At 44.5% G+C, this 207,656-nt stretch overlaps 3 protein-coding genes and 4 non-coding genes across 34 annotated transcripts; 1 reads left to right on the top strand and 6 right to left on the bottom strand.

Moving 5' to 3' along the window:
• Window positions 1-4,228: 4,228 nt before the first annotated feature.
• On the bottom strand, window positions 4,229-134,973 carry UBAP2 (ubiquitin associated protein 2). Of its 26 annotated transcripts, none has more exons than XM_037902311.2 (30): window positions 134,776-134,965; window positions 119,391-119,545; window positions 97,677-97,816; window positions 91,759-91,836; window positions 89,114-89,224; window positions 82,944-83,097; window positions 80,689-80,766; window positions 65,707-65,761; window positions 64,310-64,413; window positions 59,724-59,783; window positions 58,109-58,161; window positions 52,709-52,776; window positions 51,195-51,384; window positions 50,163-50,385; window positions 48,264-48,538; window positions 47,543-47,715; window positions 45,738-45,948; window positions 42,440-42,479; window positions 32,455-32,638; window positions 28,931-28,997; window positions 25,456-25,651; window positions 23,928-24,019; window positions 22,911-22,958; window positions 13,480-13,558; window positions 12,010-12,224; window positions 10,767-10,866; window positions 10,561-10,668; window positions 9,115-9,182; window positions 7,482-7,673; window positions 4,229-5,330 (listed from the first exon to the last, which is right to left on the bottom strand). In XM_037902311.2, exons 3-30 carry the CDS (start codon window positions 97,773-97,775, stop codon window positions 5,235-5,237), a joined length of 3,417 nt encoding a protein of 1,138 aa, XP_037758239.1. In that variant the 5' UTR covers window positions 97,776-97,816; window positions 119,391-119,545; window positions 134,776-134,965; the 3' UTR covers window positions 4,229-5,234. The 26 variants fall into 26 exon arrangements, 23 of the variants coding, with proteins under 23 accessions (XP_037758239.1, XP_037758237.1, XP_043402757.1 ...); XM_037902309.2 differs by having other exon boundaries at window positions 22,911-22,961; window positions 134,776-134,947; XR_006290936.1 differs by lacking the exon at window positions 4,229-5,330 and adding an exon at window positions 9,755-9,970 and having other exon boundaries at window positions 7,600-7,673; window positions 22,911-22,961; window positions 134,776-134,868.
• On the top strand, window positions 14,574-19,958 carry LOC102940020 (interferon beta). The gene has a single exon (XM_037902314.2). The coding sequence runs from the start codon at window positions 18,716-18,718 to the stop codon at window positions 19,256-19,258; it is 543 nt and encodes a 180-aa protein (XP_037758242.1). The 5' UTR covers window positions 14,574-18,715; the 3' UTR covers window positions 19,259-19,958.
• Window positions 31,380-31,462, bottom strand: LOC114020289. Its single transcript, XR_003565134.1, has one exon. It is a non-coding gene; the product is annotated as a small nucleolar RNA SNORD121A (small nucleolar RNA).
• On the bottom strand, window positions 34,161-34,241 carry LOC114020290. The gene has a single exon (XR_003565135.1). It is a non-coding gene; the product is annotated as a small nucleolar RNA SNORD121A (small nucleolar RNA).
• On the bottom strand, window positions 48,051-48,136 carry LOC114020288. Its single transcript, XR_003565133.1, has one exon. It is a non-coding gene; the product is annotated as a small nucleolar RNA SNORD121A (small nucleolar RNA).
• LOC114020287 lies at window positions 50,792-50,875 on the bottom strand. The gene has a single exon (XR_003565132.1). It is a non-coding gene; the product is annotated as a small nucleolar RNA SNORD121A (small nucleolar RNA).
• A 31,143-nt stretch (window positions 134,974-166,116) lies between the features above and the next one.
• On the bottom strand, window positions 166,117-205,868 carry DCAF12 (DDB1 and CUL4 associated factor 12). 3 transcript variants are annotated; one of them, XM_037902281.2, is made up of 9 exons: window positions 205,575-205,864; window positions 202,876-203,130; window positions 190,479-190,685; window positions 188,862-188,922; window positions 181,772-181,965; window positions 180,646-180,711; window positions 179,487-179,649; window positions 177,118-177,302; window positions 166,117-175,710 (listed from the first exon to the last, which is right to left on the bottom strand). In XM_037902281.2, exons 1-9 carry the CDS (start codon window positions 205,653-205,655, stop codon window positions 175,552-175,554), a joined length of 1,371 nt encoding a protein of 456 aa, XP_037758209.1. In that variant the 5' UTR covers window positions 205,656-205,864; the 3' UTR covers window positions 166,117-175,551. The 3 variants fall into 3 exon arrangements, with proteins under 3 accessions (XP_037758209.1, XP_037758210.1, XP_043402754.1); XM_037902282.2 differs by lacking the exon at window positions 205,575-205,864 and adding an exon at window positions 203,622-203,703; XM_043546819.1 differs by lacking the exon at window positions 202,876-203,130 and having other exon boundaries at window positions 205,575-205,868.
• Between the last annotated feature and the right edge of the window lie 1,788 nt (window positions 205,869-207,656).

The raw sequence follows: 207,656 nt of genomic DNA, 5'->3' as shown, positions 1-207,656 counted from the left end.
AAATTAGATCAGGGCCAGTTGACGTTTCCCTCTAGTGAATACCCACTCACTATGACATGTAACCACTGCTAGACAATAACATATGGAACAGTGAATGGCCCTGAATGGTAGTAAACTTTGTTTCAGCAAGCAGTTCTCCCATCAATGATTGTGCTGCACCTTAGTGCGAGTGGAGCTGTGTGAAGATGGTCCTGGCCTCACTGCTGGTAGGGGCTGGCCACTAGAGGTGTACTGCATTGCCCTGGACACATATCAAAGCTAAGGGAGTACTTAGCTATTTCCTATACTGCTGTATAATGCAGGGGACATCTGCCAAAGGCAGGCATAAATTTGTATACTGGAAAAACCACAACAACAAAAGGGGTGAGAGACTATCCAGTCTTCACTAACTTGAAATTCCACTGTTCAACCACCACTTCTGTGTAATGCTGCTCTCCTTTCATTTTTGTTACTCGAGTGTTGCCTAGAGCACCTCTGTGGACCTACTGAGGCAAACATTCCCTGGGCAGGGGCCATGCCTGGAAAAAACCACCATAAGACAGGGGAAATGACCCCACAACAAACCTAACTTCAGGGGACTATGCAACTAAAAGATACCCTCTTAGTGTTTCAGCTTCATAAGCTTAAGTTTCACACCTTTACAAATTCTTCTGGACCCTAGGCTTATGGTGACAGAATAATTTAGGTTGATGTAATGGAAGAGAAGGCCTTGCCTGTACAGGCTGCATCCCTAGGCCTACATGGAAATGTGACTCCTAAATCCACTCAAGTATATTTCAACAGGGGTGATTCAGGGGCCTTCAGCCAGCTGAAAATACAGTAAAGTGCTTGAATGCAGGTAAATAAGCTGCTCGTTGTATTTTCATCTGGCTGAAGGCCCCTGAGTCACCCCTGTTGAAATATACTTCCTACCAACAGTACCTCTGGCCCTGCTCAGTGGTGAAGCTCCACCTCGCCTGCTGCATGATGGGGGAAGCTGGCTGCCTGTGGACAGAGAGGGACAAGTCACTGGCAAGTAGCCAGCCCCTCCCACTGCTAGGCAGGCACCACAACTCTTAGTAGGATATTAGACAATAGAGAAATCACAGAGTAGGCAGCTAGGGTGGTGCAAAACCGAGTTGAGCCTGCCCCCCCAGGAAGGGTGCTTGTTTATTTCTGCACAGGTTCAAGCTGCTGCAGGGCCTGTTACTCCTCCAGCTGGAACTGACAAGAGTAGCACAGAGGGACCAGGGCTGCAGGTGTGAAGAAGGTGCAGATCTCCAGCTCACAACACCCTGAGAAGGAGGCAGCAGTGCTTGCTGTCAATGCAGAACCCATAAAGGATTGCAGATGAGTGCTACTTCCCAGAAAGGACTGCAGGGCCTTCGTTCTGTTTTCTAGGTGAACTGCCCAACCCCCCTTTCTCCAGAGCTCAGCCACAAAGGGCAATGAAGCCTGTTCTGCAAAGAGATGTAGACTGGACAATAACAAGGCAGCTCAGTGGCACAGATGTTGCTGGTGCTTTCCAGTATTAAGGTAGAGAAGTAATGAAAGGCAGTAGGTTCCGTCTCAACTCTGAGGGTATGTCTACACTGCAATTAAACAGCCCTGTGAACCTGAGCTAGGTGGCATAGGCTAGCTGTGGGTTTTTACTTGCAGTGTAGACACTCAGCCCAGTCTAGGACCCAACAAACATCTACACTGCAATTAAATAGGCCCTTAGCTTAAGTGTCCAATTGCAGCGTAGACAGACCATGAGAAACTACCTGTAGCAATTAGTAGCTGAGTTATACATGTGATGATTGTCCACACTGCTGGCAAAGCTGGTCTCTGCATACCCAGGGCCAGCTAATCAATGAAAGAGGCAGTCTTAATGCCAGGTAGCTCTAAAATCTGAGCTGGTACAAACCAAGGAAGTAGATTAAAAGCATCTCACACTTTTGAAAAGGGAAGGCTTGACCCTTCCTGGAAGAAGCTGGTCAGTACATAGCCCCACTTCAGAAATCTATTAAACCATGCTGAGTCACAGACTGGTCCTCTTTGCAGCACCTGCCTTTAATTTGGTCAGTAAATAGTATCAGTGACACCTCTCCTCACTCATTATGCCTAGGTTGCCAACTCTTAAATGATTCTGTGGTTGTACCAGTAATAGACCAGGTTTGCTCTCCCAGGGCTCTCTCCAAGTAAGTTTACTGAAGTGTGAAACTTTCCCCAGCCCCTAGAGGGCCTACAGCTCGCAAACCATCCAATACATTGTAAATGGTGCGTAGAGAACATGCTGGCCTGCTGGAGTGTGAATTACCAACTGGGAGCAGAGTAGTTGTGTCAATGTTACCTGTACACACCTCCCATAGAGCCCTAAGACCCCTGATTAACTTTGACTGGCCACATACCTCATGAGGGAGAAAAAACATACTTCAGAATCTTGTCCAAGGCCTCAAAGTTCAAAGAGAATATTGCATCACTAGCTTTAACTTTCCTCCCCCCACAAAAAAAAAGGGATGTGGCTAGTGTTTACCATTCTCTGGGTACTCTATTAAAAGTCCAGAAAGTCTTTCCTACCACCAAGACTGATTTCTGCTTCTTGCTAGAAACAGATGCAGAAAAGCCAAAGTAAAAGCAGTTTTCAGGCTTGAGTAGCCTTTGAAAAGTTTGGACCCCAAAATTGTTTAAAATATTCCCATTTTCCCTAAAGAAGATTCATAGATATTAAGGTCACCCACCCACTCCTGTGATAAACCTCTCATCTACGTCTGAGCTATTGAAATCCTCAAATCATGGTTTAAAGACTTCAAGGAGCAGAGAATCCTCCAGCAAGTGTCCCGTGCCCCATGCTACAGAGGAAGGCGAAAAACTTCCAGGGCCTCTTCCAATCTGCCCTGGAGGAAAATTCCTTCCCAACCCCAAATATGGCAATCAGCCATAGATTCATTACCTCTTCCTCAGCCTGAGGCAACTGGCAAGAAAACTGACCCATTTCCTTCCCACAGGGAAGCATTAAAGGTGTCCTGCAAAGGAACTTGGGGTGTGAGTGGTTCTGTGCTGCCCTGAATTCCACTCCAACAGGAGCAGCTTGCACTTACTGCCCTCTAGCAGCACATAAATCAGAGATGATCCAGTTGAAGCCAGCATGAAAACCCCAAGTGTCATTCCTCAGTTACACATGGGGCCCTAGGGACTTCCTAAACCAGCTGTAAACAAAACACACCCAATGGAGTTCATCAGTGGCTTTTAGCACACAGGCAAAGGCCCACTTCGAACCACCTCTGGGGATTTGCAGCTAAACCTTGACAGGGCATTTGTGCTCACAAACGGGACCAGAGCCGACACATTTGGGCTGCCAGCCATTTTCTAAGATAACCTGCTGGCATTTTAAGCCTTCTGAATTCATTGCTTACTCTGGCCCTATTCAATCTACGGCAAGCTTCCATTTTAGGCAAGTCTCTACCTGTACCATAGCAGCCTCTGCTGGCTGTAGTTCTGAGCTGACGGCAACATTAGGGCAGGCATCAGACTGTGGGTCAGAGGAGTCTGTTCTTCCACACCCTAGGATAGGAGAAAGATGCCAGTACTGATCCCCACTGTGAAAGGAGCCAGTCACATTTCTGGTGACTTCACCTTTCCCTTCAGCCACAACGTCCTTTGCTTTCTTTAAAAGAGCATTGGAGGGCAGCTCTTCTCTACCCTCCCTTACCGCTGTCTCTAGCGCATTCAAACCGGCTCGAGCTGCCACAGTATCACTGCACCTGCTGTTGCATGGGGCCACTTTCACATGTGTCCCTCTGGTGAAAGGAAGATTGATCCCTGGACACCGGCTGCTTTTTGTTTTGTTTTGTTTTTTTCCCTAATAAAAGCCCAACAGCTGTATCAATGAAGCCACATTTCTGGGGCAGTAGGCTGCGGAGGAGAGGACCAGCCTGGAGGTCATACAACGAAGACGCTATTCCCATTGCACAGGGCTGTAGCGTAACAGGCTCCAACTAGCTAAATAGCTCCAGGATGAGGTGCACAGATCGTACCATGCACCCCTCAGAACTCCCTTTACATCCACTTGGCTTAACTAGCGGAGATCCAGCTTGCTACCCAATTCTAAACAGCCGGCAGTGCCTTTGAAGGCACAGACACCCCTTCTCCCCAAAACCCCTTGCCCACGCTGATGGTCTCGTCCCACTGTCTGCAGGAGAGGGAACGGGAAGGGGTTTAGAAAGCTCCTCGAGTCTTTGTAAATGGAGACGGCAAACACCAGTTATACGCTCAGATCTTTATTATTAGGTGGAGTAAGGGCTAAAAAGAAATGAAACTTCTAAAACATTCACCGTACTGGTGCAGGACAGGAAGGACCAAGAGCTTCCTCCTTCAGTCTTTAAAAAAAAAAAAAAAAAAAAAAAAAAGAAGTGGGGAGGGGTAACGAAGTTTCCATCCATTAGCTCTGGGTATCCTGGGCAGGGTGGCTTGGGGCAAGAAGAGGTACAAGACACAGCTTATACTTTTATTTAAGAAACCGCTACATAGTTTTGCCTCTAATGATGCAAAGGAGGTTCCAGGACACGCTGACTGAGCCATCCAAAGTCTCTTGCTAGAGAAACAAAAAAAACCTGTCAATTTTTTTTTTTATTTAAAAATTGTGAAATAAAAAGATGATGCTGCAGCTCGTGGCCATGGTAACAAAACTGCCCACGAGAGTTCGTCTTCCCCACCAGAGGCGGTGGGGGGAGGCAGGGGACAAAAGAAGGGAGCGGGCCCGCAAACCGTAACAGCTACATCTGAAAGAAAAAAAATCAAACCAACAGGAGACAGAACCCTGGATTTGTCTTTTGGGCCAGGCCTTCCCATCTGCCTGAACTAGGAACTGCGTTAAATAAATGGGCTCCTTCTTCACCGAAACGGCACAGTTTTTCTCGACAGATTATAAAGCCCACAGAGCTTTAAAAAAAAAAAAAAAAAAAAGGAAGATGCCTTGATGCAGAATGGAAGTGAATAATTAATTCTCCCTACAAAGAAAATAAAACAGGCTGCAAAGATGCAGAAACCACATGTAGGCTCTATTACATTTACAAATACATACATAAATATATTACATACAACAGCAACTCAAAGAGGGAGCGGGCGAGAGCCACAGAAGGATGGCTGGCTGCAGCTCTCCCCACACAGACGTTTGGCTGAGCAGTTACTTTTTCTCCTAATAGTTCCAGGAATGGGCATCGGCTTTTTCTTCTTTCAGTCTTCCCCTGCCTTCCCCCTTCCTTGTTTCGGTTTTAGTTTGTCCAGTATGGAGAAGTGCCATAGGCGGTTTTGGTAGCCTGAGACTTTTGCTGCATGGTGCTTGGCTGATTGCGCTGGCCAGATCCACCCTGGAAAGAAATGAAAAGGGAGCACATGTTCAGATCAGAAGCCACCGCGGCTGGATCCCTAATCCTGAAGCCTCAGGGAGCACACTGCATTTATTACCTTGGAGCAGTAAAAGACCTGCCTGCCCCATCCATTCTCTCAGCAGCCCTGGGGATGGCCTTTGAAAGCAGCAAGATCTCTGTTAAAGCACGGAAATGGTGTCCCTTGGCCCCACTTTGGGGGAAGAGTTAGGAATTCCAGCATCACACTGCCCCAGGCCTCAACACAATCCACAAACAGCCAAAGTGAATCCCACCAGGAACATATGACGGAAGTGCTGAGTAAGGTCATTTCCACAAGGCTTGCCCCATCTGGGACAAGTCAGCCAACCACCTCACTGCCTCTTTTCAGCCAGAAAATTTTCTTGTGTGCTGCAGCAAGGAGATGGCTTAAGTGATTAGCTGGGAGCGATAGTCTGCTGCATGGAAGAGATTCCTTGAAACTGCACAGTGAGGGCATGGCCAGTACCCAGCTTTCTACAGGTCAATGGAATCAAAGCATCTGGATGCTCTGAGAATCGTTTTGCCACAACCTTTACAACAACCTGAACCCCAAAGGGAAGAGTCGACTCTGGATGACCGCCATTCTGGCTGTGTCACGTGATGTAATTGGACGTCAGGCCATCTCATATCTGCTTGGAAAACACCAATCTCCACTAGCACTGGCCTTTAGAAGTCAGGAGGGACATGGGCCCAGAGCACAAGTTGTGGTGTCAGAGTTCTCTCAGCACTTCAACATGCATTATGGGCAGACACTCAAGCAGAGATGCTGCAGCATTTGTCCCCTGCTGCCAAGATACCGTCCTGCCTCCCAGAACACAGACAACTCAGCCCCAATCTAGGTGACTTTCACCAGAGAGCAACTAGCGGTTTCCTCAGAAGAGGAGGAGCTCAACTCAGCCGAGAAGAACTAGGATTAACCGAACTGTCCACGACCTGAAACAAGTCAGCTGACAGCCTGGGTGAAGCAGAGACCCCTCTCCCACTCTGCTTCCTGACCACTCACAATAAAAGATCTTTTTAAAAATCTTTGATGCAGTCAGCTTGAGACTTCCCCAATCGGCACCCGAGCGATCTCCTCTCTTGCTGATCGTCTGTTAACCAAGATAACCTAGGAGGACAAATCTGAGGCCTAGGACACTTGGGGTCACTGTGGTGATGGTAGGGGGTGAAAGACTTATTAAAGCCAACCTAATCATTGATAAGAGTAATCTGTCAAAGGAACAAGGCTGCCTTCCCTCAATGCCCTCTGGGAACACTCCAGTTCCGTGAGTCTCTTAGGGCAGAGGACCAAAACACATTCCCCACCCCTCCAAACTCAAACAGCAGGAGACAATGATTGGCCCATGATCCAGGAAAATCATCCAAGTGGCTAACTCCAATGCCAGCCAACTCTAGATCAAGAATGTGACCAGCTGCATGACCTGAGCTAAATCCATGATTTCTCTGGATAATAAGCCACACTGCAGAAAACTAATTAGAAGAGGCATGTAAAAACAAGGAGAGTGAAGGAAAATGGTCAGAAGTTGGGTGGGCAAAGGAGGTCCCTCCAGGGAGGGCTGGGACACCAGAGCGCACAGGCGTAAGACGTCAGACACATCCAGGGACAGGGAAACAATTTGTTATGTTCAGACTCAAAGCAGAACTTTGCATATTTTTCAAGAGACATTAACAGAGATGAAGGGAAATGAACTGGCCAGAGAAACTGAATGCAGAACCACCAGAGATACTAGGGGAGCTGGCGAGGGGGGCTTATTTTGTTGCTAGCTGTATTTCTTTTATTGTCACAGAACAATTATGATGGTTGTAAACATCTCCATGACCTGCCCAGGAAAGGAGAGTGGCAGTCTCTGCTGGCTCCTAGAGCTGCGTGTCTCTGCACTGAGATTGTGTGCACTAAGGGAAACACTGCCACAAAGCCATGTTAGCCTCTTGGGAACACGGCATCTTAGTCTGTATTACCTAACGAGGTACTCTGCCAATGGGCAGAGCCAAAAGGAACAGGACAGAGTACCTGTGATGGGTGGGATCAGTTTGGACACGCTCTCTGGCTGATGGTCATCGAGTTACTTTGAGCAGCAGCCTCAGAAAGGCACCAGGGATTGACAGACTCACCTGCCCATCTTGCTGAAGGTGGTGATGCAGCATCTGGGAATGAGGCTGCTGATGTGCAGGCAGGATATGCAGGAAAGGGGCTGGAGCATAACCTGGGGCAGCACCAGGGTTCAATGGCCCAGTGGATCCAAGAGCAGATGGCAGGCTGAAAGGAGGCGGTGTGCCAGCATGGAATCCCTGCTTGTCAAACGTCTGCATGGAGGCAACAGGGAAGCAGTTAGACACTTTCCTCAGCGTCCTTTGGGTGACCGAACAAGGACAAGAGTTGCCTGAACAAAGAGAACTTTAACTCTTTACCAATCCAGTAAACAAACCCAGATCCAATACACATCGGCACTTTAGCTAGATATTTACAATCAAGTGTTACCTTTCCTCTTAAAGGCATGCTACTGTGCTGCCTGGAGTGAATCGGCTGACTTGGCTATCAACTGCCCATTGCTATTTCACTTTCTCTGACCTGTCTACTTGTTTGTCCTTAGACTCCAAGCTTCTCAGAGCAGAAGCCATTCTTAAGTGTTTAGAAAGTCCCTAGTACATTGTGGGTAATACCACAAACAAGCAGTAATTGCCCGTGACTCAAGATTAAATGATCCATTGACAGACACTAAATTGCGCTTGTTAACAGCAGAAGATGGCCTCTTGGCTTCCCCACAGGCAGGAAATTCATGCACATTCTATACAATGCAGTGGACCAGCAAAAAACCAACTAGTTCTTAGCAATCACTTTGCTCATAACGAAGTCAGGAAATATTTAAGCCAGTCAGGGCTGCTCAGTAAAAATGGCAGAAGAGATCACAGCAGGAGTTTTGCTTCAAGTCCCCAAACCCTCACATCTGGTGCTGAGCAGCAGATTTGAGGCCCAGGTGCATTGTTCAGAGTATGTACAGCCCCGCTCATCAGAAATGCAGGAGCAGATCCCAGGTAGGCAGAAATACCTACATGGATCCCCACCCCAATGCCCTTACAAAAGGGCGTAGGGATTCCATGCTCCAGAGAGTGGAATAGGGAATTAGTATTTAATCCCATTCATTCCACAGCTTCTCAAGGGGAGACTAGCTGCACCACAAACAGCCACAAGACAACGGCACTGGGTGGAAGATGGAGTGATCTGGGATCAATGCACACACAGCTCAAAAGGAACAGAGAAAGTCCATGGCCATCATTACAGATCTGTGTTTGTCCACACAGTCCAGCCTCTCTCGAGACGATGCTATGGCCCTGTGTTTAGGACAATTCAGCCCTAAAACATTTGTGATATCGCATTTTAACAGCATCTCGGGACTCAACCGAAGTTAGGCAACAATGCAGGAATCTTTGCTTCCACATTAACAGCCTTTGTCATGAGTCAGCATGGCAAGAGCAGGCCAAGGATGGAAAAGAGCAGTGGTGTCAAATGAGACACTTGGAAGTCCTCTTTAAAATCAAGCGGAGTGAGTGAGTGCTGGAGAAAGGCCAGAGTCTGGGATTACTCCTTGGAACAGGGCTGAGAAATCACCAGCGGCCAAGAGGTTCCCTGAGAGGACGAGTCCTGCTGAAATGACACTGGCCAGTGAACTGACAATTTTACCCTTGGGCACAGGAGGGAGGAGGGCATGTTCATGCTTCTCAGAAAGAATGAGCCATAGCTCCTCACCTGAGTCTTGTTATAGACTGAGCCACTGATATCAGGCACACCTGTGTTACTTGAGGTCACAGAAACACCTGGAAAACAAAAAGCCGCTGACAACGAAAGAGCCAAAGGCAACCCAACCTGACCCTTTCTTTCCCTTGCTCCTGGGATCCCCATAATGCCCCTTGGCTGTTGCCTACATCCTCTGTGTCACCACCCCCAACACACTATATCAAATGAGGCTACTCCTGGCTGGGGTATGCAGTTTCCTCCCATGCCATCCCAGCCCCTCTACAGTTCCCCACATTAGGAGTCAAAAGAAAGTGCAAAGGCCTATTTCCTGATCTCCCTTCATAAATCAGGCGTGAGACCACCGGTGTACGCTGCCCGTGCCCACTATCCACAAGCTACATCATCATTTCCAAGGCACCGAGCTGGGTAGTACCTAGGGGCACTGAACGTTCATTTAGGTCAAGAGAAGTCAATGTTCCCCTCAAATTAGGGTGCACGCTAAAAGACACTGTGTGGTTCCCCGGTCCACAGTTGCTGAACCAGCTAGTGTGGCAGGATCAGAACCAAGCGGGGGATCACCAGCTGGGAGGCTGGCCGTTCATTCCCAGTGTGAACTAGAATCAGGGCTCACAACTTGAGCTGTTTCACTTACGCAAGAAACAAAGATCAAGGTCTCTGGCCGATGAATGAAAGGATTGGGCTGGCGGGGTTTCCACTGCTCTCAGACATGTGAATAACAAGGCTGAGGATATAGGTACTGAGCAGCTGGTCTGAGGAAGATTTTTCTGGCCAGTATTTACTTAAGTCAGGGTTGGATTAGTTGTTGCCAGGTGGTCAGTGTACATTTCTCAAGTGGTCCCACTAGCATCTGCAGAATTTAAGGTTTCATACAAAACAAATCAATGTTCTAGCCCTTGTGGTACGCAAAGAAAGCATTCCAGGTATGAATGGATGCTATCAGTGATGGAGTCTCCAGAGAGCCTGAAACACTAACTCAGAGAGCTGATACGTGCCCCCTTCACCTCAAAGGGTGTTGATTCTGGAGCCTACTCATGAATGTAAACAACATTCATGATCTAAGTGGTAACCATTTCAGCAAAGAGACAGCTGCTCTGGGATCAGGGACCTAGCGTTGGTGGAGTGCCACTATGCCTCCACCACATGCGAACATTAGCTTCCAGCTGGCAGAGGTAACGCTTTGCTGTTTCTCCTCTGGGTAACTGAACAAAGCTGGACTTCAGCCACTCACCTCCTTACACAAATTCAGCCGTTGGCTTAGAAGGAACATTTGGAACATTAAAAGCATTTTGAACATGAGAGATGGAGAAACAGCTTGGGACTCACCCCATTTGAGAGCTGGTCGTCATGCTGACCTGACACTGGGAATACTGGAAGTTTGCCCTGCAAGATCCCTGATCTGAAGTGCTTATGTGCACCTCAGATCCCTTTATTTGTTACCTTTCCCAGGTCCAGTGCCAGCAGATTTGTTTTGTGCTTGAGATGATCCACTGTAGCCTCCTTTGCTGTAGTCTCCAGCCGCTGTTCCCTGCGTTAAGTCATCATAGCCTGCCAACGTGGACAAGACATAGTGCTACCATGAGCAAGCAGCTCGGAGGACATTAAATTAAATGGCACAGATGCACTGTCCATTGGAGTAACCTTACCTGCTCCATAACCATGTTGTCCATAACCACTTGCCTGCTGAAACGGGGTGGAAGCCGTGTTCAAATTGACGCCATGCTGCTTGGCTGATGCTGGAGGTACCTGGAGGCAAAAGGCATTCTCAGTTAGAAAACAGCATAAAAGCCAGTATCCACTGCCATCTAGTGGGGAAGGTCATCCCATGTCTCTGCTGGCAGCCCTGCATCGCATCTCCCAGCTGTGAAATAGAAGACTTTAAAGTGCCAGGAAATCCCCAGTTCCTTTCGCAGTACCTCAGAGCAGTGAGATCTGGTGCAGGACTGGGAGCCAGGACCCATGAGCTACTCCAGCTTCCCACCCTGACTGCTGTATAGCCTTTGAGAGAGAGAGAGCTTCTCTGCCTCAGTTTACCCCTCTTGTAAAATGAGGACAGTAACTTCCAAGCTTGGATACATGATAACTTTGCTCTGTAATTGTTAGGTAATCTCCACCCCAAGAAACATGCATGTTTTATACATTTATAAAACCAACAGTCAACAATGAATTCCCTCAGTCTGGAGATCACAAACCGGAGTCACCCAAACACACTGGTGGGATTACAGCCCCATAACTCAGGGAGCCTGGTATTTATTTTCTATAATAAAAATGTACAAAGCCTGGATCCAAGCCCTGTACAGACTCTGTCTGCACTTCTCCCTCTACCTCCTCCTCCTCCCCCCGGGAACCCCTTGCCTCCCAGTCTCCCATTGGTGTCCCATAGCCTCTTCCCCCTAACTGATTTCTCCAGCCTCTCCCACTCCACTGACTCAGCTTCTACCTCCCTTTCCAGCAGCCATCAGGGGCTGCTGTAATGCTATTGGGCTCAAATTTGTAACTCCTGGATGAACCATCACCTTCAACCCCCTCACCCCAACGGATTTTTGACACTGATCAACAAGCTCTGCTGAAGCTCTATACCACTCACCATTGCCTACATAAAGTTAGAATATTACAGTCCTGGCCCTTTAACGTTCCTCCAGTCCTGCATGGACACTGTCATTCTACACAGAAGCCACAGAGCGGATGACAAACTTGGATGTCAAGCTTTAATGTTGCTTGCCAAGTTGCCATACAAAAGAAGAAGTTCCACATGGAAGCTGAGCCTCATTTCACCGGATATGCCCTGCAGGATAGGGGGAACTTTAAAGGGCCAGGACTGCACTAGGCAAAGCTAGAGAAGCACAAAGAGGGCAGCTAATAGCATAAGGTTTAGTTCCCATGACTTACAAACATGGTGGGCCCATACTGGAATGCACTGGGTACTCCTGGCACGCCGGCGTAATATGGTAAGCCCGTGTAGCTGTATCCTGGGGGCAGCGTAGGGTTTAGGAAGGGCTGCTGAGTGGTGTGGTGAGTCTGCGTCTGATTCTGCTGTGGCTGGGCCAAGGTGGTGGCGGGAGCAGGGGAGGCAGAATCCCCGCGGCCAAATTTTGTTACATCACCTGCAAGAAAAGCCATCAACTGTTTCAGGAGGGTCGATTCCCATCCTTTGCTTTCTCAGCTCTCCAGCACTGGCAAAAACTATCAGGGGCTGGGCTTGTGCTACAATCAAGAGGATGTGAGAGTTTAGTGGTGAGAGCAGGGACTGAGAGCCAGGACTCGTGGGTTCCATTCCATCAACTCATTGTGTGACCCTGGCCAAGAGAGAACCGTCTGTGCCTCAGTTATCCCGCTGACAAAATGGAGATAACAATACTTACCTGTTGCACAGGGGGATTCAGTCACTGAGTGTTAGATCATTACATTAAATGTACTATAAGCATAAGCTCTGAGTGGCCAAACAGCAAACTGTTAATTGGGTTAAAGTACCGCTCTCCCAGAAGTTAACCTGGCTAGCAACATCTCCTGGGCTAAAGGAATGAGGGCCTTTGACAAAAACATGCAAGTCACTGCAAAGTCTCTATTTGCCAAGCATGACCAATTAGATCTCTGTTTTTTCACAGCACCAGAGCTCTGGAGACAGTAGATAAAGGTCAGGAAAGCCAGGCTTGCATCTGAAGCCAACTAATTAAAGACGTAGGAAGGGAAATTTGATTATTAGCCCACAAGAGGCCTTCTAGTAGCACTAGGCAATCCGAACAAGAAACCTAACCACACTAGTGTCCTGGGGACAGCTTCCAAGGCAGTGCACTCATCAATTTCTGGGGGTGTGGAGGCAGAGATCCTGTAGGTGCTACCACAATACAAACAATAACTATGGAATGGAATGGAATGGAATGAAGTCAGAGAGGCATTTAGAGAGGTCTGAAAGGGTCTAACCAAGAGTAACAGATTGACGCTGAGCAAAGGAGGCTGAATACCAAGAACGGGAGTTATTAGCTGCAGATACTTTCCCAGTAGAAAGAGTTCTATCAGTTGAGTCATCTAAACCCAGACACAGCACCGCAAGGAACAACCTTGTATTAGCTTTGGGATGGACTACAATTCGGAAGTTAAATCCCTCTTTCACATGATAGGACTTGTGTATGGAGTAGATATTGGCTGAATATTCCTGTTAACATCTTAAGGAAATCCATTGTCAGAAGCTGAAATGTTGCCACTTATGATTCCTGCTCTTGTCTAACGAGTTTGGACTGGCCGGCTCAGCTGCCTGCAGAGAGGAGGCCAGGACTCCTCCTTTGGCCATAGCAGCATGCCCTACGTTCAGAAACCAATGCTTCTATTCAACCATCATCCCCATCTTGAATTACTACTAACCTGAGTATGGGTTGTTAGCAAGGCTCCCATCTCTGCCTGTCAAGGTTGCAGGAGCAGGGAATGTAATTCCATAATAATCCTGAAAAAGACAATATTTATTAATACTCAAATGCATAACAGAGCCAGCTTGTTTTATGAGTGCTGCCTTATGTGCATGCAAAGGTTCATGAAAGCAGAAGATTCCCAACAGCACTGGGATGGGTGAATGGGTTTATTTTTCCCTCCTGCCAAATGTGCAAAATCAGGGATGCATGGACAGAATCTTATCCAGGCAGGCTGTGGCAGAGCTGAAGTTTTGGAGTGGCAGCCCCTGAATCCCCAGCTCTACAGAACGCCTGCTTCTTAAACACATGTAATGATTTCTCTTTAAAAACCATTCCTCAGCTGGCGACAAGCATTCCAGCTCTGTAACACAAGCACTGCTGTAGAAAACCCCAGACATTACCTATGAAATGGTGCAAACGTATATTAAAATGACCAGTGAGGGAGTTGCTAAAGGGCACAATCAGAGTGTTACCACCCCAGATGGAGGATATAAGAATGTAAGAACGGCCCTACTGGGTCAGACCAAAGGTGCATCTAGCCCAGTGTCCTGTCTTCCAACAATGGCCAATGCCAGGTGCCCAAGAGGGAATGAACAGAACAGGGAATCATCAAGTGATCCATCCCCTGTCGCTCATTCCCAGCTTCTGGCAAACAGAGGCTAGGGACACCATTCCCACCTATCCTGGCTAATAGCCATTGATGGACCTATTCTCCATGAATTTATCTAGTTCTTTTTTTTAACCCTGTTATGGTCTCGGCCTTCACAACATCCTCTGGCAAGGAGTTCCAGAGGTTAATCGTGCGTTGTGTGAAGAAATACTTCCTTTTATTTGTTTTAAACCTGCTGCCTATTAATTTCATTTGGTGACCCCTAGTTCTTGTGTTATGAGAAGTAGTAAACAACACTTCCTTATCTATTTTCTCTACACCAGTCATGATTTTATAGACCTCAATCATATCTCCCCTGAGCCGTCTCTTTTCCAAGCTGAACAGTCCCAATCTTATCAATCTCTCCTCATACGGAAGCCATTCCATACCCCTATTCATTTCTGTTGCCCTTTTCTGAACCTTGTCCAATTCTAATATATCTTTTTTTAGATGTTTAAATTATTCCTATTACAGTAGCACCTAAAGGGTCAGGACCCCTTTGTGCTAGGTGTCACACAGACTCAGAATAGAAGCTGATCCCTGCCCCAGACAGTTTATAATCTAAAGACAGGACCCACAAGCAGAAAGACACCCAAGAAGCACTGTGTAAATTACAATTTTTCCCAACTCTCTGCCCCTCCGTAATAACCCCACCAGCAGCCCCAGTCCAGGTTTCTCAGCCAACCTGCACTCTCACCGTCCACCCAAAAAGCCCTCCACCCACCCCACTGTACCGTGTTCCCACAGAAAGAGATAAACTTTTTCCTTTCGCCAGCCTAAAGTTAGACAGCTGCTTCCAGATGCTCCTCCATCTCCCCCGTCGTACCTACAAAATGCCTATGTATATGTAACCAAAAACTCCATTAGGCTGTTTTGCTCTCAGACTTCATGCCTCCTTGTCCTCCTCACCCCTAAACCTGCCCTTCAGTATTACAGCTTGACATGCCCCTTCTTGCCACTGAATAGATTTGCTTCAGATTATTCCCACACCCCCCCGTCACCCTCCCCAATATATTATCTTGCACTTATCGATGCTGGGAAAGGATTTTTCTCCACAGTTCTAATCTCTATGTTCCTTTGGATCACACACATCTGTCCTCACTTCAGCTCCCAGCACCTCCTAATTTTGTATCATTTGTGACTGTCATGAACATGCTCTCCACACCCTCTTCTCCATCTCTGAGAAACACTCAATAAGACAGAATTTAATAGAGCCCTATAGTACCAACCGGACACCTTCCTGCAATTAGATCCATTGCTATTTATCATTATCCTTTGCTTACCAATCTTCCAGTTTGTAATCCCATGTGACAGTGTCATTTCCAAGCTATTATGAATTAACTTTAATGAGAGACTATCAAATCCTCTGCTAAAATCCCAACGGATTATGTCAAATTAAAGTGATATTTACCCTGACCGTCTCTCTCCAAGAGAAACAACAGATACAGAGTTTCAAGGGAAATCTGAAAGGTGCTAGGTCAGAACTTACATTCCAGATATCCCTTGGGGACAGTCACCTTCCTAGATGAGGTGGACAACAAATACACACACACCCCTGTATGAGGGCACCTCTGTGGATTACAGTTGGGAAGGATGTTACATCCCATTGTCTTTCACGCCAATTACAGGAAAATCCAGATTCTCCTTCCCCCTCACTTGCCCCATGAAAAGAGTCACAAGAGAAACAGCACAGACAAATATCCCACAAGGAAAGTGTGAGTTTTTTGCAAAGCAAATCCACATTCACCCACATGAGACTGAGGGGGGCACGTGTTTTTGTTCTTAAAAACAGTTCAGGCATTATGTTCTTGGCCCCACAAAATGTGGCATTTGATGTGCCATTGATGAGAGCCAAGTCCACGCTATCACAAAACACAGACCCTACAGGTCTGATATCAAGGTTACACAAAGGGCTCAAACACAGATATGGAGCAGCAATGCAGTTACCCAAGAAGACAGAGCAATTTAGTAGGTAAATAATGGAGCAATGCTACCTAATCTGGGAAAAGCTGGTCTGACGCTACATCAGTGACTATTAAAGGAATCATGATAAACTTATTCCAATGGCATCTGACCCCACCAATCCCGCAAGATATTAGAGAGAAACCTTTGTATGCATACTGGAGATATGTAGGCGGGTATGGGGCACATTCAGAGCTGGTTGGAGCACCCCTATGTCTAGACTTAGTGCTCCAAAACTGTAGGAACGGTTAGGAAAGTCAGGGGCACGGAATTGCTTGCCTCCCCTCTGCTAGTCTTGCTGGCCCTAAAGTTTACCGTCACTGCTACTATCCCAGGGAGTTATACCAAGGTGGAACTCCAGAGAGGAACCCCCCCACCCCCCTCCAGGCTTGGCAGGAGTTTGTTATGCTAATGCTCACAGATGATGAAAAACAGGTATATAGTTTTTACTGCTTTGCTCCTCTTTCTAATCTAGACATTTAACTGAATGACTCACACAAAAGCAAAAACCTAAACCACACTAAGCCATTTACTCCAATATAATGCATTGTAGTCTTCTTGGGTTGCTATTACTGCAGGGATCTGTGAGTTATCCACAATCTCACTGTGTAACAACCGTTTGACTGGTGAGGGCTGGGAACTGTCTCCCCTCAGTTGCTCCCATTATGTCTAGTTTACAAATGTGCTCTTTAAAAGGACATTAGTACAGTAGCTTAAACCTCAACCATTTTAATACAAATTCTTATTTATGTTTCCAATATGCTTGATTTAGAAAAAGAATTTTAAAAATAATTTCCTTTTCATCATCTGTGATGATTGTTCACTTTTCCCCTTCCCAAGTTTCTACAGTGAGCCATCAATTTCACTCTTCTTTTCGTCAGTTTCATTTTCTAGAGCTCATGAACTGTCACACTGCAGCAAAGCTTGGGCTGCAAATGCCACATGAAACTCTTTGTTTGGGATTAGTTTTTAAGAAGTTAAATTCAGCACACCCCCGTTTATCAGATCTTACTGGGACCAGGGCCAGATTGGATCATCAAAAATTCCGATAATCCAGAGAATGGGAAAGTGCAAGGCAGCAGCGCCATCTAGCGGCTACAGGAGAGATCTCCTACTTCTAGACCTACATGTGCTGGTTGTTCCATTAATACGGAGAGCTGGATAATGAAGGGTCAGATACATGGGGTTGTACTGTACTCAATATATTTTATAAAGATAAGGACAGTGAGATAATCTCTTTTATTGGACCAACTTCTGTTGGTGAAAGAAAAACTTTCACTGTGTAAGCTCCTTTCTCTCACCAAGAGACGTTGGACCTGAACCACCTTCTCTCTCTACTTTCCTGGGACCAATATGTCTACAACAACACTACATACAATACATTTTATAAGACATTTAAAAAGAAAGCCTACAATTTAGAGCCTGAAACACCTGACAGTGGTCCTTTAGTTACAAAGTAAATCTCCCTGGACTATCTTGAATATTATATGTTCATACTGTGTACTACCAGCCTACTATTAAACATATTTCAGTTTAAAAGTAGGAATTTACAGAGGTAGAACGTAACTGCCTCATTCAGAATTTGGCCAAAAACCAAAGGATATCACGTCAATCCTTTGTAGATGTTACTTCAGGATTTGTAACGACCTCAAATGGTCAAGACATTGGTTTTGCGACTCATCTGAAAGGCAGCACTGCCAACAGTACAATGACCCTGAGACATTATATATACACTCAGACACTGGTGCGGCAGAGACTCAAAGGGAAGCGCACCACCAACGGTGGATCACAGTGTCCAGACTGGGCCCCCAGCGAGCCCTAGACAGGCCACCACATTTTCCACGAGAGTAATAATTACATTCTTTCCACCAAGGGGCCTCCTCCAAGCAAGCTCTTCTAATGCCTAGGGATGAACCTGACACCTACTGAATCACCAGCAGCGCTCCGTACAAAGCCCTCAAATCTCTTCAAAGATCTGGAATTCAAATACCAATCCCATGTAACCCTGCTCAGCTTGAGAGTCTGACAGGTAGGAAGGCTGCAGTCCTAGGTCTATGTCACATGCCTGAAAGAATTCCGATTTCCTATTAAAAAAAAGAACAAAACTGTATGGAAAATTCTGGGAGTTCAGGAGTTGAAAATAATTGTGGTTCCACAGTCAAAGAGAACTGACTCATTCAGATCTGAGAGCTTCAGCACTTTAGGCTATATGACTATGATTAAGAACCCTAGTGCCTGAGCTGTTTAAATATTTCAGAATGTAGTTTAGCAGTACATGCTGCACAGAGCACACAAAGGTCAGAGGTCAAACATCCAGGGCCTCTAATAATGCTGTGCAGAGAGGAGATGTTTAACATCCCTGGGGGAAAATATGGACATTGGTATAGAAGCGTCAGAAGACACTTAAGTCAGCAGTTGGAAAGTGAAAATGAAAATAGGGAAATTTTAGAGAACCAGAAAATGATGAAAGGAAAAACATCCCACCAAATAAATTCAGGGACATGGAAGGCATGCACAGTAGACCGCAGACATCTAACAAGCTACAAGTACTTTGGCATAAGCCTTGTGAAACGTTATCATCATGGCTACTAAGTCTCAAGGATGCCTGTGGCAGATTTGCCTGGTACTGCTGTTCCCCGCTGGAGTCATGTCGCTGGACTGTAACCTGCTTCGTCACCAGCAAAGCAAATTTAACTGGTACAGTCTACAACTGCTGCAAAACATGGGTGGGAAGTTTCCTCTGGAGTGTCTGGAAGACAAGACAGCCTTCCAGTTTCCTGAGAAGATTCTGAAGCCCAAATTTCTACAACAAGCCCAGATGTCTGTCCATGAAATTCTCGAGCAGCTCTTCGGCATCTTTAGCAGGAACCTATCCCAAACTGGCTGGGAAAGAAGAAAAGTGGAGAGGTTCCTAAATGGGCTCGCTCTGCAGACTGAGCGCCTCGAGGAATGCCTACATACAAAGGGAGGGAGCAACATTCTGAGACTGAAGAAATACTTCCAGAGGATTCAAGATTTTCTTAAGGAGAAGAAATACAGCACCTGTGCCTGGGAGATTGTCAGAGAGGAAGGGCAGAGGTGTTTTCAATATATTCATAAGCTCACAGTGAGGATGAAAAACTAGGCGACAAACATTTTACTATGAACATTTGAGAAGTTTGGGTGAAGCAGCAAACTGGGAGCAAGAAACCATCTGATCTCAAGCTTAAACTCTGATACGGACTTTGTGACCCTTTTCAAGTCAACGTATGTGACTCAGTTTGCTATCGGTAAAATGGGGATTATACCATACACTTCAGCGGGTGGGGCTGATTGTTTAAAATGCTCTGAAGAGGAAAGAAGCTACAGAACTATATGAATGTACTTCACGTACTGTGTGCGGAGTCTCATCCAAAAGCTAAGAAATATATTAGAGGCTGGACACAGGTGGAGAGGAAAAATATTTTGCAATTGTTATTTTCTTTGTGCATTGTCAAACTTATCCTGATTGTGGGAATGGAGATGGTCACATCTATATTTATTTATTTATATATTTATAACTATTTATATTTTTAAAATAAAAGTATGGCTAAAAAATTGAGGAACTGGTTGGAATGAATGTATTCTGTAGCATAATTAACATCCCTATGCTCTTGTGAGCCTCACATATCTTTTATGAGATGAATGTAACTTGTATTGGTCTAGGGCAGTGACACTCAGCCCTCAGTGGTTCAAGGAGCCAAATTAGCGATTAACATTACCCAAAAGAACCGCAGTAGTGTGAATTCACGGTTTCATTTACTTTATATATATAAAAATATAATTCTCACAGCAAAATGACTGACCAATTACAATTGCTTAACATAAAAGCATCCTGATTGGTTAATTAAATCACACAGTTTTACTATCATGTGCTACAAAGTTGCAGGACACACATTAAAGAGCCACTTGCAGCTTGCGAGCCTCAGTCTGAGTATCACTGGTCTAAGGAAAGACACAGAAGACAGACACAATATGATCTGACTGGAAATAACAGTTTTCAGGGAAAACAAAGGTAGGGCAGAAACATAATGGATGGAATTGGAAGCAAAATTAGAGACTTCCTGGGTATCACCAGATCCACAAGGGGTCGAAGATGTGTGACAACTTGCAGACTCGTAACAGGGAAAGATACATCCCAATATCCATCTCAAAAGTCTGAGCAAAGCTAGGAGCCCAACTGGATTTATCTGCAAAGGAGATGAAAAGTCTAGGCAATCTCCTAAACTTCTATCTGGGTAGGACTAAGCAGCACTGGGCCCTTCAAATGTCCAGATTATGAAAATAGGATTCCAGCTGAGAAGGATGATGTTTCAGGAAAAAATACTGCTATGGTAGTAGATGGATAGACTGGTTAAGATAAAAATCTGATGTACCCTTTGGTAGGAACTCAAGATGTGGCATAAAGAGACCGTATCATTAAAGATCATTACATTGGGGGGAAGGGGGGGGGAGAAGAGGATCTGCCATCAAGGCTCCAATCTCATCAGCTCCAATCTCATCCTATGAGTCAACATGATGGCAACTAGGAAGGCCCTCTTCACAGATAAATGAAGTAGGTAGCAGGTTGCCATTGGTTCAAATGGAGGTCTCATGAAGTGGTTCAGAACCAGGGTTGAGGTCCAAGGATGGAGTGGGGTGTCTAATGTGGGGGCTAGGTATACCTTGACTGAACTGATGGATCACCCAGATGTCTTCAGATCCAGCAGGTAATCTAGGAGGAGGGAAAGGGGAACCAATCCAGGCTAGAGGTAACAACCACCACACCAGTGAACAAACCTCTTCCGTTGTTGCAGGTAGGTAGTGTGGGCCGATGTTTTCTACTCTTTAACAAACACCAGCTGTACCTCCATAAAGCAGGAAGCCTCTATTCCCCAGAACCACCCAGGAGCCACACCCTGAGGCACAGAACTGCTAGGTTGGGGCGATATGCGCAACCCGCATCATGAGACAGGAGATGAGGCATGGTCAGGAGTTTGACTGACGGACAGACAGTTGAAGGAGGTAAAGGATGGGCTGTCAGTCATGACCCTGATTGCCTTGCCCCTGATGAGCGGCAGGAAATGGAAGTAAGTGTTCCTGGCTGCCCTGATCGCCAATAGGTTGATGTGGAGACTAGCCTCTTGGTCTGTCCATCTGCCCTGAACCATAAGTGTCTCTAGGTGGGCTCCCCAACATAACAGTTAGAGAGTCACTGATTGGGCTGGGTGACAGAAAGGGACGCTCGCACAGACGTGGAGTTGCTTCTTCCACCAATTTAGGGAGTTCTTTATATGCAAGGTGACCATCACCTGCCTGTCCAAAGTGCGTCTTCAAAGAGTCAGTTGTTCTGAACCAATCCTGGAAGCAGTGGAGGCACAGCCTTGTGTGATTGGCCACAAGGGTGGAAGCTACCATATGGCCCAAGAGTCGAAGACAATTCCTTATTGTGGTCCTCTGAAATGTTCTGCCAGACTTGACAAGATCATAAATCTCTCTAAAGGGAGGTATACTTTGGCTGTCAATGAATCCAAGCACAACCCTATAAACTGTATCCTTTGTACTGGTACCAGCATGGATTTCTTTATTTTCAGCTGAAGGCCCAACACCTGGAACAAAGCAAGAGCCATGTGGGTGGAAGCCAACACTGGCTCAAAGGAGCAGCCGGTGAGTAACCAGTCGTGAAGGTATGGGAAGATCAGGATCACTTCCTGCAGCAGGCAACCACGCCCGCTAGAACCTTCGAAAACATCCTTGAGGCCGAGGAGAGGCTGAAGGAGAGTACTTGATACCGGAAATGATCTTGGCCCATGGCGAATAGTAGGTATTTCCTGTGCAGTGGGCATATAGTTATATGGAAAGTAGGCGTCTTGTAGGTCGAGGGCCAAAAAGCAATCCCCATCATCCAGTAAAGGAATTATAGTTGCCGGAATCACCAGCCTGAATTTCTGCGGCTTTACAAGCTTGTTCAACAGTCTTCGATCTACAATCAGCCTCCAACCTCTGTCCTTCCTTGGCACTAGGAAATATTTTGAATAGAAGGGAAGGGGATCAGTTCTACTGCTCCTGTCAGAGGAGAGAGTCCACCTCTTGCTTCAACAGAAGCTCATGAGAGGGATCCCTGAAGAGGGATGGGAAGGGGAGTGGAAGGGAGAGAGTGACATAAAATGGATGGTATAGCTCAGTGTTATCACCTCCAAGACCCACTAGTCTGTGGTTCCGGTGAAAATGGACAAGGTAGTCCCCAAAGGGAGAGAAGTGGGCTAAAAGGCCCCACTGTACATCCAGGAGTGGGAGGATTTGAACCCTTGACCAACCTATCAAAACTGCTGTTTAGATGATGCCTGGGTGGTTGTGGAAGGCAGTTGAGCAGCTCTATTCCTCTGAAATCTCTCCTTCTTCCCCTGACTTAGATCGATCTCCCCCCGTAGTGTAGACATGGCCTGAGACAAGGAGGCATAAGGCACGTGTGAGAGCTGAAAAGTCACGGCTAGCTAGAAATCTCCAATCAGGGGTTCGAGAAGCACATGTACACCGGAAATGGAGTACCCATAGAAGTGTTACTCAAAGAAGAACCTTAAGGAACTTACACCTTCTAGGTAATCGCACTGAGATACTTGAGCAGCCAGAATACATCAGCAACAGCTTCATCGAAGTAGGACAGCCTCAAGGAAAGCTCTTACAAATCACCATAAACTGAAGTGGTTTCTGCTGGGCAGAATGACTACTCTGAAAGATTAACTCACAGTGAAAGCAAGCCATCTGGTTCATGTACTTACCATTGGCAGCCTGGATTGGAGCATCTGAAGATCGTCATAACCGTAGATCTGCTTGAAGACAGATAAAAATACAACGACATTGTAACACTTTTCGCTAATATTGGCCTATCTGTGGGTTTTAAGACCGAGATTAATCTAGACCCAGCGGATTTTAAAAACACCAGGCTATCGCAGATCTTGTACGATCATGTTCTATTTCCAAGGGCTAGCGCAGTTAAAGTTTGGTTGACATGTCAATTACAAACCCTCATTTTCCATCATCATTGGCACTCTGAGATTTGAGGTCTGAAGACTGTGTAGTCAGTACAGTTCTCAAGGGCACACGGTTTACTAGAAACTGAACCACAAGACATTCAGAGCTAGGAGTTAATCAACCCTCTTAACTGCATTGTTTGCTATTACTGCTCCCCGGTACATGGTGCTCCAAGATTCAGTGAACAGGCCATCAGTTTGCAAGATACAATAGTTCATTTCTAAGTTAGAACTGAGGAATGACTATTCCCTCCCTTCGGTGAAGAAGGAAAAGAACTAGTGGTAGGACAGAGCGTCCAACTGAGGAGACTAGACTGTGCAGCCCTGAGATGAAGTCTGTTCCAAGGCATGCTGACATCTATCTGAAAATACGGGTGACAGGACACGTATCTGGTTTTGAGCACAGCACACCCAATCTATCCCAGGAAGTCAAACATTTAACTCAGATGATTCTATTTCAACTGAAAGGGCCTAATACTAATCCTACTTAAGTCCCTGGGGAAACTCCCATTTTTCAGTGGAAGCAGAATCAAACCCGTAATCAAGGATTTTCAAAGTCAGTTTTGAATTTAGCAATGAATTGGAAACCTGCACAGTATGGGAATACTTCCCATACCCTTCAGCACCTGGAGCAAGGAGTCCAGGATTCCACAAGCAGCACGTGCCAAAAAAAGACACACGCTGGCATAGACAGTGGCGGGTCTGGAGGACCCTTTGGCACCAAGGAGTTAAGTAATCTAGGGCAGGTACAATGAAGTTGCTTACTGGGTAGGCAGGCAGGAGTCCTCCAGGTCCCACAATATACTGGTTATGCAACAAGGGTGGTACACCTTGGGGCAGGTTGGGGGGAGCTTTGCCTGTAGAATCAAAATACAAAAATTTTAACAAGCCTCATAAACTAAAGGCTTCAGCCCTGAGACAAGTTTGCTGGCCTGCCCTGAAGGCTGAACTATCAGAGTGTCTAGACAGCAGAGATTTGCTAAAGAGGAATAGTGAATAAAAACTGGAAGCTAACAATACCTGAAAGAGGGCCTGAACACCATAACAGACACCTTGCTAGCTAAGGGACTGGACATACGAAGAGATAAAGATCCTACACGAGCTCAGAGGTACAGAACATGGTCCCATCCCAAAGATCAGTCTGGGTTTGGTGGATTAGTTCTCAGGTTAGTAGGAGTCTGAAATGATGGAAAGGGTTATGGACTCATTGCTCCCTCCCCTAGTCCCTTTTCAGAGGAAGAGTCCAGGCCTCATTCTCACTGCAACAGATAGCAATCTCTCTGCTGTCAATACATTCCCCACCCCCCACACCCCCAAACCCACACAATCGGCTGGAAATCACTTGTCATCAACATCATATCATCATAATAGCTCTCTTTTGTGGGTACTGCTGGCTTCAGCTATAGCTAGGAAGAGCGAAGAGGAGAGGTCATAATGCGGCTTGGATCTCATGCTATGAAGCAGGGCTGTGCTGAGGACCATGGGGGGAGTAATGCACTTTGTCTGGCCAGTCATTAGAATCTCCATTGGCAGTACAAGTGGAAGGGGAAGAGAGAAACACCTGTGCATATGATTCAGGCAGAATGTCCCATTCCTTCACCTAAGGGATATGCCGACCCATCACATTTCCTTTTGGCAGCTAAAGCGGACTACAAAGCCAGCAGTGAACTTCAGTACTGCTTCCATTTAAGCACAAGACAACCCATCTCCCTTCTCTGAAAAAGACGAATCTTGCCACCACCACACAAAATGAATAGCCCTGGCAGTTTCGGGTATTCTTTTTCCCAGCAGAGCCATTTGCAGTGGCATGGGCAACACATGAATCCAGAGCCTCCTCTCCGCAGTCGCCAAGGCAGCAGTGCTTTGGCATGGGGTAATGAAGGCTGGAATTGCAGTGGATTCTGACACTGCCACATGAACTTGGACTGCAGGGGGAGAGTGAGAAGTAAAAGCTAATGTGAATAAAGCCAAGAGCTGATCATGTTGCTTAGTTTGCAAACCAATTCTCTACAGGTCCACATTTACTAAATCAGGAGCAGCTCTGGTTATTATCTATAAAGCTTTCTGAAGATGGAACATGCTACATAAATGCTAATCATTACCCATCAAATATTCCCAACACATAAAAGCAGGCAACTTTATTTCATAGGCCAGCAAGTAAAGCATGCTGAAAAATGCAAGTCTTTAAAGAGTGTATATTTCTTAGCGTAGTTATTGCTGGCGTGGTGCTCAACTGACAACCCTGCAGACTGAAGTCCTCTGTCTATTCATGTGATTTGTTAATATTGCGAACCTGAAGACACTAAGGGAGCTGCCCGTGTAGAAGCAGCTGGCATAGACACACTGGTAACGCTCAGGCCAAGGCTGTTTGTAGTGTTCATACTGCTTGCCATGCTGACAACCGAGGATGTGGTGCTAGTGGCTGAGGTTGAAGCAGTTGAAAAGGTTGTTGAGGGCTGGAGTGAAGCTGTGCTCTCAACACTGGTGTGCTAGAAAGGAGACAAAAAGAATGGGGATCACAGAGCAGACAAACCACACTGCGAAACACCTGAGTAAAACCACCACCCGACCTTGTAGATAGCAGCAGCATGTGCAAGAGAATCCTAGCGTTATCATCCGTTTTATACACATACTCAACAAGGAACAGTGAGCCAAAGGCTATAAATCCATTAAGAGGTTCTATAAACCTACACCATGAGAATGAAATGCAAGTTACCAGGCCTGAGTTGGAACTTGGAATTATATATCTGTGGTTCGGTTGTTTTTTTTAATTGTGTTAAATATGGTCATTTTGGCTCTCAACAGAATGATCCTTTAACTTAGATAAGGTCACACTTGTGTTATCTTTGCAAGCTTGTCACGGGGTTTATCTAAGGAAAAGGATATTTGCTTTAAAGGGCACATGCTAATAGAATTTCTTCAGGCCCCTCGCAGAAATTAAAAGAGAAATACAAACTTAAAAACCGTGATGCCCTTAGTGGTAATGGAGATGTGTTAAACTGATATTCAAGCCAGATAGGGTACTGCTTGCAGCATAGTCCAAGGGAGCAATATAAGTGCCATAATGGCAAAGCTAAAGCTCAGCAAAGAATGGGAAGAGGGAACGTTCTGCTAAGTAAGAGATTTCAAGGTACAGTAAAAGCTGTTTTATCTGGCACTTCAACTGGAAAGCTCTATAAACCAGCATTTCTGATATTTATTGAAACACCGGTTTATAGTCCGGTTGGCGCAGGGCTGGCAGGAGGTTGGGGTGCGAGAGGGGGTGCGGCACGCGGGCTCTGGGAGGGAGTTTGGATGTGGGAGGGGACTTGGGGCGTGGATCTGTGGGCCGCTCACCTCGGGTGGCTCCCCGTAGGCGGCGACCTGTCCTGGCTGCTCCTAGGCGGAGGCGCTCCTAGGCAGCTCTACGCCTGGCGCTGCCCCCACAGCTCCCATTGTCCGTGGTTCCCAGCCAATGGGAGGTGCAGAGCCAGCGCTCGGGGTGGGGCCAGGGCAGCCCCCAGAGCTGTCTGCCGTGCCTCCGCCTAGGAGCAGCCACGACAGGTCGCCACTTGCGGGGAGAAGCCTGAGGTAAGCGGCCCACGGATCTGGTGCCCCACACCTCCTCCTGCACCCCAAGCCCCCTCCCACACACAAACCCCCTCCCAGAGCCCATGCTCCACACCCTATCTCGTGCCCCCAGACTTGCACCCTCTCCCGCACCCGAACTCTCTCCTTTTTAGTTAACCGGCATTTTTCACTAACGGGCACCCCCCACTCTCCCAACATGCCAGATAAAACAGCTTTTACTGTACTTGCCGACTAGGGGTGATGTAATGGTTTCTAACACACTTACTGGAGTGCTACATATACTGAACCCATACAGAAAAGCCCTGTACTAACCATAACCAATCCATGAGCCATTTTGGAGTTGCATACAGAGGGGCAGCCCACCACAGAACAAGACAGCAACTGTCTTTCTATTCAGCTCTAGTAGCACCACATTTATTCAATACTGGTTGTCTTGTTACCAGAAACAAACGGACATCTGCAGATGACAGTAATACTCATGCAACACATTCCAGAATCATGTATTACATGGTGTTCTTCATACATCTCAGACCATGTCATTTGCACACTGCCTGCTAACTCAACTCCACCGAGGTTAGTAATAACATTCAAAACTTCGGAGCAGCTTCAAACAGCCACTTTTTAATGTAACTCGTGACAAAAATCTCTCTCTCTCTATTCCCTTATGTGGAAGTTTCCTCTGGGGTTACATTTGTCTGAGGGGCAGGATGGGCAAAATTCAGTGCTAGACCATTGACAGCTTTAATGTCCAATCAATCATGAGCCATCAGCAATAGAGACAAGATCTTTATACCACTAGTGAGCTGGGAAATTCCCCCTCTTCCCTAGTGAGATAAAGCACTTGTCTCAGTCCCTCGTGGGTGGTAACGCTTTAAAAAGGCATTGTGACACTGGCAGACCAGGTGTCAGCTCATGCCTAGGCCCAACCAAACACTGATGAATGTATAGCTGGAAACCAGTCTGGCTCACCTGTGTGTTAGTGTTATTAAAATAGGTATTAGATTTATAAAAATACGTTCCGTGTTTAGACTTTATGAAAAGCATGTAGGATGTTGCATGTATTAATCTCACTTAATATAACCTAATAACATGGGGTACAAATGTTAAGTGTTTGCACTGTAAACCTCTAACTGTGTAACTCACCAAACAGGAAAGAAGCATTAACTAATGTAAAGGCTGGCTTCCTATAGAAGGTGTTAGGTCCTGTACACAAGAAGGCTCACTGAAACCAAATGCGCCACTGTGAAACATCAAAGGACAAAGACTTTGCTAAGTGCATTCCTCCTCCCACCCCCATGAAGAGGAGACGTGTGCATGAGTTCATCCCATCAGCTTGAACTCTGGGAGGAAGGGAATAAAAATCCCTGACATGAAGAAACTGGTCTTTTATGCTGGTTGGACTCTGAGGGGCAAGGAATACTAAACAGAAGCAAAAGATCCCCAATGCTTGGCGTGGGTTAGCCCTGAAGGACTTATAGAGCTTGCTTATAATAGGAGCTTCTATCACCTTTTGGAACTTAATACCAACTCATTTGTGTGTATGTTTACCTGCTTTAACCTTGTAAATAACTCATTTATTTTTCTTAAGTGTATTATAGGATTGGCTACAAGTGTTATCTTTGGTATAGAACTTAAAGTGCAATTGACTTGGGTAAGTCCCCTTTGGGACTGGGAGCAACCTAAATATTGTTATTTTTGGTGTAAAGGACCATCTCTCACAAAGGCACGCTTGCATGGGTGGCAAGACACACCAGAGTACGCAAGGGGACTGTCGGTGACTCCATGTTAAGGCCGTAACAGTGCTTTAGGAGTTTACACTTGATACTTTGTTGGTGAAATCTAAGAATAGAATTCACAGCCAGTTTGAGATTTGTGCCCTGCTTCTTAGCAGTCTGCCCTGAGACTGGTCCCACTCCAGACAGCTTGACAGGCATCTTAAACTTTTATCAGGAAAGCTGACTGCAGATTTAATGAGACAAGGTGTGTGAGGTGATATCTTTTATTGGAACAACTACTGTTGGTGAGAGAGATCAGCTTTCGAGCTTACTCAGAGCTCTTCTTCCGGTCTGGGAAACGTACTCAGAGTGTCAGAGCTAAATGCAAAGCGGAACAGATTGTTTAGCATCAGTAGAGAACACATTTCAACACTGCAGACAACAATGTAGACTAAATAGCTGTTATGATGCAAACGGACTTACCGCATGTGAGGTGCTCGCAGACAGCACTGCAGCAGAGGAGAGGCTGCTCTGATGATTGGAGAGGGAACTACAAAGACAAATTTTAAAGGGTTAATCAATAAAACTAAACTAAACAGACTAATCATCCTGAAATTTCTCACAACTGAACATTATAAAAGCATTTAAAAATACTTCTTAATGTTTTAGTGTTTTATTTTAGCACTAAAAAGAAGTTATTGAGATATACAGAAAACCAGTTCTGGAATCAAAAGCAACACAAAGTCAAAGGTCTTCTTACAATGGAAAATGGCAATTAACACTCTTCTCTCAGTGTTATAAGAAAGCCATTGTGACTGACATGAAAACATTGCTCATTAGAGTTTGTAAATTTCTCATGTTTTAAATGAGTAAAAGTTTCTTATGGGGTTGCCAAAGCAATGACTACAAGCCATTTATAAGAAGAAATAGAATCCCTTCTGAATTCAACTGCATAATACTGACCCCACTAATGAACATTCCAGAGTATTAACACTACAAGTCTGCTAATGGTCTCAACCCCTTCAGGAAAACGGGGACCAAAAAGTGTAGATTAAAAAGGGTGAAGTAAAAGCAGGAAGAACATTTGTCACTTAGAACACCAAAAGGGAATTCCAGCATCAAACTGAAATCACACCATCGAGCCCCCAAATCCATTTTAATCACTCACAATATGCATAAATAACACTACAGATCTTTTGTTATCTGTAGTGTTGTTCTAGCCGTACTGGTCCCAGGACTCGAGAGACACAGTGTGGGTGAGGTAATATCTTTTATTGGACCAACCTCTGAAGAGCAGCTCTATGGAACTTGGAAGTTTGTCTCTTTCACCAACAGAAATTGGTCCAATAAGATATTACCTCACGCACCTTGTCTCTCTTATATAAAAAAATTCCAATTACATTTTAAAATATTCAAACACAGTAAAACTCTGGGAGTCAGGGCATGTTAAAGTGTCCATTACACAGAATATTCACTATAGAAATTCTAGGTAGAAACAGTGAGAAGATAAAGGGAAGAGTAGCAAAGGAAGAGTAGTTCAAATAAAAATAAAGACTAAACAATAGGAGTTTGCATGTATCTGTATGTCATGTAGACTCTTCAAGCTAGGATTCAGGAGCAACTTCTGTGCTCTCAAACCTTCACTGCTTTAGGCAGGTCTCCACTTTCTGAATTTAAAACACAAACCTGATTGCCAAAGTACACTCCTCATTTAATCAGATGATTTAAAGACCTAAATCCCTCATCTTGTTTACAGAGGAAAAGCCTCATATCTCCTGAGAGATGTAGAATCATAAAGGACAGAACTCAGCTTTGAAATAACAAAGGATCAGCTCCTTTTGCAACAGTAAGGAGCTTGTTTCTCACCATCCGGTTCACATACATTAGGACAGTTCTCAGAGGCAGACTTACTCCTCAGAAATCTCCTAGCAGAAATGAAAAAAGCAAGCCACATTCTTCCTGCTAGATGTGAATCTTCTGATGCCTCAGCAGAAGGAATACGGTCTTCCCAGTTCCTACATTTTCAGGCAAGCCAGCCATTCTCAAACTCCTAACCCTAACTTTTTAAATCAACTCTCGTTTCTTGTACTGCATTGTTTTGCTTTTCTCGTCCTTCAGTTAGGCTATCCCCCCACATCCAGCACAACTCAGCTAGTTTATCTTCAAGCTCCTTTAAATCTCTGGGGAAAAGGCTTAAAGTTTTTCTAAATAGTGGAAATGGACTCTTGTAGAGATTCTACTTTTAGGGAGTAAATTCATTCTTCCTGCAACTGCTTGTTTTCAATCAAGGAGTCCCACCTCCAAGATTATAGTGCTAACAGCAACACCAGCACCAGATTTCAGCAGCAGTCCTGTAAAAGCCTTCTTGGCAGGTGTCTAAAGCTTATTTTTAAGCATTTTAAATGACCAACAGCTTCACCTTTCCTCCCACCCCAAAACTAATACCACCGCAGCAAAATAAGGAGCAGACAAAATGCAACCACCACAAACAAAGCCAACGACCCAGAAGAGTAAAGCAGCTCAGAACCAGGTCTGCTCACACTCACATGTCTATATGCTCCCTTCAGAATTCTGGCATTAAGAAAGCCCCATTCATGTCAATGAGGGACAGGAGGACAAGTGTCCTGACCATGATTAAATACAGGCATTTTCTTTGGAGATGCACCAGTGGTGTTTATAACCAGACTGAAAGTTAATAGTATCAGACAGTTCCTAATTCAGGACCAAGCCCTTTGGTGCATGTCCAGGAGGAGGACCAGCACACACCTCTGCCGCTTTACAGACCAATTTCACTAAGACTTTTAGTGCCTCTCTCTCCTGCAGCCACCAGGATGAGGAGACACTGTGGCAGAAGGAGGGAAATGGTTCAGTCATGCACAGGTAGTTTTCAAAATGCACATTCCCCCGACACTTTGATTCATCGGGGTCCACTACTGAAAAGACTCAGACTCAAGAGCTGTCTGCACATGCAAGTCAGATATGTGCTTGGAAATCAGGCATCACTGTCTTTTCAGGTTACTCCAAGTCTGTCCCACATTATGCACACACCAACCCAAATTTCTAGCAAGGCGCCTCATTCATCGTTTGTGAAGCGCTTTGGATGCCTTTTGGATGAAAGGTGGTACAGCAAAAACATGAGAGATCAAGTCTCGGGTGAAAGGAATAATTCCAATTACTTGAGGCATTTAAGACTTCACTCAACACTGGCTGTCCAGTAGGGCACAACCATGCACTAGCTGGGAGATGGACAAGACCCATTAGGTCCTGGCTCAATCCATTGCTAAATTCAAGAAATAAAGTGCAGAGGTCAAACAGCATAAGTAGTTTATATAATTAATATAGACTCACGAGGACACCTGTTCAAGAAAGAAGCTTTAATAATGTGCAGTGGGAAGCAAACAGCTGGCACAGAAGAGCTGAGTGGTGATGGACTGATCTTCCCAGAGCTTCAATCTGACATTTCCTCAAGGAAACATCTTAGCAAGAAGCACTCGGAACCACTCAGCCCTCAGTCCCAATGTAGGCATTTTTTTACTTTAAATGTGTGACAATCAAGGATTTAAACATCTACAACATTTTTAAATGGTCAGAAAAGCAACTGCTAAAGAACTGAATTTTTTATAGGCTAAACCACTGGCCAGATTAATAGCTGGTGCTGTGGATAAGGTGGCAGAAACACCAAATGAAGATGTGTGTGTCTCATTTGGAATCCATTATAGGCTACACTGAAGCAGCAGATCCTTAAATACAATATTGCTGCTAAATCTATGAGACTCCAAGCACAGAGATCTGTGGGCACAGTACCACCGATATGTAGCATGTGGTTCATATATTCCAACCAGAAACATTATCCTGGATCTCTTATGAATACCTGTCCTAGTTCAGGTTAAAACAAGAGAGGGGACCGCATTTATCTGGAGTCACCCTGTACACTGACCCATTTCTATCCTGCGCACACTGCCACTAATCCCAAATTCAACCCGTTTTCCTTTGTCCTCCTACTGTACCTGCTTAACTGGGAGAGTGAGCTGCTGGCCAAGTCACTGGACTGGGGCAAGCTGGGTAACGCTGCTGTGTGCTGTGGAGCTGAAGGCAGAAGCGAAGCAGTGGAGGACGCCGTGCTAGGCAGAGACCCCGCAGCAGGAAGCGAGGGAGAGGTTTCTGTCTTAGACGTTGGAACTGATGAAGTAGCTGCAAGTTAGAAAAAGCCAATCAGAAAGGAATTCCAGCACACACAACCCCACGTATTTGATTCAGGAACAAAGAGACTTTAAGGCAAGGCAGCACATTCCAGTCAATTTACCAATGTGTGATGAATTGGTGCCGATGACTTAGTGACCCGCAGGCACTGGTAAAGCCATGCCATCTGTTACTTTCCTTTGACAGGTCTATGATTTTCACTAGTAGATTTTTAATGAGTGAGATTCCTTTGTTTACATATCGTCACTTTTTTTTTTGCCCACTGGTCTGTCACTCCCCCCTGAATCTCCTGCATTGATTCCAATCTTCTTCCACATCAATTCTGAACTCCTCATCCTCACTTTCAAGGCCCTTCCCAACCTTTGCCTACATCTCTGTTCCTCTCCTAACTGCCCCACTTCCACCCTATGCTCTACCAACACAGCATGTCTTGATAATCCCATGGCGATCTCCTCTTACAACCCTGTGCTTTTGCCCATGCCCGGAACATCATCCACAACCCTGATGCAGCCTATTCCTCATGGTATTTCCTCAAGGCTCACTTATTTTGGGTAGATGACCTCCATTCTCGCCCTCTTCATAGGGTTTTTCACACTCAGATTTCCAGCACAATGGCTTTACTAGTCAAGAATGAAGAACTGCTGGCTGTAAAAAACTGCAGACACCAAGTCCAATAGAAAATAATAAAGGAGCTAATGGCTTGTATGCAACTAAGGTGACACTCTGTGCATCTTTCAATTCCCTTTTCTTCCTCCCCCATATCACTCTGCTCTTCTGGTTACACCTAGTCTAACTTGAAGCGTAAGCGTGACAAGGGTCTGTTGTATTTGCCTGTAAAGCTCCAGGCACATCTATGACGCTGTAGAAATAAAAAAATAATTTAATCTATTTGTAAACAAGAACAAGACACTGTTTTGATACTCCTCAAGTGAGTTTTGGACAGACAAACAGTACGTACAACTTACTGGTTCAGAGTAGCAAGGAAGTACATCCCTTTAATAAATGGTTTAGAAGTATTTGGGAAGTGCTGACAATGAAACAAAACAAGCTACAATCAAACATAACACCCTTTCATTGAGCACTTTTGGTGACCCAAACAGATGACTAATATGGCCTTGTTTTACTCATCCTAGAGAGATGGAAAATGCTGAGAATGAACTGTTCTACTACAAATCAATTAAAAGTGGCCTACTTATTACAAGTGCACCTTTCCCGGGGATCACTCCATTGTATTGTTAAGCTGGAGGATTCTAGGACACTAATGTAATTATCCAGTTAAATCCATGCCATTGTTGTGTGATGTCCCATGAAGAACTTCAATTACAACATGGACATTCAGAAGTTCTCAAACTCCTTGCTGAAATTCACAAGCAGGTACACCGAACAGCCATTTGCCACTAAGATTCAGAAGGCCAGTTACTCCTTTCATGCAGCTCCATCTTTTTATACCTCATGGTTTCAGTGACTATGCCCCAACGAGTTAACTATTAACTGGTATGCAAAATACAAGAGGGATGAAAAGACTCAGTCTTAAGAGTGTCCACAGTACAATTCGGATATGTGCTTGGAAGTTAAGCATCATCGTCTTTCCATGTTAGCTGTTTTGTTGTAGCTCTGAGACCCCCAGTTAGGATCAGGTCCTCCCACTGTGTTAGGTGTTACATAAACAAATATGAACAGTAACTCCCTCGAGAACTTGCATTCTGAAACCAAGCACAATGAGTATGAGAAACAAAGAGAGGGAAGGGAGGATGAGGGTGATGAAAATAAAAGCATGTAGTGATATAGGGAGCAACTGCACTACTTGATGGTTCATGAAAATGCCATTTAAAAAAATAAAACTAGCTGGTCCTGACAGACACACAAGCCATTGCTGACTGGCTGAATTCTTGTGAGCGTCAAAGCAGAAATGGGTCTTGAGGAGGGAATCTGAAGGAGGAGGTAATGACCATCCAGATCACTCAGATGCAGGAATGGTACGGCATGCATAAGGGGTGGCACATAAAACAAATCACACAGATGGCTGTAGAAGAAGCTGATAATTGGATGAACAATGCTGGCAACCCTTTGCAGAGGAGGAAGCAGCCAGGGTGACATTATAAGAGACAAGACAGGAGAAGCAGAGGGGGGGCAGTCATGAAGGGCCTAGCCAGGAAGGACAAGATACTTGCACAGGATGTATTTACAGAGGGGAAACCAGGCAAGAGAGCTGAAGAGAGGAGTGACACAGTTGGGCAATGGGCAGGAATAGAGTCCCAGCTGTCATATTTTGAAAGGATAGGAGGGGTTGGGGAAGGCATGATGTGGAAATCAGAGAGGAGATGACAGAAGTCAAGATGGAAGATTAGGACTTGGACTACAGTTTTAACAGCATGGACACAAAGAAAAAGGTCAGAGTTAGAGTGTGTTATTAGGGGGGAAAAAAGAAGGGTTTGAACATAGCCTGGATGTTTAGGGTAAGTGTGGGAGGAATCAAAGATGGTCCCCAGTTTACAAACCTGTATGACAGAGGACAGCAATGTGAACAGAAATAGAGGATTAGGGGTGGGCAGAGGGGACTTTGTATGAGCTAGATTCTAGAACAAATGCATAACCTTTAAGAGTTCCAAGGTCAGTTAAGGATGATCTATTTTGCACAGCAAAGAATTTGAGACTAAAAAAGTAGCCAAATGGGTCTTCAGAGAATGTTGTAACTTGATGAACAAATCCAATAAATAAAAAAGCAGGCCACTGTGCTACAGACAGGATAACTTACACAGCTCCCTTGTGGCAGCTCATGCTTGGGTTGTAAACCCATTTTCAGCTGGAACAGTATTTTACAGATATTTTGAGAGCAGCTGATTCAAAGATGGTAAATCAGCAGACTCTCAAGCTTTTCTTCCCCCCCACCCTTAAGCTGAATTTTGTGCTGATGAAAACATGCCAGGTTTGCAGACCTGGGTACTCAAGACCTCTGTTCGCAAAGCTTGTATGAGAAAGAGTACTGGAAGGACAAACGGCCCTACTTCTGATACCAACCCTGAGGGTGGTTTTTGAGAGATGGAGACCTTCCCAGAGTTGGGATGGACACAAGGTGTGGGGCTGAGGGGGTGGGGTTTCAGGGACATCAATTTGTGCTGCTACCCATAAAAAGGAACACAGACATGCTCATACAGGGCAGAAAAGCATAGTGTGATAGTGATAACGATAGGAATGCCAGGAAGTGAGCCACAGGGGGCACTACCAGTAAGAGAATACATGAAAAAAGGTTCATCAGAAAGGCCAGACAACCCCTGCCCCTGCACCAGCATGTTTTTTGCTCTCTGCCACAGGAAAGCCATCCAGCAGAGGGAGCATGCTAGCCAACCTCATTCCCAGAAGTTTGCTGCAGGATAACACGAGATAAAACACAGCCCCGTTCCTCTTGAACTCTACTAAAAATAAAATTATGATCTCTCTGTTCTCCAAATGGGAAGCTGGAAAATTGGTAAGAAACATCCAATTGACGGCAATGTGGGCATAAGAATTTAAAAAATAACCCTGGGAACTGCCCTGTGACTCCAAGTCCGATGAAGTGAGCTGTAGCTCACAAAAGCTTATGCTCAAATAAATTGGTTGGTCTCTAAGGTGCCACAAGTACTCCCTTTCTATTTGCGAATACAGACTAACACGGCTGTTACTCTGAAACAAGTCTATTCAGTGTTGCACATCCGGGAGCAGATTTAATAAGACTGATTTAACATTTCCATATTAGCCAATAAGTAAAAGTGCAGCTCACATGAGAATACCAGGGTTAGAGTTACCAGTGCCTTGTCCCTTTAAGAACTGAAGGTCTGCAAAGTCACTAGAAATAGAGTTTCAGAAAAGCATGAGAGAAATTAAACGACAAACCCCTGGGGAAAATGTGTCACTCTATCCCAGAAAACAACCAGTTTTAAAGAAAGACTGTAAAGTAACAGACACAAGGTGGGAGAGGTAGTATCTTCCACACCTTGTCTCGCGAATATCCTGGGATCAACACGACTACACCACCACCAACAGCACTGCATACATTTAAAAACAGCAGGATAGATTGGGAACTCCCACCAGAAGGATAGATGAACTGAGGCTAAGCAGTTTGATTTATTAAACTGAAAGTGGGATCTGAAAGGGGAACGCTGAGAGAACAAAAGCTGTAATCAGGAGAGTTTTCTTTGGATGGAGCCTCAGGAGCTAGCTGGAAGGAAAAAAACTCAGCCTGCCAAAACTGACGCGCATCTCAAGGCCTTATAACCAGGGAAAAGATGCAACTGAATTTTACCTGCATGCAGCTCTTAAACCCAGCGCAAGAGCCAAAAGACACATCAGGATTCCCTACTCGGAGAACTTGATTTCGGAGAGAAAGTACCGTTTGCCTCACAAGGAGCTGACTCTGACCTCAGATATAACCCTGTCCTTGCAACAAAACACATTCCTCCATTTAGTCCTGACAGGATAGTCAGACTGTGACGCAACCTCGTTTAAAAGATAATCAAGTTGCACGAGACCTTGTTTGAGAAGCTGCATACTGCTGTAGCTGAGGAAGCAGAGAAACACCAGATGTTGGGGAATGGACGGCATGCTATGGCAGCAGCTTGTAATTCTGTCAAATTGCCATACACAGAGCACAGGTCAGAAAGGGAAGCAGCGCCTCCTCTTGAGTGAAAAGAATCTCAAAAGGTGACTTGTTGATGGATGAGATAAGGGAACTAAAGGCTAGTATTGATGAACTCAAAGGTGCAAAAGCTGAAATTAGTATAAGCAGCAAGCTGTCTGGGTGCACACAAAAGCACTGAATGGTACGAGCACACATGCAGGCAGGCAATCCCAGAAAAGAGGATGTGCTAGCTCAGAGGTGGACAAACTACAGCCCACGGGACCGTCCTGTCCAGCCCCTGAGCTCCTGGCCTGGGAAGCTTGCCCCCGGACCCTCCCCTGCTGTTCCCCCTTCTCCGCATCCTCAGCTCACTGCAATGCTCTGGGCAGCGGAGCAGCGAGCTCCTGGGGCATGCAGCTGCAGAGCCGCGGCCTGACCCGGTCTCTGTGCTGTGCGGCGTGGCTGCCTGTCCTGGTGCAGCCGCACCACCGGCGCGGTAAGGGGCCAGGGAGCAACGGCGGGTTGGATAGAGGGCAGGGGAGTTCGGGGGGTGGTCAAGGACCGGGGATGTGAATAGGGGTCGAAGTGGTCAGAGGGCGGGGAACAGGGGGGTTGGATGGGGCAGGGGTCCCAGGGGGGCAGTCAGGAATGGGGGGGTGGATGGGGTGGCGGGGGGGGGCAGTTAGGGGCGGGGGTTCCGGGGGCCATCAAGGAGAAGGGGTGGTCGGATGGGGCAGAGGTCCCGGGGGTGCAGTCAGGAACGAGATGGGGGGTGGATGGGGGCAGTTAGGAGCGGGGGGGCCGGGGGCCGTCAGGGAGAAGGAGTGGTTGGATGAGACAGGAGTCCCGAGGGCGCAGTCAGGAAGGGGGGGTGTTGGATGGGGCAGGGGGTACGGGGGCCGTCAGGGGACAGAGAGCAGGGGGGTGGATGGGGCAGGGGTCCCCGGGGGGCCATCAGGGAAGGAGAAGGGGGGGTCGTTGGATAGGGGGCAGGGGCCGGGCCATGCCTGGCTGTTTGGGGAGGCACAGCCTCCCCTAACCGGCCCTCCATACAATTTCAGAAACCCGATGCGGCCTTCAGGCCAAAAAGTTTGTCTGCAGCTAGCACAGGGGCGGGCAATCTGGCAGCGGTGATACTTGTGACCGCTGTTTCAGATGTGGCAGTATGGAACACTACCAGTCAGATGTCATGCAGGAAAATCACAGGAGAGCAGAGGCAAAGTCGACACTATCAGATCTACCAGGAGCAGCCTGTATTTGCCATTAAACACCCAAGCTGCAACCCAGAGTACCCAATTTAGGGTATGTCTACACTACAAGTTGCAGCACTCCAGCTACGTCACTGTAGTGTAGACACTTGCTATAGCAACAAACAGGGTTTTTCCCCATCACTGTAGTAAATCCATCCCCTCGAGAAGCAGCTGCTAAGTTGATGGAAGAGGAGATGAGGTTTGCATTTTCCTACCTGGACAACGTTCTTGTGGACAGTGGCACTTTTGAAGAACGCACAGAGAACATAAGGAGAGTATTGCAACAGTCACAGAAGCATATAATTAAGATGAACGTTTCTCAATATGACCTTTAAAACAGAGGTACATTACTCAGTAATGGTGGTATCTGCTGAAGGTCATAAAATGGATCCAACTGACACCTTGACTCTTTGTGTTCTCGCAGAGAAACCACCGAACACGATACAGGAACTCTGCAAGCTGCTAGGCTTCATCATCTACTACCGAAGCTACATTCAAGACTTTTCTAGAACAGCACAGCCACTGTATGACTTGATTGTTTCACTGGAATCTGACTCAACACTGTCAAAAGTGGCTTGGAAAAAGAAGAAAGCTAAAGGGCAAGGAAAGGCATTTGGACAGATATCCTCCGAACAGCCACTTCTCTGGACTCAGCGACATCAAAATGTTTTAAAACAACTGCCACCAAAAACTGCCTATCCTGATTTGCGTAACCCTTTCTCTTTCATGTAGATGCTTCCAATAAGGGATTAAGTGCAGCCTTCTATTAAGGTCAAGAAGATAGAATAATTGGTATGGGTCAAGAACATGTAGTACAGCTGAGGAGAATTATCACCTTCACTAAGGAAAGCTGGAGTTTCTAGCTTTGAAGTGGGCTGTTACTGACCAATTCCATGATTATTTCTATACACAAAATCCTTCATAGTTTACAGCAATAACAACCTGCTAACCTATGCCTTCATTTCTACCAGGCTGAATGCCACAGGCTTCAAAATTAGCTGACTTGAACTTCAAAGTTAAATATCATCTAGGGAAATCTAATGTGTAGCCAGATGCTTTATTTAGAGTGCACCTTAATATGGAAAAATAGATGACAAAATGCACAAGAGAGACAAGCAAAGATGTTAATGCTGTCTTTCAGTCCTTAGATGTACAAAAAGATGACAAGGTATCTTAGTTAGCAGCTATTACTACCATCCCTTTGCTAGTAGAAACTCATGTCCACAGTTATTAAATCCACCATAAAACCATTTCCACGAGAAGACATTTTGGACGTTCAAAAGGAAGATCCAGCTGTTGCTAAAATTCTTCATTATAAATCCATGGGGCAAAGACAAAATAACCAAGAGAACACAGGAGGATATGGTAATATGTCCACCCTGATGTGTGAGAGTGGTACCACTGCATCTGGAAACAGATGCAATACTTTATTGGAAAACCAAGTTACAAAATCAACTGGTATTACCTGAAAAATAAAAAAGAAAGGTAATCAACAGCTACATGAAGAGATGGGACATTTAGGAGCAGAGAAAGTAATCAGTCTTTCAAGAGATCGGTTTAATTGGCCACAGATAAAGGCAAAGATCAAACATTACATTACTAGAGTCTGTACATGAGTCAAGCAAAAGAATCCTCACCAGCCAACTAACAGTTACAACAGAACCATTTAAGCGTGAAAATAATTTATTCAGAAAGTTACAGCACTACCGTTTCAATTTTACATCTCTCACAATCCCATGCCACCCATAAGGCAATGGGCAGGTAGAAAGGCAGAACTGAACTCTTCGCTATGTTGTGAACCTTGCTAGAAAAACAAAAGTCAAGCTGGAAAGTTTCCCTTATATAAGGTCATCTAAGTCTATAACTGTACACAAAATGAAGCTACAGAGTTCTCCCCTCTATATATTATATGGGGGATCACATTTACGCATTGACATTGCATTTGGTTTACCTATAAACTCTAAATATATACCTGGGCACCATAAAGATTAAGCTGAGAAATGGACCCAGAAGATGAAAAAAGCTTATGAACTGGCATCAAAGTGTTCTCAAAAATCTGCTACTTGTGGTAAAAATCACTATGATCAGAAAGTGCATGGTGTTGCCCTCCTTCCCAGTGACAGTACTTGTGCAGAATCTTTCAGAGAGCGTGACCAGAAAAATTAAGATCCTATTGGAAAGATAAGATTCATGTTTTATTTGAAAGGAAAGGGGATAGTCCAGTCTATGAATTAACAAGCAAAAGATGAGGAAGGATGTTTTAAAGAGTTCTCCATTGCAATCTTTTAGTTCCCTGTGACTGCTTGCCCTTGGATGTAACACCACCTTCTAAACCACAACAAAAGAAGAAACAGACACCAAGGCAAACCAGCGCAACAAGAGATCAAAATGAGAACAAGCATTTGGACTCCAGTGATTATGATAATGACAGTGAAGATGAACTACATTATGTGATGGTACCAGATATTGTCCACGGCACAGATTCTGTGAATTCCAAGCCAGAAACATTTCATCCACATCTGGGAAATGAGGATGTGGTTGACCTTGTGAATTTGGAAACTGCATTAGACTGATGTGCCATTCACACCAGCCACTGAAAAACATGACTGCCAAAATGAGACCATGGAACCTGAAATCAGCAGTGCACAAGAGGGCAGATCACCAGAACAATCCATTGACACTCCAGGTCATCCAACTAGAAAAAGAAGAGCCACACAGACACCAAAATATGAATATTTAGGGACACCAACTTATCAGAGCCTAAATCAAACTACTGAACTCGTGAATGCACCATCTCACTATCCTCATGTTTGTCAGATGCCATACCAAATGCCTATTCCTGTACCTTATCCTGCAGTCTATCCAAGACACATGTAATACTGGTAAAGTGATACTGACTTATGGTATGTCTATTGCTCTAAAATTAAATGAAGTGTTTTATAATTCTGGATAGTTTGTTATGATGTTAATTTAGTATGTTTTCTAAATAGTCTGCCATATGCCACCCAGTGACTTGGAGTAACATGATTCTATCACTGCTCATACGGGAACTTTTATTTCTTGATATATGAATATCTTCAGGGATCTATGGTGTTCAGAACTGACTGTTCAGTTGGATTTTGGAACTCAAATTGCCAGACTTTTTCTGCTTAATATTAAATAAACTGAAGAGAGATGCATACATTTCCACCATCCGTACCAGAACTTGAGAGAGAGAGAGAGAGAGAGAGAGAGAGAGAGAGAGAGAGAGAGAGAGAGAGAGAGAGACACACACACACACACACACACACACACACCCCCCCCCCGACCCAAAGACTCAGTTGAGAATGACAGTTACAAGTTTGGGCATAAGCTTTCGTGGGCTAAAACTAGCATCACTTCATCAGATTGCATCTGATGACGTGGGTTTTAGCCCACGAAAACTTATGCCCAAATACATTTGTTAGTCTCTAAAGTGCCACAAGGACTCCTCATTGTTTTTGCTGATACAGACTAACACGGCTACCACTCTGAAACCAGTTACGAGTTTGTGCAACTTGCAAACTTCTAATAAATCAAATGAATGGACTGTAGGTTATACATAGTTAACAGAAATGTTGGGACAACATTACATTTACATGGGGGGAGTGCAGCACTCAAGGGAACATCAGGGTTATATTTACCTGCGCCCTGTCCCTTTAAGGATGGATGAGTTGCTGAGAGAGTCAGAGGGGACAGCTCTGGTTGCAGCAGCATGTGCTCTGAAAGGACTGAGCAGCAATGGGGCTCGTGCAAACTGTGTGTTTATTTTTTGATACCAAGTTTAAAACTCAAACTGTTTAGCCAAAAATTAAACAGCGAAAGTTGTACAAAGCCTTAAACAATCTATGACTACAATGGTGTGCATGTTGAGGGGTAGGGGACAGTCAGAAAAACAGCTGTGTATATAATGGAGCTTTATAAACTTACTGTCAAGAGTTGGCTGTGTTCGAACACCACTGTGCCCATTCTGTAAACAAAGGGAAAACGAATGAGTAAGCCACCTGACAGAGGTGGTATTAAAAACCCTACATGATTCAGACATTTAACAGGCTGCTCATTGCAAAACTTTATATTCATTCCAAATTGAAAGTCAAGAGGGACGTGAAATAATCAATTGCCATTCCATGGGCTAAACTATATAGGAAAGTGTAGGTACAAAGTTTGTGAGACACATCCCAGGGACACAGGAATAAAAAGGAAACAAGAAGGCTATATGAATGAGTGATGGTAAAGTCAGGGACACGTGAGAAACTGTTGTCTCCCTGATCTAACAGAACACACAACTGCACCTAGGCAAATTACATAGAGAGGTTGGAACACTCCATTGGGAGATACGGTTTGAGAGGAAACAATTGCTTCTTGGATCATTCTGGTCCATAAAAGTGAATGCTCTAGATTTATAATCCTGCGCACCACCACACAGAACTTGTTTCAGAAGTTAAGTGTGATTGAGCCATTAAGTTACAGAGACCAGAACGTAATTATGTTTGAAATTGTTACAAGGAGATCATATGGAGAAATACAAAGAGGATGTTATTGTCATTTAAGAACATAAGAATGGCCATACTGGGTCAGACCAAAAGTCCATCCAGCCCAGTATCCTGTCTAGCCACAGTGGCCAATGCTAGGTGCCCCAGAGGCAGTGAACCTACTAAGTAACGATCTAGTGATCTCTCTCCTGCCATCCATCTCCACCCTCTGACAAATAGAGGCTAGGGACACCATTCCTTATCCATCCTGGCTAATAGCCATTAATGGACTTAACCTTCATGAATTTATCCAATTCTCTTTTAAACCCTGTTATAGTCCTAGCCTTCACAACCTCCTCAGGCAAGGAGTTCCACAGGTTGATTGTGCGCTAAGTGAAGAACTTCCTTTTATTTGTTTTAAACCTGCTACCCATTCATTTCATTTGGTGGCCCCTAGTTCTTATAGTATGGGAACACGTAAATAACTTTTCCTTATTAACTTTCTTCACACCTCTCATGATTTTATATACCTCTATTATATCCCTCCTTAGTCTCCTGTTTTCCAACCTGAAAAGTCCTAACCTCTTTAATCTCTCCTCATATGGGACCCGTTCCAAACTCCTAATCATTTTAGTTGCCTTCTTCTGAAATTCACAGATTTGTAGATTCCAAGGCCAGAAGGGACCATCGTGATTATCTAATCTGATCTCCTGTATAACACGACCCAGAGAACTGCCCCAAAATAATCCCTAAAGAAGATCTTTTAGAAAAACGTCCAAACGTGATTTAAAAATTGCTGGTGACAGAGAATCCATGGCAACCCTTGGTAAGTGGTTCCAATGGTTAACGACCCTTATTGTTAAAAATGTATGCCTTATTTCCAGTCTGAATTTGTCTAGCTTTGACTTTGAGCCACTGGATCCTGTTATACGTTTCTCTGCTAGCTTGAAAAGTCCTTTATCAAATGTGTACTCCCCATTTACGTACTTATAAAACCATAATCATGTCATCCCTTAACCTTCTCTTTGTTAAGCTAAATCGACTGAGCTCCTTGAATAGATTATAGGGCATCTTTTCTAATCCTTAAATCATTCTTGTAGCTCTTCTCTGAACCCTCTCCAAATTATCAACACCCTCCTTGAACTATGCACATGAGAACAGGACACAATACTCTAACAGCAGTCACATCAGCACCAAAAACAGGGAAAATAACCTCTCTACTTCTACATGTGATTCCCCTTTTTATGTATCCAAGGATCGCATTCGCTCTTTTGGCCAGTGTCACATTGGGAGCTCACGTTCAGCTGATTAGACAACACGATCCCCAGATCTTTGGCAGAATCACTGCTTCCCAAGACATTCTTTGTTCCTAGATATTGATATTTAGCTGCATTAAAACACACACTGTTTGCTTACGTACATCTTATCAAGTGATCCAGATCACTCTGAGTCGGTGACCTATTATTTACCACCTCCCCCAGTTTGTGTGTCATCTGCAAACTTTATCAGTGATTATTTTATGTTTTCCTCCAGGTAATTAATAAAAATGCTTAATAGTATAGAACCAAGAACAGATCTCTGCAGGATCTCACTAGAAACATACCCACTAAACGATGATTCCTCATTTACAATTACAATTGGAGACCTATCAGTCAGCCAGCTTTAAATACATTTAATGTGTGCCTTGTTAATTTTATATAGTTCTAGATTTTTAATCAAAATGTCAGCCAGTTCCAAGTCAAACACCTCACAGACGTCTACGTATATTGCATCAAACACTATTATCTTTATCAACCAAATGTGTAATCTCATCACAAAAAGATATTAAGTTAGTTTGGGAGGATCAATTTTTTAATAAACCTATGTTGATCGGCATTAACCCTCCTTTAATTCTTTATTAGTTGAGCCCTATATCAGCTACTCCATTATCTTGCTCAGGATCAACATCAGACTGACAGGCTTATAATTACTCAGGTCATCCCATTTACCTTTTTTAAATAATGGCACAACATTAGCTTCCTTCCAGTCTTCTGGAACTTCCCCAGTGTCTTCCCAAAGACTTACTGAAAATTATAACTAACAGCCCAGTGAGTTCCTCAGTCATCTCTTTTTAAATTCTTGGATGCAAGTTATGTGGACCTGCTGACCTTGTGATCTTTAAAATGTAATGTGCATATTCTCTTTGGTCTTGTATTTTTATTATTTAACATTTATAATGTGGTAGTGCCTGAAGGCCATAACCCGGTCAGGCCCCACTGTGCTATATGCTGTACAAATGTAATAAACAGTCTCTGCACCAAAGTTATGCTGGCAAGATATCATGGTGGACACGTAATGTCAATTTGTTTTTTAAAAAACAAGATGCCAAGCTTCAGGAAGATGGAGTCAATCAAAATGAGAATGTTAGCTAGAAACAGACTGTAGAGCAAAACAAGAAATCAAAATCCAGAGAAACATCACAAAGATCTGCATACCTGAGGACCGAAGGGCAAGAAAAGCAACAGCGAAGAACAACAGAGTTGTTGGGGTAGTGGGGGGGGGGCGAGTCAAAAAAGAGACTCTCTTTAACCAGTCCAAAAGATGTTAACAGAACAAAACATCTGTGTTAGCCACTGAAGTCTCAGAGCACCAGTACTATTGTTGAGCTCAACAAAACAGTTGAATTATAGCCTTAGTATGTCTCCAACACCCAAACCCATCAGTAATTAACCCAATTAATGTCTTTTCAATATCGAAGGTTTCTGAAATCTACTCACCGTGACTGCAACAGGGGTTGAGTCCGATGGAGCCATGGAGCTTTGGTATGCTATCCTGCTATGCACAGAAGTCTGGTCATAGGAGGAAGTTGTTGTTACGGGGCTAGTGCTCTGGGACGAGCAGGTCAGACTGGAAGAAGTGATGGCAGAGGTTGTGTAGGTGGACTCCTGTACTGTATTGGATATTGGCAAAGAGGTATTCAAAGGATCACTGAAAAAAGTAAAAGTTATTTATCATCTTGTTAAATGTCATTTCAGATACCTTCATGACATTACCAGCTCCTGCACAGCAATCTGGAACTGGATACCCATTTGCTCAGCTAGAAGTTGCTCACTTTCCAGTTTCCTAGCATAACACAATTTAATGTGGGCCTAGGCAAAGTTACAGCAGCCCTCTGTTCAGAGCCAGCATCTGCACTGAGCAGCAGGGGCCATTTCCCCCTCATAGGACAACTGTATTTTCTCATCCCATGTTCCATTCTTCCCCCTCTCAAAAAGGCTAGCTATGATAATTGTTTTCCTGCTTTTTCCTGGCTAGAATTAGCATTCTACTTCGTAAGTGATTTCTTATGCTTTTAGATTGTAAGGCTTAGAGGGAAGACACTACTTCTTACCATGTGTCTGTATCAGAGCCTAGCACAATGGGGTCTGATCAGACTGAGGCCTCTAGTCAATATTCTAATACTTTGAGATCTACTGACAAAAGGCACGAAGAAAGAGCTGCTCTTATTACACAAAACTGCTGTAAGTATCCATGACAATTTACATACACAGACTAAGATTTGTACCCTGCCCCTAGATCTTTCTAAACTCCGTACATTTGTTGCCTTTCCAGTATTGCCTGAGTCAACATCAGTCTTGTAGGACTTTACAGGTTAAAAAGCACTTTTTAAAAACTAAATTCTGTTGCCTGTGATTCAAACATTACTTTGAGACAGTTAACACAGCAAGGCACATTTTCCACATCTTGGATACTGAACCTGGGTATCCCTCCATTTCTGTTTATACAGTCTCTTTCAGGCTCCCATACATCAGCACATTGCTGCAATGTTTGCTCTGCCAAAACCGGAAGGGTTAGGCTTAGGGGTTTTTTAAGGTTCGTACTGGATTTTTAAAAACATTTACAAAATTTAAGATGAATGGAGGAATTTATTTTTGCAAATCTTAATTCTTGCAAATTCTCCATCAACTTTTTAAGGAAGATTTTACACAAACAAAACTCTGAAAGAACATTTGAAGAGTAAGCATGTATTTGGCTGCTATGTTTGCATTTCTTTTGTTATTACTGGAGACATTAGCATTTTAATAAGGGCTTTCCGCCCACCTCAGAGCCTGGCTGCCTTTAGGCTGAGCTTCCATTGAAGTCAGACCTCAGTTTATGGTGTCAGTCTGCTGACAGAGATGGACGTTGTGATGCATTTATCTCTGCTGAGTCAATTATAAGAGTAGATGGGCTGGGAGGGAGCCAAAGCCTCACTTAAACAGCTTTGGGAATCAGCATAATTAAAAATGATAAAGTAACAATGTGAAGGGTAGCTCATGAAGAGAGCATTTAAGTTCAATTCATTCCCCCCTCCATTCCAACCCATTTTTCAGAATGTTTCTCTAGTCACCAGAAAAGGGACCTTCCTGCTTTTAAGGGTGCCATCCTCAGAAAATAAAGATTGAGGCTTACAAGTAATTATATTTAGCTTCAGAGACAGCTACACCAAACAGCCCCTTGGCAGAAGAAACCTTGATCTTCACATGCCACTTTTTTGGTACAAGAGAACACATAAGGATGCAGAAATGGAACTCTTACGTACTTTACAGGTTTTGAGTACAAGCTGTTGCTGGGCACCTGGCTGATATTCTCATTGCTTGGGGCTGACCCAAACTCTGGGAGAGAAGGCTCTGACCCAAACTCCAGAGCTCCAAACTGAACATTTAACCCTGTCACATCAGCTGATCCAGGCATTTCCACTGCAGAGGCCGGGATCTGAAAGTAAAAACAAAATCCTGTATCTATATAGTTTATATGAAAGAAATCACTCACGAACCACCTTGAACTCTAGGGAACTACGAACATACAGAACACCAAGTATGTAACTTGGTTACAATCTCACAGCCTTGGCTTCTAACCTGTATCTGTTGGCCAATGCAGCTGCCTCTCAGACGGAGCTGCATAATTTCTCCTAACTAGAATCCCTCCATCTTAAAACTTAATTTGTCAGTCCCACATACTTTTTGGGGCCTAAGAGATTAAGTCATACTGTCCTCTGTGCCTACTAAAGAGTATTTTGTTTTAAGCATTCACCTCCCAGTCACTAGTTAGTCCAAGAACACTCAGAAATGGTTAAATTTCCTCACAAAACAATCAGATATGTGCTTGGAAAATACCACATCACTGTCTTCTGGACTATAAAGCCACCCATCTTAAAATTTAAAACCAAAAGTGCATCAAGACTGCCCTATAATGTTTCCCCACCCCCCCAAGTATCTTAAAGCCTATATATGCCATATATTTGCCCCTGCTGTGTTACCCACCTTAGAAGCTGGGGGTATCCTCCGTTTCGGTGGTTTGATCTGTTTCTGCTGCGTTTGATGGGCAGACGCTGCCTGGTTATCCATAGACATGCTGGGGAGCTGCAGCATTTTGCTTGCAGCCATAGAACTGTCTACTGGTGATGGCTCTCGGAGTTTTACTTGGGAGGAGAAAGACTCCAATCCAGGAGGAGGAACAGGGACTGTCTGTGTCTGCTGTTGCTGTCGCTGGGTCAGCTGGCTGAGAACTGGAGATGGTTCAGGCTGGGATTTAAAGTCTAGCCAGCATTTGGGAAAAAAATCATAATTGATGCATTAAACTCTGCTCCCAGGACTTTTATGTTCCATCTCTGTAGTTGTAGTTAAAGAATTAGTGCTTTTATTCACCCCTCTCAGAGCTATTGCTGCAGACCGTGTGCACACTCAGTCAGCCGTCAACGCATTATTTTATATAAACTTCAGATTCTGAATATGAGTATTATTTTTGTAACCACAGAGCTGGCAACTTAGTTTTCTTTTTTGAAATGAAAATGGAGATTCTGAGAAAGGACTATATGGCAATTTTTTAAAAATGGGGAATTAGGCAGCTGTTCATATGGCCACACAACTGCATTATACTCAAGTCTCTAGCAGAAATGCTATGTATTATTTTAGTCAGACCTTGCACCGCTCCACAGTGTGAGGACCTGCCTGAAAGTGGGACTCTGTTAAATGTGGAAAGTGCAATTCACGACAAAAGCTAAAACTCACGACTTTTGGACAAAGTTTGTCAAGAAATACTGACATGTTAGAGACCATATAATTAAGTTTTCTGATCTCCTGATTCTAAGAGGAGGAATATTTTCAAAGGCTCAAATAGGAGTTAGATACCCAGCTTCCACTGACTTTCAATTGGAGTTGGATGCTTAACTGCCCTTTATAAATCTCCTCCATAGTTTTTAGCTGTTGAAGGACAGGCTTATAAGCAATGATTCAAAACTCTAGTTCACAAACACAAGTGGTCCACAGAACATTGCAGGTCACATGTTGCCAGCTTCTCCTTATTTCCAGCTGCTAAACTGCATTAAAACACAGCTGAAAACACACAAATATTTTCTTAATATTACTTTATGTGAATTGTGGTTGCTACCACAATGGCTGCTTCTATACTGGCAAAACCAGGACCTGTAATTCTCCACAGTAAGAGCATCACTGGAAGCAACAGTGTAGAGACTGCTCAAGCAATTGTTATCATGGTCTTGTCTAACCCTCCACAGAGAAGGGTCTACGTAATTGTGAATGGGAGGGACGGTGATCTACTCCATCGTGGACAGAAAGTGAAGTATGAAGGACGCAGATGGTCCCAGGATTAAGAAGTGATCCACACTATTAAAGAGCCAGAGAACTCACCATAAGGTGGTATTAACTTAGTCTAGGATTGAAAATTTATACTTTGTCATTAGTAGAAGTACAGTCAAGGTAACATAAAAAGGTCTCTCCCCAGAATTCCTAGAGACATTTACAGTCATACTTTATATTAAGGTTCCATTTACAAATAGTTTATAAAGGGTTATTAATAGATTTTTTTAAAATAAATGGCTAACCAATTGTCAGAGATGACCCGAACAGGCTGCTTACAACCATCTGTAACACTTTCTACTGAAGCCATGTATAAAAATACTACTCACGTCTATTATGCTTATAACAGCTATCATTTATTAACCTTTTATAAATGGAACCTCAATGTAATGTGACTAAGTTTACTAGTCTCCTTTAGGAAGCTAATTTCAAAAGAGAAGCCATTTCTCAATATCATTTTAAAAATCTCTTACATAAGGTCTGGCACTGAAGGGTCAAAGTTCCATAGTCAATGGCTTTAAATAATAATAATAAAAAAAAGGCAAAACCTATCTAAATACTTACCAAACTGACTGAGGACCGAGGATTGGCTAATAGGGGGTTTCAGATCCCAGGATGAGGTGGTGGTAGCGGTGGTGGAAGTGGAACTACTGCTGTTTTGCTGCGAGCTCGGAGAGGTGAACTGACCCAAACCTGGAGACTTCAACTGGTCCAAGAGCGGAGATCCAGTGGAGTTTGCTAATTTAGAGGATCCAAGTTCTCCAAACCCAGAACAGAGAACTGAAGACTAGCAAGAAAATGAAGAAAAAAATATTTCACTAAATGTTAACATGACCAAACCTGTGAGGTCGGAGTTAATCGCTCACATTGGCAGCAATTCAGTTCATACTTTATCCCCAGATTTCTAATTAAAAGTGAAAAGTTAAAACTTAGCAAGAATATCCAACTGAGCACTAACAATATGGGGCCAGATCCCCAGCTATTGTATACTGGTTTAGCTCCACCACTGTTAATGGACATATGTTGATTTACCCAAGCTAAGGATCTGACCCATGTAGTTTTGTTTATATAGTGCCTTAGAACAAAGTAAAGGTAAAGTTACTGGCAACAGTATTTAATTTGTTTCAAAACATTTTCCTACATCTAATCTCCAACTCTATTAAAACTAACAAAGGGTTGCCAACTTTCCATTAGTCCAGAAAACTCAGAAATAGTTGATTTCCACACAGACCAGTCAGATATGTGCTTGGAAAATACCGCATCACAGTTCTCTGGCCTAGAATTCGATGCTTTATATACGGAGTGTTTCATTTTAATCAATATGCAGAGAACTTATCTGCTCTTTTCTCAAGAACCAACACAAGCAGTTCACTTAAATGGACAAGAAACTCATGAGCACAAAAAGGTCCATCTGATACTTTCTTTTTTTTTTTTTTGGTGAGGACATTTTTAGTCCAGTGTCCTCTCATATTTCAATACCACCTGCAATTTAAGTGCTGCAAAGAAAAGTCATGAAAAAAAAAAAACTAACTGAAAAAATTTAAAGTGTTTATTCCGTAAGATTCTGAGTCTTTAAAAAGCCAAGATGCATTTTACCAGACTCTGAGGAGAATAGGAGTTTAGAGAACTGGAATTGCCAGTTCCTGATGTCATCTGGGTGTTGTGTTGGGAATTCGTGAAGACTAGGGCTTGGCCAAAGCTCTGCTGTTGGGGAGACTCGAAGGAGTTGCCTTCTGTTTCTTGGCTAGAAGTCACAGGCTTCTGAAGTAATGTTACTAGGTCAATGCTACAAGAAAAAAGAGTAAGAAGCTGTCAAATACTAAAATTGGGATACTTGAGGACTGAAAGAAGATCAAATAACTAAGATCAATATGAAGGACAGTATGCTAGCCACATTATTTAACCTTTCTGGGTCTCATCTCTGCAGCACACAACACCACTCAGAAGAGCGAGAATCCAGCTTTCTACTCAGACGGCAAGGTCCTGCCATCTGCTCGAGCACAGGGTTACTAATGCCACATTTACTGCTTCATAATTGAAGAAAACCTTGCATTTTGTTCAGTATTTTAGCATTTCAAAGTGAAATGTGGTGCAATTTCAATATCATTTATCTTGGGTATGTCCAAAGTACTTACCATCATGGTAGCTAAACACCCATTGGCTTACCTGGTAAGCTCATGGAGATCAACATGATTGAGCCATGGGGGAGTAAGTGAAAAGAGGTGTTATTTACTTACTTCATAGAACCATAGAATATCAGGGTTGGAAGGGACCTCAGGAGGTCATCTAGTCCAACCCCCTGCTCAAAGCAGGACCAATCCCCAATTTTTGCCTCAGATCCCTAAATGGCCCTCTCAAGGATTGAACTCATAACCCTGGGTTTAGCAGGCCAATGCTCAAACTACTGAGCTGTCCCTCCCCCTTAATCTTGCCACTCAATATGTACTTCACATGTCTGTAGCACCTGCAACCTGAGAATCTCAAGGTGTTTTACAACTATTACTGCATCAAACTTGCACCCCTCCATGAGGTATTATTCCCATTTTGTAGATGGAGAAACTCTCACACATAGCAGTGAAGTGACTAGCCCATTATCACACAGGAATTCTGTGGCAGAAGCAGGAATAGAACACTAGGCATGTGCCTGAATTTGCTCCACATCATTAGGATTCGGAACACAGGCCTTCCATATACTTAATACGGCCTCTTGTACACCACAGTGTAGTCAGAGCCTAATACTAGATAAAATCAAGTGTTAATACTAAATCAAATTCTCCCCAAAAATTCTGATTAGACATGAGCTTGTCCATTCACATCCATGCCATCTCCTGAGGGCAAACACAGGATTGTTTTAGAGTATTTTCTCCAACAGAACTTTGAAGTGTGCCAAATGCTGAAGCTTCAACAACTTTACAGGGAGCATGTGAAAGAGTTTAGGCTGTGAGAACAGTCAATGTATCCAATGAAGTGAGCTGTAGCTCACGAAAGCTTATGCTCAAATAAATTGGTTAGTCTCTAAGGTGCCACAAGTCCTCCTTTTCTTTTTGCGAATACAGACTAACACGGCTGTTACTCTGAAACCTGGAACAAAGATGTAAATCCTCCCCTACCTTTGCCCAGGAGTGATGTGATTCTCAGCTGGAACAGAAGATGCAGTGAAGACCTTTGTTTCAGAAAGCTAAGAAAGAAGGAGGGAGAAAGTGTATTTTAGTTATACGTGCATTGAAAGTTTACAGGCAGCAATATTCAAAATAAATAACCCAACCCTGGTTATGCAACTTAGAGAGATCAGGAATACCGAATCATAGTAACAAGTTGCACTGCAGATCACTTTTAAAGGACAAAGAAAACACAGCTCAATTTTAATAAGGACTTGTACACCATTCTGCACTGATTTAAACACACTGGTCTAAGGCCTGGTCTACACACAGATTCTGTATCAGTATAACTATATCTCTAAGGGGTCTGATTTTTTTTACCCAAATAGTTATATCATTACAGACCCTAATGCGAATGCAGTTATAGTGGTATAAAGATGCCTTACACTGGCATAAATTAGTTTATTCTCATAATGGCCAGGGAATAAGATATAACAGTACAATATAAGCATCTTTCTAATGGTATAACTGTGTCCACTCTAAGGGAATTGTGCTCCTTTTACTACACCAGTATAGTTAAAGAAAGCCAACTTCTGTGTTTAAACAAGCCTTAAGAAACCAATTTAGCTAAATTGATGAAACCCCCTTTGGTGTAGACGCAGTTACACCGATATAAGCGATTATATTTATATAGCTGTTAAACTGATATAAGTAAAGTTCAAACAGATTTAAGAGTACTCACACACAACATTACTCTCCTTTAACTAATTCAGTATAAAAATCATCTGTTTAGTTGTATCGGTACAACTTTACGTGTAGACCAAGCCTAAGGACAGCTGATCTACTGAAGGAGTGAGCAAACATTTCACTAGAGTTTGAAGGTTGGGTCCCTGCACCTGTAAAGCCTTACACTTTCTTGAGCAGTCCCACTGAGGCCTTGGAAAGCAAGAGCCAGATTCATCTCTGCCACACTGTGTGCAGTTCCACTGACATCATTGGGAGTTACATCCCTAAATATGCTACAGTTACTAAATCAAATTGCAAGAGTGCTCATCTGATTGGGGTTCTTTTATGGAACGATGCTTATCCAAATTGACCATTACAAGCCAGGACTGATTCTGATGTGTATTTTAAAGGTGAATGCCTGCCACCAACAGAGGCTAAGATCTAGTTCCGTCGTGTTGGAAGAGTGGATTGACAGCTGGATGAATGTGGCTTGAATTTTATGCTGGCACACAGTTCGTGCGAAGTATGGTGTGTTATCAGAAAGTGAAACTCAAAGCCCCTCCCTTGTTCCCCCCATGCTGCCTCTGCCTGTTCTTATTTTAACTTAGCTCTTTGGGGCAGAGATTCCAACTACATCTGTTATGTAAAGCAGCATACACACACACACACACAGGACTATAATGAATAAGGCTAAGATTTTGTCAAGGCTATTTTTAGTAAAAGTCACGGACAGGTCATAGGCAATAAACAAAAATTCAAGGAGCCTGTGACCTGTCCATGACTTTACTAAAAATAACCAGGGGCCAGGGCTAGCTAGGGGGGAGGGATGGAGTCCCATGGGGGGGAAGGAGGAGGAGCCTGACAGGCCGAGCTCCCCATCATGGTGGGGGGCACAGCCCCGGCTCCAGCAGCTGCAGCCACGGGGGATACACAGCCCCTGCTCCGGAACTGGCCGCAGCTGTGGTACAAGGATGTGCGGCCCCAACTGCAGCCCCCAGCCAAGCCCTAGCCACAGGTAGGGGTATGGTGCACGGTCATGGGAGGCTGCGAGGCATGGCCCTGCCTAGCCCAGGACACTGCAGGGCTGGGCGCGCAGCCCCGGCTGCAGCCCCCAATGGAAGCTGCGGGGCTAGGCACGCAGCATCGGCTTCAGCCCCCAGTGGAAGCTGCGGGGCTGGAGCTGCAGCGTCCTGGTTCCAGCCATCCCCAGTTGCAGGGCAGGGGCGCACAGTCCCACCTCCACCTCCTGAAGCGTAGAAGTCATGGAGGTCCAGTAAAGTCCCGGAATCTGTGACTGCCGTAACCTCCATGACTAAATCATAGCCTTAATAATGAACAATAAAGAAGGTTAAGAGTTTAATTTCAGCCCAAATAAATTCATAGTAAAGGCTCCTGCTCCATCTATAGCGCCCTTCCCCAGTTACGCGTTATTGTAGTACAGACTGTACTATGCTTTCTGCAGCGTTGTGAGATTCCTGCATTATGCCACTAAGAAGTCAGTTAAGAGCGGAGTGGTAGGCTGTGATCTGCAATCCCTTAGTTAAATATTAAATCCTTAATATAACATTAACAGTTTTCCATGCCCACTTAACCTGGAGTAAGATCAAGAGTGACTAAAAACCCTGAAAGCAGGTTAGCTAGAGAGCTTGACAGACTTGAGACAATTTCAAAAGTGCCTCTTGGGCTTGGAGGGGGAAAAATGTTCTCTATCCAAGGAAAATGGCATGCAAAACAACTCCCAAGATGCAGGTTAATAGCTCTGCTGTATTTAAGTTTATGCTATGGACTGTGGCAAACAGTAAACAAGCAGCAGATTTGAGAGTCTGCTGGGATAATGGCATTTGTCAGAGCCCATGACATGTGCAGCAGCTGAAACAGATGCCACCAGAGTTTCTTAGAAGCAATTTTATCTGCTTCTGAATAACTGTCTGGGATAACCAATTGTGCTCTACACAACAAACAAACCCTTCACTAATGTACTAGCACATTCCTAGAAATAGGTGGATGACAAACAATGGTCATCAATTGTTTTTAAAAGTCAACTTCACAGGGGCGCCTCCCCTTCTTACAGTGACTTCCCTTCAAATACAAACATCAGCAAAGTTTCAATTGTAAAACCTATGCCTCGTCAGCAAGTATGCAACGTTTACCAGCTGCCAGTCATCTCCCACACCCAGCTAATATGGCTTGGGAGCAAATACTCAAGATGCGTATTTAAGAACTGAAGCGAAATACAAAGTAAGAGTAACAAACCAGGAGAATTAGGACCCTAATGGGTATGTCTACATTGCAGCTGGGAGTGTACCTCCCAGCCTGGGTTGACAGCTAGTTTGGCTCAAGCTAGCACACTACAAAGAGCAGTGTGGACCTTATGGCTTAGGTTCGCAAGCCCACCCAACCCTCTGTGTCGGAGCTCAGGTGGCTAGCCCTGGCCTCTGCCAGTGCTACAAGGCCACAATAGTATTTCTAACATGCTAAATCAAGCCAAGTTAGCATGAGTCAATCTACCCGGGCTGGGAGGCACCCTGTTAGAGGCCTAAGAAATTAAAACTAAATGAAAATGGTTTTCATGCCATCTTAAATCCTGTTTAAGGGACACTGCCAATTTAATCACACTTCTGTCCAATTTTAAAAACAGATCTACTGCTGTTGCAAGTAAAAATTATGATTAACAGAAATAAGAAAAATAGCATTTCTTTATTTTTCAATTTATTTTGTGCATTTGACAATTTTTAGATGTTTTATATTTATCGAGAGGAAAAAAAATTAAAAATAGGAGATTGTTTGTAAAAACTGGCAGGAAGACTGACGACCAACTGTAATACCTGAAAATACATTCGCTTTTAAATGGACTTGCCTTCGCATTGACACTGTCCCTTTAACAAAATACAATTTCATATATTAGACACACAAGGTGGGTGAAGTAATATCTTCATGTATTGTAATTCCAAGGGTCTATTTCTGTTTAAACAGAATGGAGAGTATCACTATCCTAGATTCATAGAGTTTAAGACCAGAAGAAATCATTAGATCATTTAGTCTGCCATATATCTCAGGCCATTAAATCTCATCCAATTACCGCTGTTCTGAGCCCAATAGCTTGCATTTGACTAAAGCATAATCTGCCCTTGCCTAAAGTATATTTCTAATTTAAATTAGTCTAGCTGTGACTTCCAGCCACTGGTTCTGGCTATGCCTTTCCCCACCAGATTAAAGAGCCTTTTAACAGCCTATACTTTTTCCATGTGAAGGAATCAATGCTTTTGTCCACTGAGAGACTGGATTCCACTAACAGTTTGTGATAGACCAGCCACTGAAGTCATTAGTTTGTTGCATGAGTGTGGTTGACAGGCCAGAATAGAGGGATCCCTGGTGTGAAGTGAGACAAAGTTAGCCTCCAGTCCTGCAATGAGCTCCATGTAGGCCAACCCCTGTGCCCACATGGAAGTACATGACTTCAATGATGCTCCAAATGGATGCAGGGGTTAGCCTGCGTAGAGTTCTTTGAACAAGTAAGGCCTTGCTCCAGTGATTTGACTATACTACACCAACAACAGAATCACTCCTCAGACATTAAAAGAAATAGAAGACATTTCTAATTAATCTAAAACTGACACCTTTAAGGAATGCATACTGGATAATAATACTTGGCACTTTTATAGCACTTGTAGTACTTCCCAGATTACAACCTCCTTGGAAGCTAAGAAAGAATTTTCAGATTTGTCTTTGAAGTGACACAATCCTCTCTCTAGTAAGAACCAAAACCACCACCAGTCTCGACCAAACATTCTGAAGCAAACTCCTCCTCTTCGGAAAATGCACTTAGAATATCTGATGTCCACATACAGCAGAAGGACCTTGATTTTTAAAGTTCTCCATTTCCTTACCAAATTTCCCCACTCCACCCCAAACTCCTCTAACCTGCATATACAGTGGTTTGTTATTGTTGGGTTGATCAGACTGGACTGGTAGGTATAAATATTATTAGAATCCCAAAAATGTGCTAGGTGCTTTACAGATATGAAGCAAGGCCGTTGGCCTGAGAAAAATACATGGACACAGGCTGGGGGCTAGGATGTAAAAAAAAAAAAAAAAAAAATGTGATTGATGTGTCTTGTTAGTTCAATTTTTTTAAAATATTCTGTTAACACAGACTGACTGACTCACGTTTTGAAAAAAGTCAAAAGAATTATATAGGTCTTATAAACTGAAAAAAATGGATCAAATTTTGGGCAGTCACTAAGTTTTAATACTTAATCTACCAGTTCATAAAGATCATTATATAAAAAAGACTCATGATGCTAACGGTGTAAGCTGTTGACAATGCAAGGGGAAATGCGTGTGATTAACTCTCATAAGTGCTAAATAGTAGATTTGGGTTAAGAATGAAAATAACATTTTAACTACAAAAAAATCTGTAAAATTCTTATATTCACAAATAGTTCACTCAGCCTGATAAAATGGGGAATAATATTTTTATATTATTTGAATAAAAAGTACAATGAAATTCATCAAATAATTGATTTTATGATCTTCACTAAATAGGAATGAACTAAAAAAAATTTTTCTTACAAACCCTCCATATGTTGCAAAGTATTACACAGGACATTGATTTTTGACTTCTGAAGGAGATGCACAGATAGCACAGAATGAATAATTGCTGCCTACCCAACCACATATACTTACATCTTCATTCCAGTCTTCTGCCGTCCATTCTTCTATTGAATTCTTCCATGCTCCTGTTGCAGTTTGGGAGAGAAGAGAAATTAGGCACAAATGGTAAGGCCCAATATCATATTTCAGTTCGCACATTAAAAGCCATCTTACCATCCATCTCTAATTACAGTTATGAATGCAGTACATGCAGGAAATTATGGTCAGGACCATGAGATGCTCTACAGAGTTAGGGTCTTTCGGGAGATATTTTTAACATGTTCTCTAGAATTTAAGGATATTTCTAGCCCTTCTGGTACCAGAGATGGTTTATGTTAAAGGAAAGACTACAGTGTCCTTAAATCAGCCATCATACTCAATAGCACCAAACATGGTGAGAAATTCACCCACTCACCTTTCCCTGATGATTAAGCTTAACAATGATGGAATCCTAAAGCAGAGTAAAATCTGAGCTCTGCACCACCATAAACATGGGATCCATACTGGCTGCACAGGTGAGCAAGACCTGCTGAGACTTCCAAAGTCTGCATCTGGACCAGTGATACTCAGACCTCAGTGGTTCAGGAGCCAAATCAGCGATCAACATTACAGTGATACGCAGACTGAGGCTCGTTTACTATTTTTATATACATTTCTCACAACAAAATGACTGACCAAGTATTATTTTATCAACTACAATTGGTAAGCAACATAGTAAAAGCAGCCTGATTGGTTAATAACTTAGATTGGCTAATAATTAAATCACACAGTGTTTTATCATCATATGCTGCAAAGAGCCACAGGAGACACACTGAAGAGCCACTTGCGGCTCACGAGCCTCAGTCTGCGTATCACTAGTCTGTGCCCGCCTGAGCTGAAGGCCCACAGTGGTGTCCCTTCTAGGACATTCCCTTCCTGCCTGCTGGCTGTCTCCTCAGGCCAGAATATCCCCATTCCACTTTCCCCTGAGGTAGAAGAGAGCCATTTTACAGGAAAAAATATCTCGTTCCTACTGTGGCAGCATGGCGGTTGGCCTGCCACTCCAGCTGGAGCATGGTGCAAAGCCAGGTACGTCACAAGTTGTAGAGAGCAGGCTGTGCAGCGCAGCAGGTTGACTAATGCTTGCGGGAATAGCACAGCAGTAGGAAACGTGCTTGATGTTTTTAAAACTGGTCTCTTCCACAGGAAACAGCAAGGGAGAGAGTGGGCACACAACAGTCAGAAACGATTAGAAAGCAGGGGTGCTGGGGCACACACGCTTGAGGCTATCCCAGGAACAGAGCCACCAAATTAACCACACAACCACAAGCGAAGAACCCACCACCAGTAAAATTTCAGTTTCCATCACCTTTGATCAAATGTAGCTTCATAAGACACCTCCATTTTAGTCGCATTCTTGTATTCAGCTCTGAACCATTTGCAATTAATGAATTTTAAAATAAAGCCCCTTGAAGACAGCATCAAACCCAGTCTGTGCTAATTAGATCAATATAGGTGTATCTATATCAATATATCTTAGTTCATTCCTCTGTGTGTTTTACATTGCAGCTAAGCCATAGACAGTAGGATTGAACACTGCTGATTTGGCAGCATGAACAGCCCTGCCCCCAACTCACACATACCCCCAAAAAAGAAAGAGGACTTATACCTTGGAGTCCACAATTATTTGGCAGGTCCTGAGCAAGATAATGTCCACTCTGGGCTGGCTCTGTGGAGCAATATAAAATTGCCTGAAATGTCTCTCAATCACACTATACCAAATAGCCTCTCACTGAAGCTCTCCATATAAAGCGTTGAGTCATGTACCTGCAGCTAAGCAAAGTAATTTTTGGCGTTTCCAGGGAAAATTCACCAGATCTCGAATTCCTGGACAAACTCCCAAGCTAGCCCACGTGTCCATGGCTTTTCAGACAGGAGGAAGAACCCAAGTATAATTTAGATGTGGAAGTTAGATCAACCTTTTCTCAGGCTTCTTTCTCCCGGCCAGTAGAGGATTGCTCCCTAAAGGATATGTTCTAAACGTACTTTTATTCGTTTCTCTTAAGAATGCATCCTCGTATCTACTCTGTGTCTGTCTTGTGTAGATTGTAAAGCTCTTCAGGGCAAGGATGGTCTCTGTATTTTGTGTCAGTACTTTAGTAATAAACAATAGTGCTCCAAGTGTTTTGTCTAGTTTTGTTTTACGCAAGTCCAGCAATGGGGCTTCCACCAGTCCCCTGTGGAGATTATTCCAAACCAACAGATCCCACAGTTACGACATTTCCCTGACATTCAACCTAACAGTTCATTCCATTATTGTTATTTTACACCCCCACTGGATCAACCCGTCTTCTGTATTGGCACCCTTCAAACATTTGCAGACAATGAGCACGTCTCCCCAACTACGTAGTTTAGTAGATTAGCCAAGTTAAACACATTTCATTCTCACTCTTGCTTCCAAAGTCAATCCCTCCAGTCTCAACTACTTTGTTGCTCTTCTATGAATTAATTCCTATTTGCCAATGTCTTCCTACATTGAAGGGCCTGGAAGTGAATACAGTATTCCAGGTATGATCTTACTACTAGCGCAACAGGTCCTCTCTTCAACATGTTCATGCCTCAGCAGTCCAAAAAACAAAGAAAGAAAAAAAATCATCACACTGGCTTTAATGCCACCTTTCAGCACTGCAAACTTGAACAATTTTCTGTCCACTATTGCCCTAAGTCTTCTGGGACACTGCAGTTTTTACAAGTATCTTCTTTCTTTTGAAAGTCTGTGTTTTGTTTTTCCAAGTATGTTTGTTATGCTAATTTCATCCTGGATAGCCATCTGTGGGAGCTTCCATTTTTCTTCTGTAAAAGCTGGTTTATCTGCTTTGCAGCAGCTCAACGACCCAGTAAAAGTGCATTCTACTATTTATTGCTGGTCTCATTGTTACTATTTTCCTCCTAATTTCTGGCTACTGATCACACCTTTGGGATTTTCTCCCCCCTTCACTCTAGATGCATTAGCTTGCACTTTCTGAGCGTGAAACTTATTGTATCCCTGTCCGTTTCTAACCTCCCTAGCTCCCCACTGTGTTATGTTATCCTTGTAATTTACAGCCCTTCCCAGTTCAGTAAAATCTGTAGTTTTCATTAAAATGCTCTTTCCATTTCAACGATGGACCTAAAACCCAACCACTTGCAGCTTTCCAGCTCCACCATTACCGCCATCCTCCGAGACTGATACACTGGTTTATTGCTCTTTTCTTTGTGGCCCTTCTGCCAGTTTCATCAATCACATGGGACTGCATATATCCAAGCCAATCTGAATTACATTTACGACTAAATTTGAGGCACATTATCTGTACTTTACTAAACATCTGATCACATCTACTGCATTCTTCTCATTCACTGATTTTAGAATTCCATTTTAAAAAAAGTGACGGAGTCTGCTATGCCTTGTTCTATATCAAACCCACGCTGTTTATTGCTCAGGATCCCATTATTTTCTAGATGCTTTCTCCCATAGCAAGAAGTCGCAAAGAAGTGAACGCATTTGGTGTATTGCAAAAAAAATCTGAAAGCCGGGGGCACCTCTGGTCACCTGGCAAGTACCCCATTAACCTACCAACTCTCAGAGTGCTCAGGCTTATTGCTTTTCATGTAGGGATCATTCATTTTGCATTTTTAAAAAGTTCTCTTTAAGCTATTTATAGAGCATACCCTACAACTATAAAAAAACAGTGGACAGCAAATAGTACGGAAAGTGTAATAAACAGCTCCCTTCTACTCTTTGGAATAGATTTGTGTTACCTGTTTTAGGTTCTATAAGTTATTTAGACTCCTCCTTGCCTTTCCTCTTCACAAATCAGCAATACTTTGGTGTTGCATTGTAACATCATGGAAAATGCTGGCTTTTCCATGATGCCCCAGAATGATGCATCTCGAGAGTATCCATGCAGCCTTTTGCAACTCTTCTGCCATCTGCGACAGCCCAGGACAACATATTCTAAGGCATCTTTAGTGCAAATGGATTACACAAGAGAAGAAGAATTTTTAAAATGCTGAAAAATTGAGCCTGATTAGTGGGGGGACAAATTAACAAGTATGATGAACTCAAAACTGAGTTGATATTAAAAGGACATCTTTTAAAAATCTAAAAAGGCTGAACTGTTTTGTAATTTGTGGTTCAGTGTTTCCCCACTAGCAGTCCAGTACTTTTCTTCCAGCTAAACATGCAAAAGCCCTTCTCAATCTGTCTTTCCACTCCTACCTAGAGAGAACGCCTCATTCTGCTTTTTTTGCTGCCCGTATCTTCGCTCTGCATGCATTCTTGTTTCTTTGCATTATTCTTAGTCTTCTACTCACTCGCTCTTCAGTATGGCAATTTTTATAAAGTTCCTCCAGGATTCTCTCCCCACATTTTCCTCCCACTGCACCGGCCTTCAATATTCTTCAAAATTTGGTTTCCTGGAATTTAAATACCCTTGTACTGATGTGTTCTAGCCCATTTAGAGCTAGGAGAACTTCAGTGGCTCATGCTTTAGCACTGAACTCTATTACCCCCACATCATTTTTCAGTGAATTGTTCTACTCTTGGTAAGTAGATAAGGATAGCTCCTCCATCTGGGTCACAAAGTTGTCCTCTGTGTAACTTAGGAATCAGTGCTTAGTCATATTTAGCTGTTTTTGTTACCCAGACATCTGGGTAGACTCCTCTATTAACATACCATCCCATGATTTCAAATATCAGTAGCTCATCCAAGAATTTCTCTAGCTCTCCATTCTTAGTGAGGATGAGACTATCAATTTTTCACTGAAGATTCTTCTGTCTTGTATCTTTTTCTTTCTTCATTAAAGTAGGATTTCACTGCTTCTAAAATAATTACAATAGCATGCCTTGCCTCCCACCTCTCTTCTCTGCCTCTGTATAGCAAGCACCAATGTTAACATTATAGGCGGGATTTCACAACATGTGGTATCACTTCTACTGCCTCTTCTGGCCTTAACTTATTTTTAAAAAACAAACATCAGTGCATTAATACCCTTTATTCTAGGTATATCTGTTTTGCTGCAGGACAAATCTATTCAGAATAATTCATTTCGGAAATACATGCCAGATTCTGAGTTAAGTAAAAGCTCCTTTCCACCCAGTTTAAAGTCTGCCTAAGGAGCCATATCAGTTTTGAACCGCGGAGATTCGCCTCCTATCCGCCTAAATGGAGAATGACAAACTCAGAAAGTCACACCACAAGGGGCTCACACCAGTGCTCAGTGAAGCCGAAATCCTTCTCCTTACATCAGCAGTTGGTTGCCAGTATCAGCCTTTTCCTTTCATTTGACAGTAGAAGATGACCTGCATAGAAACCTGCTATCTTGTGAGCAATTCCTCAGATGGTGAAGTCATCCATTTTCATCCACTTGCTGGTTCCCAACTGGACTACTGTAACTCACTGCGTTTCTCCAGCATGACACAGGATCTTTTGCCCTCATCACACCTCTTGACCTGGAACTCAAAGAAGCAGCATGCTATCCTGTTCTTCTTCTGAGTCACTGATAAGTCAGATCATGTTCTTTGCTTTCCAGTACCAGGACAAGACCACTCCCCTTTCAACCTACTGTCTGAGTCTCTGCCTCTAACCAACAATGAACATTCCACCCTTAAGACTCCACTAATAAATACAAAACCTTCTTAATCTTCATAGAAGATACAGACTGTTCTATTCGTACCCATTCTATGGCCTATTCACATTTCTAGTTATTCCCTGTTCTGGAAGATGGCAAGATCTAAGATCTCTCCCACACCTCAGTAACTAATCTCTCTGCCTTCCTGTATGTTAACGGTGGGAATTTCAGAAGTGTCCGAGTGATTTAGGGGCACAAGTCCCAATGACTTTCAGTGAGACTTGTGCTTGTAAATCACTCATGTGCTTTGGAAAATCCTACCGTAATGTACCTATCAAAAATTCCCTGTAGGGAAACGGATTTGAATAGCTCCATTCTTCAACCTTTCTTGACTCACAGGGAACTGTTTATAATTTTGCAAACGAGAACTACCCTTCTCATTGTCTAACCACAGAGCTGTGCGTATACAGCCATCCTGAGGCAGGAGCACAGCAGCAAGCTGTGTAAGTGAGCAAATACCCATGTCAGGTGAGAAGTATAAATATTTTCAGATGTTCATGAAAAAAACACAGCAGAACAGTTATTTTAATGGCAACTTGCTACCGCTTTTCATTCCAGCTCTTCCACTTTTGGAAGCCATCTTACCAGTTCCATCATCTGCATCATTCTGACCAGTCTCCCAAACCTCTGGTTTTGGCCCAAATCCATCTGTGGCAGAAGTCTCCGTGTAGTCTGCAGGGTTAAATGTCCTAGGGTTTAAAAAGGGTAGGGAAGAACAGAAATACACAGAAAGTGAATACCAAAGCCACACAACATGAAATGCCCCGATTTATGGTCTATATTTGTATTAGATTTTTACCAGTTCTTGTCTTTCATCTAGGGTCATTTTGATAATTTGTGTTTTTCAGAAAAGTCAATTTCTTTTTACTCCCAATAAGGGGGCGGTGGGAGGGCGGGGGTGCCACCAAAAACCAGGACAGTATTAAAAAAGTCATTGTAAAGAACCTGAACAAAAAACTTAGTTCCTGGAAAAGTTGCAATACCAGGCAAACCGTTCCCATCCTCATTAAACATTACTTTACAACTACAGCACAACGCTTATCAATTGGTCATTTCTCAGCAGTATACTACTGATGAGAATCCCTTGTCATATGCTTTTAGGGTGTCTGACATGTATGCAGGGCAACAGGTAGTATATCAATAAGATGATGGCAGGGAGGTGTTCTGAAATACCCACTGAAGCCGAAACTGCTCAGTATCTAAGAGATAGCCGAATGGTGACCTGGAAACTAATTTTTTGATTTAAAAAAGGCAGCGGGGGGGGGGGGGGGGGGGGGGTTGTTTTTCAACCTATCACATGAGAATTGGGTGAGAAGAGGGAAAGAATAAGGCGGCGGCTTATCTAGGGGGTGGAGGGAGCCAAGACACAAAAAAGAGGAGAAAAGGTTAATTTTTATTATCTTGACACCACGGATATGATCCACAAAGTTACTGAGAGCAAATAATGGCTAAATATAAAACACTAAGAATGGAGGGAAGCTCCTGCACCTTCTGGTAGAAAAGATTACATTCACTTGTCTTTTCAAGGGGGGGAGGGGGGGGGTTTAAAATCTACCTGCTACAAACTACAGCCAAACAAGTTTCCTTTCAAACTGGGCTACAAACCAGCCATGCAGAACTTTCAACCTGCAAAGCCTCTGGATTGACTTGGACTTTCCTTGTGGGGACTGGGTTACATGGGGACATGTTCAGTTTTCTGAGGACTGGGAAGGGATTTTGTTTAAGGGGTTGGGGGTTTTTTGAGTGTCTCTGACATGTTGACGCCGGTGTACTCACGTTAATGTTAGTTTGCCTAGAGATGGGAACAGTCACGCTGCATACAATGAATCCAACTGGTATTTCACAGACACTGTTTCACAGTTCTATATGCTTTCTATCCACAGCAATATACAATATATTTGTCAAGTAGTATTAACAGATTGGACAGCAATTAACACTCCTGCTGTGTTTGATTTTCCCCGAGAAGTATGCGCATCACTTACCCCATGCCTTGGGCTGAAAATCTCCCAGCTCCTCGCCCTCTCCCACGTCCAAACCCTACAAGAAGAGGGAACACCCTTTAATAGCATCCATACAGATGAGCTGATTGCTAATCTGTCACAGGAGAATACTGGGTTTGAGGAAGAAAGCTAGAATGGGTGAATTTACTAAATATAACTTCTCTCTCCTCAATTCCCCTCAAAGTAGAAATCCCTCCTCTAATCTATACAAAGAACAAAATATTAGTTCATCATAATATTTAGTAGTATAGTAAAGCAACAATTCTTCCCCCTCCTCTTAAAACTAGCAGAGGAGAGGATCAAACAGACCCAGGTAAGGGCCAACATAAAATCTTAGGTACATCATACACATCAAGACAGTGCCTCTACTGTTGAATGTATGTCAATCAACCTAGCTCTGTACAGTACACAAGTTAAACTTGGGTGGGCAAATATATACTAGAAACTACTCAAACCGTATTTTTTTATGTCTAGTATGGAGATATATAGCTATCATATCTAAGTTCAGCGTACAGTCCTTACCTTTCAATTTCTTGTGCTTGACTCCAAGGCCTGTACAACAAGCCCCAGCCTACACCTCTGGCCTAATCGTGTCACACTTCCTCTCATTCCTCTGCTGTACCAACGTCAGCCTCAACAACCCATTTTGTTTCCCTCTCCTACTCCTGGATCTGGGCCTTTCCCCGCAAGCTGTCCTTTGTGTAATCTCAGTTCACCACGCCGAAACTCTCGCCTTATTCAAATTATACTTAAGGCTAAGATTTTGTCACAGATATTCCTTGTAATAAGTCATGGACAGGTCACGGGCAATAAAGAAAAACTCACGGAAGTCCATGACCTGTCTTTGACTTTTACTAAAAATATCCCTAGGGAGCTGTTGAGTCCCCACAACCCCCTCGGTGACTGCAGAGGGGGCCCCGCTAGCAGCTCTGGGTTCCCACACTGCCCACGGCAGCCAGGAGCTGCAAATTACCCCCAGACGGTTACTTGGAGCTGCGGGGGCCCCGCCACCAGATGCGACCAGGGTACCCCGCAACTCCCAGCCATCGCAGGCAGTCGGGGGACTTCCACGATCTCTGTTACAAAATCGGAGCCGTAACTATATCCAGTGACTCCCTTCTTACACGATTCTCAGAAGAAATTAGTTAAGTTTATATTTTAATGTAACACCAAATTATTCCCTCCTTTGGGCTGTACTCTTGACATCAGCCTCAGACTATAAGCTCTTTGGTACAGGGACGGTCTTTACTTTCACGTCTTGTATAGTGCTGACCACACACTAGAATCATTTACATTACTTTGAAATGCTAAAATAGCAGACTGCTGTTGGGATTATTAAGTCTTTCATATGTACAATGCATTTTCACATCTGGCTTGCCATTTATTTTTTGCTGCCAACAGGTGATGGCATTACACTTGGAGAGGAAAATACATTCAGAGTTCACAACTACCTATTTGCATAACAGAACCCCTGGGAGCCTAGAGATCCAGCTACACACCAAAGCAGAATATTTTATTATGGGTGCAATTACAGGTTACCAAAACAGGGATCTTCAGGTTGCCCCAACTATCAGGACAAGTATGAATTTGTAACATTACCCTGCTATTGTAATCTTTTAGGGCTCCCAAGTACTAATTACAGTCATGAAGCAATTGGACGTGTGTGTGAATGTAAGCTCTTAAACACATACAAGAAAGCAAGGCATCGCTTGCCTGACCTTAGTATGCTCCAGGAAGGGCATTAAAATTTGGACCAGGTTAATCTGTTATTGGCAGATCTGGCCTCAATCTTTCTGTAACTTCTCTCCAAAAGAAGAGAAGCTATTCAACTCAAGGTACCTAGTCTGCACAGCAGGACTGGAAAAAGAGGACATTGTCATGGTTCTTTAAGAAACAGAGTCCAGAGAACGCCAACAATCACAGCATGAATATTTAGACAGATAGGACACGTTTCAGATTTTTAGGGAAATGTCCTGCCCAGGGGCTGCTTCTGGAAAGGGCTGAAATACCTAACATAGGCAGATGGGTAGGAATGCTTCAAGGACTCTTCAGCAACATCATTTTGGATACTGACAGAGGCAAGACACCTGGATAGTAACCTACAGAACTAGACGGGGTGTTTAGAGCAGAAAGATATTATTGATTGAAGCAGGTGGCATTTGTTTCCATAGCTAAAGCAGAGGTATAAGCAGCATATGAATGGGTTGAGCAGCAGAGCACCTCTTCTATTTGACCAGGTGAAAGCATTATAGAAGGAGAACTTGAAATGTAGATGAAAGATCAGATCAGATCAGAACATCAGAATGACCATACTGGGTCAGACCAAAGGTCCATCTAGCTCAGTATCCTGTCTTCCGACAGTGGCTAGTGCCAGCTGCCCCAGAGAGAATGAACAGAACAGGTAATCATCAAGTGATCCGTCCCCTGTTGCCCATTCCCAGCTTCTGGCAAACAGAGGTGAGGGACACCATCTCTGTCCATCCTGGCTAATAGCCACTGATAGACCTCTCCTCCTTGAACTTATCTATTCTTTTTTGAACCCTGTTATAGTCTTGGCCTTCACAACATTCTCTGGCAAAGAATTCCACAAGTTGACTGTGCGTTGGGTGAAGAAAAACTTTTTTGTTTTAAACCTGCTGTCTATTAATTTCATTTGGTGACCCGTAGCTCTTGTGTTATGCGAAGGAGTAAATAACACATCCTTATTTACTTTCTTCACACCAATCATGATTTTATAGACCTCTACCATATCCCCCCCTTAGTCGTCTCTTTTCCAAGCTGAAAAGTCCCAATCATATTAATTTCTCCTCATACAACAGCTGTTCCATACCCCTAATTGTTTTTGTTGCCCCTTTTCGGTACCTTTTCCAATTCCAATGTATCTTTTTTGAGATGGGGCAATGACATCTGCATGCAGTATTCAATATGTGGGCGTACCATATATTTATATAGAGGCGATATGATATTTTCTCTCTTCTTATCTATCCCTTTCCCAAAGATTCCCAATATTCTGTTTGCTTTTTTGACTGGTGCTGCAACTTAAGTGGCTGTTTTCAGAGAACTATCCATAATGTCTCCAAGATCTTTTTCTTGAGTGGTAACAGCTAATTTAGAGCCCATCGTTTTATATGTGTAGTTGGGATTATGTTGTCCAATGTGCATTACTGTGCATTTATAAACTTTGAATTTCATCTGCCATTTTGTTGCCCAATCACCCCATTTTGTGAGAACCCTCTAACTCTTTGCAGTCTGCTTTGGACTTATCTTGAGTTTTTTGTATCATCTGCAAATTTTGCCATCTCACTGTTTACCCCTTTTTCCACATCATTTATGAATCTGTTGAACAGCACCGGTCCCAGTACAGACCTTGGGGGACACCCCTATTTGTGTCTCTCCATTCTGAAAACTGACCATTTATGCCTACTCTTTGTTTCCTATCTTTTAACCAGTTACTGATCTATGAGAGGACCTTCCCTCTTATCCAATGACAGCTTTCTTTGCTTAAGCACCTTTGATGAGGGATCTTTTCAAAGGCTATCTGAAAACATCTAAGTACACTATATCCACTGGATCAACCTTGTCCACACGCTTGTTGACACTCTCAGATAATTCTAGCAGACTGGTGAGGCATGATTTCCCTTTACAAAAACCATGATTGACTCTAACACATCATGTTCATCTATGTGTCTGATAATTCTGTTCTTTACTATAGTTTCAATCTATTTGCTTGGTACTGAAGATAGGCTTACTGGCCTGTAATTGCCAGAATCACCCCTGGAGTCCTTTTTAAAAATTCGCGTCACATTAGCTATCCTCCAGTCATTTGATACAGAAGCTGATTTAAATGATAGGTTACAAACCATAGTTGTTAGTTCTGCCATTTCACATTTGAGTTCTTTCAGAACTCTTGTGTGAATACCATCTGGTCCTGGTGACTTATTGTTTAATTTATCAATTTGTAACAAAACCTCCTCTAATGACACCTCAATCTGGAACAGTTCCTCAGATGTGTCACCTAAAAAGAATGGCTCAGGTTTGGGAATCTCCCTCACATTCTCAGCCATGAAGACCAATGCAAAGAACTCGTTTAGTTTCTCCACAATGACCTGATCTTCCTTGAGAGTTTCTTTAGCATCTCGAACGTCTAGTGGCCCCACGGGTTCTTTAGCAGGCTTCCTGCTTCTGATGTACTTACATTTTTTTTGCTGTTATTTTTTGAGCCTTTGGGCTAGCTGTTCTCCAAATTCTTTTTTGGCCTTCCTAATTATATTTAAGTGCATGAAGAGAGTGCTAGATCCTGTCCTTCTGTTTCATTAAGGACTGAAAAATGGAGTTACTGTTTAGGGCTAGACATCATGATGTGCAGCAATTTCACTGCATATTCTGACCTCAAGAAAGGTGGTCTTCTAGGTAACTAACCAGGAAGTTCTATTCTGGATCTTTTTTAAAGGGATACAGGCAAGCTAGGCCTTGTCTGCATGGGAACACTCAGGAAATTGATCCAAATTAACTAAGGGTATGACTACACTATTGAGCCTATGCTGACATAGCTATTTTAGCACAATTATGTCAGCATAGCCCCCAAGTTTAGATGCAGCCTACACTGACAAAAGGAGTATTTCTGTCAGTGTAGGAACACAACCTTCCTGAATGACATTAGCTATATCAACAAAAGCTCTCTTCTGCTGGCATAGCTGCATCTAAATTAGAGGTTTTATGCTGGTCTGGGTGTGGGGATTTTTGACACCCCTATCTAACACAGCTATGCCTACATAACTTTGAAGTTTAGACCAAGCCTAAAGCTGTAAATTTAAAGTGGATTAATTAAACTGCATTAGGCTTCTGTGTGGATGGTCTCATTCAGAATTAAAGTGGCCTTAATTCAGTTTAATTCACTGAGAGAAATTAAACCAAATTAAGGTCACTAATTCTGAATAAGAGCATCCACACCAGGGTTTAATGAAGTTTAACTAATCCCCTTTAAATTTTGATTCAGATTAATTTTCTTGAGTGTTCCCATGTATACAAGCCCCAATTTTCCATGATGTTAATTCCTCCTGTGTTGTTTGGGAGAGTTCCAGCATGAAGTGATGCAAGGAGGTTGCCGCAATGGAGCCTGGGTGATCAAGAGAGGCTGGCTGCATCCTAAAGAGAGGAGACATGCTACTACCATGCATGGCAACACAGCCCGACTTTGGAAAACCTCCTGTGCACAATCTGAACGCCTACAATCTTTTGCTATCTTTGCTTCCAACACAGTAGATTCTGTTGGAAGTGGAATCAGAAGTATTCTGTGGCGTTACGGATTCTCTCAGGAAGCAACCGAGTCCACATTTTGAATTTTTTAAACCAAAAAGTTCTCTCCTCCCAACTCTGAATTTAAAACTCAGCCTCTAAGATATTTAAGTGTCTGGATCCCTAGAGGTGTTTAGCACCTGCAACTCATACAGAAATCACTGATGAATCACTATGGCATTACAGGTTTCTTCCACCCCATATTAGGAAATTTTTTTAAACACTGTCCCTTAACAGTGACCAACAGATTGCAGTGTAGCAGGAACCTTAAGTGCTGTGATGCAGCATTCACCCAAGGGAGGGAAGGCAGGCCCTGTTATTTTATGGAATTGCCTTGTGCATATAGTTTCTACAACAAAAAATACACCATAACGGTCAGTTTTCAAAACAAAAAGTGTCAGGTTTTTTGGCAACACAACAGGCAATGCTCTGACTGTAAATTTCCATCTGCCCAAGAAAGGAGAATGAGCAACTTTGCAGCAGCAGATTTTAAACTCTCTCAAGCAGGCTGCATCAACAAAAGCAAACAATGGGGGCACCAGGCAAAGAATAAAATTACAGCTCTAATTGCCACTCCTAATCCTGACATTTCTCAGCTTCCTTTACACTTAGATCTGCAAACAGGTTCAAGTGTTAAGCCAAATCTTGGCGATTCCTCTCCGCTCACAAGCAGCCAGCAGTGGAAATTTTGTTGGGGTCTTTTTAATCGTATTGCTCATTTTGACATTTTACTCTAGTTTGTTCCCACATTTTACTAATTGAGCCAGGTGGCCTTTTTCTGTTCACTAATGTATCTCACGCTCTTAATCAACTTTGCACACCAGCTGTAGTTTGCTTTGTTGCATTTAGAGAGATTTTCCATAGCAACTCAGTTACAGGAAATAGGATACCTGGATCATCTAAGGTGATGAGCATTCTCCATTCCCAATGAAGTCCACTGAGAGTTGCGGGGACACAGATGCTCACAGGATCAAGCCCTTGTGTGGTTTAATGATTGAAAAAAATGGTTACCTATCTTTTAGTAACTGTTGTTCTTCGAGATGTATTGCTCATGTCGATTCCATTCTAGGTGCATGCACGCCCACATGTCGGAGACTTTTGCCTTAGCGGTATCCATAGGATCAGCTGTGACGCCCTCTGGAGTGCCACGCTCAGGCGTCGGCTTATCAGGCACTGCTGGCCCTACACCCTCTCAGTTCCTTCTTGCCAGCAACTCCAACAGAGGGGCAGGAGGGTGGGTAATGGATGGACATGAGCAATACATCTCAAAGAACAAAAGTTACCAAAAGGGAAGTAACCGTTTTTTCTTCTTCAAGTGGTTGCTCAAGTTGATTCCATTCTAGCTGAGTCACAAGCAGTATCCCTGGAGATGGGCTCGGAGTTCAGACGTTTGGCTTGTAATACTGCTCTACCGAAGCCGGCGTCATCTCGGGCTTGCTGGGTAAGCACATAGTGAGACGTGACCGTGTGAATGGACGATCAGGTGGCGGCTCTGCAGTTGGAATTGGCACATGGGCCAGGAAGGCCACCACCGAAGCTTGTGCTCTAGTCGAGTGGGCAGTTACAACTGCCGAGGGAGGCACTTTTGCCTGATCACAGCAAAATCAGATGCAGGCGGTGATCCAATATGAAATTCTCTGGGTGGACACTGGATGACCTTTCATCCTATCCGCCACCGTGATGAACAACTGCGTTGATGTGCAAACTGGTTTGATCCTTTTGATGTAGAAGGCTAGCACTCTCCTGACGTCCAGGGAGTGCAACCTACGTTCCTCCTCAGACTTATGAGGATTTGGGAAGAAGACTGGCAAAAATATCTCCTGGCTTGTGTGAAATTGCAAAATCACCTTGGGAAGGAAAACTGGATGCGGCCGCAGCTGGACCTTGTCCTTGAAAAACACCATACAGGGTGGCTCCGAGGTAAGTGCCGTAATCTCAGAGATCTTTTGGGCAGAAGTTATCACCACCAGGCACCCCTTTTTCATTATTTTAATTCCCATGGTAACAGGTTTTTTTTTTCTAATAAACATTCCCCTACAGTGTTTGCAATGCAAACATGCTCTAGATCAGCAAGAAGAAAAAATAATCTACTAAAAACTGACTAGGAACAAAAGTGAAACTGACAAATCTGGTCTCATTTTTCAAAGTGTAACATGCCACAATGAAAGTTAAATTGGTAAACTTATTACACTTTTAATCACTTCACACAAATAAGGAATCTTGTTTTTTATAACTTTAGGATTTTTAACCCTATTGTGTCCTGCTAAGCAGTTCTCCAAATCATCTTTGTTATGGAACTCCACTCAACAGATACTCTCAGAATCACAGAAATGTATGGCTGGAAGGGATCTTGAGAGCTTATCTAGTGCAGCCCCCCATGCTGGGACAGGACCAAGTAAACCTAGAACATCCCTGACACGTGCTTGTCCAACCTGTTCTAAAAAACCTCCAGTGATGGGGATTCCACAGCCTCCCTTGGTAACCTAATGCAGCATGTAACGACCCTTATAGTTAGAAAGATTTTCCTAATATCTAGCCTAAATTTCCCTTGATGCAGATTAAGCCCATTCCTTCTTGTCCTATCTTCAGTGGACATCAGACCAATTGATCACTGTCCTCTTTATAACAGCCCTGAACATATTTGAAAACTTATCAGGTCCTCCCTCAGACTTCTTTTCTCACGGTGAAACATGCCCAGTTTTTAAACCTTTCATCATCGTCAGATTGTCTAAACCTTTTATCATTTTTGTTGCTCTTCTCTGAACTCTCCCCAATTTGAGCACCTTTTTCCTGAAGCATGGCACCCAGAATTAGACACAGTATTCCAGGTGAGGCCTGACCAGTGCAGAATAGAGCAGAACAATTACCTCCCATGTCTTACATAGAACACTCCAGTTAATACACTCCGGAATATCAGCCTTTTTTGCACTGCATCACATTGTTACTCCTATTCAATTTGTGATCCACTATAACCCCCAGATCCGTTTCTGCAGTACTCCTGCCTAGCCAGTTATTCTGCATTTTATAGTTTGTGCATTTCTTTTTCCTTCTTAAGTATAGTGCTTCACACTTGTCTTCATTGCATTTCATCTTAGTGATCCAAGACCAATTCTCCAATTTGTCAAGATCATTCTTAATTGTAATCCATGTCTTCCAAAAAGCTTGCAAGCACTCCAAGCTTGGTCTCATACACAAATTTTATAAGCACACTTTACTCCATTATCTAAATCATTAATGAAAATATTAAAAAGTACCAGGCCTAGGAAGATCCCTGCATCCTCCCAGTTCGACAGAGAACCATTGATAACTACTCTGAGTACAATATTTCAACCAGTTGTGCACCCACCTTATCAAATTCATCTAGACCACATTTCTCGTTTGTTTATGAGAATGTCTGGGACGGTGGGACTGCGTCAAAAGCCTTACTAAAATGAAGATATATCACATCTACGAGCTCCCCCCATCCACCAGGCCAGTAACCCTGTCAAAGAAGGAAATTAGGTTGGTTTGTCATGATTTGGTCTTGACAAATCCATATTAGCTCTTACATATCACCCTCTTACCCAGTAGGTGCTTACAAATAGATTGTTCAATAATTTGTTCTAGTATCTTTCCAGATCATAGAATCATAGAAGATTAGGGTTGAAAGAGATCTCAGGAGGTCATCTAGTCCAACCCCCTGCTCAAAGCAGGACCAACCCCAACTAAATCATCCCACCAGGGCTTTGTCAAGCCAGGCCTTAAAAACCTCTAAGGATGGAGATTCCATCATCTCCCTAGGTAACCCATTCTAGTGCTTCACCACCCTCCTAGTGAAATACATTTTCCTAATATCCAACCTAGACCTCCCCCACTGCAACTTGAGACCATTGCTCCTTGTTCTGTCATCTACTACCACTGAGAATAGCCGAGCTCCATCCCCTTTGGAACCTCCCTTCAGGTAGTTGAAGGCTGCTATCAAATCACCCCTCACTCTTCTCTTCTGCAGACTAAACAATCCCAGTTCCCTCAGCCTCTCCTCATAAGTCATGTGCCCCAGCCTCCTAATCATTTTCGTTGCCCTCCACTGGACTCCCTCCAATTTGTCCACATCCTTTCTGTAGTGGATGGCACAAAACTGGACGCAATACTCACCAGTGCCGAATAGAGGGGAATAAGCACTTCTGTCGATCTGCTGGCAACGCTCTTACTAATGCAGCCCAAGATGCTGTTAGCCTTCTTGGCAACAAGGGAACACTGTTGACTCATATCCAGCTTCTCATCCACAGTAATCCCCAGGTTGTTTTCAGCCGAACTGCCACTTAGCCAGTCGGTTCCCAGCCTGTAGCAATGCATGGGATTCTTCCGTCTTAAGTGCAGGACTCTGCACTTCTCCATTTGAACCTCATCAGATTTCTTTTAGCCCGATCCTCTAATTTGCCTAGGTCACTGGACCCTATCCCTACCCTCCAGCGTATCTACCTCTCCTCCCAGCTTAGTGTGATCTGTGAACTTGCTGAGGGTACAAGCCATCCCATCATTCAGATCATTAATGAAGACATTGAACAATACCAGCCCCAGGAACGACCCCTGGGGAACTCCACTTGATACCGTCTGCCAACCAGACATCGAGTCGTTGATCACTACCCGTTGAGCCTGATGAGCTAACCAGCTTTCTATCCACCTTATAGTCCATTCATCCAATCCATACTTTTTTTTACTTGCTGACAAGAATACTGAGGGAGACGTATCAAAAGTTTTGCTAAAGTCAAGATATATCAAGTCCACAGCTTTCCCCATATCCACAGAACCAGCTATCTCATCATAGAAGGCAATCAGGTTGTTCAGGCATGACTTGCCCTTGGTAAATCCATGTTGACTGTTCCTGATCACCTTCCTCTCCTCCAAATACTTCAAAATGGATTCCTTGAGGACCTGCTCCATGATCTTTCCAGGAACTGAGGTGAGGCTGACCGGTCTGTAGTTCCCCAGATTCTCCTTCTTCCCTTTTTAAATATGGGCACTATATTTGCCTTTTTCCTATCGTCCAGGACTCCCCCAATCACCATGAGTTTTCAAAGATAATGCTCAATGGCTCTGCAATCACATCAGTCAACTCCCTCAGCACCCTTGGATGCATTAGATGCGGCCCATGGACTTGTATATGTCCAGCTTTTTTAAATAGTCCTTAACCTGTTCTTTCACTACTGAGGGCTGCTCACCTCCTCCCCATACTGTGCTGCCCCGTGCAGCAGTCTGGGAGCTGACCTTGTCTGTGAAGACTGAAGCAAAAAAAAGCATTGAGTACTTCAGCTTTTTCCACATCATCTATCACTAGGTTGCCTCTCCCATTCACTAAGGGTCCCACACTTTCCCTGGCCGCCTTCTTGTTGCTAACATACCTGTAGAAACCCTTCTTGTTACCCTTCACATCCCTTGCTAGCTGCAACCCCAATTGTGCTTTGGCCTTCCTTATTACACCCCTGCATGCTCAAGCAATATTTTTATACGCCTCCCTAGTCATCTGTCCGTTTCCACTTCTTGTAAGCTTCCTTTTTGTGTTTAAGCTCACCAAAGATTTCTCTGTTAAGCCAACCTGGTCGCCTGCCATATTTGCTATTCTTTCTGCACATCAGGATGGTTTGTTCCTGCGTTCTCAATAAGTCTTCTTTAAATACAGCCTGCTCTCCCGGACTCCTTGCCCCCTCATATTAGCCTCCTGGGAATTGTGCCCTGAGGGAGTCAAAGTCTGCTTTTCTGAAGTCCAGAGTCCATATTCTGCTGCTCTCCTTTCTTTCTTTCGTCAAGATCCTGAACTTGACCATCTCATGGTCACTGCCGCCCAGGCTGCCACCCACTTCTTCTTCCCCTACCAATTCTTCCCTGTTTGTGAGCAGCAGGTCAAGAGGAGCACGGCCCCTAGTCGGTTCCTCCACCACTTGCACCAGGAAGCTGTCCCCAACACTCTCCAAAAACTTCCTGGATTGCCTGTGCACTGCTGTATTGCTCTCCCAGCAGATGTCAGGGTGATTGAAGTCCCCCATGAGAACCAGGGCCTGCGATCTGGAAACTTCTGTTAGTTATCTGAAGAAAGCCTCCTCTACCTCATCCTCCTGGTCTGGTGGTTTATAGCAGATGCCCCCCACAACATCACCCTTGTTGCTCTCGCCTCTAAACTTAACCCAAAGACTTTCAACAGGCTTTTCTCCAGTTTCATACTGGAGCTCTGAGCAGTCATACTGCTCCTTTACATATAGTGCAACTCCTCCACCTTTTCTTCCCTGCCTGTCCTTCCTGAACAGTTTATACCCATCCATGACAGTGCTCCAGTCATGTGAGTTACCCCACCATGTCTGTTATTCCAATCACATCATAGTTCCTTGACTCTGCCGGGACTTCCAGTTCCTTCTGCTTGTTTCCCAGGCTTCTTGCGTTTGTGTACAGGCACCTAAGATAACTAGCCAATTTCATACTGAGAAAGTAGTGTATCAGGAGGCCTCTCCTGTTGCACCCTCCTCCTTGTGTCTCCTTCCCATATCCCACTTCCCCACTTACCTCTGGGCTTAGGTCACCATCCCTGGCGAACCTAGTTTAAATCCCTCCTCACTAGCTTAGTAAGCCTGCCTGCGATATCTCAGTATGTATCGTACAAGATATCTTAGTATGTATCATAATTGCATGTTGTAACGCTATCAGGCAGTAACTGCAAGAAATAATGCTGATAGATATTACTAATTTATCCCTAAGGAGTATTAAACTTATTCAGGAACTTAGGTCTTGAGAAGGAGAGATGAAGATACTGAAGACCCAGCTAAAAAGTTTTCATTCTTTGACTCCTTTCCAAATCAAAGATTATACCCTCTGCTTATTAAGAGAGATTAAGGTCTGAGCAGTAGAGCCACTCCAGTAGGCAATATCTTAACACAAGTGCCAGGGCCGGCTCTACAGTTTTGGCTGCCCCAAGCAGTGAAAAAAACTGCCAGCGCGGACAGCAAAAGGAAGAAGCTGCCGTCCATTTGCCACCTCAGCGGGCGACGCAGAGAAGCTGCCGCTGAATTGTCGCCGTGGCCAGAGGAACTGCTGCCCCTTTCGAATTGCCGCCCCAAGCACCTGCTTGGAACGCTGGTGCCTGGAGCCGGCCCTGACAAGTGCTTTTGCCTTCTACTAATCAGCCAATAGTACAAAACTGCTCCAAAACCCAGCTGCTGTTACACCGGCTTGTACTGTTTGTACATTGTAAACATAGCACCATGTCCAGTGCACACAGCTAGAAAAAATGTCACACAGTTGATTACAGTATCTCTGCTGGATAAGCATGCAGCCTACAGAGGGTGAAAATCTCAGAGCAGGGGTTTCTATGGAGGGCTACGCACCACTATTGCCACAGGATTAGCCCCATTCCCGCCACTTTCAGGGATGAGTACACGTCGTCATCTCTCTAAATCAAGTTGTTCTCCTATAAAGGAGTAACATGATGGCCCAGCAAGGATTCTCCTAGAAAACAGCCAGTAAGATTATTCCTGCCTGAGAAGGCAGCTTAAAATAGGAAGGGAGAGCTAGAGTCCATTGTTCAAACATTAACCAACCCCTAATTTTGTATCTGGTGCCTAGATTTCTGAGTGACATGTGGATTAGAAATGCAGATATGAAATAGAAGATAGAAATGCTGCATGGGATGCCTCTGAACGGTGTTATTACTAGATTACATAAAGTGACCAATTTGCTCTCTATTGAAAGGGAAACTTTATCCCGGGTCTCGACTTTTCTATATTTAATGAAGCAGCAAGAAACCAGTTTTTACTGCATTAAGCTGACTGCAGGAAAATTTATATTTCTGCTAATATGCGGAGAGAGAGAGAAGGTCATGTGATCCTGAAAAGAGAAGACTTAACAGTGAGGAAGTGAAATGTACAGCTTTAAGCAATCCCTGCAGCTTTTAAGGATTACTGTAGTAAATTTTAACCTTAGGTATTTTTCTCCCCCAAAATGCACTCATCAACCAATGATCCAGAAGCCATAAGAAGAGAGAGTTTATCATCGACAGTTAAGAGCTACAGATGGCCTTTCATTAAATTAGCTCATTTATGTGACTGTGCAGTCTATTTGTTAGGCAGATATAGAAGTACCACACAATGCAATGAATTGTGTCTGGTTGAAGATGGCACACACAAAGCATTCCTTTTCTCAGTCTGGTATGCCAGCTTTCTATTAGTGATTATTAAATGCCTAGTTGTGAGACATTTAAGAAACTATCTAGCTATCCTACAGCACTTAGCCTCACTACTGTATCTGAGTGCCTAGGGTAACACCAGCAAACTTCTATTAAAACTGTAAAGAGTTGGGTGAATGTGGGAGACTAATTTTTGGAATACATTTCAACTTGGAGGAGGACACCATCAATTGAAAAACATCTAATTTAAATCTTTTTTTTTTTTTTTTTTAATTTCTTTTCCTTACACCTCAGAAGCTTAAACAGAAATTTCACTTTCTCCACAAAAACTGAGCTCCACCAGTTTAGCACCTTTTGTTTTTTGGTGCGAAAACTCAGAAAATGGTAGCAGTTAATTATAACGTCCCCCTCTCTGAACCGCTACTCTGTACACATACTTATCCTGGTATTTGCTGATTCACATGCACAGCCTGGTCATGTTCCTGCACTGCTCTGGAAACTACATGCCCTTGTTTCCTTCCAGTCCTTAAAAGAGCAGGGTTAGATACAGATTAACTGTTGCTATCGTGTCATTGAACATGTGATTATCCTCAGGTATTATGCCAAGGATAGGGAGTACTGCAAAAATATTCCGTGCATATGAAATTAGAAGTATGCTACTTATTGCTTTTATTAGCTCTGACACACTTTTACCCCAGCTCCTCCTAGCAACAACCACTTGTCTTCCAACCCACAAGATACTACGGCTCCCCATGAACCCTCCCCCCATGCTAAAGAAATCACTTCACTCCCAAAAGCCACTTCACCCACTAAATCAACAGAAGCTTCCCCTGACTCCCAAATCCCCGATAAATCCAGATTTCACTCTTCCCCCTTATCTTCAGCGCAACACAATCCAGATTACTTCCTGCAGCTCTTGATTCCCTTTCTTCTCTCACAGTATCCCAGCTTCCCCTTAGCCTTCCATGTCATCTAGCTAGCAAGCCTCAGAGAAGCATGACGACCCCCGCATAGGGTACAAAGCAGAGATGGCATTCTTGACACCACCAGAATCCACTTTGAGGGACTGGCACGAGTACAAGTCAAACTCCTCCACCCCTTCATTATCTTTAATAAAATAACCCAGTGCTGCCCCACAGGCCATAGTGTATCTTGGGGGTCCACAGCTCTCCACTCAGATTTGACTTTCATGGGGTGGCTGGCACTCCCCAAAAGAGCAGGTTATTGAGGGCTCACAGCCCAAATGCTGGATCTCTTTGGGGTCAAGTGACAGATCTGAGTACGCCAGCCCACAGCTGAACCTGCCATGCAGACTTGTGCACCTTGTTTAGGTCACTAAAGCCAAAAATTTCATGAAAATCAAATTACACATTGCTTACTCTTATGGAACCAAAGGGCACAGACTATTGTACGTGGCTGGGCTTTTAAAGCTACTCTTCTTTTTGAGATCTAAAAAAGCCGGTTATCCTTTGAACAAGAGAAAAGCTGTGATTGTCCACACAAAAGCACCACCACATTACCTCTCCCACGGCCACGTTTCCCACGGTCTGAAGGCCTCTCCCCTTGACTGTTGTCCACGCCATTCTCTTCTACTCGAACTGGGGAGAGAAGACAGAAGATTGATAGGGAAGGAAATTTTATCTTTACATTTGTAAGAGGTTTGAAAACAGAGTAGCAACAGATTGCGTAGCTCACAGTTTCTAACGAGCACCTAAATAAGCTGCTGGATTTTCAGAGGTGCTGAGCTGGTACAGCAGGTGAAGTAGAGGTGATGGGAGTTGTGGGTGCTCAGCACCTCTCAAATCAATACACTTATTTAAGCATCTAAACATGGATTTGGGTGCCTAAATGTAAGTTCGTAAATCTTGCACCCTGCATTGTAGAGTGGGGTGGGGGGGCAGGGGAGATCACCTTTCAGCAGGAACCCTACCTGGGGCTGTAGGGGGAAATATGGGGCAACAGGAGCTCTGCCACTCTTTGATGCTTCACACTCTCTCCCTGGCCTGTTCTGCTGACCTGTCTGAAGGGGGACAGGATCATGACCTCACCTCTCTGAGGTGGCAGCTAGCCTTAAACTGAGCCTTCCCTACCCAACCACATTCTGACTGTCCCTTGTAAAAGAACCAGTAGGAACTAGAAGGGGGTGAGGAAGAAGCCTCCCATCTCGTGCCTTCCCTTTCCCTCACCTCACACACAGAGTCCACCAGAATCTGGTCCGTTACATTTAACCTGCATGGGACACAATGTTTGTTTTTTTTACAAGACCTCTATAATTACATTCCGTGGAAAACCTCTGGCTGGATGTTTTGAAGTGTCAGCTGAAATCCAAAGAAGGGGGTCCCTGAAGGAAAATGATGACTCTCACCACTTACTACAGCACTTGCTACTGTTAAATGGAGACTCTGCACTGCACGACTTGTATTCAGCACTGCAATGGGGACATAACTATGTGCACATAAAGGTGCGGAGAGCACATTTTGAAAGATCTAGAACCCATCTGAAAACCCTAAATTCAAGATTTAGCACAGAGCCCAAAACTTGAAGGCCAAGCTGCATTTGTCTCTGGCGAACAAATTCTGGGCAACTATTTTTTGGTTTTGGTGAATTAGGGCTTGTCCACATGGTCAGTACATGGCACACGAGAGCACTGTGCATTCACACTCTGGCTTACCGTGTGCTAAGTCTCTGATAGTCCCTTATTTGTTCTAAACGCAACTTGCAAATTTCATAAATATCCGCTTTACATCATCTTCCAGATCATTAAACGAAACAGCATCTAGATACTATTCTATTCTACGTAAGTTCTTACAGACCCTGATCACTGTAGCATCTGAGGGCTTTTCAGTAGTGCATTAAGTAATGTGACTAACATCTGTCACATGTGGTTCATTCACTCTCATCATCTCTCCAAGGGGAGAATTGTGTGTGCAGTGTACTATTTTGTATGGGTGGAGGTTTTGGGTTTTTTTTTAAATGTACGTATATATTTTCATATGGACTTGGTATGTAATTTTTTTAATATGGTATGGGGCACTTTAAGAAATGGCTTAAATAATGGGTAACATACTCAAAGGTGATCTAATTCAGTACTACCTAACTTTGAAAATAGCGTTTGCAGCATTTAGCACTCTTTTGTGCAATGTATTTGAATCACTGTCCTTGAATACACTGTGGTAATTCTTATAATGTTTAGGTTCACACCAAACCCTTTCTATTTGTGTAGAAGCTTATCTTTTGTGCATGGGTGTGCTCATAATTAATCCCCAGGATATACCAAGGCCTTTTCATTTTCCCTTAAAGGGAAAAACATTTCATAAAACTCAGACCACCCTCAGGTTCTCCCACTCATATGACATGGAATCAAAACTTGGCTATTTGCTTGTTAAAAGAAATGTATGGAAAATGTATCAGGTTTTATCTGCTCTACAATGCTCAATATGAAGTTCTTACGAAGGTTCCATTCCAAATTTAAGTGCCGAACAGCGACTCTCAAAAGATTATGTGATCATAAAAAGGCAGAAGGTATTTCAAATAAATTCAATTTGCCTTTAAAAAGATAAATCAAAAATAAATTCTCTCGAAACCAAGACATGTAACAGCATCATGCATACCTTTTGCCAAAAAACAAATGCAATAACTCAGTCACCACACTGAGGCTCTGCTGGACTTTATTCCATTAGATCCTCTTCTCTTTCATAACTCAACCAACTTCAGCGGCAAGGAAGAGAAAGACCAAGGCGACTAGAGCTTTAAAAATGAAGGTGTCTGTGCTTACACTCTCGGCCACGGTTGCCTCCTCTTCCCCGTCTGTTGGAGCTTCCCCGTCCACGGCTCACTTCCCTGTCCCCTCGCTTTTCTCTGTTCTCTTTGTTTTCTGAACTCTCTTTTCCAAGGCTTTTCTTCTTTCCCCCTACAGTCTCCCATGAAGTCTATTTGGGTGGAGAAGTATTAGACACAACAGATCAAAAAGCAGAGATAACCAGTCAACTTTCCAAAACTTTCCAGCCCAAACCCCAATTAATAGATAAATGGATCTCATGTGTATAAAGCCACAGATGTATATGATGTTTTTCACATGCTAAACTAGGACAGAGAGCAAGGAAGACATCACTGTGTGAGGGGGAAGAAGATACAGCTTTTTGAGAGTGGGTTTTCCCATGGAACATAGGTAGCACACATTTAATATCTCAAATCTTTCTGGCTGCAACTGACTCAGGTTACTTTAAAGAAGTCTAGGTAGACAGCATAGCAGAAAACCTGCTAAGAGGTAGGCATCCATCCTCTCACTCTTTTCAGAAGTCTGACTGGAAACAAACAGGACTGAATCGTTTCATCTCTCAGCATGACAGGAGAGAATGCATATTTGCAACAGGGAGAAAAGAAGTCAGTGAGAGAGCAGATGAATTAGAAAATAAAACAAATGAACTTGGCTTTCTTGGAATCTAAGCACTGATGATCAGAGTATCAGAACAGCAGTTTGGGGAAACTGGGCCAAAACAAGTCAGCCCACTATGCCCAAGGACTGCAGCACATCGCATGTAGCATTGCTGTGTTCAGAAATTGCTGCAATGCCCAAGCAAGAGAAAGCGAAGAATCAAGGCTTGAATGTCAGACCTCTGCTCTCATCTTAAATCCACAGTTACATTCAGGATTCATGTCAGACCCTTAGGAATTACAAAACATTTGTAGGAGTTTAAAATGAAATAGCTAAAAAAAACCTTCTCTGAATAATATGGCAGTTGATAATATATTATGTAATTGTAGAATTAAGCTACTGAGCCATAGTTACAAACCATGCATCTGATGAAGTGAGCTGTAGCTCATGCTCAAATAAATTGGTTAGTCTCTAAGGTGCCACAAGTCCTCCTTCTCTTAAAGTAGGGGAGAAAGATTAAAATTTATTTGCACAGTGTCAGTGTGCTAGGCACTTTATATACAGTTATGAGAATGAAGTCCCTGCCTCAAAGAGCTTAGTCTAGACAAACCACATACAAACAGAGGGCAATGTATACCTCCAACCACCATCTGGAATGCTGGATGAAGCTGTGACCTCAAGAGAAGCAATGGTACCAATCATAATGAAGACCAAGTTTGGCTGCCATTAACTCTAGGTCCTGCCCAGTCTCTCCTGAACTACTCAGGCAAAGTTTCCATTCAACTCAAATCAAAGTCCCCTCTCCTGAGGATGAGCTGTGACAAGCTACCCAATGATGGCTAGACAATGCAAAAGCCCCAAATGTTATCAAGGTAGCAACACAAACTGAATACCGTAATGCTTTAAAAGTAAAAAAATCAAAAATAGTCTGTGCTTCAACTTCTCCACTGGAAAGAGTTAGCACTACAAAAAGTTACTCTGGTGGCTCCCTTTCATGGCTAGCTGATTTTGGGAGGGGGTGGGGGGGGGGGTGAGAGGGGAGAGTGATAGTTACAATCCTATTTCAATTTTTTCTCAGGTGTGAGAGGCTGAAGCACCATAGGTTTGGGCTTCTCCTAAGCTGACAAGAGCCTGGACTATGAGTTGCACAAACAGGTGAAAGAATATGCAAAGGACATTAGTTTATATGTGGTGGAAAGCTTGATTTTCCTCCAGTACAGGAGGATTACCATGGGGTTCCAAGCGCTATGGTGGATGAAGCCTACTTTCATGCTGAAATCCTGAGAAAGTTTGAGACATCTCTGAAAGGAAAGAAAATCTTACAGGGTAGACAACTTACAAGTTACCCTAAAAGGGGTAGGTCTCAAAAGGAGCTGTCGTTATTTTGCTCAGGCATAAGCTGTATGCAAAGACACAAAAGTTGGGTAGAGGCAAACAGACAGGAATTTTTAAAGGCCTCTATACTATTTTCTAACGAGTCTGTGGAATTGGTCTCCCTCAACATGGGGAGAGATGTTTTGCTGGAAACAAAGACTCTGCAATAGCCTCTTTCAGAAGCAGAGGATCACTGCTGGGAAGAGTAGAATTCCTGCTGAAACTGTCCAGGTGTTAATGTGTGTGTTAAGTAACAGGTGTAGAGCTATGAAGCAATCAAGTCCTTCCTTCTCCACTTATAAGAACTTCCACTAAAGTAATAGCTCAAGTGGAGGGTTTCATTAAGCCATTTAATGCTTCTTATGCACAGAAAGAATAATTCCTCTAGAAGGAAGAGCCGAGAGGAGTTTGGATTTCCCTAGGGATATCTTCTAAGGCTAATGCTGGTATCCCCTAACAGGGAACATCTTAGAGGAGAGGAAAGCCAGCATCAAGGTTACTCACTGCCAATAAGAGTCTGCTAAGTAACAAAGTTTTCAGCTGACCTTGTCTGAAGCAGTCCAAGCACCAGCTGCAGATCTGAACTTGGGCAGCAATGTAACAAAAGAGGCCTGTCTCGGGCAAAGTTATTGGTCTTATCTTAAGTGGCACGATGGATTGTTTGAAGGACCACCTTGGCACTCTAGCTTTGAAGGATTTAGCCAGCAAAACAGCTAGTCAGGCATGAAGACAGACGCTGACAATTTGAGTAATATCCCCAGCTGAAAAAGTATCATAGAATAATATCAGGGTTGGAAGGGACCTCAGGAGGTCATCTAGTCCAAACCCCTGCTCAAAGCAGGACCAATCCCCAATTTTTACCCCAGATCCCTAAATGGCCCCCTCAAGGATTGAACTCACAACCCTGGGTTTAGCAGGCCAATGCTCAAACCACTGAGCTATCCCACCCCCATCAAACCCATGCAGACACACGTCCATTGGAACTTAAGTCCAACACCTTAACCTCTCGGCCATTCTGGTGAGTAAAGTAGTCAAAGGAACATTGCCTAATCCCTCCGTTGATTCTGTACATCCAGAAGAGGCTGTTAGAAATACTAGAGACGGGGATCTTCATAAAGCAATTATCAGACAGTCAGACGGTATGGAGGCCTCAGTTCAAAGACATTCTTTGGCAGTCTTTTGGATGCTCTACGAATAGAACTTTTAACTATTTTTTCTTGCTTTTCTGCCATCTCGGCCGCATTAAATAGATTGCTTACAAGTTACTGCAGCACTTTAAGTGTAGCATATATGAACAACTAGAATCCCATGAAAACGTTTGACATCCTATAGTGTCTTTCAGCCAAAGACCCCCAACACACTGATATTATTGATGCACGCTGAAGCTTTTTCATTTCACCTACCACTGGAATGTAGCCACCCGTGGGGCAGTTTGTAGCAACACTACACAACAGATAAGGACAAAGACGACTGCCTAACCAAAAAATTCCTCCTGCAATTAGGTAGACAGAAAAACTTCTCCAGCAGAACTTTAACCAGGACACTAAAGCAAATGCCCTCATTGTAACAAAAAGTGACACAGGGTCTAAGATCCAATTTTCTCCTCTCTCATTCAACAACAGCCCCTGGCTTTAAAGTCCTTCTGTGGCAAAGCATGGTGCTACTGTAATTCTATGGCTGCCAAGGTTGGCGGTGTGGAAGCATACCCTTGTAGAGGGAAGGCTGGGTAGACAGTACCCAGTTCTCAAGAGGTATCCTGGGTGAACTACCAAGAGACTGCCTCAAAAATAATTGAAAAAGCTAGTGAACATGCACAGCAGCAAATTTTAAGAGCAGCTTTAAATCCTTTCATTTCATGTAATTAAAAAAATGTATACTGAGAAACTTGGAAAGCGCTGCTATTTATGACATCAGTATTGGTTCCCAGCAGGCAGGCTCGGTACTACACTGATGTACAACCATCCAAGCCTTCCACACTTCTCTATGGTGAGTGACCGATTTGGAGTGGCTCTCCAAAGGGTGAAAGTGCTATGCTAAGCTATCAGAGTGCTGGCTTGTGTTCATTTACAGAAAGCTTCTCTGCTAAACAGAGAAAACATTCTAAGACACAGTTGTGCTCTAGCCCATTTAGGTTACCCAAAGAAGCAAGTATTTTCAACTTGAAGACCATGAAGATTCAAACTTTTGAAGTCAGACTGAAATCAATATTTGCTACCATTAAAATGTGATTTTTTTTTTTGTTCTAAGTATGTATTTGGTCCCTGCGAGATACCCAAGAAACTCATTCAATGCTTTCTGCTAGTCTTGACTTAACCACCTGTTGTACAGCAAGCAATAGTTAAGGCTAAAAGCTAAAAATAACCCTAACTAAATGTTAGGTGCTGGGGGTGTGCTCCAGAGGACGGTGCTGCTCTGGGGGACTGGGGGCTGCCTGAGCAGTAGCTGGTGCCGCTGGCCCAAGGCCTACCCCAGCTGCTCAGATGGCCCTGAGGTCAGCCGCACCAGCCATTGCAGCTGTGGAAGTCACAGAGGTCCCGGAAAGTCACATGACCTCCATGAAAGACTTGCAGCCCTAGCAATAGTCCACCTCAGAGGACCCCAACATCGAGACATAGGCTGAGCAGAGGAAGGTTTGTTTGTGACTGTTACCAGCTTACTTAAGAATTTCCTGTCCTCTCAACTAGAAAGATCCCAATTTGTGACCCCTACGCTTTAGAAACAGAAACAGGATTAACTGGCTTGTAGCAACATCTGAACAGGACATGTCTTTGCACTGACTCATTATAGGAAAGATAAAGGAAGAGGGTTTAAAAGGAAATGAAGTCCAGGCTTCCCTTCCCAGTTAGGATGAGATGAGGAAGCAGACTGGATCCCATCTGATAAATTTAAAAGGCTCTGCAGGAACAACTTTACGCCCATTTAGACTCTTGTCCACTACTTCTTGGGACAAGAAATTGGCGCTACTCTGTATATTATTAAACACATATTTGGAGATATTCCTCTCCCCTCCTCTTAAAGGAATTCTCACTAATGAGGCTATTAATGAAACAAGTAGCTATTTGCCATGTCCAACTGTTCCATTATTAGAGTTTGAACTGTAACTCCTCAGGGCACAGACCTCATCTTAATTTTACACTTCCTAAGTGCAGTGCGCACCTATGGAGCGATACTGTATATCTACAAGTGGCTGCTTCTCCTGTTACAGCAGTGAAAATTGGCTGTTCATGGCAAACACACAAGGCTGTTTACTCTGGACCATCTCCAACTGCCTGAGACATCAGACTGATTAGACATGGCAGCACATAACACTGCATTTGCCATTAAGTACCAGATCCAGAGGTGGAGCTAAAGTGGTTTTGTTTATATGAAGTCTTAGACCTGGTCTACACTGGGGAGGGGATCGATCTAAATTACACAACTTCAGCTACGTGAATAACTTAGCTGAAGTCGAAATACTTAGACCTACTCACCATGGTGTCTTCACTAGGATGAGTTGACTGCTGCTGCTCCCCCATCGACTCTGCCTGTGCCTCTCGTGGGAATCGATGGGAGAGCACTCGGGGGTCGATTTATTGCGTCTAGAGTAAACCCGATAAATCGACCCCCGCTGGATCGATCACTGCCTGCCGATCCAGCAGGTAGTATAGACATACCCTTAGTGTTTATCAGAGGGACTCAGCAGTAAAGTGACAGGACAGCAACAATATTTTCAAAGCTTAGTTTGGGGTTTGGGTGTTTTGTTGTGCGTGCCTGAGTTTTGTTGTTTTAAACGTTTTGTTAAGGCAAAGTTACAATAAAACATTAACATACTACATCATACATCAGGATCACGTTAATATCCGAAGAACCTAGCTAAAGATTCTGGCTTGCTGGCTGGGAAGCCCTCCTGCTCTGAGCATGCTAAAAAGGGTCACCAAATTTCTCAATACCTATGCTCCTTTTTGTGCTTCTCTTGTGTACTACTTGGCATGAAAGATTTTTTTTCAGTCCAAGGACAGTCCAGATTTTACCATATCAATATGTGAGTGAGAAGTCTCCCCAGTCTTCATTTCTTTTTTAGGGAGAGCTGGAAGGAGATAGAGGGATTGGAGATTCCTGAGGTCAAGGGCTTGATTGTTCCCCCACAATCCACTCCTAGAAAGTGGAAAAGGGACCATAACAAAAATATGCTGTTTTGTTCACAAGTGGATCCTTACTGTGTCTGAGCTTCCTTCCAGCAGTATGTTGATTGCTCTATTCACATCCCCATTACAATCATGTAGCGCCACTATGCATTCATCCTGGTTCTTCCCCGTCACTTCCATGAGCTGGTAAAAAAAAAAAAAAAAAAAAAAAAGTTAAAGACATATTAGATATCAAACCATTATTAAAAGGAATAAGACGAGAATTAGTGCTACTCCAGACTCTCCCAAGAAGAACACTGCTGCTGTACCAAAGACGAACTGAAATGCTATGTTTAAAATATATATATTTTCAAGAATTGCTTGAGATCCCAGAGTCACTAACACCACATTTGCAGACATACAGGACAAATAAATACAGTTTAAGGGTGACCTGAAAAGCCTAACCTTTGCCAAGATCTAAGCTCAGGTTTCTGTGTTTGCTTTTTATTTATAACTTAGGGCACTGGTCCCCAAACTGTGGGTGAGCCCCCCTATGGGAATGTGGAGGAACATTTGGAAGGTGCCCGGGCCAGCCTCCATGGGGAGCAGGGAGGGAGAACCACCCAGCCACACACTGCCCACCAGCTCCGCTTTGGCTCCGGCCCCAGCCCAGGCCCCGGCCTTGGCTCCTGACCGCAGCTCCCGCTCCCAGCCACAGTCCCAGCTCCTGGTTTTGGCCTTGGTCCCCAACCACGGCTCGGTCCCACTCCCAGCTCTCAGCCCCAGCCCCTGGCCCTATTCCCAGGGGGCACACACAGATTACATTACAGGTAAGGGGGGAGTGACATAAAAAGCTTGGGGACCACTGACTTAGGGTCAGATAGCTGTGTACAGCAGAGAAGCGCAAAAGCCTGAGGAAACCTTCCCCACAATAGACCACAGAGCATCATGGCCACAGCAGTCTCTGCAGTGCGCTTTCAGGGGGAGGAGGGATGACTGACTAGATATAATCTTTGTAGTGGCAGATTCACCAACCCAACCTGTCTCCTGTCCCCCCGACAAAAAAACCCAACATGCATGTTGGAAGCCTCTGCCACATTCTGGTCCCTGCAGGTACTGTAGCCCTCCTTTGCAGAGTCTTGGAATCCTATGCATTTCCACACTTAACAGATGCACACAGGTTATGCTACAAGCAGGGAATACACGATTTGGCTCCTGGTGTGCACCCATTGCCATGGCAACTGAGCACATACCAGACAATTGTGTAATGTAGACATCAGGAAAAAGTACGGAATAAAGACCATGCCTCAGACCAGGCTTTATAAATGAAACCGAAGAAAATGCCACTGGAAGGAAGGGAACAGCTGCCATGCAGTCACCCTAAGCTGGACTAAGTGGGTGGACTGCTGGATTCTGCACCAGCTGAAGCTGCTCATTGTTTTTCAACAGTAACCCCAATAGTAGCACTTGGCAGCAAGTGATAATCATAACCCAAGGCACAGCAAGGAACTGAACTCTTTATGCTGCTTAAGTTGCTAGTGATTACCCACTACACCAGGATAATTAGAACCCTAATGCCTTGTACCCAAATCCTGGCATGCAAATGGAAGAGGAACTGATGAGAAGCAGTTTGATTTTACAATGAATTTATTTGCAATTTTAAGCCTACACATGCTATAATGATCTGGGAACTCAGTTTATTTTTTTAAAAAAGATTCAGTTCACCTTTGAGCTATGTTTAAACTTCAGCTTTTCCTGAAAAGCTGCCAAGATGTTAGCAAATGCCATTTACACAGGTGATAAATACTTCCCACGTATGTGTATGCACAAGAGCTAAATACACTTTGGATTATTATATATTATCATTATTATTCTGAAGATTATTAAGCAATAGCAGCTCATTAGAAGGATGCTGTATTTTAGGAGATTAGGGCACGGACAAGGACTAGGTGGATAAGGTTCAATCCAGACAAGCCTAATGAAACACTGGTAGGTCAGAAAAAGCAATCAGAAAAATTGACAAGAATATTGGCACCTCTGACTGAGGCTGGCACTTGTCACTGAGTTTTTCAGTTTGATGATCTTGAAATATCTTGGGCTGCTTCTACCTGGGACGAACATCATTTCGTTTTCATCTGTGCGTTGTGACAGTTTCTTCTGAAAGCTCACCTTGTTACAATCACCCTGAGATTAGATGTGAGCACTATGAGGTCCATAGTGCTTTAACTTGGGCTCATCTAGGAGCTAGTGCAGAAGGCACCTATCTGGTTATTATACAGGGTTTAGCAGACCTGCTTATTGTCCTCTGCATGGCGTTTTGGCTGTTGATTTGGACCAACAAAGCCCTACCTGGTATGAGATATGCCTACCTGGGAGACTATCTGCCCACCTATCCCCCATGCAATACGGCCACAAATGCAATCAGCGGAGGTGTTTAGGTTGATTTAAATGGGAGGAGGCTACTGGCAGGGCATTCTCTGTGAGAAGTCCTGTATTCTGAAACTTGCTTCCCACCACAACCGGGATTCATTAACCTTCAGGGCATGCTGAGAGACCATGGGCTCCCCACTGCCACCAATGGGCTTAATCAAGGGGGTAGGTTGAAGGACAGAGGATGCAATGTGAAAGCTTCAAAGAGATCATTCTGTCCTCTGAAATCTGAGCAAACAAAACCATTAAGCACCAGACTAATGCTACATATAAAAGTCAATGCACCAGTAGTAACATGGGAAACGTACTTGTTTTACTTTATCTTCAAAATCTGCATCATTCTTATCATAGATCATCTGAGCGAGGCGAATCTGTTCTGCTGTTGCCTGAAAAGTGCAAATATCCAGTAAGGGTCCCAAAAAGTTTAATTAAAACATAAAACAAAAACTTGTGACTGTACTCATGCAATTTGCCTCCCACTGTCAACACACACCAATTTTTTCTTCCAAAATTTTTAAAGAGGAATACAAGGAACAGGCTCAGAAGTTACATGAAGAAGGAACTAAAAGGGCCTCGTCTAGACCAGCTTTAAGGTTGGGGAGAAGGTATGTCAAGGATAAATTACACTACAATTGTGACAGTCAGGGAATCTAGATAAATCCTAACCACGCCCCTGTAACAGAATAAAAGTCCTACAGAGTCCAGGGGCTTTCACCTTGTTGTAGGGACAGCTTCCATCTACACTACATCTTTGTCAGTGCGTAACCAAGCCCCTCGACTGTGCTATAGTATTAGATCTCACATTTTCACTTGTGAACAGTCTCTTCTTTTCCCTGTAGGCACTAAACTTGTTTCCTTTGTCTCAATCTGTCACTGAATAATTTTGTTAATGGCTGTTTTTGTTGTTGGAAAGGTTGGTGCTTTGGTTATAGGTTTGGACAACAGACCCACACTGGCAATTTGTCAGGAACCCCAAGAGCCACACTCGACTGGCATAACAGAGCACACGGCAGCTGCCCTCATCTTTCTGGTGAAGCAGCAGCTGCCCATGGACATTAGTGGCCACATCATGTAATGCTACATTTTGATCCATCATGTGGCTTTCAGGGATCTATAGCCTCTGTGGGATAAACCTCTAAAGAAAAAAGGAAGGGGGCTTTGGGCCACCTTTTGCTCATGGGCCTCATTCCATTCCCTCCCGAAACATGAAACCTTTTCTACCTGCTGCACACTAAACTGAATGCTGGGGAGATGACTGAGGTCCCAAATTGATGCTGACACACTGAGAAAGACTTTAGTGAAAAAGGGGATCATAGCTATCCATGGAAGAACAGAGGTGAAAACCCACTGTTGAGGGTGAATCTCATTACTACGAGGCCACCTCAGAAAGGTTGCACAGTAAAATTCTATTCCTTGGCTACGAGTCAAAGTAGCCAACACCTCTTTCAAGAAGAATGCCTGTGCTGTTAGGCGTTTACCACAAGCGCACAAGTTAAAGAAGGCAGACGGCTATCACTCCTGCAACAAGTCTAAACACTGAGTGGAAGAGTTTAAAAATTGTTTTCAACACACCTCCCTCAGCTGCCGACTTACTGAGGAGTCATTGCAGCTGTCCCACCCAGTTCCTTGAGGAAAGTGGCATATGCAGCGATGAAAAGTCAGATTCCAGGCTGCAGGACAATCAGTTTGTACTGATCACAGTACTCAGTCCTTTGCATTTCAAGGTGTCCTACATATATTATCCTCACAGAGTAAGTCAGTGACAGAACTGAGAGAGTATTCAGGAGCTCTTAACTCCCAGCTCTATGTTCAATCCAACAGACCATTTTGCCTCAGTTAAAACTAAGCTTTTCAAATCAGTTTGCACCAAATGCATGTAAGCACACACCAGTAAGCATTTGGGTACCTTTACTGTAAAGGAGCAAGGTCCACCAATAATTTTAGGAACAAAGTCCCAATAAGTAAAAACCACTTGTTAGGGCTTATTTAGTGGCACAATACTCCTGTCACGCTACGGCATCTGTTTCCCCGTTTCTGATAACCTACCCACTAATTTATCTCAGTGAAGAATTTAGACAGTAATCACAACAAACAGTAGATGAAGTGAGCTGTAGCTCACGAAAGCTTATGCTCAAATAAATTGGTTAGTCTCTAAGGTGCCACTAGTACTCCTTTTCTTTTTGTGAATACAGACTAACACGGCTGCTACTCTGAAACAAACAGTAGCATTCCTGAACAGAGACAACTATTTGACCAGAAACAAGAAACCAGTTGTTTTATCCCTGCTCAATGCTTTTAAAGAAGACCAACCATTGTTAGACAAAAAGTAAAATCTTTTGGAACTTGACTGTAATACAAGGTGTGACACATCCACAAAGAAAAACTGAAAATAAAGGCCTTATCTACACTAGGATTTTTTGACTTGCAAATCCCAGTGGGTGCAACACCACTAGTGTAAGTATCAATAGTATCTGTATGTACACAGAGTTCAGGAATGTAACCATTGTCCTATTACCCAGAGTTAGAAGATGGTGGTAAAAGCTCCTGAACCCTGTCTGTACTACGGCTATCTTCAGTGGAGCTGCACCCATTTTGAATTATGAGGCCAAAAAACACAGACAGTTACCAAACCAGCATTAGCCATGGGACGTGTCGCTTTCAATATCTGCAGTCTGGTTTGCCCTTATTGAGTAAGTGTCAACTCTATAACTAGTACTGTATTAGCCCACAAAAGGTTGCGCCCTCATTTTTAGTTCTTATGACTAACAAACAAGACAGCCAAGTTCTACCTGTCCAAAAAACCTTGACCAATCACAAAACACACTCACAGGGATTAATTATTTGTCTTACTACCAACACACAAAATCAGAAAGCAAAAAAACCCCAAAAAATCAACTAACACAAATGTTACAAACCCAGTGTAACAGTGATACTATTCAGAGGAAGGAAAAATGTGTAATGTAATTTCTTATTCAATTCAAATTAAGATCAGCATTACACTGTGGGGTTTTAAGGTGACTTCCGAGGTTAGCAGCATCCTCTCAATTCAGATAAATGAATAAACAGTGACCACAAAGTAAAATACAGCACATTTCTGCTGGTTGGTAAGCTCCTTCACGCAAAAGTGCCAATGTGATATCTGAAGACAGCACAGAGAAAACAGGACAGTCAGTACTTAGAATAAGTAATTCTTCAATTGACCAAACCAGCATCACCTTATGAAAAGGGAGGAGAGAAGAATTTAGACACCACATGGGAAAACTCAGAAGATTTACTGTATCCAAGCTGTCAGGTTACAAAAATAAAGCTTCTCCCCAGGAAAACCACTTTCTGGGTCTCTGCAGTTGAGCAAGACACCAAGTTCAAGACTTACAAATGCAAATCAGAGGGGGAAACTTGGGGTACATAGTAAAAGAGACTACTATATGAAGTAGAAAGTCAGCCTCCCCATACCACAAGTCAATCCAAGAGCCAAGAAGAGGCACCATTCCCCAAGTGAGCACCAGTAGCCTGCTGTATTTTAGGATATGCTGACCTAAGAGACAGACAGACAGGCAGGCTCTTGTCAGCCCAGCAGAACACATGGGTGACTCCTGAAATAATGCCAGATTTTCAGAAGTGCTTGGCATCCAGCAGCTCCCAAGCTGTTTAAAAAATCTGGCTATTAGTGCCCAGCTTCTCTTTCCCTCCCCCACCCTGATGGACTGGCCTAGACCATCACTGCAGGGTTGCTGAGTCTCTAAACAATGGAAAGATGGCCTAAGTCCATCTGGATAGAAAGCTGGCTAGATCGTCGGGCTCAACGGGTAGTGATCAATGGCTCCATGTCTAGTTGGCAGCCGGTACCAAGCGGAGTGCCACAAGGGTCAGTCCTGGGGCCGGTTTTGTTCAATATCTTCATTAATGATCTGGAGGATGGCGTGCACTGCACCCTCAGCAAGTTTGCAGATGACACTAAACTGGGAGGAGTGGTAGATACGCTGGAGGGGAGGGATAGGATACAGAGGGACCTAGACAAATTAGAGGATTGGGCCAAAAGAAGTCTGATGAAGTTCAACAAGAACAAGTGCAGAGTCCTGCACTTAGGACGGAAGAATCCCATGCACTGCTACAGACTAGCGACCGAGTGGCTAGGCAGCAGTTCTGCAGAAAAGGACCTAGGGTTTACAGTGGACGAGAAGCTGGATATGAGTCAACAGTGTGCCCTTGTTGCCAAGAAGGCCAATGGCATTTTGGAATGTATAAGTAGGGGCACTGCCAGCAGATCGAGGGACGTGATCGTTCCCCTCTATTTGACATTGGTGAGGCCTCATCTGGAGTACTGTGTCCAGTTCTGGGCCCCACACTACAAGAAGAATGTGGAAAAATTGGAATGAGTCCAGCGGAAGGCAACAAAAATGATTAGGGGACTGGAACACATGATTTATGAGGAGAGGCTGAGGGAACTGGGATTGTATAGTCTGCAGAAGAGAAGAATGAGGGGGGATTTGATAGCTGCTTTCAACTATCTAAAAGGGTGGCTCCAAAGAGGAGGGATCTAGACTGTTCTCAGCGGTGGCAGATGACAGAACAAGGAGTAATGGTCTCAAGTTGCAGTGGGGTAGGTCTAGGTTGGATATTAGGAAAAACTTTTTCACTAGGAGGGTGGTGAAGCACTGAAATGGGTTTCCTAGGGAGGTGGTGGAATCTCCTTCCTTTGAGGTTTTTAAGGTCAGGCGTGACAAAGCCCTGGCTGGGATGATTTAGTTGGGGATTGGTCCTGCTTTGAGCAGGGGGTTGGACTAGATGACCTCCTGAGGTCCTTTCCAACCCTGATCTTCTATGATAAGTCCTTCATAGTCAGTGTCAACCTCAATGCCTTCACAATACGAATCTTTTTTTAATCTTCATTGTACCACTTCCTGTGGGTACACCCCACCTCACAGGTCTCTGGAAGCTTTCTGGATCCTGCTGCAGATGCCTTTTTGAGTGTGGTCCCTATTGGCCACTGAGAGAAGCTTCAGTCTTCCACGCAAGTTCTAGCACTAACTACAGATCCTCTAGCACAGTGGTTTTCAACCTATTCTCCATTGTGGGCTGCATACGCAGCTCTCTCTGTGTTCTGTGGGCCGCATCCACACAATATATATTCCACCTGTATGGCCACATGGGCTGCAGCTGTGTGCTCATTGGGCCGCAAGCGGCCCACAGGTTGAGAACCACTGCTCTAGCATCAAGATTCTAGCCTCTGGACAGTAGAAAGAGCTGAAGTCTGAAAAGATGTGAAGAGCCTGTGGGATAAGATCCTGGCAGAAGACTAGCAGACAGCCTTGCAGTTCCTTGCTGATCTGGAGCACTGCTGAAGAACGCAAGACTAGCGTGGATGTAGGAATATGGATCCCAGGCTTGAAGCCAGCAAGCAGTTTGCTCAGTAACCCAATACAGTATTAAAATACAAGCTACCGGACATGCTTGCCAAACTGATGCAATGCTTTCTTCCCTCCCCCACTCTCAGTCTTTACTAAACCTAGGGCAGCGGTTCTTAAACTATGGGGCAGGCCTCCCAAGAGAGGCGAGGGAATGTGTCAAGGGAGGTGGGAGCTGTGCGCTTTTCACTTATTTATTTTTTGGAGGGGGGCGGGGGGAGGGGAGAGCTCTAGCTGTCAGCCCCAGGTGACTGGTCCTTATGCAGAAGGGCTGTGCATACCCAGGAGGCAGGGATAAAGGGGACAGCTGCAGTCCCGTCACCTGGGCTCTCCCCCCCACCCCCAATCCCTCACCTGGAGGCAACTCAGGCTCTCGTTCCCCCCACCTCATTCCCTCACCAGTAGGCAGCCCGGGCTCAGGCTCTCCTTCCTCCCCTGCCCCATCCCTCACCTGGAGGTGGCAGGGTTGCAGCTCTCAGCCCCGCGGAGGCAGCAGCAGCACAGAACTAATGGTGGCAATGGGGCGCCAGGTCTGCTGTGACAAGTGATACTGACGAATATCACTTTTCATATTGCCTTCCTTACTTCTGTGCTGTGCTGCCTTCAGAGCTGGGCACCTGGCCAGCAGTCACTGCTCTCCGCTATGCCTTCAGAGCTGGGTGGCAGTATATGTACTTGTGGGAGGGCGTAAACAACAACTACAGACACAAAGAAGGGGGCCCAATCAAATACGTTTGAGAAACACTGACCGTGGGGATGGTTGCAGATCATAATATGCCATTTACTCTCAACCTGAAAGACAGACGTTACACAACACCTACCTGTACGACTTGTTTCTGTGGTTGTGCTGGCTGCGTGGTTGAAATCTGTGTTTTGTCCCGAGTGCCCCGGGTACGTTCACTGCCCACCGAAGTCATCATATACAGTATATACAAAACAATGTATGTACAAAATAGAAAATCTGAAATAAAAGGAAAAAACGTATCAGCTGGTTAAGACAGGATACATATCCTTGAACCACAGTACCAGAGATATTACATATCCAAACTCAAGGAAGAAGGGTAAACTCATCCACATGATTTATTGCCTGTCTCTTACCATTAAGGCATGAAAATACAACTTTTTCAACTGGCTAGGAGCAAAATAGCATACACAGAGACAACTACTGTGAGTACTTAGGCAAAAGACAAATTCAATGCATAACTGGCCATCGGCATGGACAAATATTCTTAAATGCATCTGCAGTAACTACATACAGAAATTAGAAACACCGCTGCATGCCCAATTTTTTCAAATACAGGCCTACAGTAGTTAGGAGCCTTTTTTAGAAGTTACCTAGGAATTTTATAGCTAATCCTATTATTGCTATATCCTGGTCTAATTTATTATTTTTCCATCTTCTTCCTCTTCCATTTACACATAAATACAATTTTTATTGACCAAGACTGAACTCAGCCATTAAGATTTCTGATGTGATAGTTAAAATGTATTCAATAGATTCTGAAGAGAAACACAGTATTTCCTGAACTCTTACATATTTAATTGGAAAAAGGCTGCCTTTACCAGGAATTGACTGTAGCATGATCTGAACCGGAAGACCGTGTTTCACCTGGTTTTATGAATAGGTTTGCCAAAGCCAAACAGTCCTTCAGACTAAATTTGTCTACAGAGCTCCAACATGAATAAACCTTCACAGCAACTGCACTTTTGCATTCAAAGGACCCAAATCAAACAGAACACATGTAATTGAAGCTCAGCTGGCAGTGTGATCTACATGAAAACTAACATACTAAGTAGTAGTGGACACTATTTAAACTAAAAAGTGCATCAATTATGTCACACACTACCTCGCCTTGGCTGTTCAGTAATACTTCACATATGCATTGCAAGACAACCACCTTCAGCAGAGTTTAAAGTAACTTCCTTTGATAAAAGTTCTTTAATGGTAAACTTGAAATACTCATATATCCACTAGCACTTCTTTACACAAACAGCTTTTGAACTATACTATCTGGAAAAAACAGTTAGCGTCCCTCTGAATTCCAGTACACTGAAGATTTAAGTTCAGGTAAGCTAATTATACCTTTGAATCACTTTTGTTTTGTGCTGCCCAGGACATCATAATTTGAATCCAACTTATAAGCAATGAGTAAGGTACTGTGTACACAGAGTCTGGAAAAAGCATTACTACATTTCAAAGACTAAGGCTGATAGTTTCACACTTTGGTACCTGAAGTTACGCACCTAAACAAAATCAAAATGGCCCCATTGTTTAAGAGGTGCTGCACACCTGCAACTCCCACCGACTCCAACTTGAGTTGTGTGCACTCAGCCCCCCTAAAGCCAGCCCATTTTTGTTAATTGCTAATTTGCTAATTAAAGATTTGGTTCCCTAAAGCTAGGCACTCACTTGAAATGTCTAAATCTACTTGCACTAAATAAGTTCGTCTCTATATTATGGAAATATCCAAGTTTAACATATGGTTGGAGCTCCGCTATTTTATAACATGGTTTCTTTTTGTCTGTACAAACATAAACCAAATGGAACCATGTTAAAGAACCAGGTTTTAACCTTCGATGCCTAGGCTAACACAGAGTTCCTTATAATAGGGTTATAACCTTTTTTGCCTGCCCACACAGACCAAAATAAACCATTTTATTACACAGCTGTGCCACAACCACCTTTCACAACCATGTTTACTTTCCAGTGTGAAACAACTCTTTAAAACACACACACACAGTTTTAATTCTATTGGGAAATCAAACTGTACAGCATGGTTTGGCCTGACAGCATGCACAAAGACAAATACTGTTAGTGTTATAGCAGAGGTTGTTTTGAAGTGTTAGCCCTGATTAGAGACCCAGATTAACACCCTATTTTTTAACCCAGTTATTACTCAGCTTCACCCCATCCATGCTGACCAGCAAGCTAGTGTTATAACCTGGCTCAGCTGCAAGCAAGAACAATCATGCTTACAGTCTAGGGTTGCCAACTGTTTAATCGCACAAACCTAAACACCCTTGCCCTGAGGCCATGCCCCTGCCCCACCCTTCTCCGAGGCCCCCCCCCCCAATCACTTGCTCTCCCCCACCCACACTCACTTTCACCATGCTGGGGCAGGGGTGCGGGAGGGGGTGCAGGCTCTGGGAGGGAGTTTGGGTGCAGGAGAGGGCTCAGGGCTGGGGCGCCGGAGGGAATGAGGGCTCCAAGCAGCGCTTACCTCGGGCAGCTCCCAGAAGCAACCAGCATGTCTGGCTCCTAGGTTCAGGGGCAGCCAGGCAGCTCTGCACGCTGCCCCTGCCTGCAGGGACTGCCCCCAGAGCTCCCATTGGCCACGGTTCCCAGCCAATGGGAGCTGTGAAGTTGGCACTCAGGGCAGGGACAGTGCGCAGAGACCCCCAGCCGTCCCTCTGCCTAGGAGCCAGAAAGACGTGCCAGTCGCTTCCGGGAGCCATGCGGAGCCAGGGCAGGTAGGGAGCCTGCCTTAGCCCTGCTGCGCCACCGACCAGACTTTTAGCGGCCTATTAAAATCTCCTGGATTGGTTTCATTAGCCACCAGGAGACTGATTCTGATTCCAGGAGACTCCCGGCCAATCCAGGAGAGTTGGCAACCCTATTAGAGTCACAGAGTACATCTACACAGCAAAACACAACAAAGAAAAAATATGACAGCAAGTCTCAGAGCCCAGGTCACCTGACTTGGGCTCCCAGTATGGAGCTAAAAATAGCAGTGTAGCTGTTAGGGTGCAGACTGGAGCCCAGGCTCTGAGTTCTGGCAAGGTGGGAGGGTGTCAGAGGCCAGGCTCCAGCCCACACCCTAACGTCTATACTGCTATTTTTAGACCTATTATGGGAGCCTGAGTCAGTTGACCCAGGCTCAAACACTTGCTGCAGCAGGGTTTGGTTTTGTTTGTTTGCTTGGCTATGTAGATGTACCCACAGAGTTTAAGGCCAGAAGGAACTGTCAGATCATCGAATCTGACCTCCTGCACATTCACAGGCCACTAAACCCTACACTGTTAGTCCTGCATTGAGCCCAGTAATCTGGATTAGAATAATGTATTACAGCCCTCCAGAGACTAAAATTTAAGCATGTTTCTTAAAAACCATTGTTGAAAGCCCGGTGGAGATGCAACCTTACAAATAAAAACTATTACAGTTGAACCTCAGGGTTACGAACTGACCAGTCAACCAAATGCCTCATTTGGAGCTCAAAGTATTCAATCAGGCAGCAGCAGAGACCAAAAAAAAAAAAAAAAGAAAAAAGCAAATCCAGTACAGTACTGCGTTAAACAAACTACTAAAAAAATAAAAGGAAAGCAGTACATTTCTTCGGCATAGTTAAGTTTCAAAGCTGTGTTAAATCAATGCTCAGTCGTAAACTTTTGAAAGAATAACCATAATGTTTTGTTCACAGTTATGAACATTTCAGAGTTACAAACAACCTCCATTCCCAAGGTGTTCAAAACCCAGAGGTTCTACTCTTCTCAGCTTGTATTCTGGTAGCTCCCAAATGCCACAGACACATGCTGTACATTCACACATCCTGGGTTGCTGCGCACTAACTCACCATGTAGACAGGTCCTAAGAAACCATGCTTTAAATGGTTTTATTGCACCACTGCACCTACTGTGTACCAGCCAAGGAAACAGCACCTTTCTAGCAACAAGAGGGTGAGGGTCATGCTCTACACAGATGCTAACATTACTCCCTAACTCAGCATTGATAGGGCCCTGCTGTATCACTTCCTCACTAGAATTTCACCAAATTCCCACAATCATCCTTTACAGCGGTATAAGAAGAAATACCAGGATGGCAACAGACACCTGCTGCTTTCTAAATCAGAGGTTAGTATGGTTCTGAGAATTTTCAGTATTAAGTGGATATTGCTAATTATTTAAGATGTGGTTTAACAAGAGCCTCTCTCCCTAACAGACTGGCTTCTCCTTCAGCTTGATCCTGTAGGTTAGTGAAATCCTTTTGACAGTCTGTTGCCATGGAAATGACCAGTATGTCACAAATTCAAGCATCACATCTTGACTGCAAGATCAAGTGAGGAGGATAAGATGGGCTGGGAGGATAGAACTCCTGGTTAAAGATCTATTCAGGAAAGTTACAAATCCATTTGTCAGCTTTTTGTGTGTCAGAACAGTCCATGTTGATGTCTGGCCCAGTGTGAAAATCCCTTGATTGCCGTTCATATTTGACCTTGCAAAGATAAGTATTCCAGATACACTGCTGCTCCAATATGCACCCGGAACAGCTGTTTTTTGAATAAATGGATTCATGTTAAGCTACAGACCTTTACAGCACAAGTGTTGGAGGAGGGGGAAAGTGCTCCAGTAACACAACAGACTGGACTTTCAGACACTGCTATAAAGAAGCAGTCACACTTTCCCTTACGACAGTAAAAACTCTGCTACTTGGGATCAGTTTCAGCAAATCATCCCAAGCCCACTGTAAGTTAAGCTCACCCTCATCCGGGAGATACTAATTCCCTCTAATAGAAACCCATCTACTAGCTAAAACCCCCTCAATTTGAATACTGTTTAGCTTCTCAAGTGCTAAAAAACTCCTCACTGGAGGAGATCTGAAGGAGACCAGCCCTGAGCACTTTCAGAACGTGATGCAAAACTCAACTTTAGTAATATCTCACAAAAGCCTTGCCACTGTAAAAAAAAAAGCTAAAGAATGAATTTGTAGAAGTCTCCAAGTACAGTGGCTGGCTAAACCGCAAAGTGGAGAAGAGCAGGGACATTTACAGACAAACAACTCTTAAGTTCATATTTAATGCCATTGATTGTACAGAATCTAGCACAACGGTGCCCTGATCCTTGATTGGGATTCCTAGACAGTATCATGAATACAAGAATGCCTGAGAAATATTAAGGAACAGCAATAACTGCTCCACACTAAAGGTTGAATGCAGCTACCTAGTTTCCCAATGTAGTCCCAATTTTCATGTGCCAACTCTGAACTTTCCTCAAGAGAAATCAGTTCCCCCAAAGGTTCACACACCTCATCACAGGGTAGAATTCCTGAGCATTTGGTTTTGTTTTGAGGAGGGAAAATATCAAGAGAGGAGTTTATAAAAGTTAGCACTGAAAAAAGTCCTTGTAATTTTTGAAAGGTTTCATAACTTTTTTTGGATCTTCTCTCCAAGTGCGCTTGGCCTACAAATTTGACATTTATTTCGTTGGCCTTGCTAAAGAGAAGTGGTTTTACTGAGAGGGTACTCCCTGTATAATGAGCCACGGTAGAAAACGCTCAATGCAGAAGTGTGTATATGGCTTAAAAGTGGAAGGATTAACTACCACACTCATACTAAGCTATCCAATTGAGCCCACCCCAAAAAATACCCTTTCCAAAAATTCTTCCTTTAAAAAGGAAGAGTCTGGCAATGAACAGTTAGAGGATATAGCCATTTGCCCACGGTCATATCATCTTTCAGTATTCACTATCATCTCACCTGTCCTTACACTGCCCACCCACTCTTAACCACAGAAAATTTGTGTGAGTGCGTACACACACCCACACACCCACCCCCCCAAACCAGGAGATTACAAAATCCCATTTCCCATTACACTAACATATACTATAAAATTAGTCACTGCAAAAAACCTACACATTCATTCTTACATAATATTGTTACTGGAACAATCTTGTAAGGTCTACATATACATTTACATAAATTTGCACCTAAATCAACTAATTTCATATATCAAAACAGATCAATAAATTCAATTCTACTCAAAAATAGTTTTCTATGCCACATACTCACCACACTATGCAAAAGTTTACAGAACTCTGATATAACAATGTACCTTGGGACTCTATTCCATTTGAAATCTTTGCTATAGATGTAATAAACAATTTATAAAACCCAAAAGTGTATTTCCATTACAGAACAAAACAAGCGGCAAATTTCAGGCTCGGTGGGCGAGAGATTATGGGGCAGTAGAGAACTGCTTGCAATCTTTTAATTATTTATTTCCTAATTTAAACTTTATTTTTAAAAGGTACAGAGTTTCTATAAAGAGTGTAAAATCGTTGTTTGGGTGCTAGTTTGAGTCCACTGAAACATACTTTCAGCTTTAACTCTTATGTATGTGTTTTGTTTGTGAATAGGGTCTAGTGAAATTAGCAACTGCACGCTATTCTTTTGAAACCCTCTGCATTGTTACTCTGAATGCCCAATCTTCCTTGGTGCATCCTCCCAACCCAGTGGGGTCCTGTTCCCAACTGGGGCCTCGAGACACTACCGCAACAAATATTAAATAACACATCAGCAGCGGCACAAGTTTTTTTAAAACCTGAAAACCCTCAAGGGAAGATTCAGTCCATCAGGACTAGGGAGGTCTCGATCGGCGGCAAGTGTGAGGTTCTGTGTGCCTCTTAGTATCTGTTGCTCTTTTATAATATATTCTGTTCCTGATCTACTGTGAGAAAACAGAGTCATGTATTACACTCATTGAGAAATGTTCTTTAAATCCTAAATGCCTGTGTCGTGTGTTAGTGTTCCGTAATTTGTAGTTAAAAGACATCCTTGTTTACAGAAGGCTTTTAAGTGCTTCTATCCAAAGAAGGGAGGATGGTAAAAACTGTCAGCACTGGAATTTTCTGTCTTCCCAAGCACACTAAACTATTTTAATCTGCATAGAAACTTTTTTTAAACACCACAATAGAGGCTCAAACTAGAGAGAGAGACAGACAGACACAGACCAAATTAAAAAAAGAAAACAGTAAGAGGACCAAAAAAATTCCATCATGGCTAGACAAGGCAAAAGAGGCAGTCAGAGTCAAAAGTCAAATCCGACTTAGGAAAACAGAAAGGACCACAAACTCTGGCAAGTCAAGTGTAAAAGTATAATTAGGCCAACCAAGAGAGAATCTGAAGAGCAGCTAGCAAAAAAGTCACCGCAAATGTTTTCGTTTTAAGTACATCAGAAGCAGAAAGCCTGCCAAACAACCAGTGGAGCCACTGGACAATCCAGGTGCTAAGGAAGCACTCAAGTAAGATAAGGCCATTGCAGAGAAGCTAAATTAATTCTTTGCATCAGTCTTTGCTACAGAGGGTATGAGAGAGATTCCCACACCTTAGCCATTCCTTTAAAGTGACAAATCTAAGGAACTGTCCCAGACTGAGGTATCAGAGGTGGTTTTGGAACCAACTGATAAATTAAACAGTAGTAAGGCACCAGGATCAGACTGTATTCACCCAAGAGTTCTGAAAAAACTCAAATATGAAACTGCAGAATTACTAACTATGGTATGTAACCTACCGCTTAAATCAGCCTCTGGATCACATGAATGGAGGATAACTAATGAAACGCCAATTTTAAAAAAGCTCTAGAGGCAATCCTGGCAAATGTAAACCTAACTTCAGTATCATGCAAACTGGTTGACACTATAGTGAAGAACACCATGTGTTTGGGAAGAGTGAACACTGCTTTTGTAAAGAGAAATCACGCCCCACCAATCTATTAGAATTCTTGGAGGGAATTAAAAAACAAGGGTGATCCAGGTGAACAAGGGTGATCCAGTTGATATAGCATACCTAGACTTTCAGAAACCCTTTGACAAGGCCCCTTACCAAAGGCTCTGAAGTAAAGCAAGCAGTCATGGGATGAGAAGGAAGGTCCTCCCGTAGACCAGTAACAGGTTAAAAGATAGGAAACAGAAGGCAGGAATAAATTATCAGTTTTCACAGTGGAGAGAGGTAAACAGCAGGGTCCCCCAAGGATCTGTACCAGGAAATGTTTTGTTCAACATATTCATAAATTATCTGGGAAAAGGGGGTAAACAGTGAGGTGGCAAAGTCTGCAGATGATACAAAATTACTCAAGATAATTATGGTAAGCAGACTGCAAAACCGTAACTCACAAAAGGCATCTAACAAAACTGGCTGACTGGGCAACAAAATGGAAGAGGAAATTCAATGTTGATAAATGCAAAGTAATGCACATTGGAAAACATAATCCCAGCTATACATACAAAATAATGGGGTCTAAATTAGCTGTTACCGTTCAAGAAAGATCTTGGAGTCATCATAGATAGTACTCTGAAAACATCTACTCAATCAGCAGTGGCAGTCAAAAAAGCTAACAAAATGTTAGGAAAGAGTTAAGACAGAAAATATCTTAATTCCACTATATAAATCCATGGTACATCTACACCTTGAATGTTGCATGCAGTTCTGGTCAGCCCATCTCATAAAAAATATGAGAATTGCAAAAAGTACAGAGAATGGCAACAAAAATTATTAGGGGGCTTGAACAGCTTCCATAAGAGGAAAGATTAAAGGCTGACTGTTCATCTTAGAAAAAAGAGGACTGAGGCCTGGGGGAATATGACAGAGGACTACAAAATCATCAATGGTATGGAGAAAGTGAATTAGAATTTTATTTACCCCTTCACATAGCACAAGAGCCAGGGGTCCCCCATGAAATTGGTATGGAGCAAGTTTAAAACAAACCTAGGGAAGTACTTCTTGTCACAACGCACAATCAACCTGTGGAATTCATTGCCAGGGGAACTTATGAATATCAAAAGTAAAACTGGGTTCAAAAACAGAATAAGTTCCTGGAGGACAGGTACATCAAAGGCTATTAGCCATGATGGTCAGGGATGAAACCCTATGGCCTGGGTATCCCTAAGCTTCTGACTGCCAGGAGCTGGGACTGGACCACTTAATAACTGCCCTATTAATTCCCTCTGAAGCATTTGGCTGTCAGAAGACAGGATATCGGGCTAGATGGACCATTGATTTGACCCAGTATTGCCATTCTTATGTTTTTATGTAATTCAGTTCTTTCCTTAAAGCAGGGAAGTGCTGATAGCTGTTTTAAGTTTCCTCATACCCCATCATAAAGACCAAGTTTTTCACCAGCATCAGACCATACAAGAGAAATGTTAGTTGCTCTCAGTAGTACTAGTCATTATTAGCACAACTATTGCATAAGCTTCTAGAGATTCCAACCATCTTACAAGAATTTGGACACCACACTGGCTCTCATGCTTCTTCTGGTCCCATTGCAGTTTCAGCTTCTACTAAGCCAGCAGTTCTCAAAAACTGTGGGTCAGGACCCCAAAGTGGGTCGTGAACCCATTTTTATGGGGTCGCCAAAGCTGCTGTTAGACTTGCTGGGGCCCGGGGCCAAAGCCCGAGCCCCACCGAAGCTCAGGCTTTGGCCCTTCCACCCTGGGCGGTGGGGCTCAGGTTTGGGCCCTCACGCTTGGGGCCATGTAGTAATTTTTGTTGTCACAAGGGGGTCACGATGCAATGAAGTTTGAGAACACAACATATTAGCATAGTACAGGGGAAGTCCACACTCTCTCCACTTCCGCAAGAGAGCCAAGACCTGACAATCTGGCTTGGGCAAGAGCAAAAGGAAAGAAAGCTAGCTCTGTAGCATGCTCTCCTCCTAACCAGTCAACACTATGGTAGGCCGTCCGTGGGTGGGGGTGAAGAACCCAGACCCACTGTTTAGGAAGGGGCAGGGCTGGTCGCTCCCCACTGGATTTTCCCCCCATCACCTCCAAAACCCACAGGGCAAAGCAACATGTTACTGAAAGCTATCCACACTAACTTGTGCAACACTTCACACCTCCTCATCTCCCAGTTAAGTGTAGGGAACAGCAGCAGACCAGGTGAGCACCCAACTGCATAGCGTCTGCAGGATTACTTCAGATCAAGGAAGCAGCTTCCCATGGACCAAAAGGAAACGTACCTGGGAGGCACAGAGCTCTCAGACAGAGAGAAAGGCAAATCTGTTTAGTTCAAAATGTGAATGGAGATTTGTGACCTCAGCTTAATCAATGCTGCCATCTGTTACTACTACAGGTAACACTGTAAAATTTAAGTGACAGAGACAGTTTAGGTAAAGTCAGAGGTGCACTGCCAGAGCCATATAGGAAAGCCTGCCCATCTCCTGCCTATGCTATGACTGGCTCTTCTGGGTGCCATTACTCCTTCACATTTCTCGTGACAACGTCAGCAGGACTATTTCAAAGCAGTACATGGTTGGGCTACTGCAGTACCGTGAACACTAGCTAAAAGCACAGATGAAGGGCAATGCAGGCCTGCATTTTGCCAAGAGTTCCAGTTGTCGGACAAAGCTATTAAAAAAATTAAAGTGAACATTTTCCAGTATCAGTCACCACCCAAAGTCAGCAGTATGCTGACAGTCCAAAAAGCAATTGTACACCCATCAACAAACAAGGAGTTAACCTAGTTTTACCTGTATGAAGGCAAGAAGGGACAATCTACAGATAAAGTTAACCAGACAAACCTACTATGGAGGTTTACAAAGTTTTCATAATTAATTTTCTTGGTCCATAAGCACCACTTAGACCTGTCCTACATAAACCTTTGGTACTTTTAGGAGAATATATAAGAACATAAGAATGGCCATACTGAGTCAGACCAATGGTCCATCTAGTCCAGTATCTTGTCTTCCAACAGTGGCCAGAGCCAGATGCTTCAAAAGGAATGAACAGAACAGGACAATTATTGAGTGATCTATCCCTGTTGTCCAGTCACAGCTTCTGTCAGTCAGAGGTTTAGGGATATCCATAGCATGGGGTTGCATCCCTGACCATCTGGGCTAATAGCCATTGATGGACCCATCTTCCAAGACATACAAAAAACAAAAACTGTTAAAGCAATTAAGTGGTACAGTTCAACAGGTCAAGCTAAACAATAAATACATCAATAAAAAACAAAACTAAAGAAATATCAGAAATGTAAGGATCAAAAGCAGGAATATTACAGCATGCAATTCATATTCAATTGAAGAAACATCAACTATTAACAAGACTGACGATTCAAGTAACAAATTAGCTACTAAACTGAAAAGCTTTAAGAACACTGAATATTTTGATTAAGTCAGTTAATCAGATTCAAACAGGTATTAACAGAATAAGAAGAATTCTCCATTACCATAGGAGAGGGGAGCGGATAACTTCAGTTATTAAGCTAGAGAACGTGGATTTCAGCTATTCAGCCTGGTGTAGCTATCAACTTGGAGGCAGCCCTTAAAGTTTACCACCATTCATGTATGAAAATGAACTCAAGGACATGCTGCAAACGGAAGAGTACGAAGCTAGGTGCCGCAAATCGCAGTGAGAAAAAGCATACACAAGCCCTGCACCAAAGACAAGATAACTTCCAGTGCTGGGAATTCACTTTGACCGTGGTGCTTGTAAATAAGGTGCTGTATGGGAAACAACAGGGCACCAGACGGAGGCCAACACGGTGCACGCTGTTGCCAGATCACAGGAATATGCTCAGTGCTTGTGTTCTCCCAGCCCCCTTTCTGCTCCCCCCTGTACTTCTGAATAGCGTTCCCCTGGAACAGGTTCCAAATGAATTCCTAGAATAGAAACAGATACAAGCAACAGTATCTATAAATAGCCAAGCAAGGATTCAGACATATCTGACACTCTTGAACTGTAAGAAACGCAAACCTGCATGCCAAAGCGTTGCATGCCACTGCATCATAAAAAGAGTGCCTAACCCCAATTCACATTAGACATGGAAAACACTGAAAAGTGAAAGACAGTTCTATACATGAAGGTGCAGCTGTTTAAAGTTTGAACCACAGAGAGTCACCTTAATACAGATCTACAACCTTCTCACCAGATCACATTACAGCTTCCAACACAAATCCCAATGGCTAAATTACCAGCCATCAGGATCATCATCACAGCAAACACTGTTGAAAACCTAGCTAGGCTATATCTAGAGAGTCTTCACATCAAGTAGGTATGTTAATTAAATCAGATTTTTATTCTATCTTCAGAATTTTGATGGTGACCCCAAAAGTGGACAGATACCATGGACTGTGTGTGTTCCTACACTGTCTAGCACAATGGGCTTCTTCAGCAGTTCCACAACAACAGATTGCTACTTGTCCTTTTCACTGCACAAGGCACAAAATCAGGAGAGTCCCTGACTCAAAGATCTTACAATCTAAGCCAAAGGTTCCCAAGCTGTGGGGTGCAAAGGTAGGGCATGGGCTGTGGCCAGCCAGGTGTCCAGGCCAGGCCAGCAGTGGGGAGGGTGCGCAGAAAGTCCCCATCAGTCCGGAGAGAGAAGGGAAGCACAACCCTACTCAGAGAGCAGCCTGGTGTTCTCCCCACTGCTGCCCTTCCCCAGAAAGGATAGCCTGCTGGCTGCAGCCCTGCATATTTTAAACCCTCCAGAGCTTGCCAGACTAAGGGGCTCCAGGCCAGAAGGGAAGGAAGGCACAGAGCTCCAGCCTACTCAAGACCGCGCTGCCAGGAGCTCCTCCAGGGATGAAACTAGCTGGGTTCTGCCACCGCCCCAGACATGAGCTCCCCCATTCCCCTCAGTGAGTCACTTTCTACCCCCAATGGCCGGGAGTCGAGGGGGCTGTTTATAGGACTCCCACGGAAAAGAGAGGCACAGCAGCAGCAAAAACACTGGAATCTCTGAGCTAAGCAAAAGGAGACTGCATTCCTAGCCCCGCTCTGGAATACTCTCCAGTCTTCCCACAACTATCATGAAACCTTTTATTCCAGGGCACAGCACAATTTTTTAAAATTTAAAGGTGTATCAAATGAATTATTTGTGACACACCAGGCTTCGAAAAGCTAATTTCACTAGATGGAGAAAAGGTAACTAATAGTTTCTATGCCCATATTAAAAGTTACTTGCTTTACCAACCTTGATATTAAAAGTTACTTGCTTTACCAACCTTGAGCTTATGTTGTGCACATGATCTTGATGAAAACTCAGATAGGGTATGTTTAGTAAAGTTTACTTTTCCAACTGAAAAGCTATTAGATGGCCCAGTTTTTGCTTAGAACTTTTTTTTGGTCAGGAGCTCAGGTGCAAATAATCATGGAAATAAAAGAGAAGGACTAAGTCTTAGGGCATGTCTACAACATCCAGCATTTCGGATAACAGGGGTGTGAACAGGAGTGTGCACCAAAGTGCTGCGCTGTAATTCCCCCATGTGGGCACTGCAGGTGCAAACTAAAAAGTTCCTACTTTGCAGTAATGTATTCTTGTTTAAAGAGGACTACATTCATGTGGACTAGGAGCCTTTTAGCCTGTCCCTAGAGCAACAGCATGGAGGAGTTACAGCCAGCACTTTAACGTGCACTGCTTTTCACAGCCATGCAGTCCAAAGTGCCAAGCACAGTGTAGACATGCACTTAGGAGGTGCTGCCAATGCTGCATTGTTCCTTGCTGTACTTTTACTACTGCTAGTGTTTTGACTAGTTTAAAAATAGTTAAACAGTGAGGTTTCCTCTAATTTCAACAGAACACTGTTCTACGGAGTAATCTTAAAGTCAGTAAATTCCACCCCCAATATCCAGCCTAAATTTTCTCCCCCTTAATTTCAATTCATTTGTACTGGTTGTGCATCCTTGAACCCTTCTAAATAATTCCTCTTTCTCTGATGCGCACAACCTTCAAATATGTGTAGGCTTATCATAGATACCCCCATGCCCTCTATCATCTCTTTATATCTAGCTTTTTTAATCTCTCCTCAAGTCAATTCCTCCAACCACTTGATTGATAAATTGGAAGAAGTTCAGAGAAATAGGAAACAATGTCTTTCTGATAAGGAACATGCCCAAAAATGAATACAATATTCCAAGTGTATTTGCACCAGAGCTGTACAGGGTGGGAATATTTGATCCCTCTGCATACACTATCAAAAAACTGCATTGGACTATTTGGTTGCCAACACTTGTATTGCAAATTCATATCTTAATGGATTTCCATTGGCATTATTGTTTACCAGCCTTCCCTCATTTCATTGAATCCACTTGAATCTGGATTGCTTTCCCCCGGGGGGGAACAGCTGCATTTTTTCTAAGCTGAATCTCTTTTTTTTTTTCCACATTTCTCATCTGAAGCTTTCTATTTTTCGGTCTTCGCTATCATTTGCAACTCCTCAAAATTTAGTAACACCTGCAAAGTTCATTTACATGTTGTCTATATGATTCTAGAACATTAATAAAGATAGACACTGATCCCCACCATATTCCATTAGACTGACGCTTGATATTCTGTCATCCTAAGATATAAATGATTAATTTCTACAACCCCATCAATAAAGAAAGAGAGCCCAGGGAGGATCTGGAATCCCCATCAGAGGTTTTAAAGAACAGGTTGGATCAACACCTGTCAGGAATGATCTAGGTTTACTTGGTCCTGTCACCGCACAGAGGGCTGATCTTGATGACTTCTCAAGGTCCCTTCCAGTCATACATTTCTATGATTCTATCTACAACATACTGCTCAAAAATAGGTCTATGAGAGTGAGGTGCCTGCCCATTGTGGCACACAAACTAAAAGCAGGTATAATCTAGATCAGTTGATAGATATGTTCAAATTTCCTCATTTTTTTTTTAAAAATAATACAACATCTGTTTTATGGTGTCTGCCTTACTTCCTAATTCAAGTTGTTCATCTTTCTTCTTAAAGAAAAACGTTAAAAGGAGTTAAGTATCTCAATCAAACTTTATTCCCTTTCTGATTTATTAATGGACCTACTTTAATATTTCTTTTCCTCCTGATGTTTGTTAAAGCCCTTCTTATTCCTCCTTTTGGCCAGCATTGACTGGTTCTGCTCTTTTTTCCTGCCTTTATCTTTCCTCCGTGAATCTTAACTGACTCAAGCATTTGGCTGCCACCCCTGTTCTCCATTTCCAGTACAAGGTTTTAACCTCCTCCCCTCAGCTCTTTGAGCCAGTCTCTGATAAAATTCCACCCTGGCTGCTTCATGGTTCTTGCAATCTTCTTTATCAGAGGAAATGTATGCTGTTACACCTTAATTAGCATATTTAAAGATTCCCGACATTTCCTTCACATTGATAGGCTTTAATACTCCCTCTTACGACAACATTCACTAAAGTTCCTCAAAACTTGTTTTCTGGAAATCATACTCCTAGACTATTGCATTTTGTGAACCCTTTCCTTTCTTTATTATGCTGAATTAAAGTGGCTCCTGATCTAAGGTTCCATGCTCCATGTTTTAAACTTTTGTCATCCACCTGGTGAAAGTTACAAGCCACGTTCCCTGTGCTGATGGAGCTTGTAATTTTCATGAGTGCTCATGAAATGTAATCCTCAGAGAGCTACTTATGAGGCTTCTCAGAAACTGCAGCTGTACAAGCACTATCAACTGAGTTTGTAATCACCCTCAGCACCAGAGAAAAAAATAAATACTGCATTTACATATGCTGCTAGATTTGTATGGAACAAGCAACTTCCAAGTAGCTTCAAATGTGGTTGAGCTGTGATGGTAACTAGCATCAGTTGCAAAACTTGTAACTTGCATGAGATCTCAAACACTGAGTAGGGTTTATGGAAACCTTGGAAATCAAACCTGCAGTGAAACTGTTGTTAAACAATTAAAAAAAACCCCACAAGTTATACAGTTCCAGCTCTGTTTTGTGACCTCTACTGGAATACAGGCCTAACAGAAGAGCTTTTTTATTTTCATGTGGCACCCATGGGACATGACAAAAATAATCAAGTTACAAGCACCATTAAAAGGTTCTCAATTTATTATCAGTTACACACACAACCGAAAGAAATTCCCTGACCAAAACTGCAACCCCCCACCCCAACTCCAAAATTCAATTTCATTAAGATTATGGAGTAAGACGCCCCTTGCCTCTCTTTAAAGCATTTCTCAGAGAGAATTGTTAAATTAAATCTGATACATTATTTATTAATCTAAAATACATTAATACTTTGTTTTAAACAGAAATTTCAAAGTCAGAGAAATCACAATTAAGATTCAAAAACTAACCATAACTCTGCCCTTGTATCACTGCCCACTCTCCATCTACAGTGGTAGTCTCCAACACAGGCTACAGACCCACATGACCCTCTCCCCACCAGCACACTCTACAAGCTGGCCAAACAACTGCTTGCTACCCACCCTTTATGTACAAGTCAGAAAAATACCAATTTACTGGTATGAGACTCCCTTGCTGTATTTTGCACACCCTCCTGATATAGGCTGAAGATATCACTGTGTCCCTTCATCCTTCCTGTATGGATCAGGAACCCCTTCTTCTAGATACATGGCAGGGCACCCTATACCATCAGGATGTAATCCGGCACACCCTCCAAATGCAAGATAAATATTTCCATGGGCTTAATTTACAATAGAGAAGAAGCTACAGGTTACACTGTGACTGAAGAAAATTCTGATAACTGATTTCACGGATGGGGATCTTTAATTTATAAGTGGGGAGACTGGGTCGGGCAAACGTAAGACAGGTGCAGGAACAGCATTTCCTGGCCTCTCTTTTCTTTTTAAACACAATATATTCTCTACTAGAACTCTGAAGTTGTGTATCTGGGAATAATTTAACATATTGTGTGTATGTTACTTTAACAAGATCCATTTAGACATAATATCATAAATTGGGACAACTACTGTTTCCAAATATATCGTCCAGTATGTACTAAAAAGAGATGCTAGCACCCACCTGCATATTTTACCAACAGGAGAACCTAACCAGCAGCACATCTGCTGCAAGATCAGGGGACACTGACTTCTGTCAAAAAAAGCTATAGCAACCCACTTGCAGTCTTTACATTATAGTTTATTACACCATTTCACCCCTTGGCGTGCAGGTGAGCTATGCTCAGGTAGATTTCATCAACACCCTTAACCTCAAAACTGAACCATGCAACTGAAGGAAATCTGTCAGACGAACATTAAAACATTACAAATATCAATTTTGCACTTATAAGAAACACCACTGGACAAATATCTTAAATGCATGCCCAGTCTTTTGGACTGTTCTAATAGATGATCTATGGTAAATTTGTTCGCAACTCTCCTAATAAAAAAAAATGCTATATATGCATATGTAAGGGAGGGAAGAATGATAAACTAGACAAAACATTACAAGTTGAAGAACTTTGGATACAGACTATCGTGCAGAAGCACCAAATTTTAAACCAGGAACTTGACAAAACATTAATCTGAAATGTGTGCTGTTGATACCGATACACTTATTTCCAACATTACTTCCTGGACAGTCTTCTGTAAGATACTGGCACAATGACCGTGGGCTGTAAGTTATTGTACTTTCTGTAAAGTCATGGTGTCATCGTAAATGAATTAAGAGAACAGCTTTATGGTGAGTAAAGCACATAGTTGGACATTAGTCATTTTTAAGATGTACTGAAAACCTAACAGCCTTTGTGTATTACAAGCACAGCCAGCACTTCCTCCAAAGAACAGGGATTTTAAAGACTACCTTAAGGAAAAACTGTTTTACTAGGACAAATAAGGTGAAACTAAAAAAACAGAACACACAAATGTTTCTCAACAAATCATTCTGTGTATGCCTTTCATACCACCTCAGGTATTTAAATCTGGGTAATTTCTCCTTCACCACCCACCCCAAAGCAGGAGGCAGATGTTAACTGCCAAATCTGCCACTCTTTCACTGCATGACCTCGGGCAAGTTACATATCTAGTTTGTGTTCTATTTATAGAACACCAGTCACCATAGTATCCTGGCAACAGCCTCGCTAGGTGACTCAGTTTTCCCTTCTGCAATATATGAGAATAATGCTCACCTGCCTTTGCATAGTGTTTTGAGACCCACAGGCAAGAGGCACTAGGTAAGTGCTCAGTTTTGTTATCCTGACTGATCTTGCAATGAAGTCATAATCCTGAGTTTGTGACATCAGGCAGTGGTCATGAAAGTGAATATGAGGTTACAAATATAGCATTGCACTTTCATTTTCAGGGTCAAATAGAAAAGAGAGATGGCATGTAAAACATCAGCTCTCCTGATCATTGTAATTATTGAACTTTTAGCCCCAAAAAAGTGAGTTTGAGTAAAGCAAAAAGTGTAAAATTTCTTTTACTCGTACTCATCCACTGAAGTCATTTGAAGAGTTAAAAATATATATACTACAAGAGTAATATTTCTTGCTTTCTTCAAAAAAGAGATTATTTTTGCAGAGGTAAGAGAGAAAAAACAATACTAATCAATATATCATTGTGTTTCCAGGACACAAGATACACCCATCTCCTTTAAAATTACTCTGACTTTTCAAAGATTATGGACACCATTTTAAACAAACAGTGAGGCTAAGAACTCCCACCTTAAGGACAGTGCATATATAAATATATTATGGTCAGAACAGATGACCAAAAAACCTTGAACAAATATTAATTCTATCACAGAGACTACTGGCATATAAAAAACAGAATGGAATGAAATAAAATAAAGAGACTGGCTGGAAATCAGTAACCTCAGGTGACAAGGAGGAAAAAAAGACTGAAATTAAACCTTGTGTGTGAATATAAAGTCTCAGAATTTAATGAGAAGCTAGAGAAGGCTGTAACTTGAAGCAAAAAAGTCCTTTAAAAATGTTTTCCTGGAACTCATTTACTCCATCATAAATGTAGTGACAACAGGAGGGATGAACTGCAATTGGCAGAGGACAGTGGTGTCAACTTACAAATCATATATGTTGTATACAAACACTTCTCCTGATGGGATTTACAAAGCAGTTGAAGGAGTTAGGTGCCCAAGTGCCATGAAATTCAATGGGATTTGGTAGCCTAACAGGCTACTTTGAAAATCCCAGCCTTTGTTCCTAAAGCCATTCTAGTATTATTAAGAGTTGAAGTATTTTAAAAACCCAATTTGACAAAGGCTCTATTTTTGCATTTTTCAGTTTGGACAATGAAAATCAACGTTTATACTTAGATTCACTTTCAAGCTCTCAGCGCTTCAATGTTTGGGTTTCAAAAGAGGCAAGGAAATGTTTGTGCAAAACCAACTGTTTTCCTGTTTTTAAACAAGGGTATGGAAACATTATTGGATTGTAAATTGTTTTTATGAAACCTGAGACCAAAGTCTGGAGTCAAATCTAAATATGAAGTTTTTGCTAAAGCTTTTTCTTTTCTTTTTTTAAAAACCATGTACAATTCAGAAAAAGGGGGACATAGATGTGGCCATTTTAAAGTATAATTAGCCAGGATTTCAACAGAATTGGAGACAATTAAGGCCTGGGCATTATTTTGTGTAGTGCTGCATGCCCTGAACTCATACTGGCTTCAATGAGTTAAGACTGGTGAGGAACCTTCACCCATTTGGGCCCCAAGATGCTGAGAAATCTGAGCTACAGACTTTCCTGTTGTCTCTGCCCCTGTAAATGAAACAGCTACCATGAGCATAACTGTGGATGAACCAATCCACTCTGAAGTCCTGTTTTCACTCACACATTTCTGTCTTCAGCAGAACATATTCAGGCTTCATCACAACCAAAGGTGAGAGTTGTGTGTGTTTTGTTTTTTAAAGTTTCAGCTAAGTAAGTTTATGAGCCATGTTTATGTGAGGTCACTTGGTCTGGCAGAGAAACCATGAAGTCTGCAGCTCAGATTTCTCAGGAAATTGAGGAGGCAATGGCCTTATTTTGTTAAGTTACAGAATTAATAGCATGTTTAAACAGCTAGCTATTCTTTCACTCTTTTGGAATCTTACAAGCCACCATGAGATTATTCCCACCCCCACCCCTCAAATCTTTTGTGGTTCATTTTATATCTGAAAAACTTATGTCCAAAATTTGCTGTTTATATTAAAGTTTACATAATACAACAGCAATTTACCAATGCTGATCCAGGCTCCCACACAAACTTAATAAAAATGTTTATAAAAAAAACCAGGTCACCGGCACAATGCATGTAATGCAGAAGATCTCATAACTTTACACTATTTACGATTATAGTAGAACCAAAAGGTCACAATTATTATTGAACTAGGCATAGTAAAGAACAAAAAACACCCTAGAGAGCGGAAGACAGCCATCATGCCCCCTGCCTGACCTAATCTCTTCCTGTGTCATGTCATGTCCCATCTAACCTAGACTGTAAATTCCTCTAAGCAGGGACTTGGTTTATTTGTTGGTGCTAGGCACATCTACGGTGTCATATTAAAAATTATTTGTTCCCTGCCCCGAAGTACATGAATCTACATACACACACCAGAAACACAAATATACAAAAATAAACACATCTTTCACGTGTCAAGAATACAGAACTTGTTCTTTTCCCTGAAAGCTGACAAACCAACCCCCCCCTTTTCTGTCCACATGCCATGGCCAATCCAGTTTGTCCTCCTTTCATCCTGCACACCCCATTTACAGCTACATGCTCTATCAGAGAGAACAGACTGGCAAAAAGCATGTAAAAGGTTTTATCCTCAGTTGCATCACTCTCTCCCATGTGCAATGTAGAGGGGAAAGCAGCTGTGATGGTCAGATTTCCCAGCAAGGTCTCTGGGTGCAGGGGACTGGGAACACACAGGCCAGTCCTTGTTCATCTCATTCCCCCACATCAGAGTCCTGCTGCTGGCAACTTCCCTGGATGCTTAATTCTCTTCCACCTGGTCTCTCCTAAATTAGGTTCCATTCCCATAAACATTTGCTACCCTTTTCTAGGCAGCGAGAAGCTTCTAGTTACCATAGACTGACTCAGTGTCTGAAATTCACTTGTGCTGGACTCCAAAGTAAGCCTAGCCACTAAACACACCTTTTTTTGCTCAATTTTTGTTTACAAGCTAAAATGAACTAAAAAAATGGGGGACACATTTGAGGCTTCTAGACCCAAAATGTAACCCCATTTTCGCCTGTAGCCAACTGCATGTAATTGTTTAAAAATGGTTGTCATCTTTGATTCTGCTCTCTTGAAGGTGGGAAGGGGGAGTTTGTTTATTGAGAGAAGTAATAAAATCAAAACTGGATATTCTGCAGTCCTCTCATTGAGTGATCTGGCACTCATGAACAATCCTATAGAACACTGAGCACCAGTGAGGGAAACAAGCCACAGTACAGAAACATTTTAGGTAAGTTTCCAAGGACAAACTGACATATCCTTTCAGTCCTTCAAAATAAAAAGGTAAGACTCTTAACATTACTTCAGTTCTAATAATTTTGGGTATTTAGAAACACAAGGAAGTGAAATCTTAACCATCTAATACAAGTTTCACCACATTGCAGTCTGCTTATCTTTTTGCACTTCAGTTAACAGAGAAAATGGGTTTGTTTTCAATTTCAGAATTGCACGCACTAGCCCAATTCTGCAATATGTGAGCAGCAAATGATTCAAAACAAAGTTTTATTTTAAAAGTTTTTTGAACTATTATACAATTTTGTAAAATACACGAGTATACTAGGTACCAAATACTCTGCCCAGCCTTGACTGTGGCACATACACTGACAATGATGGCCATTATTCACCATGCATGCAACTGTAGTGGTTATAAGTTGCACAGACACGGTTCAGGCACTTCTATCACTGTGCAGATGACAGTGGTAAAATGACTGAGCCCTCTCTAGAGCTACTCCCACTGAATTATGGGTCTCTATGTTTTGCCAATGCAGAGAGGACCAACCGGGTCTCCATTCTGCAGCCACAAAAATTTTGATTTTGTTAAAACATGAATGTATCCTTTTGTCTTAGATGTACATGCATTTAAAAAGGAATGCAAGATGAATTCCACTCACCTTTTCAACTCAGCAGAAGTAATTAGTAACTCCGACCATCAATATCACACTTAAATCCACTTAGTGTCTCCTTAACCTGTCCCCTTTTCAACAGCCTGAGAGGACAGAAGGGCCCTGTGTGCACCCTGAAGGTCAACGGATTTAGGCTCCATCAACTAAAGGGGGAAAAGTTCTTGATCAGATGGGCTCTCACCAAAAATGCCCTATCAACCTCCTTTTGGGTAACTGCTAAGCTCCAGCACCTCAGCTGGTGGTACCACACAGTTTGTCTCTCACTTAATGAGCAAAGCCCCAAGCCATTTAGGGCTTTATAGAATAAAACCAACACCTTGAAATGCTCCTGTCACAAAATGGCAGACAGTACAGATGACCGAGCACAGATCTAAAGCACTCCCTGTGAGAAGCTCCATGAAGCAAGTAAGCCCCCACATTCTGGTCTTCAGGTGTAGCCCGCGTAAAGTGCATTGTAGCAATCTAACCATGAGCTGATACAAGCACTGATCATTGCAGAAGAGGGTCACCTTCTAGCCAAAGGAAGATAAAAAAACAAACATTTTTGTTCACTGCTGCTGTCTGGACATCTGTGACATTCCCAGCTGCTTCTAGAAGTCCCAGATTGTGAACCTGTGTCACAAGCACAGGCAAAGTCTTCCCTTCAAAGCATCCAAACCAACCTTTCCACCCACCCTCATAGTATTACCTCAATCTTATCTGGATTGACACTCAACCAACTAGCCCTCCCCCGCCTCCCATATTTAGTTATCCACTGGATAAGATACTCATCTGCACCAACTGGGCCAAATGAGACTGAAGTATAAGGCTGGCCAATGCAATTCTATTTATTTATATCACACTCATCCCCACAGTAATTAAGCACCCAAACTTAACATCTGCAATGGAGATCACTGACACATGCAAGTCCCAAACTGCACCCCCAACTCAGTGACAGAAGAATGTGCAATCTAAAGCCAAAAGGAAAATCTGTTTGAGATAAATCTATCCCCCTTCAGACGTAAGCTACTGAACCCTGCTATCCACTTAAAATTTAGATCAACATAGCTATGTCACTCAAGGCCAGGGTGGATTTAAAAAAAAGATTTTTTAAAGATCAAATCTGTTTATTGAAATTTGATTTTTATTTCATTATTTAAATAATAAGGTTTTATTTAAGAACTAAACCCATTTATTTCATTATTTAAATTATAATAAGGTTTCCTTTAAAAACTAAACCCATTTAAAATGAAATTTGAAATACAAAATATATGTTAAAGTCTAAACTTATAATATCTTCAAACGAACAGTTAAATAAAAAAAAGTTGAATCCATGAACCTCTATCAAAAGGTTCCTTTTCTATATAGAGAAAGAATCGGGGGGGAAAAACATCTAGCTTTTGAGGTTAAGCTTTGTAAACATGGCACAGTATGTCATGTACTGTATTAAAGCCTGATCCTGTGGACCAACAGACTGACAGTCATCACACATGTTGGGACCTGGCCTCTGACTCCAGGAGACACCATCAGGATCATCCACTGAGTGCATCTGGGTAGTTTCATACTCCTATTTTATAGCTTCTCCCTACCTGAGATCTGAGTGGTTGCATCCGATGAAGTGAGCTGTAGCTCACGAAAGCTTATGCTCAAATAAATTGGTTAGTCTCTAAAGTGCCACAAGTACTCCTTTTCTTTTTGCGAATACAGACTAACACGGCTGTTACTCTGAAACCTGAGTTCTCATGAGCATCTGTGATTCCACCCACCATGGAAGTTTATTCTCCAGCTCCTGGAAAAACACTGATCTGCCCACTACCAGGCCCTTGCTTCTGGGCACCTTAAGTAAATGGTCTTGCTCTGTCTCCTTGCACATGTGCACAGACAGTGAAACAAACAAACAGAAATCCATCAGGTTTCAGAGTGGTAGCCATGTTAGTCTGTATCAGCAAAAAGAACGAGGAGTACTTGTGGCACCTTAGAGACTACCAAATTTATCTGAGCGTAAGCTTTTGTGGGCTAAAACCTACTTCATCGGATGCATGCAGTGGAAAATACAGTAGGAAGATATATATATATACACACACACACACAGAGAACATGAAAAACGGGTGTTGCCATACACACTATAAGGAGAGTGATCAATTAAGGTGAGTTATCAGTAGGAGAAAAAAACCTTTTGTAGTGATAATCAGGATGGCCCATTTCCAACAGTTGACAAGAATGTGTAACAGTGGGGGAGGGGGGGAGAATAAGCATGCGGAAATAGTTTTACTTTGTGTAATGACCAATTTCTCAACCATCTCCCTCAGTCTCTATACAAATAAAATACTGCAATGCAAAAGGTATGTGGGTTACACAAGCAGAAATCTTAGATTATTGTTCTTTTGTTTTTCCGGGTGAGAGTCCGGAGGAGAGGAGGAGGGAGAAGAGAAGAGAAGAGAAGAGGAGAGAAAACTCCCATGGCTGTAAAAAAAACACCACGTTTAAGAATATTTTCAATACATTCCTGTACCTCTGGGTAAACAAGGAACACATGCCAAATGTAAACAATGTGACAAAGGCAATGCTCCTCAAAAGGTAATGACTTTGAAAATGATGCGGGCATGTCTGAACAATCTGGATCAGCTGGTCAGTAAACTTATTTTTACACCATTTTAATAGACTGACTGCCATATCTTACTGTGCTAATAAATGATGACAGACTATTCTCAGACATTTGAGTTTTGGGTGGATTACTTATGAATTTCAAAATATTTGTGTTCTAAATATAATTGATATGTTAATTGTGGGAGTATTTATCAATTACATTTTTACTATTACTGCTGGACTTAAGATTATTTTAATTGTTATATATTTATATATAAAATTGTTCAAACATTCTACGTGAAGATTTCCTGTTTAAAAGTAATGTTTTATTAGGCATTTATGAATTTTAACATTTAAAAAGTGTTTTCCCCAAAGCTGTTTGGTATGTTGCTAAAGATAATAGATTCAGATGATCTTATAACTTGGTACTAACAATTGTAGTAGGGGGAATCATTCATTTACAAATATATACAAGGCAGTGCACTAACGGTCAGTGAGTGAGAGTGACTTTCGTTTATCATTTTGTTGCAGAGTCCGGCTTAGATATAAGGAGTTAAGAATGTCCATCATCTGCAATGTCTACAACTTCAGAGTTCTCTGCTGGTACCACCAGCAGTGCTGCAACTAAACATCCATCAGACAATAAATTACCTATATCAAAACAAAGACCTTCTTCATCATTTATGTAACAAATTCTCCCTTTCGTCTTTTTCAGAACAAACATTTAATTGACATGAATCATTATGACCTGGCTACGCACCACCTGGCAGAGCAGATATTCCTGGATACAGTGTTCGAGAAGGAAATTGAACAGTATGCAAAAAGCATTGATGGGAAATTAGTTAATCTGAGTCTCTGATCACTGAAGCAATGTAGACAATGATCTAGTAACTAATGCTTGCGTGACAGAAGATGGGACTGTCTGTTTTACAAAAATAACTGATACATCAGGAAACGCACATATAGCAGAATACTAAAAGAAGTAGCGGGAAAAGCTCTGTGAACAAACATTCAAGTGTCAAGTGCATAGCTTTGTCAGAGAGATAATTGCAAATGTAGCAAAGATGAGAAGAAATCTAGAAGAAGATAATGAAGGGAACCTGAAACTTATAACACATGGGTGCAATGGCCATTTGGTGTTTCTTTCAGCTAACTACTTAACTCCAGTAATAAAGCAAACTGTTGCTGAAATTGCTAACACTTCTATAACCACCATTTCTTTTCAGCTTCACTGAAGAGAGCAGGAGGATACAAACTAATTCTCCCCAAGATGTACAATGGAATTCAGTGGTTGAGTGTTTTGAACAATTTATTAAGAATTGGCCTATTCTGATGACAATTTGTGGAGAAAATCATGACAAAATAGATGGAACTATCACTGCCAAAGTAGTCAACACCAGACTAAAGAAAAATGTAGAAGATATACTGAAACCTATTTCCATAGCTTTGGACCAACTGCAGAAAGATTGCTGTGGTTTTGCTGGGGCTGTTGAAATTCTGAAAGAACTTCAAGACACACTGAAGAAAGAGATACCCAACAACAAAGTTAAATTGCAGGCATTAAAAAAGCAGATGGATCAAGTACTTGCTTCACCTCATTTTCTTATCAATAGGCTCAACCCAATGCACCAAGGTAATTTGCCAACCTGCTGAAGAAGAGAAGCAGCTGCTGCTGCGACATGGGCATCTAATCATCACTCATCAATCATGCCAACCAGAATGTCAACGCTGGAGGGAGGTGACCATTCAAGCAATCCATGTTTGCTGATGTTTTAAAAAAAGTCCCATCACTGAACTGGTAGAAGTTACTAGCTAAGCACCCGGAACCAGAGTCTGTTGAAGTGCTAAACCAGCTTTCAATAGCAATAGCCTCTCCTGCAGGCACAAAAAGAATATTATCTTCTTTTGGACCAATACAGTCAAAGTTGAGATATCAACTGGGAGTTGAAAAGCAGGAAAACTTGTCTCTCTCTTCCAGTCTATGAATAAAAACGGAGTGTGGGAGATGAGATCTACTAGTTTTAAAAGTTTGAAGGACAGCCTAAGTAATTTAGGAGACTGTCATCTCATTTTCTAGGGACTTAGGTGAGTAGGAATTTGCGCTCCAGCCACCTTCATTTAGGCAAATTTGAAAATGTTTCCAGGCTGACCTGAAATAATCAGTTTAATTCACTGACTACAATTAATCCCTATGTTCCTTTAATACATCATTTAGCTGTAAATGTGAAACATGTTTTGATAAGAGAAATCTATGTATCCAAAACATTTAAAATTGTTTTGTTTCATAAAAATAAGTTTTATATGCTGTTATGTTTAATTACATTCCAGTTACCACCCTAATTCAACTTGATACAAATCATGAGCAAAGAGTTAATTACATAAGTAGGCAATATATCATTCACCATTTTCTAACATACTAAAAACGTTCATTCAATAAGAATCTGAAACTATGAAGCTAAACAATTGCTCAAATAAATATGGTTATAGTGTACCCTAAGCAGCAAAAAAGATGTACCAAATCTCATGCAAAGGCTCCATTTAGTTGTGAATCAACATGTTTTAATGGTTATATCTACCAATAAGAATGCACCTTTCTTTAGAAAATAACTGAAATACATATGGAAAAGCTGGTTTAAATCAAGGCTTTCCACTTGATTTAAATCACTTTAAATTGTCTTGATTTCAATCAGTCCACCCTGCTCAGGGCTGTGAAAAATTCATACCCCTGAGCGCCATAGTGAAGCTGACCTAACCCCCAGTGTAGACACAGCAGGCCAATGGAAAAATTCTTCCGTCAACCCAGCTACTACTATTCAGGGAGAGGGATTACCTACATCAGTGGGAAAAAAAAACTGTCAACATAGGAAGCGTCTACACGACAGCACTCCAACTGTGATGCCCATAGCGTAGAGAAGCCCTTGGACTGTAAACCACATTCTGCCATCACAATTACAATGACTTCAATGGATGTACTCTGGATTTACACCATTGCAACATAGCAGAAATTGGCCACAATATAAGTTAAAGTTTCACATTTTGCTTAAACTGGTCAAGCAGACAGCTATGCACAGTACAACATTAAAGATCAAGCAAAATGTGGTTCATAAAACTTCAGAGAAAATAGCCAACAGCCATTTCCTCCATATACAGAAAAAAGTGGATGGGATAAAATATCAAATCACTCAGATATGTTCTTACCATATTTCAGTTTTAGAGTTTTTAAAATTTGCAACCAAACAGTTAATCATTTGTTCCACTACGTATGACTATAATCACTGTGGCCCAAACAAAATTCCATAAAATTTAGATCTAGTATAAAGAATCTAAAATAAATATAACAGAAAGGAGGATCTTAATCTGGTCTCTAGAGCTCCTCCCTCAAATAACTCTACCTCTAGAAACAACATCTTAGTCTTGAGAAATGCAACTAAAATGTTTTAGATGAAACCAATTTTTCCTCACAGTAAAATTGTACAAATAGATTCCCTTCTACACAGTGCCATGGAGCATATTTGGGAATACACTCAGCTGTAAAATCTGAATTTTACAACTAAGCCATATGGCTGCCTAATGGAGTAAGAAAAGGATTTTTGCCATTAAACTGGGTAAAATGTTTATAACCTGGATGGCTCAAAAATGGAGATGAACAAAACAAAAATATTTTGCTTTTCTTAAAATAACCACAGTCTGACTCTTAAGAGCACTAATAAATGTTGCCATGTACCCCCCCTGTGCAGATTTGAAGTAAACTGAGATTTCAGTAGGATAAAGCAAAAACCCTGAAATGCTCACTTAGGATGAACTTTTTTAAAATAAAGTTCTAGGAAAAATCAAAGCTCCCTCAATATGGGAAACACTCCACTGGATTTTAATGTAAGCTGTTACCGCTTCACCAGGCTAGTGATCTCTGCAGCTGATCTGCTAGAAGACTGATTTAAGAAACTGAAAGAGAAAGGAACCAGCTGTCAAATCTACCTTCAAAACATTCTGCAACAAGTGCTTCTTGCAGTCTCAACAGCAGCGGTGGGACAAAGAGCACACAAGATGGGAACAACTCCACCCACAGGAACCACATGCAAGCAGCTCAAATACCCTGCCCTGAGGAGTTTACAGCATAAAGCTTATGCTCAAATAAATTGGTTAGTCTCTAAGGTGCCACAAGTACTCCTATTCTTTTTGAGAATACAGACTAACAGGGCTGCTACTCTGAAACCTAGCATAAAGAGAGAGTATTAAGAACAACAAAAATGCGTGCACACTCACAGCAGAAGAGATGGGAAGTGATGAAAAAAAATTATTGAACCATGAGGTTTATCACTCATAGCAATTCCACAATTCTTATTTAGACCTTTTTGGGAATTAATGATTTCAGGGTTTTTTCATGCATGAGGCTGACTCTTTAAGAACAGATAAGATTACTTCACTCAGCATAACCATAACTTGGGTCTTATCTTTAGTCACAGTGTGTATTCTTCACAGTATTGAAGAGTAACAGAAAATAAAGAGCTTGGGAGAACATATTCCTGGAGTAGAGTGGAAGAGCCTTCAAGGAGGACTGGAAGTTCTAGCTAGCTGTTGACATTAAATGTGGGTGGAGAGGAGGACTTTCACATGGAATAATATGGAAAGGGTTTTTCTGCATTTCTTTTGCTATTATTACAGGTTTGTGCCTTAATAAAAGACTTCATCTCACAGCCTCTCATCCTTCCCACAATGAATAGATTATAATGTGTCTAGGTTAGTTAAACAGAAATAAGTATCACAAGCCCTAAATCTGAGCTTTACTGAAGAGCAAGTAGAATATGATGGATTCTGAAGGAACGAACGCCTTTTAAAAAAAAAAAAAACCCACACAGAACTGAAAAATGTGTTAAGAAAAACTATGAAATAAAAGTGTATATTTTCATGTCACCTTCCATCCAGTGATTTCAACACACCCTCAGACTTAAAACTTCACAGCCATCCTGTGTTGTCCTCATGATCCCATTTTTGCAGGTGGGTAAACTGAGGCACAGAGGGGTGACGTGACTACCCAAGTCACACAGCAAGTCTGTGGCAAAGCTGGGAACAGAAGCAAAATCTTCTGAATTCCAGTCTTGTGCTTTAGCCACAAGACTGACTATAAAGAATTGGTTTCATGATAATGTAAGGTATGTTTGCAGGTTTATTCCATTCTGAAAGTCCTGCCCCAAGTGTAAGACTAGTCTTTGTACAAATACTCAACACACCTGTCTTGAGCACCAATTACTACAAGACAGTTCTGAAAAACGAATGTAGTTAAAAGGGGATGAGCAATAGACAGATAAAAGTCTCCCTAAAAATAGCAGTTTGTATAGCTGCTGTAAAAATCCACTAGTTTTAGGCAAAGTCTATACTACAAACTTACATCGCATACAACTACTGAGCAATGTAGTTATACCAACCTAATCCCCAGTGTAGACAGCATTACGTCAACAGGAGGGCTTCCCCCGTCAACATGGCTACTGCCTCTTGCAGAGCTGGACTAAATACGCCAACAGGAGAAGCTCTCCCCTCAGCAAAGCACTACAGTGAGGCTGCTGCAGCATTTTAAGTGTAGACCTACCCTAAAACTTGACCTATCTCCTGCCTAAACATCCTGCTTTTAAATAGCAAGTTTCAAAAGAATGATTCAGACATTTCTAAAGTTAAAACACACAAAACCAAGGAGTTTGGTACAAGAGTTTTGCACTGGCTTAGATTACGTGGTAATATTAAACATTTTGTTAGCTCTAAAAATAAGCAGGAATTGTGTAAAGTAATAATACCGAAAATTCATCCTTAACCCAAAGTAATGTGAGGATTTAGGGGGTGGGGAGAGGAAGTGGAAGACAGAGGAGGCTAGCCAAAGCATCATGAGGTAAACAAAGAGCTGGCCATCATTTCTGAATTTCCTGGATTTTGTCTTTATTGTAATCATAACATTTTTAAAGGTCATTTTCTGTACTGATAAGCTAAAAAGGCAGTAACTAGTATGAAGTGGAACAGAGCTTTCACAACCACTTCTGTAAAAGTTAGCAAATATCAGAGGCATTATAAACACAAACTTTGCTCATCTTCCCCAAATTATACATTATCAGCATGTATTTACACTAATTACTACAGCACCTGCACATAACACCTCAGGAGCACAAAAAAACCACCTCCAACACTGCAAACTGATTTAGTCTCAGTTGCTCAAGTTTTATAGCATAAGCTTAAAAATAAACACTTTAAACAGAAGTTAAATCAAACCACCACACTTAACTGGGGCTCCCACATAAATACAGGGCCAGTCAGGTAAGAATCCAAACCCAGATTCCACTGGGGAATATGATATGACCAAGGGAATTGCTAAAAGGAGCTGGTAAATATTAAAAAAGCAAGACCTTTCCAAAGGCTGATTTGATGCCATTTGTTGTGAAGGGCTCCATTTCAATGGAAAGTGCTGCTCCTCCCGTCCTGCACATCCTCCCCCTCCCTTTCCTTCACTCACATCCAGTTCCAATTTCTCTCCTTGAAAAAAGCAGCTGCTCTCACACCAGGAGGGCCCCTCCATTTCACCAGCCAACACCACCCCAGAGGCTATTGCCTTGATCTTCTGCTTTATTATACGCATTCATCATTTACTCAAATTAAGATGACTAAGGGCCAGATTGCTCTCTGGTGACAAGGGGAGGGGAGGGCTAGCCCCTTGGGTCACCTACAGTGGGCTGCAGGGACAGCCAGGGTACGCACACTACAACACAGAACCCTTGGTTTTTGTTTCACAGGATTTTTCTGTTCCTCTGAATATAAGCAAGATGGCTGAGTGTGTCCACACTCAAGATGTTAACGTACCTAGAGCAGAAACATTTTAAACGTGGTTCATTCTAGTCTATTCATAACAGACATTAAACAGCATTTGTAGACATTTCAGTATCAAATTTTTAGTTCTGAGCTGAATTCAGACGTGAATGCACTCAGATCTGAAATGACAGCAGTTCCCTTTCTATACCCAGTTCCCAGCAGAGGGGTTTACACTTTCCTGCACTAATTTTCTTCATCAACAATAGCAATGAAAGTGAAGATTTGTTATCTACACATAAGTAACTAAACCCAGGAGCACAGCACAGCCCTGGACGCTAGTTTCCCAGCAGTCAAGCAGCATCAGGGACAAGGGAAGACTGGGTGGGGAGTGTTGATATAGAGATCATAGAATATCAGAGTTGGAAGGGACCTCAGGAGGTCATCTAGACCAACCCCTTGCTTAAAGCAGGACCAATCACCAACTAAATCATCCCAGCCAGGGCTTTGTCAAGCCTGACCTTAAAAACCTCTAAATGATGATCATTCACCTTCCTGTCCTTGCGCTCCCTACTGTTGCTGCAAGGAAGAAGGTATTATGGCTGGCCTTTCAATGATCACAGCCACATTTGACTCACTACCTCCCTTACAAAATAAGAATGGAGCACCCAGGAAGCAGTGGAAGAAAAACAGAATGGAAACCACACACAATACCCAGCTCAATAATAATTCACCCTCCTCTTCCCTGCAACAACAGCTCCCCTTCAGCCTGAACTAGAATTAGAAAAGGGACCAAAGACACACCCCCTTCACAAACCCTACCCTCACTTTGAAGGTACCAGAGACCCTGACCCCACCATGAGCAAACCTTGAACAACCCTGGCATCCTGTGAGGTGACTGGACACCTCCCAGAAAAGAACACACCGATACACACACACAGAAGCAGCAGGGAACAGTGGGGCAGCAGAGGAAAACAGGGGTCCTTGTCACAGTAAAAAAGAGACAAGAGTTCAAGGCAGACAGGAGAAGGGGGGCAGAGACCCCTCTCCTTGACAGCCATGGTACAGGAGAGCCAGAAATCTGGTGAGAGGGAAAGGAGATCAAAGCCCTCCTTCCAAACCAGTTAAGACAGACAGGGAGTATGTTCGAAGAAGAGACCAGATGCCTCTCCCTCACTGAAAATGGATATGGAAAGAATAAAAGCAGTTTTCAGGGGGAAAAGAGCCCTACAGTTCTGCTTTTTCTCTCTCCCACTTCATGTAAGAGCACTAGCCTACACTCTCTGACCCCCTTCCTATGCCTCTCACTGGGAAGAGAGCTCTGGGAGTGTAGGACAGAATCCCTTCCCCCAAGTGAAAACCACAGGGGTTGGGATCCCAAGGGAAGTAAGCCAGAGCCCCCTCCTCCACTGGGAGGCATAGGGAAGATGGGGATTAGAGGATTTAGACCTAGTAAGAGGCACAGGGTGGGAAGGAATAGGACTGACATACTCAGCCCTCAGTTTTAGCCAAGATGGTCAGGGAGGCAACCCCATGCTCTGGGTGTCCCTAAGTCTCTAACTACCAGACACCAGGCCTGGACAACAGGGGATAGATCACTCAGTTACCCTGTTCTGTTCACTCCCTCTGAAGCATCTGGCACCAGCCACTGTGAGAAGACAGGACAGTGGGCTAGATGGACCATTGGTCTGACCCAGGATGGCCATTCTGATGTTCTTAGGGGAACCACCGGAAAGGGGTGTGTGGGGAAAGGGCTGACAAAGACTTCTGACCTCCCAAGAAGGAGGTAAGACTAGGACATGGTAGAGAAGAAGACCAGCAACACTGCCCCGCTTCCCCCATGAGTGAGACGAGACAACAGCCTCCCCCAACCCTACAGTGGGAGGAGAACCTGGGAGAAAGGAGACTAGGGCCCTCACTACCTTGAGAAAAGAGACAGAGAATTGGGAGGTGCAAGAGATTATGAGGAAGGGGGGGGATGGGTTCTCTCAGACCAGGAGGGCTTGATTCCTCCAACCCTAGTTTGTGGGAAGAGATAGGGGAGCCTGAGGGGCAGACACATCCCCAACTCTTCTCCCGCACCGCTCCTTGAGCATCAGAAAGAAAGGGGAAACTACAGAAAGAAAGGGGAAACTACAGTTCCCTGCCAGGTACAAGGAAGAAACAAGGGAATCTGAGGCCTGGAAACAGAAGACCTCCCCAAGTTGGGGGAGGGACCCTCTTGACACACTCTGTTCTCCCCACCCCCAGACCCTTGCCCCTTTCCTTCTCATTAAGATAGGAAGGAATGAGGTTCTGGTGACCTTCTCTCCCCCCACCCCAAGCTCCCTCAAACCAGAAGGGGCCCTACCCTCCTGGGAGAGGGTAAAATGGTGAAGGGGGCTCTGCTCTCTCTCTGTGGGGAGAGGAGACACGTGGCGAGGGGCTCTGGCCTCTCTCGGGGCGGGGGGGGGGGGGGGGGAGGCAGAGGAGACAGGCAGCGAGGAGGGGGTCTGACCTCTCTGGGGGGTGGGGGGGGCAGAGGAGATGGGCGGTGAGGAGGGGTGCTGGCCTCTCTCCGGGAGGGGGAGGAGGACTCTGCTTTCTCTCTCCCTGAGCAGGGGAGATGGGTGGTGAGGGAGGAAGGGGGGGGCCCCCGCTCTCCCCGGAGGAGGGGGGGCCCCCGCTCTCTGGTGGGGGGGGTAAGATAGATGGTGGGGGCCCCGCTTTCCCCAGAGGAGTGAGGGCTCCGCTCTCGGGGAGGGGTAAGGTAGATGGTGGGGGCCCCGCTCTCCCCGGAGGAGTGGGGGCTCTGCTCTCGGGGGGGGGGGGTAAGGTAGATGGTGGGGGCCCCGCTTTCCCCAGAGGAGTGGGGGCTCCGCTCTCGGGGAGGGGGGGGTAAGATAGATGGTGGGGGCCCAGCTCTCCCTGGAGAAATGGGGGCTCCGATTTCAGGGGGTGGAGGGGTAAGGTAGATGGTGGGGGCCCCGCTCTCCCCGGAGGAGTGGGGGCTCCGCTCTCGGGGGGGGGGGGTAAGGTAGACGGTGGGGGCCCCGCTCTCCCCGGAGGAGTGGGAGCTCCTCTCTCGGGGGGGGGGGGGGGGGTAAGGTAGACGGTGGGGGCTGCGCTCTCCCCAGAGGAGTCGGGGCTCCGCTCTCGGGGGGGGGGGGTAAGGTAGATGGTGGGGGCCCCGCTCTCCCCAGAGAAGTGAGGGCTCCGCTCTCGGGGGCGGGGGGGTGGGAAGGTAGATGGTGGGGGCCCCGCTCTCCCCAGAGGAGTGGGGGCTCTGCTCTCGGGCGGGGGGGTAAGATAGATGGTGGGGGCCCCGCTCTCCCCGGAGGAGTGGGGGCTCCGCTCTCGGGCGGGGGGGTAAGGTAGATGGTGGGGACCCCGCTCTCCCCGGAGGAGTGGGGGCTCCGCTCTCGGGCGGGGGGGTAAGGTAGATGGTGGGGACCCCGCTCTCCCCGGAGGAGTGGGGGCTCCGCTCTCGGGGGGGCGGGGTAAGATAGATGGTGGGGGCCCTGCTCTCCCTGGAGAAGTGGGGGCTCCGATTTCAGGGGGTGGGTAAGGTAGATGTTGGGGGCCCAGCTCTCCCCGGAGGAGTGGGGGCTCCGCTCTTGGGGGGGGGGTAAGGTAGACGGTGGGGGCCCCGCTCTCCCCGGAGGAGTGGGGGCTCCGCTCTTGGGGGGGGGGGGTAAGGTAGACGGAGGGGGCCCCGCTCTCCCCAGAGGAGTGGGGGCTCTGCTCTCGGGGAGGGGGTAAGGTAGATGGTGGGGGCCGCGCTCTCCCCAGAGGAGTGGGGGCTCCGCTCTCAAGGGGGGGGGGTAAGGTAGATTGTGGGGGCCCCGCTCTCCCCAGAGGAGTGGGGGCTCCACTCTCAAGGGGGGGGGTAAGGTAGATGGTGGGGGCCCCGCTCTCCCCAGAGGAGTGGGGGCTCCACTCTCAAGGGGGGGGGTAAGGTAGATGGTGGGGGCCCCGCTCTCGCCAGAGGAGTGGGGGCTCCACTCTCAAGGGGGGGGGTAAGATAGATGGTGGGGACCCTGCTCTCCCCAGAGGAGTGGGGGCTCTGCTCTCAGGGGGAGATAAGGTAGATGGTGGGGGCCCCGCTCTCCCCGGAGGAGTGGGGGCCCCGCTCTCGGGGGGCGGAAGGTAGATTGTGGCGGCCCCGCTCTCCCCAGAGGAGTGGAGGCTCCGCTCTCGGGGGGGGGAAGGTAAATGGTGGGGGCCCCACTCTCCCCAGAGAAGTGAGGGCTCCGCTCTCGGGGGTGGGGGGGGTAAGGTAGATGGTGGGCGCCCCGCTCTCCCCGGAGGAGTGGGGGCTCCGCTCTCGGGGGGGTAAGATAGATGGTGGGGGCCCCGCTCTCCCCAGAGGAGTGGGGGCTCTGCTCTCGGGGGGAGGTAAGATAGATGGTGGGGGCCCCGCTCTCCCTAGAGGAGTGGGGGCTCCGCTCTCGGGGGGGGGGGGGAAGGTAGATGGTGGGGGCCCCACTCTCCCCGGAGGAGTGGGGGCTCCGCTCTCGGGGGGGGGGGGGGGAAGGTAGATGGTGGGGGCCCCACTCTCCCCGGAGGAGTGGGGGCTCCGCTCTCGGGGGGGGGGGGGAAGGTAGATGGTGGGGGCCCCGCTCTCCCCGGAGGAGTGGGGGCTCCGCTCTCGGGTGGGGGGGGGTTAAGATAGATGGTGGGGGCCCCGCTCTCCCCGGAGGAGTGGGGGCTCTGCTCTCAGGGGGAGGTAAGGTAGATGGTGGGGGCCCCGCTCTCCCTAGAGGAGTGGGGGCTCCGCTCTCAGGGGGGGGGGAAGGTAGATGGTGGGGGCCCCACTCTCCCCGGAGGAGTGGGGGCTCCGCTCTCGGTGGGGGGGGGAAGGTAGATGGTGGGGGCCCCACTCTCCCCGGAGGAGTGGGGGCTCCGCTCTCGGGGGGGGGAGGTAGATGGTGGGGGCCCCACTCTCCCCGGAGGAGTGGGGGCTCTGCTCTCGGGGGGAGGTAAGATAGATGGTGGGGGCCCCGCTCTCCCCGGAGGAGTGGGGGCTCTGCTCTCGGGGGGAGGTAAGATAGATGGTGGGGGCCCCGCTCTCCCCGGAGGAGTGGGGGCTCTGCTCTCGGGGGGAGGTAAGATAGATGGTGGGGGCCCCGCTCTCCCCGGAGGAGTGGGGGCTCCGCTCTCGGGGGGGGGGGGAAGGTAGATGGTGGGGGCCCCGCTCTCCCCGGAGGAGTGGGGGCTCTGCTCTCGGGGGGGGGGGGAAGGTAGATGGTGGGGGCCCCGCTCTCCCCGGAGGAGTGGGGGCTCCGCTCTCGGGGGGGGGGGAAGGTAGATGGTGGGGGCCCCGCTCTCCCCGGAGGAGTGGGGGCTCTGCTCTCGGGGGGAGGTAAGATAGATGGTGGGGGCCCCGCTCTCCCCGGAGGAGTCGGGGCTCCGCTCTCGGGGGGGTGGGGGGGGGAAGGTAGATGGTGGGGGCCCCGCTCTCCCCGGAGGAGTAGGGGCTCCGCTCTCGGGGGGGGGGAGGGGGAAGGTAGATGGTGGGGGCCCCGCTCTCCCCGGAGGAGTAGGGGCTCCGCTCTCAGGGGGGGGGTAAGATAGATGGTGGGGGCCCCGCTCTCCCTAGAGGAGTGGGGCTCCGCTCTCGGGGGGGGGAAGGTAGATGGTGGGGGCCCCGCTCTCCCCGGAGGAGTGGAGGCTCCGCTCTCGGGGGGGGGGAAGGTAGATGAGGGGGGGGCCCGCTCTCCCCGGAGGAGTGGGGGCTCCGCTCTCGGGGGGGGGGGGTAAGATAGATGGTGGGGGCCCCGCTCTCCCCAGAGGAGTGGGGGCTCCGCTCTCGGGGGGGGGGGGTAAGGTAGATGGGGGGGCCCCCGCTCTCCCCGGAGGAGTGGGAGCTCCGCTCTCGGGGGGGGCTCTGCTCCCCGCCCCCAGCCGTGCCCCTGGCGCTGAGGGAGAGACTCTCTCCGGGCGTCCCCGCCCCCTCGGTGCCGTCTCCCTGGGGGCTCCGGTCTCCCCGCCCCACGGCCGGCCCGGGGGGGGGGGGTCACTCCCCCCCGGGCCCGCTCGTTACCTGCCCAATGTGCTCACAAAGCAGCAGCAGCAGCAGCGGCGCCCACCACTGTCACGTGACAACCCCCCTCCCCCGGTGCAGCGCAACGCCGCGCGGCCTCTCCCCCGCCACGTGACCCACGGAGCGCGCGCGCCGCCGAGCACCGTTCCACGCGACCCGGCGCGCCCGCCCGCTCGCTCTCCCTCCACGTGACAGAGGGAGACAAAGACGCTCCCTCAGCACGTGACCAAAGGTTTCCCAGCGAGGCGGGGAGCGGGAAGCGGAGTCGGCCCCGCCCACAGAAGGGGCGGAGCTTCGCTCCGCCGGGGGCGGGTCTTCGCGGTCCACAGAGTCAGGTAGCGGCGCCGGCTCGAAGGCAGGGGGAGCTCAAGTCCTGGCCGGGCCGCTGGAAGGGAGCGGGGGAGGTCAGCCCTGGGGTGGGGGGGCTGGAAGGGAGGGGGAGCTCTGGGGCTGGAGGGGGAGGTCAGCCCTGGGGTGGGGGGGCTGGAAGGGAGGGGGAGCTCTGGGGCTGGAGGGGGAGGTCAGCCCTGGGGTGGGGGGGCTGGAAGGGAGGGGGAGCTCCTGGCCTGGAGGAGGAGGTCAGCCCTGGGGTGGGGGGGCTGGAAGGGAGGGGGAGCTCTGGGGTAGGGGAGGGGTTGGAGGGGGAGGTCAGCCCTGGGGTGGGGGGGCTGGGGAGAAGATGTAGGGGAGCGGGAGTTCAGCACCCTGGGGTGGGGTGGGGGGGCTGGAAGGGAGGGGGAGTTCCTGGGCTGGAGGGGGAGGTCAGCCCTGGGGTGGGGGGGCTGGAAGGGAGGGGGAGCTCCTGGGCTGGAGGGGGAGGTCAGCCCTGGGGTGGGGGGGCTGGAAGGGAGGGGGAGTGCTGGGACAGTGGAGGGGCTGTAGGGGGAGGGAGTTCAGCATCCTGAGGGGGGCTGGAAGAGAGGGGGAGCTCTGGGGCAGGGGAGGGGGAGGGAGGGGGAGCTCTGGAGCAGGGGAGGGGAGGTCAGCACCCTGGGGCAGGGGGAGGGGCTGGAAGGGAGGAGGTGTTTCCATCAGCACCCTCTAAGCCCTGGTCTACACTAGGAGTTGAGGTTGAATTTAGCAGTGGTAAATCGATTTAACCCTGCACCCATCCACATGACGAAGCCCTTTTTTTCGGCTTAAAGGGCTCTTAAAATCGATTTCCTTACTCCACCCCCGACAAGGGGATTAGCACTGAAATCGGCCTTGCTGGGTCGAATTTGGGGTATTGTGGACACAATTAGATGGTATTGTCCTCCGGGAGCTATCCCAGAGTGCTCCATTGTGACCGTTCTGGACAGCACTCTCAACTCAGATGCACTGGCCAGGTAGACAGGAAAAGGCCCGCAAACTTTTGAATTTCAATTTCCTGTTTGGGCAGCATGGCAAGCTGCAGGTGAGTGCAGAGCTCATCAGCAGAGGTGACCATGATGGAGTCCCAGAATCGCAAAAGAGCTTCAGCATGGACCGAATGGGAAGTACGGGATCTGATCGCTGTATGGGGAAACTGTTCCAGTTTTCGAAATGCCAAAACATTTGTCAAAATCTCCCAGGGCATGAAGGACAGAGGCCATAACAGGGACCCAAAGCAGTGCCGCATGAAACTTAAGGAGCTGAGGCAAGCCTACCAGAAAACCAGAGAGGCAAATGGCTGCTCTGGGTCAGAGCCCCAAACGTGCCGCTTCTATGATGAGCTGCATCCCATTTTAGGGGGTTCAGCCACCATTACCCCAACCGTGTTGTTTGACTCCTTCAATGGAGATGGAGGCAACACGGAATCAGGTTTTGGGGACGAGGAAGATGATGATGAAGTTGTAGATAGCTCACAGCAAGCAAGCGGAGAAACCGGTTTTCCCGACAGCCAGGAACTGTTTCTCATCCTGGACCCAGTACCCGCCGAACCCACCCAAGCTGCCTCCCAGACCCATCAGGCAGAGAAGGGACCTCTGGTGAGTGTACCTTTTTAAATACTATACATAGTTTAAAAGCAAGCATGTTTAATGATTAATTTGCCCTGGCATTTGCGGCTCTCCTGGATGTACTCCCAAAGCCTTTGCAAAAGGTTTCTGGGGAGGGCAGCCTTATTCCATCCACCATGGTAGGATACTTTACCACACCAGGCCAGTAGCACGTACTCGGGAATCATTGTAGAACAAAGCATTGCAGTGTATGTTTGCTGGCATTCAAACAACACCCGTTCTTTATCTCTCTGTGTAATCCTCAGGAGAGTGATATCATTCATGGTCACCTGGTTGAAATAGGGTGCTTTTCTTAAGAGGACATTCAGAGGTGCCCATTTCTGCTGGGCTGTTTGCCTGTGGCTGAACAGAAATGTTCCCCGCTGTTAGCCACGGAGAGGGGGGAGGGGTTAGCCACATGGTGAGGGGAGGCAAAATGCGACCTTGGAACACAAGCACATGTGCTATGTATGTAATGTTAACAGCAAGGTTTACCATGAAAGAGTGTACCCATTGTTCTATAAAATGTGTCTTTTTAAATACCACTGTCCCTTTTTTTTCTCCACCAGCTGCATGTGTTTCAAGGATCACAGGATCTTCTCCTTCCCAGAGGCTAGTGAAGATTAGAAGGCAAAAAAACGCACTCATGATGAAATGTTCTCTGAGCTCATGCTGTCCTCCCACACTGACAGAGCACAGACGAATGCGTGGAGGCAGACAATGTCAGAGTGCAGGAAAGCACAAAATGACCGGGAGGAGAGGTGGCGGGCTGAAGAGAGGGCTGAAGCTAAAAGGTGGCAGCAGCATGATGAGAGGAGGCAGGATTCAATGCTGAGGCTGCTGGAGGATCGGACTAATATGCTCCAGCGTATGGTTGAGCTGCAGGAAAGGCAGCAGGAGCACAGACTGCCGCTACAGCCCCTGTGTAACCAAGCACCCTCCTCCCCAAGTTCCATAGCCTCCTCACCCAGACACGCAAGAACGCGGTGGGGGGGCCTCCGGCCACCCAGACACTCCACCCCAGAGGATTGCCCAAGCAACACAAGGCTGGCATTCAATAAGTTTTAAAGTTTTAAACTTTTAAAATGCTGTGTGGCCTTGTCCTTCCCTCCTCCACCACCCCTCCTGGTGCTTCTCTCCTCCACCACCCCTCCCGGGCTACCTTGGCAGTTATCCCCCTATTTGTGTGATGAATTAATAAAGAATGCATGAATGTGAAGCAACAATGACTTTATTGCCTCTGCAAGCGGTGATCGAAGGGAGGAGGGGAGGGTGGTTAGCTTACAGGGAAGTAGAGTGAACCAAGGGGCGGGGGGATTCATCAAGGAGAAACAAACAGAACTTTCACACCGTAGCCTGGCCAGTCATGAAACTGGTTTTCAAAGTTTCTCTGATGCGCACCACGCCTTCCTGTGCTCTTCTAACCGCCGTGGTGTCTGGCTGTGCGTAACCAGCGGCCAGGCGATTTGCCTCAACCTCCCACCCTGCCATAAACATATCCCCCTTACTCTCATAAATATTGTGGAGCGCACAGCAAGCAGTAATAACAGTGGGAATATTGGTTTCGCTGAGGTCTAAGCGAGTCAGTAAACTGCACCAGCGCGCTTTTAAACGTCCAAATGCACATTCTACCACCGTTCTGCACTTGCTCAGCCTATAGTTGAACAGCTCCTGACTACTGTCCAGGCTGCCTGTGTATGGCTTCATGAGCCATGGCATTAAGTCATAGGCTGGGTCCCCAAGGATAACTATAGGCATTTCAACATCCCCAATGGTTATTTTATGGTCTGAGAATAAAGTCCCTTCCTGCAGCTTTTGAAACAGACCAGAGTTCCTGAAGATGCGAGCATCATGTACCTTTCCCGGCCATCCCACGTTGATGTTGGTGAAACGTCCCTTGTGATCCACCAGTGCTTGCAGCACTATTGAAAAGTACCCCTTGCGGTTTATGTAGTCGCTGGCTTGGTGCTCCGGTGCCAAGATAGGGATATGGGTTCCGTCTATCGCCCCACCACAGTTAGGGAATCCCATTGCAGCAAAGTCATCCACTATGACCTGCACATTTCCCAGGGTCACTACCCTTGATATCAGCAGATCTTTGATTACATTGGCTACATGCATCACAGCAGCCCCCACAGTAGATTTGCCCACTCCAAATTGATTCCCGACTGACCGGTAGCTGTCTGGCGTTGCAGGCTTCCACAGGGCTCTTGCCACTTGCTTCTCAACTGTGAGGGCTTCTCTCATCTTGGTATTCATGCGCTTCAGGGCAGGGGAAAGCAAGTCACAAAGTTCCATGAAAGTGCCCTTATGCATGCGAAAGTTTTGCAGCCACTGGGAATCGTCCCAGACTTGCAACACTATGCGGTCCCACCAGTCTGTGCTTGTTTCCCGGGCCCAGAATCGGCATTCCATGGCATGAACCTGCCCCATTAGCACCATGATGCCTGCATTGCCAGGGCTCATGCTTTGAGACAAGTCTGTGTCCATGTCCTCATCACTCTCGTCACCGCGCTGATGTCACCTACTCGCCCGGTTTCGCTTTGCCAGGTTTTGGTGCTGCATACACTGCTGGATAATGCGCGTGGTGTTTAATGTGCTCCTAATTGCCCAAAGTGATCTGAGCGGGCTCCATGCTTGCCGTGGTATGGCGTCTGCGCAGAAAAAAGGCGCGGAACGATTGTCTGCCGTGGCTCTGACAGAGGGAGGGGCGATTGACAACATGGCTTACAGGGTTGGTTTACAGGGAATTAAAATCAACAAAGGGGGTGGCTTTACATCAAGGAGAAAAAAAAACAACTGTCACACAGAATGTCCCCCTCAAGGATTGAACTCAAACCCCTGGGTTTAGGAGGCCAATGCTCAACCCACTAAGCTATCCCTCCCTCTGGTATTTCAGGCAGGACTTCACAGAGGGAGGGGGAGCAAATGAATGCAAAACAAATCTGGTCTATTTCTTGTTTTGATCCACTCCATCTATCTTTGACATCTTTGGCTGGCAGCAGACAGTGCAGAAGAACTGCAAGGCATCCACATCTTCTGGCTGCTTGGCTGAAGATGGTACAATAGGACTGCTAGCCATCCACATCTCCTGCCTGCTCACCATAAGATGGTAGAATAGGACTGCCTGCAGGACTAAAGAGAATGACCTGGTCGAGTCACTCCTAATTTAGTCCCTGCACCCATATCTGCCCAGGCGCTCCTGACCGACCTTACTGAGGCGGCCAGGAGCACCTCGGACATGATGAGGATGGTTTTCAGGCCTATTGTACCGTCTGCTGCCACAAGGCAATGGGCTGCTGCTGCTGTGTAGCAATGCAGTAGTACCCCGTCTGCCAGCACCCAGGAGACATACGTTGACAGTGAGCTGAGTGGGCTCCATGCTTGCCGTGGTATGGCGTCTGCACAGGTAACTCAGGAAAAAAGGTGCGAAACGATTGTCTGCCGTTGCTTTCACAGAGGGAGGGAAGGAAGAAGGGCCTGATGACATGTACCCAGAACCACCCGCGACAATGTTTTTTGCCCCATCAGGCATTGGGATCTCAATCCAGAATTCCAATGGTCAGCGGAGACTGCGGGAACTGTGAGATAGCTACCCACAGTGCAACACTCTGGAAGTCGACGCTAGCCTCGGTACTGTGGAAGCACTCCACCGAGTTAATGCACTTAATGCACTTAGAGCATTTTGTATGGGGACACACAATCGACTATATAAAAACAATTTCTAAAAAACCGACTTCTATAAATTCGACCTAATTTCATAGTGTAGACATACCCTAAAACTCTGGTTCAGAAAATTGGTTTGATGTGAAAATTGTCACACTTACTCTAAAGCCAGGGGAGGATGCTTCTTCACCATCTGAAGAAGATCCATTAAATATTTTTGAGCTAAAGGTCATTGAAAAGTTAACCTGATTTCAAAAATGACATTTGTTCTTTGTTTTCCTTTTAAGTCCTTGTCTACTTGCATTTAAACAGCTGTAAAAATGTGAGTGGAGACCAGTTTTATTTCAGTTTGAGTATCTTATTTCAATTCATCTTAAACAGATTCCTAATCTATTTAGGCCAGTGGTTTTCAAACTGCGGGTCACAACCCAGTATTAGGTCGCGGAATGTAAGACGCTGGGTCGCGGCGGCTTTGGTCAGCACTACCAACCGGGCTGTTAAAAGTCCCGTCAGCGGTGCTGCCCGGTTAAAACAGGCTAGTCCCTACCTGTTCTGACACTGCACTGCGGCCAGCAGCAGGTCCAGCTCCTAGGCGGGGGGGCCATGGGGCTCTGCGTGCTGTCCCCGCCCCAAGCACTGGCTCTGCACTCCCACTGGGCAGGAACCAGCCAATGGGAGCTGGGTGGGGCAGTGCCTGCAGGCTGGACCTGCTGCTGGCCACTTCCAGGGGGCAGCACAGTCCATGGTGCTGGGACAAGCAGGAAGCCTGCCTTAGCACCCCGCTGACTGGGAGCCACCTGAGATGAACCTGTGGCCCAATCCCATGCCCCAGCCCTCAGCCCCCCCAACCGAGAGCCCCTTCCTGCACCCCAAACCCCTCATCCCCAGCCCAACCCCAGAGCCTGCATCCCCAGCCCTGACCCTTGACCCCCCTCCTGCACCCTAAACCCCTCATCCCTAACCCCACCCCTAGCCCTCACCCCTGCAGCCCATCCCCAGCTCCGTTGGGTCACGGGCATCAACAATTTTCTTCAAGTGGGTCGCCAGAAAAAAAGTTTGAAAACCACTGATTTAGGCTATGTCTATGCTGCACTTTTGCTGGTAAAACTTTTGTCGGTCAGGGATGTGGACCCCTGACCGACAAAAGTTTTACAGATGAAAAGTGCCGGCATGGACAGCGCTTTGTCGGTGGGAGACGCTCTCTCACCAACAAAGATACTGCCCGTCATGGGAGAGCTCTCTCCTGCCGACAAAGAACAGCTACACTGTGTACGTTACAGCAGCATGGCTGTATCGCACAGTTGTGCCATGGTAAGGTATGCAGTGTGGACTTAGCCTCAGACTAAACTGAGAAAAGACAAGGGTGCTCACAAAGGCTTTTGCAACAGTTTAAGTTAGTTTAAAAAGCATATCTTAAGTTAAACCAGTGTAACTTTTTCTCATGTAAATGAACCCTACCTCTGAAACAGCTTGTTACTTACTGCCCCTGCAGACTTTCCATACAGTTAAATCCTCTCTCAAACTTGTGCACTGGCTACATTGAAGAAAATAGTGTAACTCAGGAGAGCTATGAATGATTAATTTTTTGTGGATAATTGTACCCCATCTTGCTCTCATTCATGTCAAAGTTTTTTTCCACTGACTTCAGTGCGTGCAGGATTGAACATAGTGTCTGACTGAGCATGTTAGCCTTGATTAGCTAACTGCAGCTAAAGGTATGTCTTCCCTGCAGAGTTATCTATATTTGAGCTACTTCTCAAATTATCTATATTTGAGCTACTTCTCTTGAGTCAATCCTGGAAATTCTCCCAGTTGATTGTGGTCTCTGGCTGCTAAAAGTCCAGCAGCGCAGCAGGGCTGCTGCTAAGGCAGGCTCCCGGCATGCCCCAGCCCCACGCTGCTCCCAGAAGCGGCCAATGAGCACGCCCCCCGGGGGAGGAGGAGAGGCAGGGCTCTCCATGTACTGCTCCTGCCTGCAAGCACCACCCCCACAGCTCCCATTGGCCGGGAACGGGGAACTGTGGCCAATGGGAGCTGAGGAGGCAGCCCCTTCCGGGAGCAGCGTGGGGCCAGGGCAGTCAGCGAGCCTGCCTTAGCCCTGCTGCACCACCGACCAGGAGCTGCCCGACATAAGTGCCACCCAGCAGGAGCCTGCACCCCAGCCCTGAGCCACCTCTCAGAGCCAGCACCCCATACCCCCGCCTGCGCCCCAGCCCTGAGCCCCCTCCCAGAGCCAGCACCACATACCTCCTCCTGCATGCCATACCCCCTCCTGCACCCCAGCACTCTGCCCCAGCCCGGAGTCCCCTCCTGCACCCAAACTCCCTCCCAGGGCTTGCATCCCTCACCCCCTCCTGCATTCCAAGCCCGTGCCCCAGGCTCAGCCCGGAGCCCCCTCACACTCTCCGAAACCCTTGGCCCCAGCGCAGGAGCCCACACCCCCTCTCGAACCCCAACCACCTGCCCCAGCCTGGTGAAAATGAGTGAAGGTGAGGGAGACCAAGCGATGGAGGGGAGAGATGGAGTGAGTGGGGCGGGGCTTTAGGGAAGGGAAGGGAAGGGAAGGGGTAGATCCTGGGTTGCACTTATATTCAAAAATTGATCTTGTGCATAAAAAGGTTGGAGGCCACTGCTGTGAAATAACACACAAATTGCTGTGTCCCTACTGGCACTGCACTCACTGTGGTCCGTAGCACTGAAAATTCTGAGGTGTACATCCTATGGTTCTTTGCACTGCAGTAACCTAAGCCACTCTATGAATTTTTTCCCAATGAATTATGGGAGAACTTGTCTGTCCTTTCTGGGCACTTGGCAGGAATTTTGGGAAGGCTTTGGAGGACTAGCAGCACTCCACCCATCCCACAGAGAACCAACTTTCTAACCACACAAAACCGAACACCCTTGCCCTGCCCCTTCTCCAAAGGCCCACCGTGCTCACTCCATCCCCCTTCCCTCCATTGCTCGCTGTCCACCTTACTCACTCAAGCTCATTTTCACCGGGCTGGGGAGGGTCCTTTTTTGACACCTGGCAACCCTATGCAGAGTAGTCGAGTTATCAGTGGAAGAGTCACATTAACTCAAGTTTCAGCCTAATGGGCCATCTAGTTTGAGTGAAAAAGCACCATCACATTCAAGCTAATGATTTTTGTGTGTGGACAGGACTTGAGTTAGGGGCAACACTTGAGTTATAACTGTAGTTAACTTTGCTGTGAAAAGACAAGCCCATTGAAAGAATATGAGGTTTCCTTCCATTTCTGACAGTAAATAGAGACAGTGGAAGCTTATGTTTCAGCACAGATAGCGGAAGCTTATGTTTACAGTGATGAAGGGCCAAAATTCCAGTCTTGGTCCTGCAAGTGCTTTTTTTTTATTTAGGGAGAGGCAGTTAATGGTGCAATGCAGTTCCATTAGAAAGCCGTTTTTGCAGGGGGGAGGGGGCAACACTTGTAACTTCAAAAATGAATTCTCATGGTTTAAGATTTTAAGATGTTTAGAATTATGTCTCACTGACAACTGGAACCGTCTCTGAATATTTGCATTAAATTACATGCTTTGTTTAAAGGTTAAAGGGCTTTCCTTTTGGAAATATTTGTGGAGCCTGATATTTCTTGGTGTTCCTCACTCTACCGAATGCAGTCACGTCACATCACAAAATTCAAACTGTAGGTAAATTTTGACACTGTCTTAGGTAAGAGACAATTTTAAAGGTCAAGAGTGGAGAGGAAAATATTTAAGAAATTGCTTTTGTTTGAAAACCAGACATAATCCTCCATCAATAGAGAAAAACAAACACAGCAATGGAGAATTTCATTGTCAGCCTGTAAACCAGCCAGGGCGAGTTTTCAGAAGAAAAAGGAAATATCAGCATCTGGTGATTACTCCATCTCCAGCATCGTTCTGAAAATATCCCTTTGGCCTAGGAGGAACATGTACAAGTTCATTTTTCAGATGAAGTAACTAAGAATCAGCGTTAAAGTGACTTGCCAAAGGTTGCCAGAGGGATATCGTGGCAGAGCAGGGAACAAACCTCTCTTTTACACTCTGGGCCACACTGTCTCTTTTACAAATTGTTTTACATTTCTGTAATTAGGCCAACTGTAAAATACTTACTTCACCTTTGTAAAATGTCCAAAGACAAGGGAAGTATGTCCATATTCATCCAATTGGACATTGCCACAGCCTTTGATACCTTTGATCACCAAAATGTCTGCCCGCACACCAGCAATCTGCATGTCCTGAAACAGTTCAGTTCCCTCCTCTTAGACTAAATCCAGAGATTCATTATGAGCAACTGTTTCTCCATTTCTAAATGCCTCCCCTTTGGAGTCTCACAAGGCTCACTTCTCTCCACCATGTTACTCAACATGTACTGCTTTGTGAAGTTGTTTGGAGAGCTGCCAAGCAGCTTGTGGTAGGTCTATGAGACACAGCTCCATATCTCTTTCATGTCAGATGTAAACAGTGCCATTTCCAAGATCTTTCCACTCTCAGCCAAAATCAGCATCTGGATGAAGTAACAAGTAGTGGTGACAAGATGCAGCTCTGGTGGAGTTCCATGTAGGCTTTGAACCCTTTAGGGCATTCATCACATAGCCGGTGCCTAGAGAAGGGATTGCATAGTCCCTGGCCTACAGCCAACTTTTGGAACGTCTAGCATAACAGGGATTCCTTCCCAGCCTCTTAGGAGTCTGCTACTATAGGGATCCTCAGTGCAAAAGAACCAGAGATTTATTAATTTTGACCAAAGTAGTGGGCTTTGAGTTTTAACTGTATCCATGTGCCTGATGTGTTACAGGAATGGACCTGAAATAATCACACAGTGTGTACTACAGTACAAAACAATGAAGCATAGCTAGAAATTTATAGAAAGTAGAGGTGAAATTTGGATCCGACTATATCATCGTGTTCTCTGACCCTTCTCAGAGAGAAACAGGAGGTCTCAGCGTAGGCATGCTGTGAAGGAATAAGAGTGCATCCATATGTAAAGGAGAATCTTCCCCCCCTTTAGAGTTTTGGTGGGAAGGGGACTGAAAATCATGCATCAAAGTCCCTGCCCACCCATAATATCCAGTGAATAGTTACATCCACTCCAAGAGGGTCAGTGTGTAAAGCATTACGGCCTGATCTTGAGTGGTGTTGAGCACCCACAGCTTCAGTTGCAGTCAAGGGGAGTTGCGGGTGGAAAGCACTTCTCCGGCTCAAACTATTAACGAAGGAGCCCATCTCATTTACGGTTCAGCCATCTTTGACAGGCTGAGAATGGTGCTAGAGACCCAACCCCACTACACAGCCTATCGTCTGACAGCATAGTGGAACGCTGGGAGGAGTATAGAGTTTCAAAAAAACACAGCTCATTTCCTTTATGGCTGGTCACAGCAGCAGTTTGGGCCAAGCATTCCAGTTCAGGAGGATTATTTCTTGTTCTAAGGTTTATATTTTCTTCCAGCGAGGGGGGGGGGGGGGGAAAGCTCAGCAGAACTGACAGATGTACATATATAGTGTGCATTCTGAAAATTATGTTTCATATGTTTCCCCCCACATCCGGTAATTGCAGGTGATCCTTTAGCTCAACAGGCTGTAGGTCTGGGCTTCTGAAAGTGCCCAGCTTCAGTCCTCCACTTCCCTCTCTACTTCTCCTAGAGGCCTAATCATTTATATCTTAACTGCCTAGAGCAGAGCAGACAACTGCTGGGCCAAACTCTCCTAAGGCAACAGCGTGATAAGGCTCCTTTTTCTATTCCCCCTCCCACACAAACCATGCTCAGAGATTGGCCCTATTCAGCTAAACTTGGGGTGCAAAGGTCTTGGATTACTATGTAGAAAGCTGAAGACAGGTTGTTGCGTTCTCCTACCTGGTGCTTTACTTGGGTGCAGCAAGCTCTGAAATAGAGACCCAAGGAGGCAACAAATCACAACACACATTAGTCTGGGAGTGAGGCACTAAACTAGAACCTGTGTGTTAAATATAATGATCATCTAACATGCTGAGCGACGAAAGAGTGTTGGGATTAATGAGGAAGAATCCAGGATGGCACCAGTCTAGAGCTCAGCTGCACCAAGGAAAGGCCAAGAAGGCACAAGGGTATCAGCCAGAGACAAATGGAAACTAAAGTGAGTGGGGATGACACAGCTGTGAGAGTGGGAGCTCACCTGGTATGCAGGGTGCAGCAGTGGCCTCCTCCCCTTCCCCGCATTGCAGCAATGGCACTGGCAGAGAGAAAGGCAGCAAGGAGGGAGGCAGAGCTGAAGAACTAAGGGAGGGAGTTGGCCTGACTGCAGAAGAGGAGGCATAGTCACAGTGACAGAGGAGAGTTTTCTAACATGAGGAAGGGCAGGTTGAAAATCTCTACCCCTCTCCTCCCTTCCTGCAGGCCATTCTGTCCCCTCATTTCACCTTTGAGGACCTGCACTCCCCTTCCCACAGCCCAGCTCTAGTTTCCTTCTCCCACTCTTGGCTGTGCAGCTCCTGCCAATCCATCCCCTGTAGCTTGAAGAGCCTTCAGAACATTTGCTCAGTCATGGGCCACTCAGCCAGTGCAACGTCTGCTGTCTCTCCCCTCCTTTTTCTGCCCCTTTCTGTGATCCCACCTCCCTTGCCATCACCTCCTCCTTTCCCTCCATTCACCACAAGCAGAGGGCCTCAGAGACACAGAGGTCCAGTGGTGGTTCACTATTTTGCGTCAGCAACTCTTGTCAGCCCTGACATACTGAATCTGTATCTAAAGGGTGTCATGTAAGGTATCAGTGGAAAACTAATAACTCACTGAATATTCTTGTGTGAGGTATGTACAGTTAACCTACAAAGACTTATACAGATGTGCCAGAAATGCGACTAAAATGTTGTTAAACCAGGCATATCAGGGGAAGTTAATAAACAGGTTTTTCCAGACACTTCAAGCCAGACGTGGCCAAGGACAGGGGGCTATTCATTTGTATCAGAGACTGAAGGAAGATCATTTGCGTTGTAAAAATCACAAGTGGGAGAGAAGCCAGCATGGCATCCACACCCAGCAGGGAAAAGGAACTTTATCTTGAGATATACTTCAGAATACATTTCAGAGGTTTACTGAAACTATAAAGCAATGGGAAGAGAACCCCTAAAGTTGTCCTTCACCTGAGGAGTTAAAGAAGCCAAGCGCCTTGAGCGCCATGTGTTGGGGCCTGGTTAAAGAACAGCCCTGCCATGCTGAAAGAATGACTGTGGTGAGGAAAACTTCTTTGAACAAGAGACTCTAGTTTCAGAAAGCTTATGCTCAAATAAATTGGTTAGTCTCTAAGGTGCCACAGACTCTAGTTTGTTGAGTTTTAGTTTTAGAAACGTATTTTTACTTGTATTAGTTTGTAACCATTTCTATCCTTATTCCTTATGCTTGGTATCACTTAAACCTCTGCCCTTTTCTTCATAAACTTCTTTTACTTTTACCATAAACCAACACGGTGCTTTGAATGAAGTGGAGGGTTTGTCAGCCTCAGCTGATAAGCTGTGGTGCGCTGTCTCTTGAGAGGAGCAGCGGACTTGATCAGGTTTTGTGGGGGTTCTAGTAAGTGTGACTGAGCAATGCAAAGAAAGACATTTTGGGGAAGAACTCAGGACTGGGAGGGTGCTGGGGGTGTCGCCCTGCAAGGAGTAACCAGGCTGGTAAAAGCCAGGGTGAGGCTGTTGTGCTGTGAGCTCATGGTTGGTGTCAGGGCTCTCAACCAAAGCAGCACAGCATAGACACATCCAGGCTTACAGGGCAGATGATGAAAAAACCCATACTGGTCTAGGAATGGTTGCTGTCTCTCCCCTCCATTCTCCGCCCCTTTTTGTGGTCCCACCTCCCTTGACTCCACCTCCTCCTTTCCTGTATTCACCAGATGAGCAGAGGGCCTCCGATATGCTCTTATGTGGCCAGCATTTGAGGATACACCACTCTATAACATCCTTGCTCAGTGACACGGATCCACAGGACTGGTGCTCTTGAATGGCTCCGGAACAGTCCCTGGGAGGACCCTTTCAGCCCCCTCCGTGTTACACTCTGTCACCTGAGTAAGCCCTTTGGCTTCACCACCTCCTGGGACCGAACTTTGGCACCTTCAGCACTCCTGCTTTATGCCATAAGCTCCTCTCAGTGAGTCCACCTGAATTGTACACCTGAGGGAGACTTACACACCCAAAGGGAACAAATCACCCCCAACTTGCTTAAACTGGAATGACCCTCAGCCAGCGTTGTAAAAACAGATGGGTTTATTAGAGGTCTGGAAAATAGCATAGAAACTGCTTAGTTAAGATAGAGAACAAAGTCACAGCATAGTCCACCTGTGTCAGTCCAGAGCCTTCTCTGACCCCTCTATAGTCCCAATCCCAAAACGTCTCCTTGGACAGCCTACAGTTAACAACCCCAAAGGGCCCCTCCTTATTCCTTTGTTCTTGTTCCCACGGTTGCCTGGCCTTCCTCCTTAGCCCTTTGTTCTCCAGCTGTTCTCCGGCTGGCTTCCTCCAGAGAATGGGCCATCCATGGTCGTTAGTTGCTAGGTACCAAATGTCCAGGCACTGAAGTGGCCACTGTCTTTTTCAGGCTCTCCATGGGCATGGGCCCAGGCCCCAGACAGTCATCCATCAGTCACACCTGGATCTCTGCAAGGAGTAAACAACCTTCCGCCCTCACACACACCTATTTAACCACGCGGCACAGAGGGGAAACTGAGGCACACAAAGTATTCATTCAAAATATCATGAAAAAAATCACATTCTGTCACAGGCAGCAAACGAGATATTTTAACCAATGGAGGTCTGGATTAATCCTGATTTATATTCATTACTGCAAATAAAAAGGTGCTGTCTTAACTCAAGTTAGCAAACCCATGCTGGCTAACTCAGGCTAAAATAGCAGTAAAGAGAGGGCAACTTGCTTTGTAATTTGGGTTAGCAGCTTGAGTTCATCTCCAGGCGGCCCTGTAGGCTTTAAACTGAGCTGCTAACCAGTGTTAAAAGCCCAGTTGCCGTGTCTTCACTGCTGTTTTAAAACCAAGTTGAGAACACAGCTTTTTAATGGAGCATTCACATACCTTCTGATGGGAAGGCGCCCGGACCATTCACGCTAGTCAGGAACAGTGAAAGCTCCCTGTCTAAAAGGCCCTTTCTGCTAGATAAATTGAAATGAAACAGTGATCAGGTAAAGTTGCTTTTCTCAAGCCAGACACTGATATTTTGTTTTGTTATTGTAGAGGAGGAGAAATAATTATAGCTCTAAAGAGTTTCACAAGCTCCGTGACACACTTCTCTGCACTCCCTAATCTGTGCACAATTAATGAGTATTATTAGCATTCTTTAATAGTCATTTGGCAATCCCATGCTAACGAAGATGGCTATTTGCCAAGTGATGCACAGCAACAAAGACCGAAGTTCTAGAGGATGCTACAGTGAGAGGGTGGAGCCCCCGTTCCTGTAATGATATGCAGACTTACTCAGTTTTTCACACAAGAGGTCAGACTACGAGCCTGGGGAGTGAGAAAGAAAAAGGAGACCAAGCCAGAAAGCTTGGTGGGGTTTTTTTAAGCTGCATATGCAATAAATACAAAGGAGGAAACAGAAAATACTTCATTGCAAAGCCTTTCGAAAGAGATTTAAATAATGATAGCAAAGACATATATTATTGCTCATGCTGGGGATTCTTGCATTCCACTCTGAAGCATCAGGTACGTGTTGTTATTGGAGAGAGCATCCCAGACTAAATGGACCAGTGCTTTGACCCATTCTGGCAGTTCCTGTGTTCTGACCTGCTGGATTGTCTCGCTTATCCTCCCTTGGCTCAGGACTGTTCCTTCATGTATCTTCCCCAGTGCTTTATAACTCAGAACTATCAGCAAAGCGATAACGTAAATAATGGATGTGCGCACCACTCTGACCAGCTGGCTTCAGGGATAATACCTTTTCCCTATATTTCACTTCTGTTAGTGCTGTCTAGCCAACACAGCACAGTTCCATCCACAGACGTCGTAACGATGATGGGCGATCAGAAAGAACCGCAATTGCCTTTCAGATTCCATGCTGTTTGTAAGAGCTTTGGGTAACTTAGGTGCTGTTGGAAGCATAAAGAAAAGTTTGGACATCAGTGATATAAGGGGGTTATGTCAACAGATGATACCCTCCTGCACGTTAATGGGGTCACTGATGCATGAACTTGGGCTGAAGCTCCCCACGGAAAGAGTTCAAGTTTAGACTAGGCCTTTAGGTTAGACTAGGTACAAGGTTAGCTGAAATGTTCTAAAAGTCATAGGTGGAAATAAGGCACGTTGGCCCAGATCCACAACGGTATTTAGGTGCCTAACTCCCATTGCAATCAATAGACATTAGGAGCCTAAATAGCATTGTGGATCTGGGCCACTGTCTTTAACATGTACTAAACTGCTTGAGCTAAAATCTTGGGATGGAGCCCAGACTTGTCTACACTTCCGACCTTGTCTACACTTAAAAGGTTTGCTGATATAGCTGTAATGGCAAACACACCTAGGGTAAAAAGAAAAGGAGTACTTGTGGCACCTTAGAGACTAACCAATTTATTTGAGCATAAGCTTTCGTGATGCATCCGATGAAGTGAGCTGTAGCTCACGAAAGCTTATGCTCAGATAAATTGGTTAGTCTCTAAGGTGCCACAAGTCCTCCTTTTCTTTTTGCGAATACAGACTAACACGGCTGCTACTCTGACACCTAGGGTAGAGGCAATTAATAGATTCATAGAGTTTAAGGCCAGAAGGGACAATTAGATCATCTAGTCTGACCTCCCGTAAATCACAGGCCATTAAATTTCACCCACTTACCCCTCCATTGAGCCCAATAACTTGTGTTTCGCTAAAGCATCTTCCAGAAAGGCGGCCAGTTCCAGTCTGAAGACATCAAGAGACAAGAGAATCCCCCACTGCCCTTGGTAGTTTGTTCCAGTGGTTAATCACCTTCATGGCTAAAAATGTGTCTTACTTCCAATCTGAATTTGTCTGTCTTCAGCTTCCAGCCATCAGTCTTGTTCTGTCTTTCTCTGCTAGATTAAAGAGCCCTTTATAGCCAGTATTTTCTCTCTGTAAAGGCACTTTCAGACTGCAATCAAGTCTTCTTTTTGATCAACTAAAGAGATGCATCTCAGTCTCTCCCAGTAAGGCATTTTCTCCAGATGCTCAAATCATGTGTCTCTTTGATGCACCCTCTGCAATATTTTGACATCCTTTTAATACTGTGGACACCAGTCTGACCAATGCCTTATACAGAAATAAAATCACCTCTCTACTCCTAAAAAAAACAATGAGGAGTCCAGAGGCACCTTAAAGACTACACAGATTTATTTGGGCATAAGCTTTCATGGGTAAAAAACCCACTTTGTCAGATGCATGGGGTGAAAATTACAGATGCAGGCATAAATATACTGGCACATGAAGAGAAGGGAGTTACCTTACAAGTGGAGAACCACTGCTGACAAGGCCAATTCAGTCAGGGCGGATGTGGTCCACTCCCAATAACTGATGAGGTGTCAATACTAAGAGAGGGAAAATTGCTTTTGTAGCGAGCCAGCCATCCCTCTACACCTACTCACTGCTCCCGTCTATATCTCATCTTGGTCCGACAAGGGCTCGTAGGTGCTACGATAATACAAATAATACATCCAAGGATCACATAGGCCCTTTTTGTCATATTGTCATACTGGAAACTCACTGTCAGTTGCTTTTCCATTATGATTCCTAAAGCTTTTCCAGAGTCTCTGCTTTCCAGGATATATAGTCCATCCCTTCTGTCAGTTAGTGCCTGCAGTCCTTGTTCCTAGATGCAGTGACCTTGCATTTGGCTATATTAAAACACATTTTGTTTGAATGGGCCCACTTTACTAACTGATTCAGATCACTCTGTATGACCACTCCAGCCTCATCATCATTTACTACTCCACCAACCTTTGTGCCATCTGCTAATTTTAACAGCAGTGATTTTATATTTACTTCCAGCTCATTGATGGAAAACGTTGAATAGCGTTAGGCCTAGTACCAATCCTTCTGGAACCCCACTAGAAACACACCCATTCAATGAGGATTCCCCATTGACATCTGTCAGTTACCAGTTCTTAATTCATTTAATGTGTGGTCTATTGACACGTCTAGTGCTAATTTTTAAATCAGAATGTCATGCTGCACTAAGTGAAATGCCTTAGAAAGGTCTAAGTATACTATATCTATGCCATTACTATTATCAATAACATCTATAATCTCCTAAAAGAATTGAATCAGTTTTGACAAGATCTGTTTTCCATAAAACTATGTTGACTGTCATATTCCTATCATTTAATTCTTTATCAATTGAATTCCTTATCTGGTTGTCCCTTATTTTCCCCAGTACTGATGTCAGACTAATGGGCATATATAAATTAGCTAGGTCACCTGCTTGCCCTTTTTGAACACTGGCATATTAGTGCTCTTCCAGTCTTCTGGAATTTCCCTACTATACCAAGATTTATTAAAAATTAATATCAGAAGGCCAGAGATCCCCTCAGCCAGATTTTTTAGGACAGTTGTGTGCAAGTTATCCAGGCCTGCTGATTTTTAAAATGTTTATCTTTCAGTGTTGTTTAATAAAAGAACTGGAGGGCTGGAAGCGACTCCAAGAGGTCAATGAAGTCCAAAACCCTATGGTAAGGCATGACCAAGTCTACCTAGACCATTCTTCACAGGTGTTTCTCTAACCAGTTCCAAAGACAGGGATTCCACAACCTGCCTTGGAAGCCTATTCTCGTGCTTAACTATTTTTATATTTAGAAAGTTTTTCCTAATATCTAATCTAAAATCTCCCTCCCTGCAGATTAAGCCCATTACTTCTTGCCCTAATTTCAGTGGACATGGAGAACAATTGATCACAGACCTCTATCACAGCCCTTAACATATTGGAAGACTGTTACCAAGTTCCCCCTGCCAGTTTTCTTTTCTCAAGACTAAACATGCCAAGTTTAAAAAAAAACAAAAAACAAAACACTTTCCTCATAGGTCAGGTTTTCTAAATTTTTATCCTTTGTATTGGTTTCCTCTCAATTTATCTACATCTTTCTTATTGTGAGGCACCTAGAACTGGACATAGTACCCAGCTGATTCCTCCCCAATTCAAAGTAGAGCAGGACAATTACTTCCTGTGTCTTACATGTGACATTCTGGTTAATATACCGTAGAATATTAGCCTTTTTCACAATGGCATCACAGTGGTGACTCATTCAATTTGTGATCTATTAAAGCTCCCAGATCATTTTTAGCAGTACTGCCACCTAGCAACAATTTCCCATTTTGTAGCTGGGTTTTTTCCTTCCTAAGCATAGTACTTTGCGCTTCTCCTGACTACATTTCATCTTGAGTTCAGATCATTCTCTAATTTGTCAAGGTAATTTTTAATTCTAATCCTGTCCTCCAAAGTGCTTGCAATCACCCCCACCTTGGTGTCATCCACTAATTTTGTAAACCTACTCTCCACTCCATTATCCAAGACATGAATGAAACTATTGAATAGTTTCAGACCCAGCACAGATCCCTGTAGGGCCCTGCTAAATACATCCCCCTAGTCTGACAGTGAACCATTGATAACTACTCTTTGAGGATGGTCTTTCAATCAGTTGTGTACCCACATTGTAGTATTTTCATTTTGATCACATTTCTCGAGTTTGCTTCTGAGAATATCATGGAGGACTCTCTCAAAAGCCTTACTAAAATCAAGATGGATTATGTCCACTGCTTCCCCCTGCATCCTCTAGGCCAGTAACCCCATTGAAGAAAGAAATTAGGTTGGTTGGGCATGTTGGCTAGTCCTTAGAACTCTCAGAGCGGTAGCCATGTTAGTCTGTATCAGCAAAAACAACGAGGAGTCCTTGTGGCACTTTAGAGACTAACAAATTAGAGCATTGGGTTGGACTAGATGACCTCCTGAGGTCCCTTCCAACCCTGATATTCTATGATTCTGTGAAATTTATTTGGCATAAGCTTTCGTGGGCTAGAACCCACTTCATCAGATGCATGGAGTGGAAAATACAGTCCATGCATCTGATGAAGTGGGTTCTAGCCCACGAAAGCTTATGCCCAAACAAATTTGTTAGTCTCAAAGGTGCCACAAGGACTCCTCATTGTTTTTCCTTATAACTCTATTATCCTCTTACAAATTATTTTGTTCCGGGATCTTTCCACGTACCCAGGTTAGGCTGACTGGTCTATAATTCCCCAGGTCCCCTTTGTTCCTCTTTATTTAAAAGACAGTGTGACAGGGTCGGGCCGGATGGCTACAGGAGAGTAATAGAAGGCAGATATATTAGCCCCAGGTTAAGTAGGTCCCTTTTCTCTGGGTAAGGTAACAGGGAAGGTTCCAGGACAATCAGGAACCTTCTGGAGACAAGACAGACAGGCTGATTAGAACACCTGCAGCCAATCAAGAAGCTGTTAGAATCAATTGAGGCAGGCTAATCAGGGCACTTGGGTTTAAAAAGGAGCTCACTTCAGTTTGTGGTGTGCGTGTAAGGAGTTGGGAGCAAGAGGCACTAGGAGCTGAGAGTGAGAACGCGGACTGTTGGAGGACTGAGGAGTACAAGCATTATCAGACACCAGGAGGAAGATCCTATGGTGAGGATAAAGAAGGTGTTGGGAGGAGGCCATGGGGGAGTAGCCCAGGGAGTTGTGGCTATCGCACAGCTGTTCCAGGAGGCGCTCTGGACAGCTGCATTCCACAGAGCCCTGGGCTGGAACCCAGAGTAGAGGGCAGGCCTGGGTTCCCCCCAAACCTCCCAACTCCTGGTCAGACACAGGAGGAGTTGATCTGGACTGTGGGTTCACAAAAATGGCCAAACTGAGGGCTGCCGTGAAGCTCCAAGGCGAGCAAATCCATCAATAAGCCCAAGACCCACCAAGGTAGAGGAGGAACTTTGTCACAATAGGTACTACATTTGTTTTCCTCTAGTCTTCTGGGACCACACCTGTCCTCCATGAGCTATCAAAGATAATCACTAACAGTTCTGAGATTGCTTCAGCTAGTCCAGGGGTTCTCAAACTTCATTGCACTGCAACCCCCGTCCGACAACAACAATTACTACACGACCCCAGGATGGGGGGACCCAAGCCTGAGCCTGCCTAAGTCCCACCGCCTTGGGTTGCAGGGGGAGGTCAAAGCCAAAGCCCAAGCACGAGCGCTATTGCCCGGGGTGGGGGCCCAAAGACAGAGCCCAAGGGCTTCAGCCCCAGCCAAGGGGCCTGTAACCTAAGCCGAAATGCCCAGGGCTGAAGCCCTCAAGTTTGGACTTCGGGCTTCAGCCCCGAGTCCCAGCAAGTCTAAGCCAGTCCCAATGACCCATTAAAATGGGATCATGACCCTCTTTTGAGTCCCAACCCACAGTTTGAGAACTGCTAAATTAGTTCCTTAAACACCCTAGGGTGAATTTCATTAGGACCCACGGACTTGAAAACCTTGCATTTCTTTCTCCATCTTGTTAATATTAATTGTGTTAAGTATCTGGTCCCGATGTACCTTTTTAGTGAAGATTGATGCAAAATAGGCATCAATCTTGGCCTTCTTGCTAGCTGCAGTTATTGGCTCTCCTTCTCTGGTAAGTAGAGGACCTACACTTTCCCTCTTCTTTCTTGTGCTCCTAATGTACTAATATCCTCTTTGGTTACTAAGGGACTTGATCATCCTGCTGTGAGAAGCACATCTTCCTACTTCTTTCCCAACAGAGAACAGAAATGCTCTTGAATGCTTCTGCCTGTTCTGCATCATTAACAAATGTTACTATCTTCATGCATCTGATGAAGTGAGCTGGAGCTCACGAAAGCTTATGCTCTAATAAATTGGTTAGTCTCTAAGGTGCCACAAGTCCTCCTGTTCTTTTTGCGGATACAGACTAACACGGCTCCTACTCTGAAACTTGTTCTCCGCAGAGCGGCCTTGCAAATGTCAGTGATGGGAAGGTGCTTGTAAAATGCCATAGCTCAGCCATTCTCCTAGTAAAAGGAGCTCTAACACTATATCTACACTGGCACTTTTGTCGGTAAAGCTTTTGTTGGTCAGGGGTATGAAAAGAAAACAAACAACCTGACAGACACAAATTTCACTGACAAAAGCACCTGTGTGGACAGCGCTATGTCACTGGGAGATGCTCTCCCATCGACACAGCTACCGCTGCTTGTTGGAGGTGGTTTAATTATCTCATTGGCATAGTGCGGCTACAGGGAGACCTTACAGCAGCTAATCTGCAGCGTTACAGATGTGCCACTGTATCATAGACATAGCCTCAGGTGGGAGGGGAAAGTGAAGCTGCCATATATCAGTCCTCAATACAAAAAGTCTGACCCATCTAGAGAATGATTGTGCTGAAAGGGCCATACCCTTCAAGGAACCAGTATGAGAGATGAACTTAGGAGATCTGAAGTCCTTAATTTGATCCAGGTAAAAGGAGACTTCTCCTTTTGCATCTAAAGAATATAATCTAGCACCTCCCTTCCTTATGTATGGTTTCAGAAAAGATCCAGGTAAGTTTATACACTGAGTCACATGGAGATTGGAAAACATTTTTGGAATGAATTTCGGACATTGTCTAGTATGCAGGAGAGTTGCCATTAGTTCATGTAGCTCACTAATTCTGCTAGTGAACGTGACTGCTCTCCTAAAGGCTGTTTTTATCAAAAGGTGAAAACAGGGAGCAATCTTGTAATGGCTTGAAGGGGGCAGAGCTCAGTTGAGTCAATACTAAATTCAAATTCCACAAAGAGACAATCTTTGGTGGGTGGATAAAGGTTCAGCAGCCCCTTCAAAAATCTCTTTACGATGTGATGTGAGAAAATGGGTTTGTCCACAGTGTGTATTGTGACAAAGCTCTGACCTTGCCTCCATGGGTCCCGCGTTTCCTGGCGGATTTAGCTAGCCTCAGAGGCTCACTGTGACTATCCACGTAACCCTTCTCTCTCTAGAGACAAGGGTCACAGTCTACTGAGCCATTTTCATCATAAGCCAGCGAGGGAGGTGAGGAGAAGTTATCCTTCCTTGCACAGTCTCTGTTGTCTCCAAGTCTCAGTGATTTATCGGGGAGGAGAGCCCAGGCCCACCCTCTACTCCAGGCTCCAGCCCAGGGACCCTAATAGTATCAGCTGTGGTAGCTGACCTTTTAGAAACATGACATGTACAATTCCCTGGGCTACTTCCCCCACAGCAGCCCCCACTTCCTCAAGCTCCACTTCACCCTTATCTCAGGGCCTCCTTCCTTGTGCCTGATATGGTGTGTACTGCTCAGTCTCTCCAACAGCACAACTTCCTCCCACAGCTCCTGACATCCACACCCACCTGACTAACTGGGAGGCTTTTAACTAGTTTCAGCCAGCCCCTGATTGGCTTCAGGTGTCCCAATCAACCTAGCCTTCTCCCTGCCTTCTGGAAAGTTCTTAATTGGCCCCAGGTGTCTTAACTGACCTGGAGCAGCTGCCATTTCACTTATCCTGGTACCAAGGATTTGTTTACCCTGAAGATAATATATCTATCTCCCACTACTTTTCTATAGCCATCTGGCCTTGCCCAGTCACAGTATGTACTGATGAAAGAGATGCCAGGTGTACTTTAACAGATGATATAGCTAGACTCTCTGTTTCTAAGTGTAACAGCTATTCTAAGACCATCTGAATCGGAGTTTAAATTGGATCTATGTTTCTATTTTCTGCCCATATAGTGAATCTTTTCCATCTGAAGTCATAACACCTTCTAGTAGAGGACTTCCTACCATTAACCTCACACTGGAGCACAAGCTTTCTATTTCCCTCACAGTGCTGTCACCCAAGCCCATAGATGTAGAGATCTGAGGTTCAGGTGGAGCACTTTCCCTTGTTGCTGCCATAATAGGTCCATCAATAAAGCCAAAGTCCTGTTATTGCCATTAGATAAGTAGAGTAGATCAATGTGGCCAAGACAACAATGGTACACTGGAGCAATTAAGATCATCCTAGCAGAATCTTGTTTTACTTGGTTTAGAACTTTGAGAATTGGAGGGAGTGGGGGAAATGTATACATGAGATCCATTCCCCACTTTAGGAGAAATGCACCTGTCAAAAATTAGAGAGAGAAAGGGGGTGAGGTAATATCCTTTATTGGACCAACTTCTGTTGGAGAGAGAGAGGCTTTTGAGCTTCCTCAAAGCTCTTCTTCAGGTCTAGGAAATGTGCTCAGAGTATCACAGCTAAATACAAGGTGGAACAGATTATTTCTTGAAGAGCGCTGTGTAGCTCGAAAGCTTGTCTCTCTCACCAACAGAATTTGGTCCAATAAAAGATATTACCTCACCCACCTTGTCTCTTTAATATCCCAGGATGAACATGCCTACAAGATCATCTGTCAAAGACTGACTATCCATCCCCACTTGTGAGCAAAAAAGGGGGCATTTTGCATTGAGTGAGGTGGCAAACAGGGCTTTAGCCATGGATCCCCAATCGTAGAATTTTAGGACTGGAAGGGACCTCAAGAGGTCATCTAGTCCAGTCCCTTGCACTCGTGGCAGGACTAAGTATTATATAGACCATCCCTGACAGGTGTTTGTCTAAACTGCTCTTAAAAATTTCCAATGATGGAGACTCCACAACCTCCCTAAGGAATTTATTCCAGTGCTTAACCACCCTGACGGTTAGGAAGTTTTTCCAATATCCAACCTAAACCTCCCTTGCTGCAATTTAAGCCCATTGCGTCTCGTGCTATCCTCAGAGGGTAAGGAGAACAATTTTTCCTTCCTCCTCCTTGTAACAACCTTTTACATTCTTGAAAACTCTTATGTCCCCTCTCAGTCTTCTCTTTTCCAGACTAAACAAACCCAATTTTTTCAATCTTCCCTCATAGGTCATGTTTTCTAGACCTTTAATAATTTTTTGTCACTCTTCTCTGGACCGTCTCCAATTTGTCCACATCCTTCCTGAAATGTGGTGCCCAGAACTGGACACAAAACTCCAGATGGGACGTAATCAGCGCAGAGTAGAGCAGAAGAATGATTTCTCGTGTTTTGCTTACAACACTCCTGCTAATATACCCCAGAATGATGTTTGCTTTTTTTGCAACAGCGTTACGCTGTTGACTCATAGTTAGCTTGTGGTCCACTATGACCCCCAGATCCCTTTCCGCAGTACTGCTTCCTAAGCAGTAATTTCCCCTTTTGTATGTGTGCAACTGATTGTTCCTTCATAAATGGAGTACTTTGCATTTGTCCTTATTGAATTTCATCCTATTCAGACCATTTCTCTAGTTTGTCCAGATCTTTTTGAATTTTAATGCTATCCTGCAAAGCACTTGCAACCCCTCCCATCTTGGTATCATCTACAAACTTGATAAGTGTACTGTCTATGGCATTATCTAAATCATTGCTGAAGATATTGAACAGAACCGGACCCCACTCGTTATGCCCTTCCAGCATGACTGGTTACCACTGATGATTACTCCCTAGGAACGGTTTTACAACCAGTTTTGCACCCACCTTATAATAATTCCATCTCGGTTGCATTTCCCTAGTTTGTTTATGAGAAGGTTATGCAAGACAGTATCAAAAGCCTTACTAAAGTCAAGATATACCACGTCTACCGCTTTCCCCCTACCCACAAGGCTTATTACCCTGTCAAAGAAAGCTATCAGGTTGGTTTGACACCATTTGTTTTTGATAAATCCATGCTGACTGTTACTTATCACATTCTAGATGTCTGCAAATTGATTGCTTAATTATTTGCTCCATTATCTTTCCGGGTACAGATGTTAAGCTGACTGGTCTGTAATTCTCTGGGTTGTCCTTATTTCCCTAGTATAGATTGGCACTATATTTGCCCTTTTCCAGTATTCTGGAATCTCTCCCATCGTCCATGACTTTTCAAAGATAATCGCTAATGGCTCAGATATCTCTTCAGTCAGCTCCTTGCGTATTCTAGGATTCATTTCATCAGGCCCTGGTGACTTGAAGACATCTGATTTGTCCAGGTAATTTTTAACCTGTTCTTTCCCTATTTTAGCCTCTTCTAATGTAGTGAATGTCAGTGAAAATGAGGTAGGATCAGATGTCCAATCACCACCAACCTTCTTAGTGAAAACCGAAACAAAAGTCATTAAGCACTCTGCTATTTCCACCTTTTCTGTTATAATTCCCCTCCCCCCTTTGCTCCCCCATCCTAGATCTTCCTCTTGCTTCTAATGTATCTGTAGAATGTTTTCTTGTTACCCTTTATGTCTCTAGCAAGGTTGATCTTGTTTTGTGCTTTAGCCTTCCTAATTTTGTCCCTACTTATTTGTTTATAGTCATCCTTTGTAATTTGACCTAGTTTCCACTTCTTGTAGAACTCTATTTTTAGATCATTGAAGATCTCCTGGTTAAGCCAGGGTGGTCTCTTGCCATACCTCCTATCTTTCCTACCCAGTGGGATAGTTTGCTCGTGCCCTTAATAACGTCTCAGAAAAACTGCCAACTGTCTTCTATTGTTTTTCCCTGTAGACTTGTTTCCCATGGGATCGTACCTACCAACTCCCTGAGTTTGCTAAAGTCTGCCTTCTTGAAATCCATTGTCTTTATTTTGCTGTTCTCCCTCCTAGCATTCTTTAGACTCATGAACTCTACCATTTCATGATCACTCTCACCCAAGCTGCCTTCCACTTTCAGATTCTCAGCCAGTTCCTCCCTATTTGTCAAAATCAAATCTAGAACAGCCTCTCCCCCCGTAGCTGTCTCCACCTTCTGAAATAAAAAAATGCCTCCAATATAATCCAAGAATTTATTGGATTATCTGTACCCTGCAGTGTTATTTTCCCAACAGATGATATCTGGGTAGTTGAAGTCTCCCATCACCACCAAGTCCTGTGATTTGGATGATTTTGTTAGGGGTTTAAAGAAAGCCTCATCCACCTCTTCTTCCTGGATAGGAGGTCCGTAGTAGACCCCGACCATGACATCATCCTTGTTTTTTACTCCTTTTATCCTTACCCAGAGACTTTCAACAAGTCTGTCTCCTATTTTCATCTCAACCTCAGTCCATGTGTATACATTTTTCATATATAAGGCAACACCTCCTCCCTTTTTCCCCTGCCTGTCCTTCCTGAGCAAGTTGTCCCCTTCTATACCAATATTCCAGTCATGCGTATTATCCCACCAGGTCTCTGTGATGCCAACTATGTCATAGTTGTGTTTATTTACTAGTATTTAGAGTTCTTCCTGCTTATTCCCCATGCTTCTTACATTAGTATACAGACATCTAAGATACTTATTTGATTTCTGCCCCCACCCCCTCCCCAGTTCTGTCTTGTCTCTCCTTTATCCCTGCTATAACAGCCCATGCACCTCCTAAATTCCAATCTTTCTCCCAGGTCTCCATGTTCTTGACTTACCTGTTGGGGGGGGGGAGGGGATGGAAGGGAGGCAGGAGAATGATCTGAAGATCTTGGATCCATGGCAGAAGGATCAAGACATCTTGTCTCCATAGAACGTGGTGGAATCTGTTCCAGACCTGGAGAGTCCAGTCTTCTAGCATGAAAAGAAAAAGGAGAAGGAGGTGGCCAGTATGGCCATAGCATCCAAGGAGGCATAGGGTAGTCCTGCCAGCTTACCCAGCGAGGTATCAGTCTCCAAAGGACATCCAGGGAATTCAGGACCACTCCTTGCCTGCAATTTCTTCCATGAAAAGAACATGCACTTGACACCCATACCAAATCTGGCTCTAGCTTGGATCCAGTACCAAAGCTCTCGATGACACTCAGTGTAGGAATTCTAAAAAAAAAGAAAAAAAAGAAAAAAAGAGAAGGCAGGGAGAAGATCCATGTAGGGGTCTGGAGTGGAAGTAGATGCAAAGCCAGAGAACTTTTTCTCAAACCTTCTTGTCTTAGTCTTTTGTCTGGAGGAGACTGTTTCAATTGGATCTGTAGAGGAGTGCAAATCCGGGTAAATTTGAGCTGTCACTTCAATCATGTGCCATTGGCTCTTTGTTAACAGATCCACAGGTCTCTATCTCAAGCCCATAGATCTGGATGCATCATGATGTCTGGAGGCTTTTGACTTTGGTTCTGCCCCATGCAACCTCTTGGAGGAGCTGTGCTTAATCTTTCTCATCCTCAGAACTGAGAAAGATGTTCTGGGCGCATCCTGTGGCTCCTTATCATGCTTGTCCTGATACAGGACTGATGTAGATTGCACCATGGTCAAAGTCAGTTCCGAGGACTTGACTATCAGGTCCTCAGCTGACTTGGAACCGGAGCCTGGCACCAAAACTTTTGTCACGGAGCCGGAAGACTTCTTGGATCCAGAAGTAGACTGAGCCGCCGATCCTGGTCTCCTACTTTTATAGACAGATCTTTTTGAGCTTTTGGCTCCATAGGCTTAGCAGATAGCACCTCCTTTAACAAAAGAGCCTGAAGTCTATTTTGTTTGTCCTGCCTGACACAGGGGGTGAATGTGTTGCATACCTGACAGCATGCTGGCGAGTGATTTTCTCCTAGACGTTTTAAGCACCAGATGCGTACATCAGAGAAAGGAAAGACTGTTGGACACAAAAATATATTTTTGAAGCCGTGCTTCTTCATGTTGACATCCGTCACAATTGGTAAGTCAACAATTTTATTTATTTTTTACTAGCAACTATAAGTTATCTATATTATCTAATTACTGGAAGAGCACAACTATAATTTATTCAGTTTTAGGCCACAGCACTAACTGCAGAAAGAAACAGACCTAAGCTGGTTCATGCCCTGACCGGCGATTGGAAAGAACTGAGGCACCAGAAGTCACAGAATCATAGAATATCAGGGTTGGAAGGGACCTCAAGAGGTCATCTAGTCCAACCCCCTGCTCAAAGCAGGACCAATCCCCAACTCAATCATCCCAGCCAGGACTTTGTCAAGCCTGACCTTAAAAACTTCTAAGGAAGGAGATTCCACCACCTCCCTAGGTAACCCATTCCAGTGCTTCGCTATCCTCCTAGTGAAAAAGTTTTTCCTAATATCCAACCTAAACCTCCCCCACTGCAACTTGAGACCATTACTCCTTGTTCTGTCATCTGCTATCACTGAGAACAGTCTAGATCCATCTTCTTTGGAACCCCCTTTCAGATAGTGGAAAGCAGCTATCAAATCCCCCTTCATTCTTCTCTTCTGCAGACTAAATAATCCCAGTTCCCTCAGCCTCTCCTCATAAGTCATGTGTTCCAGTCCCCTAATCACCATGTTAGACGTGTCAACGCCCCTCCTTTAGCCATGCCCCCTGGCCAGCTTGGGTGCTGGGGACAGGAGGGGAGGGGTGAGGCACTGCTGTTAGAAGATTTCACCATCCTAGCTGCACCAGGCTGGCATGTCCCAAGAGTGGGAATATGCAGAGGGCACTCAAAGACAACCCAAGTTTTGGGGTTGGTCATGTCTAACCAGCTCCCCGCAGTGAGGCACTGAGCACAGTCACTGGCTTCCCCCAAACTCCCACCCCTTCCCACCCTCACTCTGCCCCAAGCCCCTCCCTGCCTCTTCCCACCCAGTTCTGCTCCCTCCCCCGAGCACACCCCATCCCTGCTCTTCCCCTTCCCCTCCAGCGCCTCCTGTTCACTGCTGAAGAGCTGATCGCAGCAGGCGGGAGGCGCTGGAAAGGAGGCAGAAGAGCTGATCGGGGGGCTGCCGGTGGGTGCTAAGCAGCACGCACTAATTTTCTTCTGTGGGTGCTCCAGCCCTGGAGCACCCACAGAGTCAGCACCTATGGCACAGAGTTTGAAGGCTGGCTGAGAAGAGAGTTCTCTCCCCTCAGGGGGAAGCAGCCCCATTATCGGAGAGAGATTTCCCAGTCCATATTTTACTCTGGGCCATATTTAAACGGTCAAGGTGTAATTGCTCCCCCTTCCCAGCAGAGGGTGGCGTGCATAGGAGCCCCCAAAATGTAGCAAGCAGGCTCCATACCGTTACACCACGATCAGCTGGGAAATGCACACAGCCACTCAAGAAATGTGGAGCTGGGCCCAAGCAGAGCCAACTAAACGGTGTCTGATCAGCTAGCATCTTGGAGTGGTCAGTGGCTTTTTCCATGTGCGAGGCCCCTGGGCACCGTTCCACTGTGACTCTTTGCTTTGTAACAGCAGCACCACCAACTGGCAGAGACAAGACACCACATTATACTAAAAAATATGCTGGAGCTGGAAAATGCAAAACACAAGCAACCCTCATACTTTAGAGGCAGCCCTGCCATACCTGGCCTAGGAGCAGTCGGGAGGCAAAGGACTCAACACCGGGAGGAAGCAAAGTAACTATGGGCACTGACACTGGGTTTGTCCCTTGAGAGCACAGTACAGATGTTCTAAGTTCTTGGCCTTCATCACTGTAGTATCAGAAGAGCTCCCACAGGTGAAAGTGACAATACTCTCCCTCTGCCGTCCCTGGCAGCAATGCTTCAGAGGGACGTGGGGGTTTATGGAAAGCAGGTGGGTAGCAGTCATGGTAGTGATCTCTATAGCATAGGCCTATCTGCTTCAGAGTTTCATCTGTGCTCACAAGCCTCCCACATTGGTCGTTTTATTGTCCCAGTGCAGCACAGTTGCAATGGTCAGAGAGGAGGTCTCTGGAAACTGGGGCCCAGTCGATACAGCACTTTGGACCAAATAGTACAGACCATGACTTTGAACTGGAGTCTGTTCAAGGAGGAGCCAATGCAGAGAGCAGTGTCTCAGGGCAAGCAATTCCTGGGCACCTGTGTTGCTGAATCCACAAGCTGCTGTGTTTTGCACTAGCTAGGAGCTTCTTCAAGGTACAGGGCTTTGTTCCTATATATTAAACTCTGTGCAGAAGATGTGTCTCCTAATTCACCTGGGAGACTCCTTCCCCCAAGTTGGTGGAGATTGATGGGCTCTGCAAGAAACAGCATCAGACCCTCGTTAGCCAGGAGTGGTCTCAAACCTTTTGGGATAGGTATGAAAACAGAGAGAAAGCAAACACGCCTGTGGAGTGGTTAAAACAAAACACTTCACTGCGAGAAGGGAAACGGAATGAGAAAACGCGCCATGGGCGTGTAGATGCAAAATGTCTCCTGTGCACAGAAATAATTAGCGGTGCGCTGAATAGTATCTAGTGGCACAGGCAAGCCTGCGAGTGGCGTGCCAGACCTGCCAGAGATCCTAAGGGCCCTCTATTACATTCTCACCATCACCCTGAAGACGTCTCTAGAGGTAGCGAAGCCAAAACAGCAGTTAAATGAAAATTATGCCTGCCTCAAGAGGGTGGGACAGCAGTAGCATAGCTATGTCATGTTTATGAAGGGCTTTGAGACCCTGCGATAAGACAGCATAGAAGTCTAAAGTATACCTACAGTATTGCCTTTAGATGTATTTCCTTGTGAAACAGAGACTACTCTGCTGCTGGGGCCATGTAGGGCATGGGATAGATTCTGGCTGCGAGGGGACAAGAGGACTGCTCCATAGTGTCCTTGAGATTATGTTCTTCTCTATACAGTCATTAATATGCCACAAGCAGTTCAAATGTATTTCCCTTTGAACAACCCAGGCCAGCAAGGAGGCCTCCTGACTGTTGAAAAGGGGCATGACCAAGACAGTAGGTCTCAAGTTAGATTCCCAGTACGACACTGATAGCTATTAGACATTTATACTAGGCTAGGTACAGCAGTTAGGCTCTACTTCCGGCTCCTAGGTTTTTAATACAGTTCAGCATGGTTGCCCCTGGGTTTATGTACAATGGTGGGGTTAAATAGTAAAGACCACCACTAACCAACACTATACAAATACATTTTATTTAGAGATATCCATATTAAGATGCACAAATACTTTTGTTCACCAATTTCAGTTCACACAACTTCAAGTAGTGGAAAAAACAAACTGCAGTTAGTTACAATTATTCTATATAACAGGGCAGTAGTAAAAGATCCATTTGTCAGACTACAGAATGGTTAACACTCAGATGAGAATGTACAGATCTATGTATTAAAAAGTGCACTGGTCATTGCCACATACACTAACATGCTTTTTCCAAGAGCAACATCTTTCTGGCTTGTGGACACAGTAACCCGGTTAATGTGAGATTGAAAATTAACCTCTTAATTTGATTTGGAGATGAATCTATTCACAAATCTCCCCAAACCAGGAATTATGAGTTTTATTCCTTGATCGATACAAGGATATCAACTTGCAAACCAAACTCCCATTGCGCTGTCCATATGAACAGGCAACACACTGATGACCTAAAACCGTCACAGTTATCGCCCAACTTTAACTGCTCTCCTCTTACATTCTGAAGAGAAGCCCAAAACACTCAACTGCATTTAGGAAGCGGACTTGGGACAGTCACCAAATCTTTGCAGCCGGTTTGAATTCTTCCACACAAGAAAAAACACCTCATCCCGCAAAAAAATATGCAAGCAAGCCAGCGGGGATCACATGTTGCTGGATTCATATTTTTGCGATCCCGCATTAAAAGTAGAGAAAGAAAGTGGTGCTGGACCTGTAGAGTAACTGCAGTGGGTTTAAAATTAATAAAAACACATGGAACCTTAACTTAAATCATCTCCTTAACACAAGGAAAGCCCAGCAGGTTCCATTTGTTACTGATACCCCCTTATTTTGCATTCAAACGGCGAGAGATAGCACTGCATGCTGCTCAAGAAAGACCAGCGAGGACTGCTCTATGGATGTTAACACTGAATACCAGGAATCACATAAAATCAGTCTTCAGTTAAACTCCTTGCATTGAAGACACAAAGTGAAACAGACTGACCTTTTCATTATACTTAAGGAAATCCAAGAGGCACACTTTGCATTGATCAGAAATAACCGTGATGTACATTGCAACATTCAATGGATTTGGAATCTGAGTCATGAACCTCCAGTGGAAGGGATTTAAACAAAATTCAGGACCTCTGTTCTTATTCCATTAAGACTATTTTAAACTGCTCCCTCATCTACTTGAACTAGAGGTACCTTTCCAGTTCTCTGCATACAAAGCTTGTTTTCCCCCGTAAGGCTTATTTTCATCGAAGAAGTTTTCTTCTGCACATAATGGAAACAAGTAACCTCAATGCCTCACAGGGTAGGTCCCAAAAGCACGTCAGGAGAGCTGAGGGTGGGAATCAGTAGACATTGTACATATGCAGTCATCCCCAGATCAAGAAGGTGGAAAGTAAAAAACAACCAGATTTAGATAGCCAGCAGTGCAGGAATTAATTCATTTACAGAGCCGGAATGAGTGGGGAACAGCCCTCCAGATCAGAGAAGGAGACCAATTTAGGGAAACACCCAGCGCTGGGTAAGAGAGAGGAAGAGAAAGGTGGGAATCAAACTGTAGAAGTTCTGATCCAGCAAAGTACATAAGGGCTTGAAGTATATGCTTAAGTCTCATCAGCTTCAGCAGGGCGTAAGCACATAACCTGGTTTTCTGCTGAACAGGGGCCCAAGTTAGCAAGCCATGATGGAACATGCTGGAGTCCACAGAAGAGTGACTGGGACAAAAGGCTGAATGATGGAAACAAAACTTGTGGAAGAACAAGAGGGACAGAGCCTGCCGCAGGCTGTTTTGTGAACAGGAAAACTGAGCAAGGGGACTAGCCCCTGCTGTGTTCTGTGAAGTCCTAGGGAAGCAGCCAGTTGAAGTACTAAAGTCCCAACTGGAATTCTACATCCCCTGCACCCAGAGGTAATGAGGGATCAATAGGTAGAGCCAAGCGGAGGAAGCCACAAACAAGGGCCCTCTTCACTATGGCCCGCCAGCAGTGCGCAGAGTGCTGCCCCTCAGCACCCCAGAAATGAAGCAGTTTCCCAAGTCAGGGAAAAGGCTGGAAAGCTCGAGCGCAGTAGGAGCCTGGGGAGGAAGGGGTGGGTGGCAGGCTGATGACAATGAATGGAAAAACTGGTGCTTTCCCGCTCTATCTTCACACAGCATCTCTGAAGATAGAAGGCCAGCCACTTTCCACAGGCAAGCTCTAGGCGTTGTAACCGACTGTCAGATAAGGGATGATGAAGAGCTGCAGCCAAACCCACAGACCTTCATTGTTCAAGCGTATTAAAATAGTTGCTTGTCTTCTAAAGTAACAGGCATGTGGAATTCCCCTTGGACAAACTGCGCAATACGTGCCTGCCACTTAACCATACGGTCCCAGCAGCAGTGTTCCCCGCCCCCGCATTAATTAGGGCAAGAAACTGCCTTTTTTTTTTTTTTTTTTTTTTGAAGTAATTCTAGCCATTACAGTTGTGAAAAAAGCCCTGTGCTGTAACCAGAAGGAACCAGCAATCAGCTTGGAAGTGTGATGTACCCGCTACAGTACTCCAATGGGGTGTTAACTCTAAAGTGGAATGACAACATTGTTAGCTGTTTCCCTGCTGCTCAGATTGCAGACAGTGGGCCATCACTTCCCACCTTACTGACCACTGCTTTATGAAATCTGGATGTTAGAATTTCAGCTTCTGTAGAGGTTGCCAAAAAAGCAGGAATTGTCATTTCACATGCAGCTAGGTAGCAACAGGTTTAAGACACAGCACAGAGTGGTCTTTCTACTCAGGGGCAACCAGTATTTTTCGTACAACTTTCAGTACAAACTATTTTAATATTTTTCAGACCAGACAAAAGTTTGGAATTTATTCTTAAAGGTGAACTGGAAAGAATGGAGAAAAAGTTAAACCGCTAAAGAATACAAACCAGAAAACATGTCAGATTAGGTCTGCTCTGTAGGATCCAATGAGAATAAGCAGGGCCAAAAGCTACACTAAATAAGATCTCTAGGTTACTCCATTTTAGGCATGTGCACATTATATCCAAAGACTAATGACCATACATTGACACAGCTGTGCTGGCTCTGTAGGGCTAACAGAAAAGAGGGAGTGACAATCTGGCTCAGTAGAATTTTTGTGCTAAAGTTCCAATCAGTGACTCATTTGCAAACTCACTGAAAGCAATGGGGATTAGTGATACACAAGAAGAAACCCAGCTTGAACTTCAGATCATATTGAATTTGCAGGGTAGTTAGAAAAGTAATATTTGTACTCCAATTCAGCACATTGGAAGTCACTGAGAAACCAACCAACAAAGCCTTTTTCTTTTTAAAAGTTATTTTTCAGAGAAGAGCAGCTGTTTACAGGATAACTTTCTAGACACTGAGCTGCACATACAAATAAGTTGGTTTCTGCATGTAGTCTGCAAGTTTTCATTGTTTAATTTGCAAATTGCATGGACAGTTTTAGACATTTAGCCCTCAAGTTAAACACATGAACTACAGAACATTTGAAAAACCTCTACTCCCTTCGTTTAACTGCTTAGGTGCAAGTTCAAGATTGTGCACTGTATCAAAATAGTTGATGCTATAAATCATACTGAGAATTGTTTTGTGCATGCGTGCGCACAACAGCAACGTATGCCAAAGAAACATTGGGTCCTGAATTTAAAACGGAAGCAGGCAAGTGACAGAAGTCTTGTTATTTTCAATGCATTGGATGTTTAAGTCTATGAAGTGTGGTCTACTTGGAAAAACATTTTAAAAGAACTACAGTTCACTTTAAGACAACTTAACCCCAAGCCACAAGTTGTGATCCCCACATATTTTAAACATCCTGCGTTGTTTGTGCATCACATACATCACAGGCAAGTGGGGAAGATCCAGCATCTTATGTACATATTACCAAACATGTAAGCACTGATGTCTGTGCAAGGACTCATCCCAAGACAAAAATCAGTGCATTTGATTTGTGTCTATCCCATATTCTTGAATGTCAAATGAAAAAAAAAAGTCACCACGATACAAACTTGTTGCAACTTCACTGTTTACATCTTAGAAAAAGACAGCAATGAGTTTCTGTCAGATAACTTTACAAAGATCAAGGTACCATAAGAGAAAGGCACGTTAACCTCTGATTGGTCCTTTTCGTTATTTGGATGAATCATAGTGATTTATATACCCTGAGACTGCAGGAGGCCATAATAGGAGAGGAAACCAGGTGAGCAGGTAAACAAAAAGTACAAGTTTAATGAGATTTAAGATTCAGCACCTGAAATTTCCCTTCTAATTAAGGAAATCTATAGAAAGCTCATGATTTTTAGAATCTGCTCATCTCCAAGATATTCCTTTTGAGACCAGAGAATCAGTGTTTGAAGGGGTTACAGACAGGAGACTGTACATGTCTCCAAGTGTTTTACATAGCCCTGTATTTTATTTCAGTCCAGTACTGTGGCAATTTGTATACAGTCAATACCGTTACCCAGTTGGTCAGATGGGGCCTACAGCTCAGCCAGCCACAGCATTTTTGTTTTACATATGAATGTCCTGCCGGAACTACAGGTCCCAGCATACAGCTAGAAGAGAGGAGGTTGAAAAATGGCTTCTGAAGGCCTCTGGAGTCTAGGGACAAAACAGACCAGGTTCCACTCAGACAACTCTTGAAAACACTGTGGGTTTTTTTGTTTTTGTATAAGTATCCAATACAGGATTTTTAAGTATCCAGTTCTGATGAGGAGACCCAGCACAGATGAAGCTACAAGGATTACCTAATTCCCAAGCAATATATTCCAGCACATGGAAAACAGCCAGAATAGATTCCACACAAAGGGACAATTTCAACTTAAGTTTCTCCTTTAAATAGAACTTCTGGGTGGTTCTGAGAGCAACACCAAACCTGCCCTCCTTTCTGCACACACTCCTGCCTGCCCCTATGCTGCTGCTCCTTGCAGACCCAGGAGAACGGCATGCACAAACTGCCCCAGAGCAGAGTGTGAATACCTTCCCCTCTCCTCTCCTCTGCCCTAAGATTAGGACATGGGAGTGATGCAACTGACCACCAACACCACAGTGAAACCAACCCTCCACGAATTGCTGTAAAATCCACAATGACAATCTGACAAAAATAAATTGATCTCTGTTTTAGGAAGCCCTGCAGTTACTTTTGACAACAGATGCAGCATTTTCAGATGGAGATGCAATTTGAGATGAGTCGCTCTCAGAGCTTCTTTGACACCACTGCAAAGATGGGCATCTGAAAAATACAAGTCTTCTCTGGGACTTTGCAGCTACAAACTTCTCACAAGAGCAGCACCTCAGGGAGCAAGGTTTAGATGGAAGTGACTCACACCTGAAGGTATGAAAATTGCCAGTCAATGATTATTACGATAGTGTATTTTTGCATTGACCTCAATGGGTGTTGAATTGGACCGGTCTTAAGTGGGTTTTTTAAATAGCTTAGAAATATATATGCTATCTATCTTCAGCACCACTAGAACTGGCCCAGAATTAACACAAACTATGAATCTCAATGAAACTTGAGCTTGGTCTGTGGCTCTCCTGAGCTGGGAGTGCTGGGGTGGTAACACGCTGAGCCTCTAATGGGAGGCTGCTTGGTCTAACATGGCCTCTAGCTCTCTCAGAGTGATACTGCAGAGAGCTGTGTCAAGCTTCCTTGGCTGGCAGAACAGACTGTGAGATGATGGACTAAGGTTGGAAGGTTAATAGAAAAATGGCCTGGGGGAATAATGTTGAACTTGAAGGCGGAAAAAGCTGGACAGTTTAGGAAAAGGAAATGGAAATTGGTTCTCTCTCATCATGAGCACACTGGCTAGCTGCTGTAGGGTTGCCACTCAGTACTCATGAGTTGGCTACTATTGGGTTCATCACTGTTAAATAATTAATCTGCTTCTACGTTAGAACAAATGCATATGGTGCTTCAAGGATACCGTGCTTTGTATAGCAGCCTTATGAAAAGTTCTGGATGATAAAATAAACTGCTTGAGACATTACAATGCAAACAGGAGACCATGTTAATATAATGTCAAATATCAGAAAAATGCCTGTCTTAATGATCCTTAAGAACCTTCTTTCCCTCAAAGCAACTCTGAGGAAAAAAAAAAGTCACAAGGGATATCTGACTTTGAGCACTTGAGAAAATTAGCTAGTCAACAAACAAAGCGAGACCACCACTGGGTTTCTGTACCCTATTTTAAAGCTATTGAAATCTAGTCAGGCGGCCAGATTCACCCCCAATAGGGTTTCTCTACTGTTGCTTGAGAGATGGGAGCTGTGTCTTCACACCCACTTCTATGGCTGGGCTCACAGCCTCCCCACTGCTGTGACACTGCTGTGCCAGCAAACCAGTCACCCATATTTGGATCCCCATGTGCTGCTATCCACCCCGCCAGGTTCTGGTATTTCAATTTTAAATCTAAAACGGTGTGGTCGAGGCAGCATAGTGCAACGGAACAGGCAGAGACTAGCAATCAGGAACCCTAGACTCTTTCCCTGTTTCTACTTCGGATTTACCGTGCGACACTTGGCACATCACTTCCCCTCCCAGCCTCAGTTTCCCGAACTGCTCAGTGGATCAAAAGAAATATTTGGCTTTGGAGATTCAGGATCATACCACAGTAAGGCATCCCATCTTAAAGGGACATCTACTTAAAACACTTGTCTGAAACTTTATCATCTATTACTGTTAAAAGCAGCACAGGATTACTAGGATAAAGAAAAGTATTTCCCAGTTTTCTTTCTGCATTGGACAGCACTGGGTGTATATTTCAGTTACCTTGTTTGGATGGGCTTTTCATGTAAGGGAAAAATTTCCCCCCCAGAGCAGGAAACAGTCACCAAAAGGACGACAAGCACTGGCAGAAGGCTCAGGAGCAAGTGGAGTACTTGAAACTACACCATCTCCACGTCCCCCTTCCCCCACAATGAAACGGACTAATTTTAAATTGGTGTCCCCTTAACACCAACACATCTACATTGGACAATGCTCAAAATAATCTGGAGAGAACAACTTCCCCAAGGAGTCAAAGCTACAAACAAATGAGTTTCAAATTGACACGACTAACTATAAAGGGGGTTAGATTTCAAGACCAAAAGGCTTCCTTCAGCATTAAAAAAATTTAAAATGTTACTAAACATTGTGGACCCACTTTAACACAGCTGAGCTCTGCTCTCAGAGATGTCAGCTGGAGCTGAGTGCTCAGTGCCTCTGCAAATCTGACCCCAAACAACAGGACCTGCCTGGGAATAAAACACCCCCCAACAGAATGCAGAACCTATCTATAGAAGAGAGTGATCTTAGACAGGATTTAAGACTACTCCTTCACAGAGATGGTGTCACCATATTTCATGTAGATTAAATATTTATTTTCCTTTGCATATTTCTGGACAGAGTCAAATGCTATATCTCTGCCCCGCCACACATTCATAAAAGAAACCTCAAAAGCAACATGTTCCCACCATGGAACAGCGACTGGTGACAGTATAAAAATACTTAGAATCTTTACATCAGTTTAAACAACGGAAGTTCTGAGAGAACTACTTCATTTACAGCCCTATAGCTTAACTGCTACTACTTGGAAACTGCGTAATAAAACCATATTTAACGTTACATTTTTGCTTTGATGCAGATTTTAAGCAACGAACCCACTAGCAGAAGTTTGGAATGCAGTAATAAAGTTTCTTGGTTTGCAAAGTGATTAAGTCAGGCCTTAGCTTAAGTAACCTATACTTTAAATCCAGGTGTGCATATGGGACAAGCTTTCCTTACCCCTGACGTGCAATCAGAATGTGGGGGGGAACCTGCACTTCTACCATGTCTTTCGTCTGATAATCTCAAGTTAGAAATTACCTCAGGTGCCACGCATGCTGTTAACCTCATATTACAAATCAGCACAGTGAGGCACAGAGACGTGAAGTGACAGGCAACAGAAGCTAGAGCCAGGAAGAGAAACAAGGAGTCCAATGGTTAACCCTGTGTTTTAGCCACAAGACCACTTTTTCCTCACCAGAAATGCACAATCCCTCCACGACTGGGCCTGTATTTTGTTCGCTAAGCGTATCCAGACTGTCATCCTGCACCCACAGCTCCTGGTGAAATCCAAGGCTGGACTGAATAATAAGATAGGTGCTCAGAGGGGGGGAAAAGAAAAAAAAAAAGAGTCTCCCATAAAATCCAAGTGACAGCCTATGCTTTTCTTAACATGATGAGTTGAACAGGAAGTCTAGCTACCTGGTAAGTTTCAAATTAAAAAATTAGAGCCTACAGTCACAGAAGACGACGACAACTGTATTTGCTAATAGCATCAACTAACTGTATATGACACCCTCCTTCCAAAGGCCAGGAGGGAAACAATATGAAAATATTAGTGTAACATCCCCCTGCCCACCAACTTTAATACCAGTAACTGGCTAGAAAGGACCATTCCTGCCAACATTACTCACTGCTGGCAGGAGAACTACAAGGTGGGCGGGGGGAATCTCCAGCCTGAGAGAGGTTTGTGTCTTTAGGCAGACTCCAGGTACCTGGGCCCTGGCTCCTCCCTGCCATCTAGCCCCAGCCACGCAGATGACCCCCAGCTGGTCTGGAAGTTAATCAGATTGAATTAAGTTAGCCACCATGCAAATCTCTCTCCTCCTGGGATGCCATTTCCCTTAGTGCCCCAATAAGCCACATTCCACCATCGTAACAGCTGTCATGTCACACAATACCCCCGCTGCAGTGTGGGCAGCCTACTCTGTAGCTCCAACAACCCTGCAAACTGACACTCAGAATAGAGAGAGAAGGGGTAACAAGAAACAGTAATTTTGCTCATGCACTGCTGGGATGCCAGGCTTGGCGTCTTTGCTACACTCTGGGCTAGAGAAGATGTTCCTGGTGGTACTCTGTCCCTGGGTTCCAACAAGTTTGGTTTCAATTTACTTTCCTTTATGTGTCATTAGACTTGTACTTAAAAAATAAAATAAAATCAAGCCAGGCCTGAGCCAGGCTCTGCAGATAAAGTAGTAGCTTATCTCATAAATATTTTTAATATTTTTAATTACAAGTAGTCCTCACTCCAGATAATGTAACCGACACAAAGTACCTGCATACACACAGCCCCTGGACTTTCACAGAAAGCCTGGCAGCAACCACTCTAAGAAAGGAATCCTACCTCACAGCAAAGTAGGGGGCATATGGCTGTAGTTAGCCTATATAGGGAAGAGTCATTTGGAGTAAATACAATAAAAAGGGATTTAAAAAAACCCTTCATATAAAGGATCAAGGAAGTTAAAGCAAAATCTGGTTCAAAAAAAGATGTACAAAACTGTTGAAGACCAACAGAAAACTCTGCCAAAAATAACTTGCATTTAAACCAGAAAACAATGTCATCACACAATTTCTTTGTTAAAAAAGGAAAGACAAAGTAAAGATGGGCATTTGGGAAGAGTTCTCATTAGCTCCAGAGACCAGCATAATTCCCGTGGAGTCCTGATGGAAGGGGGCCTCCTGCCACAAAGAGTTTCGTTCCAGACGAGTCGTAGCAGTGGGTGTAAACAGCATTTGCGAAGAAGTTAATGTCAGAAAAGTAATTCCTCCAGGTTTCATCATGATTCTGTTAAAGGAAAGTTCAGATCAGTATCGCTGCAAATTAGCAAAAGACGAGAGCTTGTTTCACAAATGCAAAATTTAGTCTCCACAGCCTGAAAAGGGGCTTTCTGCATTAATGATCCCTGGGGTTTATGCGGATAGGCTAGAACTGGGAGATACCAGGGACATCCTGCAGTGTGTTTGATGGCCCAAATTTGCTCAGAAAGAACACTGGGGGGAGGGGAGGAAAATAAGGTTGGAAATCTCATTTATAATCACGCAGACTTAATTATTTAATAACTAGAACTGAGAGAGTCTATTACTTTGTACTGAATAATTTATATTATGGTAGCACCTAGGAACCTCAATCAAGGATCAGGGTTCCCCTCTTCCCATACTGATGATGGTCCCCGCCCCTGCACAGTCTGAAAAGGGTAGATGTACTAATCAAACAAGAGCGAGTCTGAAAAACCTATACAATTCCACCAATACAGTGTATTTCTGATCTCCTAAATCAACAGGTTAGATGCGTATTCTATTAAGCAACAGCATAGCCTGGTGTACGCAGTGTGTATGCTGAATGTAAGGGTATAATACAGTTAGAGTATAATATCTTATTTGACAAGTATAAAATAGAGATAGCATTTTTTCCAAAGCAATAGTTTGTGTGTCGACTTGTTCCATTTTTTATTTCAGCTCTTATCTTGATCCCTCCTGAATGCAGATATCTAATCTAGGCCTCCGGGACTAAGTTTTCTAAACCACAAACAAATAGCCTAAGTCTCCTATGATCACATAAGATCTACTTTAATTGTGTGTAACTAACGTTACTGTACCAATGCTCAACATAGAGATCTATTTCTGAGATTTCAATGAGAACTACAAAATAGCAGAGTATGAAGTTTGTCCATTCAGCGGCAGTTATGCAGAAGTTTTGCTAGGAGAATATTTTGTCAAGATTGAGTAATTCAAAACTGGCTCATCATATTTTGCTCAAGCTTTCATAAAAAGAGTACTTGTAAGTGACGGACAGTTACGAGCAACTGAAAAATAGGAGTTAGGCTGAAATCAAATGTTAATTCTTACTAGTATGTGCTGTATTGCTTTGCACCATCCTTTCCCTCTGCCTGGTCTAGCATTGTAAGTTCTTCAGGGTACAGAATGTATCTTATTTTAAAGAGCACTTAGATTTACAGTGCATACAATACATTGAAAATATAAAGTGGCATTTGCTAAGAACTGCAACGAGTTAGAGAAAAGTTCCCCACAGGTCGTTATTTCTGAGGAAAGGCTAAAGGGATTTCAGTCACTGAGTCAGTGTTTTCGTGACACGCACTTGACATGCACAGTTCCCAAAATTGTAGAATTAACTTGTCTTCAAGCCCTGTAGCCTCCCTATATAGAAGAGCTTTAACAGCTGCAAGCTACTCACAAGCCAGCCTTTCCCGGTCGTCAACTTTAAAATTTCACTTCCTCCTAGTTTCTGTTTTTGTCCACGGCAGGTGTGATTGGGCTTTTCATCCAGGAACCTTTGGGCTCGGATGTCATAAAACAACAAGGAACCCTGCCCTGTTCCCACTGTTATAATGTGCTCATAAAAGCTCACTGACCGAATACCTGTCAAAGAGAAAGGAATGTTACAATCACATTTAAGAGGAGATGCATGCTCTGGCTATGCAGTGGTGGGTGCTGCTTTAGGGTTATTTTTTCTGTGTTACTAGAATGTATTAGTAGGCAGATTATTTCGTTTCCCTTTAACTGTAAGACAGCACAAGTCAGTTCTATTTATGTTACAGAAATCACAGCTGCTATTGCAAATATCTTCCCCTCTCCCCACAAAGGATCTGATCCAGGTCCCATTATTTATATCAGAGTAGCGTGCCAAGGAGCCGCACTAACAGAGTTGTCTTGTGCCAGACAACATACAAACAGAACCAAAAGATGGGCCCTGCCCCCAAGGGCTTACAATCTAAGTAAAGACCTGAACTAGAGAGGTGGGTACAGACGGGGGGAGCACAAGGAAACAATATGGAAAGACTTCCTTAATTTCAGTGGGAGCAGGAGAAGACCCATGACTACTTTGAGGGCTATCATATGCAGATGTACTGATCACTAGGAAGGAGACTGTCCTTTAAGACTCATCTCCCTGTGTTCCAAACATCACTTCAAAAATCTAGGTTTGTGCCCTGAATAAAAGAGTCATTTAAACTGATCTGCTTTGGGGAGAGAGTTTACCCAAACAAACGTATGTACCATTACTTTGTTATTAAGGTCCAGTCATCACTTCGCTATTTGCTGTATAAAGAATTTGTTTTGTAGATCCACAAAGAAACCCAATAAATCAGTGAGGAACCAAAAACAGCTTCTGCCACCTTCTTAGTATGATACAAGAAGCTTATGAAGCATGCTACAGTTTGTTTAAAATAAGATAAAATTAAACATTCAAAATGGAAGTGAAAGTTGAGTGTAAATAATATGCCTGCTCCCATCCAGCTATGTCGTTTTTACATGTTAGAAAGATTTGGGTTTGGCAATTCAGTGTGCAAGGAGGTTCGGACTCTGTATAAGGAAGCAGAGGCTAGCTTAGTCAGTAAGAGATCAATGATTTGGGCTAGAAAAATAGCACTTTTATTTCTGGTTTCAGAGTAACAGCCATGTTAGTCTGTATTCGCAAAAAGAAAAGGAGTACTTGTGGCACCTTAGAGACTAACCAATTTATTTGAGCATGAGCCATCCGATGAAGTGAGCTGTAGCTCACGAAAGCTCATGCTCAAATAAATTGGTTAGTCTCTAAGGTGCCACAAGTACTCCTTTTCTTTTTGCGAATACAGACTAACACGGCTGTTACTCTGAAACCTGTCATAATTAGTACCTCACTGATTCTCCCAGTTAATCAGGAGGATGTTTTACAGCACACTTTGGAAAATGGCACTTCAAATTGGTTCATAAGGGGAACATTCAGCAGCAAAGAGCTGTTGGCCAATATTTTCAAGCCCAGGTGCTTAAAATTAAACCCATAGTTAGTGTAGGATTCAACTCAATAAAAATGGCTCATTTGCAAAGGTGTTAGGCATCCACAAACCCACTGAAATCAATTGGTGCTACAGATGTTTAGCATCTTTGAAAATAAGGCTGCTTATCCAGGTGCCTGAATATAGATTTAGGCATTAACTTTCAAACCTGGGTACCTAAAGTTCACTGTGTATAACCCAAAACAGTACAGAAGTTTACAGTTAGACTATTTACATTTGGCTCAATTTAAATTTTGTTAAGAACAAGATTTTACAAAATTTAAACCCTAGAAATGTTTCCTTCATGGTTTTAAAATTCTAAAAAAAACATTCTCTTGCAGAGTTGGAACTCAGTAATGTAGTACAGGGCATGAAGGTGACTAAACAGTTATCATTCGCAGCATACACAAATGCAAGAAGTAAATAGAGTACCAATAATTACTGAAAATCTAATATATTTGTAATCTACTGCATTATTATTATTAAGTAGTTTACAACATATACTCTGAAGCAATAGCATCCCTTTAAGCGTGAGAAAGTCTAAACAGAGAAATTTTAATTAGATCTGATTAAAGAGCTAGGTGATTGCCTGGCTTCAGAGACACTGTTTTAATCTGTTTTGTTTGGGGAGTATTAGTGCAAAGGTTAAGTTTACATATACTACTACTGATCTGGGAAGTTCACAGGAAAAGCCTTGATATTTACTAGCCTACTGTATTTTATTGCACCCCTGACTGTTACCTTTTTGGAAAGATCAACAATTTGAAACTTCACTTCGAAGTTTCCTTACCACTGCCTCGTTCTCTGGAACAGACGGATTTAACATTGTGGGAAGGTTGCCTTGGATCCAGAAAGGAGACATGTGCCTGAGATCCTACTGCATACACTGACCACTCCTGACCATAGGCCAGACACACATTCTCCCTGCAGTATGGCAACTTGGTGGAAAGTAGCTGGAAATAAATGGAGAGAGAAGTTAACTAAAAAATGTGCGGGGGAAGAGGGATGCAAGTGACTGAACAAAATCTAAACATCCTTGAAGCCATATTTGAGGGAACTACACTCAAGCAGTAACATGGACTTGGAAACTCTTCTGGAAGAAGGTAACTATTTGATCTATAGGGCAAAGACTTGAAGGAGAGGGGCAAGGAGAGAAGGTAATGCCACTGAGTGGAGAAAAGCTGGAATTACAGCTCTTGGAGAGCGGGGAAGGGAGGGAGACAGGCATTTAGACCTTGCCCACATGTAGAAATTGTACTGGTTTAGCTAAAGACTGTTTTTAAACAGACTTAGTTAAACTGGTACAATTCCCTGTGTAGACACTCTTGCTTCAACTTTGTTTAAATCTGTTCCTTATTAACTTAACCTAAATTGAAGTACGCCTAGTTTAAACCAAACCAAGCATCAACAGCAGTTTGCACCAGTCTAAACCAGTTTGAAAGTACATCTTACCGCCATGCCTCCACTACAGAGTCTATTTTTGCATAGCCCCTTATTGCAGATGCAGTGTACACCGGCAGAAGAGTTCAGCCAGCACAGTAATACCACCTCCCTGAACAACATTAGCAACAACATAAACATTTAAGTTTTAAATGTAGATCAGGCCTAAGTTAAACCAGGGCAACTTCCCCATATTGATAAACCCTTAGTATAACTAACATTAGAACAAGACAAGTAAAAGCTCCTAATTTGTCCAAGATTGGTAAGAAATTAGGAGCTTCCCCCCCCTCAAAAGGGAAATAAGTAGTTACCTGTCCAGTGCTCTAACTTCATAAACCTTGCCTCTGCTATGAAACTTTTCAACCTTTAAATCAAGGTTTTGGGCAAGTGTCTTACAGACACTGCTGGAGTCTATTCAGATACATTCTAGAGAAACTGACAGAGTAGGAAGCAGCATTAACTGATAGGTTAACTATTAAAATTTAGCGTAAATACACGAGAGAGGCAACCTTTGATAGCGTGTACTCTGCTTTCCAAAGATGAAAGTACCCATCCAGGGACACAGCTCCTAGCTCCTAGAAGAAGAAAAACAGTTAGCTTCCAGATGATAAATCTCCTTACAAATAAATTTCAATGCAAAGCAGCTGTTTAAAGGCTACTTTAGTTGAACATATAAATGAATGCTACCTGGAATTGTTGATGAATTTGTACAAGATAAGTCTTAACTGCATGTTGATTTCAGTGGAACACAAGAGCACAAAAGGTACAGTGGGGAAGGACCAGAAGTGAACTGGAAAGCCTACAACCAAACGGTAGCTTAGCCAATGTAAGAACTTTGTTCGATCAAGTGACCAACCCTTAGAAAATGCACTACAAGTTAGCATTAGCAATTCTCAGTACCAGCACCTAAAGCAATATGGGACAATAAATATTAAGTAAGATTGCATGTATGATGTATGTAAGATTGTATGTATTTTCACAAAAACTGTTGCATCACAACAGAGAGAGTCTTTTAGAAGCCATCTCCTCCTCCCTAACAATGGGTATTAATTAGTTTGCAAGATACAGTTTCACATTTTTACAGTTTGACAAATACCAAAAACAAGCTCTGCCAACAAAAAATGTTGAGTTGTCTAATGTTATGTCTTAGGAGTCAAATCAGTTGAATGCTCATTAGCTGGCCACTGGCAGACATGCACTGATCAATAACAACACTACTGACAGGCACATGGTGAGGGAATTTGTACACCAGTTAAGAGTGGGGAAAGGATTACCACCAGTGAGCATGGTCCAAACTGGTCTAGTATTTTGCCTATTGTATTTATTGTACAGACACATTCCATAGGCTAAAGAGCATAAAATCAGAAAACCCACAGGTTTCAGACTCTTCCTTCCAGAAGTAAATTTTATGTTTGCTCCAGTCCCTATCTGTTTGTTAATGGCAGAGACAAAAGAAGCAGACAAAAACAGTATCAGAGAAGGGGAAGACAAAAGAATCAGCAAGCAAAACATATCGCAAATGCAGGTTTGCTGTTAATTTACTAAAGTGATTCCAGTCGAATTTTGTATCCAATTTTACAAACTGAAAGGTTGCAATTTTTCACTCCTCAGGTTCCCTGTTTCTATCTTACTGACCTTGTTCTTATTGTTGAATGCCAGTGCTCGGACTTTACAGTTGTCTGGATTGGTGTTCTCCTTGGGGATATCTTTCAGTGCCCTGTGTGTTATGTGAGCATAGACAGGGACTCGAGAGAGGTTGTGCCTGGCATCGCTTTTAGTCAGCACATCCTCTGTCACCTCCCAGAGACCCATCGAGCCATCCCGGGAACCTGAATAGAAAGGACATAGCTGCATGTGTTAGGCACACAAAATTTCCCTGTTGAAGACGGAACTTCAGTCAAGCAAGTAAGACGTGGCCCTAACAAGGGAACAATAAAGTGCTGTTAGTTTAATCTAGCTGAACACATTGTTGGTCCTTAAGTATTAATAAAGACTAATAAAAGAATGATATTTGAAAGCATTCAAATTTATAAAGATAATCGGGCTCATTAAAACTTGCCCATGGCTACATCCATTTTAAAGCAGCTACGTCAATCGAGCTATTCTGAGATCTACGAGCAGTAAACAGGAGCATCAAACTGGAGCCATCATCTTCAGAGAACACACACAACTAGCAGCCGCTTAGAGGTGGTTAGAACAGCAAGGTCTAGCCTACGCAGTTGCACTGGTTTAACTAAAGGTGCATTTTCAAATTGGGTTAATTAAACCAGTGGAAAAACCCTGGATGAACACTCAAGTAGGTTTAAACTTGGCTTTCATTGGTTTAACTTGCAGTGTATTTACAGGTGCAAACTAAACAAACATCAGTTTTAAACAAACAAATGTTTAAAACAATGCAAGCCACTGTTTGACTAAACCTGTTTTTAAACTAATTTTGGTTAAACCAGTGCATCTTGTGTGTTTAGACAGCCCTGAACGTGTCCGGGAACTCAGATGGCAAGAGACTGAGCAAGCAGAATCTTCAGATGAGCAACTATTTTATTTCTCTCTATTGGGTCTGCAGACACCAGTCAGCAAGAGCATCCTTCTTATGGTCTCTGATGACACTAGACAAGAGTGGATAAAATCAGTTTTTTTTTAAATAACAAAAAAATCCATTTTGTAAAAAGTTTTTATTTAAATTATATCAAGTTTTTCTTTTAAAAAACTAACCTGCTTAAAATGAAGTCTGAATTTAATACAAAATATGTTAAGGCCTAAATTTATTACAATCTCTTAAAACATTTTTTAAAAAGTGCTGACTCCATGAACCTCTATCAAAAAATTGCAGTTAAATGCTGCTTTCCTGTACAGAAGAAGAATCAGGGAAAAAACACCTAACTTTTGAGTTCAAGCTTTATAAACAGGGCACAATAAGTCATATACTGTATTAAGAGTTTGATCCTGTGTGGGACACAGGGGCTGTGCCACTGGGTGCAAGAGAGTGGCAAAGTCATCACAGGTGTTGGGACCCAGCCTAGGGCTCCAGGAGACACCATCAGATATCTCAACATGATCATCGCCTGAGCCCATCAGGGTGGTGCCATATTCCTATTTTACAGCTTCTCCCCTATCTGAGATAAGATTGGCTGAGTTCTCAAATTATGAATATCTCTGACTCCACCCACCATGGAAACTTTCTCTCCAGCTCCTGGAAAAACCCTGATCTGCCCACTAACTACCAAGCCCTTGCCTTCGTGGCACATCAAGTAAATGGCCTTGCCCTGTCTCCTTGCACTACAAGCAAACAGAAATTCATTAATTTCTCGACTGCCTCCCTCAGCTTCTAAACAAATAAAATACTGCAGTACAAAAGGCGTGTGGGTTACTCAAGCAGAAATCTTAGTTTGTTGTTGTTTTGTATTTCTGAGGGCAATGCGGGGGGAGGAGAGGGGAAGGGAGTTATGTAACAAGGAAGGAGGACCAGAGTACACAACCAGAAAGGAGCAACAATGGCTTCAAAGCAAGTCACCGTGGGAAGAAGGGACAACATTCTTCAGAGCGCAGCCTGTAGCACTGATTTCAACATCTGGGAACTGGAGAAAAACTGCCATGGCGGCAGGTTGTAAAACAGACCCCGTATAGGAATATTTTTCAATAAATTCCTGTACCTCTGGGTAAAAAAGGAACACATGCCAAATGTAAAAAATGCAAGGAAGAGATGCAAGGCCTGATTGTTAGAATGAAACCTTATGAAAAATGCTCCTCAAAAGGCAATGATTGAAAGTGATATGGACATGTCTGAATATGGATCAGCTGGGCAGTAAACTTATTTTGACACCATCTTACGGACTGTCTACCATGCTAATAAAGGATAAGACTGATTATTGCCATGTATGTGTGTTTTGGGTGGACTACTGATGAATTTCAAAACATAATTGGTATGTTAATTTGTTGTGGGAATATTTATCAATTACGTTTTTACTATTATTGCTGGACTTTAGAGATGATTTTAATTGCTCAATATAATCAAACATCCTAGGTGAAGATTTCCTGTTTAAAAGTTTTATTAGGCATGTATGAATTTTAATATTTAAAAAGTTTTTCAAGCTGTTTGGTATATTGCTAGAAATAAGTGTTTAAATAGATTTAGATAATCCTTACTATTTAATTAATTTTCCCTACAAAACTGGGTTTAGAATAAATTATATAATTTCAACAGTGGTACAAACAGCTGCCGTAGGAGGAATCTTTCATTTACAACCTTTTTAAATTTTTTTTTAAGGTAGCTGAGTAACACTCAGTGAGAGTGTAACTTGTGTTTACCATTTGGTTTTAGGGTCCAGCTTAGACATTAAAGGTTATGGATGTCCATCATCTGCAATGTCTGCAACTTCAGAGTCAACTGCTGGTGTCACCGGCAGTGCTGCAACTCAGCTACATCACACAGTAAGTTACCTGTATCAGAAAGACTTTTTTCATCATCCAGAAAAGCTTATGGATGAGTTTGTGATCAGGACCAGCCAAATTCCATAGGTGAAAAAGTTGCTCAGTTATTTATGCTGAAGAAGATACTGCTGTGACTTGGGCATCTAATAATCACCCATCAATAATAATGAGAGACAAGGTAGGGACAAAATATCTTTTATGAGACCATCTTCTATTCATGGGAGAGACAAGCTCTGTGTGGCTTGAAAGCTTGTTTCTCTCTCTCTCTCCAACAGAAGCTGGTCCAATAAAAGCTACTACCTCATCTACCTTGTCTCTCTAATATCTTGGGACCAACACGGCTACAACTAAAATAATGTCAGGGTGGGAGGTGAACCATTCAAAACAGTACTTGTTTGCTGATGTTTTAAATAAAGTCACTGAGCTGGTAGAAGTCACTAGCTAAGCACCAGAGTTTGTTGAAGTGCTATAGACCGGCTTTCGGCAGCAGTAGCTCCTCTGCAGGCACAGAAAGTCCAAATGAAGAAAATATTCTAATTCATTCAAAATTGAGAAATTGACCGGGAAGTGACAAAGCAGGAAAACTTGTCTCTCTCTTCCAGTCTATGAATCAGAACAAGGGATGAGATGTACTAATTTTAAAAGTTTGAATGACAACTTAAATTATTTAAGAGACTGTTGTCCCGTGTTCAAGAGACTTAGGTGAGTAGAAACTTAAGCTCCAGTCACTTTCACTTAGTGAAATTTGAAAATTTTTCAAGGTGACCTGAAGCAATCAGTTTAATTCACTGACTATAGTTAATCCCTCTGTTTCTTTAGCTGTAAATGTGGAACATGTTTTGATAAGAGAAGTTTAGGTATCCAGAACATTTAAGATATTTTTATGGAACAAAATACAGTTATATATGCTGTCGTGTTTAAATTCCAGTTATCATCCTAATGCAATTTGACATAAATCAAAAAGTTAATTACCTAATAAATAGACAATATATGATCCACGATTTTCTAACATAGTAAAAATGTACAATTAATAAGAATCTGAAAATATTCAGCTATACAATTGCATAAATGTATTACATTATAGTACACCCTCCTAAGCTGCAAAAAGATATACCAAATTAGCATAAAGGCTCTACTGACTTGGAAATTAACATGTTTTAATGATTATGCCAACCAATGAGAATGCACCTTTCTTTAGAAAAACAAGTACAAATGGAAAAATTTATTAAAACTGATGATTTAAATACAGGCTTTCCACTTGATAATTTAAATCATCATTTAAAACAGTTGATTTAAATTAGTCCAAGCTGACACTAGAGGAGCACAGTGAGTACAGGTCTGGAAGCAAGGAACAGAGTTCTTATTCCCAGCCCTGAGACCCAATCCCTCTGGACCTTGGACAACTCGCTTCCATCTGTGCTTCCACTTCTTTGCCTATACAATATGTATAATAATTCCTGCACAGTGTTCATGTGTAAGACACTGTAAATTTTAAAGAAAATTCATAACAGCATTAATTGCAAAGTATGGAATTTCAGAGTTTGCCTGGAATTAAGTTTACAGGTAAATACAATAAAACACATTCCATCGTTAAAATTGACTAAGTATTTTTTGTATTATGAACTTGCAGATATTTTCCTTTTTTAAAAAAACGTCAAAGATCACAGTTGGGGGAGCGGAGGGGAGTGTATTTTCGTGATTTCTATGCCCTCTGTTCATGTGTCTCTCCTTTGAAGCTTGAAAGAGCAAGTAAGGATCAGTACCCCTTGACACTGTAGCCTTGAAATTGAAGTCTAACACTTCCTTTTTTATTTTTAAAGTATAAAATGGATTCTGAGTCATCTGGACATGGCAGTATCCTCGCATGACATCAATGGCTTAACATATTTTGTCTTTTACCATCAAATAAATCCCATCAGCTCCCACTAATGCTCATTACTGACCATCACAGTGAAGGGCTTCCCAATAACATTTTATGATACAAGTGTTCTACTACTCAATTAATTTGTATGATCATGGCTTTTAAATGGAGCATAATCTTATTTGTTGTGGAGATTTAAAATTCAATAGCACCCCCATTAATTTCTAAACACCCTGATATGCTTTATAAAGAAGCTGTTCTTTTTATTACTGCAAACAGAGAAACAGGTCATTGTATCTTGTTAAACTGTTTAGCCCTGAAGCTAAGGGGAGAATTCCATTTGTCACCCTAGGCTTATAAATATCATCTAGAGAATTATTCATCCTATCAGAAGCTCTTACCAAGGAAGAGCCTATTGTTCGCCTATAATGAGAGACTTATTCTTCCTTCAAAGCTGCTTTAGGTCAAAAGAGATTTAGTTTTATGTCTATGAACTCCTTGAATAAGACACTCTACACACTTGGGTGGAGGTTGACCCTTGTATCTAAACATTAGCAAAAACAAGTGACACAGAAAGTCAACCCTCCAGCCCTCTCTGCACTCTCTGGAGCAGGATACAAGAAGGCCTCCCCTGAGTCTTCACATGAGACATCAGGGGCTGGCAGGCCTCTAATCCCAAACTAGGGGAAGTGGCTCGCAACCTGACCTGACCTGCAGTGGGACCAGTAGCTCCTTTCGCTGAGAAGGAAAGATGTTTAACCTGCCTCCCAGAAGGTGATGTGAAATTTTGTCTTCAGTTTCTTGACCTACATAGAGGCATGTGGTAACTCCTCCCCCAACTTTATTTCAAATATTTCTGCTTCTTAACTTTAATGGCAAAATATGATTAGTTTCATATTCGTAGGGTTTATTAATTCTCCTTCTGCATTGTTTTGTCCTTGGCATTTTCTGCACCAGGACCCACAGGTAAACAAGCTCTCCAGAACATACTTGGCAAGCTGACTAAAATTTTAAATACAGTACTTATGCTCGGATTTGTTGCCTTAGTGACATGTCCAGACAGCAGAACCTGTGTGCCACAGGGACACATGCCAAAGAGCCAACCTGAAGCGTCACATGGTATAAGTGATGTGGCAGGCTCTCTTCCCCTGAATGCACAACGATGAAGCTATGTGGGGGTAACAAACAGGGTAAAACAATCACGTACTAGGTTTCTTATTGCTCTGCTGTTCCCTTCTCTCTCTCCACCAAGCGTTCTCAGTAATATCTGTTTTTTTCTCCAACTTTACTAGTTTGTGTTTCTTGAGACACTTCCCATTGTGTGAACACTCTCCTCTCCCCTGCTCCCTCCCCCGCAATCTAGGCTCATTGAAGGCTGAGACCAATAGTAAAGGAAAGCTATAATCAGCTAGAAAGAAGTGTGAAAGCAGGACCAGTCTCTCTGCAAGACCAACGCAGTTCAGAGTTTACCAAAGATTGAAAATAAGCAGCTTTAAAAAGCACCACTGAGGCTGCAGGTGGTTTCGGGTGGAGCTGCACCCACAGTCAAGCCCAAATCTCCCTCTCTACGTACAGAGGAATGGTATCCAATATTTAATGACTACAAAAGAGATTTATTAAATTGTATTAAACCTTACCTACTAAAGGAGCGGAATCAAGTACTGCACCACATTGTTCAGTGTTGGAGAACATGTTCCTGGAGACTTCACATCTCCACAATCAAGATTTGCTTTACTTTATTCGTTTTCCAGTGACGTCTACAATAAGCACGGATATGCAGAAACTTTTCCGAGTGGGATACATTCTCTTCCCGATGCACACTAAGAACTAGGTTAGTGGGATTTAAAGGCTCTCAGTATAACTACATGGGTGCGGAGGTCTGGGGTTATTTTTAAAGCACGATTTAATGATTTCATTGCATGTAAAGACATTTGCTGTCTCTAAAGAGTTTAGATACAGACCTGGTTGAGACACCATCCACATGCAATTACACACACACACACACACACCTTTTAGCCTCCAACTACACTTCAGGTTGAATCATGTCCATTCAGGGCTGTCATGGTTAGAGGTGCCCATGTTCTAATAAGGCTTTTTGTTTGTAGTGTGGCCAGTACAGCAGTTCTACAGCCATGCTGTACCATCCACACTAGAAACAAAATGCATTAGAAAAAGGATGCTCCTAGCTAGATCAGACAGCTTGGTGCTACCATGATTATATTTCAAGTGTAGCTTGTGGTTTTGTTTCACAGGGTTTAAACTGGAAGCATGAAAAAAAATTGGGCTCTGCTGTTCCTCCATCAAATACCATCTCCCTGACACTCTGACCACCTCATCAGACAGCATGTACTTAAACAGTAGCACTTTGCAGTCTCTCCTTAAGACACAGACATTAAACAACCACTTTCTAAAAGGCTTATGTTAAGATAAACTTACCAGAAACAGCCATAGTATCACTGATCCAGGCAATAGAAAATATCCAGTCTTTGTGTCCATCCTGAAGAGAGGGGGGGAAAAAAAAAAAAAAAAAAAGATAAATCAGCCTGTCAGATTTATCAGTGTGTTTATGTTACATACCAACTGCTAGCAAATGTGCAACTAGTCGTACAGTTTACCTTGAACAGGGAGTTTGGTTTTTTGTACAGCAACAAAAGGAAAGCCCTATTTAAAAAAAAAAAAATAGACAATTGTGATGGCAACACCACAAAACTTGCAAATTTTAGTTTATTACCTTAAACTACTTTTAACTTACTTTTTGAAATAGATTTCAAATAGACAGTGGCCCTGTAACATCAGTGGTGAGTAAAGAAGCCTCCTGATGAAGATTAAACTTCATTCAGTTCCAAAATTTAAGTTTGAAGAATCAGATGTTGCACTTAGATAGGTGCACCCCTTACTTTTGAAAAACAATCACATTTCCTGAGTATTTTCCTCATACACACATCACTACTATTGATGTAATCAATTGTGTTCTACATTTTATACGAAGAAGCTATTAAAAATAGTTATGTATTTACAACCCATGACACTGCAGCTCTGGAAAAATAGGTCAGGCTGGAAATATGGGTGTTCCACACACAATAATTACCCATGTAGTAAAGCTAGATAACTCAAGGGCTGCCCCTGTAGTCTGTTCACAGACCTGTGGGCCTGACACTCTCTTTTGACTTCAGTGGGAGTAATTCTGCATAAGAGAGGTTGAGTCACAGTACTATGCAACTGAATAGCAAGGGACGTCCTAGAAACATGAGAAGTGAGGCTGCTCTGCAGTTGGTTATCACCCTAAAACAGCTGTCACAGACATCATGACCTCAGAGGCTGTGACTCATTGATGCTCGTGACGGTCCTGCCCAAGAATAAAGCTCTCAAAAAGACACACCCTTTAGCTTTGTTTTTTAAGAAACTTTTCTAAAAGGTCATAAGATTTATTTATTTAATTAATTTATTTAATGGAGCATGGTACAGTTTACGTCATATGCAGGCCAGAGCTACAGCGTTAGAACTAACCCACAAAGCCCAATTCTGTCCTCAGAATCCATGTGCAAGTCTCACTGGCTTAGGGAAGAACTCACTGACGCCCCCCGACAGTATCATCTCACAATACAGTTTTTATGCTAAACAGCCTGGTTTATGCCTCAGTTTACTGTGTGTGAAATTTCAGTTTTCCGTTAGCAACTTAGGATGTTGCTAATTTCTAACTGAAGGGTAACACTTGTAGTCTCCAAAATGGGTCTGTTGGGGGGATGTGGCTTACTAAGAAGCTCTTTCTACAGTGAAGCCTTTGCGAGAAGATTGCTTATTAAGGATAGAATCAAACCCCAGGATCAGCAGAGTAGACTCGTCCCTTGAACGGTTTGCCTGTTCACTCTTCCAGAGTAAAAGGAAGATTTTTAAAGATGTGCACAGATCACATTAAACAGGAATGTGTCTCCATATCTCCAGTGCATTCACCCTGACACTTAAATTCTACATGAAGTGAGATTTCTGACCTCGGACACTTCACTGTAATACCTACTGAGTGACTCTGTACCTTGCCCAAATACGTTAACTTACATCTCCCACACAGACAGGATCAAGTGTAGGCAGACGATAAATCGCAAGGCTGTTTGGATTGTCTCCTCCTGTAGCCAAGAGTGTCCTCGAAGGGTTCAGCTCAATTGCATGAATGCCACAGCCCTGCTGGTTTACCATATCAGGTTCTCGGTCTTTCAGAATAGGAATCTTCGTAATTTGACCAGTCTGGACATCTACCACAAACAGCTGAAAGACAGATGTACGTGAAGTTGTAGAGACAGAGCCATTGAACCAAATTCACGTCATAAGTTTGAAGAGAAACAAAATGGCAGGTCACTTGATCCACTCTTGATCCGAGTTATGACATTGTCGGTTCTCATAATGGTACTTAAATTATAATGGTGCTTAAATTCAAAGCTAAGCCACAAAAATGTATGTTCAAAGAAATGCTACAAGTGTGATTAAAAGGGACAGAGTTACCTTAAAATCAGATGCTAAAAAGTTAACTTCTTAAGTCTTACCTGTAAGAACAGAAGTCTAACACTCAAGACAAAAAGTGTTAAGTTGACTGTTTCTTTAAATCCAAACATAGGACACTTAGGGTATGTCTACACTGCAATTAGACACCTGCACCTGGCCCATATGCCAGCTGGCTCGGGCTAAAGGGCTGTTGATTTGCAGAGTAGACTTTCAGGCTTGGGCTGCAGCCTGAGCTCTGGGACCCTCAAACCCGAACATCTACACTGCAATTCAACAGCCCCTTGGGCTTGCAGGGCTCAGGCTAAGTTAACTGTCCCTTTTCATCACACTTGTAGCATTTCTTTTAACATACCCTTAGTATCAAAGGCTTTTAAGAAGCTGAATTAACGAAATGGAAAAAAGAACAGGGAAAATGTTCTGAAATTATCACTTTGCCAGACACTTCTATAATGGGGTCAGCACAACAATTTCTGGTGCTTAGAATAAAGTTTATATTTACATATCATTTCTTTGTCAGTTGCCTCAGAAAACTAGTAATTCTTTTCCATTCCCTAATAAGCATCAAATGATAAACATTGAGTTAAACCCAAACCATTTAATATAATTGTAGAATATAATTGCTATCCCACACATCTACACATCTGTGTAAGCCAGAGAAGTCCAACTCATTCTGTGGAGAGGGATGAAATCCATCTTTATTTCTGATAGGAGAGTCTAGGACTGCATACTACTTTCAATACACAACGGAGTTCCCACTGTTACCAATGGGAATTTTGCACAGAAATCAGAGTAGAATACAGCCTTTACAGAATATCTGAACATTGCAACTTGTTCCGTATTTACTGTCACATTCAGCACCACTCTCCCTAGGACTATGACTGTTTCTTCCCTTTCCCCAAAGTATGGTCTCCCCCCTCTCATTCGTGTCCTACTTTCCTCCAGCAGGAACTCCCAGTTCCTATCCTCTTCTTTATTTCACCCATCAGCAATTAAATAAGTAGTGCAACCATGTGCAAGTGCCATCACTAGGCTTTGAGGCTAGCACTCTAGTGGGATTAATGTGAGATAGTGCAGTTCACTCCACTCAGAATAATTGAGTCAGAATGCCTGCAGACTCAGGAAAACAGCGTTGCATTAGTTACACTTGGTTAATTTTTGGAAGGTTTTCTTCACAACTGTGTGTTAGAAACATCTTTAAAAAAATAAAACCTTTGATTCTGTGGAATCTGAATATGCCACATGCATCCCATCAATATACCATACAAGCTGCATTGGGCACCCAGGGCAGGTATTTGACACTGTAGGTGAATGTCTAAAAAATCGACACTAATGCAAAACCATTAGGGCCCCACCAAATATCTACAAGAGGGCTGAGAAACTAGCCCACACACATAAAAGGACTTGGAGAAACAATGTCAACGTTCATGGACACCCAATCCTTCTGCTTTAATTTTTTTGGTCTTCCATGCTTAACAGCATTCGCCTACAGCAAGCAACCAAACTAACATGTTTTAAGTTTCAATTTGTTGCTCATGCTATGAGCCTGTGACAGTACACTACCCTCCTTCTGTGCCAGCCTGTTCTGTCAGTCCCGTTCTATGTTTCCGGTTCTCTTTCTCCCTCCCCAACATATTGCAGATGAAATCCCTTACTTCTACGGCATATCACTGTTTTCTTAAATTCCACTGCAATTATAACAAAAAGATATTTAACTGTGTTAAGGATTTGTACCTAAACCATAGACTATAAGCTCTTAGAGGCAGGGACTGTTTCTGTGAGGTGCCCAACACATTTTTGGATGATCTAAAAATAATTAAGGCAAAGAATAAAACAACCGGAATAGCTTGAGTTTAGCACGGTAACCAAGACCATTGTGGGGGAGCAGGTGTGAAAAAGGGGAAGCAGTGGCCGATTCTCAATTCGCACTATCAAGTGCCTACAGGTCTTTCTGGTTTCACTACATTTGCTCATGATCTAGTAAGAATCACAGAATCATAGAAGTGTAGGACTGGAAGGAACTAACAGGAGACTACACGTGTCTCTGAACTGGCTTTAACACAGCCAATCAGACGGATGCCCTGCTGTCCAACAGTGCAAGAAGCCGGAAGGCAGAACCCGTGATCCTGTTACTGATTCATGCATTCAGAAGTACGAAATGTTTGGCTGCTTTAAATTAAATATATATTTTTTTAAACCCAGCACATTATGGCATCTAAACTGTAAGTCAGAAATGCCCTATTCCCCATCATTTGCTAAACGTCCCAAACAAACCCAGGACATCAATGTGACTGAAAATAAAAGTATGGATGCAAATGCTCTTCCAAGTGGCTATAGCAGTCTGGTCTCTATGATGGTTAAGAAAGTTCTGGAATGGCTACACTATACAACCTTAGTGGTTTTCCCTTCTTACCTCCACATCTCAAGTGAGGATGAGAACCCCTCCCTCAATAACTCACCTTTGGGTGGAACTTTCATCCTGGTCTGGGGCTCAAAAACCACAACTCATGGGGCAAGCTTATGCTGACATGCTCAGCACTGGATAGCTGCCTATACCTGAAAGGTTAGTTATATAGATTTGTTTCTTTATTCTTTAACTTCTTCCATAAACTTATTAACTAGCAGCAAAGAGTGATTTATATCAATTGTCAGTATGCAGTAACATGGCATCCAAGCTTTAACCAGACAAAAGAATGCTTTGACAACTACCAGGAACCAGAGGATCACACCTAATTTGTATCAAATGGAGCAGACTCAAGCTGTCCAGTGGGGAACAATCTTGCACTAGCACAGAAACAGACTGGATGACCCAACAGACCTTTCCCATCTCTAGCTTCTATGATTCCTCATCTCTGAATTAGAGGTATAGGCTGCTCAAGGATCAAGAAGAGAATGCCTGGGTCAATGCAAACATGGAATGCTGGGATTTACAGTTGCCACAGCCACACCCCTTTAGCTTATGGATACTATGGCTAAAGCCCTGCACAGATACAAAATTTCTATCCACATTTGATCAGTGATCCACAAACATGGTCCGTGGACATCTGCAGATTTGCAGTGCTCTAGCTATGGCTACATTTGTCCCCATCCTATTGTACCTTCTTCAATTACTAACTTTATGCATTCTTTAGAATTTGTATTACAGTAGCACCTACAAGCCCCAGCAGCAATCAAGGCCCCGTCGTACTAGGTGATATATCTGCACTTGGGGGAGAGTTCCTGCCTCACAGAGCTTACAATCAAACTAGACCATAAAAAGGAATTATCTCCACTTTGCAGTGGGAGAATTGAGGCAGACAGCAATTAAGCGAGTTGCTTGAAGGTCACACAGTTAAGCCTTTGGCAGAGACAGAAGTTGAACCCAAATCTCCAGAGACACAGGCCAGTGCTTTTACCACACAATCCATCCTTCATCTTTTAATAAACTACCTAAATCAGTTTGCAAGTTCTTCTGTCAGTTCCATTTTGGTTCTTTACCAGTCTTTCAGAAACAGCAAGGAAGAAAGCCAAACTCATCAGTACGTTATACATAGCCACATGACTTGCATGCCCCATTTGATCTTTTGTAACCAAAAATGTCCTACAGTCAACTCAATGGCATTTCTTGGTCTGTAACATGATACTGTACATTTAGAACACTCCATCTAATAAATTCCAAAATTCTAGGGAATGCTGTATGCATCAAGAGGCAAAAGTACTGATTTTGAAGATAACTGAAAAATGAGGAAGTCTGATTTCCACTGACTACAAACCACAGAGAGCTCATTTAGTGCTGAAGACATCTCTGATTGCTTATGCAAGCTGAGCTATACACCCAGTAAGATGTGTGATCCTCTAGTTAATGGACTTTCTACAAACGCCATAAGTGGGCACAAACTTAAATTTATACATTACCAGGTTTGTGCATGAATACTGACTGATAGCATCTTTCCTTGTGTGACAAATAAGCACATTATACAGTAACTCCTTGCTTAACATTGTAGTTATGTTCCTGAAAAATGCAACTTTAAACAAGATATTGTTCAGCGAATCCAATTTCCACATAAGAATTAATGTAAATGCGAGGGTTAGGTTCCAGGGAAATTTTTTCACCAAAGGACTATTTTATTTTATACATACACACACACACAGTATAAGTTTGAAACAAACAATTTAATACTGTACACAGCAATGATGATTGTGAAGCTTGGTTGAGGTGGTGAAGTCAGAGGGTGGGATATTTCCCAGGGAATGCCTTACTGCTAAATGATGAACTAGCACTCGGCTGAGTCCTCAAGGGTTAACACATTGTTGTTAATGTAGCCTCACACTCTACAAGGAAGCACGAATGGAGGGAGGGGAGACAGCATGGCAGAGAGAGAGATACATGCATTGCCCCTTGAACTATGCTGACCCCACTCTAAGTACACTGCCTTTTTAAGTAGATCAGCAATTTGAGACAGCAACTGCCAGCAAGATCCCTCTGTTCTGAGCCCTGTCATGCCCTCGCCATCCCCGCTCTGTGGAAATACGGTACAGTACAGGAGCGGGGGTGTGTGTGTGTGTGTGTGTGTGTGTGTGTGTGAGGGGGACACCCTGACTTTAGCTTCCCCCTTTTACTCCCTCCAGCCCTGCACAGTAAGCGGGAGGCTCCGGGGAGCAGCTCCAAGGCAGGGGGCAGGAGCAGCACACAGCATTGGGGGAAGGACAGCTGAACTGCCCAGCAACTGATAGCCTGCTGGGCATCTGCTGCACAGGGAACTTTGGGGAGTGGGGACCTGAGGAGGGGCTGCCGGTCCACCCTGGTTCCAAGCCCCCACCAGCTGGCTCCAACGGGCTGCTCTTTCTGCAAGCAGTGGACAAAGCAGGCGGCTGCCAAACAACGTTATAAGGGAGCATTGCGCAACTTTAAACAAGCATGTTCCCTAATTGATCAGCAACTTAACGATGAAACGACGTTAACTGGGACAACTTTAAGTGAGGAGTTATTGTACTCATTTTGCACAGCAATTCTTTCAAACTCTTGCAGGAAGTAACATTGCTACCTCCGTATAAACTAAACTGTATTTGGGTTATTTATGTCAATATTTGAGTTTATTGTTGACCAGGACTGACTTGCTGAAAAGTAAGGTCACCGAGAGTTGACAGTAACTTTGTCAAACCAGAATGGAAAGTGGTTTACAGTAAGATTATGCATTAGACTTCACTCTTTAAACTTGTAATATTTCTTTATGAAAAGGTCAAGCTCTCAAACTGGTAGGACTCCCTCACAAAAGAGATTCGAGCAAACAAATCTCAGTACCCCCAGCATAAAACCCACTTATCAGTGTGGCAGTACTGGTGCTTCTTAAAGGATAGATATAAAGAGAGGGTAGTGGCCTTATGGATCAGTTCATGGAGAACTGAAGGGGCAGTGTAGAACTGGCACATTGGTTTGAGAAGCTAACAGATAGGCAGAAAGAGACCGCCTTCAGTTCTATGCCATGTGATGGGCACAATAGGAACCTAGATAGAAATGACAACAGCAGGGTATAAGCCTGCTTGCAAACTTGAACACTAGCTCTTAGTACCAGAGACCAAAGGTCACATTACACCAAGATGGCGTCCCTAAGACACTCAGCAATTTGAATTACAAACTGTTTTCAGGTTGGGGTGATGCCTGTCAATGAGGGAAGAGTGTTATTGTTCTCTCTGCTCCACACTGAAGCCCAGTTTGTCAGTTTCTCATGTGCCTCTCCCATTGTGTTTAATTCCAAGAGGCTGTCAAGACAGTTAATATTTTTAAACAGATTGCAAAGGATGCAGAGGGAAAAGACTGAACCTACCAATGGGCATCAATTTTGAGACCCCATCACATATCTGCTGAGAAATTCCAAAACAGAATTTGAAGAAAAATATTAATGCAAATGGATGCCATCATGCAGCAGGTGGCAGAACAGCAACTGCTTACAGGTACAAAAAAATGGTCACTTCACTATTTATTAACATGCAACTGAAAGAACTGGTCTCCTTTAGAAGCTCATTTGCACAAAGTCAGATTTAGTCTGTTCAGGAGGCTGCACCTTCAGGTTTACAAACTCTAAATGCAGGCTTACAAGAGAAGAGACTGAAACCCTGATGCCAGGGAAGAACCCCCTTCTCCTATATCCTCCATTTCAGACACATAGGGTATGTCTACACTGCACTTAAACACCCACGGCTGCTCTGTGTCTGATGACTCAGGCTTGCAGGATTCAGGCTATGGAGATGTTTAATTGCAGTGTAGATGTTCAAGACCCTGAGAGAGGCGAAGGTCTCAGCCCAAACGTCTACACCACAATTAAGTAGTCCTGTAGCCCCCCACCCGAGTCCAAGTCAGCCAACATGGACCAGCCGTGGGTGTTTAATTACAGCATACAGATACCCTAAGAGGTAGAGTAGAAAGTAAATTGGCTTGCAAAGGAAATATTAAACCATGCTTTCCCTCAGGAGCTATCAGAGCCTGCATCCAGACAAGGGGGAGAATTACCACATACACACTCTAGTAACCAAGTGCTGCAACGTCAGGAGCCCCTTGTGTTCCTCACGATTATTTTGTCATTTAAAAGGAACATGAAGTGCTCTTATATCTGATCACCACCTGGTCAGCTCTGGCACAAACCCAGGACTGAGCACATGGGACTAGTCTGCTGATCTCCTTAAGTACAAAGGAGATTGGGCCCAGTGCTGACATATGGCCTGCACAGGCCACAAATATTCAAACAAACAAGAGCTGGTGACTTGCAGCAGGACGGCTGAGGCTCTGAGCACAACACAGTAATCACCTAGGGGGAGAAAGAGTTTCTAATGGGCATCGAGCAAGCAAACCACTCATCGCTTTGAAAAGCCATTTCAGAAACAGTAACAGCCAATAAAAGGAAAACTTGAGGTTCTGCGACTTAGCTATCAGTCCTGACAGGGAGCAAGAAGAAATTGAAGAGCAAGGCATGCCGTCTCCCTCTGCTAGGCAGGAAGCAACTGACAACCAAGTCCATTAGGTAAGTGGAGTGACATCACAGCTCTAATATTTTCCTGTCTGAGCTTACAGTAAGTCCCCTGCAACTTCTACTACAAACAACAGTGTATGTTCAGGTAGATGTTTTGAACCTGAAATTTGGGGGGATAGGGGGTTAGTAAAAAGACCTTTCCCCAGAGCTATGGAGATTAAAGAGAGAGGCCCCCCCCCCCAAACACATTGAAGTTCAGACAGTCCAGTACCCTTTATGGTACCACAATGTTATCTCCAAGCACCAAATCTAGTCATCTCCCACACAGCCCTGAAGTCTCTCTCTAGTTTGTTTGCAATCATATCCATCCCTGCTCCTCTGCCTAAATATCTGGTACCAATCACTGGTATTTAGATACTGCTATACGTGCCTTAAAACATCCTCTGACAGACACACAAAAGTCTCTCCGTTTGGGGGTGAGGAGCAGTTGCTAGCTCTATTTGGTTACGTGTACTGCAGTGGCACCTAGAGAGCCCAATCAAGGGACAGGGCTTTGACGGAATGCAGCCCTTTCACAGAATATCGGGGTTGGAAGGGACCTCAGGAGGTCATCTAGTCCCACCCCCTGCTCAAAGCAGGACCAATCCCCAACTAAATCATCCCAGCCAGGGCTTTGTCAAGCCTGACCTTAAAAACCTCTAAGGAAGGAGATTCCACCACCTCCCTAGGTAACCCATTCCAGTGCTTCACCACCCTCCTAGTGAAAAAGCGTTTCCTAATATCCAACCTAAACCTCCACATACCTCACAAGGCATACTTTGTACAAAAACTATTACAATAGAATGTAGGGTATCATTTGAAAACTCACTATTTGCTGCTCACTGTTCGGGTAAAATGAGTGGCAACCCTGAAGTTATAAGATACCCCCAAATGGCATTAACAACACATTTCAAACCCCATAACCCTTCCCAGAGAAGGGCTAGCAACAGTTCTGTCCGAAACAAAGGAGTATGTGCTCTACTTCATTTGTATTCAAGCAGTAAACAGTGATCAAGCAGGAAGGGAAACAAAGAGAGCTCAGACAGGTGAGAAAAAAGCAGCAGGGACCATCCTTCCGCATAGACTTTGTCTCCTGGTGCACAGCTGGAAATGTTTTTCAAGAAGTGGACTGAAACTATAAAAAGGAGGAACAAACGCCCCAAAGGACCCTTCTCTCTCCCTGCCCGTTGTATTCACTGCACCTGAAGTGACAAAGGAAACATCTATTCAACTGTGGAAGAAAGGGTCCTGACCTACAGGGTTTGGTCAGTAAGACTGCTGAAAGCATATGTTAAGAAACTTTGCTTGAATCTGAAATAGTTTGTTAAGCTATTAGTAAATGTCTTATCTTTATTTTTCTTGTAATTTTTTACTTTAATGCCCCATTACTTGTACTCACTTAAAATCTGTGTAGTTTATAAACTTGCTTTATTGTTTTATCTAATCCAGTGTGTTTAAATTGAAGTGTCTGGGTAACTCCATTTGGGGCGACAAGTTGTGTGCATATTATTCTTTTAAAGAAACCGTGGACCTAATATAATTTGTATTGTCCAGGAGAGGGCTGGGCAGTACAGGACAGACATTTCTGTGGGAAAATCCAAGACAGGGGGTGTACTGGATCACCCTGCAGAATAACCAAGGCTGGTTGGAGCCAGAGTGTAAGCCAAGTGTGGCTGGCAGCCTAGAGTTACATACAGACAGGGTGTGGCTTGCATACTGGAAGGCTGTTTGTGAGCAGCCCAGGTAGCAGCTACTTCAGCAAGGCATTGTTAGGGCCCTTCATTTTCTATTTTATTTATTTTCCAATAATGTATCGTGTTTATTACCACAATAACAAAAACAGGTGAAAAAACAGTGGAAAAAAATATTTTTCTGGGTAAATATTGGGGTTTATTTTGGTGGACGGAAGAAGTATTCAGTAGATTAATGCTTTGATTAATGGAATTCAATGTAGTTTGCTGCAGAACTAAAACAGAACGCAAAACGCAATGCCACCTCTGAGTTTAAGAAAGCAATACATCTCCAAGCTCCAAATAAAACTTCACTTTTTCATTTCACAAGTTTACTGTTGTAGACTTAGAACTACTAGCCTATAAATATTTAGCTTGAATAACTGGGTCACACCATTTGCAGCACATACAGGAGAAAAGGATGAAGTTGAGCGTTTCTTTTTTTAAACTTTTGAATACTTCCTTGTGTTCTGAAATGTATTCTTCTACAGATTTTTGTTTCCTTCCCATTTTGTGTGTCAGATCTTTAAACTGGGATCTGCTAACAGCTTTTAATATGTATGCAGCGAGTGTGATATTCATCACTACGTTCACATGCAAATGCACTTCAGAGCTTATGTGTGCGCGTGCCTGTTTATTTACTGTGTGTATCTTCTACATAGCCTTACTTCAACAGGCAGCTTTACATATAAACAAACTAATGTGTTATTGTAATAGATATATCTCATGCAATTTATTGCATTTTCCTAATAAAACAAGTTAGTGAAAAATCAGAAAAAACAAATACTTTTTGTAAAACCCAGCATTTTTTCTGGTAAAAATTGGTTTACGCTGAAAACAAAGTGGCTTAGGTATTGTAAAGCACCCATGGTTGCAGGGCAGAGGTGACAGTTGCTGGCTGTATTTGGTTACGTGTATTGCAGTGCCACCTACAGACTCCAATCAAGGGACAGGGCCCCACTGTGCTTGTCACTGTACAATCATGACAAAATAAGAACTCGCCTCAGAGAAGTCGTAATCTATTGTGTGTTTGAGGTCTGGCAGAGATACTAGGATAGAATCCTGTCTCATATATATTAGTAACAAATACAAAATAGATGCCAAATTTTATTTAGAACTTGCCAATTGTGAAATCCACGATACTTAGGGACAATGACTGAGCTCTTAGATATGCAAGAATATGTACAGGGATATTTATAGGAAAAAATTAAGGACCCAGAGACTCAGACAAGAAGTTACTTTTCTATCCGATAGAAGCTGTAGCAACTGATAGAGCTGTCCATGTTCCTTACAACGTTGCTTATGAAGTGACCAACCATATACACTGCAGATTCATCAGAAACAAAGCCACAGCTAACATTGTGTCAATACATTTTCATTTTATGGTGAAAAAGTAATTTTAATTTTGTTATGGTATAGCCAAAGGCAGCTTACATAACAAACGCAAAACACTGTTGATGTGGTTTGTTAAACTTTTCATTAAAGTAAATACTATGAGCTAAATCCTTTACATTAGTGTAAACTACATGCAACTCAACTGAAGCTAATTAATTACTCAGATTTACATCCCATATAGCACAATTTAGCCCTTTGTGGGAATAAGTTAACTTTCCTATTGTTAGTGCACATCACTACAGTGCATGGAAGATTTTCTAATTAAATGTGTGGTTTAAAACCCTACTAAATATGTACCATAAAGTGGCCAAGCTAGAGCGGCTATAAGAACCTTCATTTTTGCATTTCCTTAAGGTTTCAGTTATGAAGAAGCAACGTTGCCTTCCGTCTTTTGCTTCTTCTCTTTTAGTAAAGGATATTAAGCCCGTGCTGTGTATTGACATTTAAATAGCCCCCATTAGTCTCTGGCTTTTACACCTCACCGGGGTGAGGGCATAACAGCAAGGTTAGTTTCCCACTTTTACTTCTCAGCTTTGGCAACAGTTTTCCACAAGACTGTGTTAACAAGGCAGCAGCCCATTTGTACCTATGTCATGTACAGATAAAAAGTGCAGAATGAAGCAAAAACCGCTGCAGCCTTGTAAGATCTACAGTTCTCATGCAAGGAAAAAAAGATTTTCTAAGCATTTATTGTCTTTTGCTAAAGTCTCCCTCATGTAAACTGTCCCAGCAGCAGTCCCAGAGCAGGAAGAATGTAAGTGGAGAGAGGATAAGGCATTGTTAGGCTCTGCTCAAGAGTTATTTAAATGTAGCTATTTTAATTTATCTAGCTAGGCAGTAGTTCTCATTAAGAGATATTACATGCCAAGTTTTCTAAATTCAGCCATTTTTGTTGTAGCCATCACTACAATAGCAGAGTTATACCTTTTTTTTTAAAAATTGAGAAAATACTATTTCTACCAATTACAGTTAAATGCAATTTCCTCACATTTTGCAAAATGTTTAAGCCAAAAAAATCAAAGTTAAGTCAGCTTCTCATATACCATGCTGTCTAGGTGACTTAGTGCTGTGTCATTTATCAGTTTGCTCCAGCACATACTCTCTTTTTGTAAGTCCCCTCAACTTAGCATAAGGCCAACATTTATTCCTCCATGAAGCTTCATGTAGCTTGATATGTGCAATCCTGGCCCCAATTTTGTCAATGGACTTTTGCAATAATTTCAGTGGAGCCAGGATTTCATCCAACAGAAACAGAAATGTTTATGTTTTTATTTACTTAAAACATTTCACTTTAATATTCTCTGCAGTGTTTGAAATCCAAACAATGCAGCACTAAGAACCTGAAAATGTTTAGCTTCACCAGAAACAAATGAAATTAAACTAGTTCACGTGCCCAAATGGAATGAAGTTAACAAAAGTAAATCAAAATGGGAAAAAATGGATATTTAAAATTGAGTTTAGCAGTCTAGGACCATAAAATTGAGAAAATTTTGCATTTAGGGGTATGATTTTTTTTTCTTCACAGTGTCCCTTTAAAAGCACTTACAGAATATGGTCCACAGAGAGCAACATGTACAAGAATGAGTAATGAGAAATGGAGCCTTATTTTATTATTAGCCTTAGTTACCAAACCAGACTACACCTCTAAAGCTACCTTCCATAAAAGCCAATAATGATCAAATCTTGCCATCCTCATGACAAAAACCAAGACTCAACTGTGCCATCGTTTTTCCAACAATAAAAGTAGTAAACTCCTCTGATGTAAAGGAGAGAGGCTGGATCTACACATAGGCCATGCATGAAAATAGTAGTTGTAATTATCAGAGGGGAAAACAAGTAAGTCACACTTACTGTGTTGCATTTTGTCCCACACACCACTTGTCGGTGGTTCAACCATTGAGACGCAAAAACTTTATTAAGGGTCCCAAGATGAAATTCTCTCTCTTTCAGGAGACTGGGAAGTTGCTGTGCTGCATATCCATGCAACAAACGGTGGTAGCTGGATTCATTCTGCAGCCGAACCTCTCTGCCTTTCAGGTAGTACACCAGAGACTTTTTTACTGGGGGGAGTCTTTTCCTTTTATGAGCTGAGTGATCCCAGCCATACTGTGAATGACAATCAAAATTCAGTGCTGTCGTCACAGTGTATTTTAAATAACTTCCTCTTTAATACAGAACCATAAATTATCAATGAACAAATGAAATACTGTAACCTACCCTAAAATATTATACAAGAGAGTTAAACCCATCCCATCATAAACTTCAGCCATATATGTATTTTAAAATTCTTAATGTGTCAGGCAACTGTCGCTGCAGGGATGTTGTACACCAATTCTGACTGTAGTGTGCTGCTGTTGAAATGAAATTTAAAAGATGCCTATGAGCAACAGGAAATCCCAAAGCACTTTCAAACAGCTGAAAGTATCCCAAGTCAAGATTCCAGGTCTAATTATGTACATTTCGACTGAAATGTATCAAACCCAGACTGCTGGGGGGGGAGAGGGGGCGGGGGAAGGGGTGTTCCAACAAATAGCTTCCCCATTCAAACACAAAGGAGGAGCGGTTTTTTAAAATGCACAGCCTGGTTCAATACCGACCTGGGTAGTAACCTGAGCTCCAAAGCACCTCCTCCCACTCCGTTTACAATCACTCCGGAGCATCGAGCACTACTGGCCTGCCACTGACTGAAAAGGAGGGATGGGTGGGTTTATCAGGACCCGGAGGAGTGAGTTTCCTACACAGGAGCAGCCGCGCCCGCCTCCCTGCGCCCCAGGCCCCGGAGTGCGAGTCGGTTACAGGGTTCGAACGATCGAACCCAAACACGGGCAGCAGCCGGAGCCGCTGGGACCTGGGGATGGGGCCGCCCGGCACCTCGCCCGGGCGCCGCTCCCCTGGGGGCCGCCCAGACACCCGGCAGCCAGCTGACACCACAGGGCCCTACGCCCCCGAGCAGGAGGCGCCCAGCAGCACGGCCAGCAAGGGAGAGCAAACCCCGGCGGCCCTCTGGCACCCCCCGCAGCAGGCGCGCCAGGTGCCAGCCTCTCCCCCGGGGCGGGGGGCAGGGGCCAGGAGACCCGGGGGCTTTGGGCCCTGGGGCGGCACCCGAGCGAGCGGCAGGAGGCCGGCCGGCCGGGACGGAACTAGCTCATCCCCTCGGTTACTCCCCACCCCGCCCCCCGTGTTACCAGGCCTGAGCCCCGGGGAGACTTAGCGCCCAGCCCCGGTACCTGCTCCCCGCATTACCCATCTAGTGTCCCCTCGAGCCTCCTGTCCGCCCCGGCCCCCTCAGCCCGCCCCACCGCCATCGCTGCCTTCCCCGGGCCCCCGCCTCCCCTCTCCCTAGGGCCGACTCCCGCCCCGGCCCCCGCCTCTCCTGTCCGGGGGGCCCGTTACCTGCACCCTCTGCAGCCCCCGCCCCCGCATCCCGGGGCTGACCCCAGCCCTTCCCCCTCCCGCGCCGGCACTGACCTAGGCCCTGCCCTTTTCCTCCGACCCGAGCACGGACCTCAGGCCTCCCCCCGCGACGTTATCGGTCCCCCGGACCCAGCTCCCCCGCGCAGCGTCCGCCGGTCTCCGGGCGGGGGGCTCGACTACCCGCTCCGCGGGCAGAGCCGCTTCACGCTCCCATGAGCCCCTCCCCCCCCGGTACCTGCTCACCCCCCCCGGCCGCTCCTCTCCCCCCCGTCACCCGCGCCCCCCTGGCCGAGCCCCTCCCCCCGTCACCCGCTCCCCCCCCCGGCCGCTCCCCCCCCCCCGTTACCCGCGCCCCCCCTGGCCGAGCCGCTCCCCCCGTCACCCGCGCCCCCCAGTACCTGCTCACCCCCCCCCGGTACCCGCGTCCCCCTGGCCGAGCCCCTCCCCCTCGTCACCCGCTCCCCTCCCCCACCCCGGTACCTGCCCACCCCCCCGGCCGCTCCCCTCCCCCCGGTTACCCACGTCCCCTTGGCCGAGCCCCTCCCCCCGTCACCCGCGCCCTCCCCCCCGTCACCGGCTCCCCCTGGCCAAGCCCCTCCCTCCCGTTACCTGCTTCGCACCCCTCTCCCCCAGTACCTGCTCACCCCCCCCCGGCCGCTCCCCTCCCCCTCCGTTACCCGCGTCCCCCTGGCCGAGCCACCCCCCGTCACCCGCTCCCCTCCCCGCCCGGTACCTGCTCACCCCCCTGGCCGAGCCCCTCCCCCCCGTCACCCGCGCCCCCCCTGGCCGAGCCCCTCCCCCCCGTCACCCGCGCCCCCCCTGGCCGAGCCCCTCCCCCCCGTCACCCGCGCCCCCCCTGGCCGAGCCCCTCCCCCCCGTCACCCGCGCCCCTCCCCCCCCCAGTACCTGCTCACGCCCCCCGGCCGCTCCCCTCCCCCCCCGTTACCCGCGTCCCCCTGGCCGAGCCCCCCGGCCGCGCCCCTCCCCCCCGTTACCTGCTCCCCTCCCCGCCGTCACCCGCGCCCCCCTGACCGAGCCCCTCCCCCCCTTTACCCGCCCCCCCATTAACCGCGCCCCCCCGGCCGAGCTCCTCCCCCAGGTACCCGCTCTCCCCCGGCCGCGCCCGCCCCCGTTACCTGCTCCCCCCGGAGCCCTCCGGGCGCCGCCGCAGTGGCAGCCGCCGCTTTCCGCTTCCTGCTAACTGTTTTCCTGGCCATAGTAGGCGGGGGAGACACCGAGGCCCCGGCCCGGGCCCCACATGGAGCAGGAGGGGGAGGCGGCCGCCAGGGGACGGGGCATATAAGTGCGGGGGAGCCGGGCCCGGTCACTCTCACCGCCCGCAGGCCCAACAGGCCGGGCTTCACGGCATTTTACGCCCCATTGACAAGTTTACGGCCGAGCTCCCGTCGCGCGGTTTCCTAGCAACCGCCGAGACAAGGCAGCGCGGAGTCGGGCGCTCGCGGCGCAACGCCCCGCCCTGCGTGGTTGCTAGGAGACCGGGGTGGACGTGAGCGACTCAACCCCCGGGGCCTGCCTCAGAGGCCTGGTGTTCGGCCCGCAAGGCCGCGCGAGGCCTGCCGTTCTGACGTCAGAGCCTGTTCCTGCCCCGCGGCCTGATCCCCCCGCCCTCGGCCTGTCTGCCCCTCCGCGGGTCCGCCCCCTCCGTCCCAAAGCGAGAACCCCGTCTGCCCCTGGGGGTGACCCCGCTCTTCCGTCCCAGGGCGACCCCCCCCGCGCCTTCTGCCCGTCTGCCCCTGAGGGCGACCCCGCTCTTCCGTCCCAGGGCGATCCCCCCCCCCGCGCCTTCTGCCCGTCTGCCCCTGGGGGCGACCCCGCTCTTCCGTCCCAGGGTGATCCCCCCCCGCGCCTTCTGCCCGTCTGCCCCTGGGGGCGACCCCGCTCTTCCGTCCCAGGGCGATCCCCCCCCGCGCCTTCTGCCCGTCTGCCCCTGGGGGCGACCCCGCTCTTCCGTCCCAGGGCGATCCCCCCCCCGCGCCTTCTGCCCGTCTGCCCCTGAGGGCGACCCCGCTCTTCCGTCCCAGGGCGATCCCCCCCCCCCGCGCCTTCTGCCCGTCTGCCCCTGGGGGCGACCCCGCTCTTCCGTCCCAGGGAGATCCCCCCCCCCCCCGCGCCTTCTGCCCGTCTGCCCCTGAGGGCGACCCCGCTCTTCCGACCCAGGGCGATCCCCCCCCGCGCCTTCTCCCCCTGGGGGCGACCCCGCTCTTCCGTCCCAGGGCGATCCCCCCCCCGCGCCTTCTGCCCGTCTGCCCCTGGGGGCGACCCCGCTCTTCCGTCCCAGGGCGATCCCCCCCCCCCGCGCCTTCTGCCCGTCTGCCCCTGGGGGCGACCCCGCTCTTCCGTCCCAGGGCGATCCCCCCCCGCGCCTTCTGCCCGTCTGCCCCTGGGGGCGACCCCGCTCTTCCGTCCCAGGGCGATCCCCCCCCGCGCCTTCTGCCCGTCTGCCCCTGGGGGCGACCCCGCTCTTCCGTCCCAGGGCGATCCCCCCCCCCCCCGCGCCTTCTGCCCGTCTGCCCCTGGGGGCGACCCCGCTCTTCCGTCCCAGGGCGATCCCCCCCCCCCGCGCCTTCTGCCCGTCTGCCCCTGGGGATGACCCCGCTCTTCCGTCCCAGGGCGACCCCCCCCCCGCGCCTTCTGCCCGTCTGCCCCTGGGGGCGACCCCGCTCTTCCGTCCCAGGGCGATCCCCCCCCCGCGCCTTCTGCCCGTCTGCCCCTGGGGGCGACCCCGCTCTTCCGTCCCAGGACGATCCCCCCCCCCGCGCCTTCTGCCCGTCTGCCCCTGGGGGCGACCCCGCTCTTCCGTCCCAGGGTGATCCCCCCCCGTGCCTTCTGCCCGTCTGCCCCTGGGGGCGACCCCGCTCTTCCGTCCCAGGGTGATCCCCCCCCGTGCCTTCTGCCCCTGGGGGCGACCCCGCTCTTCCGTCCCAGGGCGATCCCCCCCCGCGTTCTGCCCGTCTGCCCCTGGGGCGACCCCGCTCTTCCGTCCCAGGGCGATCCCCCCCCGCGCCTTCTGCCCGTCTGCCCCTGGGGGCGACCCCGCTCTTCCGTCCCAGGGCGATCCCCCCCCGCGCCTTCTGCCCGTCTGCCCCTGGGGGCGACCCCGCTCTTCCGTCCCAGGGCGATCCCCCCCCGCGCCTTCTGCCCGTCTGCCCCTGGGGGCGACCCCGCTCTTCCGTCCCAGGGCGATCCCCCCCCGCGCC

The sequence above is a fragment of the Chelonia mydas genome, chromosome 5, assembly GCF_015237465.2.
Source record: "Chelonia mydas isolate rCheMyd1 chromosome 5, rCheMyd1.pri.v2, whole genome shotgun sequence".
NCBI classification, from domain to species: domain Eukaryota; kingdom Metazoa; phylum Chordata; order Testudines; family Cheloniidae; genus Chelonia; species Chelonia mydas.
The sequence above is the reverse complement of the archived record's forward strand: the minus strand, read 5'-3'. Positions and strand labels throughout refer to the sequence as shown.

Coding starts and splice junctions, on each gene's coding strand:
- LOC102940020 (XM_037902314.2), top strand. CDS start 18,716: ATGGCTACTAAGTCTCAAGGATGCCTGTGGCAGATTTGCCTGGTACTG.
- DCAF12 (XM_037902281.2), bottom strand. CDS start 205,655: ATGGCCAGGAAAACAGTTAGCAGGAAGCGGAAAGCGGCGGCTGCCACT. Junction 203,131..205,574: donor GAGGGCTCCGGGGGGAGCAG/GTAACGGGGGCG, acceptor TGTCATTCACAG/TATGGCTGGGATCACTCAGC. Junction 179,650..180,645: donor CAGAGTACACGCTATCAAAG/GTTGCCTCTCTC, acceptor ATTTATTTCCAG/CTACTTTCCACCAAGTTGCC.
- UBAP2 (XM_043546822.1), bottom strand. CDS start 97,775: ATGATGACTTCGGTGGGCAGTGAACGTACCCGGGGCACTCGGGACAAA. Junction 47,716..48,263: donor GGATACCCCCAGCTTCTAAG/GTGGGTAACACA, acceptor TTTTACTTTCAG/ATCCCGGCCTCTGCAGTGGA. Junction 25,652..28,930: donor CTGCGAGCACCTCACATGCG/GTAAGTCCGTTT, acceptor TCTCCTTTCTAG/CACACCAGTGTTGAGAGCAC.